The following is a 245,532-nucleotide window of genomic DNA, read 5'->3' on the forward strand; positions in this document are numbered from 1 at the left end:
GCTTCGGCGGATATGTAGCACGATTGAGGAGGAGTTTTTCTTTTTGCTAAATGAGATTGTTCGTTAATGGCATCAGTTTTTAATTGGTAAAACAAAATTGGAAAAAAAAATCCATTGAAATTTCGTAAAATGTGATGACAGCGACGTCTATGAAGTTAATTGGCGACGGCACCGATTGTTACATTTCAAGATTGGGAGATAGATGATAGAATGTCTCCACCTCGAATTGAACTGCGGCGCTCAGCCCTGCGTGTGCGTGACGGGCATTGCTTTAGTGTCACCGCGCGCGTGCACGAGGCGCGCGCGTGCACGAGGCGCGCGCGCGTGCCAAATGTTGTGCGTGCGGCAATGACACAAACGCTTTATCGCGATAAATAATGTTGTCGAATTCTTTTTTGCACAACAACAATAACAGCAACAGCGGCAGCAACAACAGATCTGGGTAATTGTGAAACAATCATGCAACGGTGCATTCTCGTGCCTTTCTTGTTAGTCTTTTATTAAATATACACATCTATAAACAGAGGGTTTTTATTTTAAAAAATCTCGGAATGACAGCTACACAGAAGTGGCGTGTTTAAATATCTAGAGCGTGAGAGCGTGTCAATGTTTAAATGAGTGCCCTTTTGTCTTTCATATCGCAGGGACATCCATTCAGCGCGCTGGTGGATTGGTTTGACGCGTGCCTTATTCACTCCGCGAACAATCCAGGGCGGTTTGAATGGGGACAAGGAAGCTGCTCTTCGAGTATAAGAAAAATTTAACCCGTAAAAACAAAGTTTTTCACTCTAAATCCTTTATATGCGTGGCGGCTAGAGTCCTCTCGTCCTCTGGCTTGAGATTGCTGCCACCTATGGGTCAGATGATTGTCTGCCAGCATTAAGCAATTGGTAATTAAATATTTAAAAAAAATTCCCTTAACAGTGTAAAATTTTGGAAAAAAAATTCATGACAATTTATTGTCACGCACAACGAGTCTGTGTGGAAAATGTCAGCTCGATTGGATCACGGGAAGTGTGTTAAAACACGACCGAAAGATTTGCACGGTCGTAAGCAAGCACGCAAGCACGCAAGCAAGCAAGCGAACTTAATATAAAGGATTTAAAAATATTCATCATCGTCATCATCATTTTGTTTTGCACTGCTGGGCGACGGTCTCCCCAAGCCGCTGTGTAATCCCTGCCGTGTTAATGACTCATTCGAGTTTTTCGGCACGCGAGCCGATTCCATCGCTCCGTCTCCTCGGTGCCCGCAGTCTTCCTGGGACTCGTTCCATCCTTTGACTGCCACTTTCTCGTTACTCGTCGCCGTTCGGATATCGTCCCATCGGGATGAGGTGGTGCGCTGCCTCAGGCCCGTTTGCTTCTGTGAGCGCTTCGAGTGGCGCCCTGAACCGGGGTATCTTCCCCGGTCCACGCACTCCCCTTGTCCTCCACGTGGTGCGTGGAGCGAAACGTCGGACATCATTCCGAGCAACACGCGGTTACAACCCCAAACTATGCCAGAGCTATTTAAGCACATAGTGCCCTACATGTCAACGTGCACGCCTCTATCCGTACTCATGCACAGCGCCACGACATTTCATTGGTAAACTCCAGTTGAACATATGCTGTATATGTATATACACCCAGCATATGTGTGGGGGAGAGTGGTGGCATATCGGTTAGCACGTGGCGTTGAACATGACAACCTGATTGTCGTTCCCAGTCACGGCTAACATATCAGAGGCGAGTGATGTCTGCATGTATGTGTGTGTGTTGAACTTCTTTCGCACCATACGTTGCCAACCGTACTGATCGCAGGTGCGGAAAAACACTCTTGCATGGAACCCCGCCACCCTTCACCAACACGCAATGACCAGAATGGGGAAGTATGGTCAAACAACCCCCTCCTCCAATTAGCAACACAGCATGGGGCCGTCTTTACACAGCAATTGAGTTACAGAGGGCTGTACATGAGAATTCTTGATAATATGTTTTTTACCCTTCTATCTGGCAACAAAACTGACACCTTTTTACAAGGAGTCATGTTTGCATAGACCGCAATACCTGCAGTCATAATACAAACAAAAGAACATAACTCTGATAATGTGCACTGTCCTTGAAGTTGATTGGTCCACACCCGAGACAGCTTTCCTTAGAGCCTAGTCTCACATGGGTTGGACCAGATGACGCCAAAAGGCAAACATGACTCCTTGTAAAAAGGTGTCAGTTTTGTTGCCAGATAGAAGGGTAAAAAACCAATTATCATATTTTTACTGGCAAATGAGGTTCCCATAATGAGAATTCTTTTTTGGGTTTTTCGGTAAAGTCACGTAGGTGGGGGAGGAGCTCCCCCCCCCCCCCCTAGTACCCGATATAAACACGTGTCTCTAAATAGCTCTCTTCATACGCTACAGTAATCTTGCTGGAGCAGTCACACCTGATGACGGATGCTTGCGCTGCTTCCGAAACGTCGTGATTTAATTTAGTTGTTTAATTTGTATTTTGTATGGAACTTTGCAGTCACGAAAACTTCAAATCTAGAAATAATCATTATTGTTCTATTAATTAACACATTTGTGGACAACTTTGTTCGTGTTTCCCCCGGATTTAAAAGACCCCCTCTTATTAAAGGGTCGTGGAACAAGCGCTCAGAAATAGTTTTAATCAAGAGTTAATTGGCGTCGCAAAGAATGTGTTTCATTTTTTTTTACATCGTAAATTAATGAGTCATCGCCGGCATAGTTTTCATCCCAAATTAATTATTCATCTTCGTCGTAATTCTGGTTTCCCCCCCCCCCCCCCCCCCGTTATCATGAAATTAAGTTTTCTTCTACGCAATAAACTATATAGTAATTAAATTGGCGTCGGCATGATGAGTAGGTTGTGAGCGAGCAATAGGAGAGTCATCAATTGATGCTTTGGAACTCAATCATCTCTCGACCACTGTGGGCTTGGTCTGTGCGGCTAGTCCAGGGAGTCGGCAGGTTCAATAAGAAAAAATTAACCCGTAAAAACAAAGTTTTTCACTATAAATCCTTTATATGCGTGGCATCGGTTTTATTTTATTATTCATTTCTGTTTTTCCTGTGTAAGAGTTTCATTTTTATCACATTGGTATTTTAAATTAAATATGAAAATTTTTTTTTCCTAAAAAGTGGAAAATTTAGGAATTTTTTTTCACGAAAATAAATTGTCACGCACAACGAGTCTGTGTGCAAAATGTCAGCTCGATTGGATCACGGGAAGTGGGGTAAAAAACGAGCGAAAGATTTGCACGGTCGTAAGCGCGCAAGCAAGCAAGTGAACTTAATATAAAGGATTTAAAAACACCGAAAACCAAAAAACCACCCCTCAACATTTCAAGAGGCGCAATGCGCCCGGTGAATACGGGACGGTGGTAGTCCCCTTAAATAAACAACTTCACGAACAAGAAGTCCTTCAAGAGCTGCGTGTGGCCTCTGAAACTGCAAGTTGCCCACTCCTGAGATAAGCAGCATAAGCAACGAGTGAGCAGGATAATAATTATAATATTTTCTTCCCGTAATTATGATAATGGTGATAAATACTCTTTGGTTTTTTCGGTAAAGTCACGTAGGTGAAAGATAAAAATCAGAAGTGGCGTGTTATTTATTTTTATTTTTCACCCACGTGACTTTACCGAAAGAACCAAAGACTATGGATCATTGCAGTCACGAAAACTTCAAATCTAGAATAGTGATATAAACCATACGCAATTATGATAATAGTTATTATTTACATTACGCAGATAAATATTAATAATTATGATAATTACGTGAATAATTAGTATTATAATTATTTATCATAATAATAATATTAATTTTTTTATTTATCATAATTATTATTGCCATAACTATTATACAAAATGTATAACTATGATTATTCTAATTTACATTATGCAGCTTTGTGCCAGTGTGTACCAAGACATACCGTTAACACTGCGTCACTTCCGTCGAACGTGACGTAACGAGGCATCGGGCGACATCGCGGAGGGACACTTCACAATGAGACGAGCTTCTTCACTACCGGCTTCGCACGAGACTTGGATGCGTGACGTCAGCAAGCACACTGCGTGACGTCAGCAGGCACACTGCGTGACGTCAGCTGGCGCACTGTGACGTTGCCGCATGCGGGTGACATCACAGATGTGACGTCACCGCTCACTTGCCGTGCAAAATATATGCATTATTGTGCCCCCCCCCTCCCTCCCCTTCCAAAATACCAAAGTCTATTTTTATACTTTTTGCATTGTGTATAGTCTGGAAGCTACCCACATGCCAAATTTCAAGTTTGTTGTATGTCGGGAAATAATTTGCTAAACATTTCGAACAGACACACATATTCACAAATTTCCCTTTTATATTTATAATTGACGTAAACTGCCTGAAAATAGCCATGCGGAATTGTCCTTAAAGTTCTGAAAATGGGATCATATTGTTTTGTTTTGAAACCTGAAGGTCATCCCGCGTGTACACGCATTCGGGATGAGTTTTGAATTTCGATGTTGAAGATTTCGAAGGACATTTCCGATTATCTAATTCTCATATCGATTACAATCCGTGGTCGCTATTTAAAAAAAAAACGTCATCGTGATCACGGCCGTGACGTCACGTCTTGCCACCTAACACCAAAATACAAAAGTACTCGAATAGTAAATGTTGTGGATTTGCTCTCCAACACACCGGTGTGTTGCTGTAATCGTAACGAATTGGCCACGTTATTCTTCTTGGTTCGTTCGGTAAAGTCACGTAGATGGGCAATAATAAAATAATATCATAATTTTTTGTTCTTTTTTTATTATTTCCCTTCTACGTGACTTTACCGAAAGAACCAAGAAGATGAATCCCTGCAGTCACGAAAGCTTCAAATCGAAAAATGGCCACGTTCTGTTTACGTGACAAACCTCACTAATTGGCTGTGTCGGGTGGTGGCGGGTTTAACGACACATTTATATATTTACGCGATCTAAACCCCCCCAAAACCCCCTCTATCATGCACCCGCTTTGACGCCAACAGCAGAGCAGTGACGCGATGCGTGATGTGTTTAGCTGTGACATCATACTTTGACCCCAATGGATCAATAATGTTTGAATTTTGGGCCCGCAAGAGCGATAGCTGCAGAGGTCGATTAGTTCCACGTGCAGGGCAGAGTCAGCCCTAAATGTCTATATTGCTTTAATAATAAAAACGATCATTATAATTCAAATCTATAATGTGCCATTCCATCGGAGGATCTCAATGCAGAAATGCGTGAAAAGCAGAAAAAAAGTTCAAGTTCAAGTATTAGGTGTAGCCCTGTGAGCCATTCGGCTCTTGCATCGGGTGCAACCGCAACAAACAAAAAAAATGAACAAGAAAACATCTTAAAGTGAATATGTGACTAAGTGCAAACAGAAAATCCAAGAAAAGACAGCAAAATATTGCAGAAAAAAACACCGTACACCAACGCTGTGTGCAAAAATCCCAGTGGGATGCAAGTCAAACAACAACAGAACCATGGGGCAACCGACCCAACTAAAGAGGGGAAGGCCACTTTAAAAGAAATGAGTTTTCAAAGCAGACTCTAAAATATATATAACCCCAAACCCTCTATTATGGTAAAATGCATCTACTGATTCTAGATTTGAAGCTTTCGTGACTGCAATGATTCATACTCTTAGCTTTTTTCGGTAAAGTTACGTAGATAAAACATTTTTGTTAAATAAAAATAAAATAAAAATCACGACGTTTCGTATCAGCAAGCGTGCTGTGACGGTTCCACCTGAAGACGGAAGCTTGTGTTGCCTCCGAAACGTCGTGATTTTTATTTTATTTTTTATTAATTTTTATTTATTTATTTTTTACCTACGTTACTTTACCGAAAAAACCTAAGAGTATAAATCTACCGGCTCCGATTGCCCTGATTTCAAGTGGCTCGCCGTCCCATAGTTTGTGGCGGCGCCACGCTGAGAAAAGCACGGATCACCAAAAAGAGCGCAATCCTAGGCCCAGGCGTGCTGAGCAGTTGGGGGATCAGAAGCTCTGAATGACCCTTGGTGGAATATATAAATGTATTCGTTCCCGACGAGATTCACGTGGGGTGGTTGAGTCCTTTTCAGGTCGTATAGATCGAGGCCTTGTGCTATCACGCACGAGGCCTCTCTGTGATTCTTTGCGCAAATCTGCAGTGTCCACGCGTTTTGTCCGCGTGTCGCGGTAAAAACAAAATCAATATACGCGTACGTCCGAGAAAACCAAAATTAAAAAAACTAATAAAAAAATATAAAAACGCATCCGCGCGTGTGTACGATTTTTCTTCCTTTGTTTGCGGTGATAAGGGAATAGGGCCGACACCAGCTGAGACGGGGGGTTTCGCACCTCGATAAAAAAATAAACGAATTTCTTTAGAACGGCTTGTTGTTGTATTTAGTTTGCTGTCCTTCCCCTGCACCTCCAATTCGCACGGTTAGCTACGTACGGTGCGAAAGAAGTTCAACATACGCACGTGCGTGCGTGCATACACACACACACAAGCGCGAAAAAAAGTCACCGATCGACCACAGCGATCGAACAGCGAGGGACAGGGCAAGTCCCTGCGTATTGGCTGTGGACTTGAGCGGTGAGGTATGCACTGAGCACGGAGGAGCAGGAGGAGAAGGGGAGGGCAGGAGGAGAGGGAGGAGGGGGAGGAGGAGGAGGGGGAGGAGATGGAGGAGGAGGAGGAGAGGGGGAGACGCGCCGATTTGACCCTGCGTCCCGCTCAAGGTCGCCTCGGTGCTTATGCACGCCTCGTGAGCCATTGACGCATAATGAGACGGCCGCTGAGCTCCTCCATGCTATTAGCATATCAGTGCCTGCGTGTGTGCCAGGCCACGCGTGTGTCTGTGTGTGCGTGACGGCGGGGGGTGCAGAGGTTAGCGCACCGCGCTACGAGTTCGATTCCCGACCACGGCTAATACCATTGGTCGATAACACTGCCCAGAAATAACACACACACACACACAATGAAGAGTCGGACTAATTTCGAGAAACGGCCACACACACACACAGGTACTCTGCCAGAAAGGTCACCCAGCACTGTACACATCGTTCAGGGCAGTGGTATTGCCAACCCGTTTAGGGTTGTTGCTGTTGTTGTTGTTTGTTTGTGCTTTATATACGCCACTGCCAACGCAGCATCGCAATTTTGTGTTTATTTAGCATTGCCGGTGAATGTCTGACACAGTTCCTGGGCTCTCCCCTCGGTAGACTCAGCCTTAAATGGCGAATTGGTGTGCCTGCGAAAAAACATCAGCGTTGGGGAGACAAAGGCGGACGGGCGATGGCTGGCCACACCACCCACTTGCTGTGCGCCATGCCGGCATTAATAGGTGCTCGCTGACACCCCCACCCCCCTCCCAAAAGAAAATCATTCTGGTTCAGCTGCATGTTGCTCAGCGGTTCAGCTGTTGCTTCGTGGTGTTCATGCGCTGTTCTGTTATAGCCGTGACCCAGGGTTCAAATCTTAGCCATGACACCACATTAGAGGCGTCATTATTCCCTCCCCTGCCCCCCCCCCTGCCCCCCCCCGCCCCCCCCCTACCCCCCTACCCGAAGCCCCCACCCCTCCCCTATCGCTTGAATTGATTTTCGTCTTTTTATACATTCCGGTAAGTGATAGCGCCTCTAGCGGCTGCAAGGGTGACAATGAAAACACCGCCCGCGAACGCATTAGCGGTATTCACAGCATGCGTTATACAAATAGGAGAGAGAGAGATTTTTTTTTTTAAATCGCAATTTATTATCCAGGTGAGAATGAGAATTCAAATGCAGCAACCGTGAAATGTATTAACACTTCCGAGATGATGGCCATTTAAGGAACTGGAGAAATGAATTTCGATTTAAAGCTTTCGTGACTGCAGGGATTCATCTTCTTGGTTCTTTCGGTAAAGTCACGTAGAAGGGAAGTAATAAAATAATACAAATAAAACATAATAATTTTTTTATTATTATTTATTATATTATATTATTTTATTATATTTTATTTTTATTATTTTAGTACTTCCCTTCTACGTGACTTTACCGAAAGAACTAAGAAGATGGAGAAATGAAATCAGCTGGCGCGCGCATGTGCTGAGCGGATTGCTCCATCGTAGGATTGTGAGAAATGACGATCGGCTCGTGGAGGAGGCCTTCGTCCAGTAATGAATTGACCGACACCGATAATGAGGGCTCATCCCGATAATGATACATTTTCACATTTGGGGCAATGACACCGGCAATGACTTTGTCTTTTTTGGCGAACATCGTCACGGGGTCTTTAACGGCCACTGTGCAACACTCGGAACACCGCAGGGTGTTTGCCGTAGAAATTGGCCAAATTAGCAGACGGCTGCGGTGGGAATTGAACCGTAACTCTGATGCAAACCGTTCTCGGTGATGAGTGCGCTGACTGCCAGGACATCTCACTTTACAACAATCATACCGAATAGAGTACCACCCCGGGGTGGTACTACGTCGGGGATTCGCTCCGGAAAGATGCGTCGACAAATATCGAAACGGCGTAAGATCAAAGCGATTTACGGGGAGGGGAGGGGGGGAGGCGATGGATAACGATAAAAGACGGACGATGTTGACGGAGAAGATGACAACCTGCTCGCGGTCTTGCCTGCTACGTGCGAAAAGCACAACGGATGTCGGCAAATTAACTATATGTTGTTTGATATTGTAAGGCCCACTGAGCTGTATAACTCTTATTCAGAAGCGACCTGGCCACAAATGATGGCTCCACTCAGTGGCTTATAATATGGAAATGTATAGCAGCCAAATACTCGAAACGCGTGTTGATTCAAAATTTGGACGGGAAAACCCCGGAGGAACTGGAGAAAAATCCACGCCACCATGGAGAGAAAGAGAGACACACACACAAACTACAAATATACAGCAGGCGTCAGGGTCAGGATCAAACCCACGACCAGCCTGTATACCAGGCGAGGTAGTTAACATCCCCTAGCCACCGTGGTGGTGATAATGAGAGAGAGAGAGACACGCAAACTCCAAATATACAGCAAGCGTCAGGGTCGGGATCGAACCCACTACCTCCTGCATACCAGGCGAGGTAGTTAACATCTACTAGCCACCGTGGTGGTGATGATGAGAGAGACACGCAAACTCCAAATCTACAGCAAGCGTGAGGGTCGGGATCGAACCCACGACCTCCTGTATACCAGGCGAGGTGACACTCCACCCCCGTGCCCGGAATACGTCTTGGCCACGTACGGTGAAAGTGTCGCACGGCCAGGGTCATCGTTCGTTCAATTAATCTCGGAATCAGCAACTGTTGACCCCCCCACCCCCTGTACGTCCTCGGTAAAAAGAAGCCCTCCCATTGCCCCCAATCATCGCGAGGTGTATTCGGACGCACTCGCTTTGTTTACAATACGGTGCAAGTGTTTCCGCGTGTGCGTCCGTGCGATTATTGATGACTTTACTCGATGCACTCAAAACGCTGATGTTTTGGATGACGAGATATTCTCCTTTCGTCTGGGCGTCTCAGTAGCGGAACTGTGTAGCAGAGTGCTTCCTAATAATTGCGTAGAAGCCACAAATAAATAAACAAGTACTCTGCATGCATTTGATTCGGGGGCCTGAGGGGGGGGGGGGGTGATGGGTAGCAAGCAATCTGAACTTTGAGGACGTGAAAATACAGTGGCTGTACGCACAGTGGCATTTTAAAACATATTCATCACAGCCGCCGGCGAAAATGCATTTTAGTTTTGCTGTCCCGACTTTCGTAAATCACCGAGAGACACGCAAAGCCCAGATATACATTCTAGATTTGAAGCTTTCGTGACTGAAAGGATTCATATTCTTGAGTTTTTTCGGTAAAGTCACGTAGGTAAAAAATTTAAAATTAAAATTAATAAAAGTAAAATAAAAATAAAATCAAATAAAAATCACGACGTTTCGGAGGCAACACAAGCCTCCGTCTTCAGGTGGTAGATATACAGCGGGCATCGTCAGGGTCGGGATCGCACCCACGACCTCCTGCATACCAGGCGAGGGAGTTAACAGTTTGTTTTTGTTTTGTTCACCGCTGAAGCAGCAGCAGCAGGAGCAGCAGCAGCAGCAGGAGCAGCAGCAGCAGGAGCAGCAGCAGCAGTAGGAGCTGACCAATCGGGGCAGTTTCGTTTCGTGGTCTACGCTGAGTGCGGGCTGCGGGCTCAGCCGCAGCGATAAAGCCATCATCATCATCACTCAGCGCCGGTAATGAAGTACCATCCCTACGTCGCGGGCCTCGGAGACAATTGCCGCCGCGCAACGCGAAGCAGCCCCGCTGATGATGCCGTGGACGCAGTAACGGGCGTGCAGCGAGCAGGGGGAAGCGTCGAGGTGCCGGGATGGTGAAACACGCGCAAACGGTGGGGGGGGGGGGGGAGCTTTGTGTCTCCGCCGAACTGCTGTTGCTGTTGCTGCCCGAGCCGTCTGTCACGTTTACGGGAATATTCCCACACGCGCGCCCTCTCCTTCAGCCTCCGCGCGGTGCGAGCGGGTATTTATTGTACGGTGCATCGATGATGATGATGGTGGTGGTGGTGGGGATGCTGGGACCGGTTGTTGTTGTTGTTCTAAGTGCAGCTGAGCTCCCGAGTGTGCCGAGATCGTAGATTGGATTCCACAGTTGAGATGGCATCGTCGGCATTATCTTAATTATCACCGTCATCATTGTCATCATACTTGTCGTTAGCATCAATGTTATTGTTGTCGTCACACTTCATTGTGATTGAAGTGTGACGGAAACAATAGTGTTGACGATGACAATGATGATGTCATCATCATCATCATTGTCATCGTCGTTGTCATCACGGTCACTGTGTTTGCCATCAACACATTCCTGCGGAGGGAGCTGATAGGAACGTTGGGTTGCTCGGTCAATGGCCAGGGTCAACGGCGGCGTGGAGTATTCCGCAAATATGTCCGACTGTGAGGGCGGGCACAAGCCTGGCGTGAGTAGGTTAAACGTTGAGTTTTATAAGGGTACCACGGGGTGACCAGCCCCTCCCCACCCAGCCCCACCCCTCACCCAGCCCCACCCTCCCCACCCAGCCCCTCCCTCCCCACCCAGCCCCTCCCTGCACGACGGACACAATAATCCCCTGTGGGATAGTGTAACCAGGAGGTTTCTACCAGTATATCGTAATCATTATCACCATCATCATTATGGAAACACTCGAAAATTGTCCGACAACACCTCACTATTTCGCGGACCGCAGTGCTTGGCCAATTGTTTTGTGTTACTTGTAAGTGTGTAAGTGTGTGTGTGTAAGTGTGTGTGTGTGTGTAAGTGTGTGTGTGTAAGTGTGTGTGTGTAAGTGTGTGTAAGTGTGTGTGTGTGTAAGTGTGTGTGTGTAAGTGTGTGTGTGTAAGTGTGTGTACGTGTGTGTGTGTGTAAGTGTGTGTGTGTAAGTGGTGGAGCATCTTCGCCGGTTGGAAACATTTAGGCTGGCCTGCCTACGATCCATCCTGGGTTTAACCAGGCTGGATTGTGTGAGGAGCTCACAAATCCTTGAAAGATCTGGGCAAAGTCCCATCAGTGAGCTCCTCCGGCAGGCAAGGCTGCGTTGGCTGGGTCATGTAGCCCGCATGCCCAGCCACCGCATGCCTAAACAGCTTTTGTTCGGCCGGATCGAGGGGGCTAGACGGGCGCGGCACGGGCTGGAGAAGAGATGGAGTGATGTGGTACAGGAGGACGTGGAGCTGAGTGGACTTGCCGATGACTGGTACCAGCGGTGTCAAGATCGGCCTCAGTGGAGGAGGCTCGTGAAGGACGCTACTGGGCAGTTGGAGGCAGTCGCCCTCCAACAACAACGGAGGGCGGAGGAGCGACGCTCACAACAACGAGCGGAGCGCCGGGTGGCTAAAGCACAGCAAGTTGGCACAGTAGGGGGCACAGGTGGTGCATCAGCCAGTCATCTCGGTCATCTCGGTCAGTCGACCCGTGGCACCTGGGTCTGCCCCGTGACCTCCTGCCAGCGGGCTTTCGACACTTCACGTGGCCTCAAGGTGCACTTGGCCTGGCACAAGCATCGTGGTGACGTCACCGCCACTTAGTGGCGAATGGCGGTTGTTGTTGTTGTTGTGTGTAAGTGTGTGTAAGTGTGTGTGTGTAAGTGTGTGTGTAAGTGTGTGTGTGTAAGTGTGTGTGTGTGTAAGTGTGTAAGTGTGTTGAACTTCTTTAGCGCCGTGCCTAGCCAACTGTGCTCTGAAGCCAAGTCGGCTTGGGCAGGACGCGGCGTTCGAAGGGACGGTGACCGACGGTCAAGAACCATAACGGAATAGCAGCCGAGGGATGGAACGCGTCCGAGGGGACGGACGCGCGTCGGGGAGATGGAGCGGTGGGATCGCTCCGTGTGGATGTATTGTCGGATCGCAAGATCTACGGCTTGGTGACGGTTTCATCCAGCGGTGGATTGATAATAGGGGGCCGTCCATAAATGACGTCACGCACCTAGGGGGGGTGGGGTCAGACATTTGTGACTATGTGTGACGAGGGGGGAGTGGGGTTTGAGAAATGTGACGTCACATCAAAATGCGCAACTTTAAATAAATATAGACAACACGTTCTACTTAATTAAAGAGACTTTTTAATAAATGTTTGCTCCTACAACATCAGAGTGCAGCGCCACATTAATACGCACTACAATGACAATAGTTTAAAGCGATTTGAAGCATGTTTTATTTTGGGGGGGGGGGCAGAGCTTTGTGACGTCATATTTGAGGGGGGGGGGTCTGACTTTTTATGACCACGTGTGACGATGGGGGGGGGTCAAACATCGTCCAAAATCGCGTGACGTCATTTATGGACAGTCCCCAGCTGACGATGATTATTATGATATATTCCTCACCGGAGGAATGGGGATTGTTTTTTTCCCGATGCCGGAATGAGAGGCGGCCATCGGTGCTTGCACTCAAAGGGAGTTGTGCGTTTGCGCCCTCATCTCTAAATGCCAACAGCCTTGTCGGAATGAATGGGGGGCGGAGGGTAGAGCGAAGAGGGGGGGGGGGGCTGTCCCAAAGACAAATGGTAAACTCTTCCTCCTGCTGCTGCTGCTGCTATTGCCGCTCGCAATGACGCGGCCGCGTGCTGCTGCTGCTTCTCGCTGGAGGGAAATCCCTGTCACGTGCCGCGCGTGACGCACCCCACCACCCACCACCACCCACCCCCCTTGCATCCCCAAACATCGCCATCACCTCTAAACTCCTCCATCTCCCTCGCTCCTCCTCCTCCTCCTGCCTCCCTCCCTCCCTCCCCGCTCTTGGCCCTACCCCGAAACTCCTCCAGCAGCGCCACCACTGTTTGTTTGATCCTAACACCCGGCAAGCCCACCCCACCGCCACCACCACCACCTCCTCCCCCCCCCATCTCTCTTCTCTCTCATCCTCCCCATCCTCCTCGTACACAGACGCATCACCCCGCCTCTCCAGCACCACCCCCCACCCACCCACCCCTGTGCGCATAGCCGCTGCCGCCGCGTGGTGGATCCGCGCGCGTGCCTAGCTTAGTAACCACAACCACCACCACCACTAACAGCAGCATCAGTAGCAGCAGCAGCGGCATCAGCAAATGGCTTCGGAAGCTCGCGGGCTCGCTTGATCGTCGTTCACGTCCCACCTCTGCGTAGGTGCAGAGACGGGAGCTCGTGCCGTGTCGCGGACTCCGCTTGTCCAGCAGCACCGAGCGCATAGGATTTTATGTTTTTTTTGTTGTTGTTCCACAAGCAGAGCAATTCGATAATTGGTTCGCATCGTCGTTATTAATTTCTAAAATATATCATCGTCCGTGGGTCGGCTTCGTCCTCGTAACTTATGAAAAGAATCGCGGGACGGCATCGGCTGGCTCGGTCGGCGCAGGTGTCAATTGTCACACGATGTCAAGCAGAGCGACGTCTGATTTTTTTTCACGCGAAATGTTGTTAGTTAATAAATAATAATGTAAGAATTACAAAAAATCGCACACCTACCCCACAGCAAATGTCAAAATCGCGACGTTAATTTTTTTTTTATCGGATCGAGTATAAGTAATCAGAGTTTCGCGTGTAAATGACGTTCAGTTTTCACAGCAGCTGCTCTGACGAACCGGCAAAGAAGTGCTCTGGGCACAGAAGACATTCACTTGGGGGGTAATAGTTGGGTGCAAGGCTTGAGCCGGACGTTTTCTGTGCTCTGCTGTATTCGCGTGGAGGGTGAACCTTGAGGCGGTGATCATTGAGAGGTAAGCAGCGTTGCTCGTGAATTCATGGCATCGCACACTCATCATCATCATCATCGCCGCCGCCGTCATCACTGCGGGAGTGTGAAGGACAGCTAAGATCGCCGCCACCACCACCACCGCTGCTTGCAGTGCAGGAGACGGCTTCGAGGTAGACAGCAGAGAGGGAGGGAGGAGTGGGGGGGGGAGAGACAGACGCGTACAGAGTGTAGGGGACGTGGACACGGACAGACCAGGGGAGTGAGAGACACAGCGACACGAGAGCGAGACGCACACGCAGAGACAGAGAGATACCGACACGAGCAGGCAGCGGGCAGAGGCGGACACGGGGAGTCAGGGACAGCACACACGAAGGCAAGGTGACGGCAAGGTGAAGGCAGCCAGGCGGAGACTGAAGCTCAGACGGGACACAGGCTGCGCGACTCGACCAGCAAGAGGGAAACCACCATCAACCACCACCAGCACCACCACCAGCACCACCAGCACCACCACTAGCACCACCAGCACCACCAGCACCACCATCACCACCACCAGCACCACCAGCACCACCACCACCAGCACCACCAGCACCACCAGCACCACCACCACCAGCACCACCAGCACCACCAGCAGCAGCACCACCACCAGCAGCACCACCAGCACCACCAGCACCACCACCAGCACCACCAGCACCACCACCACCAGCACCATCAGCAGCACCACCACCAGCACCACCAGCACCACCACCAGCACCACCAGCACCACCAGCACCAGCACCACCACCACCAGCACCACCAGCACCACCAGCACCAGCACCACCAGCACCACCACCACCACACCACCAGCACCACACCACCAGCACCACCAGCACCACCACACCAGCACCACCAGCACCACCAGCACCACCACCACGCACCATCAACAACCAGCAGCAGCACCAGCAACCACCAGCAGCAGCACCATCTAGCAGCACCACACCACCAAGCACCACCACCACCACCACCAACAGCAACCACTCACACCACCAACCACCAGCACCAACCACCACCATCACCAACCACCACCAGCACCACCAGCAAGCCACCAGCAGCACCAGCAGCACCACCACCACCACCAGCATCACCACCAGCACCACCACCATTACCACCACCAGCACCACCACCACTACCACCAAGCAGCAACCAACAACCACCACCATCACCCAACACCAGCACACCCAGCACCACCAGCCATCACCACCAGCACCACCACCACCAGCACCACCAGGACACACCACCACCTAACCACCAGCAGCAACCACCAACACCAACCCAGCCAACACCACTCACCATCACGCGACCAGCACCACCCAGCAGCACCACCAGCACACCACCACCATCACCACCACACCACCACCACTACCACCATCAGCACCACCAGCACCACCACCAGACCCACCAGCACCACCACCAGCACCACTACCATCACCACTACCACCAGCAGCACCACCAGCACCCCACCAGCATCCTACCAGCACCACCACCAGCATCACCACCAGCAGCACCATCAGCACCACCACCAGCACCACCACACCATCACCACCAGCACCACCATCACCACACCACCATCACCACCAGCACACCATCAGCGCACCACCACAGCATGCACCACCAGCACCACCAGCACCACCACCATCAACCACCATCACCACCACCACCAGCACCACCAGCACCACCACCACCAGCACCACCAGCACCACCACCACCAGCACTACCAGCACCACCAGCACCACCACCAGCACCACCACCACAGCACCACCACATCACCACCAGCACCACCAGCACCACCACCAACCAGCACCACCACCGTCCACCAGCTCACCACCACCATCACCACCACCACCAGCACACACCACCCAGCACCACCAACATCACCACCATCACCACCAGCACCACCACCACCACCAGCACCACCACCAGCACCACCACCACCACCATCACCACCACCACCAGCACCACCACCGCCACCACCAGCAGCACCACCACCAGCACCAGCACCAGCACCACCAGCACCACCACCATCAGCACCACCACCACCAGCAGCACCACCACCAGCAGCAGCGCTCAATCAACCCCGCGGAGGAGACAGAAAGAGAGTGGGGTGCGGGGGGGAGGAGGCGGTGGTTGTTGCAGAGTCCTGGGTCCTCTGTGATCACGATCCCTCGACCTCACGCGTGGAGAGAGAGGAGAGAGAGGGGGAGGGAGAGGGGGGAGGGAGAGGGGGGGAGAGATCAGGAGGTGAGAGCGCCCTGGTGCAGTGGCTCCCGTCCCGTGCTGTCCTGCCCCGTACATCATCATCATCATACCACCATCAGCGTCGTCATCATCGTCCCTCTCGTTTGCCTTGACGTAGTTATTACCCTCCCATCCCACCGGTCATCCCTCCCTCCCCCCCTCCACATCGACCCGGTCATCGGTGGAAGAAAAAGGGAAAATCCCCCCCCCACTACCAAAAGGCACTCGGCAAATCCGCTTGCCTCATGCGTCCAACGTGAGAGAGGAGACGCGTGGCACCTGACGAGGAGGGAGTTGCCCTGACCCCCTGGACACCCCCCCCCCCCCCATCTCCCACTCCCTCTGCCCTTGAAGTCTGCTGCGACGGCGTCTGCTATCCCCGCTGTGAGCCCGCCACGCAACCTTTGCTCCAGGTACACGAATCGCGCGTTTGCGATTTCCGCGTCTCCGTCTCCTCCTCTCTCCTCTCTCTCGCGTTGAGGACCTCACGCCAAGATGTAAGGGGGAGTGGGGGAGGTTAGAGATCCACGCGCGCACGTACACACGAGCTACGCGCGTGCGAATTTGCCGTACAGTGATGTGTATGCTGCACGTGCGCGTGCGGGGAGCGGTGGTGCAGCGGTTAGCGCTACGCCGCGCGACGAAACCGGCGACCCGGGTTCGATTCCCGCTCACGGCAAACACCCAGTGACGATTATTTGAACCGGTCCTGTGGGTCTCCGCTAGGTCGACTCGGCCTCAAATGAGTACCTGGTGCGGTGTGTAGTAAACATCGCTACTGGGGAGACAAAGGCGGCCGGGCGTGGTGCTGGCCACCCACCCCCTCGTGTGCCGTGCCGGCATTCATAGGTGCTCGATAACAGCGCTTGCCCCAACAGTCTGTTCAGGCTATACGGGGGATCTTTGTCTTTGTACGCCCTTGCACACAACCACGTGTAAACTGAGCCCCTGTGTAAATCCACTGCTGGATGAGGGCATCCATCACCCCTCCCGCCCGCGCGGTGCGCTGCGTCGGTGTCTTTCCCACGCACCTCCGATGAGCATGGTTTGTCTACGTACGGTGCGAAAGAAGTTCAACACGCGTACACATACAACGCGTACATCGGCGGCGCCAAATTTTGACCGTAGATTCGCCACGCTGCGATACTCACATCGAACTTAAATCACGATCGCAGCGATGCCCTTTAATTGAGCAGGGAAAGCCGGACTGAGCATCTCACGTCGGAGAGACAGGTGGGGATGTCTCCTTCCTGCATTGAGATGCTTGACGATGTCCATCCGTCAGTGCGCGCGTGCGCGTGGCTTATGTCGGTGTGTGAACATCGCCACTCGGGGAAGACAAAGGCGGCCGGGCGTGGTGGTTCCTGGCCACGCGTCCCACCTCGTGCGCCGTGCCGGCCCTCAGGGTAGGCGTGTGCTGCTTAGGCTGACAGCACTTGCCCCAACAGTCTGTTGAGAGGCTACACGGGGGACCTTTGTCGTTGCCTCGTGGCATGCGCCGCGCATGCGAATACACGCGGCGCAGCGCGGACGTGCCACGTGACCGCGAGGTGGTTCTCACGATGATTGCTGAAGAGGTGATTTTAGCGAGGTGATTTTAGCGAGGTGATTTTAACGAGGTGATTTTAGCGAGGTGATTTTAACGAGGTGATTTTAACGAGGTGATTTTAACGAGGTGATTTTAGCGAGGTGATTTTAACGAGGTGATTTTAGCGAGGTGATTTTAGCGAGGTGATTTTAACGAGGTGATTTTAGCGAGGTGATTTTAGCGAGGTGATTTTAACGAGGTGATTTTAGCGAGGTGATTTTAACGAGGTGATTTTAGCGAGGTGATTTTAGCGAGGTGATTTTAACGAGGTGATTTTAGCGAGGTGATTTTAACGAGGTGATTTTAGCGAGGTGATTTTAACGAGGTGATTTTAACGAGGTGATTTTAACGAGGTGATTTTAGCGAGGTGATTTTAGCGAGGTGATTTTAACGAGGTGATTTTAGCGAGGTGATTTTAGCGAGGTGATTTTAACGAGGTGATTTTAGCGAGGTGATTTTAGCGAGGTGATTTTAACGAGGTGATTTTAGCGAGGTGATTTTAGCGAGGTGATTTTAACGAGGTGATTTTAACGAGGTGATTTCAGCGAGGTGATTTTAGCGAGGTGATTTTATCGAGGTGATTTTAGCGAGGTGATTTTAACGAGGTGATTTTAACGAGGTGATTTTAGCGAGGTGATTTTAACGAGGTGATTTTAAGCGAGGTGATTTTAACGAGGTGATTTTAGCGAGGTGATTTTAGCGAGGTGATTTTAACGAGGTGATTTTACGAGGTGATTTTAGCGAGGTGATTTTAGCGAGGTGATTTTAATCGAGGTGATTTTAGCGAGGTGATTTTAAGCGAGGTGATTTTAGCGAGGTAGATTTTAGCGAGGTGATTTTAGCGAGGTGATTTTACGAGGTGATTTTAGCGAGGTGATTTTAGCGAGGTGATTTTAACGAGGTGATTTTAAGCGAGGTGATTTAACGAGGTGATTTTAGCGAGGTGATTTTAGCGAGGTGATTTAACGAGGTGATTTTAGCGAGGTGATTTTAACGAGGTGATTTTAGCGAGGTGATTTTAACGAGGTGATTTTAGCGAGGTGATTTTAACGAGGTGATTTTAACGAGGTGATTTTAACGAGGTGGTTTTAACGAGGTGATTTTAGCGAGGTGATTTTAACGAGGTGATTTTAACGAGGTGATTTTAACGAGGTGATTTTAGCGAGGTGATTTTAGCGAGGTGATTTTAACGAGGTGATTTTAACGAGGTGATTTTAGCGAGGTGATTTTAACGAGGTGATTTTAGCGAGGTGATTTTAACGAGGTGATTTTAGCGAGGTGATTTTAGCGAGGTGATTTTAGCGAGGTGATTTTAACGAGGTGATTTTAACGAGGTGATTTTAGCGAGGTGATTTTAGCGAGGTGATTTTAACGAGGTGATTTTAGCGAGGTGATTTTAACGAGGTGATTTTAGCGAGGTGATTTTAGCGAGGTGATTTAAGCGAGGTGATTTTAGCGAGGTGATTTTAGCGAGGTGATTTTAGCGAGGTGATTTTAGCGAGGTGATTTTAGCGAGGTGATTTTAGCGAGGTGATTTTAGCGAGGTGATTTTAGCGAGGTGATTTTAGCGAGGTGATTTTAGCGAGGTGATTTTAGCGAGGTGATTTTAGCGAGGTGATTTTAACGAGGTGATTTTAGCGAGGTGATTTTAGCGAGGTGATTTTAGCGAGGTGATTTTAGCGAGGTGATTTTAGCGAGGTGATTTTAACGAGGTGATTTTAGCGAGGTGATTTTAGCGAGGTGATTTTAGCGAGGTGATTTTAACGAGGTGATTTTAACGAGGTGATTTTAGCGAGGTGATTTTAGCGAGGTGATTTTAGCGAGGTGATTTTAACGAGGTGATTTTAACGAGGTGATTTTAGCGAGGTGATTTTAGCGAGGTGATTTTAGCGAGGTGATTTTAACGAGGTGATTTTAACGAGGTGATTTTAACGAGGTGATTTTAGCGAGGTGATTTTAGCGAGGTGATTTTAACGAGGTGATTTTAACGAGGTGATTTTAACGAGGTGATTTTAGCGAGGTGATTTTAGCGAGGTGATTTTAACGAGGTGATTTTAACGAGGTGATTTTAACGAGGTGATTTTAGCGAGGTGATTTTAGCGAGGCGATTTTAACGAGGCGATTTTAACTAGGTGATTTTAGCGAGGTGATTTTAGCGAGGTGATTTTAGCGAGGTGATTTTAGCGAGTTGATTTTAACGAGGTGATTTTAGCGAGGTGATTTTAGCGAGGTGATTTTAGCGAGGTGATTTTAGCGAGGTGATTTTAGCGAGTTGATTTTAACGAGGTGATTTTAGCGAGTTGATTTTAACGAGGTGATTTTAGCGAGGTGATTTTAGCGAGGTGATTTTAGCGAGGTGATTTTAGCGAGGTGATTTTAGCGAGTTGATTTTAACGAGGTGATTTTAGCGAGGTGATTTTAGCGAGGTGATTTTAGCGAGGTGATTTTAGCGAGGTGATTTTAGCGAGTTGATTTTAACGAGGTGATTTTAGCGAGTTGATTTTAACGAGGTGATTTTAGCGAGGTGATTTTAGCGAGGTGATTTTAGCGAGGTGATTTTAGCGAGGTGATTTTAGCGAGTTGATTTTAACGAGGTTGAGGCTCAAGTTGCTGGGTGGCTGCAGAGACCTCTGGGAGCCGCCACCGATGTAACAAAAACAAAGAAAAACCCCGAGTTCGAATCCAGTCAGCTGCCCGGGATTCCACCGGGTTCTCCATTGCCGTGAGTGACTTCAAGTCGCATCTCTCTAATCGATTAGCAATGTTGGGTTGGGGGGGCAAGGGGGGGTGTTTGACCGCCGTGCGAACGTCGCTCTCAAGTGGCAGAGCGCAGGGGGTTGACAAAGCGCTGCGTGCCCCCCACTGTGTAAAGGCAGAGGCCGCGTGGAGACACATTCGGTGGTGGCTCTGCGACAGCCACTTCTGCCGCGGGCTCTCCGCTCTCCGGACGCGGCACCGATAACGGGGTTCCCCCTTCCAGCGATAGCGACACGATCTGGGGACGTGAGCGCGACGGTAAATCTCATCGTCGTGGCGCTCTGGTTCACGACTTACCACGCCACCTCTGGTCGTCGTGTGGCTGCTGCTGCTGTAGGCTACACTGTCACGCTCAGGTGGGTCAGCAGCGGCCCCGGGTGTAAATCCCCGTGACGATGTCTCCTTCGTATTGTGTGGATCTCGGGGAATTGCGTCGGCACGCGGTTGCGCTCCGGGTCTGTTCTGGACCATCGCAGTCGCACCACTCCCACTGAAGAGTGGTGAATTTGCCATTTGTGCAAAAAAATGTGTTGCGTGCACAAAAATGCTCACGGCGCCCCCACCCCCCCCCCCAAAAAAAAAGAGAGCGAGAGAGAGGCGGTCGCGGCTTAACATCTTTAACATACCATTGGTACCTCATTTGCCAGTAAAAAATATGATAATTGTTTTTTTTACCCTTTTATCTGGCAACAAAACTGACACCTTTTTTTACGAGGAGTCATGTTTGCATAGACCACAATACCTGCAGTCATAATGCAAACAAAAAACACAACTCTGATAATGTATGCACTGTCCTTGAAGTTGATTGGTCCACACCCGAGACAGCTTTCCTTTTGGCGTCATCTGGTCCAACCCATGTGAGACTAGGCTCTAAGGAAAGCTGTCTCGGGTGTGGACCAATCAACTTCAAGGACAGTGCATACATTATCAGAGTTGTGTTTTTTGTTTGCATTATGACTGCAGGTATTGTGGTCTTTGCAAACATGACTCCTCGTAAAAAAGGTGTCAGTTTTGTTGCCAGATAGAAGGGTAAAAAACAATTAACATCTTTAACATATTCAATACGGAGGACATTCTCCCTTCAACGGGTAATTTCTCGCGTCGTTACGGCACCTGCCGCGCTCGTTACGCGTCAAGAGACGCGACACGTTGGGGAATCATCTGCCGCGGTGCAGGTGTCACTCGCGCACATCTCCACTTGTGAATTGAGCTCATCGATTGCTGGCCACACTATGGCGAGACCTTCACAATTCGCAACACATGCACGTGTGTGCACGTGTGTGTGCGTGTGGTGTGGGGAGCGGTGGTGCAGCGGTTAGCGCGCTGCGCTACGAACCCGGCGACCCGAGTTCGATTCCCGCTCACGGCCAACATCCAGTGACGATTATCTGAACCGGTCCCGGGCCTCCTCTAGGTCGACTCAGCCTCAAGTGAGTACCTGGTGCGGTGTGTAACCATCGCCACTGGGGAGACAAAGGCGGTCGGGCGTGGTGCTGGCCACCCACCCCCTCGTGTACCGTTCCGGTCTTCATAGGTGCTCGCTAACAGCACTTGTCCCTGCAGTCTGTTAATAGAGGCCCAGGACTGGTTTCAGATAATCGTCACTGGGTGTTGGCCGTGAGCGGGAATCGAATTCGGGTCGCCGGGTTCGTAGCGCTACCCGCTACCCGCCCCCCCCCCCCCAATAACACACACAAAGACAAATATAAAGATCCCCCGCATAGCCTGAACAGACTGTTGGGAGCAAGTGCTGTTAGCGAGCACCTGTGAAGGCCGCCACGGCACACGAGGGGGTGGGTGGCCAGTACCACGCCCGGCCGCCTTTGTCTCCCCACACACACACACCCCTTAGCGTATGTACAGGGTGATCCAGATGTATTGTGACCCCCTCCCACCCCAATGAATTGACCCCTAAAATGTTTTTTCTTTCCGTATAAATTTGTCTTTAAAAAAACCTTACTTCAAAAAAAATCTATAAGTTTTATTAAATTAAATGGGGGGGGGGGGGCGGGTGGGGGAGGAAAGGGGTCACAAGACATCTGGACCGGACCACCCTTGTACAGGACAGTATATCGGAGTACTGCAGCAGCGGTCAACGAAACACAACCTCCTGGCTTCTCAGCACGAGCCACCTGGATTCGTTCGCCGGTCGTAGCGTTTTTGAAGGCGGAGTTCGGTACAAAAACAACAACAACGAAACCGGGGGGGGCATCACCCACCCCGACGCATCGTCTCCTCCACGGGGGCGAACTGCGCGACTGCATGCGGTCGCTTTTTTTAGAAACTGTTATTTAGGAATAGTCACAACGACGGCGGCTATAATCCTAATTTCGACTTCGCTCGCTCTCAAAAGCGAGAGAATGCCTCGCAAAACGAGTGGAATCGCAGACAGCCCAAGCTCTGCGGCCCTCGATATAGCAAGATGGTTTCAGGCAATTGATGAGTTGTTTATACATGCGGGAGGCAACCAGCGCCACCCAGAGAAACCCCCCATGTGTGCGAGGGGGAAACGCTGTATCCCGTACAGACAGAATGGGTGGTAGATCAGTCGACGTCTTCTGCACCGCCTTCTCCTGGTGAGCCAGGCAGCGCACGGCTGCTCCCCATTGCCCACGGGAAGGGAGTTTCACAAAGTCTGTGCGATCCACCCACCCTCGCTGCTGCCACATCAGTGCTGGATTGCAGGCGTGCGTAGCCACCACCGGGCGGATGATAACCTAGGCGTGGGTACGTTTGATGAGTTGAGATCGTTTACACTATGAGACCTCCTTTAGCAGTGGCAAAATATAGTAATAGGTTTTTACCCTTTCAACTGGTACAAAAACTGACACCTTTATACAAGGCATCATGTTTGCAATAACCACAACACAAGCAGTCAAAATGCAAACAAAAAGAAACAACTCTGATGATGATAATAAAGGACAGTGCATATCATTATCATCATCAGAGTTGTTTCTTTTTGTTTGCATTTTGACTGCTTGTGTTGTGGTTATTGCAAACATGATGCCTTGTATAAAGGTGTCAGTTTTTGTACCAGTTGAAAGGGTAAACACCTATCACTATAGGTTGAGATCGGTTTCGGGGAGAGCAGTGGTGCGGCGGTTCTCACGCTGAGCAATGATCCATCCTGGGGCCCGAAGTTAGATTTCCCAGGACGGTCGCCACGTGTCTGGATTGAGCTCAGTCCGAAAATTTGGCATCTCTGTTCGGGTGGCAGGAGTTCGTTGGTGTTCTGTTGAACTTTAATACGGGACACTGCGCATGTAGTGGTGATTGCTAATAGACCTGGGCCAGTGTCCTTCATTGCAAGGCCCCGCAGGCCATTGGCAGGCCCCTGGTGGCCTTTAGTGCGGCCCCTGGCGTGCGGCCACACGACAAAACACAACGAGTGAAATCACCCCCCATCATCATTGTCGTGCTGCCGTCAAACCCAACAGTGGTTTCAAATTAGTGGCGGCGCTCACACTGATGATGTCTTGTCAGCGAAAGTGGCCCCCACTATGAGAATTAGTGACGAACACTGAGCTAGGCAGACTGAGAGACATGGCTGGGTTTGGTCTGTATGTATGTTTTGAACGTCTTTCGCACCGCGCGTAGCCAAACGTACTAATCAGAGGTCTGCAGTGGAAACGTAGGAGGCCATAATTGCCAACCACGGCTAACATCAGTGGCGAGTGATACCACTGATCGGTGAAATGAGCTTTGATCCAACAATCCTCATCGTCAACAATGTGTGTGGAGGGCTTCATCCAGTAGTGAATTGCCCTGTAACATGTAAGACACGGTGTTTTGGGCCAAATTAAGTTGTTGCACACTGCAGGGACAGGGCGACAAGAGCAATTGGTGGCTGGGAGAAGCGAGTTCCAGACAGACTACAGCACCTGAGAACCCGGTTTAGTCGCTGGCGGTTGCCCTGATTGGTCAACCTCTGACCACTGGGCAACTCAGCGACTTCTATATCACAGGTTTTTGTAAATCCTCACTTTGGTGATTTCCATGTAAAAATGTCAAGGTATCTGGGTCAGGAATGGAACCCTAACTGCAATGCTTGCTGGCCCAGTCGGGATGAGAAAATAAATCACAGGTTTTTGTAAATCCTCGCTTTTGTCATTTCCATGTAAAAATGTCAAGGTATCTGGGTCAGGAATGGAACCCTAACTGCAATGCTTGCTGGCCCAGTAGGGATGAGAAAATAAATCACAGGTTTTTGTAAATCTTCGCTTTGGTCATTTCCATGTAAAAATGTCAAGGTATCTGGGTCAGGAATGGAACCCTAACTTCAATGCTTTCTGGCCCAGTGGGCCGGAGCAAATGCTTGGACTTAGCTGCCCCGTATTATCGCAATGTTTTACAACCGCTGTAACATTAATCTCGGAGCAAGATGTTTTTTGTTACTTTGCCGTAAATTCCGTAAACATGTGCTTTGTTTTCCTTCCCTGCCGCGTGGCAATGCTTTGGCGTTCTTGTCGAGGGCGAGGCGTGGCTCGTAAATATGGCCTTAACCCGGGGGGAGGTGGGGTGGGGGGGCCTTTGTGGCGACGAGACGGTGATTTACGAAAGTAGAGAAAACAAAACTATAATGCATTTTCACCGGCGGCTGTGATTATAAATTTCAAAATGCCACCGTGCATACAGCCACTGTATTGGTACCTCCTCAAAGTTCAGGTTGCTTTCCCACCCGCTCCCCCACCCCCCTCCCGAATCAAATGCATGCAGAGTACGTGTTTATTTATTTGTGCTTTATACGTAATTGTTAGGAAGCACTCTACTACACAATTCCGCTACTGAGACACCCAGACGAAAGGAAGGAAAATATCTCATAATCCAAAACATCAGCGTTTTGAGTGCATCGAGTAAAGTCATCAATAATCGCACGGACGCACACGCGGGAACACTTGCACCGTATTGTAAACAAAGCGAGTGCGTCCGGATACACCTCGCGATGATTGGGCCACTGGAAGGGCTTCTTTTTACCGAGGGCGTACAGGGGGTGGGGGGGGTCAACAGTTGCTGATTCCGCGATTAATTGAACGTTCGATGCCCCTGGCCGTGCGTCGCATTCACTGCATGCTATGCAGGAGCACATGGGTTCGATCCCGACCCTGACGCCTGTTGTATATTTGTTTAGTGTTGGTCTCCCTGTTACAGGTTGAGTCACAAACCGCACCTCTCCATAAGGCTCAGCCTTTGTTATGCAGTCTATTCTTAGTCTCAAGCCTCACCTTACCATATTAATAATAAAGATGCGGCCCATGCCCCACCACCTTCTCCAACCATTATATAAAGGCAGTGGTAACTCCTGAAATCTCTCATTTACTTGATACAGCTGTCGTGGCTGTGACGGTACCACCTGAAGACGGAAGCTTGTGTTGCCTCCGAAACGTCGTGATTTTTTATTTTATTTTACTTTTTAATGTTTTTACCTACGTGATTATTCCATTCAGTTAAGGATATGAATCATTGCAGTCACGAAAGCTTCAAATCTAGAATGTATATTTGGAGTTTGCTTGTCTCTCTCCCCTGTGGTCGCGTGGGGTTTTTTTGCCGGATCCTCCGGTTTTTCCCTCCACATTCAGAATCAACGTCGCGCGTTTAGAGCATTTGGCTGCAATGAATGTCCACGTGATGATAAGCCACTTCGTGGAGCTAACATTTGTCAGGGCCAGGCCGCTTCTGAAAGGGATCTATGTGGCTCAGTGGGGCCTTGCTTGGTAGAATAAAAAATTATCATGGGACCTCCTTTAACATGTTAACACTTGTTGTGTTGCCAGATAAAAAGGGGGAAAAACCTATTAACATAAAAAAATTGTTTAGTTAAAAAAAAAACCTCCAACACCGTTCATCGGACGCTTGCTGCAACTGGACCGGCGGAGTTTAATGAGGTGTGATTGTTGGACTATTTCTATTATTTTAAAAAATGCACTTATTGTTGTTGTTGTTGGTGGGGAGGGGGGCAAACAATCTTCGCCGTGGAGTGAAACCGATGGCTCCGATTGTGTGCTGCCACTTTCACTCGGTGTTTAAAGTCGTCTGAAAAAAAAATATTCATGCACTGGAACGTTATTGTTCTACACAACGGTGTTATAGAGCATTTAACATGCATTATATACTACGCAATTTAGTCTCGTGCATTTAATATACATTATATACCACGCAATATAGCCTCGTGTATTTAATATATATTATATACTACGCAATGTATTCTAGTGCATTTGATATACATTATATACTACTCAATGTATTTGCGTGCATTTAATATACATTATATACTACGCAATTTCGCCTCGTGCATTTAATATACATTATATATGACACAGCGTATTCTAGTGCATTTCATATACGCACTATGAATGTGTAGTGACATTGAATGAGTCACTGTAGCGCGTGATGCTGGGAGATTGGTAGCCAATGGGATTGGGGGTAGCAGCCCGTTCTACCAGTTGGAGACGTGGGCCAAGCCCGGGGCCTTCTGGGGGATCCAGAAGGGGGCGTGGCCGAGGGCGGAGCCTGGCCACGCTGGGGAGGATAAAAGTCGAGCTCCGACTCGCAGTCGGGGCTGCTGCCATCCGGAGTGGAACTCGTCGTGCTGCCGGCGTCGTGTTCATCGCCTCTTCGAGCTGTGGGTCTTGAAGCGTTTTGGCTGTCCTGACCCGGTATGTAGTTCTACCCTATGGCTGTGAATGCCGGAATAAACAAGAGAGAGTGCCTCCTACTCGTGTCTCTGAAGTAGTACACTACAAATGTACGATACAATATAATTTCGCGCATTCAATTTGCATTCTATGCGACACGATGGAATCTCGTGTTTTTAAACTGCATTATATAGTGGACGACATTCCATTGTATTTGATGGACATTATACACCAGCTTGCCTTCCCCGTGCATGTACCACACGCTCTCTGAAGGATGTAACGGAGCCCAATAGTCCACTGCGAATGCGCATTAAACAAAAAGTGCCTTCCCTTCATGGCCATTCAGAATCATCAGAATCTTTATTTAGACTGGAAGAACCCGAGGAGCTGTGAAGCTCTTTTGCACAGACGTCCTGGCGGTGCGCTGCACTTGGGCGGCATTGCGCGTGCCGCCGTGATCACGATGTATATACCCCCCCCCACACTTTTTGGAGCCACCTCTCTCTGCTCACCACTCTCTCTCTCTGGAGCGTATGGCAAGTCTGTGCAAATCGCACGTGCCAGTTGAAGTTTGTGAGCCATGCAATAGCTTCAGGAGTGGCGCGACTAATACTGCTCAGTCCCGCCGGAGAGCGGGCGTAGAGTGCGGTTGTTCGCGATGGGAACCATCGTCTGGTTTGGGTGGCCGCAGTCGCACCGTGGGTTGTCTTTAATTCTCCGCTTGTGGAGTAGGAGGTGTGCGCAGTGACCTGTTGCTGTTCTGAAACGGTTGACGGAGCACCACAGTTTTCTTGGCAGATCAACGCCGTGCATAGCAATCACCACTGGGGCCTCCGTACGTTGTTGCTATTTGTTTTCCTCCCGGCTTTTGCGCACTTTGAAACATTGCCGAAGCGGTCTCTCTCTCTCTTTTTCTTGGAGGAATTTTTTTTTTTATCGGGGCGTTAATCTGCATTTTACGGCGTCGTCCGCCTGCCAGCACATCATCACCGCATTCCTCGTCCGAGCAGCGGGAGTGAACATCTCAATCAGGCGCGACTTATTTACCGAGAGCCAAGTTGTGCTCGTCAATGAATGCGCCCATCCCCGTCCATTAACTGATTTGCTCCTTTAGCGAGAGAAGCAAGCGAGCGAGTGCTTGCCGGGCGCGAGGCCTCGACCACGAAGATCGCTCCGGCCACGGAGGGAGAAGCCGTTACTTCACTCTCGCGTGCGAGGGGTATCTTCCGGGTTCTCCGGTTTCCCTCCCACGTGCAAATTGCTCCTTTGATGGAATTGGGCCAAGCATCCTAAATGCAGGACCCTCCTGGAAAATGGTCTTGGGACTCAGTGAGGCTTTCCTGCGTAACTGAATGGAATAATCACGATTTTTTTGATCGCTGTCTTGATACATCCATAATAGAGGTGTTTTGGGGATATATCGCGTAAATATATAAATTTCTCGTTAAACCCGCCACCAACTGACACAGCCAATTAGTAAAGGTTGTCACGTAGACACATCATGCCAATTCGTTACATGCCAAAACGAATTACATGTTTTTGTTAACGTGACAAACCTTACTAATTGGAGGGTTTAACGACACATTTATATTTACACGATCGAACCCAAAAGCCTCTATGGATAATATTGGTCACGAAAGCCTACGTATTAAACTGTACGTATGTTGAACTTTTGCACTGTACGTAGCCAACCGTGCTAATCAGAAGTGCGGAGAAGAACGAGAGTGGCACAGGGGTTTTGCACACTTCGCTGTGTGAACCCGGCGGACCTGAGTTCAATTCCTCGCCACAGCTAATGTCAGCGACGAGTGATATCTGAGGCGGTCCTGGTTCGCGCCCATGCCAAGTGGTGAAGTTTGTTCAAATAACCGGCATGGCCGACACGGCATGGGGAGGCCTCCATCCAGCAATGGGGCTGATAAAGAGCTTTAATTTTTTTTAAATCATTATTACTATCACCATCAACGTATTTGTAGACAACCGATTAAAATTTAAATCCCTCCTACAATAAATGGTTAATGGAACACAAGCGCATTGAAAAAGGAATAAATAAATACTGGCACATATTAAACGGTCGTGTTTTGTTACGTGTGTAAGGACAGTATGGGGCGATGTAGGGACAGTACGGCTCCCCGTGGCCATGGTTACTAATTAACATAACGGGAACTAAGTGGGGAACTAAGTGGTCGCTAATAATGATTGATGCGACAAGCTTTGCCAGGGTCGCGTGAGGGGAAGCACGGGACCTAACAGGCGTAAATTGTTATAAGGGCAGAGACAGACAGGGCCAGGCGCGGTGAGAGAGGGTTCGGGAATAGGGGCGTGGCCGGGTCGTGAGGGAGATAAAAGCCGGCATGAACCGGGGCTCTGGGCTGCTGTTGTGGGGGAACTGCCGTCGCCGTCGTCACCTTGGAGCGGGTCGTCTTCATCGTCCTGCAGTGGGCACCTTGTAGTCTTGGATAGCTAGAGTTATGTTGTCTCAGAATAGAGCTATCTAAGTTACCCAAGTGTATATAGTCACTCGCGGTTACTCGTTAATTTATCAGTGAGTCGGCGGACTTTATTCATCATAAATATACATATAACTGAACAAGACGGTGTCTCTGAGAGCTACATTGCGCGTGGAAAAAAATAAATCCAATTTCATTGCCCTCACTCAAAATCTGTGTGACAGACTTGAGCATCATTGAAACCCGCCCAGAAGCAGCAGCAGCTGACGGAGTTGGGAGCTTTTTAGCGAAATCCGCGCGAGGTGGCAGAGCCACACTTCCTCCCACCAGCGGAATGACATCGAGTCGACCGGAATTTTGTTTCCCCCATCTGCCATGCAACTGTGAGACCTTTAACTTGTGCGCCAGCCCCTGATAAATTTTGGGGGGGGGGGCTGGAGGGAAGGGGTGAAGGTGGGGGGAGTGGGGGGGTGGATGGGGGCCTCATACCCCCCTGCTAACACGGTTGACTTCGTACGGTGCGAAAAAAGTTCATGCTAAATTCTTACAGCCGAGACAAAAAGATCGTTGACACAAAATCGAGCGCAATGACGCGATGGGCAGTGGGGGGTGGGTGCGGACAGCCAGAGCGGAGTGCACGGCGGACAAAAGCAGACCAACCGTGCCGTCGCGAATTCTGTTCAAAGTTTCGCGTTGTGTTGAAAGTTTGTTTAACATTCACTGTGCCATGCCCACCTTCCCCCTCCCCCGCTTTAAGCGAGGTCACGCCACGAGCTCATCGTTCCGAGCTGGTGCCGGTCCCGCCGCTACCAGCGGCGGTGGTGATCGGCGCGCGCCCTCGCGTGCCGCGCTCGCAGTGCCGCCCCCCGCGCCGGTCGCCCCCATGGCGGCGCGCGGCTGCCACCGCAGCCTCCGCCGGCGTCTCCAGTTCCGCCTGCGCCGGCTCCTCTTCCTGGCGGTCGCTATCGCGGGCGCCTCCGCGCTCTCGCTAGCGCTCGCCTCCCGCTCGGACGTCGCTGGCGCCCCCCGCCGACCGGCGTCCCCGCCGACCGACGGTCACCCCGGCGGCTCGTCTCCGGATCCGGAGGGCGAGCGGCGGGACGCGGAGTCTGCGCCGCGCCGGAGGGTCCTGTCCGTGGAGTGGGAGCACGGCTCGCGCGCGAATTCGTCGTGGGGAGAGGGCGGGCACGGAGGCGGCGTCGGCAATGGCAGCGACGGCGAACACCAGCAGGGCGAGTACCCGCAAGACATCTTCTCGCTGGAGGAGCGGCGGCGCGGCGCCGTGGCACTCCACATGCTCGGCATGATGTACATGTTCATGGCGCTCGCCATCGTGTGCGACGAGTTCTTCGTGCCCGCGCTCGGCGTCATCACCGACAAGCTGGCCATCTCGGACGACGTCGCCGGCGCCACCTTCATGGCGGCGGGCGGCTCGGCGCCGGAGCTCTTCACGTCGATGATCGGCGTCTTCATCTCGCACAGCAACGTGGGCATCGGCACAATCGTGGGCTCGGCCGTCTTCAACATCCTCTTCGTCATCGGCATGTGCGCCGTGTTCTCGCGCGAGCTGCTCACGCTCACCTGGTGGCCCATCTTCCGCGACGTCTCCTTCTACGTGCTCGACCTGCTCATGCTCATCATCTTCTTCCTCGACAACACCATCGCGTGGTGGGAGAGCACGCTGCTGTTGGGCGGGTACGCCTCCTACGTCATCTTCATGAAGTACAACGCGCACATCGAGGCCTGGGTGAAGTCGAGGCTGCCCCGCAGCAAGGCGACGCGGAGCAACGCCAACGGCGACAAGGCAAGGCGCGCCACCACCGCCACCACCACTAGCACCACTGCCACCACCACCGCCACCACCACCCCCAACACTGCCACTGCTAACACTGCTACCAACGCTACCACCACCACCACCACCGCTACTGCTACCGCCACCGCCATCGCCACCACCAATGCTACCACCAACAATGACACCGCTACCGCCACCACCACCACTACCGCCACTGCCACCACCACCACCACTGCCACTGCCACCCCCAACACTGCCACTGCTAACACTGCTCCCAACGCTACCACCACCACCACTACCACCACCACCACCACCGCTACTGCTACCGCCACCGCCATCGCCACCACCACTGCTACCACCACCACCGCCACCCCCAACAATGACACCGCTACAGCCACCACCTCCACCACCACTACCGCCACTGCCACCACCACCGCCACCACTACTGCCACCCCCAACTCTGCCACTGCTAACACTGCTACCAACGCTACCACCACCACCACCACCGCTACTGCTACCGCCACCGCCATCGCCACCACCAATGCTACCACCAACAATGACACCGCTACCGCCACCACCACCACTACCGCCACTGCCACCACCACTGCCACTGCCACCCCCAACTCTGCCACTGCTAACACTGCTACCAACGCTACCACCATCGCCACCGCTACTACTGCCACCGCCACCACCACCGCTGTCATCACCAACACCACCGCTACCACTACCCCCAATACTGCCATTGCTGCCACCGCTACCACCAACGCTACCACCACCGCCACCGCTACTACTGCCACCGCCACCACCACCGCTGTCATCACCACCACCACCGCTACCACTACTCCCAAATACTGCCATTGCTGCCACCGCTACCACCATTGCTACCACCACCGCCACCATCGCAATCCTCGAATTTAAAAACTGAGGTGGTTTCTTTTAAGAAATACATTTTTTATATTAATAGTAAAAGTTTAGCGTAAACGGGTGGCGCACGTCACAATACAGTAGGAACTTTTTTGAACGATAATGGAATGAACTTGAAGACGTTAAATGATGTTCCGTTGAAAATTAAATGTCTGTGTGTGTGTGTTTGTCGTAAATCATTCTCGACGTGACTACCAACCATCGCGGTAAGTGTCCACCGTGTGACCAGAGTCAGTGATTTGTAAAAGCGACGTCAATCCACTCATCCTCGCAGCGACTTCTGACTGGCCATCGAACAAAGACGGTCACCGCCTCGCACGGCGCTTTCAGATGCGCCTCGGCTGCCGTCTGGAACGCTCTTCCTTCCGATGTTAGGAAGCCACTGGAGCTGTGCACTTTAAAAATCATCTATTTTGACAAACTCATTTCCTTAGAACTGATTTTTTTGTGTTCAGTTTGTTGTCCATCCCCCGCACCTCCGATTAGCACGGTTGGCTACGTACGGTGTGAAAGAAGTTCAACGTACGCACACGCACAAGGCCATCGCCGGGTCGCATGAGGGACCCGCCCTCCTGAGGGTATGGGTTTGTATTCTTAGGTTTTTTCGGTAAAGTCACGTAGGTAAAAAATTAAAATTAATCAAAGTAAAATTAAAATAAAATAAAATCACGACGTTTCGGAGGCAACACAAGCTTCCGTCTTCAGGTGGAACCGTCACAGCACGATTACTGTATCAAGATACACTGATTTAGGCTGTATCAAGTGAGATACAGCTATCGTGCTGTGACGGTTCCACCTGAAGACGGAAGCTTGTGTTGCCTCCGAAACGTCGTGATGTTTATTTTATTTAATTTTACTTTTATTAATTTTAATTTTTTACCTAAGTGACTTTACCGAAAAAACCTAAGAGTCGGAATCCTTGCAGTCACGAAAGCTTCAAATCTAGAATTAAGGTTTGGGTTTGCACCCGGGAGAAGTCAGCGGCCGAGCGGAGGGTCAGAAGCAGCGAGCTGCAGACTGCCCGGCGAGCTGCAGGGGACACGGGTCGACATCCCATCCCGTGGAACTTGCCCTTGGGTCTAATAAACACGTGACCTCGGCTTAGTCTGGCAGTGGGGAACATCGCTTAACGGGATCGGGGGATGGGGATTGCACACAACCTGTGTGTGTGTGTGGCACGGCACAGTCGGTGGTGTTGAAGAGACGTTAAAGAGACGTTGACGAGATGCCATGGTGCTCATTTTGACTGCAAGGATTCCGAAGGGTTGGGCCTAAACAAGGGGGGGGTCTACCCCCCCCCCCTCAGCCCCCCCTCCCACGTACCACTACGAGGCCGCCAGGAATTGCTGAGGCAGAGGATACGGGACGCTAGCCGGATTATACCAAAACAAAGGAAAGTCACACTCACGTTCATTTTTTTTGATGTCGCTGCGCGGGCTGAGAGCCAGCAGCAATGATGTCACCCTCGCTGCCGAGGGGATTTAAACTCCTGTTACGGAGCAGACAAAAGAGGGGGATTTGGGGCGTAGATTTGCATGGAAGTTTCGTCATTGTTGTTGTTGGTGGTGGTGGTGGTGATGCAGCGGAATATCGGATTGTGCTCCAGAGGCCGGTCATTAATTTCCTCCTTGCTGCCACTTGCACGCGTGTGTCCATTCATCGTGGTCACGTGGGGGGAGGTGGGGGGTAGCCTTTGCGAGCGATCACACGAAGCGGTCTGAACCGCCTCGTTCGTGCCAAACGTCGAGAACGATCGGGTAGAGAAGAGCAGGGTGGCTTTGGGGGGGGGGGTTGGGGAGGGGGGGTCAGAGCGATGAGCTGCAACCGCTGAAATCCCCGGGTTCGAATCCGAATTTCAGCCGCCCACTAATGAGTCGGCGTTCTCAAGCGCAGTTCGGGGTGGGGGGGGGGGTCTGATGGTCTTGGCTCGGTCACCATTTCACTCGTGTGGAGTCCCGTAGACTCGCGCGCGGAGATTGAGTTGCCATTAACGCGGGTTCTCAAGTTGTCGTGAATTGGTGCTCTGAGCCCGGTCGTCAATGAGTGCAAGGAAAACAAGCCGTCGCATTTGCATTTGCTTCTGCGTAAAATTTGGCCAAATTCCAGATCTGAGAATTTTTTTACATTTGTTCGGTTTGACCGTCATGTGACGAGCGGGTGGGAGAGCGCTGCCCTCCAGTGCCCGGATTTTCTAGGTCTCCTCGAGGGATCTCGGAGGTAGCTCTGTGACAACCGCTTCCGTGGGGCCGTTCTCCAACACACGGAGTGTTGCGCCGCTCGGTTTAGCGTCGAAAACCAGAGAAACCCCAAAGAATCCAACACCCAAAGGTCCGCACAGATGGATTCAATAATCCATTCGTTCGATGATATCTCGAGACCCACGCCACGAGCACACACATTGTATGGGGGAATGTCGTGCGGTACGTTTCTGGGTCACGCGTTGACCCGGGTAGGTGGAAGATCACTCATAGCCACTGCCATGGCGAGAGAGCTATACTGGACGTGGTGTGCCGGGCGCGGATATTTTGTCGTGCTCGCTGGTCGAGGCTGCGTGGCACCCGCAACAGCGAACTTCATTGCCCCGCCACCACCACCGAGACTGGCGCTGCTCTGCAGCAACAGACGCTGGGGGGGGGGGGGGGGTGTTGTAGCCATGGGCCCCCACGTAGCGCCACGAAATTCCCCACGATTCACGTCGAGATTGTGGGGCGGCGTTCAATGCGGTGCCATCACTTGGGGTGTCGCGGCGGTCACGTGGGGTGTTCGTGGCGGTCACGTGGGTGTCGTGTTGGTCACGTGGGGTGTTCGTGGCGGTCACGTGGGGTGTTCGTGGCGGTCACGTGGGTGTCGTGGCGGTTACACTGTGTCGTGTTGGTCACGTGGGTGTCGTGTTGGTCACGTGGGGTGTTCGTGGCGGTCACGTGGGTGTCGTGGCGGTCACACTGTGTCGTGGCGGTCACGTGGGTGTTCGTGGCGGTCACGTGGGTGTTCGTGGCGGTCACGTGGGGTGTTCGTGGATGACCGTCTCCCCTTCTCATTCTCGAGATCTCTTCGGGGCAATAACCGATCGTGTTGACGATTCCTCACACTCAGCATCCACGTGAACGTGATCATTACGGTAATGGTCCGTGATAATGACAGCAATTGATAATAATAATTAGAAAAATAGCCGACATAAACAAAAACAAAAATCACCCGTATAGCCTTAACAGACTGTTGGGGCAAGTGCACCTATGAAGGCCGACACGGTACACGAGGTGGTGGGTGGCCAGCACCACGCCCGACCGCCTTTGTCTCCCCAGTGGCGATGCTTTTCTTTTTTTACGCACCGCAACAGTTTCTCATTTGAGGCTGAGTCGATCTGGGGGAGACCCAGCACCGGTTCACTGGCGTTGACCGTGAGCAGGAATCGAACTCGGCTCACCCACCCACACACAGCCACATGCGCGCACCGATTGGTCAAATAATTCAGGCACAACCAAAGGCACCTTCAGGAACTTGAAGGGGCTCATTGCTGTTGTACATTTCAAGTTTATTTTGTGTAACGAGGTGGCAACTCCCGAGACCAGTATAGAGTCTCATCTACAACAGTGACCCGGGGCATTTATCTGCCAGTCAGCAGCGATGTTCTCTCCTGTGTGTGTGTGTGATCTCAATTTAGTAACTTGTTATGGAGAGTGGTGGTGCAGCGATTAGCGCGCTGCGCTACGAACCCCGACGACCCGAGTTCGATTTCCGCTCACGGCCACCAGCAGTGACGATTATCTGAACCGGTCCTGGGCCTCACCTAGGTCGACTCAGCCTCAAATGAGTACCTGGTGTGGTTTCTTAAACATCGCCACTGGGGAGACAAAGGCGGCCGGGTGTTGTGCTGGCCCACACACCCATGTGCTGAGTGGGCCTTCATAGGTGCTCACTAACAGTCTATGAAGGCTATATGGGGGATCTTTGTCTTTGATTTAAATTGAGTACCGTCATTTGCCGTGTCATTTTCGAATTAGCCAAAATTTGATCTCTGGCGCTGGTGGCACACAAATGACCTCCTCTTCCAAATGATGTCAGGGGATCTGCACCGTGCGCTGTGAAGCAGACGGCTCGTAGAGTATAATCATTATCATCATCATCATGGCACTGTAATTAGATCCGCAGTGATAATCAGGGCGGCCGCTTGATTCAAACCACGAACCCCTTCCAACAACGAGTGGAGAGGCCGTGTCACCTTGTAAGGAGGAAGCCAGACTAAAACCCAAACTAAACTCTTCTCTTATACACGCTTTCTTTTAACTCACTCTCTCTGTTGTTGTCGTTGCTGTTGTTGTATCCTCAAATCTTGTAACTCAATTTTAAGCCACTTCCCAATGTGGTATCGACTAATAATTTGGTATACTTATGTCATACTGATGACAATACTATATTATATCATAAAATATATATATTTGTAAACATTCTTTATCATATGTTATGTTTCGGCTTGGGTCTAATTCTCCACGCTCAACTGACGTTGGCTGTAATTGGCCACGGCCCCTTACGTTATGGCAAGCTTCGGGGCCACGTGTTTTAAAACAAGTTTTTTGTAATATTACTTATATTGTACAAGGTAAAACCCCACGTAGCCCTGTCTTTCAGAAGCCACCGTGGGCGATCGCAAATGACGGCTCGGCTCGTGGCTCGTCACCACGTGGACATTTGCGCCAGCCCAACGCTCCGAACGCACGTGTCGAAGTCACCTTTCGGGATTGTTCGATGTCGATTCTGGAGGCTCAGAGGGCCAAACGACAGCACCCCTCGGCCTCTTAAGGTTCAATCGGAGTGCACAAAACTCGCAGAGCCAGGCAAAGGCACCATCTGTGATTGGCATTGCAAACGTGGACAGTGTGTTTAAATTGTCGCCATGTCAGTCAAAAAATGTGGGTCGGTCATCACGACGCTGAGTCGCTACGTCGGCACTGAGTGTGCGGTGCAAAGTGAGTGGTGAGTGTCTTAGTGGTGAGTGTCTGGTGGGTGGTGAGTGTCTGGTGAGTGGTGAGTGTTGGGTAGTAAGTGGTGAGTGTCTGGTGAGTGGTGAGTAGTGAGTGTTGGGTGATGAGTGGTGAGTGTTGGGTGGTGAGTGGTGAGTGTCTGGTGAGTGAGTGGTGAGTGTTGGGTGGTGAGTGTCTGGTGAGTGTTGGGTGGTGAGTGGTGAGTGTCTGGTGAGTGGTGAGTGAGTGGTGAGTGTTGGGTGGTGAGTGGTGAGTGTCTGGTGATTGGTGGGTGGTGAGTGTTGGGTGGTGAGTGGTGAGTGTTGGGTGGTGAGTGGTCAGTGTTGGGTGTTGAGTGGTGAGTGTCTGGTGATGAGTGGTGAGTGTTGGGTGATGGTGGGAGTGTTGGTGGTGAGTGGTGTCTGGTGACTGAGTGGTGAGTGTTGGGTGGTGAGTGTCTGGTGAGTGGGTGGTGAGTGGTGAGTGTCTGGTGAGTGGTGAGTGAGTGGTGAGTGTTGGGTGGTGAGTGGTGAGTGTCTGGTGAGTGGTGAGTGGTGAGTGTTGGGTGGTGAGTGGTGAGTGTCTGGTGAGTGGTGAGTGGTGAGTGTTGGGTGGTGAGTGGTGAGTGTCTGGTGAGTGGTGAGTGGTGAGTGTCTGGTGAGTGGTGAGTGTTGGGTGGTGAGTGTCTGAGTGGTGAGTGTCTGGTGAGTGGTGAGTGTCTGAGTGGTGAGTGTCTGGTGAGTGGTGAGTGTCTGAGTGGTGAGTGTCAGTTGAGTGGTGAGTACCCACAAAACAAACGCCCTCGGCGTGAGTACACGTGGCGTGAGTACACAACGAGGCTATAGCCGGGGGGAGTGGGGGGGGTCGTCGTTTGTGTTGATGGCTCGGAGCGAGACTGGCGACGCGTGGCTGTGACGCTGGTCCCGCGATGGAGGCTCAAGGTCACCCGCAGCCTCCTCCACTCCGCTGCACCGCCGCCTCGGACTCCTCCGCCGCCGTGATGATGCAAATGAGGGCTGCGGTGTTCGTAACGACCGGCGCGGGCGGCGAGCTCATCCTGCGAATGCACGCGTGTGTGTCGACGTGTGCGCACACGCGTGTGTGTATACACATACACGTCTGTGTGTATACATATACACGTGTGTGTGCGTTTACATATACACGTATGTGTGTGTGCGTGCATACGAACACGTGTGTGTGTGTGTACATACGAACACGTGTATGCACACACGCACACGTGTGTGCATACGAACACGTGTATACACACACACGTGTGTGCATACGAACACGTGTATATACACACACACACATCCACACATGGGTGTGTGTGTGTACGAAGGGAGAGCGGTGGTGTAGCAGTTAGCGCGCTACGCTACGAACCCGGCCACCCGAGTTCGATTCCCGCTCACGGCCAACACCCAGTGACGATTATCTGAACCGGTCCTGGGCCTCCCCTAGGTCGACTCATCCTCAAATGAGTACCTGGTGCGGTGTGTAAACATCGCCACTGGGGATACAAAGGCGGTCGAGCGTGGTGCTGGCCACCCACCCCCTCGTGTGCCGTGCCGGCCTTCATAGGTGCTCGCTAACAGCACTTGTCCCCTACAGTCTGTTAAGGCTATACGGGGGATCTTTGTCTTTGGGGGCAGCGTGCGTATTATGGTAATGCGAGATAACATCTCTCAAGTTACGTAAACACGCTACGGATGGGAAAGATTCGGCCTCTCTTCCTGTCCATGAATTGACGAAACTTGAAGCCATGAAATTGTTGGGAAACGCACAATTTGTGCTGTGCAATGGATCGAGTCTGTGGAATGTATAGCCGTGTGAATCTGTGGATTCGATTGCCATGTGAATCTCTGGACTCTATAGCGGTGTGGAATTGTTAGAATATATAGCGGTATGAATATGTTGAATGCGTTGCATTGTGAATGAGTGGAACTTATTTAAATAAAATAGAAGCAGAATTTCCATCAGTATCTCCACATATTTATCAAAATGTGGTTCACCCCATCAGTCTTCCGGCTTCTTCATCCGGGGAGCAAACTCTGGGCCGCTTTCCACCTTTTGGGTCTTGTCAGCAGAGCCCGGCTCGTTTTCATCGATGCCGCTGGGTCACCGGATGATGAGAGCAGAAGAGGCCGAAAGTTTATGTGAGCCGCGTGGCCACAGCACGACCCGCTCTACGGTAATTAGTGGAAATTGTTCGAACCACGAAATGAATTTCTAACAATTAAAAAAAACTCAACCATTTATTTATTTTACCAGGTAAAGCCCACTGAGCTTTATAACTCTTTTATTTTTCAATAACTACCTGGCCACAAATGATAGCTCAATGAAGTGGTTTATCATGAAGTGGAAATGTATTGCAGCCACATACTCTAAACGTGTGATGTTGATTCTGAGTGTGGAGGGAAAAACCGGTGAACCCGGAAAAAAAAAAACACCCAGACACGGGGTGAACATGCAAACTCCAAATACACAGGAATCGTCAGGGTCAGGATCGAACCCACGACCTCCTGTATACCAGGCGAGGTCGTGAATATTTCACCACCGCGACGACAACTTAGTCAAACGCAACCCTACATTTAGCGCTGTTAAAACATTATCGTTACGTGTTTACAATTGATGTCCTTCAACTACAGAGGGCCCGTTGAGCTGCATGGCTCAGAGAGTCTGGGAACAAGATCTGAGCCGTGCTGGGCTGGCCCGGGACCATTCCCGGGCCGTCCAAGCACGCTTGGCAGTGGTTGTGGAAATGTGGCATTTAAGTAAACTTTCATTAGGCTCACTTTCACACGCCCGACCGCCTGCGTGCCTGTAAGCCTTCAGATGATACAAAATACCGCTGGCAGACTTCCACACCCACAGCCCGTAAACGAAACCACGTCACCGCACTCAACCAAATCACTCCACTGGTCCCCAGTCCAATCTCGAACTAATTTCAAAATTCTCCATTGACGAGCTCCTGCCTACTCCCCCCCACGCACTCTCCTACCTCTTCCCTCTCATCTCACTTTACTCCCCTCCACGAACTCTCTTACCTCTCCTCTCTCATCTCACTCTAGTCCCCTCCACGCACTCTCCTGCCTCTCCCCTCTCATCTCACTCTACTCCCCTCCACGAACTCTCCTACCTCTCCCCTCTCATCTCACTCTACTCCCCTCCACGAACTCTCATGCCTCTCCCCTCTCATCTCACTCTACTCCCCTCCACGCACTCTCCTGCCTCTCCCTTCTCATCTCACTCTACTCCCCTCCACGCGCTCTCCTACCTCTCCCCTCTCAACTCACTCTACTCCCCTCCACGCACTCTCCTGCCTCTCCCCTCTCATCTCACTCTACTCCCCTCCACGAACTCTCCTACCTCTCCCCTCTCATCTCACTTTACTCCCCTCCATGCACCATCCTATCTCTCCCCCCTCATCTCACTCTAATCCCCTCCACGCACTCTCCTATCTCTCCCTCTCATCTCACTCTACTTACCTCCACGCACTCTCCTACCTCTCCCCTCTCATCTCACTCTACTCCCCTCCACGCACTCTCCTACCTCTCCCCTCTCATCTCACTCTACTCCCCTCCACGCACTCTCCTGCCTCTCCCCTCTCATCTCACTCTACTCCCCTCCACGCTCTCTCCTACCTCTCCCCTCTCATCTCACTTTACCCCCCTCCATGCACCATCCTATCTCTCCCCCCTCATCTCACTCTAATCCCCTCCACGCACTCTCCTATCTCTCCCTCTCATCTCACTCTACTTACCTCCACGCACTCTCCTACCTCTCCCCTCTCATCTCACTCTACTCCCCTCCACGCACTCTCCTACCTCTCCCCTCTCATCTCACTCTACTTACCTCTACGCACTCTCCTACCTCTCATCTCACTCCATTGCCCTCCGGGCAATCTCCACCACAGTAACCGAGGTTCACTATCGCCCCCACTCAACCTTCCCTCAGCGTGAGGTCACTTCTCCTCCCTCCGCTGCTGCCCCCACACCGTCTGGAAATCCGTGCAGCCCCCCCCCCCCAGCCATCCGTGCAGTCGGCTCCCTGTCCCTTCCTCAAAGTCCATGCTCAAGAACCTCCCTCTCTCTCCTCCGCCTGTGACCGCCCGCCCGCCTCTCTCTCTCTCTCTGCACACAAAATAAAACAAACACAAACGCCTCCATCGTTTCCCACGCAGGGCCCTCCCTCACCCCCTTGAGACGCGGCCGCATTTAGCCGCAATATAAATCAAAAATTGCATCGTAACGCGATTCCCTGCCAGCGAGCTGAGTCGAGCGCCTTTTCAGTGATGTCCACAGCTGCTGGCTCAGCGGTGGCGCCGGCGGGCGGGCGAGCGAGCGGGGGGCCTCGATCCTCCGGCGCGCCTCTAACCCTCGTTTGCGACGCCCGTCGGGCACTCGTCGTTTCGCCGCGTTAGAAAGCAGCGCCGATCTGCTCGAACGCGCCCGGGTCGATTGGGAGAGGTGGGGGGGGGGGGTGTCCCCCGCGGGACAATGATGTTATAGGTGAGGTTGCCACCTCTTGAGGGGTAAAACACCTGGGATATACCGTGGGAGCAGGAATATCTCACAGAGCGGCACGTCATCATCATCATCATTATTATTGCACAGCTCACAAAAACAGGGGCGGGGGGGGGTTAACGTGTAATCAGAATCTTTGTTTTTAGACTTGTAGATTTCTCAGGACAGTTTGGGCAAAAAGAGAGGGCGGAACTTGGGAAAAGAAACACAAAACAGGACAGGTGGTACACCTGTCTATGGTACTGCTATCCGCGGGGATGATTGCGTGAAGATCCACCTCCTGGTGTGAGACGATCGTTCCGTTGGCTCTCGGGGTGCATTGGCCCATCGATCGGGCTTGATGCGACCACGTCTGTGGCACGTTGAGTTTCCGTGAAGAGTCCAGAGCCATGGCGACACGCGGCCACAGTTTTTAGTGGCAGAAGAAGAAGAATGAGAATGAGGAGAAGAAATGTATTTATTTTGGAGAAATCCGATGAGCTATAAAAGTAATTTTTCACAGATGTTCGGTAATTGTTTTTTTTACCCTTTTATCTGGCAACAAAACTGACACCTTTTTTTACAACTCAAAGACAATGCACCATCAGAGTATGACAGCTCGGGGTAAGCATTTACACCATTGGAACCTCCTTTGCCAGTATCAAAATATGAGAAAAAATGTTTTACCCTTTTATCTGGCAACAAAACTGACACCTTTTTTTACAAGGAGTCATGTTTGCATTGACCACAATACCTGCGGTCGGAATGTAAACAAAAAACACAACTCTGATAATGTATGCACTGTCCTTGAAATTGATTGGTCCACACCCGAGCCAGCTATTCTTAGAGCCTAGTCTCACATGGTGTTGGACCAGATGACGCCAAAAGGCGCACAACTCAAAGACAATGCACCATCAGAGTATGAGAGCTCGGAGTAAGAATTTACGCCATTGGAACCTCCTTTGCCAGTAGCAAAATATGAGAAAAAATGTTTTACCCTTTTATCTGGCAACAAAACTGACACTTTTTTAGTGTTTTTTTTTGCATTCCGACCGCAGGTATTGTGGTCAATGCAAACATGACTCCTTGTAAAAAAGGTGTCATTTTTGTTGCCAGATAAAAGGGTAAAAAAACAATTATCATATTTTTCTACTGAAGATGTTCAGTAGTTGAACGCGTTTTAGCCACAAAGCGCTCGTGGCCTGCAAGCCAGCACCTGTAGAGGCAGCAGCAGCATCGAGGGTTGGTGGAATCACACATCGATGTTGTTGTGAAACTCCCTTCCCGCGTGAGCGCCGTTGAGTTGGAGCCGTACCCTGGGCTCGGCAGGAGAAGGCGGTGCAGCAAGTGTGGACTCTACCTAGATTTGAAGCTTTCGTGACTACAAGGATTCCTATTCTTAGGTTTTTTCGGTAAAGTCACGTAGGTAAAAAATAAAAATTAATAAAAGTAAATAAAAATAAAATAAAAATCACGACGTTTCTCTCACTTGATACAGCTATTGTGCTGTGACTGTTCCACCTGAAGACGGAAGCTTGTGTTGCTTCCGAACGGTTCGTGATTTTTATTTTTATTTTACTTTTATTAATTTTAAATGTTTACCTACGTGACTTTACCGAAAAAACCTAAGAATATGGACTCTACCTGTTCCGTCTCTGCGGGATCGAGTGTTTTCCCTTCGCACGCATTTGGTTTCTCCGCGTGTCACCGGTGTCCTCCCAACGTGTGTAACACACAACGCTCATTCGTTGAGCCGACCACACCTTCAGATATAAAGGACCGCAGAGCTTGCGAAATTGTTGGCCTGGCAGTAGCCAGGGTGGAGGTGTCACACGCCTGTTATCCAGCATTTTGGAGGGTAGGTAGATCGCACAAATCTGTTGTGAATTTGCCAAAAAATGTGAACTCCGTCTGAATGGGATCGAGTGTTTTCCCCTCGCATGCGTGGCTTTTCTCCAGGTGCGATGGGTTCCTTCCACATGTAAACACGTATTCATTGACCAATAACACCTTACTACGTAGAGGACCGCAGAACTGAGGCAATTGTCGGCACCGGCTCATTGCGTGGCTGCCTTCTTGCTTCTCTGTGTGTATGTTGAACTTCTTTCACACCGTACGTAAACCAACTGTACGTAGCCAACCGTGATCACCGGAGGTTCCTCGCGCCTCTGAGTTATTCCCTGTCTACGTGCGAGCGAATGCTGTTATTATTATTGTTGTGACAAATTCCCCGCAACAGATTCGACCCGAAACTCCAGCGGTCAGTTACATTAAAACATCTTCGGTGATATTTTCCCCCGGGTGTGCAGTGTCAACTGAGGCGGTGGGGGAGGAGGGGGGGTGGATATATTTGACCACAGGAATTGTGTGCAACTGGCTACGGAACCTGCTGCAGGATCAAGACGGAGTGTCGAGCGAGGAGGAAACCTCGGGTGGCAATGCTTGTCCTGAGTGAGCTAGCTAGGGGCAAGTGTGCAGGCGGGCAGGCGAGCGGGTGGGCGAGCGGGTGGGTGAGCGGGTGGGCGAGCGGGTGGGTGAGCGGGTGGGTGAGCGGGCAGGCGAGTGGGCGAGTGGGTGGGCGAGCGTGCGGGTAAGCGGGCAGGCGAGTGGGCGAGCGGGTGGGTGAGCGGGTGGGCGAGCGGGTGGGCGAGCGAGTGGTTGAGCAGGTGGGTGAGCGTGTGGGTAAGCGGGCAGGCGAGTGGGCGAGCGGGTGGGTGAGCAGGTGGGTGAGCGGGTGGGTGAGCGGGCAGGCGAGTGGGCGAGCGGGTGGGTGAGCAGGTGGGTGAGCGGGTGGGTGAGCGGGCGAGCGGGTGGGCGAGCGGGTGGGTAAGCGGGCAAGCGAGTGGGCGAGCGGGTGGGTGAGCAGGTGGGTGAGCGGGTGGGTGAGCGGGCGAGTGGGTGGGCGAGCGGGTGGGCGAGCGGGTGGGTGAGCGGGTGGGTGAGCGGGCAGGCGAGTGGGCGAGCGGGTGGGCGAGCAGGTGGGTGAGCGGGTGGGCGAGCGGGTGGGCGAGCGGGTGGGTAAGCGGGCAAGCGAGTGGGCGAGCGAGTGGGCGAGCGGGTGGGTGGGTGAGCGGGTGGGTGAGCGGGTGGGCGAGCGGGTGGGCGAGCGGGTGGGCGAGCGGGTGGGCGAGCGGGCGGGCGAGCGGGCGGGTGGGTGAGCGGGTGGGTGAGCGTGCAGGTAAGTGGGCAGGCGAGTGGGCGAGCAAGTGGGCAAGCGGGTGGGCGAGCGAGTGGGCGAGCGGGCGGGTGGGTGAGCGTGCGGGTAAGAGGGCAGGCGAGTGGGTGGGCGAGCAGGCGGGCGGGCGGGGCACGCGTGGAGGCGCGAGGGTGGTGTGGGGGCTGCGTTGAGTTGCGCTGTCCGTGGTGCTGAATTTCAATGCGGAGGCGCAGAGGTCTGGCCGTGAATTATAATAACGGCGCTCGGCCTGGCAGCTCCCAAATAAGAAAACGCCCGTTTGTCCGGCTCACGCGCCGCAGAGATGCGTAAGTCACCGACGGCGGCGGTGGCGGTGGGGGGCTGGCCGGCCGCGGGGAGTGAATCCGGCTGCGATTTCGCGTTGGAATTTGTCAGTCGGCGCTGAACCGAAAAAAGCGGCCGAATCTCTTCGTCACTGCCGTCGTCGTGAGCGTCGTGAGCGTCGTGAGCGTCGCCCTGCCCCTTGCCGCGATGATCGTTGAGCGGCGAGAGCGATGCTCGTCAGGTTGTTATTGCGGAGTTAAATAATGTTACGGGCTTGTTGCACAGTTAAGGTCCACTGAGACAATGTGTCTGTGCGCGTGCGTACGTTTTACTTTAGAGCTGGTGATTACACGGCTATCACATCGCGTTGCGCTTGTTTTCTTTCGGGAATTGTTTTCTCACATGCAACGACACCTAAGGGACTGGCCTCACATATTCCGGGCAGGATGCTCGTGAGAAAGTCATGAGACTCAATCAGGTTTATTTTTTTGTGTGTGCGGTGGAGCTCATATGCCGTTCACACGCCTGAGCCAGTGCTGTAAATTCCACATTCCTATGGCAGGGTCAGGTCCTTCCACAAGACAAGCCACTGTTGACTTCCATACGAACTGCTATCAATTTTATCGATCCTCGGAGAATGATGAGCTGTGTTGAATCGTAACCAGGACTTGAATTCACGCAAGCCACACTCTGTCCCACCGTGCCACTGTTTTGAGATAAATAAGTCACTATATGTTGCAATGTTAGTGTAGATACGGTTAACTTATGCACCAATTTTTTACAATTATTTGCAACATTATTATTGTACGATAGTAATGTGCCGTTCAAGCTAATGTTCCCATAGCTCTTCATGCGGGCCTTAAACTTCCCCATCAAAGGGACCCAAGTTAATATTCATCATCGTTGGTAATTGTTTAGGTAGATTTAGACTACGGCGATGGAACATTATGGCCGCATCTTGAGAATGAGCTCACATTGTCCCAGACGTTGCAAACGGGTTTTGATTCCTTACCCGTACCCGGCCGCACCAGGGTCGCAAACGGGTACCCGTACCCTACCCAATACCCGGCTACCCGTACCCGGCCGGGTATCGGGTAGGGTACGAGTACGGGTACCCGATTGCGACCTCTGGGGTGAAGCCACGTTGCAGGCGCGGGTGGGTTGATTCTAGGAACTTGAATTGTGAGAAGAGACAAGACGTTGGGAAATGAGTGACAACCGGTTACTCACCAGTGACTCACGGCCTACCCGTACCCGTACCCGGCCGCACCAGGGTCGCAAACGGGTACCCGTACCCGGCCGGGTACGGGTAGCCGGGCATCGGGTAGGGTACGGGTATCAGGTACCCGATTGCGACCTCTGCATTGTCCTCAACGTCGCATTTGTATGGCAGACCCTTTGGCCATAACTCGGGCGATGACAATCGATAGCGACGGCCGGGGAAGACCTTCATCCAGCAGTGGATAGATCACGGCTAGCGGCGATCGTGACGATTAATTAATTTACTTAGCGAATGCAGAATCCCGAAGCCAAGTGGTGACTTCCCGTGCTGCCGTGTGGAGGGTGAGTCGCCCTCCGATGAGTCTGTAGATTGGGCAGTCTTCTAGGATGTGGGGCACGGTTTGCTCCATCTCCACAGGCACATGGGGGGGTGCAGGGGCTTGCACTTATGCCTCATCGGTGAATGTTTGCCCAGGCATGGACCGTGACCAGTCCTGAACCTATTGAAGGTAGACCACGTTTCACCACACGACCCCCTCTCCCGCGCGCACCGGGAGTTGGATGAAATATCGCGATTCCGAGCCCTACGATTCGTTTTAACAATCCACAAAATTGCGTCTTGTTTTAACCGTCCCCTTTGTCTTGTTTCTCGTTGTGGTTTTTTGTTTATGTCCGTGTATCATTGTCACGGCTGTATTTGCTCTTTTAGCCCAAATGCGACATTCGCATCTCGTTTGCACGTACTTTTGCCCAGAAATCGGTAAATATAAAAAAATCGATTATTCCACGCACGACTGGACGTTTGTACCACGAGCCGTAAAAATCTAAATTAATCGATGCATACATGCTTGCGTGTGCTACCGGTATTGGCAATTTTCAGCCAATTAATTAGCCATTATCATCAGGAGGGTCCCCAGTATCGAGTTGTTTGACCACTACCATGTGGGAGGAAACTGCAGAACTTGGAGAAAACCCACGCGTTTTAGGGGCGTGGGTGACAAGCCCTGGGTGGTCACCAGGCTCGAAACAGCTGAGCTTCTGAGATGTATCGAAATCGGAAACATTGAGAGGTGGCTCGACTGTAGAGGCATTGGAGTCTTGGCAACCACCCGGCTTACCTGGCAGAAACCTTCATAAATATAACCGCAAGAAATACAAACTCACGGTGGCTGCACAGATGGGTATACAATCTCTGTATTTTAAACTCTAAATTGGTGGGGGTTTTCTTTTTTCTGATCTGTTGCCCGGAAAGAAAAACAATCTTGGAATCTTTATTTTCCGTTCTCAATCTTTGCAATTGCAATTTCTGGGAGTAGCGCGGACATAAACGATTTCTGTGACTTCCTAAGCCCTGTCGGTGATGTCTGTGCGGAATTCAGCATTGTCAAAATCCCAGCAGAATATATTTAATTTTTTTTGGCGAGAGGTGTCAAGAACAACTTTTCAGGATGTGCTAAAAAGTAATAATTTTGAACCCGCGTGGGTATCAGCTGACATCTCCGCCGGTTTATCGAGGTGAATCAGGAGCGGCGGGAGCAAAGTGTGCGCCTTGTTTAGACGGACAGGCCAAGAATCCCCGGCGGGTTTGACTTCACCCGCGAAATTGTCGGCTCATCCTCGCAGCGGCTTTTGGCGAACCATTGAACAAAGACGCCGACCACCACGTCACGCGCTTCCAGATGCGCTTCTGATTATTAGGAAGCCACTGGAGCTATGCACTTCACATTCATCTCAATTGAAAACTCATTTCTTCAGAACTGCTTGTTGTGTTTAGTTTGTTGTCCTTCCCCCGCACGGTGCGAAATAAGTCCAACGTACAGTACATGCATAGGAAATGGGGGGGGGGGGGGTGTGGTGGAATGACGACCCATAACTTGAAACGTCGTTTTGTTGATTCGCGGTTCCCTTCTGGAACATAACGGGATCGTGCCTTCCCTGCAACAACGAGAGGCACAGCCATCGTCGTCATCATCATAATCGTCGTCTTCATCATCATCGTCATCATCATCGTCATTGTCTTCATCGTCATCGTCGTCATCATCGTCATCATCATCGTCATCATCGTCGTCATCATCGTCATCGTCGTCATCATCGTCGTCATCATCGTCATCATCGTCGTCTTCATCATCAGCAACAGCTGTGGTCAATCCGCTGCTGGATGACGGTCGGTGGTGATTATGCGTTGCAATCTAGCCAGCGTCCGCGCAAGAGCTGATTAAATTGCTCCATCTCCGCTGCGGACGTCTATCTTGGGCACTACAAATCAGCGCAATTTGAAAACGAAACATCTACAAGTCTGGAATCAAATTGTCAAATCGGCGCCCTGAATTGCGAGAATATCACAAAATCACCCTGAAGTGGGTGGCTAGGAGGTGGGAGGGGGTGAGTCATTACCCCCCCAACCCCACGTCTAATTTTTACTGCCTCGTTTGTGTTATTGCTGCGTTTTTTCTCAGTCTCGTTTGCACAGTTTTGTTTAACCCGTTAGTCTAATGACGCATTGGCATATCATTAGCGTGTCACTTACACACACCGCGGACGTTCACGTGGTGTGACGTGCGTGCGTGATTCGCTGTGCGTACCGTGGGGCTATTCCCATGATGCAGTCCGTGTTGTCACATTTCATAATTTGAACGCCAAAGTCATCGTCGTCGTCGTCGTCATCACTGTCATTAGCCACGTGCTTCTGTATGATCCCGCGTGGACAGCAGCGCGCAAGCAACGCGTCGTCATTTTGTAAGACTCAACACATTCGCCAATCTTCACTCCCTTTAATTTTAAATATATATAATAGGCAACGTTTCAAGCAATGGCCCTTCTACATTGCAAATTGATATATACGCTGTGAAGAAGGCCGATTGCTCAAACCGACACCTATTAGTATATATTTATTTTTATTGCTTTAAGGGCCACAGTGTTGACGAATGCGTTGCGCATTTCTGTTATTTCCTAAACAAATTGTTCGTGAAATAACGAACAGCAGCAATTAAAGTTCGAACTAAATATCTGCTCCGAAATGAAACATTATTGTGTTATGCCGTACCCGAAGTCAAAGTATACGCCTGGACCATTGCAGAAAGACAAGTCATGTTTGTTGGACATGCAGTGAAAAAAAACCAAGAGAATGCATTTTCATTTGTGATGACCGGGAAAATGATCAGTGCAAGAAGCCGGGGAAGACCGTGAATCACGCACACAAGCAATCTGAACAATTGTATGCAACCGGGAGTATGTAACGAGGAAGTCCTTGAGTAAGTATCATGGAAAGAGCTAGACGGAAAGCCATGATCGGCAGCGTCTTTGAGGAAGGACACGGCACACGGGGAGAGGGAGAGAGAGAGGCGGAGACACGCGTGTCACGTCCGTGTCGCGAGCGTGTCGCAGATCGTACAGTCGCGGTGATTGGGAGATTCGCGGCGGGCTTGTGAGCCGCGGTCGAAGAGGCGCACAGCAGGAAAAAAAATCACGGGAAGAAAAAAAAACCGAGAAAAATGTGAATCAGATGTATTTTTACTGGAGGAATCCGATGAGCTGTATAAAGCTCTTTTTCCAAGATGTGCAGGAGGGGCACGGGGTAAGAACGTTACGACAACTAACAACAGAAACACGTGGTATTAGTGCAAAGTAAAGGAAAGGCAAACACATCACTTTAACATAGAGACAAATGAAATTAAACCGTCCCCATCCAACCAGGCAAAGCTCACAGAGGCGTTGACTTCTTTTTCCCGAAGCGAACCGGCCGCAAACGATCGCTCGGCAAAGCTGCCCATCGTGTGCCGATTCACAGCGGCGAAATCATCTCGGCGATCCGAACGCGTTGTTTTGCAAAAACGCACTTGGGAAAGCCGCGCGGGACCTGGACATCGCGATAGTCGTCCACAATTGCCAACAACCGGCACCGCGTCGTTTCGTGGCAGGAGGAAGAAGAGGAGAAGTAGAATAAAAATAAAAAGAAGAATTAAAAGAATAAGCATAAATCATAAAAAGAAGAATAGAAAGAAGGATAAAAAATAAAAAGAAGAATAAATCGTAAAAAGAAGAATAAAAAGAAGGATAAAAATTAAAAGAAGAAAAAAAAGAAGAATAAATTGTAAAAAGAAGATTAAAAAGAAGGATACAAATTTAAAGAAGAATAAAATAAGAATAAATCATAAAAGAAGAATAAAAAGAAGAATAAAAATAAGAAGAATTAAAATGAAAATAAAAAGAAGAAGAAAAAGAATAATAAAAAGAAGGATAAAAATAAGAAGAATTAAAACTAAAATTAAAAGAAGAATAAAAATAAAAACTAAACCTCACCACAAACCGCAACGGTCCTGTCTGCTATTCCGTCGTCCACGATTGAAAACCCGTTCACGCGTCAAGTCAAATCTGTTCGTTTGGCATCAAATCCCTTCGCTCTCTCTGCTCTGCTCTGGAGAAGAGCCATTGGCCAACACGTGAACCCACTGCGTATAAAGATTAACGTGTGTGTCTGTGTGTGTGTCTGTGTGTCTGTGTGTGTGTCTGTGTGTAATGGGGAGCGGTGGTGTAGCGGTTAGTGCTCTGCGCTATGAACCCGGCGACCCGGGTTCGATTCCCGCTCACGGCTATCACCAGTGTCGATTATCTGAACCGGTCCTGGGCCTCCTCTAGGTCGACTCAGCCTCAAATGAGTACCTGGTGCGGTGTGTAAACATCGCCAACTGGGGAGACAAATGCGGTCGGGCGTGGTGCTGGCCACCCACCCCCTCGTGTACCGTTCTGGCCTTCATAGGTGCTCGCTAACAGCACTTGCCCCTACAGTCTGTTAAGGATATACGGGGGATCTTTGTCTCTGTGTTGCCATTACAGTGGTAGTGTTGCGTTTGGCTTCACTACCGCGAGAACGGCAACGACCCAAGTCGGCAAACACCAGTGACGATTATATTGTCTGAATCGTTTTTGGGCCTCCCGTAGGTCAACTGCAGCGGTGTGTAAACATTACCACTGGAGAGACAAAGGCGGCCGGGCGTGGTTTTGGCCACCTACCCTCTCGTGTGCCATGCCGGCCTTCAAAGGTGCTCGCTAACAGCACTTGCCGCAACAATGTGTTCAGGCTATACGGGGGATCTTTCTCTTTGTTTTTGTTTGTGGGCCTCGATAGGGCATCTCTCCGTGTTTAATGTGGCGTCTTTTTGCCGCGCCTGTACACCCTCGCTAACGCGGTCCCCGTATCGATATATTTATTTTAGTTTAACCTACCGCTTGCCCCCCCCCCCCCCCACCTGTCCTTTTGATTGACACGTGTTTCATTCACCGGCTCCGGGTTCGTGTGCTCCGTGTGGCCGGTGAAATTCATCGTTTCGCATTTACCCAATCCTCGCCATCCACGGGTAGGTCTAGCGCCGTGCAGGCATCGGTGGGAACAGCCGGGAAGTAAATCCAGGTTTTTCAGCCGCCGATTAAACCGCAAGTAAAGCTAGGCGATGCTCTTAGCCCAATCGCCAATAGCTGCACACACACAGACACACAGACGAACGAAACATTCAAATTAATTTTTGCTTTTCATTTCATTCGTGTAATGTCCAGCAGCTGTGAGCATGATAAAATATTGAAACTGTTCTGTGATGAACTTCTCTGTAGGTGTGCGGGCTACAGAGCACACAGGCTTTAATGTGGATGAGAGGTCACGTGAACGGATCTCAGAGGTAGTTCTGCGGTATCTCCTTCCGCGGGACACTTGACGACGTGATGCCGAATGCATAATCGGCATGTATGTGTATGTACACTGTATGTTGAACTTTTTCCCACCATACGTAGCCAACCATGCTCATCAGCTGCGCGGGGGAAGGACAACAAACTAAACACAAAAAGCACTTTTCATGAAATGCATTTTCAATTTTGATGTAAACGTGCACAGCTCCAGTGGCTTCCTAATATCGGAAGGAAGAGCGTTCCAGACGGCCGCAGAAGCGCATCTGAAAGCGCGCGATGCAGTGACCGTCTTTGTTCGATGGCCAGCCAAATGCCGCTGCTGCTGCTGCGAGGATTCCCGGCTTGACGTCGCTTTTCCAAATCATTGACTCTGTCCCCACGACGACAAGCAGGACACTCACGCGGACGTGGGGATGTTTGGTAATCACGTCGGCAATGATTTACGACAAAAACGCGAACACACACACACACGGAGACATTTAAATTTCAACGTAAACATCGCTACACTTTTTTCAAGTCCACTTCCACTACCGGAAGGGAGAGCGTTCCAGACGGTCGTGGAAGCGCGTCTGAAAGCGCCCCAGGTCGATGCGCTCACCAGCTCGGCTTCCGCGAGCTTCATCCGCCGTCATTGATGTTTTCGCCGCAGGCGAGCGGGAGCTCGTCGGACCCTCTGGACGTGATGAAGACGATGGAGACGCAACTGGAGGTGGGGCTCGCATCGCGAATAAAGCGCCGGGCTGCCGCGCGGCACGGAGCCGGCGCTCAGGGCGCCTGGGTTTCGACTCCCAGGGCCTCTCGCCGAGATTAAGCGCCAAGTTCGCGTTCGTTAGCCGCATCGACGGTCGTGCAACCAGCGGCTGCACAGAAAAACTAATTCCAGCGGTTTATTTTTACTATAAATAACACAGCCCATTATTGTGGATTGAGAGTGTTGATGCTTTGATGTGTTAATTCATGAGTGGAAGAAAACCCCTCGCAGCATACCGAGCCTGGGCTAAATATGGACCAGGGAAATTTCAAGTTCCTCTCGGTGATATTTCCAAGCAACTTCCAGGTTTTTTTGCACGTCAGAGGCATCACGTTGCTCAGACAATGGACCCTTTCCCGGTCCAAGACGTCTGCAAGTTGCAGGGTGGGTCCCCTTCGCTGCTGAATCATAGAACGTGCAAGCGTTTCAGCATTCATTTTATTTAGAGGCATAGCGCCATTGAATTTAAATACATTGCACTCACCGCAGTGAACTGTAGTGACACAACCGCATTCTATGATGCCCTCCTGCATGACCTTGTGGGAGTCTCGGTACCGATAAAGATATTTTATTTTTACTCTTTGGTTCTTTCGGTAAAGTCACGTAGGAATAAAATAAAATAAATTAAAACACGACGTTTCGGGCGCAACACAACCGTCCATCATCAGGTGGGACAACCACGGCAAGAAACAATTGCTGAAGCGGGCAAAATTTCAAATCTAGATATATATTTTATTTTTCCGTCCGGTTCCGACGACGTACACGTACATAATCGGAATAGAATCGGAAGAAAACTGATGACGTATGTCATCGAAACGAGAAAGGGGTTAAGCGTGCTTGGGATGAACGTGCTGGGTTTGTTTATTTTATTTTATTTCGTCGCTGCGTAGGCTATTTGCGTCCATGCCTCCGCACAGCTCTCTGACGTGCCCAGGTCGTAGCGCGCAGTTTTATTTATTTTGCTGCCACACGACATCCGACGTTTCCGTCCGGAGGACACCGAATAATCCCCTGGAATTGAATTCCTCAAGAAGCTCCCAGCAACAGCGGAGTTAATCGTGGTAAATGATGGCGGAGAAAGGAAAACAACAAACAACTCAAGCAGCTCGAGCCGCAGAACGCACGGGGATAGCTGTGCATGGGCCCTGTTGTAACTCTCGGAGCCGCCCCTACCGGACATCCGGGACAATGAGCTTCATAGCTCATCAGATTTCTCCAGGATTAATAAAAAAACTAATTCTGAGTCGGGTGGGGGTGGGGGAGGGAGCCTTGAACCTTCCGCTGTCGTGCCGTGTGCTCGTAAACCCAGAGTTTTAAAATTCAGACGCGGTAAATCCGCAATTGCACGCCTTCTGCGTGCCAGCTCCGCGCAGGGGAAATGCGTTTGGAACGGACCTCCGCTGGCCCAGGTCCACGCGAGTGACGACTATTATGGTAATTGTTGTAATTACGCCGCTTTGTTTACGCAGGGAAGCATCGCCCAACTCTCAATATTTCATTTTTATCAGGGTCCTGTCACAATCGCGGGGAGGGAGGGGGGGGGAGGTCCTGTCACCATTCACTTTTGCGTCTTTCGAGCAGCGATGCCGTAAGGACATGTTGACAGTGATCATTGGGGCCATGCTATGTACGGCGCAGTTAAACCTCACAGAGCCGGAATTCCTGGGCGAGAAAGGATTCCCGCAACAAACGTACATGTCACCACTTTACAAACGACCAAAAAAACCGTTGTCCACGTGTAAATTAAGCCGCACACGCTCACACACGGTGGAAGACGGCTCACATCAGCCAGCCGCAGGAGGTGTCACGTGACCAGTCGTGACCACAGCCATAGGGACAGCTACACTTGACGTGGTGCCACGGGTGTGGAAATATTTCCCCGGCTCGCCGATTGAAACGGACTCCACCCGTTTGTGTGTGTCTCTCTCTCTCTGTCTCTCTTACTGTCTCTCTCTCCCTGTCTCTCTGTCTCTCTGTCTCTCTCTCTGTCTCTTTGTCTTTGTCTCTCTCCCTGTCTCTCTGTGTCTCTGTCTCTCTCCCTCTGTCTCTCTGTCGTCTCTCTCCCAATCTGCCGTCTCTCTCCCTCTGTCTCTGTCTCTCTCCCTCTGTCTCTGTCTCTCTCCCTCTGTCTCTCTGTGTCTCTGTCTCTCTCCCTCTGTCTCTCTGTCGTCTCTCTCCCTCTGTCTCTGTCTCTCTGCCTCTGTCTCTCTGTCTCTGTCTCTCTCTCTCTGTCTCTCTGTTTCTGTATCTCTCTCTGTCTCTCTGTTTCTGTATCTCTCCCTCTGTCTCTCTGTCGTCTCTCTCCCAATATGTCGTCTCTCTCCCTCTGTCTCTGTCTCTCTGCCTCTGTCTCTCTGTCTCTGTCTCTCTCTCTCTCTGTCTCTCTGTTTCTGTATCTCTCCCTCTGTCTCTCTGTCGTCTCTCTCCCAATATGTCGTCTCTCTCCCTCTGTCTCTGTCTCTCTGCCTCTGTCTCTCTGTCTCTGTCTCTCTCTCTCTCTGTCTCTCTGTTTCTGTATCTCTCCCTCTGTCTCTCTGTCGTCTCTCTCCCAATATGTCGTCTCCTCCCTTCGTCTCTGTCTCTCTCCCTCTGACTCTGTCTCTCTGTCTCTCTCCCCCTGTCTCTGTGTCTCTCCCCCTGACTTTGTCTCTCTATCTCTCTCCCTTTGTCTTTGTCTCTCTCCCTCCGTCTCTCTGTCTCTCTCTATCTCTCTCTGTCTCTCTGTCGTCTCTCCTCCCTCCGCCGTCGTCCCTGTCCCTGTGTGGTGTCCACCCGCGTGCCCAGGTCGCGGGCTCCGACCGGGCCACAAAGGCGGCGCGCGGCGTGGGGGAGCGGGCGCCGCCGACTCGCGCAAGCAAGATCATGAGGAACAGCCTCTTCCAGCTCATGATCTACTCGCTGGAGCCGCTGGGCGAAGGTGAGCCTCGATGCCACGACGAGCCGGTCCTGTTGGCATCCCCCTCGGTGGCTCGGGGATGTTAACCGCCTCGCCTGGTATACGGGAGGTCGTGGGTTCGATCCCAACACTGACGCCTGATGCTGTATGTCTGGGCGCCACGATGGCGAGATGTTAATTGCCTCGCCTGGAATGCAGGAGGTTGTGGGTTTGATCCCAACCCTGACGCCTGCTGCTGTATGTCTGGGCGCCACGATGGCGAGATGTTAACTGCCTCGCCTAGTATACAGGAGGTCGTGGGTTTGATCTCAACCTTTGACGCCTGATGTTGTATATTTAGGTGCCACGATGGCGAGATGTTAATTGCCTCACCTGGTATACGGGAGGTCGTGGGTTTGATCTCAACACTGATATCTGTATATTTGTAATTTGTGTGTTCTCTCGCTCTCTCCCCGTGGTCACGTGGCTTTTTATCCGGATCCATCCGGTTTTCCCCTCCACATTTAGAATCAATGTGCATTTTAGAGTATTTGGCTGCTATATATTACCACGTGATAAGCCACTTCGGTTGAGCTATCATATTTGTGATGGCCAGGTCGCTTCTGAAAAAGAGCTGCATAGCTCAGTGAGCCTTAGCTGGTAAAATAGAAACCGTTGAGGGTTTAAATCTTGATTTAAAGCTTTCGTGACTGCAGGAATTCATGCTCTTGGGTCATTCGGTCAAGTTTCTCTCACCTGAAGACGATTGCTTGTGTTGCGATCGAAACGTCGTGATCTATTATTTTTTATTTACGTGACTTCACCAAAAGACCCAAGAGGACAAGGTGTTTCAAACAGATGGACCCAATTTAAAAGACATAGCGATTTCAAATCGGGTCCATCTCTTTGAAACACCCGGTATATATACCATTGGAACCTCATTTGCCAGTAACAAAAAATGATAATTGTTTTTTTACTCTTTTATCTGGCAACAAAACTGACACCTTTTTTACAAGGAGTCATGTTTGCATTGACCACAATACCTGCAGTCGGAATGCAAACAAAAAACACAACTTTGATAATGTGTGCACTGTCCTTGAAATTGATTGGTCCACACTCGAGACAGCTTTCTTTAGAGCCTAGTCTCACATGTCTCACAGTGTATACATTATCAGAGTTGTGTTTTTTGTTTGCACTCCGACTGCAGGTATTGTGGTCAATGCAAACATGACTCCTTGTAAAAAAAAGGTGTCAGTTTTGTTGCCAGATAAAATGGTAAATAAGTATAACCCGTAAAAACAAAGTTTTTCACTATAAATCCTTTATATGCGTGGCGGCTAGAGTCCTCTCGTCCTCTGGCTTGAGATGGCTGCCACCTATGGGTCAGATGATTGTCTGCCAGTATTAAGCAATTGGTAATTAAATATTTAATTTGTTTTCCCTAAACAGTGTAAAATTTTTGAAAAAAAATTTCACGAACATTAATTGTCTCGCACAACGAGTCTGTGTGCAAAATGTCAGCTCTATTGGATCACGGGAAGTGGGTTAAAAAACGACCGAAAGATTTGCACGGTCGTAAGCAAGCAAGCACGCAAGCAAGCACGCAAGCACGCAAGCAAGCAAGCAAGCGAACTTAATATAAAGGATTAAAAAAACTATTATCACCCTGTATATATAGTTGATATTTTTTACTTTATTATGGCTCGTCTGTTGTTGCGGCCACGCACAGGCACAAATCTCGCCCCGAGGGGAGGGCCTGAAAATTTCGTAAGCGCTCAGAACTTTATAATTTTTCCCTCGATGTTACTCGATGTCAGGAGTCAGAGTTATTTCCTGCTCGAGTGAGCACTGGGGGCCCTGTCCGTGTACCGTCGACTGCCCTGCCGAGCCAGCGGTTTCTCATTGCTATGTGACTTCCCTACAAAGTGGTACCTTTTTAATTTTATCGACCCCGGAGGGATGATGGACTGAATCAACTTCAGGCCCCCCACCCCACCCGACCCCAACCAGGATTTGAACTCGCAACATTCAACTCACGAGCTGTTTCCTTCCACCGGCTGAGCCACCCGGACAATTTTACGGATTTGCATCAAACATCAATAGAGATGCACGCTGGGAATTACCTTGAGAGATAGAGCGAGGAACTCGTGGATTAGAGGATATACGCAGCTTAGAGAGAGATCACATTTGACTGTTATTAGAAGTACAGCAAAATCGAATGTTGTACTGTACGTCTATGCCCCCCAGCATCCGTTCTCCCCCGCACTCTCTCAACCCGGACTGCCCAGCGTGGTGAAGTATGGTCAAATATCCATCAATGACCCACGTGGCCTGGGAATTCCCTCATCCAGCAGTGAATCGTTCTCTGATCCACGTCTTTCTCTCCGTGTTGCTCGTTGTAAATTCCAAGCGTGCACCTCCTCTCTGCTTCTTAGCACGCTGATCAGATTTGCCTCCGTTTTCTGACCCAGTGTCCACGTTTACTGGGCTTGAGAGTGTTGGTTTGTGGTTGATGCTTTCGTGTGTTAAGTGATGACCGCAAGATAGACCCCCTGAGTGATACCGAATTGTGGCTAAATATGTGATTAAGTGATCCGTGTGCCCATGTGACCTGTACACGGCCGGTCCTTCAGCCGACAAGGATTCTCAGCAGGATGATTGGAAACTCTGGTGCGTGCTTTTCAGAGATTCACGGAGTCGGATCCAACCAGAAGTTCTACGAAACGATCACAAAAGAAGGTAAGAACGACCGTGAGATGCGGCCACATGCACCGAGCATTGACACTCACCCGGTATGGCAATTACACGGCTGCCCTCTCTGCCCAGCAGTGGATTGACATATATTTTGGGTCTTTTGGTAAAGTCACGTGGATGGTTCAAATAATCTTCCTGATGACGATCGCTTGTGTTGTGATCGAAACGTCGTAGTTTTTTATTTATTTTCATCAGGATGACGATCGCTTGTGTTGTGATCGAAACGTCGTAGTTTTTTTAGTTATTTTCTTTGAACCTATCTATGAGACTCAAACAATATGAATTCCTGCAGTCACGAAAGCTTTAAGTCAAGACTCGCCGTTTTGCATGTGTGTTGAGCCTCTTTCACAGCGTACGTGGGCAACCGTGCTAATCGGTGGTGCCGTAAACATCTACATGGCGATGATAACTGCGCAGTGCTGGGTTTACGATGTTTGGCTGACGACGAAACTAAAACGGCAACTCACATTCGGCCACGCGCCCCCCCCCCCCAGAGTGTAAAGAACGTCTCCTGAGCGCAGGGTCACGTGGTGAGCCTGGGGGAGTCTGGGGGAGCCGGAGGGAACGGGAGGGAATGTGGGGCCCCAATGTTTGATTTGAGCAATTTGCGGAAGCCAAACGTGACCGCTCTGATTTACAATTAAAATAAAACGCGGCACGTAAATGAAAGCGTTTTCATTATAAAACAAATTAAACGGCGTTTTCAATCATTTTTTTGTTTCTTTGACGCTGTTGTTGAAAACAAATCTCATGCTGGTTGTCAACGGGGCCCCATCTCGGAACTTTGGCAACCGAGGGGGTGGGGGGGGGGGGGCAAGGCCCCCCCCCCACGCCCGTTGCGCCACTGGGAACGAGGGATAAGAAGGAAGTTTTGTGGAGAGATTTAAAAGCGCAGAGAAAGGGGCCGAGACAGAGTGAACTGGCGGAGCGAGCTTAGAAACCGCCGCTCTCTGTTTACCCCGATCTTTGCGGTCGTGTTTGCAGAAGTCTGCTCAACTATTAAAACAAAACTTCGTTTATCCACCGCGTCGATCTCAAAATCCTCACCGAGTTTTAGAAATAGTCTTTCAAACGATCGCAGCAGCAGCAGCAGCGGCAGTGTGCAGCAGTGTGCAGCAGCGTGCAGCAGTGTGCAGCGTGCAGCAGCGTGCAGCGTGCAGCGCGCAGCAGCAGCGGCGTCTTATCCATGAACCTGGTGATTGTGCGTCTCCTTGACAGCGCACCTGCAGGAGCAGCTCTACCAGACGTCCGAGGCGGCGTTCTCCCCCGCGCAGACCTGCGTGGCCACGGCCGGTACGAGCAGGCACGGCGTCTTCTGCTGCCTCTCCTGTCTCCGCGTGTGCTCGCTCTCTCCTCTCCCCCTCCTCTTTCTCCTCTCATCCTTTCTCTCTTCTCTCCTCCTTTTCTCTTTCCTCTCATCCTTTTTCTCTCTCTCCTCTTCCTCTCTCTCTCCCCTCTCCCCCTCCTCTCTCTCCTCCTCCTCCTCTCTCTCCTCTCATCCTTCCTCTCTCTCCTCTTCCTCTCTCTCTCACCTCTCATTGTTTTTACGATCAGTGGAAACAAGAAGATTCTCGGTGTATTCGGCACTTTGCTTCGTTCATCATTTCTTAATTTAAAAAAATTATTTAAAATTTTAAAACTTGGCTTTATATAACCCCCCCCCCCTCTAGCTCACTCTCTCGCTCACGCTCTCGCTCGCTCTCTCGCTCGCTCTCTCGCTCGCTCTCTCGCTCGCTCTCTCGCTCGCTCGCTCTCTCTCTCTTGCTCTCTCTCGTTCTGCACGCAGCCCTCCTCTCTCTCTCTCTTCCCTCTCCTCTTCTCTCTCTCCTCTCATCCTTTCTCTCTCTCCTCATCCCCTCTCTCCTATCCTCATCCTCTCTCTCCTCTCCCAGCGTTCTCCTCTGTCTTGTAAAGTTGTAAATGTTTTGAGTTTACTCTCCAACACAACGGTGTGCTGAAGCAATCATTAATTGGCCCTTTTTATTTACTTAACAAAACTTAATAATTGTCTGCGTCGGGTGCTGGTGAGTTCACGACACATTTATATTTGCGCGATCTACCCCCAATAAAAAACTTTAATTGATTTTTTTCAGTCGTTTTTTGTGGTGGCTCCATGCTCCACTTTTAGGGGCCTGCAAAATCCACTTCCGGTCTTTTAACGCTCTTCACTTAAATGTCTTGAGGTTACTCTCCAAGACAACAACAGTATAAAGATGGTGAATTATTATTCTCGAAAATAATAATAAAACTTGACTCTACCCTTACCGGTACGAGAACGGTGTTCAGATGTTCAAACATCAAATAGACACGACCGCTCAAGCCAAGCTGCTGTTCATGCTTTGATGTCAGCACTGCCTTTGTGCAAGTTTGCCTTTTGGCGTTCTCTGGTCTAACACCGGTGAGACAGGGCCATATAAAGGAGTATGTCTCTGGTGTAGGACAATGGGTTTCAAGGATAATGCATTCATTATTATAATTATCATCAGAGCCATGTTTGTTTGAAAGTTTTATCACAAGCACGTGCGGTTAATGCAGACTTTGTGTCTTGCTATAGGTGTCTATTTGGTGTTTGTACATCTTAAAGGGTAAAAGCCTGGTCTTTGTTCAATAACAGCGGGGGGGGGGGGGGGGCGAGGTGCTGTGATACAATTGCTCACGTTTGATTCCCGTGACACTTTTTATAAAATCGGCTGTGTCGGGTGGCGGAGGGTTTTACGGCTCACTGACTTTGTGCGCGATGACCTCACCCAAGCAGGAACTAATCAACGAATCGCTTTGGGTGTTCTTTAAACGAGAGACTGGAATGCAATCACGGTGGTGGCGGTGGTCTTCATCGGTCATTTTATTTTTCATGAACAAGACGACCTCTCGTGGGATCTACGCAGGGTTTTCCCACGAGGCCAGGTCTGGCGTTGGCCCGTCATCGCTGGCTGCGTGCAGCACATTCGGTGTTAATTCTAGATTTGAAGCTTTCGTGACTGCAAGGATTCATACTCTTAGGTTTTTTTGGTAAAGTCACGTAGGTAAAAAAATAATAATAAAAGATAAATAATAAAAATAATAGAAGAAATAATAGAAATAAAATAATAAATCACGACGTTTCGGAGGCAACACAAGCTTCCGTCTTCATACAGCAATCGTGCTGTGACGGTTCCACCTGAAGACGGAAGCTTGTGTTGCCTCTGAAACGTCGTGATTTATTAATTTATTTCTATTATTTCTTCTATTATTTTTATTATTTATCTTTTATTATTTATTTTTTTCCTACGTGACTTTACCGAAAAAAACCTAAGAGTACATTCGGTGTTGCTTCTGCAGTGCACTTCATTCGAGAGAGGCGGTGGGGCCCACTTACTCGGGTGCGGTGTCAGAGAACCTGAGCCGGCACTGCCGAGGTTCCGGCTTGTGAACTGGGGGCAGCCGGCCCATCGTCAAAATTTCGGTGGGGTCTCAAGTGCGGTGAATTGTGTGGTCTCAGCCAAGATTACCAAACGATTGCAACTGCCACCCGTTTTTAAAATGTAGTTTTGCACTTATTTTCGCCAAAATTCCAGCTAAATATTCGTTCCATTGTCACGTGACAAAACGATTCTCTGTAGCAGGGCACGTGTCCAGCAAGCTGTGCTCAATTCTCAGCCACGGGTATTGTTTAGTCGGGTGACTGTCAGGTCCACGCTTCGCGATTTCGCTTTGTTGCGCCCATTCTTTTTTGGAACGCATCCTCCACCGCGCAAAGCGAGGGACACCCGCAATGTAATCGTCCCTCACTTGTAAGCGGCAGCTAAATCACACACCTCAAAGTAGAGTCTGTTCTCCTACAACGCCCCGTGTTTTCATAACGCGAATTGGCTATAGCGCGATGATGAATGTATTAGGGAACGCATTTTTTTTTTATGCGGAATACGAATTGGATGTAACGCGATCGAGCGTACGGCCGCCTCGCCGTAGCGTCGCACGAGGCGTTGGGATGCTGCTGGATGCTTCCCGGCCTTTATCCAGCGTGCGTGCGTGCGTGTGTGCGCTTCTCACGCCTTATCCAGGACTGCGCCCTCACCCCATATTGCATGCTATGTCTCACAACGCGATGTTTCCGTTATGCGGTGTCCTTCAGGAACGCAACTCCTGCCGCGTCGAAGGAGAACAGACTGCGGCTGGTAATCCGTATTACGGTCCGTCGCTCCGGCGATTTGTAATCTGGCTTGCGCTCTGCCCAAAACTTCGGCTGCCAGACGGCTGCAGCGGAGCCCCGGAGGTGACGGCCAAGGCGCTGAAGGACGGGGAGTTGAACGCCGCCGCCGACGACAAGACCAACGGGGGCACCGTCCTCGCCGCTGACGGGCAGGTGCGATGCTCTTCCTCCTCCTCCTCGGAGAGAGAGTGAGACAGAGTGAGACAGAGTGAGAGAGTGAGAGAGAGAGAGTGGGGGTGAGAGAGTGAGAGAGAGGGGGTGAGAGAGAAAGTGAGAGAGAGGGGGTGAGAGAGTGAGAGAGAGAGTGGGGGTGAGAGAGTGAGAGAGAGGGGGTGAGAGAGAAAGTGAGAGTGAGGGGGTGAGAGAGTGAGAGAGAGGGGGTGAGAGAGAGAGTTAGAGAGAGTGGGGGTGAGAGAGTGAGAGAGTGGTGGTGAGAGAGTGAGAGAGGCGGTGAGAGAGTGGGGGTGAGAGAGTGAGAGAGAGGCGGTGAGAGAGCGAGAGAGATAGCACGTGATAGAGGCAGACTTTTTAAACAACTTTTTAGTGCCGCCAGCAGCAACATCACTGTAGGCGATTCCGATACGAAATACCGGCAAACAAATAACAAACACGAAAAATCTACGCGCTGTGGCGCTAAGCTGTGAGTCGCTCGTAGGTGGTGATCGCGACGCCGATGGGAAGCGCGCAAGTGCACGTGATGCGACTGCTGTTGATGATAACAAATGTTCTGGTCCTGCTGTTGCTGATGATGATGCCATGGATGATGATGATGCTGCTGCCGATGAAGATACCAGTGCCGATGATAATGGTTCTACTTACTGTAGCTCATGCTGCTGTTGATACTGTGTCCACTACTGATGATGACTATGGCTATCCCGATGATGATGTGTTGATCATTAATGATGACGATGACTGCGACAACGTCGTGATGATGTTTGATAATTGGCCGATGATTGCGCTGCTGCCACTGCCGCTGCTGCTGCCGCTGCCGCCGCTGCCGCCGCTACCGCCACTGCCGCCGCTGATGATGATGATGCTGCTGCTCCTGCTGCTGCTGCTGCTGATGATGCTGCTGCTCCTGCTGCTGCTGCTGATGATGATGATGATGCTGCCGCCGCTGCCGCCGCCGCTGCCTCCGCCGCTGCCGCCGCTGCCGCCGCTGCCGCCGCTGCTGCTGCTGACTTAGGCGATGATGCCAGTGACAATCACAGTGGCCGTGTCCCAGCAGCCGGCGGCTTCGGAGGTGGGCACCCTGAGTCGTCGCAAGGCGGACGGGGCGCTGGGCGCAGAGGAGGAGGAGGAGGAGGACTCCGAGATTCCCATGAGCCTCAAGTGGCCGACCACGTGGAGGAAGCGTCTCTCCTATCTCCTGCTGCTACCCATCGTGCTGCCCCTCTGGGCCACGCTGCCCGACGTCCGCAAGCCGGTGGGGGAGCGCGTGCGGTGCGGGGGAGCGGCGGTGGAGCAGTTAGCGCCGCGCTGCGCTACGAACCCGGCGGGCCGGGTTCGATTCCTCGCTCGCGGCCAACGCCGGCGACGATTATCTCAAACGATCTCGGGCCTCCCCTAGGTCGACTCAGCCTCTAATGAGTACCTGGTGCGGTGTGCAAACATCGCCACTGGGGAGACAAAGGCGGTCGGGCGTGGTGCTGGCCACCCACCCCCTCGTGTGCCGTTCCGGGCCTTCATAGGTGCTCGCTTACAGCACTTGCCCCTCTAGTCTGTTAAGGCTATATGGGGATCTTTGCCTTGTTGTGCATGCCTGTCGAGCGATGTCCTTCGTTGCAAGGCCCGCGGGCCACTGGTGGCCCCTGGTGGCCTTTAGTGCGGCCCCCTGATGATACTCAACAGATGTGAAAACACTCCCCCATCATCATCGTGCTGCTGTCAAACCCCCAATGGTTTCGCACTGATGATGTCTCATCGGCGAAAGTGGCCCCCCACTATAAAATTCGTGATGAACGCTGCTGTAGAGTCTTGTGGGGAGCGGTGGCGCAGTGCTCAGCAGGCCGCGCTACAAACCCGGCAAGCCGAGTTCGATTCCAGCTCACGACCAATAACAGTGGCAAATATTTTAACCATTCCTGGGCCTCCCCTAGGTCGACTCAGCCTCAAATGAGTACCTGGTGCGATGATTATTATTTCCCTTCTACGTGGCTTTACCGAAAGAACCAAGAATATAAACACCATGAGATTTGTTTTCAACAACAAGTGTAAAGGAATACAGACTTGTGTAGCGATGTTATTAGTAAAATAGGAGCCACGATATACAGAGTGCTTCAAACAAATGTGAACTCTTCCAAGAATTTGCAACAAAAAAAACGCAATAAATGTGCCTCCGAGCTCTGGAGACCACCTGGAGATGATTCCAGGCAATGTGTTGACAATGATGGCGAACAAGTGGAGGCTCTTTAACTTTTTGAAGCTATTAACATTACATTTGCTATAATGCTACAACAGTGTATTATCCGTTCTTTTCCCATTAAAAACGATAGTCCCACGTAAGTGCTAACATGTTTTTGAAGCACCCTGAAAAAAGCCTCGATGCGAGACAAATCGAATATTGAGGCTCCACCTGACCGATTGCCGCACCGCCTGAGCTGATGACACTGGTCAACAAAAAAAACACATTTTTTTCTGGCCTGGACTTTTGCAGCTGTTTTAGACTAATTTCAGGGTGCTGATTCCAAATCTGATCTCAGATTTGCTCTATCGCATCATTTTTATGCTATCGGCATACCCCATTTTTCATTGATTTTACCCGAAATTAACTCTGTCACTTATGATTGCAAGTTGTTGCGAGTCCGTGACTGCTTTAGTGTTAAAATATGCTGCTGTATTTTTAGGATAGTGTGTTTATAATATAATTTTATGTAGATATCCACATTTATTTAATATTTTCTTCTGCAGTTTTTATTGAAAATCCAATATTTGATATCTCAAAAACCTGATGTGATAGACACAAACTGATGCCAGATTTGGAATCAGCACCCCAAAATTACCTTGAAACCGTTGGAATACCTTATGCCAGAAAAAGTGTGTTGACCAGTGTAATTTCGTCGCTAGACCACTGAGAGGAGTGGGCTGGTCGTGGCGGTGGTGGCGGTGGTGGTGTTTGTGTTGTTGTTATTGTTGTTGTTGTTGCGTAGTGTTTATTATCCCGCGCGGACAGCGAGGTGTTGCGACCGCGGCGTCTCCCCCCCGTGTGCGATGCAGGAGGCCAAAAAGTTCTTCATCATCGCCTTCTTCGGATCCATCCTCTGGATCGCCATGTTCTCCTACCTGATGGTGTGGTGGGCCCACCAGGTGAGCAACACGTGACGTCGCAGGCAGCGTGACGCACTGTGCAACACTCCGCTGACGGACGTGCGGTCGTGCGTCTATTCATTTAACTAATTCCCCCTCCATTGGAATAAACTGCCACTCCACATCAAACACGCAACTTCACTAACACCATCTTTAGTGCCTCCCTTAAGACTCGTTTTGTCAATAGCACATCCCTCTACTACTTCCTATTCTCGTCCTTAAAACCGTCACCATCCTTCCCCCTTCTTAACCTCATCCCCCTTCCTGCCCACACGTTCCTGTCTCCAACACTCAAACCGCATCCCTTTCCCCCACAATCAGCCAATAACCAACGTACATTTTTTACTACAGTGATCCCTCGTTTATCGCGGTTATTGGGGACCGGAACCCCTCGCGATGGGTGAAAATCCGCGAAGTAGGATTGGCCCCCTAGGAATTTCCGTATATGTGTGTGTGGGTACCAGAATGTTTAAAATATGTATATTTATACTTTATATATATATTTTACTTAAATCTATTTAATTATTAAACCTTAATATTATACATTCACTCTCTCTCTCATACGATACGTATTATGGTGTTCTACACTCACCAATGACAGTAGTATCTTGAGACTTGACTCCAGTAATGACGACGATGACAATGACGATGACAATGACGACGATGACAGACCTGTGCAGTTCGATGAATTTGATGATGAATGATGATGATGGTGTTACTGCACAGGTATAATGAGGCCTTTAAATCAGTTCGAAAAATCCGCGATGCATTCAGGCCGCGAAACTTGAACCGCGAAGTGGCGAGGGATTACTGTACTCTTAGTTTTTTCAGTAAAGTCACGTAGGTAAAAAAATGGAATTTAAACTAATACAAATAAAATGATTAAAATCACGACGTTTCGGAGGCAACACAAGTCTCCGTCATCAGGTGGGACCGTCACAGCCAGATTTGCTGTATCAAGTGATAGCGCTTTTGTCAAAATCCTCGATAGGATGACATTTATTTTATTTCTCTGTCCGTGCATTCTTCACTTCGCTCCCTTGCATTACATTTTACCTTACGGGGTGGAGGCATAGCTCAGGTGTCCGCGACACTCAAGTGGCACTGCTGAGGTCCTCAGGTTAAATCCGGACCTCAGCCACCTGCTATTCAACCGAGTTCTCAAGTGTAGTTGTGTATGAATGTTGAACTTCTTTCACACCGTACGTTGCCACAACCCTGCTAATTGGAGGTGTGCGGATGGCCACGCTGCTGAAATTAACTTCAACCAGCCATTGGTGCTGTCGACAACCCTGCCCCCTGTTCAATTTCAAGCTGAAGAGTTGAGATTTGTCCCTGCCTCTGACTGACTCCCCCCCCCCGGGGTTTTTTTTCACTCCATACATTAAATATGCCCACTCCTTCTCTACAGTGGGCACTTAGTCTTGAGATGAAGTCGAATGTGATCATCATCATCACAGTCCATGGGCAGATAGCCCCGTAGGTGTCCCCTGCACATTTCGTCATCTGTTTCCACTTTCCTCTCTGCCTTGTGCCAATACGCTCAGGCAAGCCATTCTCTATGATGCCTTTCTTCTATTTCTGGTGAACGTAGTTGGCCTCTGTTGTCCATCCTCCATGTGTACAAATAGTGACAGGTCTAATTTGAGAAGCTGTGTTAAACCCACATCGTATTGTTTTGCCCTGGTGCTGCACTGCTTTAGCCAGGGCTGTCTGGGTCAGCGAGCCAGCACACCACATCCAGTATATACCTCGCGCTATCGATGTGGTGGTTACTGGTCACATGCCGCCTGCTCCAGTCTGTACCAGTGACCAGGCAAATTTTCAGTGAGAAATTAATTCCTAGATAGATGTAAATTATTCGCGTAAGGAATCGATATTTTAAAAATGTTAAATATATAAATTGTATTAAATTGGTTCACGTGATCGCTGCAGCCACTAGAGGCCGCTACATTCACCACAATGACATTTTTTTTGTATATTTTCGAATCACATACGAGACCCTGAATGGTAACAATTTATCACATCATCAGGGAAGCCATTCCTTCGAGACTTAGCCCGTTGGGTTCGTTCATTGATTAATGATCTGTGCCAAATGTAATGCAAATGGAGTGGAGGTGTCAGGTACTTTATTTATGATTAATTGCTCGTTTTAAAGGGGCTAAATATTAATTTAAGCACCTTTTATATATAAAAAACTAAATAAATGAAATGTAGGTTTTCTAGCCGTTGTGAATTTTGAGGTGTTCTGAATTCACAAATGTCTGATTCGCACAAACCCACGACAATTACAACCACGGTATTAATCATATAATGTATATATAATAAAAATAAATCTTATGGCAGGACCCCGAGGTCCCAAATAAACTACATTTTGGCGACTCCGTCCCACCGCGCACATAAACGCCGCGACCCGCCTGGCACGGATCATTCTGTTGTCGTGTTGTCCTCGCGGCGCTTGAACAAATGCGCAGAAGAAACAAAACTTGTAAACTTTCATTAGCACATCGTGTAGAGCTTGTCGAGAGGAATAGATTACCGTATCGTTCGCCTTCAACAGAAATAAAATTACATCGCAACACAGTTCATGCGAGAGCTGGGAGCTTCTGCCATGAGGTTCATTTGCAGTTTGCAGTTTGGCTTAGAGGTCAGGGGTCAGAACCCAGCACTGCTGACATCCTGGGTTTGAATCTGAGTTTCCACTGCTATTGCGTGTGTCTCTAACCTTCTGTCTCCCCATGTCTCCCCGTGTATCCCCACGCCTCCCGGTTTCTCTCTGCATCTATCCATGTCTCCCTGTGTCTCCCCATATCTCTCCCTCCTTGTGTATCACCGTGTTTCCACACGTCTCTCCACGTTTCTGCACTCCGCGTGTCTCATGTCCCCAAATGTCTTCCCACGTCTCCCCCCCCGCCCCTACCCATGTCTCGTTGTGTCTACCCACGTCGCCACCCCCACCCCCTTGCTACTGTGACCAGGTCGGTGAGACAATCGGCATCACGGAGGAGATCATGGGACTCACGATCCTGGCTGCCGGGACGTCCATCCCTGACCTCATCACCAGCGTGATCGTCGCTCGCAAGGGCCTGGGGGACATGGCAGTGTCCAGCTCGGTCGGCAGCAACATCTTCGACATCACTGTCGGGTGAGGCCAATCACCATCATCATCGTCATTACCATCATCATCGTCATCGTCGTCGTCAACACCACCATCATCGTCATCGCCATTACAATCATCATCATCGTCATCGTCGTCGTCACCACCATCATCGTCGTCGTCATTACCATCATTACCATCATCATCATCGTCGTCGTTATTACCATCATCATCATCGTCATCGTCGTCGTCACCATTACCATCATTACCATCATCATCATCGTCATTACCATCATTACCATCATCATCATCGTCGTCGTCATTACCATCATCATCATCATCGTCATCGTCGTCGTCACCATCATCATCATCGTCATTACCATCATTACCATCATCATCATCGTCGTCGTCATTACCATCATCATCATCGTCGTCATTACCATCATTACCATCATCATCATCGTCGTCGCCATTACCATCATCATCATTGTCGTTGTACTACTTCATAACATAATCGCTCACCCTAATTCACGTGGTAAGATACCGATTTTTTTCGTACTATTTTACCACACATTGATTTTCAAAGTCGATCACTGCCGCTTTATCAAGTTTATAAAAACTAAAATTGCGCGCGATAAAAAAGTGTCTGCACATCGCCAACCCTCCCGCTACCGTCTCATGGACAGACGTCTTTGTTTCTCAGTCATTCCGCTTATAGCTCGAGAACAGAAAGTCACGTGGCGACGAGCAAACACAATCAAAATTAGCAACAACAACAACAACATCAAAACACATTTTTCCTTTTACAAAACATGCACGCGCGTGCGTGTCTGCGTGCACAAACCCACGCTCCCCCCTCCCCCCCACAGCCTTCCATTGCCGTGGCTCCTCTTTTCGCTGATCAATGGGCTGGCGCCCGTCACCGTCAGCAGCAACGGCCTCTTCTGCGCCATCCTGCTGCTCTTCATGATGCTGGTGCTGGTCATCGGCACCATCGCCGCGTGCCGCTGGCGCATGAGCAAGCTGCTCGGCCTCTCCATGTTCCTGCTCTACTTCGTCTTCCTGGTGCTCAGTGTCCTGCTCGAGTTGCAGGTCCTGTCCTGCCCCATCACAATTTGACGACGTCCCCACCTCCATCCCCCCCCCAACTCACGCCGCCGCCGCCGCTACCTCCGGTGGAATCGGTCGTGGATCGGATTCACCGCCGCGCCCTCGCGGAGACGGTGGTGGCGGCTGCGGACTGACACCCACGCAGGGACCACCACCCCCCCCCCCTCCCTGATGATGTCGCGCGTAACCGTGGCGGCGTCGTGGGGAGCGATGTCAATCCTTTGGCCGAGAAGGGTTATCCATCTAGGTGATGTGACGATGTCAGCGCGGGGCGCGCCCCCCCCCCCTTTTCCTCATCGGGCCCTCGGTTGTTGCGCAAGGTGGCCCCCATGGCCGGAGCGTCCATGGGTGGTGGTGTCGTCACTGGTTCTGAGCGTGACAGCGGAGTGGGCCAGGCTGGGTTAAAGGCCGTCGCGGTGGCGAGATGTTAACTACCTCGCCTGGTATGCAGAAGGTTCGTAGGTTCGATCCTGACCCTGACGTCTGCTGTATATTTGGAGTTTGAATGTCCTCCCCGTGGTCGTGCGGATTTTCCCTCCAAATTTGTAATGAACATCACGCATTTAGAGTATTTGGCTGCTATAAATTTCCACGTGATAAGCCACTTCATTTGTGAATCATTTGTGACCAGGTGGCTTCTGAATAAAGAGCAATATAGCTGAGTGGGCCTTACCTGGTAAGATAAATAGTTTAGTAAAGATGCGGTGTCAACTGTAATGAACGATAACAATCTTAGGGGTTATTTTTGGGGGGGGGGCAGGAGCTGGGGTATTCCATTATTGAAGTAATCGATGAGTCTGCCGATTACCATTTGGGTTACTCGACTTAATCACGGAGATGCACTGCTCTGCGCGAGATCTGAATACGCACTCTGTCTCGCTGATGCCGATAGCTCGATCGGGGATTGAACGGGATAAAGAAGATGAAAATCATCCCGGGAACCCAATTCGAATCGATCTGACAGAGGCTGCCAGTGACAGCTACACACCTGATCATGGGGGTTTCCCCCATTCCAGTCCTCGCGAAACCGCCGTCACTACAGTCTGGCATCCGTATTTACAAACACTTTCCAACCGTTCAAGTACACAAATGAAGCCACTGCATGCTGCACGGACCTGGCGATTGGTGGACAGGTCTCGCACTGTGGAACAGAGCGCTCCTCCAAATTAAGATCAGGATCTCCATTTATTTCGGGTCGGCAAAAATCATGAATCTGTTCGGTGCCTGAAGGAGCCTTTTGCTAAACGTGTCCCGCAGAACTGTGGAGAGTGTTGGTTCTAATTAAGATAAGGAGATTTTTTCCGGCTAACATTCGCTTGGGCATAAGCAAAAATACGTCCAGGAGAGTAGCAAGAATGTTAGTGGCATGCGGGGAAGAGGCTACGATAGCATGAGGGCCTCATTGTTAACCCTATGGCCTACGTGGCCACGGCAAAGCCTGGACCGACATTCAGGCCACTCCAGGACTCGGTGGTGACTTGGTGCATAGTCGGGGTGTGTGCACGTTGTTGTGTATGCAGTATATAACAGAGACACTGTGGTTATAGGCTGTAAACGCTAGGCGTGAAAAGATTAACCCAACGCCGCCAACTCCGCCCAGCGATCCCCCCTGAATTATCACGAATCAGCGTCGCGAATTCATTCGAGAATTGATTTCTTGTTTGCCTCATTTTGGAAAACTCGTGAGGGTTAATTACCGTTTATTTTGTCTTTTATGTGCAGTTCTGTGCGCTCCATTTTCTAATTGCGAATCATTCTTATTTGCAAATAATTAGAATCCAACTTTCAATGAACGGTGAACCCATTTAATAGGTTCTTACACACGTATCGTGGGCGTAAGAATTAATTGCGGTCAATTAATTATGGCATGCATGCCTGATGTAGACACATTGTGCAGATTTTGTCAATTTTTTTTTTTAATTACAAGAGTTTTGTTTTTACCGTGGCATCTCAGTGTCTCACACAACCGCAAACTCACCGAGACGATCTTCCACCGTCATTATCTCCTGCGATACCTTTGGAATTGTTCAACCTCTGAGGTCTCATTGGCCCCTCGGTGAGACTGACCTCATCTACTCGAGTCGACTTTGAGAGCAACCCAAAGCCGAACTCGAGTCTTGAGGAGAGCGACTTATCCACGGCTTTTTGTGCTTTCCGTGATTTCCCAGGAGGCATGTAGCTGCTGTCGCGTGAGCCGGGGCCGCTGCTATCTTCGTGAAGCGAGGCTTCGTCGAACGTGGCGAATGGTTTTAGTTTAGACTTTTGTTCTTCTCAAGAAAAAAAGGCTCGCGAGAGCCAACGGTCGCGGACGCGTCGCTGATACAGCAGAAGGCCTCCTGCTCCTCTTAACAACGGTAATCGGTTCCACGAAACCGCTCGTTAAGTGATTTGGTCGTTAAGCGAGTATAGGAAATACACGTTAAAGGCTTAAATCGTTCTGACAGCATCGAAAGTTGCCCTTTTTCAGCCAAAAAAACCTACTTCATAATATTTCAAAATGGATATTAATACGTTAAGATACCGACAACATCATGAACACATAACATTAAGATAGATAGATAGATCGTTTATTGTCATTGTCACCAGTACAACGAAATTTAAAAGAAACGTGTTTAATCAATACATGAATTCGAATTTTCTGTACCTACAGCAGCTCGTCGTTAAAAGCGGGATGGTCGGTAAGCGAACACATTGGCCTCTGTGGAGGCCCGTCGGTCAGCGATTAGTCGTTAACAGGGGTCATCGTTAAGAGGGGTTCTACTGTATAATTAACATTTCGACGGGAAATCGACATATTTCTGCCACGTACAAGCGATCGATCGTCTCGACGTATTTCTGCATTTCCACTGGGCCTGAATTCTGACATGAAGGATGCAGACCAACAACCGCTGAAGTGAAATTCGGTCTGAGGGATTCGGTCCTTCAGCCAGATACGGCGACCGACTCGCGTTGTGCAACTCCTGGAGGCGCGGTATAAGACACCGTCACTTTAAAACCTCAGTACGTCCTGAAGAAGGCCAGTTGCCTGAAACATTGAGATACTACTTTCATCCCAGCGACAGCGAGTAAAACCATCCCCATAATTTGTATCCGTCACGGTATGCATTGCATAAGTTCACCAAAGCGGCTCCTATATATACACGCACACCTGCACACATAATCAGTATTTATGTATAAAACGAGATTTAGCGCTTTAGCCGAGTGATAATTAATAAATGAAGCCAGAAATAAATAATGAACCCGTATTTATACTGTTAATGCAGCGCGTGTGCACATGTGCAGCGTAAATACAATATTTATACGATTTCGTTTAGCGTTGAAAAATGTCAACACTTTTAATAAAATATCACCATCCACAGAGGCGAGAACCCCAAAACCCTACCCCTCTGCTCTATTGGACACGGGGCAGCGGCCTGTCCAGTGTTCATCAGCTGATTTATTCGTGCAAAAATATACATTAATATATATACACATACATTATATAAAAGTAATTTATTGGATGAAAACGTTGTAAAAAGTATTTAATGATTCAGTAGGGTCAATAACCAATGACTTTAAATTAGTCTTCCATTTTAAAAGTGTACTTGATGTGTGTCGTCGACAGAATAGCTGCTGAGGAAACGTTACGGTACAGCGTCACACATCCGACCCTCGGCTAAGCGCAGACATGTGAACATGTACAGGTGTCTCCGAGTTACGATGATCCGACTTACGATATTTCGATCTTACGATGGCGACAGCGATACGACGAAATTGCCATCAACAACCCTTAACATCGTTCAAGTATGCAGACGACGGACAGAATCTTGGCGAGTACAGTACAATATGATACGTTACGATACGTTCAGTGCATGTATGATACATAGCTTTAGTGATTTAATTTTAAGGTCGCCACGATACGATATGTTCAATGCATGTTAAAAGTTTTTATAGCAGATAGGATTGTTTCCTGAAAAAACTTTGTATTAAATTGCAGTTCATATAGGCAGGCTAAGAATTTACCTTGTTTTCTTACATTGCATTTTACTGTGCAATACAGTATTGTAATTAATAAATGCATACAGTATATAGTTTATACAGTACGGTACTGTAAATTGCTCTGTTTTGCTAAATTATCACCATTCTTTAAGACTCCTGGGTAGGCTAGGCCATCTTCGACTTACGATATTTTCGACTTACGATGGGGTCGTCGTAACGCCTCTCTGTCGTAAGTAGAGGAGTACCTGTACATACGATGACAGTTACACCACCGCGCTCACATCAGTTAGTGGACAAAGAGTAAGTAAGCATGGCTTGGCGGTGCTTTTAGAAGTGAGCGAATGTGCGGGAGGTTACGAACGCATGGCCGCGGATTTTGTTTGCGCAAGGTGTGATTTGTGACGGTTAAAATTGGTCGGGGCGGATATGTTGATGGTCGGATATGCGACGTTATACCGCGTATACAGCTTATACAATTTTGTAAAAAAAAAAAAAAGACTGTATATGAAAGCATATTTACATTTGCGTGAATATTTTTTGGGGGGGGTTTATTTTCTAGCATTCTTCTGAGCCAGTAAACCATAGGAGGGTTATAGGCACGATTGCCAACATTAGTTAAGGTTGCGTTTGGAGAATTTTCAAAGTGCGTGCCCCGTTGGCCCGTTTGTTTGGGCCGTCTCGTGGGCTGATTGGTGCATGCCCATTGGCCCGTTTGTTGTGACGTTTAGGTGGCTGATTGGCTACCAGTGGGGTGCAGTTTGAATTTATAACGACAGCTGGCAGTCAATCAGCTTCCTGTTATACTCTTAGGTTTTTTTCGGTAAAGTCACGTCGGTAAAAAAATTATAATAGAATAAAAATAAATAACTCAATTAAAGAATGTGGAGGTTCTTCACTTATACCTTCCCTTCTAGCCCCCCCCCACCCTCCCAGTCCCTGACTGCCACATTTAGATAAGCTCCTCCCCCCTCCCCTTAACCAGTATTTAAGATCTTGTCTCTTGGATTTCTCTTCCCTTGATACATTACATTAAGCTGTGACAGTCCCACCTGAGGATGGAGACTTGTGTTGCCTCCGAAACGTCGTGATTTAATTGAGTTATTTTCATTTATTTTATTATTTTAATGTTTTTTACCTACGTGACTTTACCGAAAAATCCTAAGAGTATGAATCCTTGCAGTCACGAAAGCTTCAAATCTAGCTTCCTGTTACTCAACGGAAATTTCATAAATGAGCCAATGGCAGCAGTCCACAGATGCAGCCAAATGATCTGTACGGAATAGGAGAGTGATATTTGTGTGGGTGTACATTATTATTTGAATCAAATCCCAGAAATAAGACGTATTACTATTTGATTTGTACGAGTGAAGAAGATGCAATATAATGCACTAAACTGTTTAATGTTTTACTAATTACCAGTATTGCAGAGGCCAGTTTTTATCAACATATGTTTGTGATTGGTTATACCGTACCACTGTATTTGCATTGCCATTGTTGTGGGCTGGGTGGGGGAGTATCTGTTTTTTTTTAATGCAACTTTTTTGCCAAATAGTAACACAAGTAATACGATGTCTGCCGTGGTGTGACAGCAATCACACACACTGGGACTCGCAATTGAATGGTCGCCGGTTCGATCTCCTGGCGCGGCGGTTGAAACGATGTCCCCTCTCCTCCGCACCCCCCCCCCCCCATCTCCCCCCCCCGCACCTCTCCCTCTATCCACCCAGTGGTACGGATCAACTGGGTTCGTCACAAAGTGAATACCATCGGCAGGTCGAGCGTGTGGTTTGGGTTGTGGGGGGGGGTTAAGTGTGGCGTGAGCGAGAATCCACCAGGGCCGCACCTATTCCCCTCTGAATATGACATGTCATTTGAAAGATGGGTTCTGTTGGGAATTATTATTATTATGCAAGGCAAGAGTTACTTGGGGGGGGGGGGGTGGGTATTGTATTTATTTCCACCACCACCACGGTTTGTGAGTGCACTACACAACTCTGGGCGAAGGAGTCAGTGACCCTCGCTGTCTCTTTCTCTCTCTCTTTCACTTCGTTGCAATCGTAACTGTACCGGTCTCTACATTTTTTTGACCAAAGACTCTTTTTTCTTAAATATTTTCTCTCGTCGTTGTGAACGGAGACGTTGCACGTGACAGCGACGGCGGTGCGTCGATGTCCACGCGTCCCATTCCTGGAATGCTCAACCGCGACTCTCACGTGACTCTCTCTTTTGGAAAATCCAATTTGCGAGATGCTCTGTTGTGTCGTGTGTGTGTGGTAGGGGTGGGGTGGGTGGAGAAAATCCACCAGGAGCATTGACACTCAATTACAGGTGGCCCCCCTGTCGCACTAGTAGGTGTTTCAACATCCGCATTTTCATCTGACGGTGACTTGGCAGCAGTAGCGTAACTAGCGTGGGTTGCAGGGGGTACCTTGTCCCCACCCCCGTGGCCAAAGCTATGAGTTGGTGGAGGCCTCCTTTGACAACCATCATGACATATGTTTGTCAACAACAGTGTAAAATAACACAGACCTATTTAAATCGCGGTTTCATTCGTTTTTGTTTTCATGAAAATGTGGCCATTTTTACGTTCCGCGTTTTCGTTTTGATTTAATTAGAGCGGCATCGGGGGCCTCCGCCTGGCCGATTGCCGCACCCCCTGAGCTGATAATGTCGTTGCTACGCCACTGCTTCGCAGCCAAGGCCAAGTTTGTCAAAACTCGCAAAGCTTTTTGATCCACCAACCATTGCCTCTCAAGAGTGCTGGATTACAGGAATACGAACCACCAATGCCGATAGCTAAAACAACAAAACAAAACAATGCTTGATTCTAAATCCTCCTGCAGGACCTTCCCAACATTCAAAACCCGTTACGGTCATTCTTCCCACGTCCGCGCACGGCTCCTTTGTCAGTCCACTGCTGGAGGAGGAGGGCCTCGCCAGTGCCGGTAGTGCAGAGGTCGCAAACGTGTACCCGTACCCGGCTGGGTACGGGTAGCCGGGTATCGGGTAGGGTACGGGTATCGGGTACCCGATTGCGACCTCTGCGGCAGTGGGAGTTATTTGACCATGCTTCGCCACGCTGGTCAGTGTGGTTTTGGCGAAGGCGTTGCGCATAGACTTTGGAGCATAGTACGGTACAACACATCGTCCTGCAGAGGTCTGCAACATCTGTTTAATGCGTGGTGTTTGTACGCAGCTGTACACGGTGGTTGCCCATCCAAACATTGTCCAGGCTCCAGCCTGCTTAGCTTCGGAGATCTGACGATATTGGGAGAATTCTGGGTGATTTTGTCATCGGCCATCATTCACGTGGCAAGCGTTGCTCGGTGGCAGTTTTGTCCACGGATATTCCTCCTAATATGACATAAATAATTTTGTGATACTGCATGCATTCGCAACGGTGCACACTTTCGTCAATTACGCCTCCTACGCATTTTCCATAAATATGCTAAATTCCTCTTGATATGCAAATTCTTTTGTCAAGGCGCTCTTCTTCCCCCCTCCAACCCAGCTTAAATATACGCTCCAAGCTTGGTGGTGTTTCATTCTTCACCTGAGGACGGCTGCTTGCGTTGGGGCCGAAACGTCGTGAGAATAATTTTATTATGTTTTATTTTTATTATTTTATTATTTCCCTTCTACGTGACTTTGCCGAAAGAACCAAGAAGATGACGAAGTGCCGTTGGCCACATCACCTATCACATCCTTTTATCCCTTTAAAGGCCGTGGTGCTAAATCGACCGAATGTTTTTTGTTGTTGTTGTTGCTTACATGACAACAGGAGAGCGCGCGCACGCGTGCGCATATTTTTGGCAACACATTTTGGCAGGGACAACCAAATCATTCGCGAAAAAAGAAACCCGAACAGAGAGAGAGCGAGCGAGCGAGCGCGTGCACCACCGGCATGCGAAACCAGTGACCTACTTTGTGCGGCGCCCTTCGGGTCTGAACATTTCATACGGCTCTATTGCCCGTTTCATAATTACAAAGTCCCTCCGGCACGCATGCTCTTTTATCAGCGGGGTTTGGGGACGAGAGGGGGGGGGGTCCGAGCCTACGAGCGTGACGAGAGCCACACAGCGGGGTGGTTAGGGGGGCCCCCGCCTCTCCCCGCGAGTAAAGAGGGAGAGGAGGAAAAGGTCTCCTGTCAAGAGGACAAAAAAATGTGCGATTCCGAAACAGTTACGGTTGGTTCTGTGAAGAAGAACAAGAAGTAGTAACTGCACGTGGCGCGCGTCGCCGTGTCAGAGTTGACTGCTGCCCGACTCGTCGTCGTATAATGCTGCGCGCAATTTTGTTTTTGAGTTTTTTGCCGTGTGACGTGTGGCCGTCGGGGAAAGAAAAAAAACCAACAATCGTAATCTGCTATGCCTCGCGTAAAGAAACGGATATAAATATATACGAAAAAAAGCGAATGCTATTCACGATGTATCTTATCCGGTAGTCGTAGGATTTGTCAATAGGTTTGCCTGTTCATGCTGCATTCTGGTCAACGCATTTGGGTTATTGAGCATTACATTGTCTCTGTATTAGTTCGTGTCGCTGACACTCCGATGTTGCCCCCGAAGCTTTGCTAGAGAGTCCACGATATCCCTGGGCCTCGATGTGGTTCTTTCGACGTCTGCGGTTCATCGAGTGACGCGTTGTGTATGTTCCACAGCATCAAAACGCATTCCCCGCTGTATACAACTTGTCGTCACCACATCAGCAAACAGCTGTGACCTCCGTTTGAAGGTTTTGATTTCCGTCTGATACAGGTTTTGTTTATTCAATCGGACGGTCGTGCATTTATTTTTTTTCATTTCAGTTTTTTGTTGTTGTTGTTCACTTTATTCCGTTGCATTACATCTTGCCTCACAAGGTGCACGCGTGGCCCTGGAGTCACGAAACGCTTGAGCAGCACTGCTAGGATCATCGGTTTAAATCCGCCTGCGATTTAACCGAGTTCTCAAGTGTATTTGTGTATGTATGTTGAACTTCTCTCGCACCGTACGTAGCCAACCGAGGTATGCGGAGGTGCAAGGGAAGGACAACAAACTAAACACAAAAAGCAGTTCTAAGGAAATTAGCTTTCAAATCGAGATTATTTAAAAGTGCACAGGTCCAGTGGCTTCCTAATATCGGAAGGGAGAGCGTTCCAGACGGCCGCAGAAACACATCTGAAAGCGCGCAATGCAGTGGCCGTCTTGAGTTAGTTGATGATCACAGCCTGATCGACAATGACTGCTCAATAACCATCGTATTCAATTTGGGTTTGCACTTAAGGTGGCATCTTTCTGCTCTTTGATTTCAGTTTGGTTGACTTGCAACACGCATTCTTTAGCAGGTCACATACAACGTGTCCCCTTAGATGGGTTAACAGACCAATCGAAATTATTGGACCACAGTGTTGGTGCCCTGCACACTTGAATAAGAATTGTGTCTTTTGTTAGAAAAAAGTTTATCTCAAAATGTCTCATTGACCAACTGAGTATCCATTAAACGAGCGTTCGACTCCGCTTAGTGGTTCTAAGCGAGTCATTTTTCACATTTCTTTGACAGAGACCATGTCGTCCATAGGACAGCTACTGTTGATATCCCACCAAGTGGCACAGCCTCACCAGCTGGTACTCATTAAACTAATCCCAGTGGGATGATGATGATGATAATGACAATGTTGAGAACGTTAAGCGGATACTGCGTGGGATTTGAATGCACCATCGAAAGTTTTGCTGATTTACAAAACTAAATAAATGCGCCAGGAGGTTGGTTACATAAGACCATCTTTCTTAATTGAAACATGTTCCTTTGCTTCCCATTTTAAATGTAAACTTAGAGAAATGTCCGCCCACTGTGTTTTTGCGTCACCACCCATTTCATGGATGAACAGAGCTCATAAATCATTCACGTTTTTGCTCAGTTCATCAACCAACGCTTCTAGTTCATTTGTGTCTCTCTCGCTCAACTCGAGTAACGCAAGTCCTGAGTATTAGTACATTGCGTGTTGGTTGTTTGTTTGTTTTAATGTCCCTGCCTGTTTACGCTTTCCTACTTGAAATAATGTATCGTGTCGTGTGCACCGTGCCCTAGATGTGAACTCTGTCATTGTTACTTCAGCGGCTCGGCGTCGAGACCGGCGGTTGAGGGAGACAGTTCTGTCCGCTCCGATTCATGTTGGCGCCTACGCTCCGATCGTCGCGGGGTTAAAAGCTAAACAAATTCAGCAAAGTGTCGTTGAGTTATTGAGAAGGGCCCATCACACAGACTCTCCCGAGATGCTCTTTCACACAAGGAGGGGGGCCCCTTGCATTGCGATATTTTGTCAATATCTGTCCGTCGGATATTTGGCATTGCGGCATTGAAACCGGAGCACCCCGAGAAAACCCCCACCATTTTTGAAAACTTGATGAGCAACATCGATGCTCCCCTCCCTGTTTTCACGAACGCACCAGCGGGTCTGTGCAACACATCTTTAATGCGCGGCGCTGTTGTCAGCTGTGCACGGTGGTCGCACGTCCAAGCATCGTGCAGCCTGAACGCTGCCTTAGCTTCCTAGATCCGACGAGATCGGGCGCATTGTGGGCGATTCGGTCAAAAGGCCATCGTTCACGTGGCAACAATCGCCCGCTGGCGATTTTCTCCGGGGAGATTCCTCCCGAATGTGACCGTAGGAGGTGGTGCAATCTCGGGGAAAAGAATTCTGTCAGAGAGAACCGAGTCGAGGAGTCCAGCCGAGGCGAACCGATCCTTCATCACGGCATCGCGGAGCGGATCGAACTGCTGCCTCCCAAGATTGGTCTCGCCCTTGCCTCTGCATGCACGTTCCAGTGTCTCCCATTCGTCGGTTTTGCGTGCTCTGCCTGCACAGTGATGAATAATCGGTGCGCGCGTGCCCGTGAGTGCGTGCGAGCGAGCGCGCGCGTCGTGTGGCATGCTTTATTCCTTGAGCACGAGGACCGTTGCGCAACCTGCAAGGCACCGGTGTCTCGCCACGTGCGTGTTGTGTGTGTGTGTGTGCGCGCGTTGTGCACCAAGCGTTCGTTCGTTACGCGTCGCGTGGCTCGCGTCATGATTGATCGCTTTAATATGAAATCTGAAATCGCCGGAAAGCACGTGTTTGTTAGAGCATGTCTCCCGCCAGCCCTCCACCACCCCCAGCCCCCAAGTCCCCCGTCGCGCTGCGGGCGCAGCAGCTCAGGATCGCCCCCCTTGATTACTGCACTCACCTTGGCGAAAACAAGGTCAGGGCACCTGCGAACGTAAACTACCTGTTTATGTTGTACCATTATCATCGTCGTCAGCATCGTTTCCTCTCCCCCATAATTTTTTTTTTGCAAACGTGTCTTCTCGCGTTACGTCGGATCGATGCGGCGGTGCCCGGTTGTCACGTGACGACGCAGCGCCGTGACCACCGCGGGACGCTTGCGGGTTCGACAGACGTGGCATGACAGACGTGACATGACGGACGTCACGTGACAGACGTGACGTGACAGACGTGACGCATCCGACGAGGCTGCCCCCGCGCGCGGCACCGCATGCTCGTGGCCACGTGTTTGATTTGGTTTTGGCCTTCCGGCTGCTCCGTGTTGTTCCCGTGCGTTTGCTTTTCATCCGTAAAACTCACAATTTGCTTCCTGTCGATGCCAGGAACGCGCTCGGACAGCTGTGTATATGTATATTGACGCATATTATCACAGCATTCAGGATGGGCTCTCACTTTGTGGCAAAGGTAGAGTTAATGTACTGCGACACAGGCGATTACCCAGACGTGGCTGGCTTAATTATTAATGTAAAACGCATATAAATTGTAGAAAATTAAGGAGTTGATCAATTCAATTGGGACAAATCCATAATGCAATGGGGGGGAGGGGGAGTCTGACAACATTGTTTAATTTAACTCTTGTGTGACGCTGTGATGTGGCTCTACCGATATGGGGTAGGTGGACTGCAGGAGGATGGGCACAAAAAGATTTGCAGGGTCCTTCCAGAGCCATTCTGCAATAATAAGCGTTATACATGCAACCTGTGTTATATTCTTGCATCTCAGCAGTACAAACCAAACTATGTAAAAGACAAAATCCAGCATTTCTATATGCTCAGCGAGCACCTGTCAAATTCAACTCGGCACTCCGAGGCTAATGTGGGCCTGCACCATGTGCTCCCGGCTGCCTTTGCCTCCCCAGTGACAGCCTTCATTTGAGGAGGCGCGGGCAAAATGCAGTCACCGGTTGCTACTTTGTGACGTGCGTGGGCGGCAATTGAACGCGGGGTTACCAAGATCGCGGTGCGGAAAGGCATCCACCACCAACTCCGCTCTTATATTTCAGAATGTTACAACAACAACAACATAAAACAATAACGCGAAATTGCACTCAGCCTGAAGTTGCGTGCGTGCGTGCGTTGCGTGCGTCACGTGTCCCTCGGTGCTTTTCGGGCATCGCGTGCCACGAAGGGAAGGCGAGGCGATGTCGCCGTTGAATATTGACGGACAGATCGATGATTGTAATCCCGCGTGCAGTTTGAACATCCCCCCCCACCCCCCGCCTCCCCCCGTAAAATAAAAAAAATATTGTCAACCTTCTTCCGTAAGCGGCAGGTTGTGCCACGGATCAATTAATAGACGGCTTGATTAAAAAAAAAAAGTAATTTTACAATCAATTTCCTTCGCAATCCATCAAATGCGGTCCACCGCGGGTTTTGGCGGTCAGAGAGGGCAGCTGCTTCCATTCCGATCGGGTTCCTCGCGACCTCGTTCAGTATCTATTGGCCCGATTGGCCGATATTGATGGAAAGTCTCAAGGCTGTGCTGGGTTAGCGCAATATTTCGCCCAGCGATTGATTTCTGAGACCAAGGGCACGGGGTTCAAAGCTTCGGTGTTCAAAAAGCTGTCAGTCCCCTCCCTCCCTCTCTGCGCAAGCATGCGCGCGTGTGTGTGTGTGCGCTCCAATGAACGACGTCGCCCATGTGCTGCCAAGAGGTCAATGCTTCTGCTTGGCTTGAATTCCGAATGCCAAAAGAGAATTGAGGCCCCCATTGGCAGCATTGCCAGCCGTGAGCTCTCGGTCCTATCGTATAAAACCCAGCGTACATTAAAAAAAATCTGCGTGGTATCTATAATAGAGGGTTTTTTGGGTTAGATCGCGTATAAAAATATGAAAGTGTCGTTAAAACCCGCCACCACCCGAAACGGCCAGCTAGTAAGGGTTGTCACGTAAACAGAACATGCCAATGCGTGGTATGCAAGAAGATTTTGCTGGATGTAGCCCGTCCCACGCACGCACACGCTCACACCACGCTGTTTGTGGAGGTTATTTGACATGCCCGCACACATCGGTCTACAGTTGTGCTATGATTGGTGCGTGGGAATGAGCAGCAGTGCAGCAGTTAGCGCGCTGCGCTACGGAGCAGACGAGCCGAGTTCGATTGTCCGCTCACGGCCACCAACACCAGCGACGATTGTCCGAACACCGCTGCTGGGCCTCCCTTAGGTCGACTCAGTCTTAAATTGAGTCACTGCTGTGGCGTGCGTGGTGCTGGCCACCCACCCCTTTGTGTTCCGTGCCGGCCTTCGTAGGTGCTCGTTAATAGTACTCGTCCCAAAAGTCTGTTAAGGTTAAACGGGGAGTGGGGCGGGAGGGAGTGCGGGGGGGGGGTCTTTGTCTTTGATGCGTAATAATCATTCTTTAAACGCCCTGCCTACCCACAGGCCATGCCACGTTTCTCTGTTCTCATCGAGGCCATCATTCTGTGACATGTTCGCGCGCTTTTTTATGCAAATTTACACAAATATATTGAAAACGTGATTGTATTTAGGGGCCGTCCATAAATGACGTCACGCACCTAGGGGGGGGGGGTCAGACATTTGTGACGATGTGACGAGGGGGGGGGGGGGTTTGAAGCAATGTGACGTCACGTAAAAATGCGCAACTTTAAATAAATATAGACAACACGTTCTACTTACATAAATAGACTTTTTAATAAATGTTTTCTCCTACAACATCAGAGTGCAGCGCCACATTAAATACGCACTACAATGACAATAGTTTAAAGCGATTTGAAGCATGTTTTTTTGGGGGGGAGGGAGGGGGCAGAGCTTTGTGACGTCATATTTGAGGGGGGGGGGTCTGACTTTTTGTGACGCCGTGTGACGATGGGGGGGGGGGGGGTCAAAAATCGTCCAAAATCGCGTGACGTCATTTATGAACGGCCCCTTTGACACTTTCCCCGCTGCGTTGTTAAAGTTTTGCACCCTTACTGATACAATAATAATAGAAGCGATATGCTTTTCGAGAAGGTTGCAATACGAAGCACGTTGTGAAAATTTAACGACGTGGAAATCATTGTTCTTGTCTCCCCACCCCCCTCCCCCCACCTTGTAAAATGTATCCACCTTCGTTTGACTACTCTGGGTGGGAAAATGGCACTGTTTTGTTGTGGAACGAAGACGTGACACGTGTGTATGTGACATTGATTTTCCCCCAGAGTAAGGGAGAACAGCAGCTGTGAAATCTCCAAGAGAACGGCGAAGATTTATAATTTATTGCTGCGTTATCAAATAATGACGTTACTTTTCGATTTAATGCTTTCGTGACTGCAGGGATTCATCTTCTTGGTTCTTTCGGTAAAGTCACGTAGAAGGGAAATAATAAAATAATAAAAATTAAACATATTCTTTTATTATGTTTTCTTTTTATTATTTTATTATTTCCCTTCTACGTGACTTTACCGAAAGAACCAAGAAAATGACGTCACTGTTGTTATATATTTTTTTTATTTACAACTTTTTTCCCCCCTCTTCTAAACGTTTCCGGGAATGATTCCCCAACCCTCACCACTGCTTAAGTTGTTTTTTTGTTTCACGTTTGGGATGCACGGAGCTCTCCGATGTGTGTGTATTATTTTTTTTTCCCCTGGTTGTACCGCGTGCTGTTCGAGGTTAGTGCCCAGCGTTCAGTTGCTTTCAGTTGTTCAGTTGGCTGAACGCTGGACAGTTCCCTCTGGGAGTGCGTGGATGCGAGACGCTAGACATGATGCCCAAACAAGCTGCGGCACAATCGAGAAAGAGAGAGAGAGAGCTATTCTTCTTCTCCGCCTTACAAACCAGTTCACAATACATCTGCTGTACATTTGTGAGCTCTGCGCGGTCCAGCGCTTGAGTGATTACCAGTCTCACGGGCCAGGCTCGTCTCGTCTCCAGTCGCCAGCCACTCAACTGATGATGTGCAAGGAGGGAGATGGGGAGATGGCGCTGCCTGTGAGATTTGAGAGCTGTCTGCCCCTCCTCACTGGCCGAAGGTTAATAAATACGTGTCGGCGTGCGAGTGCTCACTTCATCGCGAAATGTTGTTGGGTTTCTGTTTGTTATTGTTGTCGTTTGTTTTTTTTATGCCGCGGTCAACATACGGATGACGACACGTAAAAATCACTACGGAGATGCAACAGCAGTTTTGAGAGAAGCGTGCATTTATACGACATACTTGTTATACTGTAGTTGCATGCGATGAAATGAAACGCGTACGTTGCCGAGTAAACAAATAAACGAGACATTACCTATTGCATCAAATCGCTTGCGTGGAGATTTACTCGGAAAAGCATGAGCGGAGTGGCGTCGTCATTAATTCATTGCGCGCGCGCGCGCGCGTGTGCTCGCATTTACACCGAGGCTGGGGAGACTTTCCCAGGATTATTACGTGAACTGGATGTGCCACCTGCTCAGGGAGAACCTTGGGCGCATACATATTTCACACTCCAGCATGGGGAAGTGCCAACCAACGGCACTCCGCCGTCAACCCACATAGTGTGGGCGGCGTCTCTAATTGTCGACACTCTGTGAATCACAGTGAAATGATATCATCCGCAGACAATACTAAGACTCAGGCTGCCTCGCCTCTGTGGTACGGCATGGGTGACAGCATGTGTTCATTCCAGGTACTGCGCCCATAATATGTTCAACAGACAGAAATCAAGAGGGTTGGTGGGTTTTTCAAATAGAAGGGCGATCACAACACTCTATCCCAGCATTGCGATGCCATTGCAACTATTTAAGGTCACAATTGAATTAAATCAGTCAATAATATGCATTGCTATCATTTGTCCTGTTTGCTGGCTTTTATATCTATAGTTTGTATGATTTGATTTGCATTAGTCTAAAGGTAACATTAGCCGTATGATTCGTTTACAATTTTAATGACCTCTGAATTTATTACAGCCCAGGTTTTGATAGTTGGTGCTAAGCGCCTCTCCAGTGTGTTTTCGGGCCGTTCCACTATACGTTGCTCGGCACCATGTCCGACGTTTCGCACCACGAGCTGGGATCGAGCTTCAGGAACTGAATCTCAGGGAACAAACAGCAGAAGCTCTCCCCAGCACGTGCAGTAAATCTTCGGACATCGTGCCGAACAAAACACAGCGGTACAACCCGAAAACGCATCGAGTACACATTGCAAATTTTATATTTCGAACACGACATTTTACGCTTGTATTTTGAGAGAAAGAATCGATTTTAATTGCTTAATCAATGCGCCATTACTGCGTCCTATTTCGAGCCAAACCCATCATTTGTAAACCAAAAGGATGCCCCTTTATTACAGACACACTGTAGCCACGGTGGGCTCGTATAAAGTAATTGGCAGCAGTAAAGAGAGAGAGAGAGACGGGATTCTGGGCCGTGTGTCTCAATAAATAAAGCACACGGGGCAGAAGCAGAATTACTTGTGAAAAACTCAAATGCTTCTTAAGCTAAATTGGTCACGGTTCAGTGCTTGACACGTGGAAAATGCCGGTGGAACGCCGAACACGTTTTGCGCCAACAATTGGCGTGTTTAATGGGACATTCACTGGATTTAAAGTCGGGACATCAACGCCAATGGAGTCCTCAATCAGGCATTTGTGTCCTCTTAAATCAAGGTTTGTTGTTGTTCAGATGGTTTCGACTCAACCTATTATGCCTCTAGAGTAGGTAAAATATCACTTTGGGGGGTAAATCAACAGTGGTTGTCCTCTAGATAGACCTGTCCTCGTCATAGCAACGTGGAATTTCCACCACTGCCTCTGGGATGTAAAACAAGAGATGAGAGCCGCTGCAATGCTCGACTGAGCGAGACATTGCCATTAAGATTTATTCTACAATATTTAACTATGAAATAGGAATCTGTATAAATAAAGACCTTAACATTTGTGACGATGTGTGACGATAGAGGGAGGGGGTTGAAAAATGTGACGTCACATCAAAATGCGCAACTTTAAATAAACATAGACAACACGTTCTACTTAATTAAATAGACTTTTTAATAAATGTTTTCTCCTACAACATCAGAGTGCAGCGCCACATTAAATACGCACTACAATGACAATAGTTTAAAGCGATTTGAAGCATGTTTTATTTTTTTTGGGGGGGGGGGCAGAGCTTTGTGACGTCATATTTAGAGGGGGGGGTCTGACTTTTTGTGACGCCGTGTGACGAAGGGAGGGGGGGAGTCAAAAATCGTCCAAATCGCGTGACGTCATTTATGGACGATCCCTCTTTGTGACCAAGTAGTTATATACTGTAATCCTCCATAATACAGGGGGTTGGTTATCCTGTAATCCTACCAAAAATAACGTTGAGCGCTCTCCTATTGCTAGATTTGCAGTTACACGTGCACCCGCGACTTCTCGCGATAACACCGCGATCGTCCAGGCGCAAGCTCTCGCGAGATTTCTAAGCTCCTCCCACTAACCCCTTTGACCCCGCCCCCTTTCACCCGCCCCCTTCTCCCACCACCTTACCCCGCGCATGCGCAGAACGCCTCTCCCTCTCTCTCTCCACAGGCCCTACGGGTTGGTGCGGCCTAACCATGAAGGTAAAGTTATACTTCGCTAATTTCGCCCAAGCAGGACGATGGGGCGCAAATAGCGCTACGGGCGGGTACTTGGGAAGCTCGACTACGAACCGAGTCGCGTTGCGCGTCGTCGCGATGAGGCGATGGGTGCCGATGGTGGTGGATTTTGTTTGCTATCGGCTCGGGTGGATTTTGGTGGTTGGTGTAACATGGCGGTGTGTGGGCATGGTAGCCTCGCTCGTGGGCCTTTGCTGCACGCGAATCGCCGCTTAAGAGACTTTAAAACACGTGTCCTTCTGAACGCTCGCATTAATTCACGTGTTTTTTGCAACATTTGCAGACGGTGAATTGTGTTTTTAATATTGCGGCCGTACAGTGATCGTACAGTGGTTTGATTGAGGCCTTCATTGGAAAGTTCGTGCGAATTTTCTAGTCGAGGCCTGTAATGGGTATAATGTATGTTTCAAACTCTAATCTTATACCACCACAGGGAATTTGTTTTATGTATCTGGAAACGAATTGCGTTTCCTGAGAGACTGAACCGCTTTGTAGGTATACTGGCCCATGTCATTTGAATGTTGAATTCCCACCACTATCTCAAGATACCATCGCCACGTTTACCTTGATTTTTTAAAATCGTAATTATTGTAGTCCAGACAATTCCTGTGCTTAGAAAAATAAGCACTGCTGCACTGTGCTGGGAAACTGCAATGCAATCATGTACGCTACAACTTTGATTCATTATTCGGCTCGTTAAAGTTCTGTTGCTCAATTCGATTTGAAAGTTGCTTGGATGAGCGACCACCGTGCATAACCGGTGTTCTAGGCTGCTGATGGAGGCTACTTTGTGCGCAGCATAGGGTAGGGCAAAAAAAAATCCATTGTGTTGTACGGTACTTGTGTACTCCCACGGTCGCCATGCTCTGCGCCTTCAAGAAGTTTGGTCGAAGAGCCAATGTGTGTACTTGGGGGGTAGGGGGAGCGGTGGCGCAGTGGTTTATGCACTGCTACGATATCCGAACCGGTCTTTCCCTTGCCCCCCCCCCCCCGCCTTCACCGCCCACATTTCAATGCGTGGTGAAGTATGGTCAAACAACCCACATGGCAGAGGTTTTTATCCCATAGTGGACCGGACAAATGTTTGCACATTATATATTTTGCTATGAGAATTATACAATATACATTAATGTTGGCTGCACTTGATTAGCACCCAGCACCAGGGCTTGAACCATGGACCTTAGTGGTACTGGTTCAGAATAAGAACCCAATATTGATCCTTTAGAGCTATCCAGTTACCTGTTGACGCCTGTTGACATGCGAAGGCTTATGCTGCTTTAAACACATTCTCCCTGTCCTGTGCTCGCAGCTCAACATCTCATTCCCAGCCACGGGCTGCCAGAAGCTCATCGAGGTGGACGATGAACGAAAGCTTCGCAGCTTCTACGAGAAGCGCATGGCCACGGAGGTGTCCGCTGACTGCCTGGGCGACGAGTGGAAGGTGAGAGGGGGGGTGGGTGGGTTCGCAAGGCCCTTGTGTTCGTGCTACTATGACCAGCGGAGAAATATGCCGGCACAGGGCTGGGTCAAATAGCCTGGGTTCACACAGCACTTCGGTCTGGCCAAACTTATTAGATTATTGCGGTTCCAGAATCTCTGGGACACTTCTTAATTGCAAGGCCCGTGGGCCACTGGCAGCCTTTAGTTGTAGCCCATGATGTGAAAGTGGGCCCTTCTTTGAAAATTAGTGAAGTCTGAGATCAGACTCTTTTTAAACTGAACCACATGCTTAGCGCAGGGTCAATCCCAGAACCAGCCACCGATGTCATAAAGATGCAAGACATGGTTTTAGTGCAGTGCTTCTCAAGATTTGGATGTATTTGGCCGAGGGCAGCGGTGGCAGAGTGGTTTGCTCGCTGCGCTGTGAACATGGTGACCTCATTTAGAACCGTCCAATCCTGTGTGTTGGGAGAACCACCAGCCTGTGTTTTGCAGAAGTGCTTTGAAATCCCTTGGAAGTGACTTTTATCCACACGAAGTGGTGCCCTTCATAGCACGCCTTGTTACAGATAAATGGTGCATGCAAGTCAAATTGTAATTTTTAGTTCACATCGCTTTAATTCGCCCAATTGAAGTGAAAACTAATTATGATGGTTTTAGTACAGTCATCAGTGATTGGGTAGACATCTATTGGCTATAATTGAGTCTGCTATTTAATATTTGGCTTGATTTGAAGTGTCAGTAGTGTCTGTTCAATGCTCTGCCCAGGTGATATCAGTGTGTGCACGTTTATTAATGTGTGCATGCATTTCTATGGGTTTTTACTTACGTTTCCTACCACCTGAAATTGACCAAAACTCACAATGCAGGATCTTCCTGAAAAAGTTAAAAAGACCGATGCTTTCCTGGTTAGATAAAGGGAACTAGTCTTATATTTTGGCTTTTAGCTGGATGTATGTTAGATATCAAATTTCTCAAGACAACACCTTCCTGCAAAGTCTAGAGATATGACCTGGCATTTTTGGGTAAATGCTTGATATTATTTGCCCTCGTGTAGCGGTTATGCTCTCTTTTTTTCTCCCCTCACGGGAGATCGTCTGTTCGCCTCTGACTTTTGGCAATTGCCACGCTCACGTTATGGCGGGTCTCGCCCCCTCTTGCTGCTGCCACCCCCAGGGCTACGTGGTGCGCATCAGCGGAGGCAACGACAAGCAGGGCTTCCCCATGAAGCAGGGCGTGCTCACCAACGGGCGCGTGCGTCTGCTGCTTAGCAAGGGCCACTCGTGCTACCGCCCGCGTCGCACGGGCGAGCGCAAGCGCAAATCGGTGCGCGGTTGCATCGTCGACGCCAACCTGAGCGTGCTCAACTTGGTGATCGTCAAGAAGGGTGAGTCCTCAAGCCCATCTCCCTGTGGTTGTGTGGATTTTTCTCCAGGTCCTCCGGTTTTTCGCTAAACAGTTAGAAACGTGCGTTGAGAGCATTTAGTTGCTATACATTCCCACATTTTAAGCCACTTTGTTGAGCTATCATTTGTGGCCAGTTCGCTTCTGACAAAGAGCTATATAGCTCAGTGGGTCTTACCTGGTAAAATAAATAGTGTAGTTTTCTTGCTCGCGCTCTGTACTGGGATCTTGTAAAAAAAAAGGTGAGTCCCTCATGTCATCACTGACCTCTAGAGCATGGCTGGAGTGCCATGGGAATTGCGTTGCAGTGGTTAGGGTGATGTGCTGTGAACCTGGCGGCCTCGGTTTAAATTCCAGGCCTTGGCTAACATTGGTGGCATCAGAATTTCACCACCATGTGTATTTGCATTGCGATTGACCCATCGGCTTGAAGTTGGAGTGTGTGGCTCATGCAGAGGTCGAGGTGTAACTTTTGCTTATTTTGGTGTTGCGAAGGCGAGAAGGACATCCCCGGCCTGACCGACACCACCATCCCTCGCCGCCTGGGACCCAAGCGTGCCAGCAAGATCCGCAAGCTCTTCAACCTCTCAAAGGAGGACGACGTGAGGAAATACGTGGTCAGGAGACCACTCACCAAGGAAGGTGCGTGGTTTGGTGCTCGGGAGCGGTGAATGGTATTAGACATGCATATAATGCAGGACAAATTGGGTCAATATAGCATCTAAATGTGACTGCACCTCAAGGTCCTGTACAGATGTCGAGGATATTTATATTGTACATGGAAGCAGTCGGTCATATCGAGAGCAAACAAGTATAACCCGTAAAAACAAAGTTTTTCCCTAAATCCTTTATATGCGTGGCAGCTAGAGTCCTCTCGTCCTCTGGCTTGAGATGGCTGCCACCTATGGGTCAGATGATTGCATTGCACCATTAAGCAATTGGTAATTAAATATAATATTTTTGTCCTAAAAAGTGGAAAATTTTGAAAAAAAAATTTCACGAACATTAATTGTCACGCACAACGAGTCTGTGTGGAAAATGTCAGCTCGATTGGATCACGGGAAGTGGGTTAAAAAACGACCGAAAAATTTGCACGGTCGTAAGCAAGCAAGCGAACTTAATATAAAGGATTTAAAAAGGAAGTTCTTTATCCTGCACTTGGACAGGTAATTAATAGCACAGATGGCTGTGGGGAATTTTAGAATGGGGGCAGCAGAGGAGAAACGGTGACCTTCCACAGCCTAGGTTCAATGGGGGCTTCAATTGCTGGCATTGCTTTCTGGCATGGAGGGGAGTAGAGAGATCAGATGGAAGACTTAATTAAGCAGTGGCGAGTTAATGGAGGATTGTGAAGACATTGAATGTGATCTTAATTGTTACATTCATTATACAATCATTGTCGATGACAGCTGTCATGTATTGGACTGTTTAAGTATGATTTTTTTGTAATTGGTATCACGTGGTCCCTGTATCCACGAGTGGTAACCCTGAATTGTGACACTGCATCGAATCGTGATGTGCCGAGCCACCATGCCATGGAGCCATCACTGCACTGTGATGATGGGTCAGAATGCTATAGAGGTACCTCAGGTGAAATATGTCGTGGGTTCAATAGCCACAGCTGATAACATATATAGGTTCGCCATGGTATTGGGGCTTGTAAAAATAGTATCTGAGTGGTTCGATAAATTGCTGAATCAATACGCTGGAGAGGCATCGTTTTAGTAAATAAAATTGTAAAAATCCCAGTTGGTTGGACATGTAAAATGTGCCGCTATATTTTGGTAGTTTTTTTGTATATAAAATGCGTTTTCATCTATTTGCCAAATGCTCATGTTTTAACAATAGCATGCAGCGTTTTTCAATGGCACGCTTTTAAATGAACACGTCTCTTGGAGATAAACATCCACTCTCTTGACAAGGGCAAAAAAAACAGCGTCCATTTGGTACGATTAAACAGGCGGGCTCGACAACTCAAAAAACATCCAGAGAATTGTTGGTAGGAAGCCCTGCTGAATGCTTAATGATTCACAAGTGGTTGCAGTGCCTTTGGAATGCATTCGCTTGGATTTGTTTTGTTTCCTCCGAGTGAGGCAGCTTCCAGTGGCAAGGTCACTAGGGGTCTGCTTTTATGAGCTTCTGAATGAATTGCTCCAATATCATTTGTGCAGTAAATCTGCTCTCAGAGTGCATATTTTTTTGTGCAGGCTGTATAGGTTTTTGTTTGTATTGAACTGGCCCCGCGCATGAATTGATTGGTACGAGCATGTCATTTGTAAATGTTTGAAATGGCATTGCTGTGACCAAACTGATGTAATCCTTAGGCTAAAGTGAGAATTTAATATTTTATCTCACAAGATTTCAATGTCGGTCTAATAGAGCCATTGTGCACTCATATCAGCCACCATCCAAAAATTGATTGCCTGCGACTAAATAAAATATTGACTGCCTGCTGTGTGTCTCATGCAAGACTACTAAATGCATCTATAAGTGCATGCATTGGGTGAAGAAAGATTAAATAAAAACTAGTACCTGTTTGCTTTAGATGTGTGACAATGGTGTGTCCCCTCAGCAGTAATCATCAAACAACCCCCGTCATTACACAGCATGGCCCTTGGCCAGGCAGTGGTTTAACAAAAGGGCGGTCTTTTTTATTTTCTGTTTACAAAACTTCACACATCGAACAATCTGTTCGTCTCTCACGGGCCACGTAAGCTTATACAGCAACGAGTGGCGGCCAGCTCGTTAAAATAAATCTCGGGCGTGCATTTATGGACCGGGGCTGTTTGCGATCGTTGACCACGCAGGCAAGAAGCCGCGCTCCAAGGCGCCCAAGATCCAGCGGCTGGTGACGCCGCGCGTACTGCAGCATAAGCGCCGCCGCATCGCCCTCAAGAAGCGACGCACGCTCAAGAACAAGGAGCAGGCGGCTGATTACGCACGCCTGCTCGCCAAGAGGCTCAAGGTGAGAAGGGCCCGGGCCGGCCACATCGCGCCCCCACCGTGTGTGCTGGGTGCTCCGTACGGAGGGGCCAGGTGGTTTAGTTTGCCGAGGGTCGGTCGTGCTCGCTTCTTTTTCAAGCCTTTCGAGCAATTCGCCCGGAATGTGCCCCCGATCTCGTCGGTTTTCTGAAGCAACAAAGCAGTCGAGCCTCGATTGTGCTTGGGTGTGGGCGACAACCATGCGTACAATACGTATCGCGGGCTGCTACAGGAGAGCTCCGTTGCAGGCAGCAGGGGGCAGTGCAGCAGTCAATTTGCTATACTGTACTTGAGTATTTGGTTGCTGTAAATTTCCATGCGATAAGCCCACTAAGTTGAGCTATCATTTGTGGCCAGGTCGCTTCTGAAAAAGAGCTCTATAGCTCTGGGTTTTATCTGGAAAAATAGTGAAATTGTTTAGTTTAATACTTTCCTGTGTTTTAAACCTTAACTAGCGTGGTGAAGTTTTAGTCGACCTCCACGATCCACAGCATGGGAAAACCCCTTTTCTAATAGTGGATTGACAACTGGGCTGTCTATACATGTGCAATGCTTGATGTTGGGCCAATCACAGTTTCATTATAGCTTTTATAGTCTACTATAGGCATGTAAATATGCATGGATTCATCTTTAAATTAGAGTATTACTTTTCGATTTTAAGCTTTCGTGACTGCACGGATTCATCTTCTTGGTTCTTTCGGTAAAGTTACGTGACTTTACCGAAAGAACCAAGAAGATAGAGTGTTACTATATAATGCATACAAAATCCACCCTGTGATGTCAATACCATTTGTGATTCGTATATGTGGTATGTCGTGGATTAATTTGTCCCCTAAGGTACTTGAGGGGTTACATTTCACCATAGTTGTAAACCCAATTTTGTTATCGAATCACGACCCTGAATGATGAATTACAATTCCAAAATTGCGAGCGAGGAGACGTATAACACGCAATCTTTCTTTGAGTTCTATTCAATTGGCATTCGTGTTTCAATCCCTCTTTTATTTACAGGGCTCTGTAATGATTGGTCATGGCAGAAATGTCTAATGAAGAGCCAGGTTTTATGTACGAACTCTTAAGATTGCTTTTCTACATTGACTGTAGATACTCGTATGAGGGAATGATGTGCCAGTCTAGATTATGGGAGCTTCTGCACATTTTTCCAGCTAATGTTTTTTAACTCTTGATGGCTCAAAGAATGTAGGACTTTTACTCGTTAGCATAAAACCACGACACTGTGTGCCATTTCGTGAACAAGAGCACCACTTTTCAGTTATTGGGTGGCAAAATAAGCACACGGATTTTAATATGGAGAGTGAAATGGCTGGTGTGAACCAAACGCACCGTTTCCAAACAGTTTGGCATTACGTAATCACTTCTGTGTAATTGTACCATCTCCGCATAGTGCATATTTAAACTAAAACATTTGAGTGGAGTAGGCAGATCATAGCATGGTGAAGCAGCTCTCCAATTGGCCATGGCACTCAATACGATTTCCGTCTGGGGCTGTCTTGTTTTCGTGATGAGAGGTTCCCGTCACTTTAAGCATTTTTGTTCTATGCCTCTAGTTAAAAGCCTCCATCCTGCATCATGCCAGAGTATTTACTGGGTTACTGTGCCTTGGGTCCCCCGTGGCTTATGCTTTGTTGGCTCGACTCTGCCTTAACTGTGTGACCTTGGCTTTGCACTGGTTGTGTGCATCTCGTGAGTGGTGATACTTTGGTCATGCTCTTGCACAGGTCACGGTGTAGATGGGTTTTGCTCGGCTATGCATGACGCGTTAGCAATAAACTATAAATTTTGTGCTAAACAATAACCCCCACATAACCACAAGGGGTCACCGCAGTACTCCCATTGCATTCTCAACGTCTCCCATAATGAGAAATGTTAGAAGCTTTTAAATGCTGTTGACATAGTGCAGGAGGTATTCAACGGCAGTAATGACACATTTTTACACCTGGCCTGTCGCCTAACTTTTACACGAAAACACTGTCTCCCTCGCTCCCTCTAGATTGCAATAAATATTCATGGAAGTTGAGTGCTTTTGATGTCGATGTATCAAACGTATTCGACTTAAAAAATGAGTGTGCACAGTAAATGATGAAGGCCCTGTAATTGTGCTATAATGCTTTAACAAACTCGAGGCCTGGAAAAGGTGGGAAACTGAAGTAATTGTTTTGCTCGCGATGGAGAAATGTACAATCAGTCTCACTCAAAGTGCCTTCCGCAATCTGCATCCCGCCCGTGTCCTGTGCTCTCGTGAAACGGGAAAATAGTTGGAACTGATACAAAAAAACGAACTTTGAAAACCAAAAATCAAATTAAACCCCGCACTGCAAGCAGTTGCAAGTTTAGTTTCAAGGAGAGGCACACAGCAAGCGATAGGAAATTGGGTTTGACACTCCAAGCGTGTGGCTTGGTTGGGTCACGTGGAGTCATTGCACCACTTTTGGCCTCATAAATCCAAGCCGTTGGTATTAATTTCTCCCAACGAACGTGTATATTTTTAAAACCTAGTAAACATCGTTTTCGTAAGAAAATTATATGCGAAAATATGTTAGTTTTCTTCCCGTATCTGAATTTGACACCATTGCAAAATCAAAACGGTTATTTGAGCAGTGGTCATTTGTGTTCCAGGCCTTGAGCCAGTGATAGAAATTACCTCTTCCTGTGCTCAGAACCGTTGAGTTAATAGAACAGCCACTGTTCCAACAAGTGATGTTGAGATTTTGGTCCTTATTTTATCGACCCTCGAGTGATGAATGTCTGGAATTTAAACAAATTATCCCCTGTGCCTAAGTTTCAACGGTTGTCTAATAGCTCACATATGTGTTTTCCAGTTGAGCTGTGTGTTGTGCAATTGAACAAGATGCTGTACAATCTGAAAACACCGAAACGATTTCTTGATTGGAAGCCTAACTGTGCTACCAGCTGAGCTCTTCAAAGTACATGTTCATGGCACCCGTGCATTACTGTTCTTGATTCCCCTCTGCCGAGCTGGTCACAGGGATCCCTCTGTACCAGTTGCCCTCACAAGTCGATACTATGACGTGCGATTGCTGCAACAGCGGTTTAATCACCCCTCCCCCTCATTCACTGTCCATCTGCAGGAGGCGAAGGAGAAGCGGCAGGAGCAAATCGCCAAGCGCCGTCGCATCTCCTCGCTGCGCGCCTCCACCTCCAAGTCCGAGTCGAGCCAGAAGTGAAGCGCTCCCCATGCTGCCTTGTCGGCGCGAGGCTTGGCTGTGGAGCTGCGCTCATGTCAGCACCCGCGCAGCTCTGTAACATGTCGTTTGCCACAATAAATGGACGTCGGAAAATTGAGCACCGCCTGTGCGTCTTGTGCTTAATTTTTGTTGTTACTCGATGCGCGTAAAAATGTGTTGCGGCTTTTAAGGATTGGGGTTGTAATTGAACGAAGCCTTTGCAGTTTTATACTGTCGTTTAGTTTTGATAATAATTGTGCATGGCGATGCATCCCTGTCAGCCATCACGCTTTGGAGATCAGGAGGTGGTAGGGGTGGATTGATACATCCCTCGAAATTTAGATTTTTAAGCACAATGTATGAACAGATCTAAAAAAAACAAGGTTTTCAAGTAGTCTTCGCATGATTTGAAGCTTTCGTGACTGCAGGAATCCATACTCTGGTTCTTTCGGTAAAGTCACGTAGGTATAAAATAAATCACGACGTTTTGGGCGCAACACAAGCGTCCATCAGGTGTGTTGTTCCCGATTTTATTTTATACCTACGTGACTATAGCGAAAGAACCAAAGAGTATAGTCTTTGCATACAGCCTCTACAGGTGCAACTGTTTATCACATTCTTATGAATGAATCCTGATTTACAGCAGTGGAACGGTAGGTTTGCATACCGCACTGAACCTGGTGCCTTGAGTTTTTTCCCTGTTGGGGCTTACATTGGCAAGTGATCTGAACCTGACCAGTGGTAAACTATGGTCAAACAACCCCCATGATTGGCATGGCATGGGGAAGTCTTCATGCAGCAGTGATGAATATCTCAACATTTTTATCCATTTGTAACATTGAATCAGGATTCATCAAGTCACCCACTTAAAAAACGCTGGGCTGACAGCCAATAAATGGCAGTACACCAAGTTGGTTTGTGAATGAAGCGATCTTTAGCTTATTTTCTCGAGGTATTCCACCCACGCATTTTTGTGAAGACTTAGCCGGACATTGGAATGCAGGATTTTCCTAGGAAAGCTGAAAGCTTTGGGATTTATGTTCGTGCACTGTGGCTTCCTGGCATCCAGAACACTCCTTGCCATGTAATTTACAAAAAAAAATCCCAATGCAGTATCCTCGTTGAAAATATAATCTTATGACTTGGGAGTTAACCACGTCAGAAGAGGGAGATGTGGAGTTGTGCCAGAGCCAATTACGCATGGCTGGGACGAGTTGAGGCATCGTTTTTTAAAGTGAGAAGTCATGCGTGAGGAAGGCAGTATCAGTTGCCATGCATTGATGAGTTTGGATTGAGTTGTCGGGTTGGGTGTGTTACGCATAAGGGATAAGCTTATGCGGGGTCTATGATTTGTATGTACATTATATGGGCAAACGCACTTGATGTACATGTTTGCATGCAAGAACAGCTGCGTTTCTGTGAAGTGCACTACGACGTGAACAAAGCATATCTTCTCACTGACACTTTAAACGTCAACGCAGTACAAGCAAAAAGGAGAATTGTGCAATGCCTGCGCTTAAAATGATCAACTGGATACTTAAGGGGAGGACCAAAACTATATATCCGTAATGCAAGCTGGGTTTCCCTATCACAACACGCCTGCTCTTAATGGGGTCTGCCTAATTATACAGCACGACTACAGGCCACGCATGTGCCTACACCCGTATTGTATGAGGGCCTCCAGAAGAGATCCAATAACATCACGGCGCAATGCCCGATCCACAAATAAACACGTTCCTGCGGAGGGAGCTGGTAGGCACGTTGGGTTGCTCGGTCAATGGCCAGGGTCAACAGCGGCGTGGTGTATTCCGCAAATATGCCAGACAGAGCGGGCACAAGCCGGCGTGAGTAGGTTAAACGTTGAGTTTTATAAGGGCACCACGGGGTGACCAGCCCCTCTCCACCCAGCCCTACCCCCACCCTCCACACCCAGCCCCTCCCTGCACGACGAACACAATAATCCCCTGTGGGCTGGTGTAACCAGGAGGTTCCTACCATTATGACATTTGATATAGCGTCATGCAATTGCATCCCCACAACGCTACACGGAGACATCGCAGCCATCCAGGTGGTGGCCTGGCCACCTGAATGTGACATCGTCGTTGCTCTGCATCTACATCAGCAGCCATACGAAAGAACCAAAGCCTCCACGTTCTAGAGTGAGTCAGTCATTTCTCACCCTCACAAGTAAGCCCCCTGTTATGGTGTGAAGTGTCTGTATATTAGGTACGGCATGTACTGTTATTAAATAGGGTTGCAATGTGCTGAAAGAAACCCGACTACCTACTGAAGCATGGTCGTTAATGAAAACGGAACAATTGTAAAGTGTATCGAAGCGTTGGGGAGATGCATGCCAGGGCATTACACCGACACACAAGCAGTCAAAAATGCAAACAAAAAGAAACAACTCTGATAATGATATGCACTGTTCTTAAAGTCAATACCTTTCATATCATTATCAGAGTTGTTTCATTTTGTTAGCATTTTGACTGCTTGTGTTGTGGTTATTGCAAACATGATCCCTTGTATAAAGGTGTCAGTTTTGTACCAGTTAAAAGGGTAAAAACCTATTACTATATTTTGCCACTGGAAAAGGAGGTCTCATAGTGATGAATATAGTATACTACCATATTGATCCGTAAAAATGTTTGGCTTCGGCCACCTCGTCGTTTGCCAAAATAGTCAACCCTCCGCAACCCTACAATAACCCGAACCCTTGCGTTTTAAAACAACAGCATCGTCCTATATCCCACGTACCATAAACTCAACAGCCCCTCCCTGCACGTGTCACAAACTGTCCCAGTAAAAAATTAATAAAAGTATAATAATAATAAAAATACTTTTATTAATTTAAATTGTTTTACCTACGTGACTTTACCGAAAAAACCTAACAATATGAATCCTTGCAGTCACGAAAGCTTCAAATCTAGAATGTCCCAGTCAACACGTGCCCACACGTGCGGGAAGACGCACATTGATTTTGTGGGCGTGGCCTCTTTACACGCCGGCGGAAGTGACGTCCGGGCCGTAACCCTTGCCTTGTGATAGGTCGATTCCGGGAGTGGGCGTGGCGCGTGGGTCGTGGGGGGGTTGGGCTGTTGGCGGAGTGATACGTTCCCCACATGGCCCCTCCGAGCGAACAAAGTGAAGCGGCTACCCCCCCCACCCCCCACCACCAACCTCATGGCGCCGCTTCACAGTCGCGCGCTTACTTCTGTGTCGCTGCGCCGCGTGCGCACTTGATTCGCATGGGGGGGTGGTGGGGGTCGCCTTGAAAACGAAACATTTGCGATTAAACATTAAATAACGAGAAAAGTTTCGTGGGGAAGGGTTTTTTTTATTTATTTGACGCTTCGTTCAAACACCGAGCGAGCGAGGACGAGCTTCCAGCTTCACGACTGTCGGTGAGTGCGTGGATTTTTTGTGTGTTTTGTTTGTATCTGCTGTAGTGGAGCTGTGGGTGGTGTTGTTGTTGTTGTTATAAGGCTGATGATGTCCCCTTACTACTTTACTTACGTGAAGTGCTATTGTTCATCGTTAGCGTGTCGCATTGTGCTCGTGCGTACACGGTGCAAAGGGAAAACACAAGCAAAGTTGTTGGCAGAGAGCGGTGAAAGCGACACATTGATTGTTTCGAGGTCTATGGGGGGCTCTTACAGCCTTCAACAAGCACGCACTAATGACCGGCGTGGTGAAGTATGGTCAAATTACCGCACTCAAGGTGTGATGTGACCCCCCCTCCCTCCCCAACCCACATCTTATAGCAGTGTGTGTCTTAATAGGTTAATACTCTGAGTTTTTTTCGGTAAAGTCACGTAGGTAAAAATAAAAAAATAAAATATTTTATTTCTATTATTTATAAAAAAAAATAGAAATAATATTATTTAATTTCTATTATAATTTCAACAATTTTTATTATTTATTTTTACCTACGTGACTTTACCGAAAAAAACCTCAGAGTATAAATCCTTGCAGTCACGAAAGCTTCAAATCTAGAATGAATAGGTTAAGTTTAACACGTTATAATGATCAAACTTGCCAACCCATACGGTTCACCCAGTATTATTGTGCTGGGGCATTGAGACCACACGGCGTTTCAGCCCTTTCAATGCGTGCTAAACATTCAATGCGTGCTAAACATTCAATGCGTGCTAAATATTGGTGTTTTTTTTGGGTCTATTTGTGTTTCTACCTCGTAATGGGATTTTGTAGGATGAACATTGATATTTACAAGGGCCACTGGGTGATCATTAAGGTCTGAATCTGCCCGTAATAAGGCAGGGGGCATTGATAAGGGATTAGACATGTTATAAAATGCCTTTGTGCGGCATGGCACTTGTGCGTGTAGCAGTGGCACTTTAACGTGGTGCAATGTACAGGGTCACGAAATATACAACAACCTTAGTGGCGGTGACGTCACCACGACGCTTGTGCCAGGCCACGTGCACCTTGAGGCCACGTGAAGTGTCGAACGCCCGCTGGCAGGAGGTCACGGGGCAGACCCAGCAGGTACCACGGGTCGACTGACTGAGATTAGTGAGATGACTGGCTGATGCACCACCTGTGCCCCCTACTGTGCTAACTTGCTGTGCTTTATCCACCCGGCGCTCCGCTCGTTGTTGTGAGCGTCGCTCCTCTGCCCTCCGTTTTTGTTGGAGGGCGACTGCCTCCAACTGCTCAGTAGCCTCAAGGTGCACCTAGCCTGGCACTGCCCAGTAGTAGCGTCTTTCACGAGCCTCCTCCACAGAGGCCGATCTTGACACCGCTGGTACCAGTCATCGGCAAGTCCACTCAGCTCCACGTGCTCCTGTACCACATCACTCCATCTCTTCTCTAGCCCGTGCTGCGCCCGTTTAGCCCCCTCGCAATATACGAACCCTGATTGATGTGCACACGCACTGAGTGTACACAGCAACGGTGGTTGTCCTTTGGATGTACCTACCAGGTATGTTGCGGGATGGACTGAACATGGTCATGGCAATGTGGAATGTGTCCCCTCTGCATGTCTCTGTTCGTTCTGATTGGGTAGGCAGACTTGACTTTATACCAAGCGGGTGTTCGGAGGCGTTCATCCAGCAGTGGATGAAGGCGGATATTTATTTGTGTGCAACATGGAATTAGTGGTTCTTGTGCCACCGTTCTCTCTCCCATTACCTCACTGCCCCAGCTCTCCACTACCGTCTCCTCTCTCACTCTCGCATCTCTCCACTCACTCCAATCTTCTCACATCTCTCCCGTCTCTCCACTCACTCCAATCTTCTCCTATCTCTCTCACTCTCACATCTCTCCACTCACTCCAATCTTCTCACATCTCTCCCGTCTTTCCACTCACTCCCATCTCCTCCTATCTCTCTCTCACTCTCACATCTCTCCACTCACTCCAATCTTCTCCTATCTCTCTCGCATCTCTCTCTCCCGTCTCTCCACTCACTCCAATCTCCTCCTATCCCTCTCACTCTCACATCTCTCCACTCACTCCAATCTTCTCACATCTCTCCCGTCTCTCCACTCACTCCAATCTTCTCCTATCTCTCTCACTCTCACATCTCTCCACTCACTCCAATCTTCTCCTATCTCTCTCGCATCTCTCTCTCCCGTCTCTCCACTCACTCCAATCTCCTCCTATCTCTCTCACTCTCACATCTCTCCACTCACTCCAATCTTCTCACATCTCTCCCGTCTTTCCACTCCCATATCCTCCTATCTCTCTCACATCTCTCCACTCACTCCCATCTCCTATCTCTCTCACTCTCACATCTCTCCACTCACTCCCATATCCTCCTATCTCTCCACTCACTCCCATCTTCTCCTATCACTCTCACATCTCTCCACTCCCATCTTCTCCCATCTCTCCCCTCACTCCCATGTCTCTCACTCTCCCATCTCTCTCCTCACGCCCTCATCTCCTCTCCCATCACAGGCGAAAGCCCATTGATATTCACGATCTATTCCCACCTGTATCCGAGGATATTCGTAGGCACATTTGGAACACCGATGACATCACCCCCAGGGTCGTTAGCATACACCTTTCATCAGGTGGCACGGTTCGATATTGCTATGTAGAAATTTACTCGGCAGCTGCAGCAAGAATCTTAACTGATCCTCTGCAAATCACTGACCACTCTATCCCGGTTTTCCTTTCACATCATCCCAGCACTTACTACGGTAGTATACTGCCTTTGAAAAGGACTAAATTGCTCCTCAATTATTAAACCAATTATCCTGAGCGTGGGTTATTATTCAGTGTGAGCTATTGCGCGTGTAATCGGTCATCTGATAATTCATGTGTGTGGTTATATTTAATTGTTAATGCTTAATGTTGTGTGTCGGTGTTCCTGGTGATAATTGTTGCTATGTCTCACTCCACCACCACCAAAAAACAAAGACAAAGATCCCCCGTATAGCCTGAACAGACTTGGGGCAAGTGCTGTTAGCAAGCACCTATGAAAGCCGACACGACACACAAGGGGGTGGGTGGCCAGCACCACGCCCGGCCGCCTTTGTCTCTGCAGTGGTGATGATTTTACACACCGCACCAGGTACCAATTTGAGGCTAAGTCGACCTAGGGGAGGCCCAGGACCGGTTCAGATAATTTTCGCTTGTGTTGGCCGTGAGCGGGAATCGAACTCGGGTCACCAGATCCGTAGCGCAGCATGCTTACCACTACACTACCGCTCCCCAACCACCACCACCGCACGCGCCATGTGCTGATTGCGCGATGTTGGCTTTTCATGCGCGGAAATTCATGCGGAGAAGCGAATTTATTGTTACAAAAGGAAAGCGGCGTTGGTGGACGGCATCACTCAGGGGGTCGGGGCGGGGGGCGGCTGCGTGCAAACCACATCCCAAGGACCCCTAAATAAATTAAACCCGTTTTTTATTTCCATCCGAGAGCCCCGTTGGGAGATGGTTTCTGTTTAACGAGAGAGACCTGCATCCAGTAAATGCCAGCCTTTTGTTTACGACAAGCTGAAAAAGCCCATTATTAACAGTCAGGACCACTCAGCTTGCCAGAATTCTGTGGGATGATGACGCACAGGTAATGAGTTCAAGTCCCGGTCAATGTCAGCTTGGCCCCATGAATTGTTTTACTGAGATCCAGCAGTGGATTAATCAATCGTAAGTTATCAAGTTGCTTGTTTTAAGGAATCTCCACTAAAATAACTGGTTATGTAAAAATAATAACTGGTTTTCTTTCACTTGCCACTTGGAGGAAAGAAAGATGTTGACATTTTGACTCCCTGGCTTTCTTCTGGAAGTATTAAGGGTTGGGGAGTGAGTCAAACAGTCCTTGCTTGGTATGTGGCTTTAGATAGTATGTGAATACACTTTTTATCTGGCCGAAGTATAATTGTAGAATGCATTTCGTGGAGCGAGGAAGCCTATCAGAGTCGTAACTTGTATCAGGAGGGTCTTGTATTCGGACATTTGCCAAATTCCATTGTGGGAGGAAACCGCTTTTCCCAGAGAAAACCAACACTGTTTTCATGATGGGATAGCTCTCTTAAACTGCACAGTGATAGATTTAAGAATCCATTGCTGGTCAACCATTTAATGAGCACCTCACAGCTCAAACGTACAACACCTGGTATGCACAGGCATTCTCACATGTAAGTACTCGCCAGATTAAACCTTATTCTTGCGAGACCCAATAATATTTGGCGCATTCGTTGTGATTTGGTTGTAGGATGGCGAATGTCTGGTTGTGTGCGTGTGTGTTAAAATTGATCTTTAGTCTGGATGGATGTAGACAACAACGATGGATATCTGATACTGGCAAAAAAAGGTATCCCATGCTCTGATAAGTGCATTGGCTTTCTACTGTTCACTTTTTGGCCTTCTCTGGTCTGGCACTAGTGAGACTAGGCCATAAAGAAGGCTCTCTCTGGTGTAGGCCAATCCGTTTCAAAGATAATATGCATTTATATAATCAGAGCATGTTATGTTTGCATGTTCACCACAGGTACGTGTGGTTAATGCAGACTTGATTTCTTGCAAAAAGTTTATATTCGGTGTTTGAATATCTTAACACCTGTTTTATTGCCAGAAAGAGTAAAACCTAGTCTTATTTATTTTGCAACAACAATAGAACTTGGCAGGAGATGGGGATGGGTTTGGCCCTGTGGTTAAGAAGTGGGCTCCACGGTCTGGCTTCGATTTGACAAACTACAGAAGTGAGTAAGGTGTTTTTCTCAATGTTACACTGAATGTGTTTGCGTGACTTCCGCCTTCTAGGGGGTTGTAAATGCCCTCCCCTCCGAATGTGCGCTTCTTTGAAGAATCTCTCGCTGCCCTTTTCGTTCTCACACACCACCCTTCCTCCCCATCTTCTCGTTGCTGCTCATAGTTGACCGAGCGTTGAGGACCTCTCACCACGTGGAGCGAAACGGTTGCCGGAGCAGATATTTTGTACGAAACTTTCCTCGCTCGCTTTATTATTTTACGCAACCAAACTACCACCATCACCACCCTTTTAAGTTTCTGAACCGGCAATTGAACTTTGTTCTCCCAGAAACTCGGTTGTAGTAGCACAGCCGCCACTAGTCGACCTACGTGGGATTTTAAGCGAATTTTGAATTTACAATGTAAGAGTCGAGTGATACACCACTTGCAGCCAGACAAAATTCTCAACATATCAAAGCCACCAGAGCGATGCACGGTTAAATCTGGATTGAAAACTCATTTCTTTGCAACTGCTTTTCGTGCTTTATGTGTTGTCCTTCCCCCCCCCCCACACCTACGTACGGGGCGAAAGAAGTTCAATCATACATACCCTAATAGTTGCGGGGGGAAATCGTCCAAAACCATTCTGAATTGCTCCCTTGTTGACAACTTTCGGAGTACGTCACAGAACAGTCTGTACGCGTGGCCTGGAAATATTTTTTTTAATATTGACCACACAGGACAATTGTTTTGCAGACGCTTTCTGTAAACACCGCGCGTCTCTTTTTTTTAAAGGCACAATCGCGTCCTTGGTAAGATATCTCTCGCTACGTACCCTCCAGATCTGCTGCCAAACACGTGAAAGTTTAGTAACAGGACGACAAAATTTTCATGTAGATTTGAACCAAAAAACTGCAACACGCACCGGCAAAGTGCGTCCAGGTGCTCGCGAGGTTAATTCTCTGCTACTGACGTGTCATTCACAATGGACGAATTCCCGAAAGCGAAGATACTTTCGCCCCACGCTCTGTCAGCCTAGGGCGCGTAATGCCAAACCGCGGGTGCACATCAGGAGTGTTGAGAGAGACCGCAAAGACAGGTTTTTGCGTGGAAGAACGGCTCGCCGGCACGTCGAATTACGTCCTGTTTCTATACTTACACCAGGCAAGTGCATTGTAATGCAAACCAGAGCGCTGCCTTGTCACCATTTTTTTTAATTCACCAGCCCCGTGCTTTTTTATTTTATTTAAAGACACAGAGGGCTCTCTTATACGAAGCCTGGTTGGTACTGTCCAGGGCAAGTGTTGTTTACGAGCTCCGACTGATAGTGGCAGGAGGACCACTCACGTGATGAAGTGGTGGGGTCAAGCATCACGCATCGTACAAAGCAAAGTTCAGTCCTTCCAACTGTTTGGGGCAAGCGCTGTCAGTGAGCACCCGTTAAGGACTGGCGTGGCATTTCATGGGGTGGGAGGGGGGGGGACCCACATGCTTTGACCGCCTTTGTTGATGTTTTTCATCACGGCAAGAATTTGTTTGGGGCCGAGTTGACCTAGACGAGGGGAGCCATGATACGTTTAGATACAACTTGCCACTTAAATTATCCATGGATAGATATTAAACCCAGGTCTACTATTTTCTACATGTACTCACAGACCCGGGCACCTGGGTCTTTCCAGCACCAGTATGATTACGCAGTTAAGGTTAGTCTGCATCTTTCGTGTTGCAGCGATGCATCGACTCGTATTGAACGTTTAGCTCACGGTACATTTATCGGTTCGTTTGTGGCCTGTAAGCATCGCTGATTTTCGATTCACGTATGTTCTGCTCGGTGCATTCACGTAACCCTCTACGGCAACGAGCGTCTGCTCAATTCCACCACGATGTAAAAAAAAAAACATCGATTCCGAATTATGACAATTCATAGAATTGCCAATTTTTGTGGTTTGACTGGATGGACAATTGTTCGACATCATGAATCATTAACATCTCTTTGTCACTCCACTGCTGGATGCAAGTGTCCCCGCACCGAAGCGGTAATGGGGCTTGATTAAGTATACCACGCTGGTCAGTGTGGGGTTCGGTGACAAGGGATGGATGTGCGGTGCGAGATTCAAGAACCGGAGGACAAGTACAGTACGGTACTGGCATCACTCGCCACCGATAGGCTTCGGAAGAATTGGACTCCGGTGGCCCGGTTTGCAGTGCTGTACTTATCGCAGTGTGATGACTAACCTCTGCACCAACCCTCGTGAGACCGCTCGTGACTATAAGAGACGATTAGAGAACATTCGCGGGCATTCCGGTGAGAGAGAGAAAAAAACCTACATATGGACGCGTCGAGAGCAGAGGAAAAAACCAGCACACAACGCATCTCAAGCAGTGAGCCCCCCACCCACCCACCACACCATTGCGTTGGCGTTGTCCTGGGGTGACAAGCGAAGCAGCTCATTTTACATCCCTCCCCTCCATTCACTTCCTGCTGGTTGGGTCAGTGGGTGGGGTGCCCACCACCATCATCTCTTCCCCACACCTCGGCAGGTCTCCCCGCCTCGTGCCCCCTTTAACATGGCAGGTGTGCTCAGCGCCAGCAGCCTTTGGCCAGCCGCTATGGATGTGTGAGATTGCGTGACAATTCAACAGTCCCCCGTGTGCCAGCCACGGCGGCAAGGTCGGCGAGTGAGGTTTCTTGCACGGAGCCGCCGTCCGTCCGCCCGTCTGATGAAGTGCACGATGATTATTGAAGCTCTCTGCCTCGTTCTTCTGATTCTTGTCGTACGGCTGCTGATGTAGATACAGAGCAACGTTGACAATTTCACATTTAGGTGGGTCAAGTCGGATAACCGCAGCGGGAGTGGAATCGCGCTGAGATGTTTCCTTCGTATTTGTGGATCGAGGCGCATTGCGTCGTTCCATGTTGCACGGTCTCTTCTGGATGACCATAGTCTCACACGCCTGGAGAGTTTATTTTATTTTCCATTTGTGCATCAGGTGTCCTGCCATCTACTGCCAATGTTTGTGCAGTGGATACGATTTAGGGTGGACCATGTGGGAAGATCAAACCCATGGATCTTCTGCGTTGGGTCTCCACTCTACTCTACCACCTCGTATATTCTGTCCCATGAAAGCTCTCTATGCTGCTCTTATGTTGTATACATATGCAATTGTTATGTTCATGTAATTGTTTGTTATAGTATTGAATACTGTGTGCTGTTCAGTGCTTTGAGCGTGGGAAGCATTCTCCTACAACCTTGCTCAATGAAAGAAACACATTGACTCTCAACTGCGACGCCTTCCGCGGTGCCGTTTGTTACTGGCTGCCTTGACGTTTTTTGAGGCCTTTGAGCCTTGCGCTCAGCAACCGTGATTTACTAAAATAACAGTAGTACAAAAAAATGATGTTAATAAGAAATGTCGACTATTCTCAGTCCACCAAATGGATGAAGGCCTCTCCCAAGCATTTGTGTGGGGGGTTTTATGACCAAATTTCACCACTCGTGCAATTTTACGAAGGCGTGGGAGGGAGAGCGGAACTTGGCCCAGTATCACTTTCCATGGATATCAGCCGTGGCCAGGAATCAAACTCGGGTGGCCAGGTTCATAGCGCAGTACACGATAACCCGCGGCCAACATCAGCGACGAGTGATATCTTACCTAGTTCTGGACTGCCTCCTGGCCAACGTGGTGAAATGCGGTGAAACAACCCTCGCGACTGGCGTGGCACCGGGAAGGCGTTCATCCAGCAGTGGATTGATGAGAGGCATGAAGGTTTCGATGGATGTTTTAAACCGAGCCGAATTTTTTGCGTACGTTCAATTGAAAAATGTGGTGCAATAATGTCTGTCTGGGAATATTTTTGTTAATATGTAAATGAAGTGGGCGTTTGCTGGCTGTTTTTAGAAAGTCTGCTCGTTGCAGATTGGTTAATCTGCCTTGGTGGCCCGAGTTCTAAGCGTGTGACTCTGTAAATATTTCGTCAAAGGCTCTAAGAGAGCCAGGGGTATTTTTTTCTTTCATTTACAGAATCGTGTATTTTTGCTGCGTGGAACACTGTGGTTTTGCAGTGTTTTAGTTGTCCAGGGCGCAGACTGGACATGAGTCCTGGATTCACTGGGGGCCGTTTAATATACGATGCTACTTTTCCCACATCAATCAAGCCCTTATCTTTAATAGTCGGGACAAATATGCTATCCCCGAAACGTAGCGTATGTCATATTTTGCGTAGTCAGTAAGGGTTGTTTTAACACGTTGCATAATTGAACCCGTTAAGATCGATTCTTTAAATCGGCGGTTCCCATGCCTTTTGGGCCCGCAGACTCACTGTTTTAACTCTCTAAACATGTTGAAGGATCACCATCGCAGTAATGGAATCCAGTGCGTTGTGGAAATAATGGCATCTGCGACAGTTCCACGGAACACTTCTTACAGCCTTGCAAAGACCGTAGGTTGGAAACGACTGCTTGAGATAATGAGATAATGATACACACACGCCTGCGAATTTAGGTGCGATAATCGATTATATTCGATTTGTATATGCGACGTGATGAGTTGACATCACCATAGAATCACTGTAAATGTTGCCATCGCATTTAAACAAAAAATCTATTATTTATCGATTCGCCAGCAGGGCTGCACGGTTTAACCGTGTAATATCGAGACCTCCACGGTAAGTAATGGCCAGGTGGGAGGAGAGGGGGGGTTTGAGCAACAGGCTTCTTTGACCTAATGTGGATGAGTTCAAACCGTGGTCATGGTCCAACCAGACACATCGTCATCAGAGCCACGAGCATCTTCCCATCAGCGAGGTCAGTACATCGAGTACCAGCTAATGTGAGGTTGCATCAGAAAGGTTCAGCCGTGTGCTGTTTGTTGCGTCACGTTCTTGAGAGAATGTTACCTGTCACTCTGTAGACGGTACCCGCCACTTTAAAGTTCATTAATCCTGCCAGCTCTTGATACTGTATGTGGATGCTATATATATGCCGCTAGTTGGAAACTCGTTCTTATTCAAGATATGAAATGGTAATAAATGTTTTTTTGCTGTGGATTTTTCACACCTGATGATGATTGCTTGTGTTGCAGTCGAAACGTCGTGAGAATTTTTTATTGTTTTATATTAATATTATTTGATTATTTCCCTTCTACGTGACTTTACCGAAAGAACCAAGAATATGAATCCCTGCAGTCACGAAAGCTTTAAATCAAAATTTAAACTTTATTTGTCAAAGAAGGAGTGCGTGCTCACGGGAATTTTTTTACCGCCTGACCCCTCGACTCGTGAGAAGAAGGGGGGGGGGTCACCACCCCCCTCGTGTAACACCTTCACACGCGCTGATGTCATTCTTCTTCCATCTACTCTGTCGATCATCTCTCTGAGACGTTCCGTTTTTATTTTGGCTCACCGTCCAACAAAGACGGTCGACTGCATCGCGCGCACGGCGCTTTCAGATCCGCCTCTGCGGCCGTCTGGAACACTCTTCCTCCCGATATTAAGAAGCCACTGGAGCTGTATGCACTTGTAAATCTCGATTGAAAACTCATTTCTTTAGAAGTGCTTTTTGTCTTTAGTTTGTTGTCCTTCGCTCGTACCTCCGATTATCACGGTTGGGCCAGCGTATGGTGCAATAGAAGTTCAGGCTTACATACGTCCTTGGCTGCTACTCCTTCAATATTCTTGACCATCATCCCTACTCGCCCATTTGCCCAAATACAATCCTGCCCATTCGCACGAACTGCATGTTAACAGTTGTAATTGTGTATTTTAAGCTACATGTGTGTTCCTTAGTCTATGTGTTCCTCTTTTTGTCTCGCAACGTAGATCCCAAACATGCACGTGTCTGCTGCTCTTTTTAGCACAATTGTATCTAAATTTCGTTCCTCTTTCTCGTTAATGATCACGTTTCTGATGCGCGTGTTACAAGCGAGCCCTCGGGGACGCACTGCAAAGCTGAACCGATGCCCCCAAAGCCACTTTTTTTTCAACAGCACTCTAAAGTTCAGGACAGCTCAAGGTATCATCGCTTAGCAGCGCAAAGGGTGGCCAGTTATTTCTGCCCCCCACCCCCCCCCCTGGCCTCAGTTTGCTTTGATGGCGACACCGTATCTTCCCTCTCCATTGGGACACGGCAATAGGCCAGCACCGAAAATAGACTCGGGCGGCAGTAGTAGTAGTAGTAGGTGGTGGCGGCGGTGGTGGCGGCGGCGGCGGCGGTGTTGGTGGCTACGCTTGCCTGTTGCGGAAAAACAGTGACCGAGTGCCAGCCCGTGCTGCTGCTGCTTTGTCTTTCGTATGGGCTGCTGATGTGGATGCAGAGCAACGACTTCAATTTCGCATCCAAGTGGTCAAGCCACAGATAACCACGTCGGGGGCAGCGGAGTGTAAACGCTGCGATTTCTCATCGTATTTGTGGATCAGGGGGGCGTTGCGTCGTTTATACGTTGTGCGGTCCGTTCTGGGACGAACTACAGGTGCACACTGCTGCAGCGTTTTTATTCTCCATTCGTGCATCAGGAATCCGCATCGACTACTCGTGGTTTGCGCAGTGGATGCGGTGCCGCTAAAGGGCAGGCACAAAGGTGCAGGCTGGACAGGGCAAAGGGCCTGATGTAGGAGGGCAGGGAGAGTGGGCTACAGGAGAGGAGTTTGCTGTTCGTGGTGCCTACAATTCAAGGAAGGGGGTGGTGGAGGCGGTGGTGCTGAAACCGTGATGAGTTTCTCTTCGCTGTGAACCTGCCCACCTGAGTTCGATTCCCGGCCACTGTTCACGTCGGATGCAAATGATCATCTGAAAAGGTTCCTGGGCCCACTCCCCTCCCCAGACTTCGCAAGCCCACAAAGTCTTGTGGTGGTTGTTGTTTGACTTGCATCCCACTGGGATTTTTGCACACAGCGTTGGTGTACGGTGCTTTTTCTGCAATATTTTGCTGTCTTTTCTTGGATTTTCTGTTTGCACATATTCACTTTAAGATGTTTTCTTGTTCATGTTTTTGTTTTTTTGTTTGTTGCGGTTGCACCCGATTCAAGAGCCGAATGGCTCACAGGGCTATACTTAATAAATGAAACTTGAAACTTGTCAATACTCCCCATGACATACATGGTGTGTGGGAGGGGGGGTGAGGGAGTCTTCATCCAGCAGGGGATTGACAAAAAAGCTGTGAATCACGAATGATTAAATCTGTAACCCAAACACAGGAACTCTCTCGTCTTGCAGTTTACCCATCTAGGCCACGTTTTCTCGAGCTCGTTAATGAGAATACAATGTTGAGGCTACGTCACGCGCTTCGCAGCGGCACACTTTGGCAATGTCACGGTGAGCTCGATCTCATCAGAAGGCTGCGTGGCACCCGTTGCGCAAAACGAGCGCCGTGGCATTTTTACGCAGCCGTATTTGCTCACGTGCTGGGAGACTGGTGTGTGTGCCTTCGACGCAGGCGAACGCAGCTTCGTTTGCTTTCCAGGTGTTCTCGGAGGCATTAATTCATAACAACTTGAGACCGCTCTGGCATTGCGACCTTTGACCCTCCCCCCCCCCCCCCCCCAGAGTTGTGTGCACTGGTGAAATACAGTAGAGTAATCGCTTACATTTACTTTGCATTTTCAAGGCCCGTCTTCTGCAATTCAAATATTAGACCTTGTTGCAAAGGTTGCCCGCAGCGTTTACAAGCTGTGTACACAAACGTGGGGGGGTGTGAGAGGGTGTATTCTATGCGTACAGTATTTTATTTTTCGTTTGATGTTGTCACTCTTATGGAGCACAACACTGTACTCCAGCTTGGGATTCGCGTGTGTACATGCGTGTGCATGTGTATGTTGTGTGTGGATCCAGCCCCATGTGCCTTGGCTTCTGAATATATCCGTCTTGTCAGCCTTTATAATCGGCAAGTTTTAACACGTAATATTGATAACTAACTTTTGTTTTAATCCACGAAAGCCACGGCCGAGTCATCGGACTCTGTTCAGGAGGGCCCTGTTTTGAGTTTCTTATTTTAAGCCATCTTCGGCCAAATTAACACATTCCTGCAGAGGGAGCTGGTAGGAACGTTGGGTTGCTCGGTCAATGGCCAGGGTCAACGGCGGCGTGGTGTATTCCGCAAATATGCCCGACTGTGAGGGGGGGCACAAGCCGGCGTGAGTAGGTTAAACGTTGAGTTTTATAAGGGCACCACAGGGTGACCAGTCCCTCCCCACCCAGCCCCACCCATCTCTCCCCCCACCCTCCCCTCTCCACCCAGCCCCACCCCTCCCATTTTTGGATGCACGACGGACGGACACAATAATCCCCTGTGGGCTGGTGGAACCAGGAGGTTCCTACCAGTATTGTTGTCATGGCCACGTGGGAGAAAACCGGAGCGCTCGATGGAAACCCGCGCGCGCGAGGGGGCAACGCTCGATCCCACGTCAAGATCGAAAAGGGATGTCGACTAGTCCACTTACCGCCCACCCGCCTTCTGGCGAGCCACGGTTATGGAAACCTCGACGCTCGCATGGGAAGGGAGTTTCCACAATATGTGTGCGCGATCCACCAATCCTCGCTGCCTCCACAGCGCTGGCCGACAGACGACCGCCGCCACCGCCACCACCCGGCAGTCTCGGCAGTTCATTGCTCGGAGAGAGATGCAGTTGTCTTGGTCTCCAGACGGAAGCTTTACTGTTGGGACTCCTGGATGCCTTGTTAAAAAATTAGATGCTCACCTCTTTTTGCCGGTCCACCACTGGATGAAGGCCTCTCCATCCCGTGAGGTTTGTTTGACCATACTTCACCATGCCGTTGAGTACAGGTTGGTGAGGATAGGGCCCGTGACTGGTTTAGGTGTCAATTGCCACTGATGTTAGCGGTGGTCCAGGAATCGAACTCCACTCTGTTCCTTGACACGTATGTAATGCTAGATTTGAAGTTTTTGTGACTGCAAGGATTCATACTCTTTCGTTTTTTCGGTAAAGTCACGTAGGTAAAAATAAATAAATGAAAAAACAACTAAATTAAATCATTTCTTTCTTTTTACCTACGTGCCTTTACCGAAAAAACCAAGAGTTCGTATGTAATGATAATGGGCCTTTGAAAATTCGCCTGCCTGCATTTAAGATTCGAGGAATCGTCACAATCTGGATCAGTGTTTCTATGAAAGAATCGTTTAAGTTTTCAACTTTGTTGTGACATTGTAGCTCCCCCAGTAGCTACAGGGATAATGTTAGCCTATTACATACAACGCATAGAAATCGGAAAACATTTACTCTTACGTCCCTCGATTCGATGCATATATCACCCATGTAACCATCGATTTTAAGTGATGAGATGATGCATCATTCCACCTCTAAGTAATTATTTATTTTTCCCCGTGGAAAACTTTTGAGTTTCTGACCAAAAAAAAGTTCTGTTTGAGACGTTTGACCCTTCAACATTGTGGGTTTTAATGCGTCTCAAGAAATCGGAGAGCTGGAAGAATACCCACCCACCCTCAGGGAAAACACTCAAACTCTGCAAAGATCTGTCATCAGCCTTGTTTTCCTACCTCTTCCAGATGCTTTGCGCATCGATTGGCGTGGTCCACCAACCCCGCGCCTATTAAAGCACCAGTTTGAACCTGCCCTAAAAATTTGAATGTCTTTCGGTTGCGTTGTTTGAGAAGTCGGTCCGCAAACTTTGTTTTGAACCACGCAAACGATTAAGTCGTATACCAAACGCTTTTATTACATACCCACATATTTGTCAAGAGTCACGATCGTACATTCAGGAATGGCCAAAAATAATATGCTCGTGCTGTGTGATTTCACTGCGGTTCTGTGAAACCGTAATGGAGTTACAGGCACAAACCATGAATATCAGAATTCTTATACAAATATATGCATTATGCCCCATAGTATTTTTTCTTATTGCATTCAGAATACCTTTTTAAAATGAAATTTGTATTATTATTACGTATATTAATTCACAGATATGTCATGAATGTCATAAATATTTCATTATTATTAATAATAATCTTTGTTTAACATTTGTCAAATGGTAATAAGCCCTCTTCCAATATTAGAATGTTAAAATACACACGAGCCTGAAACGTGAGAAGCCGTTGTGTGCGGTCGAGGTGGAAATGCTGCCCCATCCACCACGACAGCCCAGATCTGGTACCCTCACATTTTTTATCTGACTGCCAATCCACACAATACAGCTTTGGTGTGGACTGTGCTATTGAATACATAGCAGAGGTCGCAACCGGGTACCCGATACCCGTACCCTACCCGATACCCGGCTACCCGTACCCGGCCGGGTACAGGTACGGGTACCAGTTTGCGACCCTGGTGCGGCCGGGTACGGGTACGGGTAGGCCGTGAGTCACTGGTGAGTAACCGTTTGTCACTCATTTCGGGTAGGGAACGGGTACCCGTACCCGGCCGGGAACGGGTACCCATTTGCGACCCTGGTGCGGCCGGGTACGGGTAAGGAATCAAAACCCGTTTGCGACCTCTGATACATAGTACAGCCCAGATGAGTATGTACGTATGATGAACTTATTCGGCACCGTACGTAGCCAACCACGCTAATTTCGGAGGTGCAGGACGATCAGATCTTGCACGGTCAGATTTTTGTGCGTTCAAGCCCAGTGGAGGATTGCCAAAATTTATGGAAAGACGCTGCTGCACAGGATCGCAGGTGGTTATACGATGCCGGTGAATCCTTTCACAGTGATGAATGCTGGCCCTCGTTCTACTTCTGTGCAAGTGTAGAAGAGGATAGAGACTGCATTGAAAAAGAGCTGAATGTTGCGTGCACGTTAAGCTTCTTTCGCACCGTACATGGCCAACCGTGCTGATTGGAGGTGTGGGATATTCCCACAAATTAATATCTCAAATCTTGTGTAAGTTAAATACAAATTATATACTTTGTGTTGACTTAAAACTTTCGTGACTGCAGGAATTCATATTCTTTGGTTCTTTCGGTAAAGTCACGTAGATAGAAGAAAAATAATAATAATAAATTAAGTGAATATAAATAATAAACATTAAAATAAAATAATAAACAACAAAAAAACACTAATGTAGACTGTAGCCTGGTTATTACGTTTGGTGAGTGTACTGGCAGTCTACATTATAGACTACAGTCTACATTATAGACTGCCAGTACACTCGCCAAACTTAATAACCAGGCGACAGTCTACATCATAGACTGCCAGTACACTCATTCTGATTAAGAACCAGGCTACAGTCTACATTAGTGTTTTTTTGTTTATTATTTTTTATTCACTTTATTTTTAATTATTACTTTTCCATCTACATGACTTTACCGAAAGAACCAAAGAATATTTATATACTTCGTGTATTTCAGAACAAAAAAAGGGGGCATTACGTTTGGGTCAGCCCTCGTACTAACGTGTTAGCACATTCAGACTGTATAACTCCAAACGATACAGAGGTTGAAATGTGTGATTATTAAGTTATTTGTCTTGTGCAGTTATTTTTTACGATAGAATTAACCTTTCGGTTATTGAACAATAGCAACCGTTGATTGATGTGATTGATTTCACCAGAAGAGAGAGAGAATGTTGCAAGGGAGTCCTGAGTTGAATTTGTAAATCCCATTAATTTATCCAGAGATGTTTCCATCTCTCTCGTCCATAGAATCCTACGTTTGTTTATTTCAGCGGCTCTCCGTGTAAATAACGGGATCGCCGATAGCCCTGCACACTTTGGTAATTTACATCGAATCGGATTGGAGAGGTGGATCAGTGGCTCAGACAGGTCACACAGAGGTCAGTGGCTCAGACATAGGTCAGAATCAGCACTGCTGCGATTCTGTTAGCCACGTGTGATTAAACCAAATTCTCAAGTGGAGTAAGTTGAGGATCTCGGCTTGGTCAACATTGACTACGCACATTTTTTGTTGGCGAAATTTTCAGTTCTGAGCAGTGTAAAATATAGCTTTGACCGTGATGCAACAAACAATTTTCTAGCAGGCTTTTGGAAAAGTGTGAGCACTGCAGTGTGAACAATAAAAATGTGACTTGTAGGATCATTCGGGAGCAGTCAAGGTGGACCAAATGTCGCACGGCCATTCCGACATGCAAAGTGCACCTGATCTGTCGAGATTCGAGGATGGATTCCCCACTTCCTGACTTAACACCATGCACACATTTGCAGTAAATTGGGGAAATAAAGTAAAAATAAAATCACATTCGACTGGCATTACGTTTCTGGGCTAGGAATTGCAGGAATTGCGCGAATTGCTCTGCGTTCGGGCAACCGACAGTTTGCTTCACGACGAGAAGAAGATGAAAAAAACTCGCAACGTGGCACATTGCTCGCGAGTTGCGCCAAGTCGGCTTGACGTGGCGTGTATTGTGGTAATCATTGCCTTGTTGCTACACGGCTGACATTCATGCCTGCAGTGTGCCCCGTCTGTCCGCTCAAGAAAGGCCACATTAATTCAGAGTGCCCTCGGTTGTCGTGTCGGTCTTCGGCCGCTACGGAAAAATTCGTGGTTTTTTTGACTGAGGGTCGGGTCAAAAGCCCGTGTTGTGGAAAGCTCAGGCTGGCTTGCGCGCACTGCCTTCGGAAGGCAATAGTTTCCAAAACACGGTCCCTTTGTTCTGCCCCTTCTTAATCCGGTAACGCAATCGCAGTTGTAGAGATAAATCCTGTTCAATATTGATCGGCTATCAGCTTGCACAGGTGTTGATTAATAAGCGCGCAGCGCGATTTTTCAATGGATTATTTTCCGGGTCCGCGAGTGGACTGGAGTGGGCGCTCCTCCACCAGCTCGCCCGGAGGTCGGAGGTCGGCAACCCGAGGCTCCGGAGCCGCGTGTGGCTCTTTAAGGACTTCTAGATTTGAAGCTTTCGTGACTGCAAGGATTCATATTCTTAGGTTTTTTCGGTAAAGTCACGTAGGTACATTTTTTTTAATGAATAAAATTAAAATAAAATTAAAATCACGACGTTTCGGAGGCAACACAAGCTTCCGTCTTCAGGTGGAACCGTCACAGCACGATTGCTGTATCAAGTAAGAGAAATTCCAAGAAAACAGTCCTTGTATATATACTGGTTGAGGGTGGGAGGAGCCGCACCTAGTTTACACAACAAAGGCTCATTCCTAACAGCGTGCTTCAGCCGCACCGAACCTCACAAATATAATATTCAGTGCCTATCTTGGCTCCTCACCCCCTCAACCAGTATATATACAAGGACTGTTTTCTTGGAATTTCTCTTACTTGATACAGCAGTCGTGCTGTGACGGTTCCACCTGAAGACGGAAGCTTGTGTTGCCTCCGAAACGTCGTGATTTTTTTTTATTTTACTTTTATTAATTTTTTTATCTACATGACTTTATCGAAAAAACCTAAGAATATGAATCCTTGCAGTCACGAAAGCTTCAAATCTAGAATGACATACCTGCCTTTAAGAACTGCTGCTTCGTGACGTCACTTATTAATGACCGCCCTCTGGCATTCACATTGCATTGCGGCTCTTGAAATGTTGAGGTTTTATTTTTGCTGAATTTGAAAAAAAATGTCTCGTCTTGTTTCTTTGATTACCGACCCCTGAGCGAGCCACGGTGAGATTTATGCTGGATTTGGCGTGCCAGCTGTGGAATTTTTTCTTGGGGACCCCGAACAGAACAGACCCATCGTAGAGGTTTTTGGGGGTTAGATCGCGTAGATATAAATGTGTCGTTAAACCCGCCGCCACCCGGCACAGCCAAATTAGTAAGGTCTGTCACGTAAACAGAACTTGCCAATTCGTTGGAGAGAAAAATCCACAGAGGGCCAAATAGGACTTTCAAATACTTTATGATGAGACACATTAGCATACAATGTTTTCTGTGCCTCCAAGAGGCCCTTGCAGTTACATAAGTGACTGAGGGACAGTGCTAAAACTATAAACACAACATTGTTGACTGGTAGATAATATTCCCTTCTACTACCCAATTAGTGTAGCTGCAGTCCCGTGTGGATATTGCTTGTGGGCCGTTTCGAAATGTTACGCCTCGTGTGGCAATAGGCCGTGTGATTATATGAAGTTGCGAGCCGAGGGTTCATCATCTCTTGCCTAAACTCAATGGTGAATCACGTTAAGATAATTGTTTTTTTACCCTTTTATCTGGCAACAAAACTGACACCTTTTTTTTACAAGGAGTCATGTTTGCATTGACCACAATACCTGCGGTCGGAATGCAAACAAAAAACACAACGCATCTCGAGCAGTCATTAACTTAACACAAACTAAATTATAACTATTTCAACTTTTTTTCGATTTAAAGCGTTCGTGACTTGTCGGGATTCATCTTCTTGGTTCTTTCGGTAAAGTCACGTAGAAGGGAAATAATAAAATAATAAAAATAAAACATAATAAAATCATTCTCACGACGTTTCGGCCACAACGCAGGCAGCCGTCCTCAGGTGAAGAACAGGTCTGTTCTTTCCGACAGACCTGTTCTTCACCTGAGGACGGCTGCCTGCGTTGTGGCCGAAACGTGAAAATTATTTAATTATGTTTTATTTGTATTATTTTATTATTTCCCTTCTACGTGATTTTACCGAAAGAACCAAGAATATATTTCAACTTTGTTTTATTTTGCCAGGTGTAAGGCCCACTGAGCTGTGTAGCTCTTGTTCAGAAACGACCTGGCACAAATGACATCTCAGGGAAGTGGCTTATCGCGTGGAAATTTACAGCAGCCAAATCCTCTGAACGCACGTTGGTCGTAAATGTAGAGGGAAAAATCAAGAGGACCCGGAGAAAAATCCACGCGACCACGTGAAGGAAACATGCAAACTCCAACTACGCAAGTGTCAGGGTCAGGATCAAACCCACGACTTCCTGTATACCAAGCGAGGTAGTTAACATCTCACCACCGTGGCACCTATCTCTATAGCTAATTAGAATCATAACCTAGCGACTCGCACTGTGATAATCCCTAATTATTGCTTGGCCTTAATATGGCGTGACCTTAATATCTTAATTACAGCCCCGGTTATAGCCACGCTTTACACTGTCTAAATGAACATGAAATGAATACGAGCTTAACCACTCAATATGAAGGCATACTGACCCACCTGAACAATACTATTAGCCATACCTAATCCTAAACCACCCCCATCAACCATGACCCCAAAGTATTAATTGTAAATCTAACCCGAAGGCAGCGACTCCCCCTATCCCGCAAGCGAAAGAGTCTTGCGGTCTCACCGGGAGCTGATGTTAAGATTGACAGACCCCATTAGCCTTTGCCCAACGTATATCATCTGTTCACGGAGATCGTAAAACACCGAATAAATGGTTGATTTAGAGACCGACCAATCACGGAGGATGCACTGGTTTTAGCAAAGAGTGGCTACACTCCTATCAATCATATCCTAGAATGGAAATGAATATTAAGTACCATTGTGCCTGACTTTATGTAGACAATCAAAAGGGCATTTTAGAGTGTAAATTGATGAAATCCTCCAAGTTCTTACAAACCAAGGCCTAAATACAAATAAAGAAAGAAACACGTTAATTATGATTATCAAAGCCATTTAAAAACAACGCACAGTTAACACAGAAGGTAATGTAGACCTGTTCTTCACCTGAGGACGGCTGCTTGCGTTGTGGCTGAAATGTCGTGAGAATTGTATTTTATTATGTTTTATTTTTATTATTTTATTATTTCCCTTCTACGTGACTTTACCGAAAGAACCAAGATGCATAAGCAATTAGGAAATAACACTTACTACCCAGGAACAAAAATGTGTTGCATCGTGAATTATCCGCTGCTCAATAATCATCACCGCTTAAGACAGTTTCACATTTTTTTTGTTACACAGTGTATCATTTATTTTATACATCCAGGACAGCGTCATCGAGTCTCAAGTCTATTTTTTACGGGTCCTGCTTTGAGATGTTTGGTTATTTGCGTTGGTTAATGAGTGTTTGGCACGTGGGAGGATACGGGGAGAATATTCAGAAAACGCACACGGACCAGGGGCCACATCCGGGAAGCTCTGCACAGATGGCTTCAAGAATCTGTTGCGTGCTGCCAGCTTCCATCCGACCACCTCGCAGCACAAGCCTAGAACGCCTGGTTTGAACTGGCAGTATGCCATCAGAGTACTATAGCAGGCACAGGCGGCCATATATGTTGCATAAACTATATAAACTAATTCGATTCGTAGACGCAGTGTTTGCGACGTTTGTATCGCGAGTGTGAGAATCGATTTCACTCGGTGGAGTCGTTCCACGCCCCAATCGTTCAACCGAAACCCACAAACTTAAGCCACATTTGGCCAGTGGTAAATGTGACCTCGTGGCAAAACCCACAGACCCCAAGATTGCCATATCAAAGATGACTCTTGAGCAATTCCACATGTATTCATGCACCCACCCTCCCTCATCCCTCCACCCCCGCTCCACCAGCCTTGAAACGAGATGTATATCCCCACTCGGTCTGTGCCTTTATAGATCTACGAGCTGAGTTATGGCCCTGGAGGGATGAGCCTTTGAGGATGTGACCAGTGAGCGGGAAGTGGGGGGGAGGACTTTTAAATGAATGCATTAAGGAAAATGTGAGTGTTCGTGCCAAATGTCAAGACACGCGGTGCAATTCTGAGCACAATTTGTTTTGATCTACGCTGTGTTGTAACAGCCGAGGCGGAGGTTCCGCACACTGCGTTGACTCCCAAAATTGCTTGCATCTTCCTTCGCCTGCCGAGTTATTCCAACATGCAATGATTCATCCCTCCCTCCCTCCGCCTCCCAGTGATATCGATGGCTTGACACGAATTTGGGGTCGTGAATTAATTACACGGCCAATTAATTTTTACATTTCATTTTTGCCGCCTTAGTTGCGTTGTTTCTGAGTTCATACATTCGTGTTGGAATTGTTTTTTTTTCTCCAAATGTAACATGAGAATATAATTAGCGTATGTTTTGCACGAAATGTAAAAGCACGATTCTCACATGCACAGTTTTTGAAGCGTGTAACACGAGGGCAGGAATCTAAAATAGATGTTAGAATCGACTTATCGTTGCAATCCCGGGAATTACCCATTCCCGGCCACGGTTGAAATATCAATGGCGAGTTATTATCTGAACCAGTCCTGGGAAACCCACCACCACCACCACGATCTTCAACTTGTACTGACCAGCGAGTTGCAGTCACAGTTTTGTCAAATAGCCCATGAGGTGGAGAAGGCCAGGCCAGCCGCCAGGCGGGTTGGAGGGAGAGGACATTGGACAGGTGGGTGGTTCCACGTAAACGAAACGTGCCAATTCGTTGCTCGTACCGCAACACCGGTTGTGTTGGAGAGTAAAACTCACAGCGTTTACAATTCGAGTACTGTGGCAGTGTCTGCGTTCGTTCACTTTCCGCACTCCCTCCTGGGGCGAGAGGGGGCTTTGGCTAATGATCCTGGGTGTGTTGCCACGTCTCGGCAGACAGAATGACGGGGCAGGGTTCGTAGCGCTCGTAAGTGAGCGGTGCAGGCGCTGTCACGAGCTGCACCTTTTTAAATCCTTTATATTAAGTTCACTTGCTTGCTTGCTTGCGCGCTTACGACCGTGCACATATTTCGGTCGTTTTTTAACCCACTTCCCGTGATCCAATCGAGCTGACATTTTGCACACAGACTCGTTGTGCGTGACAATTTATTTTCGTGAAATTTTTTTTCCAAAATTTTCCACTTTTTAGGAAACATTTTTCTTCATATTTAATTTTAAATACCAATGTGATAAAAATGAAACTCTTACTCAAGAAAAACAGAAATGAATAATAACATAAAACCGATGCCACGCATATAAAGGATTTATAGTGAAAAACTTTGTTTTTACGGGTTAATTTTTTCTTCTTGTTATTGTGTGGGGCGATGAGACAATGCAGGAGGAGGGGGGCAGTTTCGCTTCCTGTCATATTCACCGTGCGTGACGAACCGGGAGAAAAACCTCTGTGAATGTTCGGTGGAGGTTGGGTGGTGGGGTGGTTTGAGAGCAGGTGAGTAAATACTCGTTTCCTGTGGTGCAAGTGGAGGCGATAAGAGGGGCTCGGCACAGAAATGCCGATGCGGGCCATTCCCAGCACGTGGAACGTGCGGTTTGTTTCGCTAAATTGATGTTCACACCCAAGGCATTGGGCAATCTATGTGGTAACAGCCGAGATGTTGGTGTGGGCTGTGATTCAACGAATTTTTGACACTGGGTATGTAAGAATTTGTCAATCCATCCGAAGGTTATTATTAATGCTTAAGCTCAGGATGCATGCACCCGTTGAATTTAGCTCGCGGAAGAGTCGATGATTTTTCATTCGGAGCACATCCACCGTGGTGATGGAGCAATGAAATCCGCTCGTGTGCAGTGGCGAGGTAGATTTTGACATTGCAGGGCCGTGAGACGTGGCGGCGACTGGGGGGGGGGGGGGGGGGGGCAGGCCTTCATCCAGCAGTGAATTCATCATTGTTGATAATTAAAATAAAATATTACATGTATGTCGAGCTCCTTTCGCGCACCGTACATAGCCAACCGTGATAATCGGGAGGGGCAGATGGTTTCGATTTAAAGCTTTCGTGACTGCAGGGATTCATCTTCTTGGTTCTTTCGGTAAAGTCACGTAGAAGGGAAATAATAAAATAATAAAAATAAAACATAATAAAATAATTATCACGACGTTTCGGCTACAACGCAAGTAGTCGAGTAGCCGAAACGTCGTGAGAATTATTTTATTTTTCGATTTAAAGCTTTCGTGACTGCAGGGATTCATCTTCTTGGTTCTTTCGGTAAAGTCACGTAGAAGGGAACAATAACCCATAAAAAAACAATATAATTATTTTATATTATTTTATTATGAACGAAGTAGGTGCAGATGGATTCACACGAACCCTACAGCCACTAGTCGCCACTAAATTCACCGCGATGTTAAAACAATAATGCATGAAAAACCTGTTGTGCAACATTTCACTATCTTCACAGTTTCCCCTCCGAGAGGCAGACAGACTGACGGGCCAGTTGGACCACAGTGCAACTGGATTGGCTGTCGAGGGCAGGGCAGACGGGGGGAGCCCCTGGAAGGCGTAAGAATTTGTTAAACGAGCGCTTGAGGTTTGTTACGACACGCGATGTGTGAGCACATTCACGGTACCGTACAACTTATCAAACGTTAAATTGCAACTGCAATTATTATGAAGCGTAAATTGTCAGTGACCATCATCATCGGCAGACAGTCATGGTCTATTCACTGCTGGAGGGAAGGCTTCTCCAGGCCTTCGTGAACTCTCGCGGTGCTGTGATATAATAATGAATACAACTGGCACCTGCCTATGAGCTGAGCTCATCAAGGTAATCTTCAACCATCACCAATCCACTACCTTCTTCAGTACATACTTTACCACACTGGTCAGTGCAGGTTGATAATGGTGGTGATGGTGGGGGTGGAATGGTGGGGGGCGGGGGGCAGAACTGATTCAGATATCACCTGCCGTATGTGTGGTAGCTGTGATCAGAATCGAACTCTGGTCGCTGGGTTCAAAGCAGTGCACTGACCAATGCACCACTGGTCCACTCATTTCTATCTTATAGCCCATTCTCAATCTACAGCTGGATGAAGGCCTCCCCATGCCACGTATGAGGGTTGCTTGACCATATTTCACCACACTGGTCAGGTCAGTAGATGGACGGGGTGCACATTACCGGTTCAGATGTCACTGCCGCTGACGTTAGCTGTCGTTGGTTATCGTACTCGGGTCGCCAGGTCCACAGTGTGGCGTACTATAAACACGGTACCGCCGCGTCCCCGGTTCTAGATCGTATTTTTCCGTAATTTATCCCGCAACCGAAGATGTTCATTGTTAATGTTCTCAAGCAAACGGCCGAGCGGGGGTGGCGCGCGGGGGGGTGGGATTCGAATTGCGCAAGAGGTTTCCAGCTTCGGGAAACCCAAAACCACCGTCCACTCGTCGTCGTCGCTGTGGGCTCTGGTGAGCACAGCCTGTTCACTCGCAAGGGATCAATGCGCGTGCGGTGGTGCGCTGCTTGTGCACGCAGCTGCAGTAAGCGCCAGGTTTACATTTGTTAGCCAGGTGACCGTGTGTCCACTTGCACATACAGCTCTGTTGTCAACGCATTGTTTGACGAGGAACTAACTGCCCAGGTTGTACAGGTCGTTGTGTGGGGGGTGAGGGGTTATATTTGGCCATATTTCACCACGCCGCATTGGCGCACGGTTCGCTCGTGTCGGGGATTTTACGTTGCGGTCATCGGAGAGGACCCGGACTCTCACACCAACAACTCGGACGACTTCAAAAGCCGATTCTGATCGTCAAGTATCCGGTGCCCGCGTCGTATTCAAAGCAGGTGGCGCCTTCCCTTGACGCTGTCCAGCCATCTCCGATCTCGTCACGTGCCGCCAAAACACGGGACTTGAGCCCAAGATCTGAGCGGTGCCTGTTTCTGTGACCCTCGCCCCTCGTTCGCCCAGGCCCCATGCTTCTATATTGGCTGCATGTTTTGGAGTGGTTTTTTTTAAAATGCCATTTCCCTTGTGCGGATTGTTTTTCCACGGTTCCCGTTTACATCTTAGAGTTTTTTTTTTATACGAGCGGGAGGTTTTCCCCGCGGGGCCTTGTTTGTTTTTAACTCTCAGCAGAAGCCAACGGCCTGTGATGGACGTGGTTTATTTTGAGACCTGGCATGGGGTCACTCGACCAAAGACACCGCGGCGCTGCGGTAATTCACCCCCCCCCCCCCCGCCGCCGCTCGTGACGGCAAAAGCTTGGGAGAGTAGAACTGATGACGCCGCGCATGTTTTTCTGTTTCGGGAAACCCGTGTCGATCCACTGCTGGATGAATGAAGAACTCTCCATGCAGTGTCAGTCTTGGGGAGTTGTTTGACCATACTTCGTCACCCTGATTGGGGTAAGCGGGAAGGGTTAGCGGGGTGGGCCCAGGACCTGTTCCTGATATCACTCGCCACTGATGTTTAGCTGTGACCGGGAATCGAATTCAGTTCGTCGGATTCATGGTGCGTTGTGCTAACCATTGCACCATTACTGCACCTCTGATCCCTGTCGATACGGTGTATTCGTGCAATATGTGTGCACGTGTGCTTTTGTTCTCAAGACACGTTCCCTAATTATTTGCATTGACCATTTATGCCTCAATTGTGAACCCTTAAGCCAAAGAATATTGACTTTGGACATTTCAGATACTTTAAAGATGCGTGTAATCAGTTGTAGATTTACAAAGTTGTTTGTTTTACTTGGGCGGAGTGTCAACTCCATTGGGACTGTAATTAAGAGAGAAATAATTTTCCACCGTAATGTCTCGTTAAAATCTTGTGACCTAACCCATCTGTATGACGCAGCGTTGGGTGTGATGACCCTGGCATTGAGACCCTGATGAACATTGTTAATGTATTGGTATTCATCAGAGAAAATACATTGATTGAGTCTCTTTTTTTATTGATGTCGGGATCTCGATTTAGAAATCTTGAAATATCAGGCCAGCTCCCCCCCCTACCCCTCTTGGGAGGTTTCTAGATCCGCCTCCGCTATATTTCAATATATTCACCCAACCATTAGTCTTATCAGTTTGACACGTCGTAGGCTTTTGCGACCATTATTATTTATAAAAAAGGGAGTTTTTTGGGGGGTTTGATCTAAATTCTCGCAACGGTGGTGCTGGATGTGATCACCAGCGAAACTCCACGGTACTAAAATTGTTAATGTTGTAGCTTGACTCTCCAACACACCGTCGGCTGAATTATTAACGAATTGACACGTTTTATTTACGTGACAAACCTTAATAATTGGCTGTGTCGGGTGACGGCGGGTTAACGACACATTTATACTCACGCAATATAACCCCCCAAAAAGAACGCTTTGTCGTGAACATCAGTCTATCAGTGTAACTGCCCATCTCTCAGTCTTTTCAATCTGCTGACCCATCAATCAAACCCCACCCTATCTATCCGACAGTGGTCGCAGACATCCTTACCTCTTACCCTCTTCATGCGGCGCGTGGTGTACCCCCCCCCCCTCCGTCACCCCCACTATAAGACACGGCTCATAAAACAACAGCTAGCAGAGCAGTGTGTATTACTGTGGCCGCGACATTCATGGCATTCCTGAGTAGATGGTGTGAGACAGCACACACACACACACCCACTCTCTCTCATAATAACTGTAGACTCCTCCGAGGTGGGGGGGCTGTGAATGAACGCGTCCCAGCAAACGCGTGCTCTTGACGAACAAATGCCGCTCGATTTGAATGTATGCACAAAAAGGCGTCCGCTACGTTTAATAGGCTCGTTCGGGTCATTCTGGCGTTAGGGTCACTAGATAAGGGCTCATTAGGTTGACTCGACTCATTGCGGCCAATTCAGGTGATGGGGGGGGGGTCACAAGACAACGTGTCATTGACCTTATTACCCTCGTTAGGGGCAATTCTTGTGCTCGAGTCACGGAATGAATGGGTGACCAAGCGGCAACCATACCTCATACCCACTGGGGGTGGAACGCTGCATCGATGCATATATAATAAATATTTATACAGTATTGATTCTTAAGCTAATGATACCTGATGTGCATCGCGCGAGAAGGAATTGGTGTTTTTCATTTTGTATATGCTGCTTGTAATGAGCTCACATCCTCCACCCCCCCCCCCTCCGGGAATAGGTGATGGTGCCACATTCACCCCGAGTCACGAGAATTAATCTCAATCGCCTATTGGGATGAGTTTTGTTCCATCACCGTCAGCCAAAATCACACGTGCCCCACCCCACGGCTCACGAGAGCAAGGGAACGATTGCTTTTACTTTTATGGCACAACATCGGTAGGCATTTGCCCCTGCTATTGCAACCGCTGTATGTATCATCACAAGCGCTCTTAATTTCCTGACTAAGCAGCCAAATATGTATTTCGTATGTGTAGTGACTGACTCTCAGAGACGCAAAGAGTAGAAGGCACTGTTTATTAACACGGCCTGAGAGTTAACATTTAGTAACTACGGTTCCCAGTCAGGGCAGCTGGCAGACTGCCTGACTGACGACGCCGAGATGGTGAAGACTCCAGCAGCAGCACGACGGGGGGGGGCCCACTCCACACGACAGCCCCGAGCTCCCCTCCCGGGGCCCCTTTTATACCGTCAGCGTGGCCTGGCCACGCCCCCCTTCTGGAACCTACGAGCGGCTTCTCGATGTGACCCTTCCGTGACCTTTCCCCTACATCCCTCTCTCTGGTCTATCACGTGGCCTGCTGTCAGTCAGTCGGCTGCTGTGGCTGCAGGTCCCCTGCCAGAAGCCAGCGCTGTGCTGTTAAGTGACCGATTCTATGTCACTACATATGTCTGGGGAATTTTATTTGAACCCCTACAAACATTTCAATGAGTCGGGTGTCATTTGGAAGCTTATGACGGATAGTTTTATGCAAACCAGGTTAAATCCTGGCCACGAATGACACGGGTGGCGAGGGATATCTGATCCCGCCCTGGTACCCCTCGCACTAACGGGCGTGGTGAAGTATGGTCAAACAACCCCCGTAACTGACGCACTATGGCAAAGCCTTCATCCAGCAGTGGATGTACATCGATGCACTTGTAGTTATATACAAATTCTATCCTGATGTTAGGCATTAGCTAACGGGGGTGAAACAAAACGTTACAAACCAGACAATTTAAAATCGTAAACAATACAAAGGTTAATCTTCTTGGTTCTTTCGGTAAAGTCACGTAGAAGGGAAATAATAAAATAATAAAAATAAAACATTATAAAATACAAATACATATTGTTATATTTTTATTATTTTATTATTTCCATTCTACGTGACTTTACCGAAAGAACCAAGAAGATGAATCCCTGCAGTCACGAAAGCTTTAAATCGAAATACAAAGGTTACCGTCAAAAACGAAACCATTTTTAAAATAATCGATTACAGTATTGAATCAAATCACGAACCGCGATCGTGACGCTGTCATCTGCCGGAGGGCGGCGTCATGGTCAGTAAGCTTTCATCCAGCAGTGGATTGAAGAGACGAGGGGGTCAAGTGCATTAAACACGTGTACTCGCGAGAACACGTGTGTGCCTACACGCGCAACGCTCGCAGCGACCCACGCGGTGAGCACACGTAGAAGTCGTCGGGAATAGCAATGAGGTCTCTGCCGGTTCAGTAAGTCGAAGGTGAAGGGGGAGGAGGGAGCCGTGGGGATTGATCTCAGGGAGTGCGATAACAGGGGGGTGGGATGGTTGGGGGGGGGGGCTGATTGGAGGGGGCCGGTTGGGGGGCTGGTGGTGGGGGGGCTGGTTGGGGGGGGCTGGTTGGGGGGCTGGTGGTGGGGGGGCTGATTGGAGGGGGCTGGTGGGGAGGCTGGTTGGGGGTGGTGGTTGGGGGCTTGTGGGGGGGGCTGGTTGGGGGGCTGGTGGGGAGGCTGGTGGGGAGGTTGGTTGAGGGGGAGCTAGTGGGGGGGGGGGGCTGGTGGTGGAGGCTGGTTGGGGGGGAGCTAGTGGGGGGGGCTGGTTGGGTGGGGGGTTGGGGGGCTGATGGGGGAGGCTGGTGGGGAGGTTGGTTGGGGGAGGCTGGTTGGGGGGGGGGTTGGGGGGCTAGTGGTGGGGGCTGGTTGGGGGGAGGCTAGTGGGGGGGGGGGGGGTGCGACACATCCACCCGTGGCTGTGGATGCTCGCGAGGTGAGGTCAGCCGGACGGCGAAAGAGAGACGTGGGGGGGGGGCTCAGAGGGTTGGGGCGAGGTGAAAATGAGACGCAACTCGACTCCGTAACGCACGCACACACCACCACCGCCACCACCACAGCAGCAGCAGCACGGGGCGTTTGACGCAAGCCCCCATGCGGTCCGACCGGTTCTGCGTTTGTTACCCCCAGCAGTGTTGGCCTGGGCACACAAAGCTCGCAGTTTAACACAAGCAGCGGTGGGAGTGGGTGGGTGGATGGCTTTGGAAGGAGTCTTACAGTAGTTTTCAAGCAGTGGCAATGATTCATCGCCGCATGAACATTCGATGACTGGTCACGATTTGGGGTGGGGTGGGGTGGTTGGATTAACTTTTTTTTCTTATTCAAGAGTCTAGTTGCGTGTGTTTTGCCTTGCTTGGAGTGTCTTTCGTGTTTTGCTCCGTCTTGTTTTCTCCCAGTTGCCTCCAGGTGCCATCCGCCACGTGATGTGTCGGCATGCGGCAACTCCGCCACGCCCAGCGAGCAATTTTGATGAGTTGTCAAGATTTCGTCATTTCATTCCAGAATCGTATCTCGTTTGGTGCCGTCTGCAGTTTATCGGCTGTTATTGTTGTCTGTCCACCAGTCATGTCTTGTTGTATTCCCAGTCGCCTAAAGATACTTTAGCAGCTCATTTTCAGGGGTTTGGCAAAGTCGCTCCACCACAGCGATTCGATGATTCGTCACGATTTGGTCCTCATTATTTGATCCCCAAAATTGTATGTTTTTTGTGTTTTTACTATCGCCTTTGGATTGGCTATCACATGCGTTTCGTCCTCCTTTATTCTGCCCTGTGGCAAGGTAAATTAGCATCGGAATGATTCATACGGTGGTCACACACACGCTATGTAAGCATTGGACATCATCCCGTGCAGGCCACTACATGAACTTTATAATGAACGATACATTTAATTCTTACACAGAACAGGGGAAAGGGTTTGGTAGTGGAGGGGGGGCGTGGGGGGCGCGAAAGCCCCCCTGTCTTCATGTAAATTAGCGTCCCATTTGTTTTAGGCCATTAAAGGAATTGTCATGATTCACTTCACCCACCGATTACCTCTGTGTCATCTCTGTGACATCTTCATTTGTCTTGCCGTTCCGTAGTTTGCCGTCTTCGTTACAGTTTTTGTCAGCTCATTAGCCTGCGTGTAACGCGTGTATATAATTAGCATATTAATCATGAATACATTCCCCAACTGGAATACAATCAACGTTTCATGAGCCATGTTACTGCTACATGTATAATAATAATTAGAATGTAATTCGCATTAATAATAAATCATCGGTTACCAGACAATGCGTTGCCCGGCTCGCGGGCAACAGCAGAGATACTCTTAGCTCTTTCGGTAAAGTCACGTAGGTAAAAAATAAAATTAAAATTAATAAAAAATAAAATAATAAAATCAAGACGTTTCGGAGGCATTTTATTTTTTATTAATTTTAATTTCATTTTTTACCTACGTGACTCTACCGAAAGAACTAAAAGTATGAATCCTTGCAGTCACGAAAGCTTCAAATCTAGAATAGCAGAGATGTTAATCTCGCCAAAATGTTGCAGCGTTTCAGTGACTTGACAAAGAGTTTCCTACTTATTTCCACCATTTGATTGTGAAATGACTGTGTACGTAATACATTCGTTAGTTTGCATGCAAATCGTAAATTGAACGTTTCAGACTTAAGCCCGTGGAGCGAACAGAACTTTACAGAGCCCCCCATACAGATCAAGATGATGAACGAGACGGTGCAAAACTGCGTGATATTGCACGACTCTGGATTGCGACATTTTATTCAAATGGCCCGGAGCGAGTTGAATCATTCGGCGCTTCTGCTTGCTGTGTGTGCAGCTTCGGGTCGACACCAACCGAGCCGTCCCTCCACGCTTTCTTTCTCCCCCCTGTAGCTCTTTACGCACAGCCCACAAGGCGCCACCCCCCTCGGCATAAATCGCCGTCCGCTTGAGCAGCTCCTTAGTCCACGCGCATGGCACTGGAGAGAGAGAAAGAGAGGTCCCTTTTCAAGTCTTTGACTCGAACAAAGCCTCCGCCAGCTCTCCCTGAGCAGATTGTTGCGCAAATTACATTTTCACAATCTGTGGGACCCCCCCCTCCCCCGTGACCCCCCCCCCTCCCCGAGCCGTGCCGTTGTTGCTTTGACCCGGCGCTGTCACGGTCAACATTCCCGCTTGGTTGCTTTGAACACCCGTTGGACGATAGTTGTTCATTTCTCCAGTTGGAGCTTCATCGGTAATCGCGCGCGGAAACGAAGAATACAACGGTGAAGAGGTCTGTTTATCGGTTATGCGCCGATTTCGACATTTCTCACGATCAATATAACTAACTGCCCCCCGCCGCCCCATGCGTGAGTGTGCGTGATGGGATGTGCCATGCAGTGACCTATCAGCCCTGCAAGCCTGGTGCCTTGGACCCACTCCTGCTGTTCGTCTGTGAAAAAGAGCTTTATAGCTGATGGGATTCCTCCAGTATGAATAAATATTCTGATTGTGATGATGGCCACTGCTGACCGGTCGCATTTGGGTGCGAAGTTGGGGGGGGGGGGCTTCCTCCAAGATGTCCGGTTTTCTACGAACTCTAAAAAAAACGTACAATAATACTTTGGTATTGGCCAAACATCCCTTGGCTGAAAAATGACGTGTTTAATGACTCCTTTGGGATTACACATGCAGCAGCAGCATAACCACCTACTGAGAAATTGGCAGGACATTCCTGAAAAGGAGTATTTTGACTGAACGAGGCTTTCCCGGGTAAACACGTGTAATTAAAAAAATACATAATGGAGAGGTCACTCATCGAAAACAACACGCACGAATTGAAATGTTTTTTTTATTCTTACACACACGATTCAATGCGTTTTATGACGCGAATTAGTGTCGATCTTAATGAATTGGCACGGCACACGTTTACATCCGTAATCTGGCCAGGTGGCTTAGCGTTTAGCGAGTTCAAAATCCTAATAGGGTTTTCCCCTTTTTTCTGGCAACAAAACTGACACCTTTTGCAAGGAATCATGTTTACATTAAGCACAATACTTGCAGTCAAACACAAAACAATACTCTGATAATTTATGCATTGTCCTTGAAACTGATTGGTCCACACCAGAGACAGCTTTCTTTAGAGCCTAGTCTCATATGGTGTTCGACCAGATGACGCCGGTTGGGGATTGATTCGTCTCACCCCTCCCGGGGTTAATAACAATAGAAACGAGCACCACTTCGTGGGAAAATGCAGCAGTGCCGTAGGTATGCGGGATTTCCACCACTGGCTCCAGAAGCTGTAAACAGAAGATGGAGCGCGACCACCCCCATCCATTGCTTATCCGGGCAGAAAATCGCTTTTTGAGTTTTGGAGCCAGATTTCAATTTTACAGCCTTCCCCTGGAGTGTTTTTTTTTGGTAACACGGAGGATGTCGCGAAGTCTCACGTGCCGTGACTTCGTACAGATGTGAGCTCCTGTTCGGGTGGTGGGGCGAAGTAGCTTCATCAGCAGTGCTTTGTCCTATGGATACACTCGTCTCGTCCCCCCGCGCGCCATAGGAATGTGGAATTTCCATCACTGGCTCCAGAGGCTGTAAACAGAAGATGGTGGCGGCCACCCCATCCATTGCTTATCCAGGCCGAAAATCGCTTTTTGAGTTTTCACCCAGATTACAATTTTACAGCGTTCCCCTGGAGTGTGTTTTTTTATTTTTTGTAACACGGAGGATGTCGCGAAGTCTCACGTGCCGTGACTTCATACAGATGTGAGCTCCTGTTCGGGTGGTGGGGCGAAGTAGCTTCATCAGCAGTGCTTTGTCCTATGGATACACTCGTCTCGTCCCCCCGCGCGCCATAGGAATGTGGAATTTCCATCACTGGCTCCAGAGGCTGTAAACAGAAGATGGTGGCGACCACCCCATCCATTGCTTATCCAGGCCGGAAATCGCTTTTTGAGTTTTCACCCAGATTGAAATTTTTACAGCCTTCCCCTGGAGTGTTTTTTTAATTTGTTGGTAACACGGAGGAAGTCACGGAGTCTCACGTGCCGTGACTTCATACAGGTGCCATCTACAGCCCGTGCTGTGGGACGCGGAAGCTTTACGTGCGCGTCGTGAAGAGGCATTGGGGGCTTGAAAACAGCTGCCGCCATCCCCTCCCACACACCACCCACTCCGCGCCTTCCTCCATGCTCCAGTGCAACCCATCTCATGCAATGAGCGCTCGAGAGAATTTTTCTAACCGTGTGCGACATCGCGAAGTGAGTTTGTGTGCGCCAGATGGGGTTTTTCGCGAGTTGGCAATAATCGCCGTGTCATTTCGTGAGTTCTCTCGTGCCGCGAAGGGCTCTCGGCAAACGTCTTGGGAAACCCGCGGAAGCCACGGCCGCCGGGTTTGCGTGCGGCACAGAGGAGTTTTCTTTTTTATACTCTTAGGTTTTTTCGGTAAAGGTACGTAGGTAAAAAATAAATAATAAAAATAAAAATTTATAGAAATAAAATAATAAAGTAAAATAATAAAAGGATTTATTATTTTATTTCTATAATTTTTTCTATTATTTTTATTACTTATTATTTATAAATATTAAAATGAATAGAAATAAAGAATAAAAGGATTTATTATTTTATTTCTATTATTTTTTCTATAATTGTTTATTATTTATTTTTTACCTACGTGACTTTACCGAAAAAACCTAAGAGTATGAATCCTTGCAGTCACGAAAGCTTCAAATCTAGAATTTTAGTTTTTTACTTTCCCGAATATTTTGTCGTGGTCGTTGCTGCTTCTGCTGCACATTCTCGGCGCAACGGACTTGCATGCACGGCGTACGCGCTTCGAATGAAATGAATGTGTGAAATTGAAAAACTTACATTAAAAAAAACTCACCGCTCCAGTTCTGCTCAGTGGTTTGCAAAGGAATGATGTCATTGACTGCAAAGTTCACGGCTGCTGAAATCTCGACGCACCATCGTGATGACAATGGATGGCACGGCTCTGCTTTGAAGTACTGTGAGCAAACCGGATTTGGCTTATGTGGGTTTTTGTCAAGAGCTTGTGACTTGCCACCAGATAAATATTTCAGTGTTAGCTTGGTAATTAAGATGGTACAGTCATATTTGTTACATGCCTTTTGTATTAATGGTGTGGATTTGCATTCTACACGTGTGTATGTGTGTGCTGTTGCCAGAATAATAATTAATTTCCGTTTAAACACTTTTGTTTTTTAAATATGATTTCCATTTTATTTAATTCACTTTCTGATATGCGTGTAACGATGCATCAAACCGTGACAACCCTTTTTTACTTTCACAGTACAGTACATGCATCAACCTCTGTGTGTTGACTGTCAATTATTCATGCAAATGATATGCTGGTGGAGAAACCAAACAAGCAACTGAAATAAATAAAAACATTGCGGTTGAGACGGGACACAAGCTAAATAAATGTTTGGTTAGAATCGTGACCCCTTCCCCCAGAAGCAGACGTTCACAGAATCTGTCACAGGGTCAATCGATACATTTACTGTACGTTGAACTTATTTCGCACCGTACCGCGCTAATCGGAGGTGCGGGGAAGGACCACAAACTAAACGCAAAATCAGTTCTAAAGAAGTGAGTTTTCAATCTCGATTTAATAGTTCGTAGCTCCAGTGGCTTCCAATACAACGCATTCTTACGAACGTAACATACATCGTGTACGAGTCCTTTCATATATACGTTGCATAGCAATTGACATTGTGGGTGAGAGAATTATCACATGAATGGCCATTTCACAAAGCCATAATGCTTCTTTTGTAATGGAGACATGGACACGCGTGCGCGCACACCCACACACCATAAAAGCAAGTTGTATAATAAACACAAAAAATACCATCTGCCACTAATGTCATTGGCATGGTCATGTTCATTGCGCTGGGTGTTGCGGCTGCTGCCTGCAGTCCCATCACTTTGCAGGCAGTGGTTTGGTGGCTCAGGCAAAAATATATCCGTGAAATAATTCGACATCTTTTGAGCTGCATAAAATAACGTGCCACGGTTTTGACTCTTTGGAGATGGCGGTCTTAAGCAAGTCTGCGTGCGTTACACGCGCAGCGCGATGATGTCACACGGCATGCAAGGCACGATAGGAAGATCAATCCTACGATCGCAATCGCACATTTTGCTGTCTAGAAATCACCTCTTGCGTGTATTAACTACGGTACTCTTAATGGATCTCAATGTGCGTTAACTCCTTGGCTGTTGGTTGGTGACCTGGTCAGGAGGTGGCAGTACAGAAAGTCGGCTGCTCACCTTGTCTGCATGGACATCTAATTATTATCCTCTTATATATGCAGGTTTATGCATGATTAGTGAGAGTAAAATAATCAATTTTAATCGATAAAAACCCATGTGCACTCTTCTATAGCCACTCAGTAACTTGGAATTGCCCAAGTATCCACAGCTGTACCGTACTGATAATGTCTGGACAGGCATTGAGGCCTTTCTGGATAAATCCACTCAAGATTCTAGATTTGAAGCTTTTGTGACTGCAAGGATTCATACCCGTAGTTCTTTCGGTAAAGTCACGTAGGTAAAAAATGAAATATAAATTAATAAAAATAAAACAATGAAAATCACGGCGTTTCGGAGGCAACACAAGTCTCCGTCATCAGGTGGGACCATCACAGCCAGATTAGCTGCAGCTAAGATTTTCATTGTTTTATTTTTATTAATTTTTATTTCATTTTTTACCTACGTGACTTTACCGAAGGAACTAAGAGTATCCACTCAATATTATTTATTGCACGCTAGGGGCAATGAGAGATATTCAGTACTGGTTGTGATCATATTTGGAATCACCATTTTTGGGCCAATGCCTCCATAAGATCCACCATCAGCGTCTCACAACGTGGTCATTATTTTATCGACCTTGGAGGGATCATGGCCTTCCAACCCAACTCAGGAGTGGAAGTGTGGCAGCCTTTCCTCTTCTCTTTTTAAAAGTTTTTTTTGGCCTTTTTTATTTTAGTTTTCTTCAAACCGTGTTGCGCACGTCATGCGTCCGTTTCGCGACACGCAGGGGCCCATTTTATAAACTTTTTACAGAACAGGTCTGTGTCTTATACTGGGCTTTTGTTTTGTTGCAAAAAAAACTATTGAAAAAGAACTGTTACAGAGCAGTGATTCACCCTCACTTCTGAGGCCCCCACTTCAAGTGACCTCTCATCCACATCAGGAGTGCTGGCGGCACTTAACCTCGTGTCCTGCTGTAGAGACGGTTTAGTCGCTTGGCTGTCAAGACAATACAGTTGAAAAACAAACCTTCATTCGCGGATTTTTCTTTCGTGAAATTAGATTGTTCGCGATTTTATATTTGTCCATGGTGTACGTTTCGCGCCTTTTTCTCCTCCGGCTGTTCGCGATTTGGCAACGTCGTGTCACGGAGAAAGTGTTCCTTGTGCAGTGCAGTCGTAACAATTCCATTTATTTTGCGGCTTTTCATCAAGGATCTCAACGCGCCTGTGCAGGACACAGCAGCAGCAGCAGACACTCGGGAAAAAAATAAAAATATTATAAATGGATTTTAAGAATCCACTCACTAGGTGCTTTTTTATTTCGATCGTCGGGTGCAAGCGTCGAGCGAGGAAGTAATAGTGAGAGTTAAAGACAAAAATAAGTTATGAGTTTAGCTCAGAAAGGAGAGTTGTTAATAGACTAGCTTGTTATAGTGCATCTGCTGACCATCATCATCATCACACCCCCATCATAATCCGAGGTAAATAAAGCTTCCAAATGTACAGTATAATGTATTAGACATCTGTAAAACTAGTGGACATCTGTGAAAAATTCATAGCTCATCAGATTTTCTCCAGGCTAAATAAAGATTCCGATTCTGAAGATTCGAGTGTATTTGATTGTCTTCTATTTAGTTGTATTATGTGTGTTATCTATTCTATTATTGTACATATTACTAAATAATGTGGATGACATTTTTGCGTACAGGATTAATATTATGAAACATTTTCATTTTCTCCCATATGTCCAAGCGGACACGGGAGCCTAACCCCATTTTCCCCAGATAAACATTGTCTATTAAATTCGCGAATTCTACTTTCACCAGCAGATTTTCAAAGAACAGAAACCCCCACGGATTTCGAGGCCTTTCCAAACTTGTCATCCTGAGTTGGAATTTGTGTGAAATTAGGTGAAATACCCAAATTAGGTGAAGCACCTAACTTTATATGATAGGGGTTTTTTTGTGCAGTCATTAGTGACCGAGCTAAGACCACCAACTCGCTACATTTGAGAGCTCGGTTTAATCCCAGCTGGCTGAAACCCAGATTTAATCCATGGTCTCGGTGGCTTCCAGATCAGTGCTTTGATCTCTGAGCAAACCTGGCTGGATTTTAATAATCATCCGCATCATTAGCCATGATTCATCCACTGCTGGATGAAGGTCTGCCAAAGCCGTCGTGCGATGCAGCAGTCCACAGAATATAGGGATCCGCACAAAGGGCTTTATTAACAGTTTCCGTGTTTATCTTCTTGGTTCTTTCAGTAAAGTCCCGTAGAAGGGAAATAATAAAATAATAAAAATCAAACATAATAAAATAATTCTCACGACGTTTCGGCCACAACGCAAGCAGCCCGTCCTCAGGTGAAGAACAGGTCTGTCGGGGAGACAAGAAGATGAATCCCTGCAGTCACGAAAGCTTTAAATCGAAAGTTTGCGTGTTGTTCACGTTTACCTTGTACGTAATCTGAACTTCTTTCGCACCGTACGTAGCCAACCGTGTTAATCGGAGGTGCCGTTCCGCCATCTCTCCCGTTGTCTCCCCCGTACGCTTTCTGCCGCGCAGAGCGAGTAGGAGCAGGCGCCCCCAGCCATGGAGGAGAAAGGCCCACGCGTGGCCGACTACTTCGTGGTGGCCGGCCTGACGGAGGAGTCCAAGCCCCTGGAAGAGGACATGGCGTTCGCCGAGGGGCGGCAAAAGGCGGTGCGGCGGCGCGACCCCATCACGGACGTGGCGGTGGTGTGCCGCTCGCAGGGCGAGGAGCCGCCACAGGGCTACACGTGCATCGAAGTGACCCCGACGAACCTGGATGCCGACCTCAACCACGGCAGCCTCAGCAGCCCCCAGCTCTACCTGTGCTATCGGCGTGGCCGCGACAAGCCGCCGCTCACCGATCTGGGGTAAGGGCATGTGCTCAATCGCTCGATTGCTCGTTCGCTCGCTCGCTCAGTTAGTACGTCCGTTCGTCTAAGTCCGGCCGGCCGTCGGTTGGTCAGTCAGCCCTGTAGCCAGGGCTGCATTGTAAAGTTAAAGTGGTACTGGTCAAACATCCCAAAGCGGGACCCTGATGAAAAAGCACCTTGAGATTCGGTGAGTCTTACGTGGATAAATAATATACATGTTACATTTTAATATGTTGCTGCGCATTTAAGGGAAGGTGAGCGAGTTGGATGCGTACTAATAGACATCGTGACTCGTCTGGCTCTGTTATTGTTTGGGTGAGAGCCTGACAACTGTTGCAATTGTAAGTTAAAACTTCTGCAAACTTGCCAAGTGATAAATAATGAGGGCAATGACATTGATAAGCGGCATTATTAGCAGACTTTTATATCATGATTAAATGTTCTTGCTGTTGTTGCCGCTACTGCTGCTTCTATTACTGCAACTGCTACTCCTATTACTGCTGCTGCTGGTGCTGGTCAGGGTTCTATACGAGTGGAAGGAGCGCCTGATGCAGGGCTGCGAGACTATCCGCACTACGCCGTACGGCCGCCCGGCCAACGTGAACAACAGCGCGCAGCACATCTACGTGACGTACCGGCGCGCGCACGAGTCCGCCAGCCAGAACGCGCTCGCCGTCACCGACATCTGCATCATCGTCGCCAGCAAGGGCGAGACGCCGCCGCACACCTTCTGCAAGGTCAACAAGAACCTCAACTCTGGCATGGTGAGCGGTAGGCGTGATCGTCAAGGAGCGTGTGAACCAATCGCGCGCCAAACTCCGGGTCATCCTCGCGGCGGCGGTTTCTGGCTGGCCGTCGAAGAAAGGAGGTCACCGCATCGCACGGCGCTTCTAGATGCGCTTCTGCAGCCGTCTGGAATGCTCTTCCTTCCGATGTTAGAAAGCCACTGGAGCTGTGCAGTTTAAAATAATTTCCTTGGAACTGATTTTTGTGTTTAGTTGTTTCGTCCTTACTCGGCACCTCCGATTCGCACGGATGGCTACCTACGGTGCGAAAAAAGTTCAACATACATACATACATCCAGGGCGATCTGTGTATGGATTTCCACCCACTGGTTCCATACTTTACCAGCCAGGTGGCACAGCGGTGGAGCGAGTTGCCCGCCAATGGAAGGTGTTGCGAGTTCAAATCCTGGTTGATGTGTGACTCAGCCAATCATCGTTGATAAATTATTAATGCTCACTCTTGACCGCTCTGACTTTCTGGGCCTTTGGCAGCTGAGTGAGGCTCGTTAAACTAAACTCCCGGATTTCCACATGTTATTGGCAATAGCACTCTGCAAAAAAATCTGGGAAACCCCCGTTTGACATGAAAATCAATACCGTACACAGACACCTGTGTTGCTGTGGAACATTAAATACTAGGCTGTAACAAGACTCATTCGCCTTTTAAATATGCCCCCACTGTTCCTTTACAGCACCCTGAGATGCCGTTGCATTTGGGCGCCCTGTAAATCCGCATTGTAATTGTAAATAAGATTTAGAGCCATCGCTCACTGTTATACGGTCAGAAAATCGTTGTCATTTCCTTTGGGATGCTGTTTAAGAGCACCACCACCCTCCATTTGTAAACAAACCTGGTGGCGAGATGGTAAGCACCTCGCTGGCTATGCAGGAGGTCGTGGGTTCAATCCGAACCCTCAAGCCTTTGAATATTTGGAGTTTGGATCTTCACAACTGTGGTCATGTGGATTTCTCTCCAGGACCTCCACTTTTTCCCTCCGCATTTGTGTTTAGAGTATTTGGCTGCTATAAATTTCCACACGATAAGCCACTTGGTTGAGCTATCGTCTGCGGCCAGGTCGCTTCTGAAAAAGAAGATAATAGGTTCGTGGGGCCTTACCTGCGAAAATAAAATAGTTTAATTTTACTCTTAGGTTTTTTTTGGTAAAGTCACGTAGTTAAAAAAAAAAAATTATAGAAATAAAATAATAAATCACGACGTTTCGGAGGCAACACAAGTCTCCGTCATCAGGTGGGACCGTCACAGATAAAATGTACAGCAGCCAGTGAGCCTTTACCTGGTCAAATAAAAACTAAAATAATAAAAACTCGGACTTTGAGATGCGCGAATATTACTCTTGGCTCTGCAATCGTAACAGCGCTCACCAGTTCATGGATTCTGTTGCTGTTTTGCTGCGGAATGCATAAAAATTCCATTGTCATGATGACGCTTGACGCAGTTTCAAGCGAAACGCCGCATCCAACTCCTAAATTCGGTCGTGAGAATTCTTCAACTTAACCGGCGAATTTAAACAATAAACTTGGCTCCTCAAACACTCGTTCACCTGATAATTTGATGTTGTTTGGCTGTGTCGGGTGGTCGGAGGATCTCGGAACATAAATTCGGCTGAATTGTTCCTTGACAAAACCCAAAATGTAATTTTGAATCGTACCTGTTGACTGTGAAAACCTGCTGTGTGTGAAGTTAAATCCATGGTCGTTGTTTTTGTTTGCTCAGTGGGGTGCCTCTGTGTTCCTGTGCTACAAGAAGTCTGTGGTTCGAGCCAACTCCATCGCATACAAAGCCGGTGAGAACTCGATCACCTAAACCAGGGGTGGAGATCCTTTTCCATACACGGTGCTGAACAGGGCTTTCAAACACTTTTGGCATGGGCCACACATGAACATGCAGCTCAACCACTTCTCTGACTGCAAGAGGCCCTCGCAGGGTTAAAAGTGACTGAGCATGCGAACATTACGAACATGGTTTTGCTGCCAGTACAAAAATATTACCCTCTAGAATCCCATTCTTTGCGGCTAAGACGTTTGTAGTAACAGATAAATATTGTTTGTGGGTCATTTCTAAGTGGTAGGTTCTCATGTGGCCATGAGTCGTATGAACTTGAAACAGCGGGCCATGTTTGGCCGGCCCTTGGGACTGTAACCTTCCCACCGCTGATTTATACACTTGGATATAATTTTCTACGGAGCCCATGTATTACAAGTGGCACCGCAGAAATCCGCGCATTGTGCTATAAACCTCCCCACCTGCGTTTGCTTCCCACCCATGGCTAGCATCGGTGGACAATGGGTATGAGAACTGGTCCTGGGTCTCCCCTAGGTCAGCTCAACCTTATATGAGCACTTGGAACAGATGACATTCGTTACTCTTTCACGCGTCACATGGAAGACCGCGCGAAGGTTGTCACCTTCTTTCACCTCCTCCTCTCGTCACGCTCTTTGCTCGGCCACTCATTCGCGTCACGCCGATGATGCCACTCGCCGGCGCTGGCAGTGCGGGAGTCGGCTGTCGTCGTTGCGCGTGACCGTGGGGGCGTGTGCCAGCCGCGGTTCGGGCGCGCTCGCGCACTCGCTTCTCGGCAGTGTTTTTCCACACGCGCGCGGGTGGGACTTACTGCCGTGCGCCGATTATGCAACCGGTTCAATGTCGCCGGCTGGTTAATGAGTAAACCGCGGTGGAGGTGGCGGAAGAGAGGTTGTCGCGCTTAGGGTCCCGTGTCTGGGTTTGTCGATTCTCGGCTGTACGTGCTCAACGCGTGCGCGGAGGGATCGTGTGAATGTTATCCGTTTAGATTATGCCTTGTGAGAAAACCCATCCACGCCACGCCGGTCATGGGAGTTATTTGACCATTCGTTTGGCTCGTGCGCGTAGGTTTTCAAGCGGAGGGTGGTTAATGTCAGGACTAGGCATTACACTCCACTTGATGGCTGGGAGTCAAAATCATCAGGTCGCTGGGTTCATAGCGCGGTGCAATTTACCACCGTTGCCACTGCTCGTTTTGCTTGATGCAGTCCGTATTCGCTGATGTTCTGACGTTAACTTGTGTTCGTATTGACCCTCCGCCAGAGGTCGCAACCGGGTACCCGATACCCGGCTACCCGTACCCGGCCGGGTACGGGTACGGGTAGCCGTTTGCGACCCTGGTGCGGCCGGGTATGGGTACGGGTAAGGAATCAAAACCCATTTGCGACCTCTGCCCTCCGCTCTCGGCGGCCTCTCAACCACTTTAAGTAAAGCACATCGAAAGGGTGGATTAAACTTATCACGAGCAAAGCCGCCACTCCACTGTTGCAACACGCACACCGGACCTGCGGGCCGTGCCGTTGGCAGTTTTAAAATAGCTGCCGGTGACCGAGTCGAAAGTGTGCGCCCATTGTACAGTCGCCCGCTATTTACAGCAGCGCCTGGCAATCACCTTGGCCGTCTGCTCGGTGATGGTGGGGGCTGGGCGGGGGTCGTCGGGTGGATGGAGGGGCATCGTTACTGGAAGCCCTCGTAAAACAGGCCGGGGACTTTTTTTGTTCATGCGAGCAGTCACCCCTCGGTGGCAGTGGTCGGGCGTTGGCAGAATGTTGTGATCGTCACGCCCGCCCATCTGTTTTGTTGGCCTAAGGAAATTATACGAAAGTATGTGTATGTATGTATTCTTTTGTATGTATGCTATTTTTATGTATCTATCTATGTATGTATGTTTGTATGTATGCATGGAGGCCACTGCTCAGGATGACTGATTATTTTTGCTTTCGTAACAACGTCACGCTTGACAAATAAGATGCTGCTGTGCCCATTCCTGTTGTCAGGATTAGCACGGTCGGCTACGTACGGTGTGAAAGAAGGTCAACATACATACAAATAATGTCAGGAGCACCCGCAGCCTTCAGTTGTGTCTGCACTCGTTTCAAGTGTTGAAAACTTTCACCCGCAATGCATCCAACCACCACTGCCACATCACCCCGGCTTGTCCATCTCGCCGAGCGCCGGCACCTGCGCTCGTTTGTTCACACGCGTGCGTGTGATCCTGCACAGGCCAGCTGAGCCGCTACCCGAACGAGGACTACGAAACGTTCCCTCTGCCCGAGGCCGTTCCCATGTTCTGCCTGCCCATGGGCGCCGTCATCGAGTGCTGGCCGCCCAAGACCAAGTGCCCTGCACCCATCTTCTCCACGTTCATCCTCACCAGCGTCTCCGGAGACAAGGTGCCCCCCCTCCTGCTACACCCCGCGGCGCTCGTCCGTTTGGCCGGAGGGCATGGCGTGCGGCACCAATTGCCAAACCCTTGACGTTGTTGGGGTGGTGGCAGAGGTCGCAATCGGGTACCCGATACCCGTACCCTACCCGATACCCGGCTACCCGTACCCGGCTGGGTACGGGTAGCCATTTGCGACCCTGGTGCGGCCGGGTATGGGTACGGGTAGGCCGTGAGTCACTGGTGAGTAACCGTTTGTCACTCATTTCGGGTACGGGTAGGGAACGGGTAGGGAACGGCTACTCGTACCTGGCCGGGTACGGGTACCCGTTTGCGACCCTGGTGCGGCCGGGTACGGGTATGGGTAAGGAATCAAAACCCGTTTGCGACCTCTGGCAGGTAGTCTTGTTGCTCTGGGTGGACTCTGTTTAAGACACCCATAGCCTAATTCTCATGGTACATTCCCCCCTCCACCCTGCCCCCCTCCCCGCCCAACAATTCCAATTTTATAATCGCTATCATTTAAACGATGAAAGTGTCCATTCGGAACAGCGCCAGTCGACCTTCCCTCTCAATGATACAGAAAATACGTAATGATTTTTTTTTATTCACCTGATATTTATTGTACGAGTTCACTGAAGCAAAGCTTTTCTTGGCAAATTAACAGTTCTGTTCTCTGCTGTCCCTGTAGTTTTACATTCTAATAAAACGGTTCTGAACGAAATTCGTAAAATTAGGTGACGCCATTGCTCACTCTCAACACTCGGCGAGCGTTTCCTTTGACGTGGCCGCTGGCGTCACTTTATTATTATCATGAACATCAACATTGTTCCTCCATCCCAGGTGTACGGGGCGGCGGTGCAGTTCTACGAGCCCTATCCCGCGGAGCGGCTCAGCGAGAAGCAGGCCGTGCAGCTGGGCCTGCGCAGCAAAGTCGACCGACGGCCGCTACCGGGCCCGCCGTTCTCTGTCAACACCAACAAGTGCATCTGCCTGCTGTCGCGTTGGCCGTTCTTCGACGCCTTCCGCAAGTTCCTGCTCTTCGTCTACCGGCTGTCGTTCTCTGGGCCGCACGTGCTGCCCATTGAGAAGTGAGCGGCGGCCGCGGGAGTGGTCGGTCGTTGTGGTCGCAGGTCATTGCGAGCAGGGCTCAGTCCGATTTGGCTTCGTAGAGCATTTGTCGTGTGGTGCTTGTGTGTGTGTATGTGGCGGTAGTGTAGTGGTTAGCGTGCTGTGCTACGAACCTAGCCAACACCGGTGACGATTATCTGAACCGGTTCTGGGCCTCCCTTAGGTCGACTCTGCTTCAAATGTTAGTACCTGGTGCAGTGTCTAAACATCGCCACTGGGGAGACAAAGGCGGTCGGGCGTGGTGTTGGCCACCCACCCCCTTGTGTGCCGTGCCGGCCTTTATAGGTGCTCACGAACAGCACTTGCCCCAACAGCCTGTTACAGACTATATGGGGGATCTTTGTCTTGTGTGGCGGTGGGGGTGAGTGTGGATGGATAGCTATTTTGTGTATATAGTTGCATGTGATTGTGTGTGTGCGAGTGAGTGAGTGGATGGTGCTTGGGCCCGTGTGCCTTTTGTGGGAGCAGTAGTACAGTGGTTATCGCACTGCTTCGAACCCGGTGACCTGAGTTTGACTTCCTGGTCACGGCTTACATTAGCGACGAGGTGATGTCTGAACCGGTCGTAAGTCTCCCCAAGGTCGACGCAGCCTTAAATGAGTACCTTGGTATATTGTGTAAATTTCAGCACTGGGGAGACATAGGCGGGTGTGGTGCATACCATAATAGCCTTAATAGGTGCTCACAAATATATTTTTGCTCTAAGAGTCTGCAAGGCTAAACGGGGCGATTTTGTACGTATCTTTCGAGCAGCGGCATGAACGTCTGCATTGCGCTAACATTCCTGGCCTACGCACAAGACTGGTCATGTTTAGTTGATGATGAAAATGGCATTGCCCTTCCCTTGGGACAACTTAACCCCTAAATGAGCAATGTGCCTTGTGTGGTCAGCATCGCACTACGGAGATGGACGGCTTGGCTCGCGTAATGCCAGCCTCACCACTCCCACGTGTGTCGGTCCCTGCCTTAATGAGCTCTCATTAATTTTCATCGTATGTGTATACGTGGCCATATGCCTATTCACTTCTACCCGTGGTAATTGTGCTGTTTGCGCTTTAAGACGTGAGCAAATAACGCGATTAGATATTTGTTTAGTTTTTCGGGTGTTTGTGCGATTGCGTTCGCCTCGGTAATGTTGACCCGTTTTGTCACGTGTGTGTTTGGCCTCGTGGTGTTTGCTTGTAGGCACATCTCCCATTTCATGTTCCACGTGCCCTTCCCTTCTTCCCAACGGCCACGCATCCTTGTCCAGGTGAGGCTCTTTAACCTAAACCTAGTTTAATAACAGGGTTTTTCCCCCTTTTTCTGGCAACAAAAGTGAAACCTTTTTACGAGGATTCATGTCGGCATTAACCACAATACTTGTAGTCAAAATGCAAACAAAAACACACTAAGATAAAATATGCGTTGTCCTTGAAACTGATTGGTCCACACCAGAGACAGCTTTCTTTTGAGCCTCGACCCAATTGGTGCTGGACCAGAGGACGCCAAAAGGCGTACAGCTCAAAGACAATGCACTACCAAAGTAACCTCGTTTGTTCGTTCACTCGTTGATTCGATCGTCACCTGCGAGACGGGTTCGTGGAGAAACACAGCACGTCCTCTGCAACTGGCAAAGCGAACTTTGTATGAGCGATCCTGCCAACCCATTGTAACATTCCTCGAGAATCGTAAACCGGGGGAGATTGCGCGACAAGGTTAGAGCGTCTCAATGTGCGGGAGCGAAATTGATTGTGGTATTCCTGGGCCATAATGGATGGCAACAGCGTGGTGAGGCCTTCATCCAGCAGTGGATAGAACATAGCTGATGGCGATTATCATGGGAATCATGAACTGTCAGTATTGTTTATTAGCATTTGGTTTCATCGCACCCCAAATGGCCATTTTGGCTGGCTTCTGTTGTAATGTGCCTCCTAGTTCACGTGGTTTTTGTTTTGTTACATCCTGGGATCGATGCAATTACCTGGGTTTGAGGGGAGCTACCCAGGTTCGGGTCACGTGCCAGAACATGTGACAGCCTCTCAGAGAATGTAGCAATGTGTGCAGACACTTTTCACATTGTGGTCTCTGTTCAGGAGTGGGATAATTGCCAGAAAATCACTCCCTTGATTGCCACGTCCCGAAAGGGGCCTGTCGTTTTGAGAATATACTGCAGATGTGTGTGCGTGATGCTTACCAGGTTGAGAGCGAAGGCGCATTGGTTAGCCCACTGCGCTGCATAACCAGCCGCACTAGTTGACTACTGGACATCTGTGAAGGAGAGCTTCGCAGCTCGTCGAATTCCTCCGGTATAAATAAATATTCTGATTTAAATTCTCCGCCACAGCTAACGTCAGTGATAAATTCGATCTGTACTAGGTATCGGCCTCTCGATTTAATTGACCCATAACTCAATGCCTGATGTGGTGTGAAACGTCAGCGCTTGGGGCCAGGCATGCTCGCAAAACAGCATTTGCCCCAAATAGTCTATCGCACTAAGTGAGGGGATCTTTGCCTTTGGTGCGTACTAACAGCAGCTGCTGTTGCTATGGTATTTGTGTTTTGTGCTCCAGCTGTCCATGCAGGACTCCCTGGTGCTGTCCCAGCCCATCGCCTCACCTCTACCTCTCAGGTAACCCACGCTCCTTTGCCCGAGGCTCCCCGCAGAGCATGTTGGCAACTTGTGCAACTGAGCTGAGAGCAGTGATTCCCAATCTTTCTGGACCTGCGGACCACCACTCAACACCCACCCCCATCCCAAGATTAATTTGCAGACACACCCTGCACGTATAACTTTTCAAGATTTAAACTGCTGTAACTCTTAGTACCCACAAGACCGCTTCCAATGCCCTTGCAGGCACCATCGGTTGGTCCGTGGGCCACAGGTTGGGAACCACCGACTTGGAGAGAACCAGGCGAACGTTCTCGGTTGGCAAATGCAGTCGTACCTCGCTATACGACCGTTTTGGAATACGTCGAATTTGGTACACGTCGTGTTTTGATACGACGTCTTGCTTGGGATACGGCGCGCTTGCTAGAACTCGTATGGGTCGGGTGAAAATTCACAGAGTTAGAGCCCCGTTCACGACTGAAACAAAGCACCGCTCCTTAGTCTGCCTGTAGATCTCGTTCAGTGCACAACCCTTGCTCTAACTCTCTGTGAATTCATCTTCTTGGTTCTTTCGGTAAAGTCATGTAGAAGGGAAATAATAAAATAATAAAAATAAAACATAATAAAATAATTCTCACGACGTTTCGGCCACAACGCAAGCAGCCGTCCTCAGGTGAAGAACAGGTATGTCGGAAAGACAGCGTCTGAATGGGCCATTCAGACGCTGTCTTTCCGACAGATGGGCCATTCAGACGCTGTCTTTCCGACAGACCTGTTCTTCACCTGAGGACGGCTGCTTGCGTTGTGGCCAAAACGTCGTGAGAATAATTTTAATATTTTTATTATGTTATTATTTCCCTTCTACGTGACTTTACCGAAAGAACCAAGAAGATGAATCCCTGCTGTAACGAAAGCTTTAAATCGAAATTTGTCTATAAATTTTCACGTGTTTTTTGTCATTTTTAACGTGAATTTTTTGCCAATTTTCGTATGCATTTCAGTAATAAGTAGTATATAAGTTATTTTACACAACCCCATTGATGTATAATATGCCATATAAAATATCATTTCTTATACTCTGGAATGGATTATTTCCTTTCCCTTTATATCTTATGGGAAAAATTATTTGGTAGACGTCATTTTCGGTATCAGTCCTCTCTTCTGGAATGAATTAACGACGTATACCGAGGTACCACTGTATTTGTGGTACCGTCGTAATCATTCAGAGACAAAGGACATTTTTTCTCTAAATCATTGAGCGGTCCAAAATAAGCATTGTGCTTGTATTGTAGACTGATGGACCCGGCCCGTCCTAGGGATGGCGTCACATAAGACGTGACGCTCACCTGACCCTCGTCATTTATTCAGCGCTCACCTGACACTCCCACTCGCCAGCTTTACACCGGAGTCGTAGGAGGCCCATTGAGATGAATCTTTAACCTCCACCCTACCATCCAACGTGCACACCCTGTTGTCAAGCAGCACACACCTATCTGTCGTATGATATTTAAACGGAGATGTGGGGCTCGTTTCACCTGCCAGGCTATTTGTTATCTTACATGATAGAGTAGATAGGCAGCGTGAGGGCCGATAAGATCAATTATTGGGTTGAAGATAAATTGTTAAATTGAAATGTTGTCCTTTATAGCATACACAACATATCACAGGCTTCCAAGATGTCCCACATCTCCGGTTAGCTCGGTTTACTATGTACGGTGCGAAAGAAGTTCTGTTGAACACGTCGGCTTTTGCGACTAATATCATCCATAGTATAGGTTTTTTGGGTTAGATTGCGTAAATATATAAATGTGTCATTAAACCCGCCACCAACCAACACCGCCAATTATGTAGTTTTGTCACGTAAACAGAACATGCCGATTCGTTACGAGTACAGCACACAGGTGTGTTGGGAGAGCCAAGCCACAACATTTACAACATGAGTACGACGTTTCTTTCGCCAGTAATTACAACCAGCTTCATCAAGCGACAGCCAGATTTGAGTAGAAATCCTCCAGTTTTTTTCCTTAGAGGGAAAGCAGTTCTATGTACATACCTCATTCATTGAAATTGGTGGAGCTGCTGGGCAGGAGTTCTCTCTGGACAAAGACACATACATTCTTAAATAACTTGCAGATTAAATTTAGATTTAAAGCTTTCGTGACTGCAAGGATTCATATTCTTGTTTTTTTTGGTAAAGTCACGTAGAAGGGAAATAATGAAATAAAAAAAATATAAAACAATAAAATTCTCACGACGTTTCGACTGCAACACAAGCAATCATCATCAGGTGTGAAATTTCCTTACTGTGGATTTCACAGCTGATGATGATTGCTTGTGTTGCAGTCGAAACGTCGTGAGAATTTTATTGTTTAATATTTTTATAATTGCATTATTTCCATTCTACGTGACTTAACTTGCAGATTAGCCACTTATTGTATAGACACATACCTAGGCTGTGTTTCCGGGCTATCTGACGTGAGTTTGAAGCTTTGTGAACGAGAAAAAGATTCAAAAATCATTGCCAGACACCCCATCAATACGCTCGCAGTGATGTCACCGCAATTACGCGTTCAAACAAATCGGAGCGTTGGCATAATAACGTCACAGGAATGTGATAACGGCGTGTCTGGCGGATCTCTTTGTGGGTTTTTTTTCTTCATCATTTACCAAAGCTTCAAATTCTTGAAATGTAGCCTGGGATACACACAGCCTGTGCGTGTGGTGTATGTGTGTTTACAAGATACATTCCAATTGCCATGTTTGGCTATGGCGTTGTGCCCAGTTCAATGCAAGCTTAGATTTGTGCTACAATACCAAAGTTATTTCAGGCACGTTACAATGTAGTTAATGTTTTTAATACTTATCTGAAGGTAAAAAAAAAGTCAATGGCTTCTTGCCTCAAATGAGCAGTGGGTGTGATCTTCTCTTATCGGCATCTTCAGCCCTGATAACACCTTGAACTTTGCTAAAAGGAGCAAAAAAATTGCTAGATATGGGTACACGTGAAAATAAAACATGTTTTGCAGCATTTGGGCCAAGCGTCGGCATTTAATTTTACAAACCTTACGACTGGTTTCGCATCTCTTTGGTAACATCGGCACAGTCGGGTTTCTTTAATGAATGATGCCGTGCTGACGGAATGTTATTGACAAGAGCACTCCGCTTAAACTATTGAGCCCATTCAGAACAAAACTGCGATATTGTACCCTGTTAATATTACAAGTGGAATTATTTATTGATCCTTGGTTGCGATTCAAATCGAAATCTTTATTTTTTATTTTTTACGTTGTCGTCAATGATAGCAGCTCTAGTCCCCTGCAGAGGTCAAGTAACCCCATTATATACGTCATATGAATAAAAAAGAGAAACATTCTATCACATCTGAGTCAATGCTTCTACTATGCGCTTGCATGGAATTATACTCGGAGAACATCCATAAGTTACAGAAATCATATTGACCCTCATTGAAGATTAGGTTTATTTTGGGCAGGACGCTTCGCTAGAAGGGACGGTAGCCGATAGTTTAGCAGAAGCTCGATGTATTGTTGCTTCATCCATCAGTGGATAGATCATAGCTCCTGATGATGGTGACGTGATCGTAAGGCTATAATAAGACCCCTTATCAATTGATGAAGGGACGCAGCGATCCACGCAGTAGTGAACGCACCGCAAAACACAACGAGCTCAAGGTTGCCTTCTCTCATGCCCCGGGCAGTGGTGCGTCGTTCTGCACGCTGCTCCAGAACCTGGGGCCCGAGAACGCGGCCACGCTGCTCCTGTTCGCCCTCACGGAGAACAAGATCCTCATCCACTCGCTGCGACCTGCCGTGCTCACCAGCGCCGCCGAGGCCCTCAACGCGGTGAGCGGGACACCCCCCCCCCCCCCCCGCCGCCCCCTCCCGTGACCTTCCTCCGCGACCCCACGGGGTCACCACAACAAACTCTGGTCCTTCTACAACCCTCGGCTCAGCAGCAGCCCCCCCTTGGGAGGTTTAAACGCCACCGCCCTATGGCCTTTTGTGGGAAAAGTCTGCACAAGCTGGGGATAGGCGCATGCCTTGTACAGGATGCTTCAAAAAAATGTTAACACTTGGGAGAATTTGTAACAATACCACAAGAAATGTGCCTCCGGGCTCTGGAGACTACCTGGAGAGATTCCAGGCACGCGTTGACAATGATGGCGAACAAGTGGAGACTCTGACTTTTTGAAGTTATTAACTTACATTTTTTAAATCATGTTACAGTGAATTATCCGTTCGTTTTTTCCATTAATAACGATAGTCCCATATAAGTGTTAACATTTTTTCGAAGCAGCCTGTATAATAAGCGCGCATCGTACGAAGAGCAGTATCTTCACAGTGAGGATCCTTACCCATAAACATCTAGCAGTTCAAGAGCATTCGTTTAAGCAAGACTTACTCGGCTGACGAGACGCTGAATATTGCGTGTATTTCATTGCACCTCCGATGAGAATGGTTGGCTATGTATGGTGCTAAAGAAGTCCAGCATAAATATATAAGCCATCCTGCTAATATAAAAAAACACACTTCCCACAATGCCATGTAGCTGATGGGATGTGTTAAAAACAATACAATTATTATATTTATTTTAGCTGTGAATCCTAGATAGAATCTTATAAAATCGAATGTTAGTAAACAATGCTACGCCTTTTGGCGTCATCTGGTCCAACACCATGTGAGACCTGGCTCTAAGAAAAGCTGTCTCGGGTGTGGACCAATATAATTCAAGGACAGTGCATATCATTATCAGAGTTGTTTATTTTTGTTTGCATTTTGACTGCTTGTGTTGTGATTATTGCAAACATGATCCCTTGTATAAAGGTGTCAGTTTTTGTACCAGTTGAAAGGGTAAAAACCTATTACTATTACTAATGCTACTTAACTTGATTGTGGGTTTAACATATTGGACAGAATCCCTGTAAATTCTATCGAGAACATCTAAAAGACAAACGTACGCCAGTGCTTGTCTCTCCAAGGGGTCAACATCACCGTGACCTCCGCCTCGTTACCACCCCCTCCTCCTTGCCCCCGCAGATGATCTTCCCGTTCCACTGGCAGTGCCCCTACATCCCGCTGTGCCCACTGTCGCTCGCCGACATACTGAGCGCGCCATGCCCCTTCATCGTGGGCCTCGACTCGCGATACTTTGACCTCTACGAGCCCCCGCCCGACGTCGTGAGCGTCGACCTCGACACCAACACAATCTCGCAGTGAGTGGGCCCCCCACCCCCCCCCACCGCGCGTGTGTCTGTGTGGAATTGCCGCGGAGGAGGCTCGTGAAGGACCCTACTGGGCAGTTGGAGGCAGTCACCCTCCAACATCATCTGAGGGCAGAGGAGCGACGCTCACAAGCGGAGCGCCGGGCGGCTTAAAGGCAGCAAGTTGGCGCAGTAGGGGGATACAGCTGGTGCATCTACCGGTCATCTCAGTCGGCAAGCCTATCGCGCCTGCGTCTGTCCCGTGACCTGTCAGCGAGCCTTCGACACTTCACGTGGCCTCAGTGCACCTGGTCTAACAAAGACGCCGTGGTGACATCACCGTCACTCAGTGGCGAATGGCGGGTGTTGGTATGAGAATCGCCGCGGCTGCAGCGGCCTCCGCTCAACTAGTTTTGACCCGGCACAGGGTGTCACCCAATGTGCCCAACATCATCCCAACTGTGTCATGGGACGGACACCTCTTTTGCCGCTGTGCAACTGAGCCATGCAGGGGCTGTGCTGCACTAGCTCGGGGAAACTGCCAGGGTTGTTTTTCCACTGCAGAACACCTCCGAGCCATGCTTCTGACGACGCACTGCAGTGAACGAGTCGATTTGCAAGTGATGCAACACTAGAATGAAAAGTAATTTCTGGCAAATGAGGTACCAATGGTGGAAATGCTTACCCTGAGCTCTCATACTCTGATGGTGCATTGTCTTTGAGTTGTGCGCCTTTTGGCGTCATCTGGTCCAACCCATGTGAGACTAGGCTCTAAGGAAAGCTGTCTCGGGTGTGGACCAATCAACTTCAAGGACAATGCATACATTATCAGAGTTATGTTTTTTGTTTGCATTATGACTGCAGGTATTGTCGTCTATGCAAACATGACTCCTCGTAAAAAAGGTGTCAGTTTTGTTGCCAGATAGAAGGGTAAAAAAACAATTATCAAGTAATTTATTTATCACTGCTTTTTTGTGTTTTAATTTGTTGTCCTTTCCCCGCACCTCCGAAAGGCATGGTTTGGCTACGTACGGTGCAAAAGAAGTTCAGCATACATACAACATATTAGTGACGCGACATATAAGACGAAATAGTCACTAACATCGCACTTGGCCCTGCTTGGCCCCAAACCGCGTTGACTTGTCTTGTGAGGCCAGCGTTTCACAGTTTGGTTCTTCTGAGGCTCCGCAATAGCCAATGGAAAAACCAGCTGTATGGTGAGAGCCCCGCTGAACGTTAGGGAACTGTTCACGGAAGCAGATATCACAGAGCTAGTTTTGAGATGTGACCTCTGCCTCAATACTAGTTTTGTGGATATTATTCTTTGGTTCTTTCGGTAAAGTCACGTATAAAGATAAAATAATAAATTAAATTAAATACTAGCATACGACGTTTCGATTGCAACACAAGCAATCATCATCAGGTATAAATTAATTAGAAACACAAATCTAGTATACTTAGAAATGTAATGTAGTACAACAGAGAGTCGGATAACATAACAGTCAACACCCTACCTGGTTGATTACGTTCTTCCTGAGAATGCTAAATTTGAGAGAGAGAGATAAAACACAGAACCAGAGACATATAGACAGACATGTAAGCAGAGACAGATATCACAGAGATACATAGAGAGAGAACAAATATAGGCACACAATTTATTATTTTATCTTTATACGTGACTTTACCGAAAGAACCAAAGAATAATTCCTGCAGTCACGAAAGCTCCAAATTAAGTTTGTGGATATTGTCATAGCAGGGTGTGAATGAGAGTGCAATCTTGTTTATCGCATGAAGGATTAAAAAAAGGTCACTATAATTTGTTTTTTTTTAATGGAAAGGTCCTTTGAAAAATATCTACCGCAGTAATTTCTGACACGGGGAGAAGGGAAGGGGGGTGTCGTGGGGGTGGTGGGGGCGCACTGGTCGATGGGGTTTCAAAGACATTATACACTTGGTATAATTGGAATAGGTTGCAGGGAACAGAGACTGTATTAAATAGTAGCCCATCAACTATTTCCTTTCAGAAATATAAACTGGTATAAAAAAAAGTTTCTAATTTTATATGAAAATTTAATTGGGAAATAAACCCCCAGGCTGTCCCGGTTGTATGCCAGCTGCCAATTTGCAGCTGGGTATTAATGGTAATGAAACGGCATCATGTGTAACCGTGCACGTTGAATATTTTTAATTAAAAAGTGTGCCATTAAAATCGCGTTCCCGAAATAAAAATGCTCGGAAGTTCTAAGTAAATTTCATAAGTGCACTCGATACCACATCCTCGGTATTTGCGTTTGCTTTGGCAGTGACTGGAGAGCTCTCATATCCACAGTCTGATGGGTTTGTGGTTGTGATCGATTGCCAGGACGGAGGAGAGGAAGTCTTTGAACTGGCGGCTGCTGCCCAAGAAACCGTGCAAGAACCTGATGAGCACCCTCACCAACCTCCACCAGCAGATCGTGGCGAGTAAGTGGAGACGCAGTGGACAACCGTCGCTTGCTGTGTCCCTTCAGATGATGTTGTTGTCCTCCTCCAGGTCCATTAACTGCATTCTCAAAATTTATTTGAATTATACCATTGGAACCTCATTTGCCAGTAACAAATATGATTATTGTTTTTTTACCCTTCTATCTGGCAACAAAGCTGACACCTTTTTTTACAAGGAGTTATGTTTGCATAGACCACAATACCTGCAGTCATAATGCAAACAAAAAAAATAACTGATAATGTATGCACTGTCCTTGAAGGTGATTGGTCCACACCCGAGACAGCTTTCCTTAGAGCCTAGTCTCACATGGGTTGGACCAGATGACGCCAAAAGGCGCACAACTCAGACAATGCACCATCATACTCTGATACTCTGATGGTGCATTGTCTTTGAGTTGTTCGCCTTTTGACGTCATCTGGTCCAACCCATGTGAGACTAGGCTCTAAGGAAAGCTGTCTCGGGTGTGGACCAATCAACTTCAAGGACAGTGCATACATTATCAGAGTTATGTTTTTTGTTTGCATTATGACTGCAGGTATTGTGGTCTATGCAAACATAACTCCTTGTATAAAAGGTGTCAGTTTTGTTGCCAGATAGAAGGGTAAAAAAACAATTATCATAATTTGAATTTTGTCTCTGCTTTGTCTGCTTTCAAAACCCCATCCCTTTAAAGTGGCCCTCCCCTCTGCAGTTGGGTCGGTTGCCCCTGGTTCTGTTTTTGTTTCCTGCTTCTCATGCATTGCGCATTGGGATACTAGGATGGAAAGCGCATTATACATTTGAATGATAATTAATTATTATTCCAGATGAATGATGCATGCAATCTAAATGTGACTTCCAAATGATTGAGATATTGAAATCTTATCTCTTTAAATGAAATGTGTATTCTATATGAATATAATCGCAAAATGAATGAAATATTGATGTGACCCGCAGAGAAATGAGATGTTGATTTTTTTTTTCAAGCAAATTACATCATTACTTTTCCTCTCAACAAACGTATTCTCCAGTTGCGTGTGATTTCCACGTATCCCTTGGATAGATGATTGGCATCACCTCTTCACTAATGCGGTGTCCTTCATAAGAATGAGATTAGAAAATCATCTTTTAGATGTCTTTCAGATGAATATGATGTTCACCTAGGCCAGGGCGTCCAACCTGTAACCGACCAAGAGCAAACAAATACCCATGAGTTCTGCAAAGAGCCAAGTATTATATAGGTGTATATATAATTGACAGTTTTCAGCACGGCATGGGAGACATTCATGATTCTTTGCTACTTTGCTAGTACAGTCAACGTTATGACCCTTAGATAGCGCCGCATGTGGTTCATTAAACAGTCCCATGCAACTCGGGAAGACTCCAGTTGGCCACCGCTGACCAAGATGGCTAAGATGCCGCGTAAGGTGCACACGGACGTGTCATCTCCTCTCTCTGCTCCGATCGCTCCGGTTTCAACATCGGCGAGTCCCTGACCTCACCGCCAATGCCACCATCGCCGCCTGCTGCCCCCCCTCCTCCACCGCCGTGTGACCCCGCGCAGTGAACCACCGCACCATGGAGGACCCTGTGCTCGAATCCGGAATCTTCGACCTGGACTTCAAGCGCCGCGCACGGCAGCAGCAGCTCGAGATGGAGATCCAGGAGGCGTTCCTGCTCTTCATGGCCTCCATCCTCAAGGGCTACCGCACGTACCTGCGCCCCATCACGCAGGCGCCCTCCGAGAAGGCCACAGACGCGCGCTCGCTCTTCGACCTGCAAGGTGGGAGCTGATTGGGGGGGTGGGGGAGGGGTGTGGCGTAAGTTTCGGATGCCTCCGTGGATGTGATGATGCATTGGAAGAAAATGTATATATCAACTAAACTTGTTTTATGTTACCAGGTAAGGCCCACTGATTTATAGAGCTCTTTTTTCATAAGTGACCTGGCCACAAATGATAGGGTCGCATCGCAGCCACGACCTCCTGTATACCAGGCGCGGTAGTTAACATCTCGGCCAACTGTGTTCGTTGTGCTATCAAGTAGGGCCGTTTCCCAAAACCTCGCCAATTTTATTTGTTTTTCTTTTAAAGCGACGTGGTTGACGAGTGTGAGTGTCGCCAATGCCAATGTAGCATCGCCAGTCAGATTCATAATGATTAAATCTTCTTGGCACGCCCCATTCAGACTCTGTCTACTTGACAGACCTGTTCTCCACCTGAAGACGGCTGCTTGCGTTGTGGCCGAAACGTCGTGAGAATTATTTTATTATGTTTTATTTTTATTATTTTCCTTCTACGTGACTTTACCGAAAGAACCAAGAAGATGAATCCCTGCAGTCACGAAAGCTTTAAATCGAAATGAGTGAAATCGTTAATCGAAATAAGGTTTTGGATGTTATATGTCAATGTTGGCGCCTGCAGGTTTCTTGTTATTCATGACATTGGCCAATCCGCACGGGCATGGGAACTGTAGTGCAGTGAGAAAGCCTCGAGACGGACACCAAGTCTCATGTTGACCATGCGATCGTTACTCGTAGGCTTCCTGAAGAGCCGCGACCGAGCGTACAACAAGTTCTACTCGCAGATGATGCGCACGCAGATGTTCATCCGCTTCATCGAGGAGTGCTCCTTCGTGACGGACAAGGACGCCAGCCTCGCCTTCTTCGACGACTGCGTGGAGAAGGTGGAGTCCCCACGCCCACCCACGCCTCCCCCTCCATCTGTCACTCGGCATATGTCTCGTGGAACCAACGAGTCGCGAGTCGTTCGAGACGGTGCAAATAAGGCTAAAAAGTATACGTGTGCAAAAATAAGAATAGGCTTTACCCTTTTTGCCAATAAAAAAAGATGTTAATATGTTCAAATACCAAATAGATACCTTTTGCAAGGAATTAAGTCTCAATTAACCACACGTATGTGGCGAACATGTTCTGATAATATATGTGTCGTCTTTGAAACTGATTGGCCTACACCAGAGACAGCCTTCTTTATGGCCTAGTCTCACCAGTGGCAGACCAGAGAACGCCAAAAGGCGAAAAAAAAATGCACGTATCAAGAGTATTTATAGCTCGGGCTGAGCAGCGATATCTTGGGACCTTTTTGCCAGTAAAAAGGTCCCAAATATATGTATATACAGGTTTCCTTGCTTTATGTGGTAGATGCGGTTCAAATAAGTAATATTTAACAAAAAATTTTAAAAACACGCTTTAATGAAATGTATCGTACGAGTAATGGAAGAACTCCACGACTCCAGGAAGTGTCCTCGAAGCTTGCCTTAACGTAAGGGACCGCGCAATTTAATGTTCTTCTTAAACACTTATTTTGATTGAATCTTAAAGATAATAATTTAGAGCTCTTTCTCAATCCGCTGGTGGATGAAGGCCTCCCCCACTCCATGTCAGTCGGGGGGGTGGGGGGTGCGGGGGGTGTTGACCATACTTCACCACGCTGGTCAGCGCACGTTTTGTGAGGGGACGAGGAGCACCGGGACAGGTTGGGTTATCGCTCGCCACCAATGTTGGCCATGGCCAAAAATTCGACGCCGAACGAAATCAATTAAGCCCAGCCAAGCGCGGACGGCACCTCCTGGACGTCTGCGAAAAAGATCTTCATAGCTCATTGGGCTCCTCCTCCCGTATGAAATAAACACTCCGATTCTGATTCGCTCCCGTGACACCCGACGTGACGAGCTTGCCGACCCCGTCCCTGTTTCTCTTCGTGTCGTCGTGTCCATCCAGGTGGACGTGGAGAAGGCGGACGACGTTCGACTCATCGAGCTGGACGAGTCGTATCGCAGCGAGCACACCGTGTTCATCACTCCTCCAGAGCCGCCCGCCGGCCCGGGGCCCGACGCGCTCAAGCCCGCGTACAAGTGAGGCCCAGCAACTCGAGCAGACGCGCGCGTGCGGACGCGCGGACCCCTTCACGCGGTTATAGGGCTCTCACCACCCTTGCCCCTTGGGAGTTAAGTCGGGTAAAATCGTGCTGTGACGGTTCCACCTGAAGACGGAAGCTTGTGTTGCCTCCGAAACGTCGTGATTTTTATTTTATATTACTTTTATTCATTTACATTTTTTTTTACCTACGTGACTTTACCGAAAAAACCTAAGAATATGAATCCTTGCAGTCACGAAAGCTTCAAATCTAGAGTTAAGTCAGGGTTTCACCACCAGGGTCGTTACGCACTGCACTTTGCACGCTGGCTACATGCGGTGCGAAAGAAGTTGCAAGAGGCCCTATGCATGTGCTTCGTGTTTGTCACGTGGAGGGGAGCGGTGGCGTAATGCTTGGCGTGGTTCACTATGAACCCGGCCACTCGAGTTAAAATCTCAGCCTTTGCTAATATCAGTGGTGATTGATATCTGAACGGTTCCTGGGCCTCCCTTAGGTTGACTCGGCCTTAAACAATAACCTTGCACGGGCATGATGCTGACCACACCTCGTCATCGTATGCCGTGCCAGCCTTAATAGGCGCTTGCTCACAGCACTTGCCCCAACAGTCTGTTCAGGCTATACGGGGGGTCTTTGTTTGGTGTGGGCACAGGACAGGTTCAGGTATTACTCTCCGCCAATGTTAGCCAAGCCAAAAAATCAAAACCACCTCACTTGTTTCGGAGCAAAAAATAATCACGTTAACGTGCGTTTTTTGTCGCGTCCTCGTTTCAACTGCGGTGGCTTCGTTGTCCCAGGTACTCGGGTTTCCCGGTGCTGAATCACTCGCTGTTCGAGATGCCCCTGGGGCTTTTGAAGGTCCCTCAGGGCTGCGCCAAGAAGAACAGCTGCCCCAACAGCCCCGCCCCAGCGCTCGCTCGCCGTACCAAGCAGGTACACACGCCTCGGAGTGGCACGACTTTTCCACACATATACACACACACACAGCTGTGAACGGAACTACCCAGCCGTGTGTTCACACGTGTTTTGGTGGTTAGTGACGTATCCAACGTATGCAACTTTCTATTAATAACACTCGTCGCCTGTGTCCGTACAATCCTCAAAGGCAATTAAATGAAATTGCTTGCACTGACGAGAGAGGTGGCCGAGTCGGCTCAGGGTCAGAGCACTGGCTTAGCACCGCTGGGATTCTGGGTTCGTATCGGAGTTTCAGCCCCCTGTAATGAAGTCGGTGTCTCAAACGTAGTGAGTTGGTGGTCTCAATCCGGTCACCGATCACAGCACGCAGACTATATTCCAGTTCTACGAATGGTTAAAATCCCACCTCTGGTGGGCTACGTACGGTGCGAAAGAAGTTCAACGTACATACTACAGACACTGGAGGGTCGTTACACTGTCAGCGGGAGTCCTTGCAGAGTCTGCGAGAGAGGCCTTGCGTCGCCACCGAACCCTAAAAGTTCCATCGCAGGCGCGGAGTCTTGTCACACGCAAACAAACCCCTCGCGAAAATGTTTTGCGTCGCCCTCCGGCAGGAGATCAAGTCGGCGCAGAAGCAGGCGCGCAAGTGCTCGACGATGCCGCAAATGTGGGCCAAGTGCCTCCTGGGCCACTGCTACAGCCTGTGGTTCATCTGCCTGCCGTCGTACGTGCGCGTCACGCACCCCAAGAGCCGCGCCCTGCGCACCGCCTACGATGTGCTGCTGCGCATGCAGGAGCACAAGCTGGAGCCGCCCGACGAGGTGACGCGAGCTTCGTCTATGCGCGCGTGTGTGTGTACGTGGCCGTGTGTGTGTGTGTGTGTACGTATGTGTGTGTGTACGTGTGTGTGTGTGTACGTGTGTGTGTGTGTACGTGTGTGTGTGTGTACGTGTGTGTGTGTGCACGTGACCGTGTGTGTGTGTGTGCACGTGTGTGTATGTGTGCACGTGGCCGTGTGCATATATGTGTGTGTGTACGTGGCCGTGTTGAGTCTCTGCTGTGTGCGTGTGTCCGTGTTGAGTCTGCGGTGTGTGTGCGTGGCTATGTGTGTGTGTGTGTCCATGTTGAGTCTGTGTGTGTGTGTCCATGTTGAGTCTGCAGCGTGGGTGCGTGGCGTCTGCCCATTTGTGTTGTTTTGTTCGTGGTTCCTCATTTGTTCTCTCTCGCTCGTTTTGTTTGCTTAGCCGTATAATAACATACATTTTGAGTGCTTGCCATGACTTAATCAGTTTCCACCGAGTCAAATGGCTTTTCATAGGTTTTCAAATGCTCAGACATGAAGGTATTCAATATTATGTCGTCGATTCCAGAATCTGGTTGGTGGACAAAGCTAATAGCATGACAACAAGTTGTGGCACATCAGCCTTTACATAGTACAGGTAGTCCTCTACTTACGACGGAGATGCGTTACGACGACCCCGACGTAAGTCGAAAATATCGTAAGTCGAAGATGGCCTAGCCTACCCAGGAGTCTTAAAGAATGGTTATAATTTAGCAAAACATAGCAATTTACAGTACCGTACTGTATCAACTATATACTGTATGTGTTTATTAATTACAATACTGTATTGCACAGTAAAATGTAAAGTTAAAAAAAAGGTCAATTCTTAGCCCACCTATATGAACTGCAATTTAATAGAAAGTTTTTTCAGGAAACAATCCCGGCAGCGTCCTAACGTACAGTATCGTACCTCGTACGCTGCTGCGTTTTCCTGCCGCGCGAAATGTAAAATATTAGACAATTTTGTCGTATCGCTATCGCCATCGTAAGATCGAAATATCGTAAGTCGGACCATCGTAATTCGGGGGACTACCTGTATATAACAAAGCAGAGAAAGGATCCTCCCGTGTAGCGTTAACATACTTTTGGGGAAAGTGCTGTTAGCGAGCGCCTACGAAGGCTGGCACGGCACACGACAACGGCGTGGGTGGCCAGCACCACACCTGGCCGCCTTTGCCTCCATAGTGGCGACGTTTGCACACCACCCCAGGTACTCATTTGAGGCTGAGTTGACCTTGGGGAGGCCCAGGACCTGTTCAGATAATCTTCACTGGTGTTGGCCGTGAGCGGGAATCGAACTATATACACACACAAACATCGTCATTATAGAAACACGCTTCCCCCCGTTGGTTGTTCTCATGCCGTGTGTCCGCTCTGCACGCTGTAGGTGTGCTATCGCGTGCTGATGCAGCTGTGCGGCCTGTACGGACACCCAGTACTCGCCGTCAAGGTGCTCTTTGAGATGAAGAAGATGGGCGTGCAGCCCAACGCCATCACCTACGGCTTCTACAACAAGGTGGGTGGCCGAGGCTTAGAAATCTGCGGAAGCAGAGTCTCGGCTACCAATGATATAATAGAGTGTAGTGCGAGTTGATGGTCTAAGCCCGGTCGCCAGTAACTTAAGTGGAAGATCCATTGTCCTACATGGAGACCCACAGACTCAACAGTAGAATCCAGTCTGATTGCTATGTGACCGACATTTCTCTCTATTGCAAAGCTTATGGGAAAACGTAGCACTCCGCTGTGGACAAAATAAATCGCGTAAAGGTGATCTTGGAGGTAGTTCTGTGATGTCTCATTCCGCAGGGTGTCCCATTACACTTGTTTAATTCACCGCTGCGTGAGATTTTCAGTGACGCGTCTTAAGACGCGCCCCGTATGTTTCCCCCTTCCTCGTGTGGCGTCCGCAGGCCGTCCTCGAGAGCACCTGGCCCTCCGGAAACCGGGGCGGCTACTTCCTGTGGACGAAGGTCCGGAATGTGGTGCACGGCGTGGTGCAGTTCCGGCAGACGCTGCGCAAACGCCTCCCGTCGGCCGGTGATTCACCCACACTGTCAGGTGGAATGATGGACTGTCTGGGTGGTGTCTAGCAGTCAGGTCATCCGGCCATCTGGTAGTTAAACCTTCCAGCAGTCAGGTCATCAGTCCATCTGGTCATCTGGTTGTTAAACCTTCCAGCAGGCAGATCATCCGGCCATCTGGCCATCTGGTTGTTAAACCTTCCAGCAGGCAGATCATCCGGCCATCTGGCCATCTGGTTGTTAAACCTTTCAGCAAGCAGGTCATCCGGCCATCTGGCCATCTGGTTGTTAAATCTTCCAGCATGCAGATCATCCGGCCATCTGGCTATCTGGTTGTTAAACCTTCCAGCATGCAGATCATCTGGCCATCTGGTAGTTAAACCTTCCAGCAAGCAGGTCATCAGGCCATCCGGCCATCTGGTTGTTAAATCTTCCAGCATGCAGATCATCTGGTCATCTGACTATCTGGTTGTTAAACCTTCCAGCAAGCAGGTCATCAGGCCACCGTCTGACTTTCTGGTATCCAGGCCTGCTGGCAGCCATGTGATCTGGCCGCTTGATGGTTGTGTCATCTGAATGGCTGCCTCTTGGGTGCATATCTGGTCACCTAGAATAACTGTAACACGGACGTTTTCACGGCAACTTGTAATCCAAGTGCGGTCTTCCGCGTTGGGCTTTGTGTTGAGCATCAATCCTCTCAAGCTTTCAGCTGTGCACAACTGCGTGAGCATCGTCAGTAGTTGTAAACTTGCGAGAGAAAAGGCCCAATATGCAGTTCGAAAAAGCAACCCAACCCGGGATACCATAATCGGATCGGTCATGTCGTTGTTTAGCCGTCTGGCTCTCTAGTCATCTGACCGTGTAGGAGTCTGTCTTTTTGCCCTGGCTGTCATGTGACCATCATAAAATGGACTATCAGCAATATTATGATCAGCTGAATAATACCTTGGGACAAATTTGCTGCAAATGCAACATTATTTGCCCCATTGTTGCAGTCCACACCAAACTGTACAACCAAGACTTTCTCACAAGCAGCATTGTCACCGATTAACTTGAGCGTAGCGGAAGCCGCAATAATCCAAAACACCCAAAGCTCTTAGTGATACACACCCAGGACAGTCCCGGACACACTACCTTCCCTTGTTACGTGGGCCGAAGACAAACATCTCCCGTTTAGCCTTGAAACAGACTGTTGGAACAAGTATGAAAAATAAGAATGGGTTTTACCCTTCCTGGAAATAAAACAGGAGGTGTTCAGATGTTCAAACGCCAAATATAAATATTTTGCAAGGAATCAAGTATGCATTAACCACACGTACTGGTGGTGAACATGCAAACAAACATGCTCTGATAATATATGCATTGTCTTTGAAACTGATTGGCCTACTCCAGAGACAGCCTTCTTTATGGCCTAATCTCTCACCAGTGTCAGACCAGAGAACACCAAAAGGCAAAATGTAACAAGTAACTCCTTTCGCACTGTACTTAGCCAACCATGGTCTCTAATCGGAGGTGTGGGGGAAGGACAACAAGCTAAACACATGAAGCAGTTCTCAAGAAATTAGTTTTCAGTTTAAATTTAAGAGTGCATAGCTCCTAATGTCAGTAGGAAGAGTGTTCCAGACGGGCGCAGAAGTGCATCTGATGCGGCGACCATCTTTGTTCGATGGCGAGCCCAAAGCCGATGACCGGAGTTTGCGTGATGGTTTATGCTCTTTGATGAAATCGGCTAAGCATTGTGGCACATTTGTGGCAAGCACTTTGTGATCTTGTAGTGCCGTTTGGCAGGACCACAAGGGGGTAGTGTTGCCAGCATTTTTGTCTCTCCCGTGCTCATGTTTACATGCAGCACCACTTTCTAATTTTTGAGGCCGAGTCAAACTAGCAGAAGCCCAGGACCAGTTCAGATAATCACCACTGATGTTAGCCATCGCTGGGAATCTAACTCTGGTCGCCAGGTTCGGATGGCAGTACCGCGCGAACACTATGCCACCATAATAGAGGTTTTTTTTAGGTTAGGGATGGATGATATTGGTCCTGAAAGCCTACAAGTTAAACTGACTTCCACCACTCCCCATCATGAAACACACAATTTCAATCACCACTTGCTATATCACATGGGACGTGGACACACATACGCACACACACGAAATCTGTTAACGCTGAGGCACCTACACACTTTGAATCGGTGCTCTCCTATTCACATGGGACATGTTTACCAATCATTAGGCTTGCGCAGTGTGTCGTGGGTTGTGACGCGTGCCCTTCGACCCTCCGCGTGCAGCAGACGGCAGCGACGCGGGCAGCCACGGGAGTCTGGAGAGCGGCGCGGACGCGCACGGCTCTGAGCACGTGCCCTCCACCAGCGAGCTCACGCACGTGGGCTCGGCCGAGGATGTCAGCAGCACAGGTATGGTTGGGGAGGGGGGGCGTGCATAGAGACCCACAGACTTGCATAGAGATGCGTCAACTTGCATAGAGATTCGTCAACTCAAGTCTGTGGCATAGAAACCCACAGACTTGAGGTGAGACCCATAGACATGCGTAGAGAGCCCCGTAGACTTACAGAGACGAATAAACTCGAGTGCAGAGATGTACGAACTCGCATGGAAACCCACAGAATTACATCGAGACCCATGGACTCGCAGAGACCCATAGACTTGCGTAGAGACCCATGGAGTTACATAGGCCCCATGGAGTTACATAGGCCCCATTGACCCAAAGTCCAGTCCTCCGGTATACCCCCGAAACGCGAGTGGAGATTTTAACAGGGGACGTTCGATGGCCGGCTTGGAATTGCAGGAGGCCATTCGGACCAGGGCTACAACTCGCTGTCCAAGGAGGACGCGCAGAAGAGCGAGGCGCTGCTCTCCATGGCGAGCCGACTCTCGGGCGTGGCGCTGTGCGGCCTGCGACCGGGCGAAGCCCTCCGCGAGAGTGACAGTAGCTCAAGTAAGAGGCGACGACGCGTTCTCGGCGGGATTCCCTGAGGGGGGGTGGTGGTGGTTCGTTGGGAATTGCGATGTTCTATGTACATATCTACGTGTGGGGGAGCGGTAGTGTAGCGGTTAGCGTGCTGCGCTACGAACCCGGCGGTCCGAGTTCGATTCTCGCTCACGGCCAATACCAGTGACGATTATCTGAACCAGTCCTGGGCCTCCCCTCGGTTGACTCGGCCTCAAATGGGTACCTGGTGCGATGTGTAAACATCACCACTGAGGGGCCTTGGCCGGCCGAGTCTGGTGTTGGCCACTCACCCCCTCGTGTGCCATGCCGGCCTTCATCGGTTTTTGCACGAACAGCACTTGTTCCTACAGTTTGGTCAGGCTATACGGAGGATCCTCGTTTTTGTTTGTATATATGCAGGAGGAAACCTGCCTGAGAGGCCTTCATTCACCAGTGGATTGACCTTTGCTGAATGTGATGGCAGGCGATGTCAACACGTGTACCTCTGAGTGAGGGTAGAAATGCAAATTAATGAATCTCAGAAGCAGTTCCGCCGGGTTGTGTGAGAGAGAGGCAGCTCTCAGACGCACGTAGCATTTCTCCCTTCTTTCGCACCATACATAGCCTACCGTGGTGAACAGAAGTGTGGGGGAGGACGACAGACTAATCACAAAAAGCAGTTCTAAAGAAATTCGTTTTCAATCTAGATGATTTAAAAGTGCATAGCCCCAGTGGCTTCTTGATATCGGAAGGAAAGAGCGTTCCAGACGGCCGCAGAAGCGCATCTGAAAGCGCCGTGCGATGCGGCGACCGTCTTTGTTCGATGGCCAGCCAAAAGCCGCTGCTGCTGTGCAGGACGACCGGAGTTCGCTTGATGGTTTATGCTCCATGACGAGATCGGCGAGGTATCGTGGTTCAATTGTGGCAAGCACTTTGTGTGTAATGAGTTCGAACTTCGAATGTATTCGTTCGGCAACCGGAAGCCGATGCAGCTCAGCAAGCGCTGGACACAGACACGGTCCGATCTTGCAGTACGATGGACTTCTTCTCGTGGGATTCCCACCGGAATGGGAACGAACGTTCAAAAACGAATGGCGCGGAACGGATGGCAACAGAGACGACATTCACGGATTCATAATTTCAAAAAGCTCGTCGTAGGATGGCACGGAATGGGAGCGTTTCAATTGGTGGGCTCGGTCTTACAGTTTTTTTTTTCCATGAAGCCTCGGCTGGAGGATGAGTAAGTAGGAGCACTCTGGCAGGCATCGTATTCCAAGCCCACGAGCCTCCGTAAATAAACTCTTGCGTTCTCAGCGTTCGCTAAGCGGCCTGAGAAATGTCACCCCGACTGAGTGATGTCATGTCAACTTTGTGAGTCATGACCCTCCTGTCAAGTCTCCCACACACACAACACAGCTGGGCTTTGATTACGGAGAATTTTATAAACAAGCATGAGCTCATCGGACGAATGCTTGTTTTTTCAGAAGAATATCTGAATGTGTTTAATTCACAGTAATTAAACACATTCTTTACTTTAATAAAAAAAATTGTTCCTTATGCTCACGATGCATGCGGTGACCCAACGCCGGTCACGCACAGTAGCAGAGGTGGAGCGGATGGGCAAATTGTTACATCGGTAAATTCCTAGAAGCAGCTGCGTAGCCCTGCCATTGTGCCATTGTGTACATTACATAATAATTAATTGTTGATAGAGTACCTTTTATTCCTTGGGCATCACACAGCACAGCATCTCACCCATTTTAAAGGGTACCCTCAGTGGCTGCTGTTCCTGTGGAGCAAGGATGTGGCTTATCACTTGGTCTGGGAGTAGGAGGCAATGATAGCTACGTGTAATCCTCGTTGACTAATTTGGCTCCGCCATATGTATGCCTGTGTGTGTGTATGTGTACACGGTGGGGGGAGCGGTAGTGTTGCGGTTAGCGCACTGCGCTACGAAGCTGGCCACTCCAGTTCGATTCCCACTCAAGGCCAACACCAGAGACGATTATCTGAACCGGTCTTGGGTTCAACCTCAAACGAGTACCCGGTGCGATGTGTCAACATCGCCACTTGGGAGACAAAGGCGGCTGGGCGTGGTGCTGGCCACACACCCCCTTCGTGTGCCGCGCCGGCCTTCATAGGCGCTGCTCACTACCAGCACTATCCCCTACAGTCTGTTAAGGCTACACGGGTGGGGGATCTTTGTCTTCCTACACAGTGTCGGACGGAGACAGCCGGCAAGGCAGCCGGGACCAGCTGCCACAGGCGGGCGCGAGCGATGCCACGGATGCTGTCGGCGACCACACAGACCTCGAGCACAAACGGTCCAGCTTCCACTCGGTGCGAAGCATCGTCAAGATGTCGTGCGGCAGCTTCGACAACTCGGGCAGCATGGGTGACGTGATGGGGGGCGCCGGTAAGAACTGGGATGTGATCCCCCGTGAGTTTCTAGCGCGGGCCGCCAACACGGGACCGACAAGGCCGTCTTACTTTGCCGTAGCCGTAAACCCACGGACCGCTGTCGGTCAAGAGCTCTCCAAGTACCGTCGTGCTCATCGTCTTCCTGATATGTTGACGTGTATGATTACACGTTGTCTTGTATGATATTGTATTGCTTACACGATACCGTTCTTTTCAGAAGGCGGGCGCTGTCGCAGGGAATTCTCGATAATAAAGGCTTTTTTTGGTTAGATGACTTAAATATAAATGTGTCGTTAAACCCACCACCACCCGACACAGCCATTTTTGTAAGGTTTGTCACGTAAGGAAAACGTGCCAGTTAGTTACGACTTCAGCACACCAGAGTGTTGGAGAATAAACCCACAAAATTTACAATTTCAGTGACTTTTCGCTGGTGATTACAACGAGCTTCATCAGGTAATAGCCAGAATTCGAATTCTCTACTCGACAAACTTAAGAATAGAAACCGTGAGTTCAACCACTTGAAGAGAGATCTTAAACATTTTTTTATTTAGAGATGTTATTTGCATGATTTTGCGTTTATTAAATGGCTTTACATTAAATTACATAACTGGAAGGTAATTTCAAAAGAATCTCCCTGGTCACGGAAAAGAATGATTGATAAACAAGTTAACTTGTATCTTCTTGGTTCTTTCGGTAAAGTCACGGAGAATGGAAACAATAAAAAATAATAAAATAAAACAATAAAATAATTCTCATGACGTTTCGGCCACAACGCAAGCAGCCGTCCTCGGGTGAAGACCAGGTCTGTCGGGGAGACAGTGTCTCCCCGACAGACCTGGTCTTCACCTGATGTGGCCGAAACGTCGTGAGAATTATTTTATTGTTTTATTTTATTATTTTTTATTGTTTCTGTTCTACGTGACTTTACCGAAAGAACCAAGAAGATGAATCCCTGCAGTCACGAAAGCTTTAAATCGAAATTTAAGTTAACTTGTACTTCTCTGAGAGGTTTTTAATGCAAATGTATAGACACTAATAACTAGGAATGTCAAGATTTCTCAATTAACGATATATATTTTCACAATACATGCACGAATTAACTATTTTCCATTTACATATGATCGCCGACGCATTTGAGAACGTACATGGCACTTAGGGAAACGGATAGGATGATTCTGATTGGTTGATGCAAATCCTGTGGTTACGATGGATTCGTAGGAGTGTTGAGAGGGCTAATCATCACAAATAAAGTCCGTTACTAATAATGATGAACCGATACATGGAGTAATTTCAAACTAATTCATTATCAGTTCAACTCCCTTTTCTCCAAAACATCTGTGGGGAATTCATTTTTATTCTGGTGGGTACACTTAACTCTTTCCCGCTCCAAGACGTCTGCCAGTCGCAAACGGCTCAGCGTTAATTTATTTAGAGAGGCGTAGCACCGTTGTTTTTAAAGACCTTGAACTCACCGCAGAGAACCATAGCGACACGACCAAACTCTATGATAGCTGGCACCAAACTGTGCCACACGCCCTCCTGCATGGCCTTGTGGAACGCCTCGGCTCCGATCAAGTTATTTTATCTTCTTGGTTCTTTTGGTAAAGTCACGTAGAAGGGAAGTAATAAAATACTAAAAATAAAACATAATAAAATAATTCTCACGACGTTTCGGCCACAACGCAAGCAGCCGTCCTCAGGTGAAGAACATGTCTGTCGATAAGACAGAGTCTAAATGACACGTCTTAGGCTTGGAGTGTCTATTTAAGCTGTGAGGGAGGAGGAAGAGAGCCTTGACAAAAGTCACGAAAGCTTTAAATCGAAATTCAAGTTATTTTAGTTTTTACTCCGGTTTCATTTTGGTATTGTACACGTACATCATCGGAACAGAACGGGAAGAACGGGAAGGGCTTAATCCTTTTATCGCTCACAGTCACGGCAATGTGCCTCGTGCGTGTCTCCGCAGGCAGCACGGCCGGGCTGCTCTTCACGAGCCAGGGCTCGTACGACGAACCCTCCTTCCTCGACGGCGCGCTGCCCGCCAGCGCGGGAAGCGGCGGGGGCGGCGGAAGCGGCGGCGGCGGCGGGAAGGGCTCGGCGGGCCGGCGGCGCCAACGAAGCGTCCACGACGGGACGGCGCCGCCCCCCCTCCAGCGGCAGCGGACGCTCGCCGAGCGTAGCTGCGTGCTGGGGGGGCGGCCCGGCCTGGACGATGCGATGCCCACGGGCTTCATGGGCGCCGACGAGAGGATCCTGACGGCCGCGATGCGAGCCGAAGGCCGGGTCGACGGCGGAGGCGCCGGGGTGGAAGCGAACGCCGGTAGGGGGTCACGCTCGGCGTGATTTTTAATAGGCGATGTTTTGTGTCGATGGCGCTTATTCATACCACGTGAACAGAGGGGCCAGAGAGATGGTGGATGAGAGTTGGATATCTGCGTGAGGGTCACACCTGTAGATGCTCTCTGTATAGTTTTCATCACTTATTAAGCAAACCAAGTTTGTTTTATTTTGCGGCACTTAACAAAGTTAGAAGAGATACAAAATGTTTGGCCAGGTCGAGGCCAATCAACTCACCTGCACAGGTGGCTGAAACTCAGATTTAACCTGATTATTATTTTTTACTTGATAATAATAATTGAGAACAGTTTTTCATTAACCGGATTGTCTTTTTACACTCACCACCCACCCCACCCTCTACCCTAGCAGCCAGCACGGACAACCTGGGCTCACAGCACTTCACCACAGAGAAACAACCAAGGCCCCACTTGGAGAAGTCTGACTCTGCTGACATATTCAGCCTCGACGACCTGGACTCGGAGCCCGTGAATCTCGTCGGCCCCTCCAAGTCACAACAGGGCACGAAGACATCCCCACCGCCGCCCCCTCTACCGCAGGCGCGTTCTCCGCAGAAGCCACAAACCAGGGTCAGCTCCGCTCCGCTGTTGTTGACCAAGGGTGGCGGCAGCGGCGACGCCGGCGACTGCGTCGACGACCCGGAAGCGAAACCGGGGTCGTCGCTACCGGTTAGCACTCGGCCGGCCGAACGCAAGAGCGTGGTGGCGGGCTTCGACCCGCTGTCCCTGCTGGTGGCCGAGACGGAGGACGTGAAGTCCCTGGACAGCTCCGGCTCGGTGCAGTCGCTCGTGCCGTCGGTCCCGCGCAACCTCGCGGAGGAGATCGAGACGTACATGACGTCGACGGCCGAGGTCGGCCGCTCGCCCAGCATGGAGCCGAAGCGCGGCGTGAGGGCGACGCGTCTGGAGCGCCGCTTGAGTCTCCCGTCGCGATCCCCGCAGCGTGGCGTGCCGCGGTCGCTCACCTTCCCCAACCCGCAGCCCGACGCGGAGGCCAACACAGGTGTGCGCCGGCTGGCGATGTTGGTGCGACGGCGAGCGCTGATGCCGGGGTTGGCTGACTGTGTTGCCGGCTATGGGTGGCTGTGCTTCTCTGTAGACTTCTTCTTTGCTCTCGTGAGCTCGAGCTGAATGAGCTGCCAGCGATTAACGGTGCTGCCGGTGATTCTAGCGCTGCTGTTTTGTGTTGCTCTGTCTATTGCTGCTGCTGCTCCTGCTGCTCCTGCTGCTGCCCCTGCTGCTGCTGCTGCTGCTGCTTTGACTGTGCTGGCAGCAGGTGTCCATGTTTCTCCAGACCGGGTGTCCTTATAGTCAGAGCTGGGTGAACCTCCCATCTGCTGGTTCTGCTGGTAGCGATGCTGATTTGTCTCGTGCTGTCCACTAGTCTAGCTGCCACTGTTTAGTAAAATTTATTCTGGCTGCTCGTGGCAACTTTGCTGTTGGTGCTGCTGATAATGCAAATTATCCTGCGAGTCCAGACAGTGATGCTCACGCTGCTGCTGCTGCCACCGGTCTGGCTGACGGCGCTGGCTGCGTGTCGCCGTGCGTGTCCACAGACCGGGCGCTCGTGAGCCAGAGCTGGGCAAGCTCCCAGCTGCTGACGGGGCCGCGTCTGGACGTGCTCAAGAGCAGCGTGAAGCTGGCGGCCACGGGCGTGGTGGGCGTCGCCAGCAAGTGGTACAACAAGCTGGCGTCCAGCTACAGCGAGCACGGCGTGGTGAGGCCTACCGCGTGCCGTTGCGGCGGCGGCGGGGTGGGGGTTGGTTTTTTTACCCCTTTTTTGTATCTGAATCGTGCTCGCGTCGTCTTACGGCAAGGTGAAAAAATGTAAACAAAGTTTTTCACTATAAATCCTTTATATGCATGGCGGCGAGAGTCCTCTCGTCCTCTGGCTTGAGATGGCTGCCACCTATGGGTCAGATGATTGCCTGCCACCATTAAGCAATTGGTAATTAAATATAAAAAAAAATTCCTAAAAAGTGTAAAATTTTTGAAATATTTTTTCACGAAAATACATTGTCACGCACAACGAGTCTGTGTGCAAAATGTCAGCTCGATTGGATCACGGGAAGTGGGTTAAAAAACGACCGAAAGATTTGCACGGTCGTAAGCGCGCAAGCAAGCAAGTGAACTTAATATAAAGGATTTAAAAAGATTCTGTTTGAAACTCCAGCAGTGCTTGCCACAAATGTACCACAGTGCCTTGCTGATCTCGTCAAGGAGCATAAACAACTCGACGTGTAAATCACTTTGTCTCATGACAATGCTAGTACAATTAAAATTAAATAAATAAACACACGACAATTGAGGCCAAACCGGCGGCTTTTTTTTTGTCGTGTCCTCTCGTCCAGGATCCGACGACGGGTCTGCCTCACTCGGAGGCCAGCCCAGGTGACTACGGGGCAGCAGAGAACGAGCGCAGGGTGGACGTTGGCTTCGGGATGGCGGCAGCCCCACGCCCATGGGGGACCCCTGGCCTGGTGACGACTCTCACTGGGGGGGAGGAGCACGGCTCTCCCGACGAGATGCCCGGAGCCGTCGCTGCCTCCGGCTTCCACATCGGCAAGTGGTGACGTCGCCGTGACGGGGGAGTCTCCGTGTTAACGAGCCAGACTGCAAACGCAATGGGGCGCCATGGTGGCGAGATTCTCTGTGGAAGAAAGACGCATTTCGACGTACTAATTTTACCGACACAGAATTGCGACGGTGGCAAAGATGTTAACTGCCTCGCCTGGTATGCAGGAGGTTGTGGGTTCGATCCCGACCCTTGACACCTGCTGCTGTATATTTGGACGTTTGCATGTTCTCCCTGTGGTCGTGTCGATTTTCTCTCCACATTTAAAATGTGCATTTACAGTATTTGGCTGGGATATATTTCCGCATGATAAGCCACTTAGTTTGTGCAATCATTTGTGGCCAGGTCACATTTGAAAAAAGCTAAATAGCTCAGTGGGCCTTTACCTGGTTAAATAAAAAAATTGTTTAGTTTTATTTTAGAATCATTGATGTAAGCCATCGCCCCATCCTCTCCACCGCCACCGTCTTTGTACAGACAGCTTACCGGTGGCCGGCACAGGCGGTGCAGCACAGAGGCGAGCCGAATCACCTTCCGCACGCTACAACAACAGCAGCAGCAGCAGCAGCATCTTCCAAAACTTCGCCATGGAGGTGAGCGGTTCCATCCTCTAGCCGCAATGAGACCAGACTTCAGTCACAGTGTGTGTGCGTGTGTATGTTGAACATCTTTCTCGCCGTACGTAGCCAACCGCGCTAATCTGAGGTGCGGGGGAAGGACTACAAATTAAACACAAAAAGTAGTTCTAAAATATTTTGATTTAATTCTAGATTTAAAAGTGCGCGACTCCAGTATCCATGAGTCCTCGCCCCTTCTGGCAATGACAAGTTTTTTTTTTAATGTAGGGTCGTGACTCAAATACAATTGAAGGCTTTTTTTTGGCCTTGTTTGTACCGCCATCTGCGTTTTCTTGCTTGTTCTCTTTCGCTTGTTACCCTGAAGCCGGGGAGGGAGGGAGGGGGGAACCATTTCGTGAATGAAGGGGAATAACAGGATGTTCACCACCTTTGGCGGGCCACACATGAACGCAGACACCTCGACCACTTCTGCCACTGAAAGAGGCCCTCATTAGAAACGCATTGCTCGACGGATAAATATAATCTGCGGGTCGTTTCGAACTCGTCAGCCTCGCATTGGGTATCCCATCCTTGGTCTGATAGCCCAAGATTTAGCTTATTTGTCGCGAGCGTAAAAATAAGTTTTAAACCCGATGCATCGATTAACCGTCACGTGCCTTCCAATTTCTCCAAAACTGGAATTGTTTTAACCGGAGGCCTACAGCTCTCCGTGATGCAGACCGCACAAATCTTGACTCGCCAAAGGTGTGTGTGACGTCTGCTGTTTTCACTGCCCCATCATCGCGCTGCGCGGTTCTTTCGTTCTCCCCGCTCCGCACGCCCCCCCCCCCCACCCCCCAGGTCCTCATCTCGAGCTGTTCGCGCTGCCGAGCGTGCGAGTCGCTCGTGTACGACGAGGAGGTGATGGCCGGTTGGATGGCCGACGACTCGAACCTCAATACCACGTGTCCGTTCTGCGGCTCCACGTTCGTGCCCTTCCTCAACATCGAGATCCGGGACATGCGCGGGCCCGGCAGGTAACGCCGCCACACACACACACTCTGTGCCGGCGAGGGAGACGGATACAAAAACCAACAAATAATAATCCTGAGTCAACTGTGGGTCCCGCCGGTGTTGAGCTGAGTTTTCAGAGGGAGAGAATCATCAATTGCACAGTAACTTAGCAGGGACTTAAACCCTGACTCTTATGGAATAGTGAGATAAATTAGACTGGGATGAGGACCTTAGACCGCTACAGAATTAGCTTACGACTGCAGTTAGTACGGGATCTGGATTACAATCGGTAGGGATGTAGCGATTTCCGCTTTCACGATTGCGCCAGGGACGCATCGTTAATGCCACGTTGCCCCCTCCCCCCATGGTCACCGCAGGAATTTTCTGAAGCCGTCATCGTCGATCGAGAGTGTGCAAGGCGTCGGCACGGCAGGCTTCCACGCGGCGCCACTCTCGCACGGGAGGCCTACCCCCCGTGCCGCCGTGGCCACGGCGATCGATCCGCTCATCACGCTCACCGTGACGCCCTCGCAGGACAGCAGGTGAACCCCCACTGTCGTCGTACCGCCAGAGAGGTTCCATGCCGTGCGTTTACCATGGGGAAACTACATAGGACAGCAGGTGACCTATTGACCTTGTCATTCGGGGATATTTGGGTTACCATTTCACGATGTGAGTAGAACGTCGGAAAGCCAGTGACCTATTGACCTTGTAATTAGGAGTTGATATTTGGCGCACATTCAAGGTGGTGACAAAGGCTGGTGGTTATTTATGTTGTCGGGTCGCTTATAGGAGATGGAGCGATTGGGGATGGGTCGCAAGTAGGAAAAGTGGTGGATTGTGAATTCGCAGTGTTTTAATGACCAAGGATTTATTCCAGCATGGGATTGACAAACGACTGACATTGATGATGAATGATGATTGATCCACGATGCCCGTATACGTAGATCAAATAGACTTATAAAGAACATATATCCTTGTAAAGAATTATGCACTTGAATAGGTGCCTTATACTTTTATAAAACTGATAAAAACGTTTATATTCTGCATGTAGACCTACTTGGGACCATTAGCTATCATTGCACCCATATATTTATATAGGCCCACAGACTAATATGATTTGTGGTGGCGATAATGATCGCCATTCACCGAACCCCAATCGACTCCAGCCTGTCTTCTTGGTTCTTTCGGTAAAGTCACGTAGAAGGGAAATAATAAAATAAACCAATAAAATAATAATTCTCACGACGTTTCGGCCACAATGCAAGCAGCCGTCCTCAGGTGAAGACCAGGTCTGTCGGGGAGACAGCATTCAGACGCTGTCGGGGAGACAGCATTCAGACGCTGTCGGGGAGACAGCATTCAGACGCTGTCTCCCCGACAGACCTGTTCTTCACCTGAGGACAGCTGCTTGCGTTGTGGCCGAAAAGTCGTGAGAATTATTTTATTATGTTTTATTTTTATTATTTTATTACTTCCCTTCTACGTGACTTTACCGGAAGAACCAAGAAGATGAATCCCTGCAGTCATGAAAGCTTTAAATCGAAAGACTCCAGCCTGGTTAAATGAAGGGCATTCAACTCATTCCATCACCGTTTGACGCGCGTGTACACCAGCCCTGCCCCCGAGCATGGCAAGGCGCCGGCAAGGAGGGTGGAGTCGGTGCCGCTGAGCGTCCCCATCCCTCGCAGCGCCAGCGCCCGCAGTCCGCTCGCCGACATTGCGGGGCCCGGCTTGCGGGCGCCGCTCGGCACCTCCACCATGACGGGCAGCCTGCCCAACAACCTCAACGGCTCGCTGGTACCGCACCCCCCTGCCCCCCGCTCCCCCCTCTCCCCCGCTCCCGTGTCCGCCGGCCCCCCACCCCGTCAACGTGGTGCCGTGCGCGCGGCGGGGGGCATGTTCTGCATGCGTGGAGAGTGGAGGCGCAGTGGTTGGCGCGCCATACGAATTCCCGCTCACGGCCGATGGCGGTGACGAGTAGCCGAAGCCGGTCTTGCGCCTCCCTGAAGTCGACAGAGGCGGTCGGTCGGGTCTGGTGTGGCCACCCACCCCCCCACCATGTGCCGTGCCAGCCTTCATAGGTGCCACTCGCTAACTGTACCTGCCTCAACAATCTGCTAAGACATAGGGGGGGGGGGGGTGGGGGGAGGGATCTTCGTCTCGATCTCAATTTACCTCTGCGGTGCTGTTTTACCCGTACACCATACAAGCTCTTGGAGAAAGTTCTGTTTGAGAGCACCGAATTCAGGCCAGCAGGCACGCACGAACGGATGATTGTGCGGCCAGCACGCACGCACTCATGGCCCCCCCCCGCATGTCGTCGCGTGTGGCCTCCCAGGAGTGCCTGAGCCTAGAGGGTCGCGCCAGCAGCCCCGAGCCCGTGTCGGTGCCCTACCTGAGCCCGCTGGTGCTGCGCAAGGAGCTGGAGTCGCTGCTGGAGAACGAGGGCGAGCAGGTGGTGAGCTCGCCACCCTTCGTCGACCAGCACCCCATCCTCTTCTGGAACCTCGTGTGGTATTTCCGACGCCTGGGCCTGTCCAGCAGCCTGCCCGGCCTTGTGCTCGCGTCGGAGCACTGCAACCGGGGCACGCAGGTACACGCGCGCGAGGTGACTGGCTGGCCGTACGTACGTGTGTGTGTGTGCCGAGTGGCTGGGTCATGTAGCCCACATGCCCAGCCACCGCATGCCTAAACAGCTTTTGTTCGGCCGGATCGAGGGGGCAAAACGGGCGCGGCACGGGCTAGAGAAGAGATGGAGTGATGTGGTACAGGAGGACGTGGAGCTGCGTGGACTTGCCGATGACCGGTACCAGCGGTGTCACGATCGGCCTCTGTGGAGGAGGCTCGTGAAGGACGCTACTGGGCAGTTGGAGGCAGTCGCCCTCCAACAACAACGGAGGGTGGAGGAGCGACGCTCACAACAACGAGCGGAGCGCCGGGTGGCTAAAGCACAGCAAGTTGATACAGTAGGGGGTACAGGTAGTGCATCAGCCAGTCATCTCGGTCATCTCAGTCAGTCGACCCGTGGCACCTGGGTCTGCCCCGTGATCTCCTGCCAGCGGGCGTTCGACACTTCACGTAGCCTCAAGGTGCACATGGCCTGGCACAAGCGTCGTGGTGACTTCACGGCCACTTAGTGACGAATGGCGGTTGTTGTTGTTGTGCCGGGTGTGGGGAGCAGTGGCGTAACGGTTTAGCGCCTTGCGCTACGAACTTGGTGACCGAGTTCGATTCTCGCTCGTAGTCAACACCAGTGACGATTATATGAATCGGACATGGGCCTCCCCTAGGTCGACTCGGCCTCAAATGAGTAGCTGGTGCGATGTGTAAACATCACCACTGGGGAGACAAAGGCGGCCGGGCGTGGTCCTGGCCACCCACCCCCTCGTGTGCCGTGCCAGCCTTCATCGGTGCTACTCGCTAACAGCACTTGTCCCAACAGTCTGTTGAGGCTATGCGGGGGGGATCTTTATCTTTGGGCACCCTGTTTGCGTGCTTGTGTCTGTGTAGGTGCCGCGCAAGCTGCTTTCGCAGGACAGCAAGCTGGTGCTGGTGCAGATGCTGTGGGACAACCTGAAGCTGCACCAGGATCCCGGGCAGCCCATGTACATCCACTGGAACGCGCAGAGTGAGTGCCGCGGGCACGAGACGACCCCCGTCACCATCGTTACCTCCATTACACCGTAGATGATCGTCTATGGAGGGCGGGTTGTCAAATCGTCAGATGTTTCGATGAAGTCGGGGGATGCGTTTTGAAAAAAATGGAGATGTTGGTTGTCGAGCGTTTTTTTTATGCCACGGCACAGTTCAAGTCAAGACGCTCATCATCACGCCCGACATTAACACCGCCATTAACACCGTTGTTAACACCGTTGTTAACACTGTTATTAACACCGTTGTTAACACCGTTGTTAACACCGTTGTTAACACTGTTATTAACACCGTTATTAACACCGTTGTTAACACCGTTGTTAACACCGTTGTTAACACCGTTATTAACACCGTTGTTAACACCGTTGTTAACACCGTCGTTAACACCGTTGTTAACACCGTCGTTAACACCGTCGTTAACACCGTTGTTAACACCGTCGTTAACACCGTCGTTAACACCGTTGTTAACACCGTTGTTAACACCGTTGTTAACACCGTTGTTAACACCGTTATTAACACTGTTATTAACACTGTTATTAACACCGTTATTAATATTAACACCGTTTCGATTTAAAGCTTTCGTGACTGCAGGGATTCATCTTCTTGGTTCTTTCGGTAAAACGTGACTTTACCGAAAGAACCAAGAAGATTAACACCGTTATTAACACCGTTATTAACACCGTTGTTAACACCGTTGTTAACACTGTTATTAACACCGTTGTTAACACCGTCGTTAACACCGTCGTTAACACCGTTGTTAACACCGTCGTTAACACCGTTGTTAACACCGTCGTTAACACCGTCGTTAACACCGTTGTTAACACCGTCGTTAACACCGTCGTTAACACCGTTGTTAACACCGTTGTTAACACCGTTGTTAACACCGTTGTTAACACCGTTATTAACACTGTTATTAACACTGTTATTAACACCGTTATTAATATTAACACCGTTTCGATTTAAAGCTTTCGTGACTGCAGGGATTCATCTTCTTGGTTCTTTCGGTAAAACGTGACTTTACCGAAAGAACCAAGAAGATTAACACCGTTATTAACACCGTTATTAACACCGTTGTTAACACTACCGTTCAACAGACAAATACCGAATAAAGTAACGTTCTCAGACGACGAACCTTGTTCATCTTCTGTCGTCAATAAACAGCTTCACTGCTCACTACCGTGGTCTCTTCACACATTTAGTGTAAACATCCCAAGTCTCTCGTCACAAATTCCACGTACGGACATTCATTTCCCAGCAATAGGATGACTGACCCAAGGCTAACGCTGTCCCTAATCGTATCCCTAGACATAGCCCTTCGTATTTTATTTTGGCTTCCATTTCTCCAGCGCTTCCGAAACACTGCTACCTGTGGCACCCACCACATTGTCGTCTTTCGTTTTTTCTTCACCACCCACGCTTTGCGGCGTCGTGGTTTGCTTTCGAACGGGGAAGAGATGGCCAAATGTGAAACGACAGCCCCGGAGACCCTCGCATCACTGGATCCGATTCTTTCGATGGCTCACGCACCGCATAATTGTTCATCGCACATGCTTAAGCGTCGACGGGTGAGGTTGACCGAGTCCCCTCGGCTCTGCCGTATACATGTACGTATGTTGAACTTCTTTCGCACCGTACGTAGCCAGCCGTGCTAATCGGAGGTGCGTGCACGTGGGTGGTGCCTCTGTGTCGTTGCAGGTCTAAACTGTACGCTAATGTCTGAACGTGAGTTCCTTTTGATGGCTAAAGGCTCCCCCCCCCCCCCCCCCCGTCTGTGCCGTGTCGTCACGTGTCTCTTCGTGCGACTCCGTGTCAACGTTGTCTGTGTCGCTGGCTCCCATTTACTCCTCGTCACCGTTACTAGACTCGGCATTGAGGGTAGAATGGATTATGCACCCCCCCACCGACTCTTCCCCTCCGGCGATGCAATTCGATTCATCGATACTTTTTTAAATCCCATTGCCATGAATGGTGGCTGCGGGGTTGACTTGAATCCATTATATACGTTGCAACATCTCGGTTTCAAAAACACGCCGATTATTATATGTTTATAATTCCATTTTGCGTACTATGAGCTTGTAACTATTGTGATTAACTGATGAATCGAAGCATCATCGGTCCACTCCTGTCGCAACTGCATTTGATGGGTGGTCAGAAAGTTGCGACAAGTGGATGTCAAAACACGAGCACAAGTGTGAATACATTCGATTTAAATATAGCCGCCAATGTCAATATGCAACACCCTCGAAATATGTATCAATTCCTACATTGACAGGCGAGCCCTCTATATTATCAAGTCAACACCTTAATTTGTTTCGGGAAGCCTTCATCCAGCAGTGGATAGATCATTGCTGACGATGACGATGATGATGAAGAGCCCATTGAGATGAGGAGTCTCTTTTTTAATAATGACACGAATATGAAAGTGGGGTTTACAAATAAGGCTCGTATCAAGTAGAAGCAACTAGATGTGTTCTTGGCCTTGTTACTCATTAAGCTTTCTGGCTGCGCATCGTAGGTAGGGTGTACACAGTCGCAGGTAGAAACTGTATCCATCCACGCTTCCTCTTGAGTAGACATCTTCACGTTTCATTGTTTTAAGCATCGTGTTCCTCTTTCTCTTTTGTTTTATTCTGCAATTAAAGGCTGAATGCAGTTCTCCCATCCGTGCGTCACGAACGCCAGAGTTTGGGAGACTGCCTTAAGCGTTAGGCTGTGCACCCCGTGTGTGTGTACGTGCCGTGTGTGTGTGCCGTGTGTGTGCGCCGTGCGTGTGTTAAATGACTGCTGGTTTAGCAGTTGAACACAGGCCTGTTAAGTGTGTGTAATAAAACAGGGGAATTATTTTACTTTATTGTCGAGTGATGCTAGAAATATCATCGTTATTCGACTGTGTTGGGTTTAACAAGGCACACGTAAACAGATAATAACAGATTCAATCATTAAAAATGGGTAAAATCTTCTCCATTGTCGAAATACTATTTAAGTGCATCAAACCAATAGGCCATCCAGACCAATGTATTCCAACAGTATTAATTTCAGCAGGCGAACTTGTTTTGGTTTTAACTCCTTTGAGCCACATTGGAAAGTTCACGGCCTGTTAAACAAATGCTGCTTGGTTACTTGATGTCACTGGGGTCTGTTTCGCTCCTGAAGACGGTTCCACGCTGGCTCCTCCGTGCGATTTGAGCGACGCGCACCTCTGACGGTCAGCGTCCGTGTCTGCGTTTCCTCCCAGGTGAACAGTCGTCGCTGGTGCACGCGCTGGTGACGGACGAGCAGCAGCTGCCGCGCGGCACCCTGCAGAGCATCGTGACGAGCATCCAGCACAACGACCTGTACCGCCCGCTCTCGCACGTGCTCGAGATGCAAGCCAAGCACCCCGCTCACCGCCGCCATCGCCACCGGTAGGCGATCGCCGGCTCGCTCACTCGCTCGCTTGCTCACCTGCTCGCTCGTCCTCCCGCTAACCAAACTGCCCACTCATCCAGCTGCCAGGCCGCTCAATCGCTCGCTCGCTCACCGACTCGCCCAACTAACTATTTGCTCGGGTGTCCATTTATTGAACCGCTAAAGCGCGAGCCCAACTATTCACCTGCCCTTTGATTTGTGTGTCTCTGTTGGAAAGTGCACCTTCGAATTTGCGGATGAATCTCAGAAGAAGTTCTGCAAATAATTGGATTTTTACCCTTTTATCTGGCAACAAAACTGACACATTTTTTACGAGGAGTCATGTTTGCATAGTGGTCTATGCATAGTAGTCTATGCAAACATGACTCCTCGTAAAAAAGGTGTCAGTTTTGTTGCCAGATAAAAGGGTTAAAAACCAATTATCATATTTTTTACTGGCAAATGAGGTACCAATGGTGTAAGTTCTGTTAAGTCTGGTTTCTCAAAACTTTCTGTAATACGCATGGCGGTGCACTGCCGTGCTGTGAGAATTCCAGGTGGATACGGAGTCTCATGACAGGATGCCGACGACGCGATGAAAATAACGCCGAGGAAAAATACGAAGCACTTCAATGAACATACTGATCATTGGAAGACGTGTGGTGGAAGTGCGACAAACGTTCCTCCCCCTGTCTTGTTGCAGGAGCCTCTACCGGGAAATCCTCTTCCTGTCCATGGTGTCACTGGGCAGAGATAACGTTGACATTGGTGAGCGGTTTTGCACAGTCGGTCAGCGAACGGTGGCATAAGCAGCCAGCTGTTATAATACCAGAACAGCTGCTGTTTTTAGCTGATGTTGGAGCACTTCACTTACAATTAGATGGCTATAAACATTTTTTTAATATTTTACCAGGTAAGGCCCACTGAGCATTATAGATTTTTTTCAGAAGCAATCTGGCCAAATCCTTTAAACGCATGTTGATTCTAAATATTGAGGGAAAAATTGGAAGACCCGGGGAAAAATTGACACGACCACGGGGAGAACATGCAAATGCACAAATATACAGCAGGCGTCAGGGTCGGGATCGAACCCACAACCTCCTGCATACCGGGCGAGGCAGTTAACATTTCGCCATCGTAGCAATTCTGTGTCGGTAAAGTTAGTACGTTGAATTGCGGTTTTCTTTCACGGAGAATGTCCCCCCGCCATGCTTACAATTCACTCGATTCGTAGGTAATCGACCCTCGCGTGTACAATTCGTCGATGCATGCGCCACGAGTGTAAGAATCCACTTGAATCGATGAATCGACGCTTTGTCGCGCACCAAATTGTCACATGGTGACATTCCACTCGGAGGGCCCGACTGCTCATGTCCAACATCCGAGCTTATTGCGTTACCCCTTGCTCTTGGGCCAACATCCTCACCCGACTTATCGGATAACACAAAAAAAATTCTGGAAAAAAAGTCTTACCGCTGTTTACACGGCATCTGTCGGCAACCATATTTCAAGGGACCCGAGTAACCAACCACAACAAAATTGGTACATTACCATTTGTTTTGTCGATTCCACGACACGATTGACTAATCGTCGCAGCTGTATCCTCGCATTGCTCACATTTCTCCAACCCTGCCCCCCCCCCACACAATCCGTCACGCCCTGTTCCGCCCCGCCAGACGCGTTTGACCGCGAGTACAAGCGCGCGTACGACCGCCTGGAGCCGCACCAGGTGAAGCTGACGCACAACTGCGACCGGCCGCCCAGCGCCCGCGTCTCCATGTGCCGCAGGACCATCGGGGAGCCGCACCTGTGAGCAGCTCGGCAGAGACGGCGTCGACAACACAGCACCGACGGCACGCACCGTGGGGAAAAAGGAGCGTTTTCTTGGCTGTGAAAGAGTTGCATTTTTAAACGCCGCATTTTCAGTCTCATTCGGCGAGCGTCACGAAACGCCGAGCCAAGACGGGGGGGCCCCCCCCCCCCGCCCGCTCGCCGGTTTGGCCACGATCCGGGCGACGGAGAAACTTCGACGGTGCCAACCGCCACGGAGAATCGATCACCGACGACCTCGACTCGGGTTTTCTTGCCGTCACCTGTTTGAGCAATAGAAGAGAAGACTGCGGGCGCAGGACAGTGGAGCGGCTGACGCGCCTGTTCGGCGATTTTGTTTTCGAGGTTTAGTTATTTTTTTCCGGTCGAGTTTTCAGGCACTGATCAACAGCCGCCCGTGTGAAGAGTTGCGCTCTCGGCACCTGCGCGTGGAATGAAACAACGACTCCGACGGAAGCCCTCTTGACGACACCTCGCAGCGGGAATTAGTGGTGAATAAAACACACAGAGCGCTGAGGAAACGACCTTCCCTCGAAGAAGTTCGTCTGGATCGCTGATCTGTAAAAGACTCGGTCGGGGCGGGAGGGGGGGGTGAGGGAATATTTACGGCGTCTCGGTTATCGCCATGTCCAGCACCATGGCAGGATAATGAATGCGGTTGCGGTTGTGCGACTTTCAATTTGTGTTTGTAAATCTCCCTTCACTGCATATCTGTTGGCGGTCGCACACGGCCGCCATGCACTTGTGACAGCAAGTGGAGGCCCTGTGGAGTTGTAGGGGGGTCACCAAGAGACCCCACCGAGACCTCGGGACTCCCATGAAGGTCACGCGGCCCTCTATTCAAACGAAGGAAATTCGCGGACCATCAGAACCCCCCCCCCCACATCCCACCCTCCTCCACCTGCCTGTTGAACACGGCTGTACCTTGTTACACACTGTGATGGACATGCCAAGGGCTTTCAGTCGTCGGCGTGTCGGACGTTCGGGGGCGGCGAGGGCGCTTGGGGTGCTTGTGCTAATTAGTTTTATCGTGAACGGTACTCTTAGAGAATGTATCTACGGCATTATGCACACATTACACTGGAGGTGTGGTGAGCGTCGTTCCGGCGAGCGTGTCCGCGTTGCCGTCGGTCCCCATTTCTCTTTGCGGTACGTTCCACAGGGGCGGCGATTTGCGTGAAACGGTGTACCCTAACCCCGAACCCCCCCGGCACTCGCTACAGAGCCCGGTCGCTCCGCACGACAAGCTCGTCACTTGCCCAACCGTCCGTGAACACCTCCTGCTTCAGAGAATTTGGGTTGGGGGCGGAGTTGGGGTGATGTGAAGGAACGCTCGATCGGATGCACGCGAGTTGTCGTACGCGAGGCGACACCTCGCGTGTGCTTTCCCACCCCGCTCACCTTGCGATGACCGTCCCTGCCTTCGACCCATCCTGGGCTCTAAGCCAGGACTTCTATCATGGGGGAGGGGGGGGGGTAGACCTCTCTTTCCCTGGTTATTAGTCAGGTGCTGATGGATGGCACACATGGGGTGTAGGATCCAGCCCTGGCCAGGACTGTTGCCGCCGCTTGCCACTGCTGTTGATCTCACGAAGAGCTTGAACGTCTTGGCCATTGTGAACTTGATATCGGACGTAACCCTGTGGACTCGCCACAGGGCACCGTGAACAGCTAGGGGGAAGGCAAGCACAGACGTGTCATGCTGCTCGCGAGCTGGTCTGGTAATTCTCAACCCACTCGCGATTCATGGTCACAATCGGATAGAAAGAAAATTAATCTTTTTTTTAAACAAACATTGTGGTGAATGTAGCAGCCTGAGTTGGGGGTGGAGGGGAACACGTGAAGCCATTGCAACGTACGCACATCGGAGAACACCGAGTCTCGGCGATTCATCGCGCATCTTGAAAACCGATATCAACCCCCGCGAATGGTTCCACCCCGACTGCTCGCAGTCCAGCCGGTGTCGTGAACGAAAAGCGTTTATAAGCATTTTCAGAAACAAAACTACGTGTCATGAGCTCGTTCGCCTTAGGCTTCATCGATTTGGACTGGAGCTGAGCCGCGGTCATCGGCTGCCTGTTTCTCGCCAAATACGACTAACGGTGCATCTTTTGTTTAGCAATTGAGCGAGTCGCGGGCGCTCATCCGCTCTCTGCGTGTTGTGATATGACGCTCGCATCGGGTCTTTTTTTTTTCTTTCTCTTGGGGTTGTCTTTTCATTGTCGCCCCAAACCTCGTAATAATATCGACGCATCCGCTTTGCTTTTCGTCAACTGGAAGTTGAAGAAACTTGACGTGGGTCTGTTACCGATTCGAGAGAAGTGCGTCGGGTCGATGTTGTTGTTGTTGTTGTTGCCGTTAAGGTAAATATAGCTGGATCGGAAGACGAGTTCGTCATACTCTTGAAAAGAACACATTGGCTCCCCCCCCCCCCCCCCCACACAGCTGTAGTTGAACATTCCATGATTTGCTGTTAAATGAGCCCCGTGCTGTTCACTTTATAATTTTCGCTGTTTTATAAACAAGCCGCATTACACTGTCGTGATAACAAAAAAATAAACCCATGTTTTTAATATAGATTACAGTTCCTCCCCCACTGTTTCGCTTTAAACGTACGAATGTATATTTCAGAGCCTTTTTTGGGGTTTTTTTTTTGTCTCTGGTCACTTAAATTTCAAGCTGTTTTGGATGATATTAGATGTTTACAATATTTGAAATGTACCCTAACTCGCTGCAATAATGGTTTGTGGGCTCTTCTTGCCGACGCATCACAGAGCACTTGTAACGTTTGTATCGATGAGAATAATTTCCTCTTTGAGAGCATTAGCAAACCAAGCAATGTTGACCGCTTCGTTCCGACGTGTTCCATATCGATGCGTTTTATTATCGAATCCGCTTAGAAACAAAACTATTGATCTGTTGTGTACAGAATCCTTGAGTGAGGTACGATTGTATTATGATGCTGTATAAGTCCAAAGTGTATTTTATTGTATACTGAAGGTGAATTGCCCATTTGTAGTCCAAAACTTAACCACTGTATTTAGTTTTTTTTATTAGAATTTGCATCGTAGCTGAAGGGTTGACGCACCCCATTGCACCACTGCCAGCTCCTCACTGCTGTGTTGTTGGAGGGATGTGAAATTCTAAAGGGGGTTGTCCCACGTTATAGTTTGACCTCTAGAGAATGCCTTAAGCACCTCAAATAATCTGGTATCTGTCGAAACTGCTCTCCGAGAGAACCTCGCCATCCACAAAGTGGCACCCACAGATTTGAAATGCACGTAACCTTGGACCCGCGAGCCGTAGAGACAGTGGCTGCTGGTAAGACACCTCGGCTGCATGGCCCGCGTTTTCCTGATAGCAGTCGTAGGGAGCGGCAGTGTAGCGGTTGGCGCGCTGCGAACCATGCTACCTGGGTTCAATTCCCAGCCACGGTTGACCTTAGTGGCGGACGATACCTGAATCTGTCCTGGGCCTCCCCAAAGTTTACTAGGCTTTAAATTAGTACCTGGCTCTGTATTTCTATCAGCGCTGGTGTTTTGGAGGTGGTGTGTCTTCATAGGTGCTCGCTAACATCACTTGACCCAACAGTCTTTGTGGGCCACTTGGGAGATGTTTGTCTATGATACGAGTTTGAAGTTGTATGAATAAGAAGCAAAAACACATGGGAAGTGATATCAACAGTTGGTCAATGTACCCCAAAGATTGAAGCGATATTTTTTTTGGGAATATTTTTGAAATGTATTCATTTGCACACCATGATGGCAGTCATCTCATGCCTCCCATACAATCTTAATCAGCGCACTAATATCGGTCCACAGGGCGTTGGTGATGTGCTTGACTACAACTTTCAAGTATTTTTTCCCCTCATTGACGAAGCTTTAAACTCTATCCAACAGCCTGGGACGGAGCCTAGGGACACATCATAAAAAAGCTTCGTGGTTTTTTTTATGGCATCTTGAAGACACTACAATGCCACAAATATCGGCTGCCCGTTGCCGTTTTTTGCCCATTTGAACTGGGACATCTACGGCCAGCGAAGCCCCTTTTGTAAACCGACGAGGCATCTGTCCCCGCAGCAGACATCGCGTCTCTGTCATGTGGCACAGTTTCTCTGTTGTCAATTCGTGGCGAGGGGGGGGGGCGGATGCAGTTCGCTCCCCTCGACTGAGAATCGAACTGATGTTTTAAATTTATTGTAGTGCAAATATTCGATCTTGTCGAGCTTGCCCCTCCGATGATGATGATGGTGGTTTGTGTCAGGTGATGGGAGCGTGAGTTTAATAATGCTCCTATGGACTCAAAATGTGTGCGACTGGTTTTTAATATTATTACTGGAGGGGATTATGGAAGCCAGGCGCACAGAATGACCATTTGCTGCTGTTGCTGCTGCCCACTCTGGTTGGCGTGGGTGCAAGTTGGTGAACACTCGGGTCCTGCTCGATACTTTATTAAAGATTTGGAATGTTCACTGTTGCCCGGGGCGGTTTTGTTTTGCACGCGTAGTAACATTTGTAAACTTTTCGGCATATCCAGTGCGTGGGCGCACCGATGATGCATATGCAAATAAAATTAATACGTGAATTGAATGTGGCTTCCCCTTGTAGTGGTGTTATGTCGTTGTTGATGTTTTTTTACACATTTAAACTGCATTCATAAAACATTATTTCCACATTCTTTGTTTTTTTCGGTAAAGTCACGTAGATAGAAAAATTATAATACAAATTATAAGAAATAAAAGAATAACAGAATAGTCTATAATGTAGACTGTAGCCTGGTTATTAAGTTTGGTGAATGTACTGGCAGTCTATAATGTGGACTGTAGCCTGGTTATTAAGCTGGGTGAGTGTACTGGCAGTCTATAATGTAGACTGTAGCCTGGTTATTAAGTTTGGTGAATGTACTGGCAGTCTATAATGTCGACTGTAGCCTGGTTATTAAGTTTGGTGAGTGTACTGGCAGTCTATAATGTAGACTGTAGCCTGGTTATTAAGTTTGGTGAGTGTACTGGCAGTCTATAATGTAGACTGTAGCCTGGTTATTAAGTTTGGTGAGTGTACTGGCAGTCTATAATGTAGACTAGCCTGGTTATTAAGTTTGGTGAGTGTACTGGCAGTCTCTAATGTAGACTGTAGCCTGGTTATTAAGTTTGGTGAGTGTACTGGCAGTCTATAATGTAGACTGTAGCCTGGTTATTAAGTTTGGTGAGTGTACTGGCAGTCTATAATGTAGACTGTAGCCTGGTTATTAAGTTTGGTGAGTGTACTGGCAGTCTATAATGTAGACTGTAGCCTGGTTATTAAGTTTGGTGAGTGTACTGGCAGTCTATAATGTAGACTGTAGCAATGGTTATTATTTCCATTCAGAACTCTCATAGTGAGCAGCCCCCACCGCTTTATGTCAAAGAACTCTGCCCGACTGGTGACAAACCTTCTGTAACACTCTCATCACCACACATCATCAGCTCATCCATAATGCTGCCGCTTGAATTGCCCCGCACCCATAAATGTGACCTCACCCCGATCCTACAATCGTTCCACTGGCTCCAAATCTAATCCAAGATCATTTTTAAAACGGCACTCGGCAAATGATGCAAATTATTCATCGGGGAGCAATAAACACGTTTATCACACACTTTGGTTTTTTCGGTAAAGTCACGTAGGTAAAAAATAAAGTAAATGAAAACAACTAAATTAATCTTCTTGGTTCTTTCGGTAAAGTCACGTATTTTAAATTTTATTATTTTATTATTTCCCTTCTACGTGACTTTACCGAAGGAACCAAGAAGATGAATCCCTGCAGTCACGAAAGCTTTAAATCGAAACTAAATTAAATCACGACGTTTCGGGCGCAACACAAGCGTCCGTCATCAGGTGGGAAAGCACAACCTCATTTACACATCGTTGGCAATCGTCTATACTTTTGTGTCGGCGGAGGAACCCTCCTTCCCCGCATTAACCCCGGTAATCGAGAGTTGACTCCGAGTTCAAAACAATAAATAACTTCCCCTAAAAATGCCACGTTCCTAACCATTGCACCTACGTGAGTAGCGGAGTGAGCCCAGCCACCCTTCCCGGTACCTTTAAACGTTTTATTTGACCACGTACATAGACAGCTATCTTACCAAAGCGACCTGGTTACAAATAGCTCAACGAAGTGGCTTATGTGGAAACTTACAGTAGCCAAAATAATCCAAACGCATGTTTCTAAACGTGGAGGGGAAAAACCGGAGGACCCGGAGAAAAATCCACGCGACCACGGCGAGAGCGTCACCACAAACTCCAAATATTGAAATTCTTAGGTTTTTTCGGTGAAGTCACGTAGGTAAAAAATTTAAATTAATAAAAGTAAAATTTAAAAAATCACGACGTTTCGGAGGCAACACATTAATTGTAATGTTTTACCTACGTGACTTTACCGAAAAAAACCTAAGAATACGAATCCTTGCAGTCACGAACGCTTCAGATCTAGAATCCCAAATATTGCGTCAGGGTCAGAGATCGAACCACCGACCTCCTGTACGCCAGGCGAAGTAGTTAACATCTCCCCAGCGTGGCGCCCAGTCCCATCATGCGCATTACCCCTTTCCAACCTCTCATCTCATTCCACTCCCGTCCGTGCAAGCAGCCTTCGTTTCAGCAACGGCGCAGTACGACATCTCACTTCGTGGTCGCGTGGATTTTTCTCCGGGTCCACCGGTTTTTTTAAATCCTTTATATTAAGTTCACTTGCTTGCTTGCTTACGACCGTGCAAATCTTGCGGTCGTTTTTTAACCCACTTCCCGTGATCCAATCGAGCTGACATTATCCACACAGACTCGTTGTGCGTGACAATTAATTTTCGTGAAAAAAAATGTCCAAAATTTTACACTGTTTAGGGAATTTTTTTAAAATATTTAATTACCAATTGCTTAATGCTGGCAGACAATCATCTGACCCATAGGTGGCAGCCATCTCAAGCCAGAGGACGAGAGGACTCTAGCTGCCACGCATATAAAGGATTTAGAGTGAAAAACTTTGTTTTTACGGGTTACATTTTTCCCCTCTCCACATTTAAAATGAACATCACCCTTTTCGAGTGTTTGCCTGCTATTTATTTGCACACGATAAAGCTTGCTTCGTTCAGCTATCATTTATGGCCAGGTCGCTTCTGAAAAAGGTATATAAAGTTCAGTGGGCCGTAACATGGTAAAATAAAACGTAGTTTATCTTCTTGGTTCTTTCGGTAAAGTCACGTAGAATGGAAATAATAAAATAATAAAAATAAAACATAATAAAATAATTCTCACGACGTTTCGGCTAACAGCGCAAGCAGCCGTCCTCGGGTGAAGAACAGGTCTGTCGAAAAGACAGACCTGTTCTTCACCAGACTCTGTCTTCTCAACAGACCTGTTCTTCACCTGATGACGGCTGCTTGCGTTGTGGCCGAAACGTCGTGATAATTATTTTATTATGTTTTATTTTTATTATTTTATTATTTCCATTCTACGTGACTTTACCGAAAGAACCAAGAAGATTAATCCCTGCAGTCACAAAAGCTTTAAATCTAAAAAAAACGTTTAGTTTAAGTTTCTAGCGACCTCTCCCCCTCCCCTAAGCTCACTGAGCAGTCCCCAAACTGAAACTGGGCATCTGTCAAAAAGAGCTTCATAGCTCATCGGATTTTTCCAGGAAAAAATATAAGACTGATTGTGTCATCTCGTCGTCTCCACCTGGCTGCCTGTCTCAGTTTACGTGGCAACCAGCAGATGGCAGTGCAGCGAGATTAATGCATCCATAAGTGGCCGTCCATAAATGACGTCACGCACCTCGGGGGGGGTCAGACATTTGTGACGATGTGTGACGAGGGGGGGGGTGGAGAAATGTGGCGTCACATCAAAATGCGCAACTTTTAATAAATGTAGACAACACGTTCTACTTAATTCAATAGACTTTTTAAGAAATGTTTTCTCTTACAACATCAGAGTGCAGCGCCACATTAAATACGCACTACAATGACAATAGTTTTTAGCGATTTGAAGCATGCTTTATTTGGGGGGGGAGGAGGGGGCAGAGCTTTGTGACGTCATATTTGATGGGGGGGGTCTGAATTTTTTGTGACGCCGTGTGACGAGGGGGGGGGGGTTCAAAAATCGTCCAAAATCGCGTGACGTCATTTATGGACGGCCCCCTACGGGAGGCCCAGGACCGGTTCAGATAATCGCCACTGGTGTTGGCCTTGAGCTGGAATCACAGCGCGCTAACCGCTGCACCACCGCTCCCCACACACAAAGACACAAACACGCACGTGTTTCGCGTTTTAAAAATACGACTCGCGTGGCTTGACTCGCAGAGCCACCGTAGGGTGCTTCGGCGCCAATGGCAGCGCGCAGCGGAGCACGTGGGCACGCGCACTCGCCGCTGTTGCCGCTTCCTCGTTGCCAGTAGCGGCTCAACCAGGAGTGGGCAACATCAACAACAACAACAGCAACAACAACAGCAGCAACAACAACAGTAGCAACAACAACAGCAGCAACAACAGCAGCAACAACAACAGCAGCGGCAACAGCAGCAACAACAACAGCAGCAGCGACAACAACAACAGCAGCAGCAACAACAGCAGCAGCAGCGGCAACAGCGACAACAACAGCAGCAACAACAACAGCAACAACAGCAACAACAACAGCAACAACAACAGCAGCAGCAACAACAGCAGCAGCGGCCTCTGGTCATGGCGAGCTCACGCGGGGAGGTGGTCACCCTGCAGTTGGGCCACTACGCAGGCTTTGTGGGCGCGCACTGGTGGAATGGCCAGGTATTTTGCACCGCGAGGCATCGTGACCACCACCACCCACTACGAGACATTGTGTCTATCCACTGCTGGATGCAGCCAGATGCAGCCCAGCGCGGTTGGCAAAGCACGGTGCGAAAGAAGTTCCACATTCAGTGTGTGTGTATAAATACACACGGCTAACATCAGTGTGTGTGTGTATGTATATATACACACAATGATTTTAGGCGTGTGTGTACGTATACACGCACACTGATGTGTATATAATCAGTGTGTATGTATATATCATACATAGACACTGATTTTAGCCGTATGTGTACGTATACACACACTGATGTGTGTATAATCAGTGTGTGTACGTATACACACACTGATGTATATATAATGTGTGTATATATAATATATACATACACACACACTGATTTTAGCCGTGGGCCCGCTATCGCACGGTGTCTGGGTGCGTGACGCAGCAGTCCTAACCGCAGCACCACCGCTCCCCTGCCTCGCTGCAGTTACTGTTGTTGACTCGTCATTGGTGACAGCAGCAGCAGTAGCAGCAGCATCATCACAATAAAGGTGGCTTCTTGGGGGGGTTAGATCGCGTAAATACATAAATGTGTCATTGCCTGTGGTGGGTTTTAACGACACATTTATATATTTACGCGATCTAACCCCCCAAAAAAACTATTAAGGATGATATTGGGTCGCGAAAGCCTGCCACGTTTCAAACTGAGCAGCAGCAACAGCGTTGAACTCAACACAACAATCCCTCCATTCATAATATAGTTTTTGGGTCATATCGCGTTATTTATAAATGTGTCGTAACCCTCCACCACCCGACACGGCCAAACAGTAAAACATGTTTACACTATTAGACCTCCTTTACCAGTGGCAAAATATAGTAGTAGGTTTTTACCCTTTAAACTGGTACAAAACTGACACCTTTATACAAGGCATCATGTTTGCAATAACCGCAACACAAGCAGTCAAAATGCAAACAAAAATAGACAAGCTTCAAATCTAGAAAAAATTAACAACTCTGATAATTATATTCTTAGGTTTTTTTTCACTCTACTCCCCTCCCACCTGATGACGGAGACTTGTGTTGCCTCCGAAACGTCGTGATCTTTATTTTATTTTTTATTAATTTTGATGTTTTACCTACGTGACTTTACCGAAAAAAAACCTAAGAATATGAATCCTTGCAGTCACGAAAGCTTCAAATCTAGAATTAACTCTGATAATGGTAATGATATGCACTGTCCTTGAAGTTGATTGGTCCACACCCAAGACAGCTTTCTTTAGAGCCTAGTCTCCATCTAGGAGAGTGCGTGGATGGGAGTAGAGTGAGATGAGAGGGGATAAGTAGGAGAGTGCGTGGAGGGGAGTAGAGTGAGATGATGGGGGGAGAGATAGGAGAGTGCGTGGAGGGGAGTAGAGTGAGATGAGAGGTAGGAGAGTGCGTGGAGGGGAGTAGAGTGAGATGAGAGGTAGGAGAGTGCGTGGAGGGGAGTAGAGTGAGATGAGAGGGGAGAGGTAGGAGAGTGCGTGGAGGGGAGTAGAGTGAGATGAGAGGGGAGAGGTAGGAGAGTACGTGGAGGAGAGTAGTGTGAGATGAGAGGGGAGAGGTAGGAGAGTGTCAGAGTGAGGTGTTCCCTCGTACGGGAGGGAGGTTGTGTGTGGGCGAGGATTGTGGCAGCGGCATTGTGGATCACCTGAAGTTTGGAGGTGAGGGATTGAAAGAGGTTGCTGAGGAAAGAGAGTTGAACTTCAGAATGTCTATTAAACTATTTTGTATTTTACCAGGTAAGGCCCACTGCGCTATACATCTCTTTTTAAGAGGCGCCCTATCCACAATTGATAGCTCAGCGAAGTGGCTTGTCACGTGGAAATTTATAACAGCCAAATACTTTAAATGCACGTTTTTAAATGTGGAGGGAAAAACCGGAGGAGCCGTAAAAAAATCCACGTGACCACAAGGAGAGAGACACCGCAATCTCCAAATATACAGCAGGCATCAGGGTTGGGATCGAATCCACGACCTCCTGCACACCGGGCTAGGGAGTTCACATCTCCTAGCCACCGTTGGGAGTTTGCTTCTGCCGAGTGTCACCCAGTCAGGGGCCGTTCCCTGTCGTGCGCCGCTAACGCAAGGCCTCTCTTCCTAACGCAAGGCCTCTCTTCCTAACACAAGGCCTCTCTTCCTAACGCAAGGCCTCTCTTACTAACGCAAGGCCTCTCTTCCTCCAGTCGGCCGCGTTCAACTCCGACCCTCGGCTGTCGATTGCCGCCCAGGAGGTGAACTCGGATGTTCTGTTCCGGGAGGGCGTCACGCTCCAGGGCGAGCCGACCTACACGCCCCGGCTCGTCCTCATGGACCTCAAAGGTAGCGCCACTCGCTCGGTTGCTCGCTCGTTCCGACGAGAGGGAGAGAAATGTAAACAGAGAGAGAGAGAGACATGGAGAGAGAAAGACGAGAGAGAGACGGACAGACGGAGAAAGAGAGGGACGGAGAGAGAGACTGGAGAGAGAGACACGGAAGGAGAGACGGAGATGCAGAGAGAGAGAGCCGGCGGGCAGAAACAGCCAGGCCGCCGGCACAAGGAGCAGCTGTCACACTGACAGCCGCGTGTCACTTTTGTCAGTCCACTGCTGGATGAATGCCTCCCCAACGCCATGTGGGTCACGGGGGTTGTTTGAAAGTGTAGGGGTAATCGTCACTCGCCACTCTGTGGGCTGGTAGCTTCCCCTTATTGTCAATAGGGGGTGTAAGCGCCATCACGCCAGGGCTCATGTCCATGGCCCAAAAAGGGGCCAACGATAAACTCGAGCAAACAGATCCTGGGACACATTCCCCGAGGCCTCGGGAGGGGGGAACCGGGGGATGATGTCACCTTCCAGAAAGTTCTTATAGGATCTCAAAAACAGGCTTAATCCTGGTGAGTGCTTGCTGGGGAGACTGCGTGCTAGGACCACGCATCGTAGGCCGAGGCTGCGTGATAGCCCAGAGGTCCAAGCGTTTCCCCCCCTTCTCCCCCCCCCCTCCGTTTGTGTGGAGTGAGTTTTCTCCAGTTGCCCCCAAAAAAGCCAAACTCTCATCCGTGAAGACTCGATTTGGCCGAATATCCCAATGCAGGAGCCTTCCTGCCGAAGAGCGTTGAGACTCGGCGAGAGCTGCGTGGATAAATAAAGCGCGCGTGATGATGATTAATGTTATTCATCGCGAACGGCGTGTTGTTACTGGCTTCAGTTCGCGAGGTCGTTATTCAACGCTGCTCGCGTCTATTCAATGTGCTTCCTCTTCAAGCATTCTGCCATGAAAGGCGGCAAACGCAATATTTTTGTAAGGTAACGCGTTCTCTAAAACGTGTTGAGGGTGAATTAACATGATAATTGTTTTTTTACCATTCTATCCGGCAACAAAACTGACATCTTTTTTACAAGAAGTCATGTTTGCATAGACCACGATACCTGCAGTCATAATGCAAACAAAAAACATAACTATGATAATGTGCACTGTCCTTTATTTTTTTGCCAGATAGAAGGGTAAAAAAACAATTATCATATTTTTTACTGGCAAATGAGGTTCCAGGGGTTGAATTCACATGTTGAGCTCGACACTGCGCCGGAGTGAATGAGATTGCCGGTGACTATCTCATTAATCAGACTTATTTATTTACGCTGGAGGAATCCGATGAGCTGCAAAGCTCTTTTTTCACATATGTCCGTTCGTGGCACGGGGTCAGGAGGTTACAGCGACAAACAATATAAAATCATGGTAGGAGTAAAAAGTATAGGAAAGGTAAGAAAATCGCTAAAATAACTAAAAATGTTTTTATCTTACCAGGTAAAGCCCACTGAGCTATTACCTTCTCTTTCAGAAGCGACCTGGCCACAATTGATAGCTCAACAAAGTGGCTATTGTGTGAATCAATAGAAGTATTTAATTATACTGGAGGAGGAATCCGATGAGCTTTAATGCTCTTTTCCACAAGTGTCCGGTAATCGCCACCACCACCAGACTTATTGAGACTTTTTATTTTTGGTTCTTTCTGTAAAGTCACGTAGAAGGGAAATACTAAAATAATATAAATATGAAGCAAAAAATTCTCACGACGTTTCGACTGCAACACAAGCAATCATCATCAGGTGAGAAATCCACAGCAAGAAATTTTTATTTTTTTTATTTTCTTGCTGTGGATTTCACATCTGATGATGATTGCTTGTGTTGCAGTCGAAACGTCGTGAGAATTTTTATTGTTTGAAATTTATATTATTTTATTATTTCCCTTCTACGTGCCTTTACCGAAAGAACCAAGAATATGAATCCCTGCAGTCACGAAAGCTTTAAATAAAAATGTATTGAGACTTTGATAATTAATTATAATTTATTACATCATTAAATGTTGTGTATGTGTTGTTGTTGTTGTCTAGGCAACTTAAGCTCCTTGAGGCAACAGGGCGTGCTGTACGAGCACCCAGAGCAAGACACCTCCACGTGGTGAGAGCAGCATTCTGTGTTTGGAGGCCACCTAAACTTCGACCGAAACGTTTATTTTTTATTTTGCCAGGTTAGAAGGCCCACTGAGCTATATCAGCTCTTTTTGAGAAGCATCCTGGCCGCAAATGATAGGTCAACGAAGTCGCTTATCGCGTGGAAATTTATAGCAGCCGAATACTCTTAGGTTTTTTTCGGTAAAGTCACGTAGGTAAAAATAAATAATACAAATAAAATAAATAATAATAGAAATAAAAAAAATAAATCACGACGTTTCGGAGGCAACACAAGTCTCCGTCATCAGGTGGGACCGTCACAGCTATATTTTCTGTAACCAGTGAGCTTCTAATTTTTATTTCTATTATTTTTATTATTTATTTTGACCTACGTGACTTTACCGAAAAAACCTAAGAGTATGAATCCTTGCAGTCACGAAAGCTTCAAATCTAGCAGCCAAATACTTTAAACGTGCGATGTTGATTCTAAATGTGAAGTCAACAACCCGGGGGACCCGGAGAAAAATCCACGTGACCGCAGAGAGAGAGACACGCAAAAACCCTAAATATACAGGTGTCGGGTTCGGGAGCGAACCCATAGCTGGCGCCAAACTGTGCCATGCGCCCTCCCGCATGGCCTTGTGGGAGCCTCGGTAGATCTTCCAACCTGAAGATGTACCGATAAAGTTATTTTATTTGAGGTATTTTTTCGATTAAGTAGTGTACATATACATAACATATGGACCCATTTCTCCAGTGTGCAATATTTTGTACAAAAGAAAAAAACTGATGACGTACACGGACGTCATCGGAATGGGAAGGGGTTAAAGAAAGTTTGATTGATTGAGCGGGCACCTTCCCTCCTTTGGCTGCCGTCATTTAGTCTCGACCACCGGCCCACTCGCTCTCCTTGACGGCCAGCGTGACCCCCTCTAACGTTGCTTGGTCTTCGATCCGTGAGGGTCGTCTCGCTGTCTCTCTCGGTGCACTTGCGAGCGCGCGCTTTCCCCCGCGCCTCGCCGCGTTTGCTGACAACGGAGAGCGAATGAATGATACAGTAAATTTAGCTGTGACGGTCCCACCTGAAGACGGAGACTTGTGTTGCCTCCGAAACGTCGTGATTTATTATTTTATTTCTATAATATTATTTATTTCTTGTTCTTTTTTTACCTTCGTGACTTTACCAAAAAAAACCTAAGAGTAGCGAATGAATGAGCGGCGACGCTCTCGGTCGCGTTTGTTATCGTTCACGCACGGAACTAACCCTCGTGGCACACGGAAGCAGCGTGTTCGAATCTGGGTTTCAGTCGCCCCCTGACTAAACCACGTTCCCGCTCGCAGCGAGTTTATGGTCTCGGCCCGGTCACCGATCGATGGCTAAACGCGTGAAGTTCGTTTTGTTTTTTAATTAAATTTGGCAAAATTCCTGCTCTGAAAAATGTAAACGTTTCAGTTTGATGGACGTGCGACGGATGCGCTTAGCACGGCGTAGAAAACACGCGTCGCGCGCCGTGGACACAGTTCGCGACGAAGTCACCTCAGAAGTAGCTCTACGAAGTCACCTTCCGGGAGTGAAGTTTTAACCGTCCTCAGGCCGTCTCGCTCGGACTGACGACTCTGCCGTGCGTCGCGTGCAGGAGCGGCAAGGTCTCGGTGCACCGGACGGATCCCGCAAGCAAGAACGCGTTCCTGCAGGACCTTGATGTCATCGAGGTACTCAACTATTTTATATTTTACCAGGCAAGGCCCACTGAGCTATGCGACCTGCCCACAAGCGATCGCCCAACAAAAGCGGCTTATCGTGGTGTGGAAATGCTCTGTAAACGCACGTCGATTATAAATGTGGAGGGAAAAAAACGGAAGACCCGGAGAAAAATCTAAGCGGCGCGAATCGTTATAAAAATCCACGTGTATGCATGTCTGGTGAACTTCTTTCGCACCGTACGTAGCCAACCGAGGCGAGTGCCTAGATCAGTCTGGCCGCCGCCAATCAGCGTCACCACTGGCACGGCATGCTTTAGCTTTTTTATTTTTTTTCACTTTATTTTTTTTACTTTACGGTTACTGAGCTGAGCGCAGCCCCAAAGGCCCCAAAACTTCCAAGCGACCAGCAGCAACCGGCGCCGTCGCAGCCGCGATTGGACTGGGTTCACGTGTTTCTAGAATCGAGCGACGTTACTCTAAGAACTTGGGATGCAAAAAGAATGAAATGAAACAACAAAACCAAACTCTGTGCTCGCTGTGCGACGCAGGAGGAGTGGGAGAAGCGGACGAGAACGAGCCGCTGTCCGGCGCCGAAACCGGAGACTAAAAGTACGTGACACCCTGTCTCTCTCTCTCTTTTTGCGTGATGCGCACGTACTCTCCCAGTGTGGTGATACACGTCTACGTGCGTGACACAGATAGTGTGTCCGTCTGCGGTAGGACGCATGTGCGTGATGTCCGTCTGAATATTTGTTACCGCCTATGCAGTATAGGATCTTGAAATTAATTTAATATCCCCCCCGACCTCCAAACTAAACTATTTTAAATCTGTAACTTATTTTTATTTTACCAGGTAAGGCCCAATGAGCTACGTAGATTTTTTTTCAGAAGCGACCTGGCCACAAACGAAGTGGCCTATTGTGTGGAAATTTACAGCAGCAGCCGATATACTCTAGACGCGTGATGATGTTGATTCTAAATGTGGAGGGAAAAACCGGAGGACCCGGAGAAAGATCCACCCGACCATGGGGAGAACACGCAAACTCCACATTTACAGGTGCCGGGGTCGGGGTCGAACCCACGAGCTCCTGGAAACCATTCCCCTCCCCCCCGTAAATCTTCACCCCCCCCCACCTTACGCATAGTACCCACTCGGTTGAGTCCAACTCCCCCACCCCCTCCCGTCGCGCCGAATTTGAACTTATTCAGAGTTTCTGATCCCCCCCCCCTCTACCGCCAATGTTGATCTGAGTATTGTAGCGTGCTCGCGTTTTGTCGCAATAAAAATAAATGTAATGTCCACAGCACGACGGAACGGCAAATGCGAATCAAAGATGCTTTTGGCGGGATTTTACATTTCTTAAAATGCCTATGTACATTCCGTTGTCACCTTACGTATTCGTGCAATACGTGCGCAAGCACGTGCATTAGCGTCTAACTCGTCCTTGACGGCGGCGGCGGCTGTTCCTCCGTTTCCCAGATGCCCCGGCGGTTAGCGCAGAGCCGCCCACGCAGAAGGTGTACCACCTGGAGGAGAGCGTCGAGGTCTGGTCCGACTTCCTGCGACTGCGTCTCCACCCGCGCTCTGTCTCGCTCATCAATGACCACACCAGCGACGGGTATGGGCGCACGTTCCTTGGCTCGTAGACAATTCCGCCGCTCGCAAACCGTTCTATGGCTGGAACACTAAACCTTGTTGAACTGGAAGCAGAATTGGACTCTATCCGTGCTAAATTGGAGGTGCGGGGGAAGTAAAACAAACTAAACAAAAAAAATCTGTTTGAAAGAAATGAGTTTTCAATCTAGATTTATTGTCTGAATGATCATATCTGTGTTTGGGTTAGACCACGTGATAGTTTTATGCCAATATTAGCGTCACTAACCCCTTCATCCAGCAGTGGATTGACCTTGGCTGAAGATGATGATAACGACGATCGAATTGTCGGCCTCTCGCCCCCCCCTCCCCCCCCACCGCGTGCCGTCCCTCCAGGGACGTGGACCGCTTCGACGTGTTCGGCCTGGGCGACTCGCTGCTGCTGCGCTCGCCCCCCGTGGCCGACGACCTGGAGGACCGGCTGCACTTTTTCACGGAGGAGTGCGACTCGCTGCAGGGCTTCCAGCTGCTGTGCGACCTCCACGACGGGTTCTCGGGGCTCGGAGCACGCGCCGTCGAGCGCCTGCGCGACGAGTACGGCTCCAAGAGCGTCCTCGTCTGGGGGCTCGTGCCGCCGGCCCCGCCCGCGCTGGTGAGCGAGCGGGGCGGCGCCCTCACCCCGCCACCGGGGCGGGGAAATAGAGAATTCTGGGATAATCCACAGTCGTACTGCTGGCTTCGCCCCAGGGGGGGTTAGGGCGCTGTGCAGAGGTCGCAATCGGGTACCCGATACCCGTACCCTACCCGATACCCGGCTACCCGTACCCGGCCGGGTACGGATACCTGTTTGCGACCCTGGTGCGGCCGGGTATGGGTACGGGTAGACCGTGAGTCACTGGTGAGTAACTGTTTGTCACTCATTTCCCAACGTCTTGTCTCTTCTCACAATTCAAGTTCCTAGAATCAACCCACCCGCGCCTGCAACATGGCTTCATCCCAGAGGTCGCAATCAGGTACCCGATACCCGTACCCTACCCGTACCCGGCCGGGTACGGGTAGGGTATGGGCACGGCCAGGTACGGGTACGAGTACCCGTTTGCGACCCTGGTGCGGCTGGGTACGGGTACGGGTAAGGAATCAAAACCCGTTTGCGACCTCTGGCGCTGTGGTTCCCAGTGTATGTACTTTTGTGGAACTTCTTTCGCACCGTACGTAGCCAACCGCGCTAAGCGGAGGGACAACAAAACTCAACGCAAAGAGCGGTTCTAAAGGGCGTGGGACCTCGGTGAATCGATCCCGGACATCACGGTCCCCCCCCCCCCTCGCTGTGCCCCCCTCTCGCTTTCCCCTCGCGCCCGCCGGGCAGACCCCGCTGAGGAGCGTCTACCGGCTGGTGAACTACGCGCTGGGCATGGCTCGCCTCGCGGACACCGCCTCCGTGCTGCTCCCGCTGTCCGTGAGCTCGGTGCTGAGCCGTCGGCCTTCGCCGCCCGTCGTCTTCCCCAACCTGCACTACAACGTGAGCCTCGGGGTCCCTGCGGCCGTCGTTCCGCTGTGGGGCGGCGTTTAACGCGCCGCCCCGCACGGGGCGGGCCGACGTCGGTGACAAATTATCCGAACCGATCCCGGGCCTTCCCGAAGTTGACGCGGCCCGAAATGAGCGCCTGGTGCCGTGCGTAGACACCAGCACTGGGGAGACAAAGGCGGCCGGGCGTGGCGTTGGCCACGCCACCATCTCGTGCGCCGTGCCGGCCTTCACTGGTGCTACTCTTTCACGGTACTTTCCCCAACGGTGAAAGGCTCTAAACGGGGGGGGGGGTACCTTTGTCTTTGTCCGGCAGGCGGAGCTGCACTACCACAGCAGCGCGGTGCTGGCGGCGGCGGTGGGCACGAGCAGCCTGCCCTACCGCACGCACTCTCGCCTCGCGTCGCTCTCCGAGTTCGCCGACTCGCTCAGCGGCGGCGGCCGCAAGGCAGGAGGAGCACCCCCCAACCCCCCCTCCCCTCAACCCCTCTCCCCCCAACCCCCCCTCCCGCCAATCCCCCTCCCCCCAACCCCCCCTCCCGCCAACTCCACCTCCCCCCAACTCCTCCCCCAACCCCCCCTACCCCAACCCCCCCTACCCCCCCGACCCCCCCTCCCCCCAACCACCTTCCAACCCCCCTTCACCCCCCAACCTCCCCTGCCCCCCAACCTCCCTCCCCCCAACCCCCCCTCCCGCCAATCCCCCTCCCCCCCCCACACGGCACCCCCACCCCCACAACGCTGCCCGTCCCTAACCGGGCCCACAGCGCTTGACCCGTCCGTAGCAGGCCTACGCGGCAGCAGATGCCCACCACACCAACTCGCCATAACCGCGTCGCCACACCGCAGCCACCACACCGCCTCACCACAACGTCCCACCACACCATCTCGCGACACCGCCTCTCCACGCCGCTCCACCGCACCGCTTCACCATAATTGGCCCGCCACGCAACATCGCCACACCGCTCCCAGCACACCTGTCCCACCACACCTGTCCCACCACACCTGTCCCCGCCCGCACCCGCACCTGCACCTGCCACGGCTACTCGACGCGGCATCCGCGTCTCTCGAGGCCGCCGCTAACGGGGAGCGCGCGGTGCCGGCGTGCGCAGGTGGCGATGACGTCGCTGGCGCTGCCGTTCCCGCTGCACGCCGACGGGACCCTCCCCGACGCCCTGCGGGCGCTGGGCGCCGCTCCGCCCTGGCGCTCGCTCACGCCGGGCACGGCGCCGCCGGCGGCCTCGGCCTCGGGGCCCGCGCCGTGCTGCTTCGGCCAGTCCGTGGTGCTGCGTGGGGTGCCCGCCGAGCGGCACACCGCCGGGTAGGAGGAGCGGCGCACGGAACCTGCGTGTGCCGCGTGTGCTGCGCGTGTGCTGTGTGTGTGCTGTGTGTGCTGTGCGTGTGCTGCGTGTGCTGTGTGTGTTCTGCGCGTGTGCTGTGCGTGTGCTGTGTGTGCTGTGCGTGTGCTGTGTGTGCTGTGCGTGTGCTGCGTGTGCTGTGTGTGTGCTGTGCGTGTGCTGCGCTGTGCCACGTTTGCCACGTGTGCCGCGTGTGCTACGTGGGTCCTGGGTTTAGCCATGAGTTTCTGACTTTAGCAGTAGGTCTCGCTGTGCATGGATGTACCTATGCTTGGCTCTGTGTGACTGGATCGCTGCTGTGCATGGGTCCGCTTTTTCATTTATCCGAGTTTGCCTGCGTCTGGGTTGAACTGCGCATGCCCGTACGTGGCCGGGCCTGTCTGTACGCGCCGGCAGCCGCACGACGTGCGTACCGATCGCGCCGACGCTTCTCTTCCCGGCAGCTCGCAGCGAGGGAGCACGAAGGACTCGCCGCTGTACAGGTGCTCGACGGGGCAAGATGTGATGTCCGCGTACCTGCACGGGCTGTACCCCCACGCGCCCAGGTAACGCCGCCACCCCCTCGGCTCCACTGCCCCCGGCACCTGAGTTGGCGAGTCTAAACTAAACTAATTTTTTTTTCTAGTAAGGCTCACTGAGCTCTTTTTCGCCGCAGATCAGAGGTCGCATACAGGTTTTGATTCCTTACCCGTACCCGGCCGCACCAGGGTCGCAAATGGGTACCCGTACCCGGCTGGGTACGGGTACCCGTTCCCTACCCGTACCCTACCCGAAATGAGTGACAAACGGTTACTCACCAGTGACTCACGGCCTACCCGTACCCGTACCCGGCCGCATCAGGGTCGCAAACGGCTACCCGTACCCGGCCGGGTACGGGTAGGGTACGGGTATCGGATACCCGGTTGCGACCTCTGCTTATTACGTGGACATTTATAGCGGCCCCATACTCTAAACGCAGGTTGATTCTCAATGCGGAGGGGAAAAACCTGGAAGAACCGGGGAAAAAAAATCTACGGGATCGAAGCCACGACCTTCCTGTGTATACCAGGCGAGGTAGTTAACGTCTCGCCACCCTGTGCGCCCGGTCCTGATAATCGCGGCTGATCAATGGAACGACGCCGGTTCTCTACCCAGCGCTGTGCAGCTGCTGCAGGCTCCGATGAGCGCCGCCGCTCCGTTCCCCGACATCTTCGCTCCGACTGTGGACAGGAGCGGCTACCTCACCGACACGAGGAGGAAGAAGGAGGAAGGTGAGCGGGCGAGGGGACGAGTGGACAGGCACAGCACAGGCGTGCGTGCGTGCGTGCGTGCGCGTGTGAAGTGCGGTATTGCAGCTCTTAACTTACGAGCCCGGCGACCCGAGTTCGATTCCTGGCCACGGCCGACATTGGTGGCGAATATCTGAGCCGGTCATGGGCCTCCCCTAGGTCCACTAAAATGAGCAGGAATCGAACTCGGGTCGCCGGGTTCGTAGCGCACCGCGCTAATCACTGCACCACTGCTCCACACGAAAAAAAACGACACACGCAAGCGCACACACAAAGGCGGCCCAGGTGTGGTTCTGGCCACCCACCCCCTCGTGTGTCATGCTATTCGCTAACAGAACTTGCCCCAACAGCCTGCTAAGGCTAGGCGAGGGATCCTTGTCTTTGTGTAAAGTGTTTACGAATAGCACTTGCCCCAACAGGCTGTGTTGGCCTTATGGGAGGGGGGGGATCTTTGGCTTTGTGTGTAGGGTAGGGTGAACCGGTGGCGAAGTGTTTAGAGCACCGCGCTACGAACCCGGCGGCCCAACTTCTGTTCCCGGCCACGACCAACATCAGCGGTGATCATCTGAACCAATCCCAGGCCTCGCCGAGGTTAACTCGAAATGTGTACCGGGTACACAGTGTAAACATCGGCACCGGGGAGACAAAGGCAGCCGGAACGTGGCGCAGGCCACACCGCCCCCTGCATTCGCCACGCTGATCTGAATAGACGCTCGCTAACGCCGCTCCTCCCTCCCTGCCTCCCTCGCTGCCCGTACCCAGCCGTGGCGAGCTACCCCGTGCTCACCGCCACGCAGTCCGGGACGGCGCTGCGCACGTCGCTGCTGGCGCTGTGCCGGGAGTTGTCCCTCGTGGACGAGCGCCGCCTGCCGGGGCTGCTGGCGGCCGGCACGGAGCCCGGCGAGCTGCCCGAGGCGCTGCACGTCCTGCGATCGCTCGCCGACGCCTTCCACTCGGGGTGCGGCCACGAGCAGAACAGCAGCGACGACGACGACAGTTGAGGACAATGGAGGCGGCGGCGGCGGCGGGCGGCGCCGATTCGTTCGTCCGGTGGAATTCCTCTCATCCGCTGTGCACTTAACCGTGGTTTTGGCGGGTGGTGGGGGGGGGGGATAGAGGACTCTGGGCAGAGGTCGCAATCGGGTACCCGATACCCGTACCCTACACGATACCCGGCTCCCCGTACCCGGCTGGGTACGGGTACCCGTTTTCAACCCTGGTGCGGCCGGGTACGGGTAGGCCGTGAGTCCCTGGTGAGTAACCGTTTGTCACTCATTTCCCAACGTCTTGTCTCTTCTCACAATTCAAGTTCCTAGAATCAACCCACCCGCGCCTGCAACATGGCTTCATCGCAGAGGTCGCAATCGGGTACCCGATACCCGTACCCTACACGATACCCGGCTACCCGTACCCGGCCGGGTATCGGGTAGGGTACGGGTAAGGTACGGGTACCAATTTGCGACCCTGGTGCGGCCAGGTACGGGTAAGGAATCAAAACCCGTTTGCGACCTCTGACTCTGGGTCTCTATCCGCCGGCGCGCGTTGTGTCTCCTGCGAGGCAGGCGATGTCAACGTTTATGCAGGGAAGCCTGACTGAATGCGGCGCAGAATCGTTTGTTTGCTTGGATACATACTCGTATCTGTCATAGAAACGTTGGAATTGCCACCAATGTCTCTGGACAATTATGGTTCACGACCGCTTAATCTATTATTGTCAATAATAGAGGTTTTTGGGTTAGAGCGCGTAAATATATCAATGTGTCGTTAAACCCGTCACCACCCGACACGGCCAACTAGTAAGGGTTGTCACGTAAACAGAACGTGCCAATTCGTCACCAGTACAGCACTAACCGGTGTGTTGGAGAGCCAAGCCACAACGTTTATAATCTGAGTACGACTTTTCGCCAGTAATTACAACTAGCTTCATCAGGCGCCAGCCAGATTTGTGGAGAAGTCTAACTGTTTCGTTCCTTATATCGAGGCGTAGATGTGTTGACCACCCTTCTGCGCTCTTGCGCAACCAGAGGAATTCTGGTTCTCCCCAAGAAGCCTCACCCCAACTACCCCCGCCCACCCCTATCCTGGCCCCGCCCACTTCTTCCCTGGCCCCGCCCACTCTCACCCTGGCCCCACCCATTATTACCCTAGCCCCGCCCACTTCTTCCCTGGTTCCGCCCACTTCCCTGGCCCCGCTCACTTCTTCCTTGGCCCCGCCCACTTCTTCCCTGGCCCCACCCACTCCTACCCTTGCCCCGCCCACTTCCCTGGCCCCGCCCACTCCTGCCCTAGCCCCGCCCACTTCTTCCCTGGCCCCGCCCACTCTTACCCTAGCCCCGCCCACTCTTACCCTAGCCCCGCTCACTCTTACCCTGGCCCCGCCCACTCCTGCCCTAGCCCCGCCCACTTCTTCCCTGGCCCCGCCCACTCTTACCCTAGCCCCGCCCACTCCTACTCTAGCCTCGCCCACCCCTAACTTGCCCCCCCCCCATCCCCAGCTCCGACTGCTCACACTCCCCTCCCAACCCCCTCCCTCCACAACCCCCACCACCCCCCAAACAAGCCTGAACCCGTGCCCTGAGTAAGGGGTGTGGCCTAAACAGGAGGCGGGGCCTGAATGAGAATGGGCGGGACCTATAGAGGTTGATCTTTCCCAGGTGAATCAAGGTGATAAAAGCCCGGAATCAAATATGCGCAGCTCGAACCTTTAGTGCTGCAGATGTGCCCAGAGGCCAACTCCAGTGGATTTAATCTGACTAAGTGGGTGCAGTGATAGAATGCCTGGCTCACGATAGGAAGGATGTGGGTTTGAATCCGGTTGCTGGGTCAGTTCAGCCCAATATCGCTCCACAGACCATAAAGTGAGTACTCTACCACATTGGGGTGAGTCAGCAGTGGTTGTCCAATGTCCCTTTACTGGCACCCGTCACAATAATGTGGAATTTCAACCACAGCATCATTTGTGTACTATCTCGTTTACATTGGCAATGTCGGTTGCATCTTCTGTCTCGTTTGTTCCATAAACCTCGATGTACGCGAGCAATATAATTTAAAAAGATACATTGTTTTGTTCTATTTATATCAATTATGGATAGGTAGCTCATTCTTGCGTGCGTATCGGGAGCAAAAATAATCGGTCTTGAGTCGACGAATCGATGCGTGGCGTTAAATACCCACCAGTTGGTGGCAGCCCAAGATGGCAGCCGATGGTCACATGACCGTGTAAAAGACGATATATTATAGGTCTCGGCGTTTTGCGCACCAACCCCAGGTCAGGCACTTTGGTTCCCCGCGTGGCGGCAGAGGTGTGAAGGTGAATGTTTGAACACGATTGTGTTGGCACGGTTGTCCTTTAAAACGGGGCTCTACGTCACGCGGGACACGCGCACACACGTACACAAGGTGGCGTGTGTGGAGGTGGTGGCAGTGGTGGTGATGCTGGGGGTGGTGGTGGTGGGGATGGTGTAGATGTGTTGACCACCCTTCTGCGCTCTTGCGCAACCAGAGGAATTCTGGTTCTCCCCAAGAAGCCTCACCCCAACTACCCCCGCCCACCCCTATCCTGGCCCCGCCCACTTCTTCCCTGGCCCCGCCCACTCTCACCCTGGCCCCACCCATTATTACCCTAGCCCCGCCCACTTCTTCCCTGGTTCCGCCCACTTCCCTGGCCCCGCTCACTTCTTCCTTGGCCCCGCCCACTTCTTCCCTGGCCCCACCCACTCCTACCCTTGCCCCGCCCACTTCCCTGGCCCCGCCCACTCCTGCCCTAGCCCCGCCCACTTCTTCCCTGGCCCCGCCCACTCTTACCCTAGCCCCGCCCACTCTTACCCTAGCCCCGCTCACTCTTACCCTAGCCCCGCCCACTCCTGCCCTAGCCCCTCCCACTTCTTCCCTGGCCCCGCCCACTCTTACCCTAGCCCCGCCCACTCCTACTCTAGCCTCGCCCACCCCTAACTTGCCCCCCCCCCATCCCCAGCTCCGACTGCTCACACTCCCCTCCCAACCCCCTCCCTCCACAACCCCCACCACCCCCCAAACAAGCCTGAACCCGTGCCCTGAGTAAGGGGTGTGGCCTAAACAGGAGGCGGGGCCTGAATGAGAATGGGCGGGACCTATAGAGGTTGATCTTTCCCAGGTGAATCAAGGTGATAAAAGCCCGGAATCAAATATGCGCAGCACGAACCTTTAGTGCTGCAGATGTGCCCAGAGGCCAACTCCAGTGGATTTAATCTGACTAAGTGGGTGCAGTGATAGAATGCCTGGCTCACGATAGGAAGGATGTGGGTTTGAATCCGGTTGCTGGGTCAGTTCAGCCCAATATCGCTCCACAGACCATAAAGTGAGTACTCTACCACATTGGGGTGAGTCAGCAGTGGTTGTCCAATGTCCCTTTACTGGCACCCGTCACAATAATGTGGAATTTCAACCACAGCATCATTTGTGTACTATCTCGTTTACATTGGCAATGTCGGTTGCATCTTCTGTCTCGTTTGTTCCATAAACCTCGATGTACGCGAGCAATATAATTTAAAAAGATACATTGTTTTGTTCTATTTATATCAATTATGGATAGGTAGCTCATTCTTGCGTGCGTATCGGGAGCAAAAATAATCGGTCTTGAGTCGACGAATCGATGCGTGGCGTTAAATACCCACCAGTTGGTGGCAGCCCAAGATGGCAGCCGATGGTCACATGACCGTGTAAAAGACGATATATTATAGGTCTCGGCGTTTTGCGCACCAACCCCAGGTCAGGCACTTTGGTTCCCCGCGTGGCGGCAGAGGTGTGAAGGTGAATGTTTGAACACGATTGTGTTGGCACGGTTGTCCTTTAAAACGGGGCTCTACGTCACGCGGGACACGCGCACACACGTACACAAGGTGGCGTGTGTGGAGGTGGTGGCAGTGGTGGTGATGCTGGGGGTGGTGGTGGTGGGGATGGTGGTGATGACTGGATGGTGGTCGTGGTGGTGGCGGTGATGGCGATGGTCGTGGTGGTGGTGGTGATGCCAGGGGTGATTGTGGTGGGGATGGTGGTGATGGTGGTGATGGCAGTGATGGTGATGGCAGTGATGGTGATGGCAGTGACGGTGGTGGTGGGGTTGGTGGTGATGGTAGTGATGGTGATGGCAGTGATGGTGGTGGCAGTGATGGTGTTGATGGCAGTGATGGTGGGGATGGTGGTGATGGCAGTGATGATGATGATGATGGCGGTGATGATGGTGGTCATGGTGGTGGTGGCGACGTGGCACACCAGGCTGAACAGCCGAGAGTCCTTCACGTTCCGGCTCTGAATCGTCGATCCGTGGAACATCGCGGGAACATTTCAAGAACAAAAAAGTGTTTTATTCAAAGCCAGTTTTGCACGTATACTGTATATTTACTGTATGTTTACTTCACAACGCATCAATGTCCCTGCTTTTTGCTGTGTGTTAACCCGGAGTAATAAAGTTTTTATTGCAGTGAACATGCTTGCCTGCTGCGTCTTTCGGGACGTTGCTGGGAATGATGTTGGAGCGCTGACTGCAGCCGCCCTCTTCTGAATTCGAATCTTAGTTTTTCCTGGAGAAATCCGATGAACTTGAGGCTTTTTTTTATACATGTCCAGTACAATACGAGGTTCGGACGACAGGTTCGCGGGATTAATTAATTACATCCTCCCTAGAAGTTCGGGTGTGAATAGCCCATGTGCCCCAATTGCTAAATGGCCCCGTAATTTCTGGAAGCCGTCCTGGAAATATTCGGCTTGAAAGTCTTCGAAGTTGCCTCGTCACAATTTGCTGCTGTACGGACAGCTGCAGTGGGAACCGTTCTTCTGGATCTGGGTGAGATTCTAGGATGGGTGGCAGCTACAACTGCAGCAGCAGCAATTTCTCTGCAGCAGCAGCAAAATTCGAACGGGGATTGCGACAACAACCGCGTTTTTCTGGATCTGGGTGAGACTCTAGGATGGGTGACACCACCAGCATCGAGATAACACGGAGGGGATCGGGGCAGCAGCGGCAGTGGCAGCAAAGCGACGACGAGGGTGGATGATGACGATGACGATGATGATTTAACACGAAGCAGGCTTTCGCGACCAATATCCATAATACAGGGTTTTTTTTGGGTTAGATCGCGTAAATATATAAATGTGTCGTTAATCCCGCCACCACCCGACACAGCCAATTAGTAATGTTTGTCACGTAAACAGAACATGTCTCATTTATATTTACGCGATCCAACCACGAAAAAAATCTATATTATGGATGATGATGATGTGGGTTGCGTGGCACTGTCTCTTAATTACAGCGACACAAAAGATCACACGGCCGCGCGCTAACGAAGGGCGCTCGCCCCCGCGACGCAGGGTCGGTAAACACGGGCGTCCCGACGACGAGTCTCCTCCGCACAGGGGCCCCCGTGGGCATTCGCAAATTAAATGTCTCGCGGACGAGCGAATGAGCGTAACCAGCGGATGGATGTTTTACGTTTCTCAAGCCTTCGCCGTCAAAGCAACGAGCGATCGTCAGTCAACGCAGCAATGATAATCACGCGAGCTCTGGGGGCCATATACACAGCAGCTTGGAACAGACCGCGCGTTATAATCATGATAAAGAAAACAATTACGATGATCATTTACAGCCGTTGGCTACTGTTGGATGAAAGGTCTTCTTCTTCGCACGCCGTGGTCGGTCGTGGGAGATTGTTTAACCATACTTCACCATGAGAATCGGGTTTCCCCTTTTTTCTTGCAACAAAACAGCTGTGTTAAGATGTTTAAACACCAAACTGCAACCTTTTACAAGGAATCATGTCTGCATTAACCACTGATTGTGATCAGGATGCAAACAAAAAAAACATACTCTGATAATATATTGCATTGTCCTTGAAACTGATTGGTCCACACCAGAGACCGCTTTCTTTCGAGCCTCTGGTCTAACACCGTTTGAGACGAGGCTCAAAAGAAAGCTGTCTCTGGTGTGGACCAATCAATTTCAAGGACGAATGTATATATTATCAGTATGTTTTTTTTGCATTCTGACCACAAGTATCTGTGGTTAATGCAGACATGATTCCCTGTAAAAGGTTTCAGTTTGGTGTTTAACATCTTGACACAGCTGTTTTGTTGCCAGAATAAAGGGGAGAACCTATTCTCATAGTTTGCTACTGACAAAGGAGGTCCCATAACATACTTCACTATGCCGGTCATTGCGAGTTATGTTTATGGTGGGGTGGGGATGATTACTTGGTTCGGATATTATTCACCGCTGACGTTATCCCTGGCCCGATATTCTGAAATTTAACTCAGACTGGCTGGGTTAGTATTATCAGTGCGCTAACCGCTGTCCCACCGCTCCCTCCCGTAAGATGTTAATTGTATTTTACTCTACAATACACCTTGCAGAATCCGATCTCAGAGTTCAAACAACAATTCAAGACTCGATTATTAATGGTCTCGTTTGCGTGGGATAATTAGTGCTATCGCTCGTTCAATCGGGTTCAATGTACACACGCATTATAATATGCGTGGGATGTCATTATAATTGGCATATCATTAAAATCAAATTAGCATATTATTTTATTATTTCCCTTCTACGTGACTTTACCGAAAGAACCAAGACGATGAATCCCTGCAGTCACGAAAGCTTTAAATCGAAAGATACGTATGGGTTGTTTTCTATTGATGATAATGAAATGTATAACACCCAGGAAAGCCTCATTGATTCTCAAGACTGCTTCAGCAGGCTCCTATTGTCTGATGCTTTGACCAATCCCATTAACGAGCTTTTTGGCATGCGGGAGGACACTGGACCGAAACGAGCTGTGGACCAAAACCCCAATTGCTGCACCGCCAATCTCCTGCACTGCTGCTGGTGGTTACCCATCTGTAATGATTGTGGTATCATTACATTACCCATCCAAGCACCAACCAGCTTCAACCCTCCCTCACTCCAGAGATCCTTCAGGCGTGCACATCGTGTAGCCACCACGTGCCGACTTTGAAACAAAGGTCTGATGAACACGCTATATCCCCAACATAAAAGAAATATATAAAACATTCCGTGCGATATTCTGTGAGTATTCAGAATAGCAATGCTACACCGGGTTAATTGTGGGTCACCTGCTGGCTGTGTGGAGGGGGCTTAGTCTTGTGTTCCATAGTCAAGTGTTTTTTTCCTTTCAATAAACCTAACCTTGTACCCCACCGCCCGGCACAGCCATTGCCGGAAGGGTTTGTTTAAATGGGTAAACAACATTTCCCGTGCTGTTGTTAAATATAATCATGGGGTGTTGACACACGTTCGCTAAACATTGCCGGCAAGACGAAGGGGGCCGGGTGGCTCAGAGGTCAGAAGGTCGGAACGCTGAGTCGAGTTCAGATGAAGGTAAGCCGTCTATGATTACACTGGCTAGATTCCCTTGACGACTCTGTATATCGCATGAGACTAAAGCAAATGCAGGCCGTTAGGACAAAGTGATTTTGCGAGGACCGATTTCGGGACAGCACAGAAAGTGTCGCTCGTTGTTGTTTTCGACCGGACCACAACAAAAACAAACATCAGATCAAATTCGATTCCGCATTTAATTTGCGTTCCAATATCGGTTTGACTGTCACGTGACGCACATCACGCTCGTATTTCAGAGCGAGTGGGAAAGTGCCGCCCCCCCCCGACTGTGCGGACCTGAAAGCCCTTAAAGGAGATCTCAGAGGTAACTCTGTGATAGCCATTTCCGTGGGCCGTTTTCTTAAACGAAGGGGTTGCCGTGTCCTGCGAGAGATGCGAAAGGGCTCTCCCCGTCTTGTGATGCGATTCCAAGAGCGCAATCGACATTAGATTGGGGGGGGGGGGAAATGGATCAAATTTTTTTAAAAATCCTTTATATTAAGTTCTCTTGCTTGCTTAGGACCGTGCAAATCTTTCGGTCGTTTTTTAACCCACTTCCCGTGATCCAATCGAGCTGACATTTTGCACACACACTCGTTGTGCGTGACAATGCATTTTCGTGAGAAAAAAATTCCAAAATTTTACACTGTTTAGGGAAATTTGTTTACATATTTCATTACCAATTGTTTAATGCTGCCAGACAATTAGCTGACCCATAGGTGGCAGCCATCTCAAGCCAGAGGACGAGAGGACTCTAGCCGCCCGATGCCACGCATATAAAGGATTTATAGTGAAAAACTTTGTTTTTACGGGTTTACTTGTTTAATATTATCTCCAACGCACGATGCACCCGCGGGCCAAAAGATCTAAGGTGGGAGACGTTCTGGGACGAACTGAATGTACGGAGAATAACAATAATATGCCTGGTTGGCAATTGAAATGTTGAACCAACAGCCAATTTGCGTCTCATGCGGCACACATAATTCTCGGAATGTCATGGATAAGTTTCAATAATTGTATTTTGTGCGGAGTGGTTTGCACGCAACGCACTGCGATGTGAACCGCGTGACCCGAGTTCAATTCCCAGTCACGGCCACCATCAGTGGCGATCAATACCGAGTTCTGACACTCCCTTCATCAGCGTGGTGAAGTATGGTCAAACAACCCCCATGACTGACACTGCCGTGGGGAGACCTTCATCCAGCAGTAGATTAACACAGCGGCTGTACATTATTATAATATTCATTAATCAACGTTTTTGGGTTTAGATCGCGTTATTTATAAATGTGTCGTAACCCTCCACCACCCGACACGGCCAATCAGTAAAAAAGTGTCACGTTGACAAAAGACAAATAGTTCACTGCTTTAGCCCACCGGTGTGTTGAAGCATGAAAACCACAACATTTACAATTTGAGTACGACATTTCGCTGGTAATTGCATCCAGCATCATCGGGCAATTACTCAAATTGTAAATGTTGTGGTTTCATGCTTCAACACACCGGTGGGCTAAAGCAGTGAACTATTTGTCTTTTGTCAACGTGACACTTTTTTGCTGATTGGCCGTGTCGGGTGGTGGAGGGTTACGACACATTTATAAATAACGCAATCTAAACCCAAAAACGTTGATTATGAATAATATTGGTCGCGAAAGCCTGCTATGTGTTAAACATTATTATAATAATTATTATATTCTGTGCATCGCATTAATATCATATTTTCAGACTGTTTTGACATTCTGAATGTACGCGATGATTCGCCTACCCAGCGATTTTATGGATCGCCGCAATTCAGTATCGTGATTCGATTCAAGAATCAATTGGTTTTTTTTCTTTACATTGTGGTAAATGTAGCGGCCACAAGTGGCTGCAGGGATCACGTGAACCAATTACAGACATCAACGAATATATTAAAAAAAAACATCGATTCGGACGTGTTTAGATGCATGTAATTATGAGCTTAAGAATCAATATTTAACCACCTCTAGCAAAAGTATCATTTGAAGACAATTTTAACCTGTACTCGAGCCTGCCAACGTATTGGTGATCCGGGCCAACATTACCTGTCAGGAGTTATTTCAGCAAGAAAAACCTGGGCCAGTTTCAATCTTCTGGGTCTCATCAGCAGATGTCGAGCTTGTTGAAACAGGCTTTGTTGAAACAAGCCCGACTCTCAGACTTTCTCTGTTTAAACAAATGCAGCCGCACAATATTGCAATGGAAAGCCATATCCTGTACTTGTAGGGCGATAGACTATAACATATTTAATCTGAACGTGGAGAGAGAGGACAGAGTTGTCCTTGCATTTGCTTTAACACGCAATGCTTCCCACCCGCGCCTGTAATGAGTGTGCATCCGAGCCCACGTTTACATTTGAAATCGTCGTTGACAAAGAAAACACCGCGCAAGCTACGGTAGTTTAGTGTCAATAGAACGCCTCTTCACTCACTCGAACTGATCGATTATTGCGAATCAATAAGCAGCCATCGCAGCGGCAGTTGTTACAATAAAACCACGTTCTTCATTGCACGTTGACTGCTCACGCCAGATGCTGGGATGACACTCTCGGGGCAGATGTCCTTTGTGCTGGAGCAGCGGAAAGCCCAACGCGGTTGTCGATGAGATGCGGTGGTGGAAATTGGTGGTGGTGGCGGCATCAACGCCTTTGGCCACGATGACTTATTCGACGTCCACCGACGCGGCATCCACGTTCACGCGTCACCGGTGGCGGAGCGCGACGCCTTCAACGAGTCCGGTGACCGGGAGAGCCTCAGCCCGGGGATGTGCCTGCGGATAATTCCCCGTAGGTGGATCTTCCCAGCGCCTTTCTTAGCCCCGGACCCCGCCACTTGGGGGCCTCCGTCTGGCCGGGACACGGTGATTAGTGGCACGGAGCCGGCGCCACCGGCAGAGGCGGTGTCGGCGTGCAGCACCTCGCACGACATCGCGCGCACGCTCAGCAACGACGCCGGCTCCTCTCGGAGGTGACCGCAATCGTCGTCGTCACCGGCTGCTGCGGCTGCTGCTGCTGCCCGGCCCGTACCGGGAGCGCGTCTCGAGGCGGACGGGCGAGGGCTCGTGGACCGGCTGCGCACGCGGGAGCCACCGGCACGCAACAGCGTCATGGACTGCAGGAGGAGGACTGCGTCCGCTGCACCGGGAGAGCCACCGCCACCACCGCCGCCCGGCTCGAAAAACAACGACTCCTTGCGCCGCGTGTTGGGGCTGTGCGCCAGTGTCTGGAAGCCGTAGGGAGTGGTGATGCGGGGCAGGTGCGGGAGCGGGGACGTGCCCTCTGTGACGTCGGTGAGACGGGTGCCCTGGAGGTCGTGGGTGGAGGAGGAGGTGGAGGAGAGGGCGATGGCTCTTCTGGTGCGGTCGGGGTTGGGGTGTTCGCGCGGATTCTCGGACCGCTGCTCGGTTGCTGCTGGGCTCGCTGCTGCTGCTGGGCTCGCTGCGTGCGGGATGAAGAACTGTGGGATGCTGTTGGGAGTCACCACCATGCTGGACGTGGGGGCCGTCCTCGCGTGCATCGCGGTCGACGTTGATTGTCGGTTGTAAGAAAAAAAAATAAAGAAAAATTGCCGTAGGTTCGCAAATTAAAAGCAACAATAATAATTTCCGTTTGTAATTTTTTTTGTAAAAACAATTATATTAATAATTGCCGGTGGTAAATTTATAAAAAAAAACAATGATAATAATTGCCGTTGGTAAAACAAAAAAAATTCAACAATAATAATAATTATAATAATTATCAAATGTGTTAAGCGCGTAACGGACGCGGTGCTGACAGCGCGTCTCCGTCGACTTCTCGCGACGTCCAAAGTTTTCACCGCGGGGCCGTCTCGCTCGCTCGCTCCGGTGCCTCTGACCGCCGCGCGTCCCGCGCTGCAGCGAGGCGCGCCTCTCGAAACGTCGGACAAACGGAACGACGACGACGGCGAACGTCGTCGAGTCGACGAGCGCGTCGCTTTTTTCCGGGTTTTTTTGTGTTTGTTTTGACCGCTCGGCTCGCTGCCTTCGATCCACGCGTCCGACTCTTCCTGGCAAACGCGTGGCAATGATCGCCCTCCCGTTGCCTCTTATAGTGGGGGGTGTGTGGGGGGGTGTGTGTGTGGGGGGGTGTGTGGGGGTGTGTGTGGGGGGGTGGGGGGGGTGTGTGGGGAAGCACCCTTGGTGACCGGCGACTGCGTGTGGCTTCTACATGAAAGGCACCAACACGCGCGTTTCATCCAATTGAGCATCATTGTTTGAGCTCAAAGGTTGGGGGGGGGGGGGGGAAGATGGAAACGTCTCGTGTCGGTCCATCCGCCCGTCCGTGTGGGATATTGAGCCTTCGAACGCCCACAGCACGCGGACGTGATCTTCAAAGGGATCCCTCCTTCAGTCTCCGCGTGGCTTTGAGTGCTTGTTTTCTTCTTTCTGTAGCGATGTCTTTGTAGCGGTGCCATGTCCGTCGCGAGTTGAACTTCTTTCGCGCCGTACGTGGCCAACCGCGCCAATGGGAGGTGCGGTGGAAGAACAACCAATGAGTTTTCAATCGAGATTTTCAAAGTGCATAGCTCCAGTGGCGAAGTGACTACATCAGCTCAGAGGGTGCGGACATCATCTGTCAGCTGGGGCCTCGATATTCAATTTGTCTCGCACGGTGGCACCAAGGCGCGATTCCACATCGCGGCTCCTCTCACCTAACAACATCATTACATGCGTCTGCGTTCTTTCTTTGTCAAGGCGCCCAGCTTATATATATGCTCCAAGCTCGTGTGCTGTTTCATTCAGACTCTGTCGCCTCGACGGACCTGGTTTTCACCTGAGGACGGCTGCTTGAATTGTGGCCGAAACGTCGTGAGAATTATTTTATTATGTTTTATTTGTATTATTTTATTACTTCCCTTCTACGTGACTTTACTGAAAGAACCAAGAAGATGAATCCCTGCAGTCACGAAAGCTTTAAATCGAAATTTGACACTGTTGTTGAAAACATATCACATGTTGGTTGTCAAGGGGGGCCCCCATCTCGTAGCCACCGAGGGGAGGGGGAGAGGGGGGCGGGGAAGGGGGAGGGGGCAAGGCACCCCCTGCCCCCCCAGCGCTAGTTACGCACCTGCTTATTCTAGATTTGAAGCTTTCGTGACTGCAAGGATTCATATTCTTAGGTTTTTTTCGGTAAAGTCACTTAGGTAAAAAAAAATGTAAAATATTTTTTAAATTATATTTCTTTTATTTCTTTTATTTTACGTTTATTAATTAAAAAAAAAATTTACCTACGTGACTTTACCGAGAAAACCTAAGAATATGAACACCTGCTAATATCGGGCAGGAAGAACGTTCCAGACGGCCACGGAAGCGCACCTGAGAGCGCCGCGCGACGCGGCCACCGTTGAGTCGATGCAATGGGCTGCAGCATCGGCGCTGGCAGAAAAGCAGTGGATGACCCGCCGCTTACTCTGGCAGCCGATTAATTCAGCTCTGTGTCCACAAAGGTGCCGTTCATTATTCAAGAATCACGTTTCTTAAAGCAAAGTTATCATTTCGATTTAAAGCTTTCGTGACTGCAGGGATTCATCTTTTTGGTTCTTTCGGTAAAGTCACGTAGAAGGGAAGTAATAAAATAATAAAAATAAAACATAATAAAAATTATAATAATATAATATTATTATGTTTTATTTTTATTATTTTAATAAAATAATAAAAATAAAACATAATAATATTATTATGTTTTATTTTTATTATTTTATAACTTCCCTTCTACGTGACTTTACCGAAAGAACCAAGAAGACAAAGTTATCATCCTGAACATTCATTGGACATGACCGTCCGTCGCTCCCCGCTCCCCAGGCAGCCAGCCAGCGAGTAAAACTTTGCATTTCCCATCTCGTATGATCATAGTTTATATCCGGGTGTCAATCCACTGCTGGATGAAGAGCTTCCTCCCGCCCCGATTAGCGCTACGCTGCGCTACGAACCCGGCGACCCGAGTTTGATTCCCGCTCACGGCCAACACCGGTGACGATTATCTGAACCGGTCCTGGGCCTCCCCTAGGTCGACTCAGCCTCAAATGAGTACCTGGTGCGGTGTGTAAACATCGCCACTAGGGAGACGAAGGCGGTCGGGCGTGGTGTTGGCCACCCACCCCCTCGTGTGCAGTTCTCGCCTTTATAAGTGGCTACTCGATAACAGCACTTGCCCCAACACTCTGTAAAGGCTATACGGGGGATCTTTGTCTTTTTTCTTCCCATTGGGTCCCTCCGACGACGATTTCCTTAATTTGAGCGAACTTGTTGTGCAACAACTTTTGTGTTGCTCGCGAATGTGTTTTTGTATCTTGAGCCCAACCTGACAGCCCCCGCGTCGTTAACTTCTTAAATAATTTCCTGCCGTTCGTCTCAATCGCGCGGTTGCCACGACGACTGGGGGTGTAAAACAACCACTCTAAAACGGGCAAATCGTTCCTTCCCCCTTCATATTTTATGCCTTTATTTGTTTAATGACAGTAGAGTCAGCCTGCAGTGCGAGGGGACTAGTGGCCACGGGAGGTAATGACAGGAGAGTCAGCCTGCAGTGCGAGGGGACTAGTGGCCACGGGAGGTAATGACAGGGGAGTCAGCCTGCAGTGCGAGTGGACTAGTGGCCACGGGAGGTAATGACAGGAGAGTCAGCCTGCAGTGTGAGTGGACTAGTGGCCACGGGAGGTAATGACAGGGGAGTCAACCTGCGGTGTGAGTGGACTAGTGGCCACGGGAGGTAATGACAGGGGAGTCAGCCTGCGGTGCTAGTGGACTAGTGGCCACGGGAGGTAATGACAGGGGAGTCAGCCTACGGTGTGAGTGGACTAGTGGCCACGGGAGGTAATGACAGGGGAGTCAGCCTGCGGTGCTAGTGGACTAGTGGCCACGGGAGGTAATGACAGGGGAGTCAGCCTACGGTGTGAGTGGACTAGTGGCCACGGGAGGTAATGACAGGGGAGTCAGCCTACGGTGTGAGTGGACTAGTGGCCACGGGAGGTAATGACAGGGGAGTCAGCCTATGGTGCGAGTGGACTGGTGGCCACGGGAGGTAATGACAGGGGAGTCAGCCTGCAGTACGAATGGACTGGTGGCTACGGGAATGATCGAGAATAGGAGCATGGCCAGGTGATGGAAGAGGATGGTGGAGTCAGCTGGTAGAGCGAGCGATCTAGAACCAGAGAGAAAGTTCGGGAATGGGGGCGTGGCCTCGGACCGTATATAAAAGGGAGATGCGCGGGAGACTCGGGGCTGTTGCAGTGGGGGTCTCCGCCTGTCCCGAGTGTGGGCATGTGGCTCCTTAATAAAGAAACCATCTCAAGACAAGTGCGTCCAAGTCGTGATTACATTTGCTCCAATCCTAATTTGGAGAAATATTTTCTCACGTCGCTGGGAATAACCTTGGCGAGAGCAGAATATCCTCGCGTGGCTCTCCGCTCATTCTATTTGAAAATTTCATGCAGCCTGGAGTGGAGCTGTTCTGTCGATACAAATTATTTTTTTCAATTATAAAATAATTATAATAGAAATCGAGAAGTGGTCAAAATTATCAACCCCTCACTTGAGGAGAGCTGGGACGCCTGCGTCGGATTACACCCGTTCAAGTGGCCCCCTTTCGTGAGCATACGAAGGCCAGACGCAGTGGTAATTGACATTCATTTGCGTTTTCAAGGATCTTGACAAATTATCTTGGCGATGCTGCTGCTGCTGTTGCTGCGTTGGCACTGCTGCACGAAGACAAATAAAGAAACACGAACGCAATACATTCGTGGATAACGAACGCTGTGGCCTTAAAAGGAAACGTGAGAGACCCTAAATAATGTACATGACAAAAAAAAACTATAATCTATTTTTGTATTTAACCAGGTAAGGCCCCACTGAGTTATCTAGCTCTTTTTCAGAAGCGACCTGGCCACAAACGATAGCCCAGTTGAAGTGGCTTATATCGTGTGGAAATATATAGCAGCCAAATCCTCGAAATGCACGTTGCTAAACGTGGAGGGAAAAAACCGGAGCATCCGGAGAAAAGGCCCCGCGACCACGGAAAGAACATGAAAACTTCAAATATACAGGCGTCAGGATTCAACATACGACTTCTTGCATACCGGGCGAGGTAGTTAACATCTCGGTACCGCGGCACCCGTAGTCTTGAATCATGGGCGGTCAAAACCTGGAGTCAAATGAAGTCAAATGATGCAGCAAATCTGGCTGTGACGGTCCCAACTGATGACGGAGACTTGTGTTGCCTCCGAAACGTCGTGATTTTTATTTTATTTTTTATTAATTTTAATTTCATTTTTTACCTACGTGATTTTACCGAAAGAACTAAGAGTATCAAACCCAGGTCTCAGCAGTGGCGGCTCAGTTGTCCGTGATCTCCGAGTCGCCCAGTCACCTGCTCTGGCTCTCATTAAATGTCACCTGTGTATTTGCAGAATTGGCAGTGGCACATATAAAAAAAAACAACCTTTGCAAATAAAACGCTGAGAATGTGTGTAAGCTGAGGTCATCTCCCTCTAATAGATGCCCGGCTTTACATAAGCGTCTCCAAACGTGAGTTATCAACTCATAAATACACAGTGCACACAGCTGTACAACGCCAATTGTGTACGTGCACCGCACGGAGCTCCTGATTGCACATCACGGCTGTTTGTTTTTGGGGGGCCCTCCAACCAGAGGTCGCAAACGGGTTTTGATTCCGTACCCGTACCCGGCCGCACCAGGGTCGCAAACGGGTACCCGTGCCCGGCCGGGTACCCGGGTAGGGTACGGGTATCGGGTACCCGGTTGCGACCTCTGCCTCCAAACTCTCTGCCGTTGGGGCCTCGACTTATGCTCCGGTGATCGATCGCGCAGCGGCGTTGTCGCGACCCGCGCTGTTGGTTCGAGGGATTGGCTTCGAGAACGAATCGGCTTGCCCACGCGCGTGCGCGCAGGCGACACGACGAATATCGGAATCAGAATATTTATACCGGAGGAATCCGATGAGCTATGAAGCTCTTTTTGCCACACATCTCCTGTAGGGGTGGGGGGTGAGAAGGTTACAACAAGAAGCAATACACAAACAAATCACTGACCAAAAATATATACAAATAAAACTAAACTAATCAACCAGGTAGGGTGTTGACTGTTGTGTTAGCTGACTTTCTGTGTTGTATGGCATTGTATTTCTAAGTTTACTAGCTTTGTTTTCTCTTTCATTTGTACCTGATGATGATTGCTTGTGTTGCAATCGAAAAGTCGTATGCTATTATTTAATTTATATTTTCTTTATACGTGACTTTACCGAAAGAACCAAAGAGTAAAACTAAATTCTAGATTTGAAGCTTTCGTGACTGCTGTACATTTTAGCTGTGACGGTCCCACCTGATGATGGAAGACTTGTGTTGCCTCCAAAACTTCGTGATTTATTATTTTATTTCTATTATTATTTCCATTAGTTTTATTATTTATTATTATTTTTTAACTACGTGACTTTATCGAAAAAAACCTAAGAGTAAAATTAAACTATTTTATTTTCGCAGGTAAGGCCCCACTGACCTATTATCTCCTTTTTCAGAAGCAACCTGGCCACAAATGATAGCTCAACGAAGTGGCTTATCACGTGGAAAATGTATTGCAGCCAAATACTCTTAACGCGTGTTGATTCTAAATGTGGAGGGCAAGATCGGAGGACCCGGAGAAAAATGCTCGCGACCACGGGAAGAACATGCGAATTCTAAATATACAGCAGGCGTCAAGGTTGGGATCGAACCCACGACCTCCTGTATACCAGGCGAGGCGGTTAACATCTCGGCACCGTTGGGCACTTTTGGTGCAAATTTATAGCAACCAAAGAATCTAAATAATCTAAACGCGTCTTTCTAAATGCATACTGTGTCAACCCAAACGGTTTACCCGTATTCTTGTAAACGGAAATTGAGTTTTCAGGTCCACATGGCATACAGCTGTTTCAATACGGGCAATGTTTTTTTATATTTGTAGGATGAACGTTGAGATGTATAAGGGGGCACGGGGTGACCAATAAAGTCTGAATTGGTCTGCAATAAGGTAGGGCACTGATAAGGGGTTGACAGCTATGGCGTGGTGAGCGTGTGGGGGCAGGCGTCCACCCCACCGCTCTCGTAGAGCCCCTGCCGACCAGTGTAGTGGTGAGTGTAGTGGTGAGTGTACCAGTGGTGAGTGTAGTGGTGAGTGTACTAGTGGTGGTGAGTGTAGTGGTGAGTGTAGTAGTGGTGAGTGTAGTGGTGGTGAGTGTACTAATGGTGAGTGTACTAGTGGTGAGTGTGCTAGTGGTGAGTGTAGTGGTGAGTGTACTAGTGGTGAGTGTACTAGTGGTGAGTGTACTAGTGGTGAGTGTAGTGGTGGTGAGTGTACTAGTGGTGAGTGTGCTAGTAGTGAGTGTACTAATGGTGAGTGTAGTGGTGAGTGTAGTGGTGGTGAGTGTACTAATGGTGAGTGCAGTGGTGGTGAGTGTACTAATGGTGAGTGTACTAGTGGTGAGTGTAGTGGTGGTGAGTGTAGTGGTGAGTGTACTAGTGGTGAGTGTACTAGTGGTGAGTGTAGTTGTGGTGAATGTACTAGTGGTGAGTGTACTAGTGGTGAGTGTAGTGGTGGTGAGTGTACTAGTGGTGAGTGTACTAGTGGTGAGTGTACTAGTGGTGAGTGTGCTAGTGGTGAGTGTAGTGATGAGTGTGCTAGTGGTGAGTGTAGTGGTGGTGAGTGTACTAGTGGTGTGTGTAGTGGTGGTGAGTGTACTAGTGGTGAGTGTACTAGTGGTGAGTGTACTAGTGGTGAGTGTAGTGGTGAGTGTACTAGTGGTGAGTGTACTAGTGGTGAGTGTAGTGATGAGTGTACTAGTGGTGAGTGTAGTGGTAGTGAGTGTACTAGTGGTGAGTGTACTAGTGGTGAGTGTGCTAGTGGTGAGTATAGTGGTGAGTGTACTAGTGGTGAGTGTACTAGTGGTGAGTGTAGTGGTGGTGAGTGTACTAGTGGTGAGTGTGCTAGTGGTGAGTGTACTAGTGGTGAGTGTACTAGTGGTGAGTGTGCTAGTGGTGAGTGTAGTGATGAGTGTGCTAGTGGTGAGTGTAGTGGTGGTGAGTGTACTAGTGGTGTGTGTAGTGGTGGTGAGTGTACTAGTGGTGAGTGTACTAGTGGTGAGTGTACTAGTGGTGAGTGTAGTGATGAGTGTACTAGTGGTGAGTGTAGTGGTGGTGAGTGTACTAGTGGTGAGTGTACTAGTGGTGAGTGTGCTAGTGGTGAGTATAGTGGTGAGTGTACTAGTGGCGAGTGTACTAGTGGTGAGTGTGCTAGTGGTGAGTGTACTAATGGTGAGTGTAGTTGTGAGTGTAGTGGTGGTGAGTGTACTAGTGGTGAGTGTACTAATGGTGAGTGTACTAGTGGTGAGTGTACTAATGGTGAGTGTAGTGGTGGTGAGTGTACTAGTGGTGAGTGTACTAATGGTGAGTGTACTAGTGGTGAGTGTACTAATGGTGAGTGTACTAGTGGTGAGTGTAGTGGTGGTGAGTGTACTAATGGTGAGTGTAGTTGTGGTGAGTGTACTAATGGTGAGTGTACTAGTGGTGAGTGTAGTGGTGGTGAGTGTAGTGGTGAGTGTACTAGTGGTGAGTGTAGTGGTGAGTGTACTAGTGGTGAGTGTACTAGTGGTGCGTGTAGTTGTGGTGAGTGTACTAGTGGTGAGTGTGCTAGTGGTGAGTGTAGTGGTGGTGAGTGTACTAGTGATGAGTGTAGTGGTGGTGAGTGTACTAGTGGTGAGTGTACTAGTGGTGAGTGTACTAGTGGTGAGTGTGCTAGTGGTGAGTGTAGTGGTGGTGAGTGTACTAGTGGTGAGTGTAGTGGTGGTGAGTGTACTAGTGGTGAGTGTACTAGTGGTGAGTGTACTAGTGAGTGTACTAGTGGTGAGTGTACTAGTGGTGAGTGTGCTAGTGGTGATTGTCTATTTGTGTTTCTTCCTTGCGATGAGACTTTGAAAGATGAACGTTGTGATCACTGATAAGGGGTTGACAGCGATGTGAATGTTTTGTAAACATCCTTTTAATCCACACCGGACGCAATTCCCAACCGCGAATCATTCATCCGGAATTCAACCCCCACCCACAGTGCCGAATTATCCTCGTAGCAAAAATTAGCTACATATGTAGTAGTAGTAGCTACTACATTTGTAGCAGTAGTAGCTACTACATATGTAGTAGTAGTAGTGGCTACTACATATGTAGCAGTAGTGGCTACTACATATGTAGCAGCAGTAGCTACTACATATGTAGCAGTAGTGGCTACTACATATGTAGCAGTAGTAGTAGCTACTACATATGTAGTAGTAGTAGTAGCTACTACATATGTAGTAGTAGTAGCTACATATGAAGTAGCTACATATGAAGCTACGGGCCCCGCACTTTCAAGGGCCCCGCGCTAAATGCTTTGAAGCTTTCAATTCCGGTTCAGTGATTCTGCACTTGCTCTATTACTATAGTACTATACCGCCTTCAACTTTTATGAACGACTGCGTGTTTAAGGTGAGCGATTTGTCGTATTATCTGGGCGTATGGCAAATGAAAAAATACAATTACTTTACTATGCAAGTAAAAAAAAATTGTGTTTTAATATTTGTGTTTTTTTTTAAATATTCATAGCCCCTTTATAACAACATGTGCTCCAGGCCCCGCGCTAGCTTAGCCCGGCACTGCCCCCACCCACCGAGCAACTCTCCGACCTTTGACCTCCTCCGCCCAGGCAAAGGCAGCCAGCGCCTTTCCGGACAACTTTCACTTTGCATCGTCGAGGCTCTGAATTCTATCTTTTAGTTTCCTTTGTCGGGACCGCTCTCTCTCTCTCTCTCGCTGTCTCTCTCTTTCTCGGAACATTGTATCGTGAACAACAAACAGACACACGCACACACAAACCCATCTCGACAGGTAAAGGATGAACGATGCTTGTGGTGGGTGCAGCAGAATGCGTTGTGATCGTTGTTGAGTCTACATTGTTCGCTCCTCCGCTGACGGACCCCTGGCTGCCGTTGTTTGTTAACGTGCAGAGAGCAAGGGCTGCGTGCAGAACGAGAGAGAGCGAGAGAGTGAGCGAGAGGTGGGGGTTTACATAAAGCAAAGTTTAAAAAAAAATTACGAAATGATGAACGAAGCAAAGTGCCGACTACACCGAGCATCTTCTTGTTTCCACTGATCGTAAAAAAAACAGAGCCAGGGATCGTGGCCCAAGCAAGCCTCGGCTGCAGCCATGAAATAACACGACACGACTCCACACAATTCAGCTTCATACTCTTAGGTTTTTTCGGTAAAGTCACGTAGGTAAAAAATTCAATTAAAAGTTAATAAAAGTAATAATGGAAATAAAATAAAATATTAAATCACGACGTTTCGGAGGCAACACAAGTCTCCGTCATCAGGTGGGACCGTCACAGCCAGATTTGCTGCATCACTTGATGCTGCCTCACTTGATGCAGCAAATCTGGCTGTGACGGTCCCACCTGATGACGGAGACTTGTGTTGCCTCCGAAACGTCGTGATTTTATTATTTTTATTAATTCTAATTTCATTTTTTACCTACGTGACTTTACCGAAAGAACTAAGAGTAGGAATCCTTGCAGTCACGAAAGCTTCAAATCTAGAATGCATGGAAGTTGTGGTCTCGAGCGGTCCGTGCTGAAATCTGTCCCCTGCTGCTGCTGCTACTGCCCTTGCCCCCTCCTGCTGCTACCCTGTCTCCTCCTGCTGCAGCATCGTGGGCAAAAGGGGCAGTCGAACGCCATGAGCTCCACGGCGGAGCTCACCAAGCCGAGGCTGGACGAGGCGCAGGCGACGGAGCTGATCGTGCGCCTCTACGGCCTCGGCGTGGAGCGCCTGGCGCCCCTGGACAGCTACGACGACCAGAACTTCCGCGTCGCTACGATCGACGGCGCCGAGTGGGTCCTCAAGGTCACCAACACGAGGGAGAGCCGCAATCAGGTGGGGCGGAGGTGGTGGGGGGGTCGCTCTCCACCACAACCACCACCACCCTCCCGCCCACGCGCCTCTGATTAGCAGCGCAGTTGGCTATGTATGGCGCGAAAGAAGTTCAACATAAATATACAATTGTAATGACAGGGTGCCTGCCACCTGTTGGCCAGGAGAGGTAATCACGGGTATGGGCGCGTTGAATAATAACCAACCAGAAGGGGGCGTGTCTGGGTCACGCCCTCCCGGCACCCCCCTCCCCAACGACGACCAGGCTTATCCCAAGCCCTTCTTATCAATTATTCCGTCATCAAAAATACAGCCGCCACTTACAATAAACCCAATTCTTAATTTCAAATCATCATCATCATACGCACAATTTCATAACTGCGGTGAAAGCGCCATGGTAAAGAAGACGCTGTTATGAATCTAGATTTCAAGGTCAGATTCTCTGACAATGTTGCAGTGTTGCCTGACACGGCGGTCTACAGGTAGTCCCCGACTTACGATATTTTGATCTTACGATGGCGATAGCGATATGACAACATTGTCAAATATTTAACATTTCGCGCGGCAGGCAAACGCAGCAGCGCACGAGGTACGATCTTGGTGAGCGCAGTACAATATGATACGTTACGATACGTTCAATGCATGTATGATACGTAGTAGCTTTAGCGATTTCATTTTAGGGTTACTACGATACGTTCAATGCATGTAAAAAGTTTTTTTTTATAGCAGATAGGATTGTATCCTGAAAAAACTTTCTATGAAATTGCAGTTCATACAGGTAGGCTAAGAATTTACCTTGTTTTTTTGTTACTTTACATTTTACTGTGCAATACAGTATTGTAATTAATAAACACATACAGTATATAGTTGATACAGTACAGTACTGTAATTTGCTCTGTTTTGCTAAATTATCACCATTCTTTAAGACTCCTGGGTAGGTTAGGCCATCTTCGACTTACGATATTTTCGACTTACGATGAGGTCGTCGTAACGCATCTCCGTCGTAATTACAGGACTGCCTGTACTGTTGTTGTGTAGTGGACCCAGAAACAACCCGGGTACGCTTACTCTTTGGTTTTCGGTAAAGTCACGTATAAAGAGAAAATAATAATTAAATACTAGCATACGACGTTTCGATTGCAACACAAGCAATCATCATCAGGTATAAATGAAATAGAAACACAAATCTAGTATATCTTCTTGGTTCTTTCGGTAAAGTCACGTAGAAGGGAAGTAATAAAATAATAAAAATAAAACGTAATATATTATTTTATTATGTTTTATTTTTATTATTTTATTACTTCCCTTCTACGTGACTTTACCAAAAGAACCAAGAAGATGAATCCCTGCAATCACGAAAGCTTTAAATCGAAATCTAGTATACTTAGAAATGTAATACAACAGAGAGTCGGATAACATAACAGTCAACACCCTACCTGGTTGATTACGTTCTTCCTGAGAATGCTAAATTTGAGAGAGAGAGAGAGAGATAAATAAAACACAGAACCAGAGACATATAGACAGACACACAAGCAGAGACAGATATCACAGAGATACATAGAGAGAGACACATACATCGGCATACAGAGAAACCACGTCTCTGTGTCGAGGCCTTAAATAGAGAGAGGGGGGCTGGGGTACGCTTGTCAAGTTCAAGTTCATTTATTAGGTATAGCCCTGTGAGCCATTCGGCTCTTGAATCGGGTGCAACCGCAACAAACAAAAAAATTAACAAAAAACATCTTAAAGTGAATATGTGACTAAGTGCAAACAGAAAATCCAAGAAAAGACAGCAAAATATTGCAGAAAAAACCACCGTACACCAACGCTGTGTACAAAAATCCCAGTGGGATGCAAGTCAAACAACAACAACAACCACAAGACAACTTAGATTAAGGCCATCAGTCTAACTGTGTACTACAACAAACAAACATGGCTAAACCAATATATTCATTCTTTGGTTCTTTCAGGTTAAGTCACGTCTAAAGATAAAATAACAAATTAAATCTTTAGACGTGACCGAAAGAACCAAAGAATAATTCCTGCAGTCACGAAAGCTCCAAAATTAAGATTAAACCAATACACTTTTCGAAATCGCCAAAATAAAGCCATGAAACCAATGAAAGCAATTAACGACTTAGGACCACAAGGGGGAGACTCTCTCTCGCTGCTGCGCGATTACAGCGAAGGGTCGCGCAACGTGGCTGGACGCAACTGAATTGTTTGGGACACGTGGTCGTCCCCGCCTGGTGTACGGGAGGTCGTGGGTTCGATCCCTCTAGCCCAGTGGTCGGGAACCTATGGCTCGCGAGCCATATATGGCTCTTCCGGTGACGGCATATGGCTCCCAGACAATTTTGAGTTGAAAAAAATAATTTAAAAAAAATCAGTTTGGAACTGATTTAAAAATACTTGTGATATTGCTTAATAATACTGTGTCATTTTAAAGTAAACAGAAATTAGTTTTGAAGATAAATTTCACGGGTCACGGATGCCGTGACCAGAAGTCGCATTAAAAGTAAGACATATTTAATTTATTATACGTTAAAAATACTATATGGCTCTCAATGAAATATATTTAGAAATATTTGGCTTTTATGGCTCTCCCAGTCAAAAAGGTTCCCGACCCCTGATCTAGCCTGACCCCTGCAGATTTGCATGTTCTAACACACCTTTAGAGTCTTAATTTTGGAGCTTTCGTGACTGCATGAATTATTCTTTGGTTCTTTCGGTTAAGTCACGTCTAAAGATAAAATAATAAATTAAATAATAGCATACTACGACGTTTCGATTGCAACACAAGCAATCAGCATTGACATGCTAATTTTTTCTCTGCCCCCTCCCTCTCTCCACCCCCGCCCCCCTCTCTATATTTAAGGCCCCGTCACAGAAACGACCTCTCTCTTTGTGCCGATATGTGTCCTCTCTCTGTGTGTCCTTGTGATGTCTGTCTGCTTGTATGTCTGTCTATAGTTTTCTAGTTGGATTTTTGTTGCTATTTCTTTTATGCCTGATGACGATTGCTTGTGTTGCAATCGAAACGTCGTAATATGCTATTATTTAATTTATTATTTTATCTTTAGACGTGACTTAACCGAAAGAAACAAAGAATAACACCTTTAGAGTATTTTGGCTGCTACACATTTCCACTGCGTTGAGCTATCATTTGTTGACAAGTCTCTTCAGCGGAAAGAGCTGTACAGATTAAGTGAGGCCTTACCTGGTAAAGCAACAATGAGTTTAGGGGCCGTCCATAAATTACGTCACGCACCTAGGGGCGGGGGCGGGTCAGACATTTGTGACGATGTGTGACGAGGGGGGGGGGGGGTTTGAGTAATGTGACATCACATCAAAATTCGCAACTTTAAATAAATATAGACAACACGTTCTACTTAATTAAATAGACTTTTTAATACATTTCGATTTAAAGCTTTCGTGACTGCAGGGATTCATCTTCTTGGTTCTTTCGGTAAAGTCACGTAGAAGGAAAATAATAAAATAATAAAAATAAAACATAATAAAATAATTCTCACCTGAAGACGGCTGCTTGCGTTGTGGCCGAAACGTCGTGAGAATTATTTAATGATGTTTTATTTTTTATTATTTTATTATTTACCTTCTACGTGACTTTACCGAAAGAACCAAGAAGATGAATCCCTGCAGTCACGAAAGCTTCAAATCGAAACATTTGAGGGGGGGGGGGGGGGGTTGAGAAATGTGACGTCACATCAAAATGCGCAACTTTAAATAAATATAGACAACACGTTCTACTCAATTAAATAGACTTTTTAATAAATGTTTTCTCCTACAACATCAGAGTGCAGCGCCACATTAAATACGCACTACATTGACAATAGTTTAAAGCGATTTGAAGCATGTTTTTTTTTGGGAGGGGGGGGGGCAGAGCTTTGTGACGTCATATTTGAAGGGGGGTCTGACTTTTTGTGACGCCGTGTGACGAGGGGGGGAGAGGGGTAAAAAATCGTCCAAAATCGCGTGACGTCATTTATGGCCGGCCCCTTAGCTTCAGTTTAGTTTCATATAAAATAACTTCGTTGGTGGACTCTACATCTCTGGCCGATTTGCTGTGAAGGTTGATTGCCCGAAACGTCGCCTATAACAGGACCCTGCTGTTGTTTAAAGGAGTCTTGAGACTCGTTGAGGCTTTCCTGTAAACACGCGTAGCAGTAATCGGAATGATTAAACATCAGCCTACCGTCTGCGTTATTATTTTGTTTTGTTTCCGGTCTTGACGAGTCTGTTATCACAGGGTTGGAATGCGTTGTACGTGTCGTACGTATGTTGTTATGTTTATGGAGTATGTTGAACTTCTTTCGCACCGTACGTAGCCAACCGTGCTGACGTTTCACCATCCGGCGGCTCGCCACCCTCAATGTCCGCAGGAAGTGCTGGAGGTGCAGACGCGTGTGATGATGTTCCTGAAGGACGGGGGCTTCCCCACGCAGACGGCGCGACTCACCGTACATGGAGACCTCATGTCCCTGCAGCGCATCGGTGAGATGCAACGACCCGGCCCACGTGTGGATGCTATCCTCATGTGCGCGCACGCGTTTTTAGGATATTTCTTTCTTTGGGTCTTTTCCCCAAACTTTTTTGTTCATCACACAGTCGGTCATCGATTATCCCGCTGTTTCGAACATTATCCGGGCCGGTCCTGGGGTCGATCCGGCGAAACCGCTCGAAAGGCTGTTAGCAGGTCCGGCGATCGGCACCACGATTGGTTTCAGTGTTCAATATATACAATACATTATACACTACATACAGCTCAAACAATGAAAATGGTGCACGTATATACATCACCCCATGCAGAGTCTTCTCGATTGGAGTCGTAAATACGGCACAGTAAATACAGTCACTTTTAAAAGTAGGATACTTCTTTGTCTATTTGTATGTTTATTCATGCCGATTTCATATCGTAAACAAATTAAAAACACAAAAAAAAACAGAAGACAACACCTAAAAAAAAAAGTCATGCAAGAATATGGAAAAATAAATATTTTTTTAAATAATGATCAGCGATTATCCGGAGTTTTTGATCATCCGGCGCCCCCCGCCCCCCGAAGGCGCCAGATAATCGATGATGTCCTGTGTGCATTTCGTTCCGATTGCATTCTCGGCAATTTTTTTGGCCGTTCAGAAACTCTCGCCGAGCGGCGCGACGCGCCCCGCGCTAGATAACGGAAGCAGACGTCCGCAGATCTATTTCTGCAATCCCTTCCAGTGACATCGAGTCCGCACACGAGGTGGGGAAGGTGGGGTGGGGGGCGGTAGCTCATTCCGAACTCACCCTCCACAGAGAAATGTTTCTCACCTGACAGTCAAACTGACAGGAATAGAATTTAGCCAACTAAAGTGAATACTCGAATATAATGCAATGGGTTTTCGTCGTCGGTGACCGGGACGAGACCATCGACTCACTTCGCTTGAGAGCCCGGTTTTATCACGGGCGGCCGAATCCTGAACTCCAACAAAGGATCTCAGTGGTCCAAGCGCCCTCAGCCATCCGGAAGTGGCACCCATCGGTCAGCAACCACGGAGAAGATCTAAAGCCAGATGGTAGTGGTGGTGATGAGTGAGATTGTAAGGACCGGTCATCTGCTTGGCAAAAAATATATCACAATCCAGATATCAGTAATGATAAGAAACTTGGGCCAGACCTCGGAGGGTCAATTCTGAGCTTCCGAGCAGCTGTAGGATCCAGAGAAAGGAAGCAACGATGAGATTGCACTAACCGTGGTGACCTCTTGACCTCTCGACCTCGGTGGCGACTGCTTATTGTGAATTCTCAGACTGCGGCGAAGGTGAGAAGGAGTTCAACGTGCGGCTGCTCACGTACCTGCCCGGCGTGCCACTCTCTACGGTGCTGGCAGGACGGCAGCCTGTACTACCAGGTGGGCAAGCTGGCAGCAAGCATCCACCAAGCCCTGCAGCAGGTACGAGCCCACGAGCACTGAGGGCGCGTCACGACGTGTCTCTTAACATGTGATGTGAGAATATTCACCAAAGTAAAAAAGGCAAAAAAAAAAGAAATCGCAAGTCACTTGAATGTTCTTGGTTCTTTCGGTAAAGTCACGTAAAAGGGAAATAATAAGATAATAGAAAGAAAACATAATAAAATACAATTCTCACGACGTTTAGGGCCCCACGCAAGCAGCCGTCCTCATGGGAAGAACAGGGCTTCATCTTTTTGGTTCTTTCGGTAAAGTCACGTAGAAGGGAAGTAATAAAATAATAAAAATAAAACATAATAAAATAATTCTCACGACGTTTCGGCTACAACGCAAGCAGCCGTCTTCAGGTGAAGAATGAAACCAAGAAGATGAATCCCTGCAGTCACGAAAGCTTTAAATCGAAATTTACTTGAATGTACGTACACACGTACGTACGTTGAATTTATTTCGCATCGTACGTAGCCAACGGCGCTAATCGGAGGTGGGAAACGCGTAGCGATCGTCGCCCCCCATACTGCGACAATCTTAGCAGGAGCCACGTGAAGAAGTTACATCCCAGTCGTGTGTTCACTGGTGTCACGTCATCATATGAAGAAATGTTTATTCGCAACTCTCACAGAAAAGAATAGCCTGTGGAAGGCGATATCATAGAACTAAATTTTGATTTAAAGCTTTCGTGACTGCAGGGATTCATATTCTTGGTTCTCTCGGTAAAGTCGCGTGGGACCGTCACAGCCAGTCCCACCTGATGACGGAGACTTGTGTTGCCTCCGAAACGTCGTGATTTTTTTATATTTTATTTTTATTAATTTTAATAAAATTTTTACCTACGTGACTTTACCGGAAAAAACTAAGAGTATCAATCCTTGCAGTCACGAAAGCTTCAAATCTAGAATTGTTTCAATTAATTTTGCCGTCTTCGTCTTTTAAACGTGTGCGCAGTTTGAGCACCCGTTCCTGCGCTTCCTGCAAAGAGACGATTTCATCTGGAACCTGTCCAACACCCACCTGCTCGAGGCCTACCTGTTCGCTCTGGACGGCGACCCCAACCAGGGCCTGGTCAGGGAGGTCATCGCCAAGTTCCGCGAGGAGATCCAGCCCAACCTGCATAAGTTCACCAGATGTACGCTCGCCTCAGGCCACCTTGAAACCCGATTGGTCGTCACGTATGTTGAACTTCTTTCACACTGTACGTAGCCAACCATGCTCATCGGAGGTGTGGATATCACGGAGCTCCTTCTCAGAGCCCTGAGTGGTGACCCGGTTCGCAGAGTAGTATGGGGCAGCACTTGCCCACTCAGTCTACCGTATGAGAGTAATGTTCGTCGCATGATAGTCCAACTGATATTTGAATTCTCCCAGCTAGGGTTTAGCCAATTTGAGTGTGGAATTCCTCTTTGGTTTTTTCGGTAAAGTCACGTAGAAAGAAATTAAATTAAATACTAATAGAATACGATGTTTCGATTGCAACACATGCAACCATCATCAGGTACAAATGAATGAGAAAACAAACATAGTAAACTTGGAAATATCATGCAATCAAACACAGAGAGTCGGCCAACACAACAATCAACACCCCACCTGGTTGATTAAGTTCCTCCAAAGATTGCTAAATTTGAGTTGGCCGACGCTGTGTTGTATTTCATTATATTTCCAAGTTTACTATGTTTGTTTTCTCATTCATTTGTACCTGATGATGGTTGCTCGTGTTGCAATCGAAACGCCGTATTCTATTATTATTTAATTTAATTTCTTTCCACGTGACTTTACCGAAAGAACCAAAAAATCATTCCTGCAGTCACGAAAGCTTCGAATCGAGTTTAAGTGTAGAACCCAATTTACTTTGATGTTTTTTTGTTTGCGTGCAACCATTGATGGCGAGCAAGTTGAGACCACCAACAACTCGCCACACTTGAGAAGGCCGTTCAATCGCGGGCGGCTGGTACCCCGATTCGTACCCAGGCTCTCAGCGGTGCCGGCTCCGTGTCTCTGACCTGAAAAGCAAGGGGCCTAAACCATCACGCGAACTTCGGTCATCCTCGCAGCAGAGGCTGTTGGCTAGCCATCGGACAAAGACGGTCACCGCATCGCACGCTTTCAGATTCGCTTGTGCGGCCGTCTGGAACACTCTTCCTACCGATATAAGGAAGCCACTGGAGCTATGCACTTTAAAAATCTAGATTGAAAACTCATTTCTTAAGAACCGCTTTCTGTGTTTAGTTTGTTGTCCTTCCCCCCCTACGCCTCCGGTTAGCACAGTTGGCTACGTACAGTGCAAAAGAAGTTCAACAGGCATACACACATACACCACTGTCTGTAAATGTTTAGACAGATGTGGCGATGTTCCATGTACAACAAACATCGGCGGCAGAGAGGACCAGTTTCAAAAGTCGGTATTTTGACTCGTGCGAGATTTAAAAAAAAACAAGAATTCTGGGGCACGTCTTAAACCATGGGGCCTAACTCACATACTGCCTGCCCGCCTCCAGGTATCGTTCACGGAGACCTCAACGACCACAACATCCTGGTGGAAGAAACGGGGCCGACTCCCGCAGTCCAGTCGTCGGAGACGGGCGAGCATGCCGCTGGGGGCCAGTACAAGCTGTCGGGCGTCTTGGACTTCAACGACATGATGCAGGGCTACTGCGTGTACGACATCGCCATGGCCGTCATGTACATGATGATCGAGAGCTCGCGGCCCATGGACGTGGGCGGGCACATAATGGCCGGCTACGAGAGCGTGCGGCCGTTGACGGAGGATGAGAGGGAAGCTGTCTACTGGCTGGTGGCGTCCAGGTTTGGCACGCGTGCACGTACATACGCAGACACAATGACCCCCCGCGTAGCCTACACAGGCTGTTGGAGCAAGTATGTGTGCATGTATGTATATCATGGGACCTTCTTTGCCAGTACCAAAATACGATAATAGGGTTTTCCCCTTTTTTTCTGGCAACAAAACAGGCGTTAAGATGCCTGCACTTTTCCAGTGCTGCAGTATGTATGTATGTTGACCTTAGTATTAGGTTTTTACCCTTTCAACTGGTACAAAAACTGACACCTTTATATAAGGCATCATGTTTGCAATAACCACAACACAAGCAGTCAAAATGCAAACAAAAAGAAACAACTCTAATGATGATAATGATATGCACTGTCCTTAAAGTTGATTGGTCCACACCCGAGACAGCTTTTCTTAGAGCCTAGTCTCCATTGGTGTTGGACCAGATGACGCCAAAAGGCGTACAACTCAAAAACAGCGCACTATCAGAGTATTGAGAGCTCGGGGTAAGCATTTACACTATAAGATCTCCTTTACCAGTGGCAAATATAGTAATATGTTTTTACCCTTTCAACTGGTACAAAAACGGACACCTTTATACAAGGTGACACCTTTATACAAGGTGTCTGTTTTTGTACCAGTTGCAAGGGTAAAAACCTATTACTATATTTTGCCACTGGTAAAGGAGGTCTCATAGTGTATATGTTGACCTTCTTTCACACCGTACGTAGCTACCTGTGCTAATCGGAAGTGCAAAGTTCTGTTAGCGAGCCCCTATTAAGGCTGGCATGGCGCACAAGTGGGTGACGTGGCCAGCACCATAAAGGGCCCCTATGTCCCCTCAAGTGCTGACATTTACATGCCGTACCAGGTACTCATTTAATGCTGAATCGACCTAGGTGAGGCCCAGGACTGGTTCAGATATTCGACACTGATGTTGGCCGTGAGTGGGAATCGAACCTGGGTCACCAGGTTCCTAGTGGAGTACGCGAATCATTCTTAACCACCGCGTAAGACACGCGCAAGCACACACATGCATACATCTACACACACGTACATGAATCAACACTGCCATTTGCCACTAAGTGACAGTGACGTGACCGTGCAATTATGCCAGGCTAGGTGCACAGCGAGGCCACGTGAAGTGTCTTTAAAGTCTCGCTGGTGGGAGGTCATGAGAAAGACCCAGGTGTTTAACCGACCAAGATGATTGGCTGAGACTCAGCCGCTCGACATTGGGAGCGTCACTCAACGGCCTTCTGTTGTCGCTGAAAGCTGGCTACCTGCACTTTCCCAGTGCTGCAGTGTTTGGTATTTCACAATCCTTGAAGGTGTTTGTCACACGGTGGCTGAGAATGCGAGCTACATGCCACGGCCAATGCTTCCTTGTTGATAATTTGCATCGGACCCCCCCCCCCCCCCCACAAAACTATTGGTGCCTGTAGCTTCTGCCAGTAACTGGTGCTGGTTTGGGATGCTGCTAAAGTGTGGGGGGGGGAGGGGTGTAATGGTTCGCACATTTGAATTACAGTCCAATGATCGCTGGGTTGGTTCGATATGCCTGCGTGGCAGTAGAAGCAACGCGGTGAGTTTCTTAAATCCTCCCTACCGCCTCTGTCCACCCAGCAAGCAGTATTACGGTGTGTGTGAGTGCACCACGGGTTAGTCGATCGGCAGGTCGCGCGTGGTGTGGTAAAGTGTGGGTGACACCCACCTCTTCCTAAGTCCGTCTGGTCAGCATGCAAGTATGTTTTACACGTAGGCTTTCGCGACCAATATTGTTAATAATCAACGTTTTTGGGTTAGATCGCGTTAATTCTGGCGAATTGCCCGATGATGTTGGATGCAATTACCAGCGAAACGTCGTACTCAAAAAAATTGTAAATGTGGTGGTTTCACGCTTCAACACACCGGTGGGCTAAAGCAGTGAACTATTTGTCTTTTGTCAACGGGACACTTTTTTTGCTGATTGGCCGTGTCGGGTGGTGGAGGGTTACGACACATTTATAAATAACGCGATCTAACCCAAAAACGTTGATTATGAAGCATGCAAGTATGTCGGTCTAATGTCAAAACACCCTCCCTAGAGGAGGGCTCCTCCAGGGCTCTGCGTAGCGGAGGCCCCTTGCGGCCAGCAGCGACGCCAAGAGAGCACTTGCAGGGCTGCACCTTTACATTCGACCCCCCCCCCCCACTCCGCCCCCCACCGCAGGTTCTGCCAGTCGCTGGTGCTCGCTCGCTACACCATCCTGCAGCACCCGGAGAACGCCGACTATCTGCTGACGACGGCGCGCACCGGCTGGGAGAGGCTGCGCCGGCTGTGGGCCACGGGGCGGGAGGCCATGCAGCGGCTGTGGTCAGACGTGGCCGCACGCCACGAAAACACCGACTCTCTCGCCCCGACAAATTAACTTCACGCTGCCGGGAGGTGTGGGCGGAGTGGGGGGCGGGCGGTGGGCAGGGGGCGAGGGGCCCCCCAGTCTCTCGTGAAGTGTGGTTGGTCACTGCACATCCTACGGTCGAGAAGCTTGTCGCTCCGATTCTGGACGAAGGCTGCCAACGTTCTGGGAGGCTCAACCGGGACACGCGGTGAGCCCCGCCCACTCACTCACTAGCCCCGCGCACTCTCTCACTAGCCCCGCCCACTCTCTCACTAGCCCCACCCACTCTCTCACTAGCCCCACCCACTCTCTCACTAGCCTCGCCCACTCACTCACTAGCCCCACCCACTCACTCACTAGCCCCTCCCACTCACTCGCCCCACCCACTCTCTCACTAGCCCCACCCACTCACTAGCCCCACCCACTCTCTCACTAGCCCCTCCCACTTTCTCACTAGCCCCTCCCACTTTCTCACTAGCCCCTCCCACCCTCTCACTAGCCCCTCCCACTCTCTCACTAGCCCCTCCCACTCTCTCACTAGCCCCACCCACTCTCTCACTAGCCCCGCCCACTCTCTCACTAGCCCCTCCCACTCTCTCACTAGCCCCGCCCACTTTCTCACTAGCCCCACCCACTCTCACTAGCCCCTCCCACTCTCTCACTAGCCCCACCCACTCTCTCACTAGCCCCGCCCACTCACTCACTAGCCCCACCCACTCTCTCACTAGCCCCTCCCACTCACTCACTAGCCCCACCCACTCACTCACTAGCCCCCACCCACTCTCTCACTAGCCCCTCCCACTCACTCACTAGCCCCACCCACTCACTCACTAGCCCCACCCACTCTCTCACTAGCCCCACCCACTCTCTCACTAGCCCCGCCCACTCACTCACTAGCCCCACCCACTCTCTCACTAGCCCCTCCCACTCACTCACTAGCCCCACCCACTCACTCACTAGCCCCGCCCACTCTCTCACCAGCCCGCCACTCACTCACTAGCCCACCACTCACTCACTAGCCCCACCCACTCTCTCACTAGCCCCTCCCACTCACTCACTAGCCCCACCCACTCTCTCACCAGCCCCGCCCACTCACTCACTAGCCCCACCCACTCCCTCACTAGCCCCACCCACTCTCTCACTAGCCCCCCCCCACTCTCTCACTAGCCCCACCCACTCACTCACTACCCCCACCCACTCACTCACTAGCCCCTCCCACTCTCTCACTAGCCCCACCCACTCTCTCACTAGCCCCACCCACTCTCTCACTAGCCCCGCCCACTCACTCACTAGCCCCGCTCACTCACTCACTAGCCCCTCCCACTCACTCACTAGCCCCACCCACTCTCTCACTAGCCCCGCCCACTCACTCACTAGCCCCACCCACTCTCTCACTAGCCCCACCCACTCTATCACTAGCCCCTCCCACTCTCTCACTAGCCCCTCCCACTCACTCACTAGCCCCACCCACTCTCTCACTAGCCCCGCCCACTCACTCACTAGCCCCACCCACTCTCTCACTAGCCCCACCCACTCTCTCACTAGCCCCACCCACTCTCTCACTAGCCCCACCCACTCACTCACTAGCCCCACCCACTCTCTCACTAGCCCCACCCACTCTCTCACTAGCCCCACCCACTCTCTCACTAGCCCCCCCCCCCCACTCTCTCACTAGCCCTGCCCACTCACTCACTAGCCCCACCCACCCACTCACTCACTAGCCCACCCACTCACTCACTAGCCCACCCACTCCTCACTAGCCCCTCCCACTCTCTCACTAGCCCCACCCACTCTCTCACTAGCCCCACCCACTCTCTCACTAGCCCCACCCACTCTCTCACTAGCCCCCCCCCACTCTCTCACTAGCCCTGCCCACTCACTCACTAGCCCCACCCACTCACTCACTAGCCCCACCCACTCACTCACTCACTAGCCCCTCCCACTCTCTCACTAGCCCCTCCCACTCACTCACTAGCCCCTCCCACTCTCTCACTAGCCCGGCCCACTCTCTCACTAGCCCCGCCCACTCAGTCACTAGCCCCTCCCACTCTCTCACTAGCCCCACCCACTCACTCACTAGCCCCTCTCACTCTCTCACTAGCCCCTCCCACTCTCTCACTAGCCCCTCCCACTCTCTCACTAGCCCCGCCCACTCACTCACTAGCCCCGCCCACTCACTAGCCCCGCCCACTCACTCACTAGCCCCGCCCACTCACTCACTAGCCCCGCCCACTCGATCACTAGCTACTAGCTCCGCCCACTGCTCGGGTAGCTCCGCCCACTGCTCGGGTAGCTCCGCCCACTGCTCGGGTAGCCCCTCCTACTGCTCGGGTTGCTCCGCCCTTTGCCCCACGTGAAGCCAGAAGGTGATTTCGTGGGTTCAAAATGGTTGGGAGGACAACCTGGGGACTGCCCAAGACAGACCAGGATTTCGATTTAAAGCTTTCGTGACTGCAGGGATTCATCTTCTTGATTCTTTCGGTAAAGTCACGTAGAATGGAAGTAATAAAATAAAATAATTATTTTATTATGTTTTATTTTTATTATTTTATTATTTCCATTCTACGTGACTTTACCGAAAGAACCAAGAAGATGAAGACAGACCAGGATGTTTGGTTGACTTATCTGATACGCCGTCCTTGTTGCAAATGAACAAAGCATTTTGGATTTATTTCCAAAGCTCGGCTGACGTTGTAAATTGAAAACGAATTTATTTATAAGTGCAAAAGAAGTTCAATATGTAGGTATTTGAACTTCTTTCGCACCGTACGTAGCCAACCGTGCTAATTGGAGGTGGGGGGGGGGGCATACATACGAAGCTGTCAGTCAGTGTGCAGTGTGATGACGATTGTTGTGAGTTTTTTTTTACGATATATGTAGTGGGCGCGCATATGGTGTACGCTAAATGGTTTTCCGCATTTATGTACGTTCTGTAAAAATGTGTTTTTTTCTCCCGTGGCAAAGATTTTTGAGTAGTTTGAGTAATTGTGCAATAATGCTCGCCTTAGAGCGCCGCGAAATAAGTTCACGAAACTGCGCGCACAAGCGTGGCTTTTCATCGCTATAACCTCGCTAGCGAAGCCTGCTCAATGCGGAATTCACGTTGTAATTGGGTAAATGAGGAATGTGGTTTTGTAAGCTCATGAATAAAATGTCGCTCACGAGAAGAAAGTAAAAAAAAACCACAACTACAGTAATCCTGCCAAGATTTCACTGCTCGGGTAGCCCCGCCTACTCGCTTTCTAATTCGCTTTCTAATTCGCTAAATCTGGTTGCTTGGCCGTTCACGAGCATTTGGTTCAAGCGAAGCCCGACTCTTGCCTGATGAGATACCTGAAATGTTGACAGCGGCCGCCAATGGGTTTTTTTCTGCTCGCCTGTTCCAAACAATCTTGATTTGAAGCTTTCGTGACTGCAGGAATCCATACTCTGGTTCTTTCGGTAAAGTCACGTTTTAAAACAGTCTGCCTCAACAGCAGGCCACGCTTTCCCACCTGATGACGGATGCTTGTGTTGCGCCCGAAACGTCGTGATTTATTTTATTTTATACCTACGTGACTTTACCGAAAGAACCAAATAGTATGTTCCAACCAATGCTGCTGAAATTAGATGCGACGTGGAGAGACGTCGGAATCGAGGCAGCGGATTGCCCGCTACAAAAGCCAGACGCGTTCTGGATTCTGTAAAACACAATAACGGTGTATCGTCAGTGCCGGATGAAGCTAGTGCGGGGACTGTGGCATATGTTGTTATAAAGGGGCACTAAATAAGGAAAAAACACGTAAATATTAAAACACACATTTTTTTACTTGCATAGCACTGGTCAACAAAAAGAACAATTTTTTTCTGGCCTGGACTTTTGCAGCTGTTCTAGACTAATTTCAGGGTGCTGATTCCAAATCTGATCTCAGATTTGCTCTATCAGATCTCATTTTATGCTATCGGCATACCCCATTTTTATTGATTTTACCCTAAATTAACTCTGTCACTTATGATTGCAAGTTGTTGCGAGTCAGTGACTGCTTTAGTGTTAAAATACGATGCTGTATTTTTAGGATAGTGTGTTTATAATATCATTTTATGTAGATATCCACAATTATTTAATATTTTTCTTCTGCAGTTTTTTGTTGAAAATGCAATATTTGATATCTCAAAAACCTGATAGACAAAAACTGATGCCAGATTTGGAATCAGCACCCCAAAATTACCTTAAAACCGTTGGAATACCTCATGCCAGAAAAAGTGTGTTGACCAGTGTATAATAAAGTAATTGTATTTTTTCATTTGCTATACAGCCACAGATAATTAATACGACAAATCGATAACCTTAAACGCCCAGTCGTTCATAAAAATTGAAGGCAGTTATAGTACTGTTCTTTGGTTCTTTCGGTAAAGTCACGTAGATAGGTTCAAAGAAAACTAAATAACATCAGGATGACGACTTCTTGTGTTGCGATCGAAATGTCGTAGCTTTTTGTTATTTTGTTATTTTCTTTTAACCTATCTACGTGACTTTACTGAAAGACCCAAAGAATATGAAACACGTAGGTAGGTTCAAAGAAAATAACCAAAAACTTCGTAGTTTTTTGTTCTTTTCTTTTAACCTATCTATGTGACTTTACAGAAAGACCCAAACAATATGAATTCCTGCAGTCACGAAAGCTTTAAGGCAGTATAGTACTATAGCAATAGAGCAAGTGCAGAATCACTGAACCGGAATTGAAACCTGGAAAGCATTCAGTTCGGGGCCCTTGAAAGTTTGGCGCCCGTAGCTACATGTGTAGCTAGTACTATACTGCCTTAACGCTTTTGTGACTGCAGGAATTCATATTGTTTGGGTCTTTCTGTAAAGTCACGCAGATAGGTTCAATGAAAAGAACAAAAAACTACGGAGTTTCGATCGCAACACAAGCGTTCGTCATCAGAAGAGGAAACGTAGTTTTTGGTTATTTTCTTTGAACCTATCTACGTGGTTCATATTGTTTAGGTCTTTCTGTAAAGTCACGTAGATAGGTTCAAAGAAAATAACAAAATAACAAAAAGCTACGACATTTCGATCGCAACACAAGCGGTCGTCATCCTGATGTTATTTAGTTTTCTTTAAACCTATCTACGTGACTTTACCGAAAGAACCAAAGAACAGTACTATAACTGCCTTCAACTTTTATGAACGACTGGGCGTTTAAGGTTATCGATTTGTCGTATTAATTATCTGTGGCTGTATAGCAAATGAAAAAATACAATTACTTTACTGTGCAAGTTAAAAAATTTGTTTTAATATTTACGTAGCTACACATGTGTAGTTACATATGTGTAGCTACACTTGTGTAGTTACATGTGTAGCTACTTGTGCTACTGGGATAAATCCGGCACTTTATATCTTGACATCAATCGTTGGACAGAGGCCTGACTGACAATACAAAGAACAAAGATCCCCCGTGTGTAGCCTTCACAGACTGTTGGGGCAAGTGCTGTTAGTGAGTAGCACCTATGAAGGCCGGAACGGCACACGAGGGGTGGGTGGGTGGCCAGCACCACGCCCGGCCGCCTTTGTCTTCTCAGTGACGACGTTTCTACACCGCACCGGGTGCTCATTTGAGGCTGAGTCGACCTAGGGGGGGAGAGGGGGACGAGGCCCAGGACCGGTTCAGATCATGCAATCAAACCCGCAGAAGCTCGCAACGCATCCAACCTTAAGTTGACAGCCTTTAAACAACAATAACAACAACAACAAAACCCCACGACACAGAAAGAAGAAACGTGGCCACGCCTGTGAGTGAGAGGATGACTGAGTGAATGAGAGCCCCCCCCCCTACACACACACAGCCCCCCCATTGTGGCAGGGGTCTTTTTCTCTCTCCCTGGCGGTACAGTCATTCACCACCACCCCCATCATCCTCATCATCATCCTTCTCCTCCTCCCCCATGCCCCGTGGCACATGACGACGCGTCCCCTTGAACGTGAACGTGATGGGGGTGGGTGCACGTGGGTGTGTGCAACAGCGTGTCTCTCTCTTATCATGGTGGTGGGTCGATTCGAGTGGGGTGTGTATTGTCACAGTGGTAGACACACACCACCACTACAATAGACACACACACCACCATAATACACACACCACTACAATAGACACACACACCACCATAATAGACACACCACCACTACAATAGACACACACACCACCACTACAATAGACACACCACCACTACAATAGACACACACACCACCATAATACACACACCACCACTACAATAGACACACCACCATAATAGACACACCACCACTACAATAGACACACCACCATAATACACACCACCACTACAATAGACACACACACCACCACTACAATAGACACACCACCACTACAATAGACACACACACCACCATAATACACACACCACCACTACAATAGACACACCACCACTACAATAGACACACACACCACCATAATAGACACACCACCACTACAATAGACACACCACCATAATACACACCACCACTACAATAGACACACCACCACTACAATAAAAACACCACCACTACAATAGACACCACCACTACAAGACACACACACCACCATAATACACACACCACCATAATACACACACCACCACTACAATAGACACACACACCACCATAATACACACACCACCACTACAATAGACACACACCACCACTACAATAGACACACCACCACTACAATAGACACACACACCACCATAATAGACACACCACCACTACAATAGACACACCACCATAATACACACCACCACTACAATAGACACACCACCACTACAATAAAAACACCACCACTACAATAGACACCACCACTACAAGACACACACACCACCATAATACACACACCACCATAATACACACACCACCACTACAATAGACACACACACCACCATAATACACACACCACTCAATCCCAGATGAATTCCTGGTGCGGTGTGTAAACATCGCCACTGAGGAGACAAAGGCGGCCGGGAGAGATGATGGCCACACACCCAACTCGTGTGCCGTGCCGGCTTCCACAGGTGCTCGCTTACAGCACTTGCCCCTACAGTCTGTTACAGGCTACACGGGGGATCTTTGTGTGCGCGGGTGGGGTGGGGCTCAGCGGAGCGTGAAGGACCTCCCC

General features: G+C 49.0%; 5 protein-coding genes across 11 annotated transcripts; all 5 read left to right on the forward strand.

The window, feature by feature from the left end:
* Positions 1-13,546: 13,546 nt before the first annotated feature.
* Positions 13,547-86,044, forward strand: LOC133354038 (sodium/potassium/calcium exchanger 2-like). Of its 3 annotated transcripts, XM_061570585.1 has the most exons (12): positions 13,547-14,232; positions 16,836-16,894; positions 30,666-31,712; positions 53,091-53,150; positions 55,977-56,109; positions 58,753-58,806; positions 60,040-60,114; positions 63,051-63,163; positions 64,236-64,436; positions 66,227-66,316; positions 69,295-69,461; positions 70,283-86,044. In XM_061570585.1, exons 3-12 carry the CDS (start codon positions 30,792-30,794, stop codon positions 70,530-70,532), a joined length of 2,064 nt encoding a protein of 687 aa, XP_061426569.1. In that variant the 5' UTR covers positions 13,547-14,232; positions 16,836-16,894; positions 30,666-30,791; the 3' UTR covers positions 70,533-86,044. The 3 variants fall into 3 exon arrangements, with proteins under 3 accessions (XP_061426569.1, XP_061426568.1, XP_061426570.1); XM_061570584.1 differs by lacking the exon at positions 16,836-16,894; XM_061570586.1 differs by lacking the exon at positions 16,836-16,894 and having other exon boundaries at positions 64,239-64,436.
* Positions 86,045-88,215: 2,171 nt separating this feature from the next.
* On the forward strand, positions 88,216-97,508 carry RPS6 (ribosomal protein S6). The gene is made up of 6 exons (XM_061570679.1): positions 88,216-88,322; positions 89,668-89,799; positions 90,975-91,185; positions 91,698-91,844; positions 94,010-94,167; positions 97,295-97,508. The coding sequence occupies exons 1-6, from the start codon at positions 88,317-88,319 to the stop codon at positions 97,388-97,390; spliced, it is 750 nt and encodes a 249-aa protein (XP_061426663.1). The 5' UTR covers positions 88,216-88,316; the 3' UTR covers positions 97,391-97,508.
* Positions 97,509-100,571: 3,063 nt separating this feature from the next.
* On the forward strand, positions 100,572-188,790 carry LOC133354282 (C-myc promoter-binding protein-like). 5 transcript variants are annotated; one of them, XM_061571005.1, is made up of 35 exons: positions 100,572-100,794; positions 139,058-139,392; positions 139,916-140,159; positions 141,916-141,985; positions 144,226-144,395; positions 145,229-145,476; positions 146,702-146,768; positions 148,069-148,127; positions 151,822-151,966; positions 153,161-153,336; positions 155,687-155,787; positions 157,353-157,571; positions 158,327-158,472; positions 159,527-159,660; positions 160,478-160,613; positions 161,213-161,419; positions 162,827-162,955; positions 163,350-163,497; positions 165,748-165,870; positions 166,263-166,412; positions 168,625-168,822; positions 170,797-171,150; positions 171,534-172,187; positions 172,741-172,901; positions 173,536-173,750; positions 174,241-174,352; positions 175,178-175,353; positions 175,708-175,872; positions 176,947-177,130; positions 177,672-177,926; positions 178,844-178,961; positions 180,680-180,706; positions 182,220-182,388; positions 183,075-183,139; positions 184,048-188,790. In XM_061571005.1, the coding sequence occupies exons 2-35, from the start codon at positions 139,085-139,087 to the stop codon at positions 184,182-184,184; spliced, it is 5,970 nt and encodes a 1,989-aa protein (XP_061426989.1). In that variant the 5' UTR covers positions 100,572-100,794; positions 139,058-139,084; the 3' UTR covers positions 184,185-188,790. The 5 variants fall into 5 exon arrangements, with proteins under 5 accessions (XP_061426989.1, XP_061426990.1, XP_061426991.1 ...); XM_061571006.1 differs by having other exon boundaries at positions 171,537-172,187; XM_061571007.1 differs by having other exon boundaries at positions 163,350-163,476; positions 165,745-165,870.
* Positions 188,791-192,569: 3,779 nt separating this feature from the next.
* On the forward strand, positions 192,570-210,377 carry MSTO1 (misato mitochondrial distribution and morphology regulator 1). The gene is made up of 13 exons (XM_061570753.1): positions 192,570-192,995; positions 195,222-195,357; positions 197,406-197,472; positions 199,103-199,178; positions 199,718-199,778; positions 200,650-200,788; positions 201,160-201,415; positions 202,130-202,282; positions 202,605-202,736; positions 203,401-203,609; positions 204,090-204,191; positions 204,781-204,896; positions 205,677-210,377. Exons 1-13 carry the CDS (start codon positions 192,912-192,914, stop codon positions 205,913-205,915), a joined length of 1,770 nt encoding a protein of 589 aa, XP_061426737.1. The 5' UTR covers positions 192,570-192,911; the 3' UTR covers positions 205,916-210,377.
* A 5,884-nt stretch (positions 210,378-216,261) lies between these two features.
* On the forward strand, positions 216,262-239,103 carry LOC133354115 (hydroxylysine kinase-like). Its single transcript, XM_061570701.1, is given in 8 exon segments — positions 216,262-216,648; positions 227,034-227,261; positions 231,662-231,773; positions 233,069-233,148; positions 233,150-233,212; positions 234,173-234,353; positions 235,720-236,026; positions 238,222-239,103. Coding segments are annotated over 8 exon segments (1,281 nt in total). The 5' UTR covers positions 216,262-216,537; the 3' UTR covers positions 238,421-239,103.
* Positions 239,104-245,532: the final 6,429 nt, after the last annotated feature.

Source organism: Lethenteron reissneri, chromosome 46 (genome assembly GCF_015708825.2).
Source record: "Lethenteron reissneri isolate LAM-NWPU_2019-01 chromosome 46, ASM1570882v1, whole genome shotgun sequence".
Lineage (NCBI taxonomy): Eukaryota > Metazoa > Chordata > Hyperoartia > Petromyzontiformes > Petromyzontidae > Lethenteron > Lethenteron reissneri.

Bases quoted from the DNA above. Each gene is read 5' to 3' on its own strand.
- LOC133354038 (XM_061570585.1), top strand. From the start codon at position 30,792: ATGGCGGCGCGCGGCTGCCACCGCAGCCTCCGCCGGCGTCTCCAGTTC. The intron at 56,110-58,752 runs GTGAGCCTCGAT...CGTGCTTTTCAG, and splicing joins GCTGGAGCCGCTGGGCGAAG to AGATTCACGGAGTCGGATCC. The intron at 60,115-63,050 runs GTACGAGCAGGC...TTCGGCTGCCAG, and splicing joins GACCTGCGTGGCCACGGCCG to ACGGCTGCAGCGGAGCCCCG.
- RPS6 (XM_061570679.1), top strand. The intron at 91,186-91,697 runs GTGAGTCCTCAA...GGTGTTGCGAAG, and splicing joins CTTGGTGATCGTCAAGAAGG to GCGAGAAGGACATCCCCGGC. The intron at 91,845-94,009 runs GTGCGTGGTTTG...TTGACCACGCAG, and splicing joins GAGACCACTCACCAAGGAAG to GCAAGAAGCCGCGCTCCAAG.
- LOC133354282 (XM_061571005.1), top strand. From the start codon at position 139,085: ATGGAGGAGAAAGGCCCACGCGTGGCCGACTACTTCGTGGTGGCCGGC. The intron at 144,396-145,228 runs GTGCCCCCCCTC...CCTCCATCCCAG, and splicing joins CCAGCGTCTCCGGAGACAAG to GTGTACGGGGCGGCGGTGCA. The intron at 172,188-172,740 runs GTGTGCGCCGGC...GCGTGTCCACAG, and splicing joins CGACGCGGAGGCCAACACAG to ACCGGGCGCTCGTGAGCCAG.
- MSTO1 (XM_061570753.1), top strand. From the start codon at position 192,912: ATGGCGAGCTCACGCGGGGAGGTGGTCACCCTGCAGTTGGGCCACTAC. The intron at 192,996-195,221 runs GTATTTTGCACC...CTCTTCCTCCAG, and splicing joins CGCACTGGTGGAATGGCCAG to TCGGCCGCGTTCAACTCCGA. The intron at 199,779-200,649 runs GTACGTGACACC...TCCGTTTCCCAG, and splicing joins GCCGAAACCGGAGACTAAAA to ATGCCCCGGCGGTTAGCGCA.